This window comes from Amblyomma mixtum, chromosome 8, assembly GCF_055824585.1.
Source record: "Amblyomma mixtum isolate Tamu chromosome 8, ASM5582458v1, whole genome shotgun sequence".
Lineage (NCBI taxonomy): Eukaryota > Metazoa > Arthropoda > Arachnida > Ixodida > Ixodidae > Amblyomma > Amblyomma mixtum.
Genome location: NC_143019.1, coordinates 38,599,056 through 38,887,413, shown reverse-complemented (window position 1 = coordinate 38,887,413; position 288,358 = coordinate 38,599,056). Strand labels below are relative to the sequence as shown.

The 288,358-nt window shown below is 45.6% G+C and overlaps 8 protein-coding genes and 1 non-coding gene across 13 annotated transcripts in view; 5 read left to right on the top strand and 4 right to left on the bottom strand.

Annotated features, from left to right (window-relative positions):
• LOC149332145 (uncharacterized) overlaps positions 1-100,857 on the top strand; it is a 105,646-nt gene extending 4,789 nt beyond the window's left edge. Inside the window, exons 2-9 of one of the 3 annotated variants that reach the window (XM_089557096.1) lie at positions 72,292-72,405; positions 78,727-78,873; positions 79,809-79,937; positions 83,605-83,748; positions 84,731-84,812; positions 88,285-88,394; positions 94,423-94,546; positions 96,138-96,274. In XM_089557096.1, coding sequence (XP_089413222.1) covers positions 72,292-72,405; positions 78,727-78,873; positions 79,809-79,937; positions 83,605-83,748; positions 84,731-84,812; positions 88,285-88,394; positions 94,423-94,546; positions 96,138-96,144 — 857 coding nt within the window. In that variant the 3' untranslated portion in view covers positions 96,145-96,274. Of the gene's footprint in view, positions 1-72,291; positions 72,406-78,726; positions 78,874-79,808; positions 79,938-83,604; positions 83,749-84,730; positions 84,813-88,284; positions 88,407-94,422; positions 94,547-96,137 lie in introns of all 3 variants that reach the window. The other 2 variants (XM_089557095.1, XM_089557094.1) reach the window with 2 other exon arrangements.
• A 6,707-nt stretch (positions 100,858-107,564) lies between these two features.
• Positions 107,565-125,649, bottom strand: LOC149332144 (uncharacterized). Of its 2 annotated transcripts, none has more exons than XM_089557091.1 (8): positions 125,054-125,649; positions 124,747-124,881; positions 123,490-123,630; positions 121,041-121,181; positions 118,533-118,632; positions 116,516-116,637; positions 113,845-114,005; positions 107,565-112,228 (listed from the first exon to the last, which is right to left on the bottom strand). In XM_089557091.1, the coding sequence occupies exons 1-8, from the start codon at positions 125,115-125,117 to the stop codon at positions 112,115-112,117; spliced, it is 978 nt and encodes a 325-aa protein (XP_089413217.1). In that variant the 5' UTR covers positions 125,118-125,649; the 3' UTR covers positions 107,565-112,114. The 2 variants fall into 2 exon arrangements, with proteins under 2 accessions (XP_089413217.1, XP_089413218.1); XM_089557092.1 differs by having other exon boundaries at positions 113,845-114,002.
• A 626-nt stretch (positions 125,650-126,275) lies between these two features.
• Positions 126,276-152,133, bottom strand: LOC149332143 (uncharacterized). 2 transcript variants are annotated; one of them, XM_089557090.1, is made up of 9 exons: positions 151,949-152,133; positions 148,709-148,834; positions 143,344-143,475; positions 141,006-141,146; positions 138,462-138,599; positions 136,798-136,897; positions 134,446-134,564; positions 132,048-132,151; positions 126,276-129,499 (listed from the first exon to the last, which is right to left on the bottom strand). In XM_089557090.1, exons 1-9 carry the CDS (start codon positions 152,016-152,018, stop codon positions 129,365-129,367), a joined length of 1,065 nt encoding a protein of 354 aa, XP_089413216.1. In that variant the 5' UTR covers positions 152,019-152,133; the 3' UTR covers positions 126,276-129,364. The 2 variants fall into 2 exon arrangements, with proteins under 2 accessions (XP_089413216.1, XP_089413215.1); XM_089557089.1 differs by having other exon boundaries at positions 148,709-148,846; positions 151,949-152,132.
• Positions 152,134-152,203: 70 nt separating this feature from the next.
• LOC149332142 (uncharacterized) lies at positions 152,204-153,673 on the top strand. The gene has a single exon (XM_089557088.1). The coding sequence runs from the start codon at positions 152,471-152,473 to the stop codon at positions 153,251-153,253; it is 783 nt and encodes a 260-aa protein (XP_089413214.1). The 5' UTR covers positions 152,204-152,470; the 3' UTR covers positions 153,254-153,673.
• A 10,752-nt stretch (positions 153,674-164,425) lies between these two features.
• LOC149332141 (uncharacterized) lies at positions 164,426-200,273 on the bottom strand. Its single transcript, XM_089555705.1, has 7 exons — positions 199,820-200,273; positions 180,352-180,471; positions 174,827-175,003; positions 173,691-173,769; positions 171,209-171,339; positions 169,823-169,923; positions 164,426-166,858 (listed from the first exon to the last, which is right to left on the bottom strand). The coding sequence occupies exons 1-7, from the start codon at positions 199,941-199,943 to the stop codon at positions 166,790-166,792; spliced, it is 801 nt and encodes a 266-aa protein (XP_089411831.1). The 5' UTR covers positions 199,944-200,273; the 3' UTR covers positions 164,426-166,789.
• Positions 200,274-206,939: 6,666 nt separating this feature from the next.
• On the top strand, positions 206,940-247,610 carry LOC149332139 (uncharacterized). Its single transcript, XM_089557087.1, has 8 exons — positions 206,940-208,379; positions 221,031-221,057; positions 223,629-223,772; positions 230,689-230,826; positions 238,570-238,648; positions 245,406-245,506; positions 246,314-246,384; positions 247,402-247,610. Exons 1-8 carry the CDS (start codon positions 208,301-208,303, stop codon positions 247,462-247,464), a joined length of 702 nt encoding a protein of 233 aa, XP_089413213.1. The 5' UTR covers positions 206,940-208,300; the 3' UTR covers positions 247,465-247,610.
• Positions 218,815-218,888, top strand: TRNAT-AGU (transfer RNA threonine (anticodon AGU)). Its single transcript has one exon. It is a non-coding gene; the product is annotated as a tRNA-Thr (tRNA).
• Positions 247,611-261,883: 14,273 nt separating the features above from the next.
• LOC149332138 (homeobox protein MSX-2-like) lies at positions 261,884-280,820 on the top strand. The gene is made up of 3 exons (XM_089557477.1): positions 261,884-262,328; positions 273,521-273,684; positions 280,461-280,820. The coding sequence occupies exons 1-3, from the start codon at positions 261,884-261,886 to the stop codon at positions 280,818-280,820; spliced, it is 969 nt and encodes a 322-aa protein (XP_089413603.1).
• Positions 280,821-284,530: 3,710 nt separating this feature from the next.
• Positions 284,531-288,358, bottom strand: part of snky (ubiquitin protein ligase sneaky) — a 26,106-nt gene continuing 22,278 nt past the window's right edge. The window contains exons 11-13 of the mRNA XM_089555704.1: positions 286,489-286,602; positions 285,818-286,006; positions 284,531-284,605 (exon numbers count right to left, since the gene is read on the bottom strand). Of these exons, the coding sequence (XP_089411830.1) occupies positions 284,531-284,605; positions 285,818-286,006; positions 286,489-286,602 (378 nt within the window). The remainder of the gene's footprint in view (positions 284,606-285,817; positions 286,007-286,488; positions 286,603-288,358) is intronic.

The following is a 288,358-nucleotide window of genomic DNA, read 5'->3' as shown; positions in this document are numbered from 1 at the left end:
ATGACATAACCATATGGGCCACGCAGGTCAGCACAGGAGACATTGAAGCCAGCCTGCAAACAGCGGCGACGATAGTAGACCGCTACGCCCGCCGCTGCGGTCTTCAATGTTCCCCTCAAAAATCGGAATTTGTGCACCTGCGCCCCTCACAGAAGTGCGCAACTAAAATCTCTCTTTCTCTTGAGAGCGGTCCCATACGCGAAAGTGACGAGATACGGGTACTAGGACTCTACATCCACAAACACAGACGGCCAGACACTACAATGGCCAAACTCCGAAAGGTGGGGGACCAGGTGGGCCGTATGGTCCGCCGGGTTTCCAACAAACGCGGGGGGTTACGAAGTAAGGATGCCTTGCGGCTGGCAAACGCCTTTGTAACCAGTCGAATTCTCTATTCGACTCCTTATCTCCACCTACGGAAACAAGAGGAGGATGCGCTTGAGGTCATCCTTCGCAAAATTATTAAGCGTGCCCTTGACCTCCCCATCACTACTTCAAACAGCCGGCTTATGGCTCTTGGGGTGGTGAATACTTTCCGGGAGCTCCGGGAGGCGCACCTTACAAACCAGTACACGCGCTTGTCGCTAACGGAGTCGGGTCGCCGCCTTCTTGCTCGACTCCATATCCAACACACCCCTCCAATGGAAGACAGGTTTCGCATCCCAGAACTGTGGAGACGTGCCCTCCACGTGCGGCCTCTTCCAGCAAACATGTCACACGAAGACCATAATGGTCGGCGCCTGGCACGAGCGGAAGCGCTAGCCCGATATTATGGCAACAAAACAGGTGTATACTACGTGGACGCCTCCGGTCCTCACCACGGGGGATGGTACACGGCCGCGGTAGTTCACAACAGCAACACAGTTAACGGCCTCACCTTCAGAGCCAGAAGTGCAACACTAGCAGAAGAGGTCGCGATTGCTCTCGCGGCCTCACATTCCGATTCAAAATACATAATCACCGACTCGCGAGGGGCCTGTCGGAACGTCGAACAAGGCTGCACTCCTTTCCTAGCCTATCGAATATACCAAAATTGCATACGGGATACGGACCCCGCACACCGTTACCTCATATGGGCCCCTGCTCATCAGGGTTTGGCAGGAAACGAGGCAGCAGACGCAGCCGCCCGCGCGCTCTCTCACCGGGCTGTTTTCTCCTCCCCACCCGATCAGGAACCCGATTTTAATCCGGTGTATACATTCAAAGAAATTACAGCCTACTATCAAAACAGTCATCGCCTTTACCCAAGCCCATGTAAAGGCCTCAAGAAGGCGGATGAGCGGCTCCTTCTCCGCCTTCTCACCAATACATTACTGTGCCCGGCAGCACTAAAGCATTTTGACCCCTCCTGTAACGGCAGCTGCCCGCACTGTAGTGCGGTGTCTTCTGACACCTATCACATGGTGTGGGCCTGCCCCTCCAACCCGGCTATTCCCCCCATCCCCAACCCAACCCGGGAGGACTGGGAGGCGACCCTGCTCGGCTGCCACGACTTACAGGCCCAACAAGCCTTAGTCGGGCGCGCCCGGGCGGCGGCCACCGCCACTGGGGTCCCATACTAGGGACCTCCACCTAGTGTTTGTAAGGATCGCTCCCTTACGGGCTGATCCAAGCATACCTCCTGTCCTTTCTTAATAAATGTTTTCACCACCACCACCACCACCTTCATGCATTCTTCATGCAGTGAACTTCGTCAGCCCATTTGACGGACTATGCACTCCATCGCTCCATAGGTTACATCAATTCTCGCCATTGCATCCTTAGTACCCATTTTTAAGCGATTTTTAAGCGCCGGCTAAATTCTCTGCTCTTCATTAAAGAGTCTCTCTCTCTCTCTCTCTCTCTCAGAAAGCTTGGTCTATGCGTTTTCTAGGCCGGCGTGTCATAGTGGCTCTTATCCTCTGTGTGCATTTCGTCCTGCTCGTCCGCCGAACTAACTAACCGATCGCAAAAACACCATGAGCACGTCGTCTCTTGAGCCATTCACAAATGACGGAGAAATCAAAACGTAAATACAATCGATGTATTATTGTGTCCATGATGGATAAGTATCTGCTGCGACATTAAACCACTGTTGCGTCTAAAGATCACAGAATGAACATTCGTATCATTTGCGGCATGGACTTGATTTTAGGCTCCACAGCACAAGCTGTGGCCGAGGAGAGACGGCGACAAGATCGAACTGGCGAAAGAGGGGACTAACGAAATGTTCTACAACAAGCAACTCTGGCGATAGACGAAGAACGGCGTTTAAAATGTTAAACATAACGTAACATCTGTGGTAATATCCCTTGCTTGCCATGCAAAGGCTTCCGCTACAGAGACAAGGTCGTTTACGTTCAAGTTATGCTTAGAAGTTTTATGATATGTCCATTCTTCTCTCCCTAACCTTGCGTGTGGCTAGTATAGCATTGGTTTTCATACTGGTCCTTTTATTGGTGCCTAATTACTATTCACTGGGTTGATCTGTTGCCTTCATTTCTGGTGGCTGTACGGCTGTACTATAGGCGTATACATTTACATTTCAAGACTCTTTTTCCCTCCTCCTTATTTTGTTTCGTCTTGGCGTGGTTCAGGTTTGATTGGGGAATAGTGTAATGGGAAAGTGAAGGCACACTAATTATCTCACTCAGAGTACACAGCGGAGTTATGCCATTAGTGAAGGGACACAATTCAAACAGTTGCTACCTCTTCCCCCTTTCTCATAACCTCTCCTCCTCCATCAGCGCTGTCTCTCCCGTACACACACACACACACGCACACACACGCACACGCACACACACACACACAAAGAAAGAAAGAAAGATGCGCGGCAGCGTTCCTTCTTTTGCTAACAAGGGCAAGAAGGATGATGTCACGTGCATCAACGATCCGTGAAGTGGTCACGAAACCCCTAGCAAGAGGATCGTTTCGCAGTCCTCGATGGCAGTGAAATCCTTCCTTTTATATATCCAACACAGGAACCGCCCGACAGCGTTATAACCTTTCAAACGACCTGCCAATTTATCAAACCGTTCACGACTGAAATGATTGCTTTCGATTCGGTTCTCCATCGATCGACGTATTCTTATCTCCAGACGTTCTTGCCTTCCTGCTCTGACGGAGCTCTCTTTCGTACTTAACACAGACCCACGACACGGGCTTACAAAGACGGAATAAAGGAGCACGTCGGGGCGATAAGCCGAGTAAACTCTGAAGAATATCGACTGCGCCTGGGCACACTCATTTGCATGTACCCGGTGCTGTGATTAGGGGAGCAATCAATGTAACTTCCGCTTCCTTATCCCCGAACCCCCTCTTCACCTTTCCGAGCCGCTCTTACGGTCAGGCCAGACGCGGTTAATGAGTTGACCTAATCGATTTTTCTTCGGGTTTCTTTAAATATAACATTTAGAATTTTTCCTTGCTTAGCCGTTCCAGCTTAGCGAATCTCGTTTGATACAAACCCCACTGGAAACTTCCTTCGAAAGCGCCTTCTCTACTGAGAATAAAGTTGCTTTATTTTCTTCCGGCCCGTGCTAATTGTGAATGCGACAAATTACAGCGGTGCGGCCATGTTAGTAGCACGGCTTTTTTTTTTTTTTTCATTTTCCCGCCGAGTATTCTCAACTTCTTTGGTAATAAATTATCTCAAGCGTGGCGCCAGCCGGGAAAGAAGCGCATAATTCTTCTTAGACTAGATAGGGCTTTCAAGAAGTAAGGCTACTGTAAAGACTTATTCTCTTGAGCTTTGAAGCCGCACGCAACGACGACGATGTGACGAAGCACATAGAATAGCGAACTCGTTATTTTGCGACATTTAGTTCGATGAGTCACGTCAAAATTACAGGCACATGGAGGTTTTGTAGCTTCGTGCATTTGGGTCACCTGTGGGGCAGAAACATGGCTGCTAACGAAATGGGTTTAACTTACATTGAGAACAACGCAGCAACCTATGGAAAGAAAAATGATAGGTGTAACCTTAGGGGATAGGAAGAGGACAGAGTGGGTACAGGAACAAACGCGGCTTAATGATATCCTAGTCGAAATTAAGAAGGACAAATGGGCATGGGGAGAGCATATAATGGGAAAGCAAGATAACCGCTGGTCGCTAAGGGCAACGGAGTGGATTCCAAGAGAAGGCAAGCGTAGCAGGGGGCGGCAGAAAGTTAGGTGGGCGGATGAGATTAAGAAGTTTGCGGGGATACGGTGGCCGCAACCGGCACAGGACAGGGTTAATTGGAGAGACATGGGAGAGGCCTTTGCCCTGCAGTGGGTGTAGTCAGGCTGATGGTGATGGTGCATATTTTGCAAGAAGCTTATGAGCTGAGTTTTCCACTTCTCAGCAAAAACTTACCGTGCCCTTTACGAAATGTTTCAAGAGATGTAATGTTTATATTCTAACTACGGAAAAATTTTTCCAGTGAAGTTTGTCGCCCGAATTATAAACAAGCTAACAAGTGCTATTCATTCAGAGTGTACAGTTGCTAAGTTTCGAAGAAAACCAATTTGAACAATGTCCGATAAGGATACGTTGTGAAAAGAAAGGTATAACGCAGACCAAAAGGGAGTTGGCAAAAGATGTAAAGGACGTTTCGGCTTCCGTACGGAAGCCTTGTTTACTTCGTGGGGAGCAACAAGGCTTGTTCACGGAACACGAACCGTGATTTACATCATTTTCCAACTCCCTTTTGGTCGGCGTTATTCCTTTCTTTTCACACATGAATATACTACTCGACCAGAGGAGATTTCGTCAAACCTTAGGTTTCATAAGGATACATTAATAAAGCTCGCCATTCAGAAAAGAAGTTCTCGTTGAGAGACTAGAGCCGAGCCTCCAGAGCCGCCAAAGCACATGCTACTCCTCGAGCAACGAGGATAACAAACTGAATTAAAAGGAGAAATTCATCGCATTTACCAAAAAATAATCGTTGCCCAGGTTCGGGATTCATACGCATAGCAGTGGCTCAGCGACTGGAGAACTCCCGTTGCTTAATGAGAGACCGTGAGTTCGATTATGTACACAGGTCTGCATGTCCTTGGGAGAGTCGAGTGCGTGTGAATCTGCATACAGCTTTGCATTGCGGGCCTACGTGGTTGGATCAATAATGCGCCGGGACTTAACCGCGGAGCCCAACCTCGTCTGGTCTTTCGATTGGTTTTGCTTCGCGGTCAAAGAGGCGATGGTACAAACGTATCAGGTATGTTTGGAACCTCACAACCACGTCCAGTGCAAGAAAATGTGCTCTCTAGCTCTGTACACTTTTCTATAAAATACTTAATTTGGCATATTTAAGACAGTCAGATGGGCGTTCGCTTACTGTTTGTGATTTCTCATATAAAGGAGCATTTACGCAGGTTTCGCGCATTTTCGATGCGAAGGCAAAAACGGCGCGAGGGCGGAGGTAATTAACGGAACAGGGAGGCTAATTAACGAAACAGAGTTACTCATTAGGCTTTGTGAAAACCCACTAGAAGGTACTTTCCTCTGCGTTTAATCGCACAGTTCAAGTCTTTTATTCCTTGTTAAGTTTCTAAACATATTTTCGGATACGTTCGCAGCCCAAAGGAAATACGCTGTGAGACCACTTGGAACACACGGTGCCACAGAAACAGTAGCGCTGGTTCGCTACGAGAAGCGTAGATCCAAACTTTAGTGTTCAGAACCGCTGTAGGTAATTAAGGGAAAAAAATAAACTATGAAAGTACTCGTCCCAGCGTTTCAAGTAAAGTGGTTTGATATACCTTCAGAACATTTTTTGCTAACTGTGCGCACAGATTACGTTCTAACAGTTTAATCGCGTCATAACGAAGTTGCAGAAGCCGAGCGCTTACATCGTTATAGCCGCAGTTTCATTATAGCTCGTGTTGACCGAGCCTCCAAGGGGAATCGTCATGCCTTCGTTATTTACAATATTTCGTTATAGACCATTTCGTTATAATAAGGTTCAACTGTACTTGAAGGCAAAGGGCTATATTGCAAAACGCTTCGTCATCGAGGTATAAAGCAACAAAATGTTATTGGATCAAGTGTTCTGAAAATACAGCGCAAAATCCTGCAAGAGTGAAACATATTTGGTGAATGATGCTCTGAGCAAAGATAAAGCGGAATAGGCAACTCGGCTAGGTTGTTCTAGCAAGTAGATTCACTGGTGAGCCTTGTCTGGTCATCGTCCCTGCTAACCAACAGCGCGAATGCTTCCGCCTTTTCCCCACTAGTAAACACGTGCTTTACGCAGGAATAGCGCGCAATCTCCTGCTGGCGCGAACCCTTCCACCAGTCCAGGCAATGAAAGCTAATCGAGCCACTTTATCTATCCTCCTCCGGCTAACGACGTCCGGGCAACGTCCCGACTATATCCTGATTCGGGGCGCATATGTCCCAAATGCGTCCGGATAATGTCCAGTCCGTGTAGCTTTCGCGAGGCCGTGTGTCTAGCCAATCCTCGCATGTGCCACCGACGTCCGAAAAAAAAAAAAGCAAAGAGCAAAGAAATGGTGAAATGAGGGATTGAGGGTAAACCGAAATGGATGCAGCTGTCTAACGTGTATCAGTCTAGTAGCAGTATATAGTGTGTAGCGTTTCGGACTACTACATACGATCTCAGAGCCGGAAGAGGGCGCGACTGTATAAAGCTGCTACATGGAAAGAACCATTACCGTTATTAAACATAGAGGGGGGAGCCACTGGGTTACTGGAACAAGAAAATAAGTTCAAGCATAAAGAAAACTGAAAATAAAAAAGAAACCATGTAGAGAGATAACGTTCCCTGGAGAGATCAATTGTGCGGCACGCGTTGGTTTGAGCTGGGTCACCGGTCACGTGACATCGATGGAAAGGAAGCGTGCCAGGCGACCATCGATTTCAGACTGCGACCGCGGTCGAATTGAAGCCCTCCCTCGGTCGAGCAAAGGACACTTTCGGTTATGCGGAAAAACGCGGCGGGAAGTTCGGGTGCTGTTTGTTTCTTTTGTAACTTTATTTTTGTTCATTCACGTGCCGACGGGTTGGTTGGAGTTGGGTATAGAGTCAGCATGAACGATTGCATTTTGCTACTTCATTATTAACAGCGTACGAGCGAACGCCCACCCAGTTACTGTAGAGAAGCTCACGGCACAGATTGCAGAGAGGTTGTTGCGGGGTCAGAGCAAGATGCATACAGGCTGTTCGAAATTACGCTTTCTAGATTTTTTAAAAAAACAACACACGACAAACAGAACACAAAAACTGCTTTCGCATGGAGGTTAACCGACCAGGCGGACACAAAGTGAAAGGACAAATGTCGTCGTCGATTTCCTAACTGTAATAGAGTACTGAACTTCTTAGGCTCTGCATCTAGTGTACATGCTTAATTTGAAACTTAAAGGAGGTCGCATTCATAGACTATTCGATTCGGTATGATTCTGCTACCACGCGCATGTTTTGAGATGATCCCAGTGGGCACTGAACCTCCCTTGGACGTCCCACAAATGTCCTAAACGTCCACAAGATGTCAAAGGGAGCTCCAGTACCCATTGGGATATTCGACTCCAAAGTTTAAAGTCAATCTGCATAATTGCGCATGCAAGCCGGTGACGATCAGTGCGACACTCGTAGTTTGGCAAAGCTTTTATTTGGTGTTTCGTGTGCCTACGCCGTTGAACAAGAGGTGACACTGCTGTGGGTTTACCTTAAACGTTCGGCTAGCGAAATAAAAGTAACGCCTTACGATACAGCTTCGTAACAGTAGGTTGGTTGTCGCGCCGATAACTACCAGGTCAAACGCGCAATTAGTGGCATGGTGGTAAAACCTAGGAGGGGGGGGGGGGGGGGGGAGTTGGGGGGGGGGTGAGAATTCGACAAACTGGTGTACTTAAAGCAACCTCCTGTATGCATGTTTCAATATAAATATGCACACTACCTGCATTTGTCTCTCAGTTTGCCTTCGCCTGCTTTCATAACCAGCTGCATGAGAAAACAGGATTCGTGTAGTGTTCGTCGTTTTGTTTGGTTACTGGTTTATTGGGGTTTAACGTCCCAAAGCAACTCAGGCTATGAGGGACGCCGTAGTGAAGGGCTCCGGAAATTTAGACCACCTGGGGTTCTTTAACGTGCACTGACATCGCACTGTACACCGGCCTCTAGAATTTCTCCTTCATCGAAATTCAGCCACCGCGACACAGATTTCATTGTTTAAAAAAAAGATTCCATGACTAATTCTGGATGTCATGTAGTTTAAGAAACAACTAATTTGAAGCAAACCACCCCAAAGGCAATAGTAATTTTCTGTTCTCATAAAAGGCCAAGAAAAACGGATGCGACACAATGCAGCTCCTCACAGATCTTGGTAAAGGCAAATGAAAACATTTGATCCAAATGATAAGTAGACTCACATTGGAAGAAGGACTACCATGGTCTGTTAAAAGATCCTACACAATATTGCCTGAATATGTTAATAAAAAAAGTAAACAAGCAGCTCTATACATTTCCAACCCCACCTCTCGAAGATCTCTCTCTCTCTCCCTCTCTTTCTCTTTGCGACATTGGTCGTTGATTCGTTTGCACCCAGTGCTGAAGAAATTCTCAGACACTGCAGCCGCTTTTTGGGCAGGCCATATACCTGGGATGTTGGCTCACCAGGTGACGGTGAGCAGGTTGATGCCAGATCCAGATTTTTTTTTTTTTTTTGAATATCAGATGTATTTTGCCGGATGCCAGTTGAAGGGGATACTGAATTAAGTTCATCGACTGGCTTTTATAAAGGAAGAATAATGCAACGTATCATTGTAGTGTTTGTTCGTTCACGCTCAAGGCAGATGTCACGTTGTAGTGACGGCAGTCCAGCGGTCAGGAAGACGCCAGAAAGACTTGCAAACGAAGCTCTTTATTTGGGCTGACTTGCGCCCGCAAAAGAACTGAATCACTCGGTGGCGGCTTAAGCAACAAGCGTGCTCGCCAATCGTCGATCTACGAATGCCCGCTGCTCGCGGCATCGTTCAATTTAAAGCCGGCAAGGAAACTTCGAGATAACAGGTCGAGATCATCTAGAGTAATCTAGAAACAAGTAGATGCAGCTGTTCATGGCTGTGAAAAATCGAGATTAGTCCGGTCGCTTCTCGCGTCACAAACAAAAGTGATAACAGCCCTTTCCTGCAGCCTTGAGCGTGAACGAACAAACACTACAATGATACGTGGCAATACTCTTATCCCCCATAACCACGCCGGTCAAGCTGTTTTCGAAGCCACAACGAGTGGTCAAATGTGAGGCCTGTTCTTGGAGCTAGCTGTGCCCCCAAAAAAAAGAATAAAGGATTTAGCTTTACTTTCATCTTGATGTTGAAGTACTGACCGGAACAAGTGAGGAGCTGAACAGTGCGGGACATTCAGTAAGCCTGCCGAGTTAGAAAACAACCAAGTTCCTCGTCCCGTCCCTAATCACGCGACCATAATTGGCACAGTCTCAAGCGCGCCCACTAAATGTCCCACAATACGAATGGCGACTCAAATAAGATATCTACTGGATATCCAGTGGACATCCACCTGCATATGTTGTGCACACGACCACGAATGTGTGCGATGGAGTTTTCTCTTCTGACATATTACCCTTCTCTATTTTACACCTCTCCTTTACATTGTTGCCGACGAATCCACCAGGAAAGAAGGGAGCAGAGTCAATATTCCGGCCACCGCATGCAGCGTCGGTTCAGTAACAAAGCTTGACAGGTTGGACTGGAAGCAGGCAGATATTACATTAGCATTGCAACGTTCCAGGTCGGTATTGCCTGCGGGCGACGCGGACGCTGACTTATTACACGAGTTATTGGTGCCTGTTGTGTGTGTAAAACTCTTCCTTCCTCATCTTCTCAACTCTTTCTCCTATTCTGTAGTTTTTATACTTTGGCGGCTGCGTCGTTTTTTGGAAGACTGCCCTTGCAGTTTTAGAATCGTGCAATCAACAAGTCTTCAGGGATTGGTGGCGAGGGAACGCGAGCAGCTTTGTTATGCTTGAGCTCAACTAGGATGCGTGACTTGCTGCCCATATTTGTGTTGCTTCGTCAGAGAGGCTTCATCACGGCTTAGGAATCGCATCCGCCAAATGAAGCAGTTCTAGTTACGGCTTCAGCTTGCATTGTTTCATAAGTGTCTTCGTCATCGTATTCGTCGTAGCCATTGTTGTGAACACTCACATTCAGGCTTGAGTCCAGTGCCCCATAAATACATCTTACAATGATGGTTAACCATTGCTTCTTTATGTCAGCATCGAACCCATTATCTCACCAAATTTCCTAAGTTCTTTGCTCCATATCCCTGCCCGGACCACGTGTTCCTTCGCTCGGTATCAGCATTAACACTTTTACTACTCGCTGAGCTGTTTACAACGGCGCAGAGCATTTTTTTTTCTAGTTGCTCGATTGATCCTAACTCCATGGCGCCGTTTAACAGAAATTTCCTTCTTGAAATGTTTTGCACCTATTTCGCGATGCAATATATAATTGTGACTCTAGCTTACTGAATCAGCTCGAAATCTGCATTTCAAGAACACTAGCGAAGCACTAACGAGGTGGTACTTACTTTCCTGGCTTGCAGGTCAATATAGTAGAAGCGTAGGAGCGGCAATGGGTCCTCGTTAAATTTAAGAAACTTTATCGGAAGAAACTATTACCTCAAAATTACCTTTAACAGCTCTCGCGTCACTCAGGCGATCAAGTCATTGAGTTGTGGCGAGTTACAGGCAGCACAAGTGGGAAGTGATGTCACGCCAGAAGTGTATTCAATGTCGATCGTTGTCGAAACTTGGTACTTACATTTCGGTTTTCTTTTAATAAATTAAATAGAACAATGTACGAATTAGCTACTGGCTTTCTTCACATTTCCTGCGTTCTTCCTTTTTCTTCTTCATTCATCATTTCTTTTCGACCTCGTCGTAAAGTTTACAGACATAACACGAGCAGCGATCATTACGAAATCAATTCCAAAAATCAACGGGGTATAGCTTCCTTTTGAAAGTGCCAGCTATTTAAAAAAACTTTTCTCTCGCTCTTGAGCGCTACCTAAATAAACTGCAACTGAAAGACTCACGAAGCACAGAACATTGAAGATATTATACAGGCAAACAGTGTTTATACACACTGTTTCAATCTAGAGTCGAAGAAAAAGTACCCGGCCGAGTTGACTCAGTACGAGTACACCATCGTTTGAACACGAAATAACAAAAATGGACCGGAATAACTTTGTGCAAAACTGTATTACAACTTCCACTTCGTATCTGAAATTGAGGACGGGATTGGTTCGGGCTCAAAGGCGTGACTATGAGGCTCTCAGCAAACTCTGTTGCTTTTAATTCGGTCGAGATTGGAACCGGTTTTCCAAGAACTCACAGCCGAGGCTACACAAATGCTAAAAGCTTGAGCCATGGCGCGTTTCGAATGTGTCGCCAGTAAAGTTGAAAAAAAAGTGCATAAAATAAATTTTCAGTTCAAGTTTCTCAAATTGCCGCACCCTCGACGCGAAAGGGAGGAACTCCTCCATATTCAATTAACAGCCGCGGATGAAGTTCTTTTGTTGGGAGGCGCCGCGAAGACATGATTTATGGCGAAGACGTCCGGTTATCGCCTGGTGAACTTTGTTTTTAAATTTCTCCTCTTTCTCGCTACTTTTATTTTTCTGTTCGCACTGACTTGCCTTCTTGGCTGTTCAGAACCTTGTTTAGCTAGCCTGTCTTCGTTTTGAATTGCTGCCCGTTTTCTTGACTAAAGTGTCGGCTCAGAAAAAAGTAACTTCTTTCAATTCACGATGTAGAAACCCAGATCGAATTATCATGCCGGAACTAAAACTGCGCACAACTTTTGTGCGGCAACAGAGAATTCAACGAAACGACCTAAGCAGCTTCTCGTCGCCTCTCGCTTGTTGTTATTGCGGCATTCTGTATATATTTATTTGTTTATTAACGGGTCCATCTTTTTGGCCGTGGAACTTCGAGAAGAGTTGTAGTACCTAATTTTGCGCGCTCGTATCTGTAAAGGCCAAAAGGCGTGTATTTGCAAGCACGGACGCACATGAACTATATGAGCGTCAGAGGCTGTCCTTAGAGTGTGTACTTACCTCATAGGACATTTAATGAATTAATTTACGCAGATGCAATGATAAATACTGTAGAACTGAATGGTTTAATTATTGGTGAAAAGTAGGGTGACCCTAAATGAAGCTCTTGAAGCGATTCGGCGCTAATACTGGCATTCTTAGCAATCTTTAACTCATTACTACTGTCCGCAAGATAGTTCTGGGCACTTCAGTTGAAGCCAGATAATAATAGAAATAAGCATACTAGAAAACAAAACAAATGTACAAAATAATACAATAAATGAAAAGAAAAGCTATGATCCTGCCTACTGCCTATAAGAGTGAGGAAGATACTTCTGGGCACTTCAGTCCGTGCCAGATAATAATGGCAGTGTGCATACAAGGAAACAGATCAAATTTACAAAAGAATGCAATAACAGAAAATGTATTAACATACTACCTACTGCCTATAAGAGTGAGGATAAAGGGGCGTTCTTCTTTTCTAGAAAGCAAAAAAATGTGAAGCTATCAAAACTACGCGCTCGGCATCTTTAGAACAGCCACGTCTTGAGGAACGCCATTTCCGTCGTGTTACACCACAGCTGAAGAAAGAGTGCCCTCATCTTTTCACTTCCGCACTGGCTGTTTTCTTTTTAAAATCTTTCTTCTTTCTCTGCGCTCTTTCTGCTCACTAGTTCGGTCTATTTCTGTAACCGCCATATCCGTATTCGATGCCTTAGCTTATCTCTGTGTTTGCATTCTGCGCCCATTTCCCTTTATGCGTATTTTCTTCTTTCTTCTTTGCTTCTCTCCTTCTTTCTTTCTTTCTTCCATTCTTTCTCTCTTTCTTTCCTTCTTTTTTAACATCAGACTAACATCACCAAGATGGAAATGGTGCAAAGAAAAGCAGTTCGCTTCATATATAATAGCTTTGGACGTACATCAGTAACCGAACTACTAATGAAAGCAAACCTGCCACCATTAACGCAAAGAAACCGTGTATCAGGACTAAAATTCCTCTTTCAACTTATTAACGGTCATTATAAAACCGACCTCACGGGAATAATTAGTTTTTCATCTGGGTATTCTACAAGGCAGAGACACAGTCGCACAATAACCGCCTTTAGCACCCATAATAACTGTTTTAAGTATTCTTTCTTTTCCCGAACAGTAACTGAATGGAATCTACTAACCAATGATCAAATTTCAAAATCGTCACTGTCGGCATTTGTTTTAGGTATTGTTTAGAAACGTGTTGTCTTTAACTGTTTATACGCTCCATGGATCTAATTTGTATTATATGCTTTGTCTGTGCTATTGTTTTCATTATGTATTTATTGTATCCCACCCTGCTAAAATCCCCAGAGGGGATTGCAGTATTGATAAATAAAATAAAATAAATAAATTTTCTCTCTTGCTTTCTCGCTTGATTTTTTTTTTTTTTGATCCTCATCCTTTTGGATTTGTGAGTTAACTGACCTTGTTGACAGCTGCTCTAAATTCGGGGATTTGACAGAACAACCTGATGTCTGTCAGGTTTAGAAAGCGGGTGTGTGCTTTCTAAAAGCTCTCAGTCGCTCGTCCGGCAAAGGAGAGACGAAGAACGCAGACTGCGTATTTTATGGTTTTTGTCAAGAATCTTGTCTTCGGAACTTCTGAACACCCTCTCCTCCGCCGCTGCAGACGTGTACAAACAAGCCCTCGTTGCTGGAGAATACCTTGTGAACAAGCTTAGTTTTTTTGTTTCTGTTAAGCTCGGTATAAAAAAAAAAAATGTGTCTGCGATTGGAGAGCGTTCTGCGTTGTACAAGCGTTTAAGGAGTTTTTAAAGACTGCCGAAACTAGCCAAAGTGAGCTGACTTCAGATCCCAGTCAGTTTAGAAGAATATCGCAGTTGGACATTTTTATTTATTATGGAAGAGGAATTTTGTTAGGGCCGGTTTTCTAACGGCGCCTACATCGCCGCAGATTAGCAGCTGTGATATGCGCGGATTGAATTTAGAAAAGAGAATAGACGTTCGTGCAATACATGACATAGCGGTCATTTTTCAATAAATTCCGGGCAAATATTTATTTCTCGCTCAGTTAGTTATTTTAATATAGATGATTAAAGGTGAGAAACAGTAAACAAGAGGTGATTTGCATTCCGCCTGAAAATGGTAACCATAATTTTCTTGAAAGTGATCAGAACTAATCGAGCCGGTGATCAGCGGAGGGAACAAGAGAAAGGCCAATATGACATAATTGTGAATAAACGACGTTCAATCAGAAATACATTCTTTATTGGTAACAAACTGCGCAGCTATATGACTCTTCGAAAAGCTTACAGTCTCTTGCATGCCGCGGCAGAAGGTGAGTCGGTTATTGCAAATATCCTGTCCAACTGTACTTCTTTTCATGTCTTTCCCGTCGCAACGTTTGATATCTCCGAGAAGAATTTCGTCTTTCATGTTATTCACCTACGTCTTAGAATTTTTATTTTTATAAATTTTAGAAATTCTATGATGTCTAGAATTTCTTTTATTGAGGAGAAAAAAAAGGAAGCGTGGCACAAGTATTACACCTGAAAGCCGAGTTTTTTTTTTTTTTTAACCATTTTGGCTGTTGATTTCTTCGACTTTTTTTATCTCTCCTCACCATCCCACACCCTTGCGGCAAGGAATTTAACTAGCCATCACTACTGAAATTTTCCATATGGCGAGTCCCATAATTCCGTACGTTTCGATAAGAAATTTTTTGAATTCATATGGAGTCATATATTCATATATTTTTTGAATTAGAGCATATGGAGTCGGTATAGACCGACTCCATATGCGGGTACGGAAATTTGCGGACTCCATTCGACGTAATGCACAGCCTTTGTCCAAAGTGTACAGCCCAAGTGACCTGCTTCTGAGCCCTCCAGCGCTGCTCCTCTTGTATACTCAGGGACCCTAATCTCACAAAGGCAGGAGGCATTAAGACCACAGCCCTCCCAAGCTCAGGTGTGTCAAATGTGATTAAGAGCCCCGCCACACGGCTTGGAAACAAATCCCTTGGGCCGTATACTTTTGAAAAAGACTGTACACTGTATAAAAACCGTATAGAAATTATATAGAATTATTATAGATTCCTTACAGAAAAGATATTTATTGCCAAATATGCTACCATATCTTATGGACTTCCATACGTGCCATACGAGCGGCTCATATAGAACATTTCAGTAGGGATCGAACCGCTATGGTGGCTCGGTAGATATCGTGCTCGGCTGCAGACCCGAAATACGCGTGCCCGATCCCGGCTAGAGGCCTGCGTACTGTGTGATGTTAGTGCAGGTTAAAAACTCCGGGTGGTCGAAATTATCTGGAGCCTTCCTGGATGGCGTCCTTCATAATCTGAGCTGTTCTAAGACGCTAAATCCCAGAAACCAACTAGCCATCATTTTCTCACAGGCGCATACTCGCGCTGTTTGTCGCATCACAGAATTTCGTTAGAGGGGAGGAGATTCCGCAACTGCCAAAAGCTCCTTTTCTCGCGCGAAATTCTGTTCCCCTTGCAAACACATTTCCTGTCTATACGCCTGAAAGCATGCGCGGACTTAGCCCCAAACTGAAAGAGAGAAATATGTATATACATTCATCAGGCGGAAACGACGGTCGTCGCCGTAGCTCCAGGGCACGAGCGGCGATAATCTGCTTTATTTTTGCTGCTTCGTGTCCGAAATAAGCGCAGAGAAAGCAAAAAATAAAGAAATACGCAGTTTCCACCAGGGTACTCCCGGCTGACCTCGCGGAGTGGGCCTGCGTAATATAACGTCCGAGGGACCATGATGGGAGCTCGCATATGCAGACCCAGCGATATTGCCCAGGAAATCCTGAACAGTCAACGAAGAAACGATGACGAAGTGGAAATATGCGCGTAAGCGTGCGCCGTTTGAGCCTCTCTAGGAGCCCGTGCAGAGCGTTCGGTATATATGACGTGAAAAATAAAAAACACAGCAGTGAATTTCAATTTAGCGATGTCAGCGATATTTTGTGGACCATCGTCGGGCAGAAACGACGAAAACCATGCGCGTACGGTCAATATAGATAAGTATTTTCGCCCCTGTCGTACCACGTGTCAGTTATTCGAACAACTACCGTGTTTTTTTCTTTATTTCTTGTTGCGTATTTACCCCTCAGCAACTCAATGTAGCAGTTGGGTTTTGAGTGAAAGATTGCTGAAATACGAGCACCGAAGTATTGCGTTCTTGGCAAATGAAATGTCGACCACAGTTTGCTAGCAGAGAACTCACTCTTTGCGTGTATGGATTAATAAATTAAGCATTGCTGGAATGCTGGAATGGCCAATTTTTCTGTCGTTTTTCTCTGCTAAACCTGCACTATACAGTAATGAAAAAAAGTTATATGATGCAATAATCTAATATGGTTTCTCATAACAATCTCCTACAATTATCATTCAAATGCTGAATAAATATTAATCATTTCTCCAAAATCATACATTTGGCATGCAGATCTGATACAATATCACACAAATAGAATTACATGTGTATGAAGAAACTTGTATGAATTTATTGCATCGTACAACTTTTTTCAGCAGTTGTATACGCTTTTGTGCTCTATACAGCCTTCATAGCACATCACCCCATTCCACATATTTTTGTCCTACCTCCAAGTTCTAACTATCAAAGTACTGACGGGATGTTCGCTCTAATCCTAATTAGCACCTGCAGTGGGCAGAGAAGTCTGCCTTCTGTTGTAAACTACAGAAATCACGATTAACACTTTCCGCGTGGATTACATGATGCAACACACTTTAAATTGTAGTTTTTTTGCGTGGCTGACGCTGTTACGCATAAAATGTTTTAAACAGGGAGCGTATAACGCTTTGTCCATATTTCACGCCAAAGAAAACTGCGCGCACTGCATCTTTCTCCGCTGTCCAGTAATTAGGCGCCACTAAACCTGCGTTAAGCTAACTACCCCTGGGTTCTGTCATGCCAGCTGGGGCATGATTTCTGGCCCAGCATGCTACTGTGGCGAATTTACGTTGGAACCAAGTGCAAAAACGAAACTATAAAAACCGCCTTCTCTTCGCTCCCAATTTCCGAGACAATGTTCCACCGCTGTAGCACCCGTATGCTCGCGACAAGTGCTGCGCTACTTTTCCGACGTGTTTACAAAGTTTGTTTCCGAAGCACTGCCTGCGGGCGATGAATTACCGTCTGCGCGCCCACGCTTATTGCGCTCGCCAGCGTACAAATGGCAGCGAGGAAGGTTTCCGCGGGGCAGACATTCTGTGCTTGCAGTCCCTGAATTCCGTACATTGGAGTGCCTATGTTGGCGAAAGTCTGAACAACTCTGTGCGCCGAGAGTTGGGAGCAGTCCATTACATCCAGACATTTCCTTTCTCGTTTTCTTCCTGCGTTGGTGCTTTAAATTCCTGGTCTGTTCAAAATATATGCCGGATGATTCGTCGGATTACTGACATGAGTCTGGGACTGGGTACCCTCGCAGAGGTTGCGGCACAGCTGTCGGTGTCAATTTGTCAATAGTTCACTTTCGAAGTTCACTTTATTTCCAACCTACAAGTTGGGGGTCCCCCAGGCAAAAAGCTGTCACAGACAGCTCTCCTGGGCCCTGGGGGCCTACAGGCAGCATCACGCAGTGGACTTCACAGCACAAGAAAAAAAAAATATGAAGATGAAGCTTGTACCTAGAGCAAATGCAGTGTTTACACTTCCTGATGAGTTATACAATAATATTTAATTATAATATGTTTCATTTCAACACGTTTAAAAAAACAATACAAGCTAGCACATTATGATGTAAACAAAAGTTAATCGATTAAAAACAAATCAGTTTTCCGTCGGTCGAGTAGTGGTGTTAGTTCTATTAGTCAGTGTCATTAGTTTGGAACACAATAATATTCATTTCCTCATCAGAAAATTTGTTGATTCGGGTCTAAATGTGTTAAGCGGGGCAGTAAAATCAATGTGGGCTTTAAGTTTATTTTAACTGTGCCTCTTTTAACGCAACAGCCTTAAAGGCCCCATTCTTCAGAAAATCCAGTGTCGGCATTGTCAGCGTCGACGTTTTCGGCGTCGACGTTTTCGGCGTTGTAACCGAAAACTCACGAGCATGGCTCCGGCAGGTGGTCCCCAGAGAGCAACTTAGGATGCAGGTCACCTAGGTCATGTGACCTTACGGCGTCATCATAGCCTGCCCATCGGATAGTGAGAAAACTTCCCACCGTAGCAGGTGGCAGTTAAATTAATGATTGGTAGCTCGAGAAGAGCAACCTGGGCCGCACTAGGCCCCCGCTGGGAGCACCTGCCATCGCAGGGCAGTGGCGCATCTCTTAACCGCTGCACCACTGCGCCAGAAGGGGTATGAGGACTCCCAGGGATCTATGAATGTAAAGTGGAGAATTACGTATTTTATATATGGGCATTAACCCATTACGCGGTCGCGTCATAAGGTCCGCCTTAAGGCGGAGCTTATGTGTCCGCTCCATTTTTTTTCCTCGTGGGTCGGGTTCAATAGCCGCTATTCGTTTACAGATGCTTTAATCTCCGCTGTATTCTCATGAACTTCGCACCCCTGCCGCTTTCCCACTGATATCATAGTTTTCTTTTAAGCTCAAAATATTTCAGCTAACATTGGATTGCCCTTCGATCCCACTTTTCTCTATCCTGATCTTCGGACACCTATGGCCGATCCTCTTGTCTAGCTTCCTTCACTACATGCTCACTTTACTCGTTATTTGCAATATGGCCTGCTATCCGCTTCCTACTTCTTCCCATCTTTCCTTTTCCTAGGCAAAGCAGGCCCTCCTCTTTACCTAAAGTTCTCGAAATTTCCCCTTTTAACAATGACCGCGCCATAACCCTACCCTTTCCTAACGACAGGCAGCGCCTATTCAAGGGCATTGCTGAGTGAAGCCGCTTAGCTGGCAACATGGCACCGATATTCTTTTGATCGAGGAAAAGGTAGTCAAACTAGACATTTTAAAAGCGAAATATAAGGAAAAGAAATAAAATTGGCAGTGGCCTAGCTCGACTATGCCAGGATATACGTAGCGAAAGAGAGCGCAACGACGAGGAAAGCGGTGTGACGTCATACCAAACGGCGGCGAGGCGCGCGATGTGACGTCATGCCAGATGGCGCGGTGAGCGTGCGGCGTCCGCCAGCTGCGGCGGTTGCTAGGCAACGGCTCAAGGTCGGTCTCTGTGCCTCCTCGGAGCACCGCCACAGTGAAATCGCAAGTTCGTGGCCAATGTAGCTTTCGCTGCAAAAATTTAACAAGAGGGAAAACATAGGCTAGCTGACGTAAGCTGCCACCCGATACAAAAGGTAATGCCATTATCATGCATCAATCCATCCATCCATTCTTCCATCCATCCATGTCATTTGCACGAAAAAAAAAAACAATACGCACTACAGGTGGTATCGCGAACGGCTGCGAACGGCGGTGTTTTGAGAAAACAAGTTAACAATAGACCGGCTGCTACTTTCATCTCACATTTGGCGCGTTTCGAGCGTCCAAACAACGTTCGACGCGCCCGGCAGGGGAGAAATTTTTGGCAGCAGCAGCAGCTCCCTCAAACGGCGTGTTGGGAGAGTACAGCGCTCTCCCCCGCCCGCGGAAAATGGAAACCGATCTGTGCGACACTTTTCCAATAACTCTTCGTCGAAGGGAGCATTTCGCGCCCAGCACTGTGGTGCCGAAACGTGACACCGCTGCACTCTGTTTCGGTCGCGTGGTTTGAAAGGGAAGTTCGAAAGTTGGAAACGATTCTTACGCATAGGCGAACTGGCGACAGTTTGTGGAGGGGGAGGGGAGCGAATTGAGAGGGCGCAGTATCGTGATGAAAGCTCGTGACAATAAATTGTTAGTAGAATAAAGGCGGTAAATCAAATAGGTTATCGTCTGCAAAGACGTTTCACGAGAAATACATAAAGAATACGGAAAAGCCCGTCCGTCTGACTTCAAATATCTGTGCAGTATAAACAACAAAAAACTAACCTGCGCAGGATTTCAAGACTGCTTACCCTCTGTAGTATTTTTCAGGCTAAAATTAAGACAATAATTAAAGCGCTTACTGATTTTTGATTAGTTCTGCAAATTTGTCATCGGTTGCTGTCTCACGTCCCAATGCATTAACCGTTTTCTTTTCGTTTTTCCGTGTTTCTTGCTATGATACTGTTCGTGTTTTTACCTTGTTGTATTTTCTTTATGAACCAGGAAAATCGCTTGCAGCGTGAATAAAACAAATAGAAACTAGCTAATAGTAATTTATTATAACTCTCAGATGTGCAGCTAAATGGAAGCCGCTCATCAGGTGGGATAACCTCTAAACGCCAATATTGCTTTTCTCTACGGTATCTTTCTTTTTATTCAGACAAAAGCCAACATGTAGTTTGATTGTTTAAAGGCAGTTGAAACGCAACAGACTGCCTGACGATAAGACCGTACTCTGTCACATCGCCGTCACAAAGCATGGGCACTGGAAAACAGTGTTGTTTACTTGGTTTTGCTGAAAAAAATCAAGCAGAATTTGACAAAAGTATACTACATTTGACACAGACATACGTTCAGATTGATGGCATCACTAAGCTCATAAGACCAAATGACACTGTGCATGAAAGAGTGTAGCATGGATATTGAAAAAGGGTATGCTAAGCAGAACTGCGGACGCATCACTAGAGAGAAGGATTAGACATCAAGTGATTTATCTTTCTACTGTAATACTGTTTTTTTATTACCAAAATATTTTTATAATTGTGTACCATTTGTAGTCAATCAAGATATAGTGAGAACTCCGTAGAATATTTGTGGAAACAGGCCAATCTTACTGCTGGGCCTAGCGTTTTCAAGTGATATACTTACTCTTTTTGACTAACCGTGATAGCGGCAGTGATATTCTCTAACCGTAATTGCAAATTTAGTGGGCCAAGAGTCAAATCAAGGAACTACCTCACCCCCAGTTCAAGCGAGAAATATCTCATGGGGAGGCACGTATGGACACCATTTGTTTGGAGGGTATAAGCATAAAAATTGCATTTTGGAAATACATTTCATGCAGGTTCAGTGGATTAGCTACACCTTTGTTTATTATTTGTCTCTGAAGAGAGCCAGAATGATAAACCGCTTGGATTTTTAAAAGATTGACATAAAGGAGGTGGCACTGTCCTATAAAGCAAATTCATGCCGCAAGCCTAAGCTTACTTATTGAAGATAATAAAGGCGCAATCAGCAAACAATTTCTTCCTACTAATTTTACCTCGGATGGCGACTAGCGTTCATTCTGAGACGCACGCTGCTTTCGCTCTTAGTGGGTCTTCGAGTTCAAAACAAAACACGTGCTCTTAGCCCCCACATTTAGTGCCGTCATTTATCTCGTTGCACAAACAGACCTGCAGCCTTGAAACAAAGCATTGGGTCAGACACAAGGGTCGGTATATTTTTACGCCATGGCGCGTATTTGCGCAGTTACGAGAAAGACGACGATCGGCATTTACCAACCTCAACGTTTGACCACTTTTTGTGGTCAAATATAAAAAAAAGAACTCAGCTGGAACAGCCTGCATATTCTCGTGTAAAAGACTCGATGAAAAATCAATAGTATTCAATGCATTGTCAACAGACCTGTTCGGTCCCCTTCAGTGTCAGCGGACGTTTGTTTTGAGGAATGGAAATGTAGAAACAAACAAACAAGCAGACAGCAGCTGAATACAAGCGAACGAAAGTAAACAAGCGAAGGAATGGCGCACCCATACAAACCAATGAAACCAACCTTTATAAACCTAAAAGTAAAGGAGCAGCCATGGAGGCTGATATATTCTCCCACGCGTCTAACCAGGCAGAACAAACTGCGCCATACAACACTCCTAAGGCAGCAGTCTCAATAGGGACAGGATTCTTCCAGTGGTTCCTGTGCTGCTCGAAAAACGGATATTGCGCTTTCCAACTCCACCCTACCCGGAGAAGACAGAGGAAAAAAAGAAAGCAGGGAGGGGCGGATGAAGAAAGAGGCCACAGGGAAAGAAAGAAGGAGATAAAAGTAAAGAAAAAAAGGTTACGGAGCACAAAGCGTGCCCAAATGGACCCTGGGCCCCAGCCAGTGAGTACTTTGCGACGGAATAAAACAAAAAAAAAAGGGAGAAAGAAGAGAAATCAGCCTAAATCGATGGCAGTGTAGAGGAGAGGGGTGGAGGGAGTGTCGCCATATCGAAGGCTTTCAGTTCGGGATCAACACAGTGACCGCCTGGCGGGTTGCCCCACGTCGTACCCCCGCCGCTCTCCGTCGCAGCAGTCGTTGAGGGCCTCGCAGGTGCCCGGGCCGGCGTGTACGTCGATACGGCGATAGCCGCCGCCTCTGTCGCTGCTCTCCGCAGGCTCAGAATAGAAGGAACCAATTGTGCGACGGGAGCGAGTACTCGAACGCAGCGCGCAGGGCCGCGTTCCTTAGACTCGGCTGGCGCCGCCGTCTTTAAGCTGTCTGCTAAGGTGCGCGGTCTCACGGAAGACGAAGCGGCCTTGGGGAGCAGGTTCTTTTAGAGGTGACGTCAGCCAATGAGGAAGTAGAGTTTAGTCCTCTCGCGCGAGAAAGGATTCCTAACGATGCACCGAGAGCAAAAGCGTTGGTGCATCGTTAGGCTATCCGCTTTCACGAAGCTTTCTCGCGCAGGAGAACTAAACTCGGCATCCTCATCGGCGTCAGCCAAAGCGCCGGTGCATCTCGAACCTAAAACCTGGGACCCTGTTGATTATCTGACGTTCTTAATAATCAGAAACATCAAGATAGTTTAAAAAGTAGAGCTGCTCTAATAATCCGGTCAGATGTTTAATCCTCCAGGTACACTAGCGGTGGCTGTTTAGGGGACTTTAAGGAGGAGGGGGGTGTGTACAGGACGTATAGGGACGTGAATAGGGGATGCATCATGGCCTCTATGGGTTATGTACAAGGTGTGGCATTGGTGTCTTCTTAACCGAAAACTCCGGGTTTAAATTACACTGGGAAGTAAGTGTTGTGTCAAGGTTGCCGTCGCCAATGTGGAACCTGGAATATAGGAAACAGTTTGCGAAGGACATTTTTTTGAAGTTCAGATTACTCTATCAAAGATGTCAGTGCCAATACTCGAATGCTGTAAGTTCTCCCTTTCTTTTCATTTCCTTCTATAATCGTTCAGCATTTCAGTGTTGTGGAGAATCCGCCGATATTCGTTCCCGAGATAATCTCGCCTCTTAATAAAGCACACTCTAAAATTTCATTCATGGTTTCCGCAGTGATCGATGCCGGTGCACCTTTGTTCTTGTCTTCTGCGGTACAGCAGATGACTGAAGTCGAAGCAGCACAGTTAATGGCCCAATATTGGAAACGGCTGATTTAACTCTGGCCCTTTGCACCCTTATGAAAATGGTCTGTTAACTGTCTATAGACTTCTTATAGACTCTATTGCCTTCCTATAGATATTTCCTTTTGCCTATTTATACTCAATAGACTTTCTATAAACGAAAGTCTACTAAATGTGTATGTCCATAAATCTATTGATTGAATATAGACTGTCTATAGCATTTGTATTTTCTATAGACTAGTCTATAAGACTTGTCTATAAAGAGCCTATAGCCTTTATAGATAAACGACTGTGGACAGTCTAGAGACTGTCTAAAGTAACCGGCCTTTGCCAATGTACTTCCAATATTGGGCTGATTAGCTGCGCCGCTGGGGTGGCGTGCGGCGTACCGTTGCCGTCAAGCCAAGCCAACTCAATGCGGACTCGTTATCATCGATTTCTTCCGCCCTCTCCACCAGCGTATTGCGACTGCGCTCTTCGTACGGCGCGAGACGTTACCTAACCTGTCTGGCATGTATGGGCAGGTGATATCGTATCCTCCATTGCGTCACACTTCTCCCCAAAAAGCTCGCAGCGCTGAATACGCGATGAAGAGCTGCTCGTCGCCGTCTCTAAATCACGGCGCTGACTTCTGACCTTAGCCGCGAGTGAGGCGCAGTGATTGACGTCAAGGGCGTTTCCCGAGATTGCGCGAAACAGGTAGCGTCTGAATTATGACACCGGCTACCACTTGCTCATTTACAGCATTTACTGCGTCGCGCTACCAAAAAGGTATTAAGCGGAGATGTTTCTTTTGCGACGAGTCGCGTGAATCTGGATCGCTCGCGAACAAGCTGTCTTTGAAACACCTAGTGGAGATTAGCCAGGCAGCTAGTTTCTTGGCACTCACCAAGTGAACAAGGGAAGGGAAAATCTCAGAGTGCTTGGCAACGTTTCGAACAAGAGTACTCGTCTTTTTGTTGGCAAGACGTTGGCAAGACGTTGGCAAGACGTTGGCAAGCAAGCACCCTGAGGCTTCCCCCTCCCGTGCTCACTTCGAAACACATAGATATAAGAACAGTCCGGTGTTTTACAGCGGTGCTTGTGCTTGTTTTTACAGCTAGTGCCAATGTCATTGTACAAGTTCAAAAAAAAATGTTAAAACATCACACGTTTGAATCCTTAGATATTTAATAGGTTTTTGACTTTAGAAATTCTGTATCACAATCATCTGGTGTACATTTGTTTGTCTTTTGCTCTTTGTTTCCTTTCTTTTTTTCACCTTGGATTGCTGCGCATTCGCTGGTATATTATACTCTGTTCATGTTGCCATAGGAGGCCCTATTTGCAGTTTCGACGTTTATGACTTCGGCTGTATATATATCCTATAACCATGTACTGTACCGCAAATCTGAAATAAAAATCGTGCTTGTAAAAACAGAAAACTGGGATTTTCGTTGGTCAGAGAAGGCAATCAGAATTACTAGCTGGTTTAGGTCTGCACCGTGTTACGAGGTTTCGTAAATCCCGTTCTCGTTACGATTTGGCGTCCCATTCTCTAGGAGATTAACGCAACGCCTAAATGTAAATTCTTGGTGCCACGAAAAACGCAAAGGCCGCTACACTCGGAGCAGATTATACGGGCAGTGGTGGAGCGACTTTGTCAGCAGCTAATGACTTTCCGCCGCGCTCAAGAGAGCTCAGCCCGGCGGCCTGGCGCTCTGGTCTCTCGCGCGCGAAGCAGCGAGGAGCTCGCCGAATAGGTCCTGCCACCTACGTTTACTAAAACGCACTACTAGCACCGTCCTGTCCCTGCTCTTTGTATAATCCCGGGAACAAACACGCTCATTAGATGCCGCGGGCTGCCGCTTTCGCACGGCGCTTCTACGCCCACCACTACTTTCCTCACGTTCTATCTGTCGCATTCTTTCTCTCCTCTCCCCCGCAACCTCAATGAAAGCCGTATTTATCTCGCACCCCCACGCGCACTAGCCAGGCAAGCGCACGAAACCAGCACCTCTGCAAATCTCATAATACCCGAGCCGCGTAGCATATTTGCAAAAGCTGGCAGGTACAGTCTGTGACGGCAGCACCGCCAACTTCAGCAGCACAACTCATTGCTGCCAGGCACTACTGTACTGTTACACTGTACGCATGCAGATCTGGCTTGATACCCGAGTTTTTCTTTCATCTACGTCTTTCCGGCGGTCGTACTTTTTTACTTTCTTCCTTCTTTAGATTACTGCGGATTACTGTTTTTTTTTCCTAATTCCCGAACAATTTTTAGGCTGTTTATTACGCTTTAATGCCCAGTGTACGCAACCTACGGAGTGGGAAGCCACATGTTCTTTCGTCTGCGATTCGTAGACACGAAACCGGGCAGAGAACTCGCATTCTTTTCGCGCTGCTTGGTTTCTGTGATAAGCTCGGGATCAACATCCCTTGCCACACCAGGGAAAGGACACACAGGACAGATGTGCGTCTCCGTGCACCTGACCTTGCCCGATTTCCTAATGTCGGTTTTTCTGGATTCCTTGTCGCTTGGTGAGAAATACTACCGGACTACAGTAGGATACAACTCAATAACGAAGTGGATTTTCCCCGTCAAACATAGAGTTTCTTACTATTACCTAGAGGGAAAGCTGGCAGCCCGTCTATGGGAGTTTGCATGGAGACCCCTCGAGACCACTTCAGCCACCATGGGCGCCCAAAGCATCATGGGGCGGTGAGCTACTTGTTGCGGAACTGCAACTTTTGGCCAAAAAATAATAGAAAAATAAAGGTGTTTGATAACTACACACGTCCTAACATTCAATATCTTGTCTAATGATTGCAACAAACGAGCAGAAAAGCATTTAAGTGCAAAGTTTGCCCAAAATAAGAGACGACTCGCTCTCCTATTGGCCGAGTATTCAACACAATAAAAACTAATATTTCGCAATTAACAGGCGCACTTTTAAAAGTAAATGTGTTTAAAAAAAAATGTTGTTGCTTAAACACTATAAAAGGGTTTTTAATGGCATTTCAAAAAAGTGAAACCTTTCATTGGCGTCGTGTGCTATTGCGGTTTCTTTACTATGGGTTTTGCACACTGCGTTCGCGCCAAAGTCGTCTGCGCACACACGAACAGCGTTTTCGGAATGAAACATCTTAGTAGTGCCACTCCGTGTTCCCGAAAAATTACGACTGTGCCGCTACAAGTAGCTCACCGCCCCATGATGCTTTGAGCGTCCATGGTGGCTGAAGTGCAGCGCCGCCAGCTTTCCCTCTAGGTAATAGTAAGAAACTCTGTGCCGTTAAAGGACCCCCTTCCAGCCAATGGCGTCGACCGATTCTCGTGAGCCTGCTATAGCGTGACGATGCAAGGAGTGGTAGATGAAAGGGGATAGTCTCCTCCCTCCATGGTACCGAATAGTTCCCTCTTTTCCACTGTCACGCCACTCCGTGCATTATAAGGCTAACAGGTTCATGATAATCAGCCGCCTCGATTGGCTGGAATGGAGTCTTTTGATGGGGAAAAGCCGCTTAGCTCTTGAATTGTATCGGACTATAGTACTTCACGCCTTAGATCAAATTGGACGCCCGGCTTTTTGTCTGCAGTGTGTTTCCGTGCGAACGGCGAAGTGTTCGTAGCAAATAACTAAACTGCCATAAACTTCAAACGGCGGATATGCAGGACAATGGTTGGCGTTCCTCACTTCACGCTTCATTTTAACCCCGCGCAGATCGGGCCTTCGCAAATAGGCCAACCCCCGATGGAAGGGTAGCATTAATATTTGACCAAATAAAACTAAGAGCACCCAGTGCATAGATACGTTTTGGCAGACAACGTTCGGAGACAGTTTTCTCGGACATCAATGTTTATTAATCGATTCGCTTAGAATTGCTTACGACTTTATCGGAATTATAAAATCGCATCCAAGGCGAATAGGCACAACGGGTTAAGAAGCGTGCCTCGAAAAAATGTGGCACAGTTATTTGGGCAGATCTACGGCAACCAAGACCGGAATCGTTGGGCTGACAGGACATTAGAGGACGTATCTGAAAGGGATATCGTTACAAAGGAGATACAAAAAAGGATAAAACAAAAAGTAAATGGCGAGGAGAAAAAAGCAAAATGGGGAGGGATAGTCCCTAAACAGACGCTGAAACCGGGACCCCGTCTTCGCGGAGAGACCGTTATTATCCGCGGTCGAGCCGAAGTTGAGAGCGGAAGGGTGAACGGAGATGATTACGAGCCGAAACTATGCGCGCTTCGAAGTTTCCGAGCGAGATCCCTAATTCACTCTGTTCCGCACTTATGTGCACCGCCTCCAGCTAATTGCCGCTGTGGAGAGAAGAAGACCGTCTTGGGCAGAGTTGCGCCGAAATTATCTCCTTTACTTTAAAACTAGACGCAACGCCAAGACGCTGGCAATAATTGTTTTCTAGGTTGCAGCTTCTAGTAAAAGACAAACACCCCAAAAACCAAACTGATCTCAGAAAGGTCTTGTCTGCTTTTGCGCCATTCTTAATTTAATTTATTACAGTTCTTGCAAACTGAATGCTTCACCGCTTTAAGCATTGTTCAAAGTTCGCTCCTTCACAGATGACGATGCAATGCGAGAATTAGAGTTCACAGCGAGTCTCACATTACGTCGAAACTAGGACGTTCCAGAGACCGTGCTCTGAGTTTAGACGTGACATGGAAACGAGCAATTAATGGACGCGAGCAGCACCCCATCCGCATTGCTGGCACTGTTCTCTCTGCTCATGGTCTCTCTCGCAGACGGTCTAATTTATTTTTAAGTGCCGCGCACAGCACGCATCTGATACCTCACTACTCACCTCTTTTTCATCGCTCCTTACAAGTGACATCTGCGGAATATGCTGCAAGCTGTGCTTTTCTTTTCTTTGTGCCTGATATCGACGCTTACGGCCTGCTGGAACGACGTTGAGTAACTATAGGTATCGAGGAAAAATGGGTCGAGAGATGGGATGAAAGGCTGGGATAGTAACCGAGCGTTTTGGAATGTTCGTTGTTGCATTTTCGGCTGAAAATTAGTTTAAAACTAGGCCGACACTTAAGCTCCGCTTTACGGGTATGACGCGACGGCGTTTATGATTATTTGCTTTTCTTTTTAATTAGTACTTATTTCTAATTGCACTCATTAGCATACATCACTAGGCGTACTAGACAATGCGCTACACCACAAGACACGCGATGTCTCCCTTTAACCGAGTCAAACGAATGTGCCTCAGCGGCCTAGGGATAGCTTGTCTTTTAACTCACGGAATAGCATTTTAAAACTTGAGACGCAAAACAAGGTACAAGTTTATAATACACAAATGGCAAACGCGTGATCTTTTTCAGTCGCAGAAATTTCATTCAGTTGCGCTGTTTTCATGTTGATGTTGTTTTCGTGTTTTCATGTTGAGGCTTCGAGCATGTTGATGCTCGAAGCCTGTTCAGCTTGGTATTAGTGGGTGGACGGCATTTTTTAAGCACTGGTGCAACGCTTAGGCTGTCTAAATTGTCCCGAACAACTTCCTTGATTGAGGTTGCGTAGATGAGCGCGGTCCCTGTAGTCACATTTATAAGAACCGCGCTGTCATTGTCAGGAGAAGACCCATCTTGGAAAACTATAAAATAATTTGCTGAAGGCCATTAACAGCGCAACTCATTCCTTCAGCTGAAACAATTAGGCATGAACATTAGCATACTTGCTTAAGAGTGCAAGAATACTCTCCTGTATTCAATAAAGGCTCTCTCTCTCTCGTACAAGATGTCAGTCTGGTTAGGGCATGCTTTATTAGGACTATTTTTTATTCACGCTTTCTTTCGCTGTCAGAATAATTCTTAAAAGGACTCATTAAATAAACGACTGCTCATTGCAGGCTAATGCAACATCTTTACGTCTAGTGCAAGAAAACTTAGGAAGTGAAAAGCTCGCCTTCACACAGTGAAATCCCTCGACGTTAGCGGCCACCAGCGAGCAAAAGACTGAGAAAAAAAAAGAAAAATATAAATCGTGGCCCGTGACAGACTGAACCAGTAGTTGGCTGTCTCCAGTCGCCGCTGATTAATCGTTCGATTATACAAGTGTCGTCGGAGGCAAGATGTGACGACCACTTATCTGCCGAGGGCGCCGTCTTCCTTCACCGCAGTAGTGTTCATTTGGTTTCTCCCGAAGTTGAGCACCACGAGAAAGCTAATTTCCCCGAAGACATTTCGCGGCCGACGAAAGGCCGCCGAAAGCGCAATGCGGTCGACGTTGCGGAAACGTACATGCGATAAGGCAACTTGAGATAGGAAAAACACCGTAAGGCAAATGCAAAAGTATCAAGCGAGTAGCGAGGTGGGGGCACGGGGGTGGATGGAAGCTAATGAATCGAAACGACCTGCACGCAGCGAGATAAATCATTAAGGAAGAGACGACATTGCGAACTGCCATTTAGGCCGTGTCTCGTGCAACTAAAATTCTGCAGCGTTGCAGGAGCCGAAGCCGGCATCAGCCAATCGAAGCTGACCGAAGTAGAGAAACCGCTTCTCGGTTGGCTACCGCCCTTTTGCTGGCCCGTCGTGATTGGTCAGAAGGATCTGGCCAATCATCAGCCATCCGACCCTCTGAACAGGACTTGTCGTCTGATAAGGCGCAACTTAGCGTCTGTAGCACTGCACTGTACTTTAGTCACAATGACTGCAGTTTTAGTGGGTGTCGTCATCACGTTTTTGGTGGAGTTGGAACTGTCGCGAGCCATTACCGCATATCCTGAATACAAATCCAAAGACCAGAAAGCAGAAAGGAGGGAGAATATTTCAACTCGGAAATGAAGAACTAAACATGTCAAACAAGCGAGTGTCACTTCCCGAGAGCCCGTGGCGTGTCGGAAGGCTATTTATCATCGAGCCCGACATTTGTCTAGGAGGTTTCCCCCTTTTCTCAGAGGGAAAGGACAGAGCCAGGCAGAAAGGGGGGGAGAAAGAGAGGCGGTGACTTCTCAGGCATTCCGGAAGTGACGTTGATCGCAGATGACGTGGTTTCAGTAAAGGTGCAAGACTGCGCCGGAGGCAGACGATGAGAGATCGTTCGTGTCTCGCCCACCGTTACTCGACGTTGTCGTCCTCGGCTAAACCTGCTGACGCGTGGCATGAAACGTTTCTTCCCTCCTATCACGCGCAACGTTTCCGCGTAAAAAAAAAAAGAGCAAATATTCGGACGTGAGCACGACTGGCGGCTTACGTATGATGCGACTGCGCTGTTGTGTGATCTCGCCCGGGGGGCATACGTCCTAAAGCTGTATTTGAAGACGGGGGACCGTGAAAAATGCTCCCAGGAAGACGTGAAAAATTAATGTTCCCGGTTTACGACTTGCAGAGAGCATTTTGTTTTCATGCAAACTATCTTTGCACTCAAGTGTGTGAGGTAGTACGTATTCTCTCTGCGAATAAAATGACGACGCTGTTCCTAGGCCTTCACAGCGAAGATGCGCCACTGCGCCAGTCCGAAGTGAATTCTTTGCGCAGAACACACACGCGAGTTCAAGAGGCGATGAGTAATACTTCCTTAAGTTTACATGAACTGTAGAGACTTCACATGCAATCGCGAACCCACTCTCGGCTTAAGCAATGCTCTTTGTGGGAAAGGCTTGTTTTGTTCTTTGAGAGAACACTGAGAGTTTGAACAAAGAGTTATGTGCGTCTTACGTGCTTCCATTTTGAATTCACTCAATTAATGAGTAAGTTTGTAGAATGGAAGGGCAGAGTGGTGGGCAGGAAAATAAAATTCACAGAATTTTCGCGTCCCAGAGACGTATTTAGGATAGGGGTGGTATGTCGTGCACTGGAGAACTCCGAATTAAAGAGTCCAATTTTACCACACGGTGAAACTTCAGAATACGCACATTTTTTTTTTTTTTTACCTCATCACAATATAGTAATATAGTGACAGCGATTGAATCTTCTATAGATTCTGTCTCGCGGTTATGATTTTACTTGCGTACGCACGCTGAAATTTCGCTTGGTGCTGCGGATACGAAAAAAAAAAGTTACAGATCCCTGCGGCGACCTGCATTGCGAGAATACGAAAGCATTGACGCCTCCTCGGCACTCGTCGCCTCTCTTATCATTTTCTGTTTGTTTGTTAATTAATTTAACTGCTCAATTAGCGTAATTATGCTATGCTATAATTAAAGATTGATTTATTTACTCTGATTATACCTTCTTTTATCTCATTCAGCCATTTTGGTTTTTCAAATTTGGCCCGTGGTTGCTTTTCCATCCATTTACTATATCCCCATCTAGCTTATTCACTGTCCAATGGTTTTTGCTTATAATTAATTAATTAATCTATGCCAATGAAACTTTCTGTTCGATTAATCACTCATAAGTTACATTTCAGTTCATTTTAAACTTCATTTTCACTCCTTTGCCAATTTTTCCACTCTTTTGCCGTCCACGGCTGTTTTCCCCTCCACTCACTATATGGACGTCCGGGCTATTTCGACGTTTTTTCGACACTTTTGACTCTAATTATTAACTAATCATCCTATCGACATAGTTTTTTTTTTTGCGCAGCATCCTCACATAATCCTCTTTCGATTATAACCACTCGTTTGATGCTATCTCTTCTGAGAACGTCACAACTGCTGCGGGCACGTTTTGGTGATACGAACCCGCGGACATAACGTAGAAATAAATCCTTTCGCATTAATAAAGTATTGAAGGCTACTGTGCGATCCAAGAAAGAGCAAGCATCGGAAGTAAAGATAAAATTTACATTGTAATTCAAATTTTAATCAGCCCTCACTAAAGAATTAGCCTACAAAATTAATTCCCCACATGCTGCCAGTGGCGACTCGCAAAATTGACTGCCGGGCCTATTTTTCTCGATGCCACACGTCGATGGCAACGAGGGACATATAGCCAATCAGGGCAGCGCATCTCGTCAAGGTTAAACAAATGACTGTGCATCAGCTCACGTGGATTAAGAAGAGCAAAACCCCGCTGTTTCGAGGTCACACGAGCGCACACCGTTTCTTTTGCTTAAGCGTTAACGAGAACGAAGCGCCTCCCTGCAGGGGGCTAATAAAGTCGCCCTTTACGACGGCACAGCTGGGCTTTTATGTTCAGTTAATAGGTGTTTCCTCTTTTGGGGTGCACTTGGCTTCCGGTCTCGCCATCGATCCTGCCTGCGACGACAGCAGCGACTTTCAGAACAGGGGGGGGGGGGGGGGGGGGGCATATCGATTCAGGGGATAGGGGAATAGCGGAGCACCAGTGTCCAGGTGCCTATGGGGCAGAAACGTAGAAGCTAACAAAGAGGGTTTCGCCTAAGTTAAGGACAACGCAGCGAGCTATGGAAAGAAAAATGATAGGTGCAACGTTAAAGGGACACTGAGGAGAGCACTATTAATATATTTTTTATAGCAAAATCCGATAGTTCGGCATGTCATGGCTTTGTTGCCACTTGGCCGGCAACGAAAAATGCATTTAGTTCTAAGAAATTTGGATTCGAAGTTGAAAAGGTTTTTCCCGCCGCTGTGATTCAAACTTGGGATTCGGCTATGACGACAGAGGACTAAGTGACGTGAAACATGACGTGATGCAGACTCCGTGATTTCTGGCTGCCAGCAGTGCGGCCTAGCAGCAGCCGAAAAGAAAGCTACCGCCGGCCGCACGTTGAAGGCATCTATCGGCTATTGCGGCCGTCGCTACAGTCGCTTAGCTTACGTTTGCACCGGCGTTTTGCGAGCGTTACGATGGGTCTCGTTCTCGAAGTCGTCAACGAAGTTCTCGCAAATAGACACCTTTAGCATACCGTGTACCTTGATACCGCTAGCGGAATACCGGGAGCCCGCCTAACGCCGGCGAGCAGGCGCTGATTGGTCCCGATGCTTCAGGCGAGCGCGTAGCTGCCCGGCACGTGGCGCCATCTGGCGACGTCAAGGAGATTTGCGCATGCATTGGCGGCGCCTCAGTGATTTGTGCTTCTCGTGTCCTAGCGTTGCTAGAACCATTGGTTCCAGCAACACTGTTTTGTTATATGACGTCATGACGCTTGTACTTGCGAGTTTGGCCTGTGGCGGCGATACCTGTATTTTGGTTCTTGCTCTTTTCTACGTTACAAGAGCTTTGTTGTCAGTATGAGTGGCGTTTTTGTAATCAGGAGCTGGTATTCTGTCGATACAAGCCAACTTCAATTTCTCCTCAGTGTCCCTTTAAGAGACCGGAAGCGGGCGGAGTTGGCGAGGGAAAAACCGCGGGTTAAAGACATCCTAGTCGAAATCAAGAGGAAGAGGTGGGCTTGGGCAGAGGCATGTAATGCGAAGGCAAGGTAACCGCTGGTCCTTAAGGGTAACGGAGTGGATTCCAAGAGAAGGCAAGCGTAGCAGGGGGCGGCCGAAAGTTAGGTGGGCGGATGGGATTAAGAAGTTTGCGGGGATACGGTGGCTGCAGCTGGCAAAGGAGAGGGTTAATTGGAGAGACACGGGAGAGGCCTTTGCCCTGCAATGGGCGTAGTCAGGCTGATGATGATGATGAGTGTGTAGGGTAATAACACGCCTCGGGTTGTTGTTGTGCGCATGCGCGCTAACGCCTGGTTATTCCCCTATCCCACTAGCCGAATAGGGTTTCCTTATTCTAAATGTCTCTAATACCTCGTCTTTCTCGCAACTGTGCATGACCTCGGTAGTAGTTGATTATGATCAGTCAACCAGGATCCGTGTCCACTAGGCAATTTACACGTAATTGGTCGATACCTGTGCGCTTGCCAATAATTCTTTGCCACCGATGGGATAAGCAAGATGCTAGCCAATCGCGAATCGCATACATGCAAACGGCAATGCGGAGCCGTCCTTATAGAGCGTATTCAATGCAACGCAATGCTCCAGGCGTGGGGGACAAGGTTAATTCGGGAGCGTACGCAAAACGAGGAGGTACGGAAGTAGGGATAATCCCTAGAGGACACGGTAATCCCTTCTACCCGCTTTCTGGCCTCGGTAAACTGGACACGAAGCTATGTCTCATGAGGCACGGCAAAGTGCTTTGCGCGGTGACCTGATTTCAGGATTACACAAGGCGCCGTAGGCAGGATGGTCCACACTAATGTTGCCTTTGGGCGAAATGTAGTCTGCTGCAGGAGATTTGTCGGGCTTAACTGGGAAGGTAAATCGGCTGGCGGATAAAACGTACTTGCCATTTAAAATGAAAAAAAAAGCTAGGGGCAAACATAAACGTGCACTGAAGAGGAATCTAAACTCGTCTTCTTGCCGCGTGAACTCGATCTACACGTTCTGAGCATTCTTAGAAACTTCGATTTATAGCCCTGTGTGGCTGATTTTCCTAATTAAATTGAATTAACGTCCGGCTCCCGCCTTTTTTTTTAAATTTCCCTCGTACGGTGGGCGGAGTCGACCAACGCGTGGAGTGCCTTGCAGCCAGCTCCGTGGGGGTTTTGCTTTCGCTTTATTTTGTTTTTTAGGTTTCCGTGAATAAACAGTTTCATTCGCAGATAATATAGCACCAAAATAAGCCCGCAGAAATAAAAATACGCGCGGACTATTTGCTACTACGGACTACTGCGTATTACTCCGCCGATGGCAGAGCGGCAAGCCGCCGCGGGACTGGCTGAAAGGCACTCCACGCGTTGGTCGACTCCGCCCACCATACGAGGGAGAATTTAAAAAAAAAGGTGGGAGCCGGACGTTAAATCGATTTAATTAGGAAAATCAGCCACACAGGGCAATAAATCAACGTTTCTAAGAATGCTCGGAACGTACAGGTTGAGTTCCCGAGGCAAAAAGACGAGTTCAGATTCCTTTTCAGTGCACCTTTAAGGTATAATGCGTTAGCGTTAATTACTTAATGACCATATATGCGGATTTCATAAATCTCTAATCCACATTAATAGATCGCTGTGAGTCCTCGTACCACTTCTGCCGCAGTGATGCAGCAGTTAAGCGCTAAGCCTTAACCACTTCCTTAACCCATAGAGTTTCTTACTATTACCTAGAGGGAAAGCTGGCAGCCCGTCTATGGGAGTTTGCATGGCGACCCCTCGAGACCACTTCAGCCACCATGGGCGCTCAAAGCATCATGGGGCGGTGAGCTACTTGTTGCGGAACTGCAACTTTTGGCCAAGAAATAATAAAAAAATAAAGCTGTTTGATAACTACAAACGTCCTAACATTGAAAATCTTGTCTAATGATTGCAACAAACGAGCAGAAAAGCATTTAAGTGCAAAGTTTGCCCAAAATTAGAGACGACTCGCTCTCCTATTGGCCTAGTAATGAACACTATAAAAACTAATATTTCGTACTTAACAGGCGCACTTTTAAAAGTAAATATGTTTTCAAAAACGATGTTGTTGCTTAAATACTATAAGAGGTTTTTTAATGGCATTTCGGAAGAGTAAAACCTTTTATTGGCGTCGTATGTTGTCGCGTTTTCACTACTATGGCTTTTGCACACTGCGTTCGCGCGAAAGTCGTCTGTGCACACACTGACAGCGTTTTTGGAATGAAACATCTTAGTAATGACACTCCGTGTTCCTGAAAAACTACGACTGTTCCGCAACAAGTAGCTCACCGCCCCATGATGCTTTGGGCGTCCATGGTGGCTGAAGTGCAGCGCCGCCAGCTTTCCCTCTAGGTAATAGTAAGAAACTCTATGTCCTTAACCACCTGCCACCACTTCCCTGCGGTGGCAGGTGCTGCCACCGGTGGGGCTTGTGAGGACTAGGTTGTTCTTCCCGAGAAACCTTTCGCAATTAAATCAATATTTTAACTTCCACCTGCCACGGTGGTTAGTTTTCTCATAATCTGGTGGCCAGATTGTGACGATGCCACCACGTCACGTAACCTAGGTGGCCCACCTACCTCCCAGATTTCTCCTCTCGAGAGTTATCGTGAATTTTTCGCACTCCACTAAGGCACCACCTTCTCCCTTCCTTCTTTCACCCCCTGCCCCCTTCCTCTCTTCTCTTGCGGCGCGGTTGAAGTGTCCACCGGAAGGGGAGACGGTAACCCCACGGCATCAATCGCTGTGATCACCTGTGAGTTTTTTTTTTATTTTTTAAATTAAGAACCGCTTTTGAGTAAAGCTCTCAAGAAATGCATAAAAAAAGTTAGAAAGAAATTTCAGAGGAAGCCCGCCCCGAACCAGCTGTTATCGCAGGCAGAACCAATTGAAAATAAAAAGAAAGCGACCAATGCGCAAGAGAAAATTGAAGAAAAACTCCACGGCATCAATCTTAATAATCGCCTGCGAGTATTTGTTTATTGTTCTAAAAATTAAGAGGACAAAAACTGTGTCTGCGTTTGAGCCCGCGTCTTTAACTGTAGCCGTTATTTTAAGAACAGCGGCTAATCTTCATAAATAGAAAAAAGAAAATTGCAACCACACTAAGTCAAAAACCGCGCGGCTAAAAACCTGTGAACAGGTTCTTTGATAACGCGTGTACTAGTATAGAAAGTTTTTTACTTCTTAGCTGCAGTTCTATACGGGCGATATGAATCGAAGTAAGTGTAGTTTTCGAGGTGGGCAAGTAGGGAAACGCGTTAATCAGCCTCCACGATTTTCGTCTGTTATTCGAGAGATACGAGACAAAGCGGAATCATTCAAAGCCCCTCGTAGTTCCATTGGACGTGTACATAATATATCTATCTTACGCTGCATCAAGTAACACCTTCAATGAGGACGACAAAAAAAAAAGATATTTTAGCCCAAAAGCTACGTCAGACAAATCCTTTTACAGAATTTTCCTCAGATCTGCGAGACTAAGCTAACCAAGCGTGAACGTGAGGCCACTACATAAAACAGGAATGATATTTTTTTGCTCGAAATCAAAACAACAACAACGGCAGGCAAGCATTCTATTGTAGTCCAGCGACGCGGAGAATCGCGAGATTTGTCAAGACATATTAAAAATTCATTTCTTCTGAAACATATTACTTTAACGTGCGCCCCACCGTGGTGGCTCAGTGGTTACGGCGCTTGAGTGCTGACCCGAAAGACGTGGGTTCGATCTCGGCCGCGGCGGCTGAATTTCGATGAAGGTGAAATTCCAGAGGCCTATGTATTGTGCGATGTCAGGGCACGTTAAAGAACCCCAGGTGGTCGAAATTCCCGCAGCCCTTCACTATGGCGTTCCTCATAGCCTGAGTCGCTTTGGGACGTTAAACCGCAATAAACCAAACTATTTTAACGTGCTCTCAACTCTTCCTATTTTATTCAAGAAATTGATCTCCGAAAACTTGTCCTTTCGTTGTTGCCTTTTCATCGCCGCATTTTGTGGACGCCCATGCATGCATTCACACTGCCACTAATTGGAAGGAGTCAGCATGGTGTTGGATGCTCGCTAAGAAATTGGACAGGCTAAAAAATAAAGCAACGAAAAAGAAAAGCATTGGTCGTAAAGATATAAGGCGAACAACTTCACGCCTGTCACATAAATATCCTCAACAATCTGGCACACCCGTAAAAAGTCTAAACTACACGAGAAGACTTTAAACACTGGACGACAAACGAGCAGGGAGGTGGGGATACGGAGAGAAAATGGGGAAAGAAGAAAAAGGAAAGGGGGGGGGGGTGTTGACGAGGCCCGAAAAACACCATTCTGACTCCGTGAAGTGACGGCAGCGACGACAGCAGTGGGCCGTGGTTTCGTTGCCTTTCTTTCGCACTGGCGACGAAAATTTTAAAGCGCGAAAAGGAAAATAAAAAAGATCTAAACTGTGACGCTGTTTTCCGGGAGCGAACAAAAGAGCCTTTGAGACGAAGGTCGTTAGGGAGTTGGGTAAAACCGGGAAAAGAGAGGAGAGAGAGGGGAGAGAGAGAAAAACGAGAAGGAGGAAAGAATGTGATTCTAAATCTCGAAGCGGCGTCGAAAGAACACGTACGAACACTCCAGCGCGGCTTGAAGCTCAGAAGTGAATGAGAGAAGAAAGATGAAAAAAAAGGAAAACGTGAAACGACGGAAAGAAGAAGGGAAGAAAGGAAGCTGTAACTTAAGCCAGAGTAAAAGCAGGAAGGGGCGGCGAGGGAGGCCCAAGGAAAGCAAAGCACGGTATTGCATCGCTAAAAGACTCTAAAAGCTCACTAAAGGAAGCCAGGGAAAAATATGAAAGAAGAAGGAAGAGTCCGGAAACGGGAGACAGGAAAACCCTGAATCGACGCTTGGAAAAAAGTACCAAAATGAATGGATGCTCAAGGCCTATACTTGCGGCCACGAACAGAGTTGTAGCAACAAGAAAAGCCATTGGGCAAAAAGAAGAAAAAATATTTAGGGAATAAGAAGGAACAGCTTTGGGGACAATGGGAGAAAGGAGGGGAGCTGCATGCAAATGGAGGCATCACGGAAAAAGCATTTCCCGAAACACGCAAAGAATTCACCCGCTTCGGTAGCAGGCAACCAAGCAGCTCACCATTTACTCGGAGTTTCGATATTATAGTTTCGTGCACTGGCGGCGAACCTATGGAAGCTCTAAGGTGCGGCTTTTTGCACTCCCCACTTGCATTAAAAAATGTGTTTTTTTACTCCTGTAAAAATTTATTACGTGCCAAAAGTGCAACTGAGGTCAGCGTGGCCCAGCATAATGAAGGGCTCCGAATTAACTTCGGCCGCTTTGGGTTTGCTTAACGTCCGCTGAAACCTTGGTACACGGTCTTCTTGGCCTTTCACCTCCATCGAATGATGCGCTGCACAGTTGGAGTCGAACCTGCGTCCTCCTGTTGCGTAGGAGAAGGCCACAATCACTGCGCCACAGCGGTGGTGTTGCGGAAAGCCACTGTTCCGCTCAACGCATTCGCTGTTGGGTGAGCATTCAGTCGTGTCTAGTTATCCCTGTCGAGTAAATAAATACTCGCAGTGTTGTTCCGAGACGAAGAAGTTACTCTAGAGAAGACATGTACGCTTCTCGTTACAACGCTGTGGTTGTATTGTTCCTGAGTATATATAATTTATTGAATATTCATAAAAAGGTGATGGCGGTCTTGTCATTACTTTAATGTCACCTACGTTCCAAACAATCCTAGCGAGCTATGAGCGAAACCGGGTTGTACAACTCGGGATTAATTTACCGCCTAGTGTCCGTAACATGCACGAGAATTTCTGCACAAACGTCAGTTTTGCCGTTTCACCTTCGTCTAAATGCGGCTTGCATAACCGTGGCTGGTGTACCTTCGGATGTCCATCGCATTGATCACTTTAAACAATTCGGAAAGGGGATGTAGTAGGAGGGGAGGTGGGTGTATTTTGAAGGCCTCTGTTATGGGACCTCTGAGGTCGTTGCGCGGCCTGCTCTGGAGATTACCTGATGCTGGTCCGCCAGGTTCGAGGCTTCCAGCTCAGCAAGGCAGTCTCCCAACCCTCTCTGTTAGGTGCGGCGTCTAGGAGTCCGCATGACAGATGCAGGGCATTTGGAGATTGTGTGTTACAAAGTGCCTAATTCTCCACTACTGCGGACACCAAGAGGAGTGAAACGTAATAGACGTACCGCTGAGAGTCAGTAAGAGGGAACAGCTTCGAGAATTTGAAGCCGTCGTAACGTGACGCTCTGTTGGCCCAAATCGGAATTAAAGACGGGTGCACTGGGAGCCATTGTCCTGCACTGGACTCAGCTGGACCGATGATGGCAAAATGTTTTACGGGGTTTAACGTCTTTTCTATTTCTCTTTGTGCTGTTCTGTTTACTTCCTCGCTTTGCTGGTATTGTAGTGTGTCTACAAGTATTAGTACTCGTTTCTAAACTCATACTGAAATCATATGTTGTTTATTTAACAATTCTGTATGCTTGTGCTACTCCATAATTCATTGTTGATTGCATACTTCATGTCAGTTAATATGAGCAATATATATTGATGTAGGTATTGATGTAAACCACGACTGTCTTGTGCAAGGTCTCATGGGCCAAGCCAAGCTGTCGAGACAGCTTTTAGCCGTTCACCCTTTCGAGGGTGGAAGAAATAACGAATTAAATTGAACTGAAAAAAGCGACTCAGCCTATGAGCGCCACCGTAGTTGAGGGCTCCGGTTAAACTCGACCGCCTGGGGTACTTTGCCGTGCACTGACATCGCATAGTGCACGTCTCCATCGAAATACAACTGCTGGGGCCGGGATCAAACCCGCGTCTTTCGGGTCAGCAGCCGAGCACTATAACCACTGAGCCACCGCGACGGGTCGGTGACCGCAATGATGGTGATTTGGATGTTACGACAACGGCGTCGTCAGACACGCAGAAAGTTCATAGCTCAGCTATCGCTGCATATGAAAGCAATCGCCGCATCTCTTGCAGTCGGGAACGTAAGGCTGCACGTGAAAGCGGCTATGCACTGCAGGTTGATGATGTATGGGCATGCATTGTACTCGAACCTCGCGTGGCTTGCAACCATCATCTTTGCCGCGGAGTCGCGGAGAGCTTTTCCCGCTCTCAGACTCGCGTGCTTCGCCCCCGTCGGCTCCTCAGCGCCCTGACACTGGCGTTGATGGGATCAGCCAGGCCTCAGTTGCTGGAGTCTCGGAACCGAGAGGTCGAGTTCCAAAGCCTTGATTCGACGAGCGACACGTGGTTTTTAAGGCGAAAGCCCTTAATGGCTCATACTGTCGTCCGTTAACAAAGCGTGTCACACGCGCTTAACTCGGGAACCAAAAGCGATAGAAGAAAACCAAAGGTGACTTCAAATAGAGGAGGAAAAAGTGAACCTAGAAGCCAAGTTTGATGACAGTAGATTATTTACTTAATTAATTATAGGCAACAATGTCCAAATTGCGTCGAAATATCGCGGCCGTTGATATAACCACGAGAACGATGTGACGTCACATCCACCAGAGGTCGTCACGGCATAGTGAAAATTGGCACAGAACGGTCGGGAAAACGTCGGATTTGTGTCAAATTAGATAGAGAAATGTGTAATTAAGCATAATTAACACTTAATATCCCCGAAAAATGTATAACTTAGGTATCGATATAGCAGCGGGAACGGTGTGACGTCAAATTCACCGGAAGTCGTCGCGGCACAGTGTCCTCGGCTTCGCCTCTCAACACTTTACCTGCCAAAGTGTCCTCGCAATTTGTTTGCAGCGTAAGCTGCTACAGCCGGATTCGCCGCACTCAAAAAAACACAACCGAATAATTTCTGACGTCACAACTGATTGTGTGCAGCACGTTCGGACATGCATGGTCTTATATTAAACCAGAAAATCTGGTAGCAACGACAACAAAAAAGCGACAGAACAAATTTGTCGCGACACCAGTTCACTTCGCAATAGTGGAGGAAACTCTGTCGTTGCCACAGGACGACACAACATTTTGCCTATTTCTGGCACGACTCTCTCGACAACGATCGTTGGCATGCGAGAAAAAAAGTTCCCGTACAAGATGGTTGAGGTGTGCAGGGCATCAGTGTGTATCACTGAGCTTTTACAGCGAAAAACTGTTTTAGGGCTCTCTCCAGCAATGGCTTGGAAATTTAGTCCCGGGAAAGGTGCTTTGTTGTCTCTCCATAAAGAAGCACTTGAACTGTTCACGCATACATACGGGTACCGAATGTGGATGGGATAAAATATCGCGTGCGTGGCTTCGTGCTCTGGCTGTACATTCTCTTCACTGGGTTGTAACGCATCCGCTGCCGACAGAGAACGTTGTTCTTCATTATGCCTTCCTTTTCACTTACCCCAATAATTTAAGTGGAGGAAAAGACTGCCACGTTAGCATCTGCATAAGGCGTGAGACGGCGATGAATCAAGGCATGGTGAAAGAAAAGTAAGAGAGAAAGAGGAAAAGAGAAGTCGGAGTGGAGTAGAGGGGGAAAATGTGCGCAAAATAAAAACTAACCAGAAAGCAGCCATTCATATATGAACGGAACCGTGCTTAAATTAAGCCTTTATTGGGTTAGCTCGCCCGTATGAAACCCCCGTCTTGGAAGCTCTCTACTTTCGCATCGTTAAAACCGAAAGATGGAGACTGCAGCAAAGAAGCAACGAGATTTCCCGGGCAATTACTTTTACATACGAAGATACATCACCTGACGGCTTTCGCGGGTTTTCGCGCAATAATCCTTTAATTACTATAAATTACTGCGAGGAATGCTTCCTCGCTTAATGAGAACTTTTTTCTTTACACTGAAAGATGTGCTTGGGAGTGAAAAAGACATTTTTACCCCAAGGAACCTATTTTTGAGAATTACTTAGTCTTCCCTGAAACATCTGGTATACAGTTCTGAACAGAGAGTTATACATACAAGTGTTTGATGGACGAAAATGATAAGTAGTGAGGGCTTCGGAATAGCGCAGGTTTTCATTCCGGGCCGCAAACGGCAGCGGGCTTACATATCTAAACTTCCTTGAGACAGCCCGCAAAGCGGAGCATATATGCAGTTTCTTCGCTGGCTCAATACCTACAGCTGACCTTCCTATAGTGAGCTATGCCTAAAGCTGTACGCATCGCGAATCCTAGTTTACCGTGCTTCCGTCACGGACCAGAAAGCCTGTGGCGATAGTCCACGAAACCTCTCCTCTACGTGCCGTGTTCGTTGCTTGCTGATTATTATTCAATGCTCGCGGAAGCAGTGCGAGGGAACCTTAAAATTCGTTCTAACAGAACAGAGCAGGTTTCACAGACATGTCACCCTCACCGCGAGGCTTAGACTCGCACTCACCTTCGGTGCCGACGGCCTGGCTCGGTGTATTCCGCGGCAGTCGTCTGTCAGTCGTGAGTGTAACGGCTCCTACGAGTCTCCGCTGGACGGTGAAGACGAGAGAAACCCACTGGTAACGGGCACAGAATCATGTCTAGAAGCACTGCCACTTGTACGGCGAAAAAGTTCCGTGGCTAGCAGCAAGGAATCCCGACACGCCATTCGTTATCTGCTCTCCGCATTGCACGACGCATTGCAAGACCTCGCCACTACGTGTTCATGCGTCACTACACTGAGAGGCACGCTGTCGGCCGCCAGCCATCCATCCATCCATCCATCCATCCATCCATCCATCCAGAGCGCTCAATGTGCTGACGCATGATCACGTAGTGCGCGGGCCGCGGGCGAACGGACCGTCGTGTGAATCGGCCTTTATCAGCGATAGAAACCATCCCCTGGGTGCAGGGGCCGGCAGTGACTGTGCACTTCGTGACAGTGACTCTGCACTTCGCCGCGCCGCTGCTTTCATGGGCAGACGGTGCGTCGATGCTCTTCCTGCGGTCAGACTTTTTTCTTTTTGTTTTCATTGTCTCGTCTGGCCCTTCCAGATGAAGTGATATCAAGACTGCTTTAGACGGGCAAATCTGGCCATACATGCCACACCTTGGGCGACGTTTTTGTGCTGCTCTGATCTGCGGCACTTTAAACAAGCGGAATGAAAGAAATAATTTTCGCATCTCTTCGTTTTAATTCAAGAACATAATGGAATCTAACTTCCTCAGAGTGAACGTAGCGCCTTCAGTGACCAGAGAGAAAGCTCTGCATAATGCATTCGTATGGCGACGCACTGTATTTGCTTGATTTATCTGATTTCTTTCTCAGCGGCTCTACAGACTGCCGTGCTGTTACCTCTTCATGCGTTCCTCTCATTTCCTTGCTTTCCTTCTTCTGCTAACATCTATGTGATGGCTTCATCGTCCTAAACGACGCTGCGTGGCTCTTTGCCTCGACTGTCTGCAGCGGGTTTGCAGTCTCCGAGCTTCAAGCCGGCAAGCAGAAAAAGAACGTCTTACCTCTGAGCTTGCTGGGATATCTGTACCTCAGAAGACATGGAGACGATGGTGGATACATCCAGGTCGCGAACCGATTTCGAAAAAGGATCCTGAGGGCGTCCGGGCCTGAAGTCGCCGAGCGTTCAAGCAATATGTCAATTGCAGTCGTTCAGGCACTTTCATAACACTTATTTATAGGACTGTCGCGGTTGCACAAGACTTCAATTCCTTCAACAGGTAGACTTACAGCCTCTCCTGAACAGATGTTTCCTGGGCAAGTTAAGGAGGTCCGCATCAACGCCATGGGAAATGTCCTCTCTGTTGATCTGTCTCGCTTGGTCGTTCTGACCCGATTCTTCAATGTTCAACTTGTAGTTTGTGTGTTAAATTCTTGAACAGTCGGAGGCTGACGGAGGGTGTCCCGCTTGGTGTGTCCTCCGGCTTGCTTAAGAGTCTCAGCTTGCAGCTTTTACTGGGAGGACCTGAAGACCATTTTTTTATTGTAACTGTAAATAAACGGGCACAGTTGAGGAAAGGGCTTTCCTCCCCGCCCGTCACAACGTGTCGCCCGGGTCAGTAAACAAGCGGGAACATCATCAACGTAGTACAGCAACAACTTTTTATCATCTAACCTAACTACTTATTACGGCGAATTTCTTAGAACAAGAGCTGCTTCCAATAATACTGATAACAGCTTTGTAGTCGTATCACAAACAGCTCCCACCGAAGAGACCGAATGGCGAGAAGTATTGCATAACCAGGGGCGGCGGTACGTGGCACAAACCCGATCACAATGCAAGACGTTCTATCCGCGCAGCGATGGGTCGAATCGAGACAGCCATCCAATCCTCAACTTCCATCTTAATCGTGTTGGTTCGGACATACGTGGCCAAATTTATTATCAAGGCGTTCACCAAGTGTGCCGACTGTTTATTGCTTTTGTCCCCGCTTCTTGACCTTTTATTGTGCTTTTACTTTCTCTTCGGAGCCTAGCTGTGTGGCTGTTCGTGCGCGCTTCCTTTGTTTGATTCACAACGCAGGCATGGTAAAGGTGAAGGCTTGAGGCTGCTCGCCTTTCGAGTTCGCCTCGTGTATCGCCTGACTGAAGAGACCATGTCTTTGCCCTGAACCTTCGCCCTAAGTTACTAGCGCGAATGCACTACGGGCTGCCCAGACAAACGTTAGTCCAGAGTACGGTTCGGGACCCCACCCTCACCCTCCCTCGTTCGAACCTCATACTGCCTTCCATCCCTCACCCTCGTCTTCAAGAATGTTCATGCGCCGATCTTCTCTCGCTCCCACCTCACTGAGTGAAATCCTCATGAGGTGAGGGTAAGGACGCCCTCATGAGGGCTAGCCCTCGTGAAGATGCCCTGGTCTGCGCACAGCACACGGGCATCCTTTTCGTTACGAGGTTCGTTGTGATAGTTTCAGCGCAGAGTGAGAAGGAGAGCGCCGCCGGCGAGAGCTGGGGCTGTTTTGTGCTTAACAAAAAGCAGAGAAAGACGGCACTTCAGAATAATCTCAGTGGTCGGAATATCGACATAAAGCGGCATGAAGAACGGGTAGGCCACTCAGGCGGCTTTTGTGGGACGAAAGGAACAAGAGAGAAGGTTTCCATGCGCGCGTGCGCGCTGTGTGTGTGTGCACGCGTGCGCGCGTGTTTGTGTGTGTGAGGGGGGGGGGGGGTGCACGCGCGCGTGTGTGTCTGTGTTTGTGCGCGCGCGCGCGTGTGTGTGTGCATGCGAGTGTGTATGTGTGTGTGTGTGTGTGTGTGCGCGTTCGTGCGTGCGTGTGGGGGGGAGGGGAGTGCACGCGCGTAGTACATGTGCGCATGCGCGCTAGAGAAACAGAGACGCGGTAAGAAGCGGCACACAGCAAAAAAGTATGGCCATGGGAGATCTACTATTCAGCGCTAAGGCCTGCGCGGCTCTTATCGCTAGCTCGCCGCCGAAGCGAACATAACTCGTTTAGGCCACACTGCGCTAGCTACTTTCTTCCTTTCTTTTTTCCTTTCCTCCTTTCTTTCTTTCCTTCTTTCATTCTTTCTTTCTCTCTTCCTTTCTTTCTTTCTTCCTTTCTTTCTTCCTTTCCTTCTTCCTTTCTTTCCTTCTTTCTTTCTTTCTTCCCTTCTTTCTTTCGTTCTTTCTGTCATCCTTTCTCCCCTTCCTTTCTTTCTTTCTTACTTTCTTTCTTTTGTTCGTTCTTTCTTTCTTTCCTTTCTTCTTCCTTCCCTTTCTTTCTCTTTCCTTTCTTCTTTTCCTTCTTTCTCTTGGCTTCTTCCTTTCTTACTTTCTTTCTGCCTCACATTCTTCCTTTCTTTTCCCCTCGTGTTCTTGCTGTTTTATTTGTCATTTTACTGCGCCTGCTGCGCATTGATCTCCGAATCAACGCTTTCACGCCCTGCGTCCTTCCCCTAAGTAACTTGCATGCAGCGTCGTGGAAGATACAGCCGCTATTGCGGCGTATAGTGAATGGCCAAGAAAAAAAAAACGATGCGATTACTCCAGTAGTAATGCGGTTTCCGAGCGCTAGTTTATCTACTGCGTGATTTTGCAGTTTTAGCATTGCGTTGAACGTTGCTGTCATAGATGATTGTGTGAAAACTGTGCTTCCGTTCTGGTAGGGTCACTACGACCGCCTTGTGGTGCGAGAAGAGTATTGTCACTGGCTTGAGCATTTTTGTCGTGCAGCGCATTTTCGGACAGCGAGCATTCGTGTACCCGCCGCGGTGGCTCAGTGGTTACGGCGCTCGGCTGCTGACCCGAAAGACGCGGGTTTGGTCTCTAGCTTGTGAGTACGTATAGGAAACGCTGCTCCGAAAGCGACAAAAAGGTGCTCAGCAACAGTTAATTTTTAGCATTTTGAGTAGCTTTTTTTTTATAATCGTAGGTTTGAATGGTGTAAATCCCTTGAAATGTGACAATGCATTATTTCATAGACTTTTTTTTTTTTCGTGTCAATGGTCACCGGCACACTCACATACTAGAAAGCAGGATTAAAATCCGCCGAATGAAACGTGACTGTGTTACGAGACTTAATCCAGCTCACCGCTCGACATTCAACAATTCGGATCGTAGTTTGTACCGCAGGAGCGGCGGCAAAGCTTTACTAAGACTTTCGACACCTAACGCGACGATACTGCTTTACTGGGATTGGCTCGCCTCGACGCCAACATCCGGTTCTAGGCGCCAGCGATGACGAAAGAGCTTTGTCTCTCTCACAACATCGATACACTGATACCCTAGCTGTCGTATACTGAAGGGCTTATTCCATAATCGAGCTTTGCGCACTTTCATAGCCCTGAAGGCCACTTTGCGACACAAAGACGCGACTAGAAAAGAAAGAAAACAAAACAAACTAAACTTTCTGACAACAGCGCCACCATGCGTCGTCCTTGTGAAACTAAGAGTCGTATCGCGTTTCCAACCACGTCGCTAGCTGTCGCAACCCGCAGTGATAACGTGGTGAGTGCCCCTACCTAAAGCCTTGCTTCCGCTTCGGACATCTTTGCTTTGTCCGGTATAGTACCAACCCATCGGACGTCGACGACGTAGCGACGAAGGAGCGTGCACTTAGTCGATGGCGTGTCGACGCCGGCTGAAAGTCCCCGAGGCGCGAGAGTGGGGCTCGCATTACGGCGGCTTCCGAGAGAAAGCTCGATATGCTTTTCCGCTGCACACGCACACACACACACACACACTGCCTAAATCTAGCTCGCGGGCACACATATACATTTATAAAGGCAAAACACAGAAACATACCCCCAGAACATGCACAAACATACACGTGCGCACAAAGCAAGTGGACGCACACTAACACACAAACTCAGATAGCGAAATACATAACCGCAGAAACGCGCACACGCGATGTGCACAAACGTGTTAGTGCGCACAAAATGCTCACACGTACACACACAAACGAACAAACTCGGCGCAGTGGACGGCGAGATACGGCAGGCGGCAACGGAAACGGGAGAAGCTGTTTTCCCCAATGCCTCTTTCCCCTCTGCCCCATCCCCAGTGTTTCCCGATCGGAACGTCTCTTCCCTACGGACCCCACCCCCCACCCGTCCGTCCGGGAAAGTGTTGTTCCCCGCCGCTTGTCAAACACGCTTGGCGAGGCAAACGCTTTCAGCACGATTGAGTCTGAGAACGCCCTTCTTAGGCGGATGGCTTGCTTTACCACCGCGAACGGAGGTCCGGTAGCAGCGTGTGTTGTAAGCACCGGCGGGCCAGGCTAGAGAGGGGGAGAGAGCAGCGTTTATGAGCTACGCCCCCCCCCCCCCCCCCCCTCCAGAGAGGAAATGGCTGCTCTTGGGTCGGGAAGAATTAGTTGTTGCACGTCTCGAACGAGAACAGGAGTGGGGGGAGATGTTTCTTTCAAGTACTGACGTGAACTACTCTGCCCAGAAAAAGGGATGCGTAGGGATAAAAAAAGACAATGGCGTACTTTGAGAATAAGAGAAAGTAGAGAGAATCGAGGTTGTTCAACTAGCATTCCATATAAAGACAAAAGAAGTTAGTTTTCTACGTATCAGACAACCCCAGGTGTTCTTTTAGAGCGATAGACATTACACCCAGTTTCAAAAGCTTACAGGCCTCACGGGTCACTGAAAACAGGATTTCCAATACAACGCCCTACTGTATTCCCCATGAAAAGCGACTGCAGATTTCAGTTCTTGATTAGATGAAATGGCTGGAATGAATTAATCTTTTCCGCGCATCGTGTTTCCCGCAAACTTTAGCATCAGGTGTTGATTCGGTTTGGTTTGGTTTGGTTTGGTTTATTGGGGTTTAACATCCCAAAGCAACTCCGGCTATGAGGGACACCGTAGTGAAGGGCTCCGGAAATTTCGACCACCTGAGGTTCTTTAACGTGCACTGACATCGCACAGTATACGGGCCTCTAGAATTTCGCCTCCATCGAAATTCAGCCGCCGCGGCCGGGATCGAACCTGCGTCTTTCGGGTCAGCAGCCGAGCGCCGCAACCACTGAGCCACCGCGGCGGGGTAGGTGTTGATGCATTTCCTAGGAACACATCACGTCGGTGATGACAACACCAAACGTTCAGCTGTTAGCTGGTAACAATGTCCCCTGAATGGGCGCGCGCGGTTATGGCCGTATGAATCAAGGAGCCAGTAATGCTATCGAAAGTGAGCGTCTATGTGATTCAAGATAGCTTGTGAGTGAGTGTTCGCGTTGTAAGGAGAAATGAGGCGTAGTTTTTGCTTTCACTTCTTATAAATCGGCAAGTGCACGTCTAGCAGTTTTCTTTTGCCTTTCTGTTGCCATCAACTTCACATTTCACGGGCTGGATCATTTGCAGTGAAATAGAGTGATCTATAAAAGATATCGTTAAAAGCTGGCGCGGTGGCTCTGGACATCGCGGAACGAATGTTGGTCACTCAGCAGAAAATCTCCTCTATCGTTAGAATCCATAACGACCGGTCAAAACGTGCACTCAGCACATTTGTTCGTCGCTCGACTTGGATTCTTCTCACGAATGATTTTCTCTATATCACAATTTACGACTACCAGTAAGACGAGATCGTGCTTACAAATTGCAATACGGATGAGAGCAGAAGTATCTAAATAGGAGACATTGGTTTATACTGCTGGCTGTTCCTCCTGTCGTTCATTTACAACTCTAATTTTATTTCTTTTTCTCATTCACCCGTGGTGGGTGAATCAGAAAATCATACGATCTTAATGGTCAGAAGGCGATCACGTGATCCCTAAGTGATGACGTCATTGAGCTCTCTGCTACACCAGACGAACCAACAGGAGGCTCGAAAAATGCTAAATATTTCGATGTGCGGTTACCGCTGTAAAAAAAGAGCATGCTTGAATAAGATATGCACAACAGTGTCTTTCTTTCATCGCAAGCTATATACGAAGCAGAAACATCAAAAGGAAAAGTTTCTGCCTTCTGGCTACAGGCCTGGTTTACCTAGGCGAGTCTTATAAGAATGGCCTATAGGCAGTCTATAGGCTTCTTATATGCTCTATTGCCTTTCTATAGATATTTCTTTTTGCCTACTCCTAGTCTACAGACTATCTATAGACAGAAGTCTACTAAAAGTGTATGTCCATAGATCTATAGATTGTCCATAGACTGTCTATAGCATTTGTATTGCTTATAGATTCTTCTCTAAGATTTGTCTATAGAGAGCTTATAGACTTTATATACAAAAGTCTATGGGCAGCCTGAAAAATTTTTTGGAAGGGTGGTGCCTTCAGCGAATATACTCAGCGCTCAGTTTATACCTTATACACCGAATATACCTAATACACAGTATACGCAGCATATGCACAGTGCACCACCCGGTATATATGAAACAGACACATCTGAAGGAACAGTGGCGGCCTTCGGGTTACTGGGCTCAGTTCACGTTGAAGGCGAGCGACCCCTTGTACAAACGCTGAATCTTCAGCGTGTGCAGCTAAAACCACCCCGTATGCGAACATACAAAAGGTTACGAACAACAGTCAATGCCATCGTCGTAATGATCATGGTCTTCACAAATTCGAAGGCAGCAACTGGCTCACAGCACACCGCTCACGGAAGAGGGTCGGCTCAGGGCGTAGTCATCAATTAAAGAGGCACTGCGTCGGGAAGAATCCTCGGCTCGCTAAAAGCGATCCCGTGCCCCGAAGAGAGTGAAAGAAAGAAGGATATACAGAGAGAGAAAGAGAGGAGAAATCGATGAACCCTTCTCTCCACCTTCGGCCTTCGCGTGACGAGGCGAATGCTGAAGCTTTGAAGGGGCCCGTTTTGGGGACGGGGAGGGGAAGGTCAGTGCATCTGGAGGGACGACGGAAAGTGAACGTAGTCGTTTCGATTCGCGTTAGGGCTCTCCGATTCGACGCGAGCCTCGCGTTCTCTCAGGGCCGCAGTGAAGACGCTGAAAGGGGGGTTACGGACTAGACACCGCAACAGCACACGTTGGCACACGGGCGCTGCGTCTTGAATAGAAGTAGCTTGAACACAACGCGCGTCTTTTTTTCTTTCTTTCTTTCTTTCTTTCTTTCTTTCTTTCTTTCTTTCTTTCTTTCTTTCTTCCTTTCTTTCTTTCTTTCTTTCTTTCTTCCTTTCTTTCTTTCTTTCTTTCTTTCTTTCCTTCTTTCCTTCTTTCTTTCTTTCTTTCCTTCCTTCTTTCTTTCTTTCTTTCTTTCCTTCTTTCTTCCTTTCTTTCCTTCTTTCTTTCTTTCTTCCTTTCTTCCTTTCTTTCTTTCTTTCCTTCCTTCTTCCTTTCTTTCTTCCTTTCTTTCCTTCTCTCTTTCTTTATTTCTTCCTTTCTTTCTTTCTTTCTTCCTTTCTTTCTTTTCCTTCTAACTTCCTTGCTTCCTTTCTTTCTTCCTTTCGCTCTTTCTTTTTAAATTTCTTCCTTTCTCCCCTTCTTTCTTTCTTTTTTTATCCAAAAAGCGCTTTCTACAACTTTGCAGCTACAATGTGGTTTTAATAGAGGCGAACAGTGAATTCGCTTCTGCGTCGAACAAAACCCACCGTTGGGGATTTTGTTGGAGAACCGGAGTATATTCGGAATTTGTTATACGTTTTTTTTTTTTTTTCGTGAACTCTGCATGGGCGACACGTATATCCTGAACCTAACGTATCTTTCACTGTGAAAGACAAGAGAACTAAAAAACATGTATATAGATGATAAAATTGAAATTCCTCACTCCCGAGTCTCCGATGTGCGTTAAACTTTTATTGCGTAGCATCTGCTGAGGAATTATGGACTCTCTTGCGTTTCGTGACGTGCTGAGAATGCAAGCAGTCAGAGTAACAAGACCGCCAAGCAGGAAGTAAAAACAGACAAGAAAACGGTGCGAATTGAAGTGTTAATTTTATGCGCGAGTTCTGGCCCCAAATTCATCTTGCCATGTCAGTTCGTGCGTCTTGAATAGACAATTCACTGAATGTGCTCAAAAATAGTGTAAATATATTCCATACCCAACAATTCTGGACAAAAGCTTTTTTGAAATGGAAATAGTTCGTGAACGCTATTTTTTTCATGTATTCCAAGTACGGAGTACCTTAAGGGTAATGGAGTGGATTCCAAGAGAAGGCAAGCGTAGTAAGGGGCTGCAGAAAGTTAGGTGGGCGGATAAGATTAAGAAGTTTGCGGGGATACGGTGGTCGCAGCTGGCAAAGGACAGGGTTAATTGAAGAGGCATGGGAGAGGGCTTTGCCCTGCAGTGGGCGAAGTCAAGCTGATGATGATGATGACTTTGATAGACGAGTGCCACGCCAGGCTACTTTTTAAATCAAAGCCCAATAAGCGGAGCAGTGGTTTAGGATCGGTGTGTGAGGGACAAAGAAAGATGCAAATCTAATGACGGAGTCAAGAGCACTGCTCATTTCATTGGTGACCTCCGCAAAGGTTAAGCGTAAAAAAAAATTAATAGTAGAAAAGGAGGGGAAAGCTACACGACCGGAAAAGAAAAGAAAAAAAAGAAAAATTAATAAAAAGAAAATAAGTAGTTGTTGTTGCTGTTGTCCTCGAGATAACGTCGCGTACCCACTGCGGGGGATTGGCCACGACACAGGAGGTGCCTGACAGGTGTTCAAAATGTGAAACAATAAAATAAATAACTGAAAAAATATTAATGGTAGGTAATAATGATAATAATAATAATTAGGAACTTATTTAAAGGAATTCAGATTTGTAAATTAGAATAAACTAAACAAAAACTGTGAGATCGGTGACTGATAGAGGGAACGGGGCTAAACGTGCCATGTTTAGGATAGCTTTCGTTGCAGAAAAATATTGATCATGAGAAAGTGCTTAGGACGGCAGCCGTTTAGTGTCTGAAAGGAAAGTTTGAATGGCGGAGAGCACATTACAGTCACTGTGCCCAAGGGAGGAAGCACCAAGGTAAGAGAACGAAAAATAAGATATGGAATGAAAGAAGGAGCGAAAGAAGGGGAAGAGCAGATTAGCGAAAGATGAAGGCATAAGAAGCAGGAAGAAAGATAAGCAAACAAAAGAAAAATAAGAAGGCATGGAAAAAAGAAGGGCTGTATATGAAGAAGGCAAAGGATCTAGGAAATAAAGATTACCAGAATGCATAGAAGAAGAAAGAAGTAATGAAAGAAAGAAGGAGCGAATAATAAAAATAGGAACTACAAGAAAGAAAAAAATTGCCTGCTCGGCGAAATTGGAACGGCAAACGCGACTAGTAGTGGGAGGAGACCACCCGAATTCACCCTGTTTCGCTTGGCTGAGCAACTAGGCGTGTCAGCGCGTCCAAAGCGACTCCACGGGTCGGGCAGACAGCGCATACTGTTTGCTCCGCCACATGGAGTCGGACCGAGATTGCATTCGCCTGAGTGAAACATTATCTTTTTCCGCTCAAAACGTGGCCTTCGCTTCGTCTCTCCTATGACAATCATGGTCATCATCATCATCCCATCTTTCTATCTGGTCTTGTTTTCATATCTTGATGGGTCTCGTATATGCACGCGTTACTGCCAGCGAAAACGTGACCGGAACTCCGTGTCGGGTCGATTTGGTATTCCAATCCGCCTTTTTGGAACCGCTTCTAGGTCAGACGTCCGCCCTGTGTGCAGTTGCGCCCGCCCTGTACGGATGAAAAAAATAAGCATAAAAAAATAAGCATGTGCAGTTCTTCATCCTCTTTCCCGAAAGTATGAAGAAAAAAAAGAGGCGAATATAGGTCAGTCGGGTGATTGTGGTACGGGAAACATCAGCGGTGGCGAAGCAAGGCGTCTAATTTAGTTTGTTTCTCTAACTTAATCTGCCGTTATCCAATTCAAGCCAGAACCAGGCCGTAATCACGTAATAAAGATGCACGAGATTGTACGTGCATTTCTTTTCGCTTAATGGAAGAGTCTGACGCAAGCTGTACGCGAAAACACTTTACGAATCGAGCGAGCAATAGGTTTGGTTTGGTTTATGGGGTTTTACGTCCCAAAGCGACTAAGGCTATGAGAGACGCCGTAGTGGAGGGCTCCGGAAATTTCGACCACCTGGGGGTCTTTAACGTGCACTGACATCGCACAGTACACGGGCCTCTAGAATTTCTCCTCCAAAGAAATTCAACCGCCGCGGCCGGGATCGAGCGAGCAATACTTTTAACCAAGTGTGTTTGCACCATGCTGCAAATGGTTAAAAACGCCGCGCAGTATTTCGTTACGTTCGACAATTCACTTTACGCGATGTAAGACAACATAGACTTCACAAAAGCGGAACTTGGCGAAATGGTGGGAGATTGTCGTGTTTGATAACGGCTTTTGATTTAGTTTAATTGCGTTTTGCGTCGAAAAAACTTCCTTGTTGATCGAATTTAGACGCGAAAAGCACGCATTACTACCGCAAGTCTTGATGACAAGGATTGAAAACGCACTGAAGATTGTTCAGCCAAAATCGCGAGCAGTTTTGCTGTACAGCATCCGTAAGCGATGGGACCTAATTTCATTGCAGGCTTTGCCTGAACAATCCTCCTGTTTGTGTAGGGCGTTTCAACAAAGGCTGATGAAAGATCAAGTATTATAGCACAGAAATAAATGTGAGGCTGGCTTCTTGCGGAGAACATTAGAAGGAATACAAAAAAACGTAAAACAAAACAACAAGGAAACAGTAATACGAGCAAGTGTGCGAAATAATTATATTAAATTCGCCGGCCAACTATAACTGATTATTTCTTTAACTTTTTATATAAGTCAGTTTGACGACCCTTTACGAACTGCTTCATGTCCAACGTTTTTGGACAAAAATTTGGAATATTGAAAAATTATAAGGTACATAATTATTGTAAGGTATTTATAAGGTACAATTATAAAGTAAATAAGGAAACATTAAAGGTAATGGTCCATTCTTCCAATGAATAACAAAATCTTTGTTTTAAATTTTTTTCATCGCTCGCATCTATCACTTAAGACGGCCATACACAATGAACGGGAAAAGCTTTTCACGATAACAAAAACATCAATGCCAAAAAATGCAATCTTGTCGACGGTAGGCCCCCGGACGTAATGAATGTTATACTGGGATCTTACAATATCTGAAAAAATTGCGTTCATAAGCTCTTTCCCGTTCAAAAATGAATTATTCCAGAATTCTTCGGTATGAGCACAAGTCAGTTCTTCCATGTTCTTATTTTTTTTACACGTACAGTACGTTCGGTGCGTGTTCATTTTTGGTAACTTAATGATTACAGGTTACTCACTGATATCAGAGCCGCACATTATGACTGGTTATTATTCGATAATAGTTATCAACAGAAGTTTAACTCTAAGTGGTGGTATGCCCTTGCTCTAAGCGGAGTGACTCCAGATGCTTTTCTTCCGTCGATTTCTTTTTTTTCTTTAAAAAAAAAAAGATAGCACGTGCACAGTGCGAGAAGAGGTGGTGACCCCGCCAGCCCTAGAAGGCGAAGCTTAAGCGTCCACCTAATTTTGTTAATTTTTGTCTTTTTTCTTTTTCCTTTTGTATTATTATTGTTATCGTTTATACTTACCCCCTCTTATCTTATGCTCTGCACCTCCTACCATCATTTCTGTGGGACCTTTGGCTTTCGAACTCCACGCGTTTCTCGAACTTCCGCGCCGTTCCTCTCTCTTCTATCCGAGCTTCTTGCAGGTGAATATTTAACGATCTACTACTAGGCCTGTTACGATTCTCCCAGGCCGGCATATTTTTTTTCCTATTTTCTTTTTTGCTCTCTGCTCTGTTGCGTTCAACTCGCTGGTAGGCCGAACTTCGGCGGAAGTGCTTCCTTAGCGGCATGCCCACTCGTTTATCAGCTCTCGCAACGTGCATTAAGTCTACCTGAAATATTCAACAACCTGGCTGGCTTGCAAAGTGATGGCAGTGCGGCGTCGCCGCGTTCGCCGCAAACATTATCGAGTGGTTGCGGTTGCCCCAAGCATAAGCTGTAAGTAACGAATGCGACTGTAAAGCCTGTTGTGCACCATGTTGGGATCGTTCATTGCCATATTGGAGCGTCATGCCCATGTTGTCGTGCGCCATGGTGTGTCGTGGTGCGCTTTATTTCTGAACTGCTTCAATGAGTAAAAAAATGACTGGGGTTCAACGTGGCTTGAACCTAGTTATTAGAGCGAAAGCTATGTCAAGCATGGACTCCACTGTCTCTAATCAAATGTCAAGGTTAAAGGTCAAGGTCAGGTGCCTAATGGTCATAATCATATGATCACATGGTCATACTACCATAGCTTTGGTAATACCACCACGCACTTAAGTTCGGTTTGACCTTGTGAGGCATTGAAGGTCATTGTCGATGTGGTGCCCACTGTCTCAAATCAAATAGAGAGGTCAAAGGTCAAGGTCAGGTATCCAATGTTCACAGTCATATGATCACGTGGTAATAATACCGTAGCTTGGGCCATATCACCACGCAGTCAAGTTCTGTTTGACATTGTGAGGCATTGAAGACCATTGTCTCATCCACATCCAAAATCGGAAGTTGTACCCCGAGGAGTAGCGCTCTCACTCTAAAAAAAAAAAAAACACCATAAACACTTAAGGCTGCTTACGTGTGAAAATGCGAAAGCATACCTGGGCGCGTAGGACACCACCCGAACGCTGTACGACGAGCGGTTGCATTTAAATTTTGATGCGGAAGTCTGGGAAGGCATACAATTGAAGGCCCATATGTCGTCGGTTCGAATCCCAGTAACAAGCTAGCATCAAGCTTGACTAGCACACGTAAGCTATGTGCAGCGAGAAATCGTGCGGCACCACCCTTAACGTTGTAAGACAAACGGTCGCATCACAATTTTGGCACGAATGCTGTCGGGAAAGTTAGCGTTTGGAGAGTATAATAGATGAACGACAATTATATAATTGTCTTAAGTGGTGGTGATCGGCTTGCTGTGTGCGTCATGTGGCCGCTTGATGACGTCACCTTATGTTGCTTGTCATCGCTGGGCTTTTCTGCACCATCTTCGAGTACACACGCCCACACACGCTGCCAGCTTTTCTCGTAATGTGACTAGTAATGCTCTAGAATTAAAAAAAAAAAGGTGATTGCACTTTACATCTGGCTCAGTACCTTGCATTTAGGACAAGTCCTATCATGGGGTAATATGTATGGAACACACTGGCGAAATAAATAGCAAAAATCACAAGCTTATTTTCTTCAGCTGTGGTACAAATATTTCACCACGGTCTGTCCATTTTGTCGCATTTAGTTTTCTTTTTGCACACAGTGCACCAATGGAAAGCACTACAAAAGCAAAGTAGAAGGAAAATAACAATGAAGTGGAAGACCCTTGACGCAATAATGCTTTGCCTGCAATTCCTGCGGAAACCTTCACATTTTCTGTGCCGAGATTATCCAAGCTACTCCATCTTGGGGCTACAAAGAACGCCTTGATGTCCGAAGCAATCCGCCAGAACACCGCAGATACCAAGACTGCTTCATGGCAGTAAGAGATCGCCGAACAGAAAGGAAAAAAAAACAGCCTAGTTAAGTTAGAAGGCACGCACACACATAGCCACGCACAGAAACGTACAAAGAGGTACCCGCTAAAACCGACCTGACCTGTGTCGCGTCACATATCTCCCGCGGTCACCCCACCGAGAATTCCTCCTGCAGCCCAGGCAGTTTCTTCGCCACATATCTTGGCTGCCCCCTGGCGAAGCTTGCCCAGCAGGTTTCTTTTATCGCAGTCGAGCGGAGCAAAAGACGAGGTCTCATCTTCATCGACTTTTCTTTTGCCACCGTCTATTTCGTTAGTATAAAAAAAAAACGTGAGGCAACATCATTATCAAAAAACAAACAAGACAGAAAAGACGGCGACAAAGCTGTGGGCAGGGCGTGTGTCCGCCGCCGGAACCGCCCGGCAGACAAACAAGCGACGACGACACAATAGAGAAGTTTATACGTCGTTGCTTCACTGAAAACGGCCGGTGAAGGTGAAGGGAGGTCTGGAGGTGTTGGAAAAAGGTTCTGTCTCATACCTCGCTTTTTTCTTATCGTGGCCGCTGCCTTCATGGTCTGACTCCTACGGAGCTAACGACCAGACAACGCTTCACCGGGACCGGTAAGGATGCGTGCGTGTGTGCTCAGGCGCAGTAAAAAAAAGTAGGGGGCGGTAATGTCGTCTGGGGTTGCTGCTCCCTGGGGAAAAACAAATACTATTATTCTCACGCAATCCTCCTCTCCATCTTCATCCGCACGCCCCCTTTCACTACGCCCTATACTTTCTTCTCTCCCCCTCTCCTTCCCTCTCCCTTCCACATCGTTCCCTCTCTTTGTACTCTCTCCCCGCTCAGCACCTGGTGCGAGATAAACATTGCCACACCCAAGGCTGTTCTCTCAATAAGCGGCCATACTCTCCACATCCCCGCCCTTATGGGCGCGCTATGCGTCCGGACGCGGTGCAAATTATTTTCGTCCCAAAAGTGCCCCGTGATGTTCTTCTCAAGCCAAGCCTCCAGGACGTGACGTCACCTCGTGCGTCCGAGAAAACAAACGAGAACAAATCGTGACGTCATTGCGGGGCCACCGGAAAACAGACGACAATGGATAAAGAGGGAGCGTCAAAAGCAGAGTAGAATCGCGAAGAAAGAGGGGAAAAGGAGAGAGGGAATAGATGAGGAGCAGTGGAGGTGAAGGGGAGACCGACAATGCGGGGAGGGGGGGGGGGGAGGGTGGACCACACCTCTTCGCTTCTTTCTCTGTGTTTCGTGCCTTTTTGTTCCGAGTAGAGTGTTGTTCTTTCTTTCGCTCGTGAATTAAACATCCGCCCCGTCCATATTATAGCTGCGGGCTCGTGTCGTAACGAGATGTCGGGAAATAAAAGTTCCAACGCGATCCTGCATTCGCCCGGTTCGCGAATTTCGTCGGCCGCTATTGGGGCTTGCATATAATTACGCGCCCGGCCCTGGGGTCTTTTACGGAATGCACGCTATAATCAGTGCTGGCTCGTTTTATGTGTAGAGTCTGAGGGTGGAGGCAAAGTCTGGCGGTGTGTCGCTTCTAACTTCGAAGAGAAATGAGCGCAAGTGTGAAATTGGTACCAGAATACGAAAGGGTTATGTTAGAATGTGCTTAGCCTGAAGGCTTATGTAGTACACTACTCAGAATAATGGTGTGTGCATCCTGCCAGTACTACTCTTAAAGACGAAAGTGCAGGTCAGCGAAGAAGCCTTGAAATTAGGTTGATGACTGTGCAGCGTGTATTATGGAACTAGAGTTAATTGTACTGAAACGTAAATAAACAGCAGCGAATAGGCGGCATGTGCAGTAACTAACAAGATTCAAAGGATAATGTATAGTGTGCGAAGTTTAAGGTGTGCAAACGCTACGAGGACTGGAAAGAGAAGGTAATATGGCATGTGCTGCCCGGAGTAGCATCAGCTGGTGGGCACAGCAGAGCACGCGCCAACGACGCGCGATTTTGGAAACGTGCGCTTCCTGAAATACAAAATTTGTTTAGCCACAGCACCGAAGTTTATCGCGTTTTCGAAATTCTCAAGAGTGACACTGCTATAACTAACGATCACCTACAGGTGTCTAATTGCAAACGTGCGCTCAAGTATATTTACCAGTTAGCTACATCGCTATAGTCGTTTACAACTCAAAAACGGGGGGGTTAAGCACAGATTAATCACATCAACCGCGAAGTCATGAAAGTCGGTCGATACCATTCACTGGAGGGCATCGTTTGAGCGTGCAGTAATCCATACCATAAAAACACTCCGCCACCGGCCTAAGTGACATCTTTGTAGAACAAAGGCCCGTCCCGGTGACCTTGCCTTAGTTCTGTCGTACGCCAGCCTCGGCTAGCCTTTGTAATTTTCTAAATTCTATTTTTTTTTAATTTTATGATCAAATGCGCTGACTAGACTCTCAGCCGCCCCCTGTTATGTTTGCATTGCGTCGAAACCTACATTTTGTGCTAATAAAATTATCTACACACTTCACATTACATGATCCACCCAGGTACATCTCGTTCTCGTAAGTTCAGGTACGATGTCACAATAACTGGCGTTTCTTTTCTACAATCCACGCCATCTCTGTCTGCCTCTCTACGTTACCCCTATCATTTTTCTTTCCACACTGCGACTACGTGTACACTATACACTACGCAAATCCTCGAACAACGAAATGCACCGAAGAAAGCTGTGTTTTTGGATAACACTATGTGATGACACTTCCAGCGCATTCGCCCAAACATATTTCAGTGCAGCTCAAGATTCCAAAGAGCATTGCATTATAGGTTGTGAATTCTGCTGACGAAGGGTGGATTCTTCTGGGGAAGAAAAAGACGCGAAATCCCTAAAAAGGGAAAGTACATCCGTGTCTTTTCACGATGCAGTTCGAATGTCACGTTTCAAAACGGATAAGTCGGACGAAACATAAAAGCCGTAAAAAAGAAGAAATATGCAAATAGGGAGATCCAGTGTGGTTGGGACACATATTGTTCCGAGAACATATCTCGCGGGAGGCCTGGCTTGCCTTGGCTTTTTATACACTTCACGGATTCCAGTGACATCTCCGGATCCCCGAGCAGACGAATGGGGGTGGCATCTCGGATTGTGCGTGTCCAGGCGTTCAAAACCAATTCTTTTATTCAGTTTCTTTTCCTTCTTTTTTTTTTTTTGTAACGGCGTACAACCTTCCCAAGACATCGTTTCGTCCGTCTTTTGCATACAGTTTTCAAAGGGAAGCGAAGAACTGAAGATGTAAAAAAGAAACTTAAAAAGAAAAGGAGCCAACTATAAAGGGCGAATGAATGAAAACATATCCGATTTCAGAGAAGCTTATCATTCACTCGGCGCAGAAACTGCGAAAGCGCACAGCGGACGACACTTGTGCAATTCAAATGCGGCGAAAAGTGTCGTGCCCGGCTGCGCTCGAGCCGAGGCCAAGTCATGCGCGATAATACTTGGCATTAGGGAAAAGCACATTTATGAGAGCTTATAAAAATGGTGTTCGTAAACAAGACGCTTACACTTATGCTTTGCCTTGCTCTATAAAATGATGCAGCGACGTGGAGGCTTGGAGGCGGCGTATCAGAGGCCGAGCATATATGCGGACGTGTTTGTGAATGTGTTAAAACCATCGGCGACAGGCCGACTTTTAAGAGAGATTTAGCATAGTGCAATCTGCGTTCCTTTACCGTGATTCGCTTACGCGTGGATACAGCATGCGCCTGCGTAGTGGCAGGTGTCCGCTTCTCGGGGACATCTGCGTATGCTCAAATAGCTCCCGGGAAAGTGGATCATGATACCGGAACGCGGTTCGCGCTGTACTAAAACTCTTTATAGCTAAACGTGTCATTAGCTAATACCCCAGTCACAGATAAAATTACCACATCACAGATAGCATGATGAAAGCAAGATGTCCGCCGATCCTTAAGGGCAACGGGGTGGATTCCAAGAGAAGTCAAGCGTAGCAGGGGGTGGCAGAAAGTTAGGTGGGCGGATGGGCGTATGAGCACAGCCCCCGCAACAGATAGAAATTTCTCTTTCGGAAGAGTTTCGTTCATTTGGCTGTCAGGCATCTGACGCCTGCTGCATCCTCCTGCACCGTACTGCACTGTAGTGTGCTCTGTACTGCCCCTGTACTGCACTGTACTGCACTGTACTGTACTGTAGTGTACTGTACTGCACTTCACTGTACTGTACTGCACTGTACCGCACTGTACTGCACTGTACCGCACTGTACCGCACTGTACCGCACTGTACTGCACTGTACTGCACTGCACGGTTCTGGCTGCGGTAAAAGTACGTAGGCTTTGGCGGTTTTGCATCTTCCTTTGCACCGCAGTCATTCCGCGGGCCACATCTGCCTGCAAATTCAATGTGGTATCGCAGAAACGATGGCTCGTTCCGCGGGCGTTTTGCCCCGTGCCATTCGGCTGATAGGACGCAAGGGAAGAATGGACGGAAGAGGAGCGCACAGAGCTTTACTGGAAAGGATACATTTCACCCGAATCTGTTATTCATTCTTCATGGAAAAGAAGAAAGGGCGGTCGTGAATCGAAACGCTTCGGCGACGAACGTCTTTCATCGAATAACAATCCCCGTCTTCCTTTTTCTTTTTTCTCCTCAATTTCCGCGAGAAACCAGAACAGGCGGGGAGGAGTGATTTCGAAGTAATATCGCCTAAAATGTTTCCGAACATTCGATCCACGACAGAGTAACTCATATATTTATTTCCCTCTTTTTTGCCTGCTTATCTATACATCGGGCAATTGGCACTCGTTGGTGGCTGAGATTTGAAATGTGAAGTTTTATATTTGCATAAAAAGAAAACACATTGACGGTGAGTGTCAGGGTGGCTCGCAGCGAAACGTGCTTCAACTTCTTATAATTACATGTAGTGCGTTCTCGTTTCTCGAAATCGTCGAACAGGCGATAAGCGCCGTGCTCACGACACGAGGAGATCGCGCTGTTATTATTATCTTCTTTTTCCACCGCACTGAATGCAAAGGCATGGAGAAACCACTGGCGTCGATTGGTTTCGAACAGTAACGGTTTCTCCCAATCTCTCCGCCAGATCTCTCTCACCTCTTGAAAAATTGCACTTGGCACACCATTTAAGTGTTTCCGGATAAGAATTCGCAGAATCGTTCTCACTGTTCCCGCTATTCACCTTCTCTCTGTTGTTATCTTATCATTACTCTCCCAATTACTTTGTACGTTTACATTCTAAAATGTTTATCTTTAAACCCAAAGAGATAAGCAGTGCAATCGTAACGCGGTATTTGTTCCATATTGCGTGGCGAAGATAATACGAAATGAAGCGGCTGAAATTACAGCGCGATACAGCCTCCGGATTTACCTTGTTAACTGCGCCTAAGACTATATATATATACAGGGTGTTTCACCTAAGACTTTCTGCAATTTTTAAAAATAAGCTATTTGAATTAGATGCGCGCTTTTTCTGGCATAGCATTGTCAGTTGTGTAGTACATCATAATGCAGCTAAGACGTACTAACTAGCAGGCTTGTTAACCAATATTTAATAGTTAACTTTTAAACTATTACCGTTGGGTTCCTTAATTATTGAGAGGCATGTAGCCCACCGTAAGTAATGTCCATATCCGTTTTTAGAATTTCGAGAACGCGATTATCCTCGGCGCTGTGGTCCAACAAATTTTGGCTATATCGACGAGTTAGGTTCACTGGAGAGGTTGCTTTGCCTGCAAGCTTCTCAAACCGCATGTATTTTGGCGCGATGTAGGCGAAATTTGTTGGGCCACAGCGCCGAGGATAATCGCGTTCTCGAAATCCTAAAAACGGATATTGACATTACTTACGGTGGGCTACATGCCTCTCAATAATTAAGGAGCCCAACGGTAATAGTTTAAAAGTTAACTATTAAATTTTGGTTAACAAGCCTGCTAGTTAGCACGTCTTAGCTACATTATGATGTACTACGCCACTGACAATGCTATGCCATAAAAAGCGCGCATCTAATTCAAATACCTTATTTTTAAAGATTGCAGAAAGTCTTAGGTGAAACACCCTGTATATATATATATATATATATATATATATATATATATATATATATATTGTGAGAGCATGGAGTACTTGACTGCTTACAAGAGTATATAGCGAAGTATACGCTTCGTTAAAGGAAACATATTATTCGACTGACGTTTCGATCGGAAGACCTATCTTCTTCAGGAGTGATTTTACATTGTTAATGCATCCCCTTTTATAGGGGTGGGTACAGAACAGGTAAGTGGGAAACACAAAGCACATAGCAGAAAAATACACATAAAAAATTATTAGAGGCAGTGCGACCCACACGAAAAAAAAAGGCGAGTGTGAGGAACAGGGAGAAAATACAAGGTCGAGATGCGGCCTCTGCTTTGTTAAGCTTTGTTGCTTAACTTGTTGTTAAAGGGGATGCATTAACAATGTAAAATCACTCCTGAAGAAGATCGAAACGTCAGTCGAATAAATATGTTTCCTTTAACGAAGCGTATACTTCGCTATATATATATATATATATATATATATATATATATATATATATATATATATATATATATATATATATATATATATATATATATATATATATATATATATATAAGTAAAGAGTTGAAGTACACTTCTTAAAGAAACATTTATTTACCGACGGTTTCGGACGGTGGACCGTCCTTCATCAGGGTAAGGTTGTTTACCCTGATGAAGGACGGTCCACCGTCCGAAACCGTCGGTAAATAAATGTTTCTTTAAGAAGTGTACTTCAACTCTTTACTTATGTTGTTAGCAGTCGAGCAAGTTTTTTCATCGTAATATATATATATATATATATATATATATATATATATATATTGCCACGTATCATTGCAGTGTGTGTTCGTTCACGCTCAAGGCAGCAGGAAAGGGTCGTTATCACTTTTGTTCGTGGCGCGAGAAGCGACCAGACTAATCTAGATTGTTCGCAGCCATGAAAGGCTGCATCTAGGTTTTTCCAGATTACCGTAGATGATCTTGACCTGTTATCTGGAAGTTTCCTTACCAGCTTTAAATTGAGCGATGCCGCGAGCGGCGGACATTCGTAGTTCGACGACTGACGAGCACGTTTGTTGCTTACGCCGCCGCCGAGTGCTTCAGTTCTTTTGAAGGCGCAAGTCAGCCCAAATAAAGAGCTTCGTTTCCAAGTCTTGTTGGTGTATTCCTGACCGCTGGACTGCCGTCACTACAACGTGACATCTGGTGGAGGTGCTGGGTAGCCTTCCAGGTTCCGGACACCCCCTACAAGTCGTGACGCCAGCCCTTTGAGTCATCTACCGCAGGACCTGAGTCCAGTCCACCGCGCAAGCCGACGCATGCAAGGGGACGAACCTGAGTTCGGGATTCTGCCGGACCCTACCCGGAAGCGAAAGCCAGCAGCAACGTCTACCATGAGCTTGCCCCAGACGATGACTCCAATCATTCTTCAGCAGCCCCGAGTGCCACCAACCTTCGACGCTTCGCCTGGTGCCGACCCCGAAGAATGGCTGGAGCAGTTCGACCGTGTGGCTGTCTTCAACAACTGGGACGATGCCATGAAATTTAGGTACGTCTTCTTCGCCCTGGAGGGACCAGCAAGAGTCTGGTTCGAGAATGAGGAAACCAGCCTTGCCAACTGGGAAACCTTCAAGGAACAGCTTCTGAAGACCTTCACAAACGTCGTGCGAAAGGAGAGAGCCCAGCAGCTGCTACAGTCTCGCATACAACACCCAAACGAGACCGTTGCAGTGTATACTGAGGAGATGAAGCGTCTCTTCCGGCGTGCCGACATGAACATGAAGGAAGAAGAGAAGGTGAAGTTGCTTATGCGAGGAGTTAAAGAGCAACTCTTTGCCGGGCTCGTCCGCAACCCACCGAAAACCGTCGCGGAATTCGTAGAAGAGGCATCCACAATGGAAAAAACCCTTGACGCCCGAGCCCGCCAATATGATCGCCAGCAGCGCGCCTTCTCAGCAAACTGCCTGGAGACCGTTAACAACGATAACCTGCGAGAGGTTATCCGTCAAGTTGTGCGAGAAGAGCTCCAACGATTGCTGCCAACGGGAACGCAGCCGCAGCTTTCATCGCTCGCTGACGTCGTCCGGGACGAGGTTCAACAAGCCTTGGGTGTGACGCCGACATCCACGCAGCCTCTGCAGCCCCCAGCCATGACTTACGCCGCAGCTGTGCGCCGCCCTGCCCCTCGACGCCAGGACCCAAGCCCCTATCGCCCTCAGCCAGCTGCGTTGGACCGCCGCCCACTCGCCCCAACCCGCCCGTCCTACGAGCGACGCGCGCAGCCGAGGAAATGCGACGAGTGGAGAACTCCCGACCAGCGCCGCCCACTATGCTTCCACTGTGGCGAAGCCGGTCACGTCCTCCGGCACTGCCCATACAGACGACTGGGCATCCGAGGGTTCTCTTACGACGCTCCACGACCCCGACCCGGGCAGCGACCAGCCGAAATCGAGGAGTTTTTTTCGCCGGGAAGAATGCTCACCGCCCAGCCGCCTATCACGTTCCCCGTCGCCTTCGTCTCCGCGCTTTGTATCTCCTAGCCGAGGCTACGCAGTGCGTGGACGCTCCCCCAGCCCCCGAAGGTTAAACTGAATAAAGCAGCCTCTGGAGGTGAGGTTGCTTCCGAGCGCAAGCACAAAGATCCTCCATCGACGAAAACCCAAGTCCATGCCTCAACTACGACGACAACACCGACGACAACACCGACGACAACACCGACGACAACACCGACGACAACACCGACGACAACACCGACGACAACAACGACGACAGCACCGACAACGACGACGACGACAGCACCGAAAACAACGACGACGACAACGCGGCCAGACTTGAAACTTTTACCGCTGCCCAGTGAAGTAACGTCGGAGTACGCCCACCGCAGCCTTACTACTCGACGAAGCCGAGATCGGACACCGAAGACAACGTACAATACGAGAACGCGAACAAGTGACCTTGAAGTTACGGTCGACGGTCACGCGGTTACTGCCTTGGTCGACACTGGAGCTGACTACTCTGTCATGAGTGGGCCACTCGCTGTCCGACTCAGGAAGGTAACAACAACCTGGGATGGCCCGCTGATCCGCACCGCAGGTGGCAACCTGATTACGCCGTCAGGACGCTGCACCGCGAGAGTTACTGTAAATGGGAGAACCTATGCGACAACCTTCCTGATCCTACAGCAATGCTCGAGAGACGTGATTTTGGGAATGGACTTCCTGAACGAACATCGGGCGATCATCGACCTTCGATCTAAGTCGATCAAGCTTTCCACGGAAAAAGCCATACCTGTTGTGACGGGCGCGACTCATCACGTTGCCTTAAACGTCCTCGATGAAGCATTGAGCGTGCCGCCCCGATCAAGTGTTCTCGTCGGCATAGGTACTGGAGACATCGAAAATGCCGAAGGCGTTATCGAGGGGAACACCCAGTTACTCCTGGATCGAGGATTGGGCGTCGCGAGGGGAGTCGCCGAAATCCGAAATGGCCAAGCCCAGGTGTTGCTAACCAACTTCACGGAAGAATACCGGCATCTAAACAAAGGTACGACGATCGCTTTCCTCGACGAGTTGGCAGACATCAGAGACGTATTTGCCCTACCCGACCAACCAGCAGAACCATCTGACCAAGGCCATCAACCCAGGTTCGACATCAACCCGGCATTACCCCGGAGCAGACAAGACCAAATACGCAGTCTTCTTCAAAGGTACACCGATTGCTTCTCATCAGCATCGAATGTGCGACGAACCCGGCTTGCCAAGCACCGCATTGTCACAGACGAACACGCACGACCACTGCGACAGAGCCCCTACCGCGTATCGCCGCTAGAACGCCAAGCTATCCGCAAGCAAGTTGAGGAAATGCTTCGTGACGACGTCATACAGCCATCGAGGAGCCCCTGGGCAGCACCCGTCGTCCTAGTTAAAAAGAAAGACGGCACCCTTCGCTTTTGCGTCGATTACCGCCGCCTGAACAACATTACGAAGAAGGATGTCTACCCCCTCCCCCGCATCGACGATACACTGGACCGGCTGTGCAACGCTAAGTACTTCTCATCGATGGACCTGAAGAGCGGCTACTGGCAAATTGAAGTCGACGAAAGAGATCGCGAGAAGACTGCGTTCATCACGCCAGACGGACTCTTCGAGTTCAAGGTGATGCCATTCGGCCTCTGCTCTGCCCCAGCGACGTTCCAGCGAGTAATGGATACGGTGCTCGCAGGCTTGAAGTGGCAGATTTGTCTAGTCTACTTAGATGACGTTGTTGTCTTCTCCTCAAGCTTTGAAGACCACCTCAGAAGGCTTCGGATAGTGCTGGAAACGATCAAGTCTTCAGGCCTGACACTGAAACCAGAGAAGTGCCACTTCGCCTACGAGGAGCTGCTGTTCCTTGGTCACGTCGTAAGCAAGGATGGAGTTCGCCCAGACCCCCAGAAGACGGCTGCGATCGCAGAGTTTCCACAGCCTAATGACAAGAAGGCTATACGCAGATTCCTTGGATTGTGCGCTTATTACCGACGATTCGTCAAGAACTTTTCGCGCATCGCTGAACCTTTCACTCAACTTACCAAGGCTGACGTGCCTTTTAAATGGGAAAGGCCACAAGAGGAAGCATTCAACGAGCTGAAGCGTCGCTTACAGTCCCCTCCTGTGCTCGGGCACTTTGATGAAAACGCCGAAACCGAAGTTCATACCGATGCAAGCGGGGTGGGCTTAGGAGCGGTCCTCGTTCAGAAAAATGGCAGACAGGAGAAAGTTATCGCGTACGCTAGCCGTTCACTGTCGAGAGCCGAAGCCAACTATTCGACGACAGAGAAAGAATGTCTCGCCATTATTTGGGCCACGTCCAAATTTCGCCCCTACCTATACGGACGACCATTCAAGGTTGTGAGCGATCACCATGCTCTGTGCTGGCTGGCCAATTTGAAAGATCCCTCCGGCCGCCTTGCTCGTTGGAGCCTGCGTCTTCAAGAATTCGACATAACTGTAGTCTACAAATCTGGCCGCAAGCATTCCGATGCAGACTGCCTGTCACGAGCTCCTGTCGACGCAGCATCCGAAGAGGAAGACGACGACGCTTTCTTAGGACCGGTAAGCGCCAGCAGTTTCGCGCAGCAGCAGCACTCCGATCCTGACTTGCAAAGCCTAGTTGATTATCTGAAAGGCAAGACCGCATCGCCTCCCCGAGGGTTCAAGCGGCAACTGTCGTCCTTCGTCCTTCACAATAATGTCCTCCTGAAGAAGAACTTCGCGCCGAACAGGACAGTGCTTCTTCTTGTCGTGCCCAAAAATCTCAGGCAAGAAATTATGCAGGCATGTCATGATGAGCCGACTGCAGGACATCTCGGGATTGCTCGCACGTTGCACCGCATCCAGGAGAAGTACTATTGGCCACGGCTAGCTACCGACGTTTCCCATTACGTGAAAACGTGCCGTGAGTGTCAGCGACGCAAAACGCCTCCGACTAGACCAGCCGGACTCCTGAACCCCATACCACCGCCAACTAAGCCCTTTCAGCAAATAGGCATGGACCTCCTCGGCCCCTTTCCGACCTCTTCATCAGGAAACAAGTGGATCATCGTGGCCACCGACTACATGACCCGCTACGCCGAAGCAAAAGCGTTGCCTAGTGGTACCGCAACAGAAGTCGCAAAATTTTTTGTCGAACAAATTCTCCTGCGACACGGCGCCCCGGAAGTGCTCATCACAGACAGAGGAACGGCGTTCACAGCGGAGCTGACGCAAGCCATTTTAAACTACAGCCAGACAAGCCATCGGAGGACCACTGCCTATCATCCACAAACCAACGGACTCACAGAGCGTCTGAACAAGACCATCGCAGACATGCTCTCCATGTACATCGACGCCGAACACAAGACGTGGGACTCTATTCTGCCCTACGTGATCTTCGCCTATAATACTGCCGCCCAGGAGACAACCAGGTTTACTCCATTCCAGCTGGTATACGGCAGGAAGCCCACGACAATACTCGACGCAATGCTCCCGCACGTTTCCGACGAAGACAACCTCGACGTCGCCGCCTACCTTCATCGCGCCGAGGAAGCCCGAAGACTTGCGCGGCTTCGCATTCAAGACCAGCAGCACACCGACGCCCGACGCTACAATCTGCGCCGACGAGACACGCATTACAAGACAGGTGATCGTGTTTGGATATGGACCCCAGTTCGCCGCCGTGGATTGAGTGAAAAGTTGCTGCGACGCTACTTTGGCCCGTACAAGGTTCTCCGTCGCATCGGTGACCTCGACTACGAAGTCATCCCCGACGGCACGACAGCATCTCAGCGACGCCGCACACGCCCGGAAGTCGTACATGTCGTACGCCTGAAGCCATATTATGAACGCTAAAGGACTGGAAGTTTTCATTGTCCGTGTTTATTTTCATTTTAAAGCATCGAGACGATGCTTCTTTGGGAGGGGGGTAATGCCACGTATCATTGCAGTGTGTGTTCGTTCACGCTCAAGGCAGCAGGAAAGGGTCGTTATCACTTTTGTTCGTGGCGCGAGAAGCGACCAGACTAATCTAGATTGTTCGCAGCCATGAAAGGCTGCATCTAGGTTTTTCCAGATTACCGTAGATGATCTTGACCTGTTATCTGGAAGTTTCCTTACCAGCTTTAAATTGAGCGATGCCGCGAGCGGCGGACATTCGTAGTTCGACGACTGACGAGCACGTTTGTTGCTTACGCCGCCGCCGAGTGCTTCAGTTCTTTTGAGGGCGCAAGTCAGCCCAAATAAAGAGCTTCGTTTCCAAGTCTTGTTGGTGTATTCCTGACCGCTGGACTGCCGTCACTACAACGTGACAATATATATATATATATATATATATATATATATATATATATATATATATGACAGAAGCCAACAGCCACAGAAACCAAGGGGCACAGGGGATTTTTTTTATTTATTTTGTGGTGTTGATCAATTTAGAATATTACTGAATATGTATCGCTGAAAGAAAATTGATTAGAAAAGCAGAAGAAAAAACAACCATATGCCGCCGGTGGGATCCGAACCCACGACCTCCGAATTACGCGTACGGTGCTCTACCTCTGAGCTACGGCGACGGCTGTCAAATCTTCTGCTTTCGGGGGTATTTATGTTTACAAGTAACCTAACCTTGAGAGTGTTCATCAGCGCCACCCACGTTCATAAGCGGCGGACGTAGAACGTCCTGAGTTACCGCAGAGTGTGACGTAGAACGCCATCGAACGGAGAGGGTGGAAGCTGCGTGAGAACCCTCTTATGCCTCCTATGGCATCAAGGCTGCCAGAACCGAGGCCCTCGCTAAGCAATTAAGCAAACAAGGGAAGGGGAATGAGGGGCTCGTTATAGATATGACAGAAGCCAACAGCCACAGAAACCAAGGGGCACAGGGGATTTTTTTTATTTATTTTGTGGTGTTGATCAATTTATAATATTACTGAATATGTATCGCTGAAAGAAAATTGATTAGAAAAGCAGAAGAAAAAACAACCATATGCCGCCGGTGGGATCCGAACCCACGACCTCCGAATTACGCGTCCGGTGCTCTACCTCTGAGCTACGGCGACGGCTGTCAAATCTTCTGCTTTCGGGGGTATTTATGTTTACAAGTAACCTAACCTTGAGAGTGTTCATCAGCGCCACCCACGTTCATAAGCGGCGGACGTAGAACGTCCTGAGTTACCGCAGAGTGTGACGTAGAACGCCATCGAACGGAGAGGGTGGAAGCTGCGTGAGAACCCTCTTATGCCTCCTATGGCATCAAGGCTGCCAGAACCGAGGCCCTCGCTAAGCAATTAAGCAAACAAGGGAAGGGGAATGAGGGGCTCGTTATAGATATGACAGAAGCCAACAGCCACAGAAACCAAGGGGCACAGGGGATTTTTTTTATTTATTTTGTGGTGTTGATCAATTTAGAATATTACTGAATATGTATCGCTGAAAGAAAATTGATTAGAAAAGCAGAAGAAAAAACAACCATATGCCGCCGGTGGGATCCGGTGCCGCCGGTGGGATCGGATCCCACCGGCGGCTATGGTTGTTTTTTCTTCTGCTTTTCTAATCAATTTTCTTTCAGCGATACATATTCAGTAATATTCTAAATTGATCAACACCACAAAATAAATAAAAAAAATCCCCTGTGCCCCTTGGTTTCTGTGGCTGTTGGCTTCTGTCATATCTATAACGAGCCCCTCATTCCCCTTCCCTTATATATATATATATATATATATATATATATATATATATATTAAAACATGGTATTTATTACAGCGAAGCAATGTTACATGTATAGTCACTGCCAAAGGCAACCTGGCTGCTACATGATTTGCTTGTCAGTTGTATATTAAAGCTATTATGCGAACCCTGAAGCTATAAATCTCAGTATGGTAAGGAGAACCCCTGTCCTCACCTTCGAAGAACTTTTTGATCTGTATGGAAGCCGTGGGGACTCTACTATAAGAATGAGAAGCTAATCATGCAGCCTGGTTACTTTTGGGAAAGACTGTACGTGAACTATGCACAAACCATGAAGAAAACAATCGCAAATCAACACAGTGCGCCGCAGCAGCCGAATACGCCTTGCGTTAAACTGCAACATACTCTCGGACTGTGCATTGCACATCCTCCTCTTCATTCTCTGTCTTCGTCGTCATCGTTCATGAAGTTCTGGTTTCGCAGGTTTATAGAATTTAGAGAGAAATTCTCTGCCATTTTTTGCTACAAAAATATTAGTCTGTGTTTATGACCCTTCTGCCGATAAAATAAAGTAAAGTTCACATTTTTCTCTTTTGTTTTTCTGCGCAGACCAAGCGTGCGACAGCGATGTGGACTGTGAGAAGGTGTCGAACACCTTCTGCAAGGGGCACGAGTGTATCTGCTTGCCGAAATTCAGCCGCAATTACCCGCCCTGCAACGAAGGTGAGTTGCTGTCTCCTCGCGATTATGTGATTTTTGTGGCTGTGTTCTTTCCTGCTTTACGTGCAACACAGGCTTCCATACGCGGTGCAACCCACTCGAAGGGAACTAGGACACTATGAGCTATTAGCTTGAATTAACCCCGCCACTGCTAAATTAAATCGAATTTTGTTCGTGCTGCAACGTTACCCCACTGGTCGCATGCAGACTACAGATTATATGAGACTACTGTAGAGGATGATGATGATGATGAGCTGCAATGTTACCCCGCTTGTCGCATGCAGACTGGTTTGGTTTGGTTTGGTTTATGGGGTTTAACGTCCCAAAGCGACTGGGGCTATGAGAGACGCCGTAGTGGAGGGCTCCGGAAATTTCGACCACCTGGGGTTCTTTAACGTGCACTGACATCGCACAGTACACGGGCGCAGACTACACAATATTATATGAGACTACTGTAGAGGATGGTGGTGATGATGATGAGCTGCAACGTTACCCCGCTTGTCGCATGCCGAATATGGATTATATGAGACTACTGTAGAGGATGATGATGATGATGAGCTGCAACGTTACCCCGTTTGTCACATACAGAATATAGATTACGTAAGAATACTCTTGATGATGATGATGATGAATTGGTTTAGCGAAAGGGCAGCTGTGGCCAGAACGCCAACAACGTGAACCACACTGCAGATACTCAACGAATACTGCTGCTTCTCGCAGTCGTTTGACCGGACGGCGGGACGACCTTGAGGTCGTTGTAGGCAGCACTGTACCTTCTGTGCCAACTGTAAACAGGCAGGGAGTATGTTTTTTAGCCGTACTGCGGAGTACTTATGGCAACTCTTAAACTCTAAATCTGTGTACGCTAAGCAGTACCCTCATCCTCATCTTTCTAGACCACTTGATCTTTAAGGAGTGCAACAATGGCTCCATTTACGGCTGAGAAGCAAATCCCGTCGCCTGGTTCGTTTGGCAATGGCGGTACATGTATGGCTTACACGCAACGTTACGGACTATATGCTCGAGAAATTCCTTGAAGGAGCTGATAGATAAGCAGACGGCGCAAACGCTGTTAACCTCTCTTGTCAGCTTATTAACGGGTTATCTAAGGCGAAATTTCGGGATAGTTCGTATGCCGCAGCGAAGAAATCTAGCACTGTATAGTCGGATACAACTTAAGTCTGCAGTGAAGCTCCGCCCACATTCAGCCTCCGCGCACAGAGTCCCTCCACGACAAAGAAGTAGTGCGCTGCTGAAACGTTTCTTGTTACCTAAACAAGAAGCTTAGAACAAGAAAAGTATTATGAGCTCTAGAATTTTGATACGTGGATTGTTTGATATAGTCAAACATTAAAAAGCTGATTTCGTTTACAGTTGCGATTGGCCAGCGGAGTAATACAGGGCGCTGCGGACCGCAGCACAGTGTTAGCAACTGTTTTTTTTTTAAGTTGTATCCTACTATAGAGAGAGGGAGTGAGAGACATGGCCGTGCGCTCGTCCGTATCCCTCACTATGTCCTCTCATCCGTATCTCTCTCTGTGTCCTTTCTCTGCTTATGACGATGATGGTGAATTTTTTTGCCGCAATGGCATCTGTGGTCAAAGCGCGTCAAGGCAGAGGCCATTTTCGTCTATTCAGTATGGGGTCAAAGGCCCATTTCCCAATAATTTGACCCTAAAGAAGCCAAACATAAGGCTTGGGGGAAAGGTTGTACCGTTGTATCATTGATGGATACCTGGTGCCACTGGGGATCGAACCCCATACCTCCCGCATGCGAGGCGAGTATACCCAAACCCCTGTCCTGTCTATCCCACGCTGTATCTCTTCGTTACAGTAAATACGCTGGCGTCAGCGAGAGCCATTCGTGGCTAGAAACGAAGAATGCTCGCACTCCCTTTCGATGCCACGTGTTTCATGTTATCCAGTTTCGTTTATCTTACAACTACCAACACAGCGTTAAATATTCAATGGTAATTAGGTCCCAGACTAACTTTTTGGCTCGCTGCTTTTCGTAAGGCCTTGTTTTTTTTTTTCAAAGTTTTGAACTCATTACGCCACCAAATTCCGACTATGGCCATCTAAATGAGCGTTCTACTTTTATGGTTTGGTTTGGTTTTATGGGGTTTAACGTCCCAAAGCGACTAAGGCTATGAGAGACGCCGTAGTGGAGGGCTCCGGATAATTTCGACCACCTGGGGTTCCTTAACGTGCACCGACATCGCACAGTACACGGGCCTCTAGAATTTCTCCTCCAAAGAAATTCAACCGCCGCGGCCGGGATCGAACCCGCGTCTTTCGGGTCAGCAGCCGAGCACCATAACCACTAAGCCACCGCGGCGGCCGTTCTACTTTTATAATGAAAGAGTATGTCGAGGCGTAAATGACTGCGAATGACTACCTACGTCGTTATATCGACCTGTCTTGGCCAATTAAACAGTCACCACCATCATCATCAGCCTAAATGTGTGCTCTGCAAAGACAAAGGTCTCTTCCAGTGATTTCAAATTAAACCTGCCTTGCGTCAGCTGTGGCTATATATCACCAAACACTTTCAAAAATTTTCATAGACAGGCTTTTTGGAATAAAAATATTGGTCTTGTGGCACAGTATTACCAGTGTTGGCGGACACCAGAAAACAGGTGAATCGTCTTATGTAGTAAGTTGGTTAACCAATTTTGAATAGTTAACTTCTTAACTAGCTGACTTAGGCCCCTAGTTGCAATTTGAGATTTGTAGCCGGTCTTTAGTAATAGCCTTATCAGTTCTTTTTTTAATTAGAAAACGCCATTAGCGTTGGAGCTGTGGCTCGACGAAATTTGGATTTTTCGACTAGTTACGTGCACTGGAGGGGTTGCTTCGCCTGCATGCTTTCGAAAGCCCATGTATTTTTGCACGATGCAGCCAGATTTTGTCGAGTCACAGCGGCGAAAGTAACCGCGTTTTCGAAATTATAAAAACTGATATGGCTATTAGTAACGACCGGCTACAAATCTCTAATTGCAACTAGGCGCCTAACTCTACTAGTTAAGAAGTTAAATATTAAAAATTATTTAACCAGTTCACTAAAGACAATACACCGCTTTTCTGGTGTCCGCCAACACTGGTAACACTGTGCTGCAAAAGCCATATTTTTACCCCAAAAAGCCTATTTATAAACATTTTTTAATGTGTTTGCTGAAACACCCGGTATATATATATATATATACGAGGGGGTACCCAAAAGAAACAGGACTTATTTTTGTTTGAACTTATTTTTTCACATTTTCAGCACAGACCTTCAATATCCTTCAAAGTACTCTCCACTTACAATGATACGTTTGTCGAATCTTTCATTCCATTTTTCAAAACATTGTTTAAATTCATCTTTTGTGGTGCTTGACAGTCCTTCCGTCGTTTTTTTCTTCACCTCAGCAACATCAGCGAAACGCTTTCCATTCACCTGTCTTTTCATTCTACGAAACAAAGAAAGTAGCACGTGGCAAGGTCGGGTGAGTATGAGGGTTGAGGAACAGAGGTCATGCCATTTTGGTCCGAATTTGTCGTACAGACAGGGCTGTGTGAGCAGGGGCATTGCCGTGGTGGAAAAACCAGTCACCCGTCTGCCACAAATCAGGCCGCTTCCACCGAACACTGTTGCCCAATCTTTTCAAAACATACAAGCAGAAAGCCTGGTTAACTGTCTGACCCTGCGGAAAAAATTCTGAATGGACGACTCTTCTCACGTTGAAAAAACAAATCAGCATTGTTTTGAGGTTTGATTTCACCTGGCCAGCTTTCTTGAGGCGAGGTGAATTTGAAGTTTTGCATTGGCATGACTGATGCTTTGATTCAGGATTTAATTCAGGAACACTTGAGTTGTCCCCATAGCATCGTCCTTGAACGTCTTTCTGAATATTTCAAGAGTTTCCGTTCCACTTTTGTCGAGAAAAAATCAGAATTTCACCGGCGCACGCTGTTCATAAAAATCAGCCATTACAAAAACGACGCTCACACAAAACAGTCGTCACTCTAAAACTCTGCCTAAACTAGCCTGACCTCCTTCAGCGACGGCACTCGGCTTACTGACTCTGAAATGTTCGTTCTATACACTCCTAGCGGCAAAACGCGGTAAAACAGAAGCTGTGTCGATTCAAAAAATTATTCCGGTTTCTTTTGGGTACCCCCTCGTATATATATATATATATATATATATATATATATATATATATATATATATATATATATATATATATATATATATATATATATATATATATATATATGTATATATAGCCACAGCTGACGCCCACAGCCCTGCAGCGCAGACAGGCGCTGATGATGATGATGACTCATTTCCTTTTGTTAAACACTGCAAATTGTTCAAAAAGTTTCGCCATGCTTTCCTTGGTTTCAGTAAGCGTTGGCTTCCTTCAAAAATATAAATGTATAGAGGACAGCAAAAAATTAATGATGGGTATATATGGAAGCCCCAGCACACCATCAGTTATGAGCTACACCCATTTACAACATATTCGCTTTCCAGTGCGCAACAATAAATCTCGCTGAGCAAGCAATCTGTCGAAGACAGACACTCCGCTTTGGGGACTCATCCATCTCTGCTCTCGAGTTCCCATGGCGACGGTTGCGCCACCTAGCGATTACTCCGGCGCTTCAGGCGCGTTTCTTCATTTTTGGCAGCACTCTGTAGCGGCGTGCAGGGCCTGTCAGAGCCCCTGTGATGAATGTAGCGTTTCGTTTATTTGAATGGCAAGTTACATCATTCTTTGGCATCATAGAAATTGGTTTACTGCGATATATATATAGACGACGAAGTGTTTTGGGAACGAAGACGACGCTGCGGTGCGCGCTTCTATGCTGTGCGACTGTTCCAAGCCGTCGATCCTTTGCCTAGCAGATTACCTCTGCATTTTTTCAGGAGCCACTGTGTGTCAGTAAACATTTCGCGAAGGATTAATGTCTTGCACGCAAATCAGTTTCAAATCCATGACCACTGAACAAGCATATCCAATTTCCAAGCAAATCACGCCCGTCGCATAACTAGGCATCGTGTATACCGGTGTTTAACAAAACCGGAGAAGGAATGACGAATTTCTGACACTTGAGGCCTCCGTGGTGGCTCAGTGGTTATGGTGTTCGGCTGCTCACCCGAAAGACGCAGGTTCGATCTCTGCCGCGGCGGTCGAATTTCGATGGAGGCGAAATTCTAGAGGACAGTGTACCATGAAATGTCAGTGTCGAACCTTCAGGAGCCCATCACTACGGTGTCTCTCATAGCTCAAATGCCCATAAAACAAACCGATTTCAGACGGAGCATTTTTCAACCGTCCACGGTGAAAAAATTCGTTCATCAGCGTCTCTATTCGCTGTGTACTGTTTAGCTGCTTCCGGAGTACGTTCGTATAGTATTCTCTTATATGACGATTCGCTTAAACTCGTCTGGTTAATGTTTATGTTATATTTTGCCGGCATTTAGCACACGAGGCCGTATTATATCAGGTTAGACTTGTTACCTCCATATTTTGAGTAATACCTGTTTGTCACTTCGTCACATATGCATGACCACTGGCTACATGCTCATAAAGTAGTCCATTTCATAATTCTTAGCTACCTACACGCAACACAAGTTTTGAGAAAAGTATGTGCAGCAGAGATTTACCTTAGGAGCTTGCAAATTATTGGTGTAATCGGAGCAGCGTTCATTTATCAAACCCATTAATTCAAATCGAACAGCTGGAGCTGAGCTAAAGCTTTTCACGAAAACAAAAAAGAAAATAAGCGCTAACCATTGAAGACATTACCGTGTACCTTCCTGTTCGACAGTGAAGGAGCCAGATGAAAGGAGGTGCAGAACGAGAAAGGAAACAAATCTACCAGCTAAACTAGGCTTCGGCTTAGTGAAAACATTCAGCGAGAGCTTTCGTGTCCCTCCATTTTTCGTTTCTCTTCTTCCCTTCTTTTTCCCTTCTTTTTTCTCTTCGCTGCTCTTTTCTTCTATTATTCGTTCGTATTTTTTTCTTCTTCTCTTGGCTTGGCTCCTCTTGCTTCGTCTTTTCTTTCTTCTTTTTTTTTCTTCTCTCTGTTGCCTTGGCTCGCGGTTTTTTGTGACTACAATGGACTTCAGGTGCACGATAGTCAAGGATGGGCCTTCAATAACGGCTCTCGCCGTAAACGAACACACTGTCCCTAGTTCCTTCTTTTCTCTGCATATCCTTTCCGCTGGCCATTCTACTGTAAGCCAAGAACCAACTAGCCCAGCAGTTCTCTTTACTGAACTTGCTGGTTCATTTCGCTCTCGCTGAGTGCCTCTTCTTATGTGTGTCGCAGGCATCGAGCTGGGGGAGAGCTGCTCTCGACACGAGAACTGCGAGGTGAACGACAACAACTCCTACTGTCACCACTCCATCTGCCGCTGTAAGCCGCTCTTCCGGAGGGTGCTGCTGCATGGAGACAACGTCACCAGGTGCCGACGAGGTGAGTGCTTGCGTAACCCAACGTCTGTGATTAGCTTCGGCTTTCATCGTGACGATGAACGGTCGTCAAACCAGAGACCATCAGAAGAAGGGGACAGGTGTGAGATGTGTCTCCGTCCCTACCCTGCACGCCACGGCTGCCCGGTACCACATATCTCCCTGACAGAAGCTCCGTTAAATAGTTTATATACAGTGCAGCATACATTCTCTGTATACAGGAGATGGGCCGTCTATATTTCATACACGATAGACTATCTACAACTATCTATTGACTATATATATGTAGTCTACAGAATGTACCTCTATTGAAATTTTCTTAATCCCTGGAGGATTACCTCTTCTCCTTTCCCATTGAGATTAAGTCCCCCAAAGATCTCTACCTTTCTCCCTTGACGCTGCATGCTTGGCTCACCTCTTACTAGCTGGGGGAACAGCTGGCTTTGGTGACTCTGATCCAGCGTTTCAATAAAGCCCACTTCTTCCCTCAGTAGCCACTTCCTTCAGTTAACAAAAAGAAACGTCTGCAGAAAGTTTGCTTTTATTGTCTTTGATGCAATCAGTACAGAACACCATCATTCAGCCTTTGGCGGTCAGCTCAAAACAACGCGCAGGAACTCGATAGTAACTGGCATCACAGTTACCTTGGAGTAGGATACAATGGAAACGCTTTATACTGCGTAGATCTCCTCAACTGCATATGAGTTGTCAGCTTATAGGCGGGTTCTACATTTGTCCCGTGCCTCAGTGTGAAGGTTAAGTTAACCTCCACTGTGGCTTGTTGGCTTGCACCTCTTATCAAAGCCAATCATTCGCTTTTCTTTCTTTACAAGCACAACACTGTACCGGCAAGCGCTCCAAAACGCTCCAAAGCGCTCCAAACAACGCTCTATGCTCTAAAACTTGTGTTACACCGCATGACTCTTGTCCCGTGTGCAGGCTATGAGCCTCTAGATTCATGCTACAACGTGGAGGACTGCAACGGCTCAAACTACACGTGCTCCGAGGGCCTGTGCAAGTGTCGCGAGGGGTTCTACAAGGACGAAGAGACGGAAGACTGCAGACCCAGTACGTGGCTGTCCATCCTTGCAAGGCTTTCTTTGTTGGCACTGAACGAATTTTCAATTGGGCTGATATTAACGGGGCTTCACTTCATGAAGTGCGCCTTGTGGTTAAATTACGCCTTTCTCCTCGTCTGTAATAGCTGGTTATAGTATTTTAGAGACGGCCAGTAAAGTATCTCTCTGACGTAAGAAAACTTTATAAATGCAAACAAAATTTTCTGCTGGAAGTGTACAAAAGCTAATATAGTTTCAAAAGGCAGTTGAAATCCTGTAGAATCTGAAGTGTTTGGTGACAGTATAATTTGCAATACCTTAGTAAATTTGTAATGAGCCTGTGACAAATAACCGATGAACAGCCAGCTGATTGTAATGAACTGTGCTGGACAATTCGTTTCAAAAGACGAATAGAGTCAGTTTACCATACGGAAATTAACGGAATAGCGCAGGAGGGTGTTCTGAACTCTAAACATAAATGCACCTAAATGGGGGTAAAAAGAGAGTAAAATGCCTTCTGATTCACGCCCTTTTATAAAAGGGAGTGCGTTAGAGGAAGGCTTACTTCCTTTTTAATCCTTTCTGTTTATAGTATGGTTTTTCATTTTTTTTTCTTTTTTTACCGGAAGAACTAAACATCTTTGCTCGAAGACCTCAGAGAAGTGCAGTGTACGGCATACGGGGATTTAGTTGCACTGACCACCACAAGGGGCCGCCCGTGTCACTTCAGTCACGTGATGCTCTCGTGTCAGCGTAGACATCGGCAACGCAGAACCCGAGATTAACAACAAAGTCGCAAATCTTGGGATTCCACGCTGCAGTAAAAATGCAATAACTAAAGCATATCAGCCTGTAATCTGAGATTCGCGAAGAATTCGCAAATATGGAATTCGCTACAAATGCGGAAACTATAATTACTGCACTTGTATTTTCCCGTGTGTTCGATAAGCCGTTTTCCTGGAAATTGTGAAAACGGGAGGAACATACACTCTAAACAGAAAGGAATAAAAAAGGAGTAAATTGTCCTCAAGCCGGCTCCTTTAAGTGCGCTAGAGGACAGCTACTCCCTCTGTACTCCTTTATAGGCGTATTCTTGTTTAGAGTGTTTATGTATGCGCAGATGTGACGGCAACATAGCACAGAATGAACGGTGTCCATCAGAATTCGTATAAAACAAAGCTCTGGTACTGATAAACATCTTTGCTTCTTTTGGGCACCGTTTACAGCGGAGTCTCCTGTCTGGGTTGCACGGCAGTCACTGCCCAAGTGTACACGCGTATCAGATGTTCGCCCAGCTAGCGTTCGATCTGCACGCCACATCGCAAACATATACCATCGCTCCGTAAAAGGAACAAGTACATGCGACCAGTTGTACTGCCCGCGAGCGGTTTTTGCACCATCGATATAGTGATTAACTTCGCTGAAGTCTGGTTGCCAAGCAACGGGCGCACAAACAGCACGTCGGTTCAACTGGTTATGCAAGTTTTAACGTTTATTCGCGGTGCCATACAGAGACGCACATTTAATTTATGAGGTATACAGATCTCAGAGCACCGAATTCGATGAAGTGGCATACAAATGTATAGTTCTGCGTCAATAGTAAACGGTCCACTGCACACAGCCTTGTAATGGGCGGCACATAACGCTCCCGTTGCCTCTAACCTCAATGCAGGTTAAAAGGGACAATTCTCCCTAATATGTGGAAGTTTTTAGTCCCTTCGCCTGACGTATGCGAGCTCGAAGTCATTTCCTGTTACACTCGTTATTAAGCTCTCTACATAGACAGATCCTGGAGCATGGGCTCGGCTACCGCGATCGGATGTAGATTTCCTGGATTGAGAACGTGTGGTTTAAACACTATTACTAGTACAGTCTCGACAGCGCACCAGATATATAAGCGTCATCAAAGAACTTCGTGCTTCTGTAATGCGTTGTCGGGGCTGCATGCTTTCTCAGCTATATCACTGGTCGCGTTGTTGTTCCTGTGAAAGGACGATCCGCCTTGTTTTTCCACATTCTCTTTCCTACCTTCATACCTACCGGTGTCTTCCCTCGAAGCTTAGGACCACATGATAAAGCTGTTTTCCAAGAAAGTTTGCCCGGGTTGAGTGGATACATAACTCGGGATTTCAGGCGCCGTTTATTATTTCTATTCAAAACAATTATTTTTTGGAACATCCGGGCGTCAGAAAAAATATTCAATTCTTTAGTTTTCAAACAGAAGAAATCGTTTGTTAATTGTTCAAAAGTTCTTACAAACTGCGAGAATTGTGTCAAACCGTATATTAAAACACCAATATTTGTAATTCCAGCAATCTACGGATGGTGTTATCATTTTGCGCTTCGAAGATGGCGCAAGAAATGCAGAAAAAGAAAAAGTGATATTAGTGCTGGTGGCACACTCTGTCAGCAAGAAAATTACTGAAGACGTGGAACCAAGTTAATTGTTGCGCGAAATATTTTTCTGCTACGTTCGCTAGCTGGCACAAAAAAGCGCCCTATTTGCAAAGTGAAGGCTGCTACATTCACCTGAAACAAATAAATTTGTACTAGCTACACTCTATGCAGAAAAAAGTAAAAAGGGAGTAAAGTTGAACTCTAGCGCACTCCTTATTTTGTAAAAGAGAGGGCGCTAGAGGACACCTTACTTCCTCCTTACTCCCCTATAGGCATATTCATGTTCTCAGTCTACAGCTCACTCTGAGAAAAGCATGCGAGTTCGCATCGGGCTCATTCCTGCACAGAGTGCCTTAAAGAGTCAATGCACTCTTTTTGCCATGTCGACATCGAAAGAGGAAGAGGCAGCAAAAGGAAGGAAATTGGAAAAGGAATTGGACGTATTTCATTGCATACTCTGCAAAGGGCTGTAATAAGGGAGTAATTACTCATTGACGGCCACCCGAGCGCAGCCATACGGCTACAAAGGAAAGCTATACAGCTTTCTCAGAAACTTCGTAGTTAAAGAAAAATTCGTCCTGGTCCGGAGTTCGAACCCGGGACCACCGCTTCACCGGAGCAGTCGCTCTACCAATTGAGCTAACCGGGACGGCAAGCTTATGGTAGGGCGAGAGCGAGGGCTGCTAGGGATGGAGGCGCGAAACAGCACAGGAAGGAAAGACTGACGAAGAGGCAGCAGGTAAAGCTCACAATCTACAAAGAGCCCCTAGAGTCTGTTGCCTTCAGCGACTGTAACAGCAGTCGAATTCCCTTATACGGCATCAAGTGGTGAAGGCGTATGGTTCTACACTCTAAACGGAAAGGAATACCATTGTGGACTGGAACGACCTTCCCAGAGACATTGCAGCCATCACGTGCTCCGCGACCTTCACTGATAATCTTCATGCTCATTTGTCATCGTGTTAACACTTGCCGCCAACGAATATTGTACCCACCCCTTATGTAATGCCCCTCACCGGGCCTTTAAGGAAAATAAATGAAATGAAATGAAATGAAATGAAAGCTCTCTTCCAGCGCACTTCCTTTTATAAAAGGAGATGGAGGACAGCTTATCCCCTTTTTACTCTCACATAGGCGCATTTGTGTTTAGGGTGTAGAATCTTCGCCTCCGAAAGCGGTCTGGTTTCCAGTTTGCCTGCAATGTGAGTTTGAAGGAATCAACTGCCGAGTTGTGCACAGACTAAACGGAACTTTGTGTGCCCCGTTATTCTTTGCTGCAGGGCGGTACCTGGACGAAGTGTGCTCCCGGGACTCGGACTGCGAGAGCCTGGTCAACAACTCGTACTGCAGCGGCGAGCATTGCGAGTGCAAGAATGGCTACATCCGCGAGGGCACCCTGCCTGACGAGCAGCTCTGCGAAATAGGTAAACGGGCGAATGCCAGCCGACGACGCTCAAAGCTTACGGGGACTGCGGAAGACTATCACAGCTGTCATTCTTTCGAGTGACATTTGCGAGAGTTTTCGAGTCATAATAAGGGAGTAATTAGTTGTTGACATCCACCCGAGCGCAGCCATACGCCTACAAAGGAAATCTATACAGCTTTCTCAGAAACTTCGTAGTTAAAGAAAAATTCTTTCTGGTTCAGAGTTCGAACCCTGGACCATCGCTACACCGGAGCAGTTGCTCTACCAATCGAGCTAACAGGGACGGCAAGCTTATGGTAGGGCGAGAGCGAATTGATCAATAACTGTCAATGAGTAATTACTCCCTTATTACAAATCTACTCCTCCTTTGGGGATTCCCCTAAACATTTGACCAACACAGTTCCCACTTCGAGTCATACCTGCCACTCCTTCGAGTGACATGAACAGCTGTCACAACTATATGACCAGAAGCGGTAGCTTCCACTCGCCAGAACTGTAGTTTTTATGGTTATCACTCGATATTTATTCATTGCAAAAATTGATAGCGGTCGCTGCTAAGTGACCGCTATCACTTGGAGGAGTGACAGATACCGCTCCGCGGCTGGAGAAGAGCAGTCTTTAATGCTGGAAAGCACAGTTCCAATTAAAGTTTAGCATTGTTATCACGAAGTTGAAGAGGCCCGGAGATTATTTTGTTATAGCCGTAGCTTCGTTATAGCCTGCGCTGACCGAGCTTTCAAGTGGAAACGTCATTCCTTCGTTGTATCCATTGTTTAGTTATAAACCGTTTCGTTATAACGAGGTTCGACTGTAGGTAAAAATAACTTCGACTGACACCCACCGCTGTCCCACAAGAAGGTGTCGACGACGTTCAGAGAAGCAGGAGAACTCTCTTTGCTGACGAATTCTGTGTTTTATTTCCTGGAATGAATATCGCGGCCTGTAAAGTCAGTTTTCCTTTTGTTTCTTGGCCTTTGCAGACAGAGGTGGACGTGGAGCCCTGAAGATTTTGTTCGCTCTCATGCTTCCGGTGGTTGTCTGCGCATTTGTCTACCTGTACAGGTCAGTCTTCGTTCGGCAAATTACAACGACTGCTTTTTTTCTTCGCCTCCATGTCCAGCTTACACTCTGAACACGAACACGCCTATATGGGATTAAAAAGTTAGTAAGCTGTCCACAAGCGCACTCTGTTTTATACAAGTGCTAAAAGACACCTCATTCTTTTTTTTACTCATTTGTGTTTAGATTGTACTAGCAGATCGCGATACTGGGGCCTGACATCGCTTGGGGCAATCCCAAAGCCAGAGGCCGTATTATGCAACGATTCATTTCACTTCCGTTTCTTTTGGTAGTGACGTCACCCCTGACGTAAGCAATAGGCTGTGGGGAAGCATACACGGTCGATCTGGAAGCATTACGGGCCAATCCACAAACTCTAAACACCAATACGCTATATCGGAGTTAAAAGGGAGTAAGTTGTCCTCTTGTTGCGCTAGAGGATGACTTGCTCCCTTTTTACACCTTTATGTTTAGAGTGCAGGAACCCCTACGTGACAATTCGTGTTGTCGTGTTTATGTGGCACATTAGCAGTTAAGGCTATCATGCGCCAAGGACGAGGTTAAATTGTCTGTTCCCATTAATGCACTACACTTCATTTATTCTGCAGTTTGTTTACGATGTTTGCTTTCTTTAGAAACCTATAAACACGCGACGAATCAGCAAGTTCATTTTTAACTAAATGCAATGATGGATGAAAAGAAATGTGTTGGTTCTAAAATTGAGTAAATTTTTTCCCCTTAGTCTTTCTAGTTTTATGCATGAGGTGTCGTTTGCTGTGAGCTCGTCTTCACATTTTTATATGAGGGTTTGTTTTGTTTTGCCAATAAAAAACTGTGTGAGGTATGCGTGTCCAGTGCGAAGGCAGCACAAAAATACTTCTATAAAACTTTAGTGATGTCTGCATAGATTTCGCTCTCCCAAGATGTGCTTCACCAAAGGCATTTGACTGTTTACTTCATTCTTCCAAGCCGCCCGCCATTTATCCACCACATTAGTGTGTATTAACTTCATGCAGTCTCTATGGGGTATGTTTACATTCTTAGTTTCACCACTGAAAGTTCCTGCAGCACATTATGCGCCAATTCGTCGCAAACATCACGCAGTTTCTTTCCAGCCTGTGATCGGGTTAGCGCCGATAAAGCTCCCCAGGCGCGTTATGCACGTCTTTCTTCGCCATTCATCGGCGCCACTCTTGCTAAAATTTCTTTAGACAGTCTGTAGACTGTCCATAGACTTTCGTCTCTAAAGTCTATAGACCTTCTATAGACAAATCCTATAGACTAGTGTATAGACAATACGAATCCTATAGACAGTCAGTCGACAATCCGTAGATTTATAGCCATACACTTTTAGTAGACTTTTTCTATAGACACGAGACTATGAATAGACAAAAAGAAATATCAATGCGAAGGCAATAGTCTAAAAGAATTCTATAGACAGTCTTTAGAACATTTTTATAAAGGCAGTCCGCCGCTGCGGCATTGACGTGGAGGCATTTATGCAAGCAAGTGGCATCAAGGGCATGTTCCTGCCACGATCAGTTTGACGTCATCTCCCACGGGCTACGTCACCGAAATCAGTGACAAATGGCAGATGATCAGATGAAATTAAAACGAAATGAATCGCAACGAATTACAGCCCCGGGTGACCTTCACCGCTGGACAGAGGCCTTTCACATTGGTGTCCCCAACAGCCCTGCCTACTAGAGTCAGCCGCGGCCTCGCTACAACGTCAAATTTCTAAATTTGTGTGCACAACCCGACTCTCTATTTGTCCGCTCCCAACTGGCTTTCTTGGAATCTACTCTGTCACCTTGACAGACCACCCGATATCGATTTTGGGCAATACGTACGTACCGCCCAAGTTCATTTTCTTCTCCTGATTCCAGCTATAGGATATCTTTAACTCGAGTTTCTTATCTCTCTCCAATATTTTGTATCCGTCGCTCTCTGGGCTGTCCATAGGTATGATTAAAGCCCTTTGCTTAGCCTCAGTTTAGGCCACGATTGCTGAGAGCGGCAATATATACAGGGTGTTTCACCTAAGACTTTCTGCAATTTTTAAAAATAAGCTATTTGAATTAGATGCGCGCTTTTTCTGGAATAGCATTGTCAGTGGTGTAGTACATCATAATGCAGCTAAGACGTGCTAACTATCAGGCTTGTTAACCAATATTTAATAGTTAACTTTTAAACTATTACCGTTGGGCTCCTTAATTATTGAGAGGCATGTAGCCCACCGTAAGTGATGTCCATATCCGTTTTTAGAATTTCGAGAACGCGATTATCCTCGGCGCTGTGGCCCAACAAATTTTGGCTATTTTGACGAGTTACGTGCACTGGAGAGGTTGCTTTGCCTGCAAGCTTCTCAAACCGCATGTATTTTGGCACGATGTAGGCGAAATTTGTTGGGCCACAGCGCCGAGGATAATCGCGTTCTCGAAATTCTAAAAACGGATATGGACATCACTTACGGTGGGCTACATGCCTCTCAATAATTAAGGAGCCCAACGGTAATAGTTTAAAAGTTAACTATTAAATATTGGTTAACATGCCTGTAAGTTAGCACGTCTTAGCTGCATTATGATGTACTACACCACTGACAATGCTATGCCAGAAAAAGCGCGCATCTAATACAAATAGCTTATTTTTAAAAATTGCAGAAAGTCTTAGGTGAAACACCCTGTATAAGGATGTTAGTTATTGAGACTCTTTTTAACTTGAGCCTGTCTGCACTTAGCCGATTAATCGGCAGTTAATCGCACTCTGTCTCTCTTGAAGGCCGCCATATAGGAATGCACATCTCGCTTATAGACCTTTGTGTTAGTGTGGTGCGGACCAGGTTAACCTAAAGCACCCGAGTTATGGCACGCCGAAAATCCAGTGCTGGTACGGCTAGCGCTGGCTTCAAATGAAATCCAGTCGAAAAAAATCTTCATCGCACAAGTTAGGAAAATGCAAAATATTTGAGCCAATAGATATGCGGCTAGTTGACGGTGCGGTACAAAATTTCGTGCACCAAAAAGCTGTAACAAAAAGAATACAGTGATCGTAGAGCACTCCTAGAACAAAAGGGATGTAGCTGAAACATCAGGACTTGACTCACTGGTACAGAAACAACAAAATTTAAAGGTAATGTTGTCCCTGTTATCTAACGTCTAAAGGACAGATCAGGACATTCCTTGGGTGCTGATAAAGAAACTGCTTACAAGTCACTTAAGTCATGGTAGCGCCTCATTATAAATCAACTCCACATTGGGTCATTCCCCTAAACCAAGGGCCAGTCACGTTAAATTTGCGCCCAAGTTTTGCATGAATGAGTCAAGCGTTCAATTCTTTTGTTGCGCCAAACGTTTGATGACCATGGCAAGTAACTAAACCTGCCACGGTCTCTGTAGACTTGCTTGGTTGAAACTTCGAAACATCCTTGAGTCAGCCTGGGCTCCTACAGCGCTCTCTGAATCCTCGACTGCAGAAACCGCAAGGTTGGCCAGGCGAACAAAAACCAGCCCGGCGAGGAAGACCAGCTGTCGGTGACCTCCCCGGCTCCCCAGGGGACCTTCTCCACAGACACGGGAGTCAAGTGTAAGCCACCAAGTGTGTATACTATGTATACTCATACATCGACTGTACGTGACGTCACGGGCACCGTAATGTAGCACCGGTGATAGCTTCCGCAGTGCAGATAGGAGAAAGTGACAATAAGCGGCTTTCAGATATTGGCAAGTTCACACCAGGCTCCTGGCCTCCAATATGGAGGTCTCTATGACGTCGGTGCAAGCAATCTAAACACAAAGCTGTGAGCCCTGGCCACAGAATAGGGAAAACTTCGTTCGACAACTGGGACCATTGACGGATATAAAGGCTGTAAAAAAAAAAGGGGGGGGGGGGGGGCGCCTCAATCAATCTAGGTCGTTTCCTTTTATTTCAGCAATACTTATCTTTAGAACCACCGCGTCGCACTTTATAGAGCGAAAGCTCTACTTCCCGACTAAAGCTGCAAAAGCTGGTTCATCGCTGAAGCCTGACCTAAATAAGTATTGCCGCGACTGGGCTTCCCACCCGCGGCGGCGCGAACATATCAGCTTCGGTGGCCACTGCACGAGAGCACTATGCTATCGCCGCAGCCGATCACGCCGCCTGTTAAACTGCAACACACTCTCGCGCTGCGCATTGCACATCGTCGTCTTCATCAACTTTCATCTGCGGCGACAACAGATCATTTAAGCTTAACCTCGATCAGAGCTTAACCTGAGTCTGATATCGTCGCCAGACGTACCAACGACCCAGCAGAGCAAAACCATGAGCGAACCAAGCTAAGCACATGCTTTCGCATTCTGCTCGGTTTAAATACGTTAAAACCTTACATTTTTTTTAATGTACAGGAGCCCGTAAATTGCTCCACACTGTGTACTCCGGCATTCTTTGCAAGAGCAGTAGAGGAGTTACGAGCACAAAAGACAAGTTGCGTCAGTACAGTATATGTCTAGGCTTAACTCTGCTGCTGTATTTTTCCTCTTATGATTTTTAACCTTGAGACTATAGGCTTGCTGCACGCTTGCTGAAGATGCGGACTTTCTGCTTCTTCGGAGTGTCGCTGTTCCGATACCGTTTCTCCCTCTGTATAAATGGCTCTTCTCTTACTGCCTCCTTCGAGACTAATTTTATTGCTAAAGAACAGAGTTCCAGAGAAGAGTTACACTCACATTGCAGTCATAACCGTAACTTCCTGTCACGAAAAGACCACAACTTGGTTAGGGCGCAATCAGACAAAACCTGTAGGGTGTAGAAGCACCACGACAGGCGCTCGCTCAATGTCGTGCCTCAATAGCCTTCGTCTTGACCGCTTGGAATGCGCCTGTAGTTTTATTTCTCCTCAAGCCACGCGCTATTTCACCGAGTAATCTACGCCACTACTGGCTTTTCACTATTTATTGCGACAAGCGCCCCCCCTCCCTCCCCCTCAGCACTGTCTGCAAGACATCCCAGTCGTTCTTCACACTGACAGCTGTATACGTACCGCACAGCGCTGCGCAATGCCTGGGGTCGCGGACCATCTACCGCGAGAGCCCCGTTCTGAGCTCGAGCGCCATTGTCCGTTCCGAAAGATTTAACTCTTGCGAAATAATAATCGCGACGTGAGGTCGCTTTTCCGCTCCTCTCAGCCGCTTACGCGTCTACACCTTGCGTGACTGGAGGGGCCAAGTGAAAACACACCACCGCCCATCTTCTCGAGCGCCGCCCTCGTAATGATTTGGCCTACGCGCCCTATAAGTCCACCCTAGCAGGGCCTGGAAAATCCTCGTCGTTGACTTTTGCTGTGCTTTGCCGAAGCTTCGTGGGGGACGTGTAATGCCTGTCTTGCCTTCCACACATTTTTTTAAATCTTTGTTGTTGTTGTTGTTTTTTTCGTAGACAGCTAGTTTTTCGCCTCGTGGCTCTTCAGACTGAAGGCTTTGACGTCAGGCAGAGACATCTATATCTTTACGCTTCGTGCTAAGACCTTGAAGACCTTGATACCCAAGGCCGGCAGTGTAGCGCTTTCACTGCCTCGTCTCCGCTCGTCTGTGTTTGCCTTTTTTTTCGGCCTTTTATACTGGTTTTAATTTTTTGTGAGCGCCCACAGGATGGCGCGTTGAAAAAACAAGTCCGGCTGTTGGCCTAGGACTCGCATTTTTTCTAGTCCGTGTTTTTCTTTAACACAATAACCCTACTTGCGAATGCGATGAACTCTGCTTTTTTAAACCCAGGTGAGATGGACTCTGTCATTACATATTTGGAGTCTGGTAGTGCATTCGTGCACTGAGGCGGACTTTCATCTCAACTATTCCCTCATATCACTTACCCTTGAAAGTCCTCACAAAAAAAAAAGAATGGACTAAGTGTTCTTAGGAGTGGCCGCCGCAACGAGAAAGGCACTCTAGATTAGTTTCTTATGCAAGCAGCCAACAAAGGGGGCGCGTCAGCGAGTACCCTACATATGCGCCAGCAGCAGGCATATACGGGGCCGCAGTGAAAGAGAAGGACTCAAGGACTATAGACGTATACGAGGTCTGTTAGAAAAGTATCCAACTTTATTTATTTTTTCCGAACACCTGATGGATATGAAACAAGCGCGCTTGCATCAGCTGACCTTGAATCTTCCTGCGCATGCACGAATTTTTTCCCGCCTGCCGATATCATTCGCTGTGACGCATCGTTTGAGTGAGGCAGTGCGCAGTGCTCTCGTCGGTTTTTTGTTGCAAGGAAAATGGCGGAGCGAGAGGAGCAGCGCTACTACCTCAAATTTTGCCAGAAACTTGGCGATAGCCAAGTGGAAACCATTCGAAATGTTCAGACGGCTTTTGGTGATGATGCTATGAACAGCACACAGATTAAGCAGTGGTGCAACTGGTTTAAAGACGGCCGCACATCTGTGGAGAGAGAGCCACGCTCCGATCGCCCATCAACATGCCGAAATGCCAGGTCATTGCGAAGTGACCGCTGTGGTGATGCGGGGCCGTCGTGTTACTATCCGAGAAATTGCGGAAGAGGTGAACATCACCAATTTTTCTGCACATTCCATTATCACCGAAAATTTGGATATGGAGAGAGTTGGGGCAAAATTCGTGCCGAAGCTGCTCACGGTGGAGCAACAGCAGCTTCGTTTTGAAGTCTCACAGGACATGCTGGATTCCACAAACAGTGACCCCGACTTCATCAACACCATAATCGCTGGTGACGAGTCTTAGGTGTACAGGTACGACCCGGAAACCAAATCCCAGTCGTCACAATGGCAGCATTCCACGTCACCAAGGCTAAAGAAGGCTCGTCAAGTGCGCAGCAATGTGAAAGTGCTGCTGACTGCTTTTTTTGACTCCCTCTGTGTGGCACACCACGAGTACGCACCCCACAGGGTCAAACAATGACCAAGGAGTACTATAGAGATGTCCTCCGTCGCCTACGTGATGCTGTGCGGCCCAAGAGACCGGAGTTGAGGTCAACAGGAAAGTGGCGCATCCGTCACGAGAATGTTCCTGCACATTCCTCGCACTTGATTCAGACTTTTTTGGCGAAAAACCAGACTCCTGTAGTTCAACAGACTCCTTATTCTCCTGATATGGCCCTTTGCGACTTCTGGCTGTTTCCCAAAATCAAGCCATTGAAAGGAGCGCGATTTCAGACAAGAGAGGACATTATGGCTGCCACGACAGCTGAGCTAAACTGAATTCCGAAAGGGACCTTTTCGGAATACTTCCAACAATGGCAGCACCGCTGGGAGAAGTGTGGGGAGTCCCAAGGAGACTACTTTGAAGGTGATTAGGTTTCCAAGACTACAGCTATGCCAGTTTTTTTCTTCGGCCAAAGGTCGGATACTTTTCGAACGGACCTCGTACAACTTTAAGTCTGCAGTGAAGCTCCGCCCACATTCAGCCTCCGCGTACAAAATTCCTCCACGACGAAACAGCAGTCCGCCGGTTTAACGTTTCCTGTTACGTAAATAAGAAGCTTATCACAAGAGAAAGAATTATGAGCTCTAGAATTTTGATACATGGATTGTTTAATATAGTCAAACATTAAAAAGCTGATTTCGTTTACAGTTGCGTTTGTTCAGCGGAGTAATACAGGACGCCGCGGACCGCGGCCCAGTGTTAGGACCTGCTTTTTTTTTTAAGTTGTATCCCACTATAGGAACCAGCACGTCCTCTACGAAAGGATCGACTGGTGGACCAGCTGGTGTATCGTACTAAAATAATGCTCAAGAAACAGCAGACAGGTCGGATAAAGACAGGGACGGCGTCGTGGCCCTGTTTTTTTCTGTCTTCCTGTGTCTTGTGCTTATCTCAAAAACATCTACAATCGTCTCCTTATGAGCTAACTATCCAATTAGGCACACGCTAATTGTGAGGCGATGTCATAGGACTGAGGGCCGCTCAGTGACTGAGGGCCACTCATTTCGGCAGCCCTCGAGGTACGAAATGCGAGAGAAGTCGTCCAAAGGAACGTTCAATCTCATTAGGTTTTCCGGGAGTATACTGGTCAATTCTCCCTAGCCGTACCATAATCTTACCGTTCCGCTTAGCTAAGTTGGTAGAGCGACTGCTCCGGTGAAGCGGTGGTCCCGGGTTCAAACTCCGAACCACGACGCATTTTTATTCAACTACGAAGTTTCTGAGAAAGCTGTATATCTTTCATTTGTAGCCGTATGGCTGCGCTTGGGTGGATGCTAATGCGTAATTACTGCCTTATTCTAAAAGCTGTTTATTGGGGTTTAACGTCCCGAAGCAACTCAGGCTATGAGGGACGCCGTAGTGAAGAGCTCCGGAAATTTCGACCACCTGGGGTTCTTTAACGTGCACTGGTATCGCACAGCACACGGGCCTCTAGAATTTCGCCTTCATCGAAATTCGGCCGCCGCGGCCGGGATCGAACGGCATCTTTCAGGTCAGCAGCCGAGCGCCGTAACCACTGAGCTCCCGCGGCGGTTATTCTGAAAGCATTTCATGCTTAAAAAAACTCACAACGCAGCTGGCGTGGGTGATTTCTGCGTATGAATCTGGAAGTTTTTATTGTGGACTGAACCACTGAAGCCTCTTTCGCAGCTGGATATTGTCGACATCGGCGCTACGCTTCTGCTTCGGCAGCTTACACAGCTGGATCTTGGAGACGGCGAGCGTTGCGCTTACGCGAGGGCGGAGCATTTACGGTTACATTTACCCGGTATCGTAGTCGTCCTGTGAGTTTAAAATAGCTGCGCTCTGATTGCGCCTCATCCACTATTGTAATCGCCCCTTTTTCATCCCTTTCTTAATTTCTTCCTTCACGGTACTGATGTGGTGTCCACCCGATATATGGCTGCTACCGTGTCTTTCTTTAAAATTAAAGCTCCTACAAAGTTTGGTTTGGTGTATTGGGATTTAACGTCCCAGAGCGACTCAGGATATATGAGGGACCCCGCAGTGAAGGGCTCCGGAAATTTCGACCACCTGGGGTTCTTTAACGTGCACTGACATTGCACAGTAGGGCCTCTAGGATTTTGCCTTCATCGATAGTTCCTACAAAGATGCACATAGATCGTCCGAGTGGCGTTTAGAAGCGCTTTGGGAGCGTCTTACAATCGGACTGGCCACCTCAGCTCTGGGTCACCTGATCGAAGTAGAGAGCTGAGAGTCGTCACGTGGTCAAGGGTGAATGCGCACCCGAGCCAAACAATACAAAGTTAGCACGAGGCACGCGCAGGGGGTGGTCACGTTATCTGCTACACCACCACCAACACTGGTGGCGCTCAAACAGCAAACGGGCCATTAACAGCTGCGCTGTAAAGCGAAAGCAACAGTAGTATACAAAAGGGGATATCGGTAAAAATCCGCAGAAGAAAAAGCGAGCAGATGACGCACTTAAGAAATTCAAAAACAATGTAAACAATGTTTGTTTTTGGATTTTTGTAGTTAGTTCCACGAGGTGGACTTATATTTCAATAAAGGTTTAGTTGCGAGGAAGCGTCTGTGTTGTGCAGTCCCTGCTCTGTTGTAGTGGTGTTTCGCGCTTCTTCAGTGACAAACAATAAAACAAAAAAAGTGTTGAAACCGGTCAAGGTCAATGCTCTGACAACGCGGCTGTTCCCTCTTCGCAGCTCCGTCGGTGAACACACCGCTTTCGCCGATGCCACCAGATATCATCACCGGGAGCCCCATCGAAGTCCGCACCAGCCTGGCCATGGACACCAGGGGCAAGCCGCCGTGCACTTTCAGCATCATGTGAGGACTCTGAGAGCGAATTCACTTTTAAGGAGCTCGTCGACTCGCCCAATTAATTAATGTTCGCCGTGACTACAGTGCTCTAGAATACTATACCGTAACGCTTGGCCGGTGCCGCTGATCTGGTAATATAGCTGCATCCTATGGCTACATCAGAATTCCGCCATTCCGCTGATAAATTTAGCGGGCGCGGTTAAAGCCCGGCGCGGTGGCACCCTTGGGGCACACCTGGCGGGCGCTCCGCGAACTAGCGGTGCGCGCCAAGTTGGAACGACGAGACGTGAACCATCACGGCTAATATATTTCGATTCGTGTATGGAGCATGTGTGGTCGTGCTAGGTCGTGCTTGGCGAGCCCAGCGAGATCATCGTTCTGTCGCCAAACCAGGCTGTGCATTGCCTTAGCTTATTTTTCACACGTTTCATTGTCCTTGCCGTAGCGGAAAGATTTGTCTTGATTACTTGAAGTCGAATAGCATTATCTGGTATATTTTCGTCTTTACCCCAATAACTCTCGGGGCGTACCGTGAAGGTTATTGGTTGTTAGACAAATCAACCACGTAGTTCCAAGAACAATCAATTGATGGGAGGTGGGTTGCGTGAAGAGTAAGGTTGCTTTTAGTGGGGATGTCTTAATTTGATGACGGGCAAAGGGGTGTCATATGCGTGTGTTATTCAGATGAGCTAGGATTCTGCTTGCGCATGAATACCTCTAGTTCCCTTTCGCAGTGCTGCCTGATGCAAGTGTAAAGGCTCCAAGCTTATTATCGTTTACTTTGGTATACTTTATATTACATCCTTTTCATGCAAAGAATAAGCAGACTCCACTGGATTGTTGTTAAGCGGTAACGTAACCATAGCTGCAATCTATGTTCACGCGCCTAAGTAATTTTGATGAATAATCTAGCTCAGCATTATAGACTGTCTACTTTGATGGAGCTGTCTGTTCTAAATTGTGCCAAAGAGGACAGCGCATCATAACAACGGACACTTACCTGAACACGATGTTGGTGCTTCAATCTTCAAAACGTTTGAGGTGGATCGGCCAATGTTCTACATTTTTCGACATGGACAACAGCATATTAAGTGGCTAAAATTCTTCTGTCAGCTTCTTAATGACATCTTTAAGGTTGATTCACCAAATTACGTTTTCTTGTCACGTTAACGAGAATTAATGAACCAGCACGCGTATACGCTAACCAAATATATCCATATCACAGTGGTATTTTCACTCTTGTGGTCATTGAGGCCAAATGCGGCAAGCGCATCAGTGTTTTACTAACACCGATTCATTTTCAATTTTCATTCTGAAACACTATTGATGTGGTTAGAAACCTTCTTTCTTCATTTTATCTGCTTTTAGGTATGTTGTCATCTTTTGCTAAGTCTCATGCATGTAATGTGCACCTGCTTAAGTCTTAACCAGAGACTGGTAGTATTCTCAAATAAATAAATAAACTACATTAGTCTGTGTTAGGTTAGGTTGAAGTGTTATATTTCGAGGGTCACTACTGCTGTCGTTGTGGTTATACGAGCCAAATGTGGCAAGCGCATCAATGTGTTAATGCCCACAATGCAACCACCTCTTGCAGGGTCTGATCGAGCAAGTGGTCTGTCCACAAGATCATTCCAGGGCCTTCACCACGAAACCACGTCAACGGGAAGCATCGAAGCAGGGAATCGTTGATGTTTTTTCCACAGCTCCGGAATGCACAAAAAGGAAGAAAACACGAAAGGGTGCGCAGAGCGGAGCTTTCATCTCCATCTTGTTCGAGACCCGTGTAAAACGATGTACAACGCATTGCTTCCTTAGAACCAAAGTGATGAGTGTACTCTGTATTGTGATACCGCTTTTACGATAGCTCAAATGTACAACCGGCCGGGTTCGAAGGCCCCTTTCTTTCTTTCGTTTTGTGAGCAACGTGCGTCTGCATACTATATGTCAATGCCCGTGCCCGCTCCCTTTGCTGCAAGACTTTATTCGAGGCGGCACCGGTCTTCCCATCTCAGTCGCATATGAATTCTTTCGTTTGTTGGGTAGCGTCCCGGCTGAAGAGGAACAAACATGGTGGACAGCGTCGTCTGCTAACTTCAAGTCGGAGATATTTGAAAAGAGCACAAGCAAGCAGCTGTAAAGCTATGAAAAGTAAATGAAAGAAAGCAAGATTTTTATATAATTTAAGATCTCCATGTCAATGCAGCACAAAGGCATACGACAAATTATGGAACATGGCAACACAACAGACAACATTCAATGCCCATTTCGTGTTTGTTCTCTTGCCTTTTCAACGTATTGCCGGACCAGTTTCATCGTCTTCATGTATGCGCGAACGCTTGTGAATGGTTTCAATAGTGTTTGCTTGTTTCTTGACGTAGCAAGTTATAGCAGCGAAGCAGAATATTGTGTGTACATTGCTTTGCTGCGTTGCTTCACACACTCTAAACAAAAAGGAATATAAAGAGAGCAAGTTGTCCTCTAGCGCACTCGCTTTTATAAAAGGCAGGGCGCCGGAGGAGAGCCTACCCCCTTTTTACTCCCATATTGGCGTATTCGTGTTTAGAGTGCAGGTGTGGCACACCAAGCACGTGCCACCTGCAGTTAGAATGGTAGGGACCCCTGTATATCTGATAGAGTACAACACACACTCTTATAGAGCGCCTATCGCTTCGCGAAGTCTATGTCCTGTGCCTTGGCTCAAGCGCGCCGTACTCTGCAGCCATTAAAGTGGTCTTGTCAGTTCTCTATTGAGACGCATGCGCACTACATGTGAACTAAGCCTAAGCACGGAAGAAGGGAATTAAGAAAGGGATTCACGTATCGTGTTCTGCGTGGCGCGTTCATTGTCTGACGTATGGTGTATTAACACCCTCTGCATGGTAAATTTTACTACGTTGTTCGTAGACGATAATTTTGAGTTTGATAAAACAAAATCAGATATTGTGCCAACCCCACAATATTTGTAGCACGAAAATGTTTTGATGACTTAACTGAGTTAGAACGTGACAGCACAATACTGAAATTCTTCGAGTCGCCTCATTCAGTGATTCTAATTACAATAATGTTTGAATAAAATTTGAAGCGAACGACTTCGCGACAGCAATCTTTTAATTAAGCAGGAGTGCTCTCATGATCGAATATGCAACTACGACTGTTTATTTTTTCCCAGAAGAACGCTACTTCTAATCGTACATTAATCAGAATATATGATTTTGTTCTTTGCTGCAATTGGCTCATTGTACAGATGGCATTCGCATTCAGAAATATCCGCCAGCTTCGATGTGGGCATTTTCATTAGAAGAGAGGATCTATGCATTCTAAGCCAGAACCGATGCATTTCAAGCCAAAGGGATGTTTGGCACAGTCGAAGTCGGCTAGATATACTAGACATTTCTTACTGCTGTTCACAGCAAGCAACTTTTAGAATGTCATCCTGCCATGTCAGGCATTTTCACAAGTTCAGTGTGAGCAAGACTGACTGCTGAGTGCATTTTGATGGAAGAGCTTCAGTGTACGAAAGCAACACCGTTCAACTTTTCAAAAACCCGGGCGACAGAAGACTATGAAAGTAGCATGAGCAAAATTTAAGTTTTATATAAAGGAAGCAGTTCAGTTATACTGAAACTTCCGGATCATGCCGCATCGAAGTGGCATCAGAAGATGAATCACGTGATCAATAAAAATTATCAGTGGACCACGCTGAACAAGCCAACAATGACCATTTACCTCCATGAGCCGGAACTGCCACTTCAGGCTGCTTAAGTACGACGATGTTAGCTTACATGAGCAGTGTGTAGAATTGACTATGCTAAAGCCAGGCTACTAGTTCGATGACAAAAAAAAAGTGTACTATGCGCACATATATTTTTTGTACATAGGTGAAAAACCCTGACCCGGTCAAGTCCTAAAGGTTTTCTGACAAAGTGCCCTACAAGATGCGCTTAACTTACTCTGTAAAGAGATAAAGCGACTTGTTGCTTGCAATTGCATGTGCCGACCTGTGCAACTGTGTAGTGTTATGAAGATATAAACTTTTCATAGTGTTGTAGAGGCCTAGTGTTGCCAGTAGACGTTACTGTAGGTTGTTGAAGACAGATGTATAAAAAAGAAAAGAGAGAGAGTTTTGGGCTCGGCATGTAGCTTGCACGAGATAAGAGGACTTCACGAATATGTCGCCGCCACCAGGGCTGTTCTCCTCTATCTCATTCGTATACCAGCAACGAAAGATCGTATAAGAAATGCGGTCATCCATCGTGACAACAATCCTCTCTATGAGCTTGAGAATAAAAAACATTTTTGCCCGTCCGTCAGCAGTGCGCCACCTTTGAAATTATTTGCATGCACGTGAATATAGTGACGATTTGTTCATCTCAAGTTTCTGTGCACTCAGAACACTACTTTTTAAAACACCAGGTCATTATAGAGATTTTCGGGAATCGTGCGATTAAGGACAATTTCAGACTGCGGCGTTCACTGTGTTCAGTGCGGCCAGTGTTTGCGCACACACGTGTATTCTTTGTTGATTTGCAGCTTCAACGACAACATTTGTTGATTCGCGCCATCGCCATTGATTCATGCGGAGACTGGAATTTGAGGTGTGGCAGCTACGTCGGTGAATATTGCAACTTTAACTTCCCCACCTTGGTTGCCCGTTTAGGAAAGTACACTCGGTACAACATCACTCGAAAGGAGTTCCATTGATCCTAAGGCATTCTGTTGATGAAAAGGTGTTTCAAGACCCCTTCAGTCACAGCTTTATATTCTCGCTCGGGAAGAGAAAAGAATACAAAAGATGAGAAGAAGCCCCTTAAGCCTACAGTTATGCTCAGTCCCTTAATCTGTGCCGGGCAATAGAAAGCTATATCATATCGTGATTCACTACCGGATCCGCTTCCACGCGCCGCCAGTGTGCACGCACTGATTGGTTCCAACATGACAGGCATGCGTGCAGCTTGCTGCCATTTGGCGCCCTCCGGGCGATCTGCGCACACTAACGTAGATAGCGCTATATTAAAACTATAATAATAGACATTTTTAGCATATCAGAGGCGCACTGGCGAAGATGTGAACCAGTTTACCGTGCAGTGATATGGGAGCGGCCAGGCGGGCCCTCTGTGCGTGCGAAGAAGGTGTCCGATAAACCGGTTCATGTCTCGGGGAAGATGAGAATGTGTATCACTAACGGGGGAACCACGCCTAAACACATGAGGACCGGATTGGACATACCGGCGTAGTTGGCGCAGCACGGTTGTCATGTGGCATTTCTTTTCTCCACTTTTGCTACATGTATATTCCCAGGGAAGCCAGGAGAGGGCGACACTGAGGCTGGACACGTGCTAAGTCACCACACGTGACTGAATCTGGCGCTTCTCATTGCTCGCCATACACTGCGGTACAGGACTAGGTGCAGAAAATGCCCAGAACCCGCGATTATTTGAGTACGAGAAAGACCTACCCTCTTGACGGCTTCCACACCACGCATATTCCTATTGTTATGGCCGCATCCTCTGCGTTTTACTGAGCAATCAAGAAAGCATAGGAAAGCCAGGCGTCTAGACTAATCTTGTATTTGATTGCTGTAAAAGCATATTTGTCATTTGACCGGCTGCTTCCCACTAAGCTCATCACTCAACAGCATGGGCATTCACAAAACGAAACCCACCCTGAATAGCTACATACTAGGTTCACCCATGTGCAGATGGAGACTTCTTGATTTTTTTTTTAATGCAATAGCATGAAAATGTCATCGGACAAAAAATGCATCGTCGGTCATAAAATTTGCCCATTGGCTGGAAGAAAGTGACGTCATTAGACCGGATAAATCCCACTGACTGGCGGGAAACTATGCCACCAGACAGCATAATTCTCATTGACTGGAAGGATGCCACTTTTGATAAAGGCATCAACAGCTCCTAATGCTATCGCAATGCCAACAGGTAATTAAGTGTCCCTGCGAATTTTTTTTATATCACCTGAAGCAATTATAAAGAGCTCATACAAATGTATCCTGAAATACTTCTGCTGAAGCACGGAAAAAGAGTATTGATGTAGCTTCAAATTGCATTTGTTGAACATTTGAAGTGATTAACCCGGTCATAAGAACCCGAGACGGATCCCAGAGCGCAGCATTAAATTTTCAAGACTTGTGAAACGGGTGAGAATCGCCATGCAACATTTTAACCATTGTGTTTGAGAATGCTGCGCCATCTATCGCAGTCATCGCTGCGGAAATTATCATTTTGCTATCACGCGCTCCAATTGCTTCTTCAGCTTCCGCCCTGTGTAAAATATAGAACCTTCTTTGATGACGACAATAAACCACTTAAAACACAGTTTCTTCATCCTGTTTGAATTTGCATGAGTGCGCACTCATTGTGTCACGTCACACGGCGAGTGACATTTGCCGGCCTGATGAGCACATAACTCCGCTTCGTTTTATGCAAGCCATACAAGCGGGTGCTAAAATGTTGCTGCGACTGAAGACGCCATTAGCGCAAGACTGAATTCAAGGTAATATTTATGTACCACTTGTGGAACTCGTCAACAGGTGCACAGGCCGACTACACGCAGCGCACAGGGGTGTCAGTCCCTTCCTCAATTCGACCGCACCCGGCGGCCGCGGAGACCAGTGTTTCTTAAAGGGACTATGAAACAAATTAATTGAGATTATGTAAAGATAGGCAATCCATCACTCGTCACTCCAGCGCAAGAATTTTTGAGCTAGCATCAATAACAACGAAGTTATAGGCGATTAAAAATCACCCTCCTCCTCTCCCCTCTCAACTCGTACGCGCGGGGCACCAAAAAAAATAAAGAAAACAGCTCCGGGACTGGGCTCCGCCCATGAAAACGTCATTCGCTGACGTTCGGTTTACAACTTCTGGTTGTCGCACTCCCGAGGAGCAGCGTGCGTCGGCAGCGTTATAGTGTACTAGAATATTCTAGTCCGGTGCCCTAAGTAAATGCGGCACCTTTTTTTAATTAAGTTCTCGTAGATAAAATTGTCTTCCATCGCAGATCATATCGTGTAAACGTTCATACCGATCGCTGTAAGCTGGAAACTCACCTTCCCGGCGGGAAGAAACAGTGTCGGCAGGGACTTCGGCCGAAGCTTCAGGTGCTTGACATTCATGCCTGACTGTCGAACGAGCGCTGGGTTATAGTAGTAAGTGTCAGGTGCTAAGTGTCGACCGCAAACGCGGAGTCTTCGGCGGGCGTGCGACGCTGGCAGTCCGATGCGCTCCATCCAGGCTGCTCGCTCACGCACGTCTCTAGGAATAACATGCCTGAGTTCGACACCTCGCAAGTCACTGGGTTTGCAGCCGACGACACAGCAAGGCGTATTCATCTTGGGCGGTCGAAAAAGGCACTGCGAGTGGCTCCCGAACTCGCGACAGAAAGAGGCGGCAGAGGTAAATAAAACCATATGCGCGAAGGCAATGCCCTCGCTCGCGCTTGCCCGAGGGGGTCGCGCGGCAGCTCGAGCAGACGATTTTCACCGCTACCGGAAGTGTGCCCGTGACGTCGAAGCTGCCGCGTCTCTAGCGAAGCGGCCCGCGAATTTTAAAAAACACGATTTTTAAAAATTCATATTAAATTGCCGGCTCAGTTCTGAAGACTCATACTTGGTGTCAATGCTTCTGAGCATCACTTCTAACATTTACAAGCGGCTTTTAATTCTTTTCACGGACCCTTTAACTGGCTGCACTACACTTCATCCACCATGGACAATGATTTGATGGAGAGGCACAGGAATGCCGGGAAGACGAGGCCTCTTACTTGGCTTGACTATTGTTGGGCATAAAACGTGGATTCAGCTGTAAAAATACGACTCCACCCGAGGCAAACCTTGCAGAAATGTGGTGAAAGTTTACATTCTAGCCTAACACCGAACTTTCACTTGCATGAAATATATACTGAAGTGAAAGTGCAGTACTGAAACAATTTAGTTTGCGCACAGAGGAGACCATCGCGGCGCAACTACCGATTTCGAGGTACAATCCACGTTTTCGGCCCAACACTATCAAAGCCAAACACGAAAACTTGTCTTCCCGGCATCCCCACAGTGGATGAAGTGCTTGCACAGACAGTGACACTAGATTTCACTCTAGGTAATATTTAGAAACTCTGTGGCGGAGACAACCACGAGAAAACTGCACATGCATAGTCATGTGCAGAGCAGACGACAGTCCCCCTTCCAGAAGTGTAGCTATGACGTCATGTAAGTAGCGGATGGCAACGCCGGGCTCCCTGTTGCTCAACATAATACCATGTCACCACCAAAGTCGTGACCAATATTTTTAGCCAGTTTTAATTATGCAGCTCTGCTCAGTAGGTGGCTGAAGTGGTGGTCGCGAGAACTAGTGACGCTGTAGTCAAGCTCTTCTACATAATCTGCTGTCGAAAAAGTTTCATTTGCTGCAGTAACGACAGACTAGACGGACTTTCAAGCTTAGTTTTTGCGGGATGGTGCTCGTAGTGAATGTGAAAACTTGAAATCTGTGCACTTGCTGACTTCAAGCAAGTGCTACACATGGTATCCTGCCTTGTGCCCGGCTGCTGCACAAGTACGTAGCAACAGAAATGACGCCACCGATCATCATTTTAGAGCGAAAGCTTTACTACGATAGTCCAAGCTGAAGATTCACTGCGTGTTGCCGGCAGTTAGTAACAGCGCCCCTAGCAACCGGATCTACACCTAGGAACACGCGGTCGCTGTGCCGAGCTCCGCGCTTCGCTGCGGCCAAGCTCTGCTGGATCGCTAGACTAAGATAGTATGGTTAACACTTTGTTGGTTGGTGTGGTTGGTTTATGGGGTTTAACGTCCCAAAGCGACTAATACCCGTGCCACACGCTCACAAGAAATGGCAGTAAATGCTTAAGGCCTTAAGTTTGCTAATGCCATTATTTTCGGAGTTGGTGCTACACGTCCACTTTTAATGCCATTATCAAAAGTGACGATGACGATAACGCTTGCAAGGTAGTCAAAAGTTTCATCTGAATATAAACATTGCTAATGAGCACAATATATGGGAAATGTTCAAATGTAGTATAAAAACGATTTTTCAGAAAATACGGCTGTTCCTGCTTTACAAGTCGAAAAAGTAGCTATAAACTCGCATGTCAGCACCCAAGGCGAGAGTACCTGTCAATAAAGCTGGTTAAAAAGGCGCTCTTCACATCGAAAATGAGGTATAGATGCCTCATCTGCCTGAAAGTTAAGAATTAACCATTTTCTACTGGTTAGGAAGTTGTTACTAACAAAGCTGCATGCTTTTCTGCGTGTGGAATGGGAACGAGAGTACGCATTGCACGGGCAAATGAGTTGCGGCGAACTCAGTACGTCGCGAATGGCAGTAAGGCTAATGCCATTAAATTTATGCGTGTGGCACCGCACGAATGCCATTAAAACTTAAGGTAGTAAGCACTTAATGGCATTAAGTCTGTCCGTGTGGCACGGGTATTAGGCTATGAAAAACGCCGTAGTGAGGGGCTCCAGAAATTTCAACCACCTGGGGTTCTTTAACGTGCACTGACATTGCACAGTACACGGGCCTGTAGAATTTCTCCCCCAAAGAAATTCAACCGCCGCGGCCGCGGTTAGCACTTTGTATCAAAATTATAAAGTTAGTGTGGTTAACCATGACGACATCACAGTATAGTAATGAGCATAATTAGTAGTAAACATAACAATGTCCACATGTAATACATCACTGGAAAGAGGAAGTTTATCAACACTACTTAGATTAATTACTGTAGGTAGTCAGCTAATATGTATGTTGCTATAGCAACGGATAACTACAAGTGCTAAACACGAGATGTGACCTTCAGCTTGACCTTGAAAAAGAATTGAGCAAAATGAAAGAATAACAATGGGTGAACGGATGATGTCATATATGGTATAAAGCAATGTATGTCACATGACTTAGCATGACGTCAATCGGCGCATTAAAAAGGCACCTACTGGCGACATGGATGGGAAGAAGACGCAGTCGCTTCAGCGAGCTTTGGTGCTGGCAGTTGTCCGGAACGCACTCAGCATTACAGACGCCAAGTCGAGTATAGTTGCCCGATACACCACAGCTTTTGCTCTCTAACCAGGTACAATAGTAGTTAAACTTTTTTTATGCGAAGCATATTGCTAGAGCTACCACTCACGCCGTCGCCGTGGGACCCCTAGCCGTGAAACCACGTGACACCGTGACGTCACACCACGTGACATCGGATGAGAGAGCCGGCCTCCACCTCGCGCCGTCGCCGTGGGACCCCTAGCCGTCACGCCACGTGACAACGTGACGTCACACCACGTGACATCGGATGAGAGAGCCGGCCTCCACCTCGCGCCGTCGCCGTGGGATGCTTCGCATTCCCAAGGCTTAGCCAAGCTGAGCCTCAGCAATTTTTTACACTGCCTCGCAATGATAGCCAACTAAAAGGTGGCCACGATATTGCACAGCAATAACAGCTCTCTCACATCTCTAAGGTCATTTTGAGGAAGAAAATATTATCAAGGCCTACAAGCATGTTTTAAATTCGCAAAAGGTGCATACCGTATTTTCCGGTGTATAAGACGCAGCTTTTTTTCGAAAATCTTGCTGGTGCGTCCTATAAAAGGGTGCGTCTTATATGAGAAATTTTCGTTTTTTTTTCCGAGTTCAGAAATTGTTCAGGTTCATGCTCAAGTTTTTTTTACCGAACAAATTTCACTACCAATGACGCGGTTGTAACACGGTTAATACTTCAATACGGGGACCGCCGTGCGCAACTGTTTTTAGGTGAACTTTATCATGAAACTGCGGGGATAACGATTTCCGGGATCACAGACACGCGACCATTTCGGAAGCCCCAAGCAAAAATTATGTAAAATGCCAAACGATTACGACAATCGCGCTCCTCGCGATTGTCAAGACAAGCCAAGACAAGCCGGCGTCCTTTTTTAGCCACCCTTTGCAACTTTGTTTGCTCCGTGTGCGTAGTGCGAAGAGAATGTTTAAGCCACGTTGCCTCCAGAAATGGGCGATCTTTTTGATAGCCCATCCGAAGATGAACACTTCGAAGGTTTTAAGTAGAAATATGTTCTTACTGACATATGGAAGAGTTCTTTCGTTTCTTTTTTTTTTGTAAGACGTGGGCGGGTATGGCGTGAGTGTTGCCTTTTTCGACCACTTAGCGTTCCTTAAGAATCTCTCACAGGTGCGGTGAATTTCTTGATGGTCGCGCAAGCGTGTTTAATTAACCCTCACTAGCCTAACTGGGTAAATTGGGGTGCGTCTTATACACGGGTGCGTCTTATATACCAACTTTTTCAATGACAGCCTTCATAGATGGCAGGTGCGTCTTATACAAGGGTGCGTCTTATACACCGGAAAATACGGTATTCCTCATGGGAACTGCACACTGCCCGGTGCCGCCCCAGGTCTCTTTCTGTCTTCTGAGACAGAGGATAAAACAAGGTTTCAATGTACACAAGAGCATCGTTTATTGAAAATCAAACTAAAATACACTGTGCACATTGCACATCAACATTCACTCCATATCAACAACAGAATAAAGTATGTGCTGGATCTATAAATGTAACACATTTCAAAGGTATAAAAAATGCTAAGGTGTCACAAAACACATTAAGTATACATATGTGAAATGAAGAAGCTAATTTTCACCAGTGTTTCAATAAATGACCACTGTTACAGGTAAACTGTGTGGCTCCAAGTTGTGTATAAAACTGCGGTCTGTATACAAAATGCTCAGTTGGCATATATATTGAATTGGCGTCAGGCATTGATTATCAGGTTGCTGTTGTACGCACACTACACTGCAAGCGTTGAGATTTAAAACTTGTCAAGTTCAAAGAGTTAGAACTTATCACTTTGATATAACACTACAAGTTACTTCTGGGAGCAATACATTCCACCTCTGCTTCATTATCATGGTAGGTGGTATCCCTTTTGAGTTTATTTTTGCAAGAGAGAAGAGATATACGTGAAAGTGGCTGTAAGTATGTATGGTATATAAGCAAGTTATTTCATTATTTTTTATAGTTGCAGTTGGCTTAAGTACAACAGCATCAGCTAAGCAATGGGCCAAGTTACGACTTGCATATTTATGAGAGTTATCACCTATACCTAAACTTTTTCATTCTGTTAAATGTAAATAGTTGCAAACTAGGTATAGAGATTACAACAAAAGAACTCAGACCTTGAACAAAAGATGGCATATGACACCAAATTATTTACCAGATGATCTCTTGTACAAAATATTAGGGCAAACAACATGAGCCAACTTTACATACGTGTTGGACCTTGCAAGCCGCAGTTATAATAAGGTCAAAATTAGAAAGTCACGCATTTAAGTGATACAACGTTTTATGCAGCAGGTACAAGTGGTGTCAAGCCCTCTTCCAAGCATAATCTCAATGGCGGAATGACGATGCAGAAAAAAAAAAATGCGCTGCCTTTCTGGAATCAGAAGTTTTCATTTTGCTATGAAAATGTGTAGGATGTCTTACTCAGCATGCAATAGATAAAAACAGTATAGTTTACTCTGCGTACTGCCTACAACGCTAAGCATTCGAGCATTTGCAGCAGTATTTTTGTAAGGCAGCAGAGGAGTAAGTGAGCATTGGACGGCAGGGACTGTCATTCCTTTTCATCGTTCTTTCATTTTTCCTAAACGTTGCCTTTCAATTTGAAAGCTTCTCTGCCTCCGTAGCATCTCTACTTAGATGATAAAAATATGAAAAGCACAGAAAACAGCGCATAACGCAGCTTAGCAGTATACCCATTTCTTCCCTTCTTTAAGAACCTCAAGAACTAAATGGAATGAAGAATATATATATACATACAAGAGAAGCCAACAGCCACACAAACCAAGGAAATTTCTTGGTTTCTGGCTTCTGTGGCTGTTGGCTTCTCCTGTATGTATAACGAGCCCCTTATTCCCCTTCCCTTGGTATATATGAGGGTATATATATATATATATATATATACCCTCATATTTTAAGCAATACATAGGGTTGCCACTGATGACTCAAGACAGCCTAATAACCTGTACTTCGCAAAATATTACGGAGAGGAGATTAGGTATCGCATGAAAAAAAAAAGGAAAATTTTTTACTGTTTCATGCCATTTCTCCAGCTATTCTCTTCCTTACATATTTTAAGGGATTGCTCAAGGTACTGACTCCAGCAACAACTTTGGCAGACCAGGTAATTTCAGTTACACACATTAAACAATCTGTACAACTACACCAAGTCCAAAAACTTCACGACACAGACCTTGGGTATAGGATCTCTCACGACATCAACTGTCAAATAACGTTTTATTCTTGTGAATTTTTGAAATTGCAACATCAGAAATGCCAGTTCTATCTTCTTTGGTTGTATGATTAGATCAACGCATCTTGCCATAGGTGGATGGAAAAAGAGCAGTTGTGTGGCCTTGGATCTTGCGTTATACCACTAGCAATAGCCCCATGCAAACAAATTTACTTAATGCACTTCTAAACAAAAAAATTGTGAATAACACATAATCAGAACACACAGACCTGAAAGTCCCCAAGCCACTCTTATGATATCATCCAATAAAGAAGAAAATGACCATGTCCAGGTGTAATCAACTGTTAATCACGTGTCAAGGATAGATGTATAAAAAATTATGTTTAAGTTTAAAGTGGCACAACTTGCAGCTTTTTTTCATGAAGTACGAAACAGAGATTCAGAATATGGGGCCTAAATTTTTTATGTGTCAGATACAAATATGGCAGTCTGGCTGGAACTTTTAGAACACAGGCTGGACATGTCTGAACTACAGAGGATTCTCAGAGCATCACTCCAGAAGGAAGGTGAAGCTGTTGATAATGAAGCCTATGGAATTCACTTACGCTCTCATTCTGACTTCAAAACAGGCAAGAATTAAAAGATTGCAACTTGCCATGAGAGCAATTAATTTATTGTAAATTTTCTGATGCAAAAAAATTTTAATTGTTTTTCTTTCTGATTTTCTACCTGGTGACCAAATTGCACGTACTCACTCGTAAGCTTATCACCACTGAAAACAAAAACACAACATTTAGTCTTGAGACATTTTACTTTTGACACTTTTTGCAACAGATTAGCCAAGGCAAAGTGACAGCTCTGATACCAGTGTCTTTGCATGAATACGAGACATAGCAATGCTGTTACAAAAATGAATTCGTAGTTAGGTGACCAGTTCTTGTATCATGGGCATAGCCATGTTGTTTGACACTCTCGCTTTTAAGTTGAGTGCAAATGTAAAAACTAAAGATCACTTTAGAATCAGGCCACAGTGGCCCACTATACTCCTGTGGGTCCTCAAAGATTCTGGGAACAAAAAGATTCTAAAACTCTCCATTGTCTCACAAATAGCACTTTGCGAAATTCAGTGCTTCGAAATCCAGTGGATCTTTAACAACACACCCTGTATACTGCCTTGCCGGTACCCACAGCAGATTAGCACTAACATTTCAACCAAATTGTGCGCTGACTTCACACGTGACCTTCTAAACCTCTAACGGAAATCACGTCAAATACAAAGGAATTTCACGGCACCTGCCCCCATAGCAACAGCACAGCATTGGAGAGGTTCTACCTGCATTAAGGGGAATGGCATTGGCCACATGAGTTTGCTTGGCAAGTCGTAGAAAATTACACTTACAATGGCAGTGATCTGTTGGAGCGGCGAACACAGGGCTGCAGCTTGAAGCGCGTCTTGTTGCACCTCGTTCCATTTTACGAGAGCTCTCTCTCCCTGTGTTGCGAGCGTGTACAAGCTCGGAGTGGCTTTTCTTTACAAAACTTGTGTACTCCACATTAAATGTGCCGGCTTTTTATACATTCAGCTGTGCAGCAGCGAAAATATCTACCTAAGCTAGATTTAAGAAGGGATCTGCATTGTTCCATGGAACAAGGGTGTTTGCAAGGAGAGAAACTTCACTTTTGCCCACAGTGCAAAAATGTCATATGGCGTCACTAGTGCCATCTGGTGGCTGAAAGGACAAGCATCCCCAATCACTATCAGATCTCTGTAAAGTCGAGGGTAGAATAGAATTTCATCTGACCAAGAGAGTACATTGGGAACAGCATAGATAAACAGCAGTTGCATTACAAGATGACCGAGCAAGATCCCATACTGGCAAAGGAAGCAAAGTCTTCTAACTGCTTGGGTCCTCATTATTCCCAATCATGTTTTTAGTGTTGCCAAAGAGCCCAAAGCCACTTAAACGTGCAAGCACCTTAGGTCGTGCTCAACACTACTTTGTTATTTCTCCCTCCCAAATAGCGACACACATTGCACCAAGCTTCAACTGCACACCACCAGGTGTCACTACTGTTCATCCGTTGATGAACACAATACTTTCTGTGGTTGGTTCGTTAAGTTCACACCAATGACAGTTTCTCCTTTACACTCTTGCTCCAGGGATTTTCCTATCTACAGTAGGCTACACTGAGATTGAATGTATCCTAAAGGATGATATTAGAGGTTTGGGCACAAAAAAATCAGGTTGATAAAATGCACACGAACATGAAGGAACGTCTCCTTCTCAAGAAGCTTATGGTTTTGGAAAGTTTAAATTTAGCTATAAGGAGGTGAAAACCAGATACCAGACTGAACCACTATGCTGTATCAGAGACATTTAATGCAAGAGTGTTAGACCTCTTGGGTAAAATAAATCTCTCACGCAGTATAAGCACAACTAGGCCACATTAATGAGCGTACCATGTCTATTTGATTCTAAGCAACCAATTTTTTTCCCACTAATGAATAGCAAGAAGAGGGGGGCCATGCTTATCTTAGATGAATATTTAAATAAAAATGTCTAAAACAGATTTTCTTTCTTTTTTTCACACATCATCTAGAGAAAAATGGGGACGGGGTGGCTAGAATTGAGAAGACACAGCAGCACTGCTTCTGACATCAAAGCGCAATTTCCTGCAATTATTCCTGCCCACAAAAACAAGAAAAGACAAAACAGGAAACCAGATGCCACTTTAGAAGGTTAAGGGCAACTCCACAGGGCTTTTTAACATTCTGAGTTGACTATCACGCTGTATATTTCTTGGACCTTTGTCTCAGTTGTGATGAATGGTTCTCAAAACTATGAAGAAAACAATACAGCTAAAACCAGCAAACCGAAATCAAAACTCGATTCCGACCAAACTGGTGTGATGTTACATAGGCCAAAAAATGATGTCACGAATATTGTCACAAAACCTCTCATTTGAATGGCTAAACTGGCAACTGTAAGTGATAGCTTCGATTATTAGTTGTCTGAAATTATCCAGAACAAGAAAGAAATTTCTGTCCTCCAGCAAATGCAGAGCAAATATGAACCAGTGTGCAGCTCATAACATCAGACGCCCAAGGTTACGCACAGAAATCATCTCCACTGTAGCCGCGAAACAGGGAAATTTAAAATTAATTTATGCTAAAACAAAATTCCACTCAACTGCAAAATTTGGCACAAAGGATTAGAAGACTCTGGACAGCCTACCATGAAAATCCCAGTAAAATGCTTGGGTGTCAAAAAACAAACAAACAAGGAGTTGCCCTTTAAGGGCAACTAAGATTTGATATAACTCCAAAAATAATTGCCAGCACCGTGCTTCTAGTGCTGCCAGTACCACTGTCAGCTAGAATTTCAGATGGTGGGTACCTGTGTACACAATAATGCTGTTCATGCCTGCTGAAGATTCACTTACATTCTGCATTAATCTGCACAAACCTACACAGGTTAGGTGCCTTCGCTTGTAACATATGAGTTAGCACACTCTTCTAACTAACACAAAAACTGAAGGCACCTAAAGGTACAAAAATGAGTAAAAAAAATGCCAGCAAAGCAGTCACTCTTATGAACAACCATTCAGTATGTTCAGTATCATGAAGAAACGCATGACTTTGAGTGTTTATGAGAGAAATACAACACACACGGCTTCTCCTGGGTAGTAACAACACACCAAAATTACCGGGAGGAGATAGGAGGGGTGGCAATGAACTTAAAGAAACAGAAGTTTACAAATGGCAAAATAATGAGAATACACTACACAAACAGCATGACTAGACATCATGACTATCGCTAACTAGAGTCATTAAAAGGCAGTGTCTAAAAAGAAACTCATGTAAAATGAAGTTGCTGCCAAAATAAAGGTCAAAGAATGGTGGATGTTGATATTCACCGTGCAACAAAAATATCACAAACATCTTGCAACCTGTAATTTGCCCAATGACGTAAAATAAGCATCCAGGAGCTAAATGGTAAGGAATGCCTAAATTCACACAGACAACGATTCGCTCTCAACTTCAAAACATACACGCAACCATAAGGCAAAGCACGTCACAAGCAGTCAGTCACTTCCACCACTTGCAATGCACTAAACACCAAAACACAAAGAAGCGCAGCTCTCCGCCGGCTACACTGTAGCCACCGCAGATGCATGAAACATACCCTGCATCTCAAGTAAAATGCTTACACACAACTTCTGCCGAACACCACGAAGAAGAAGACTGGATAATGAACACAAGAACACACAACGTCGTCAAAGCGTTCACATACGTTCATGACTTCCCCCGTCGCGAGGTTGGTGACTCGTCCGACAGAAGTGGGATCACGTGCTCCGCGACGGCGGAAGGTGCGGCGCGCATGGCCTCGTCATAGGTTGGAGGAGCTTCCTGTTCACCAAGTCCAAGTGATTAATGAACATTTTGTTATTGAACAACACATCTGGAACTGGCATTTCAATTCATCATGAGGCCTGTACGTGCGTGTGTGCGCTCACGCGCAGTGACTGGTGCACTATGGCCAGCCATACAAGCAGTGTCTGAGAGGGCGTGAAGGGAAAGTACAAGATGGTGGAAAGCATAAACATAGTTTGTGTTTGTGTTGTGTTGGGTTTAATGGCGCATAAGCAGCTAAGGCTATCATGCGCCAAGCTCAAGGTATAGGATATTTCTTTTATGCAGATTTGTGCTGTTATGTGAAAAAATGGTGTACAGGGTATAAAGTTTCTTGTACCGAGTAATAAGAGAGAGAAAAAATTTTAGAACTATCTACAAGTAAAAGCTTTTAAGGAGGCCGGATAACCTCATCAGCGGTCCTTGGCTAGGCAAGGAAATTGAGGTTCCCAGCCAATCAAATAAAGACCTCAGACTTCTTCTCGAGGATGAGAACAAGGCTGAAGTGTATTATATAAAAAGCAAAATGGTGGATTAAAATTTACAGTTTCTCAAGAAGACCTGCTTCTTTTAAAAAGCTAAAAACACAAGACTGGTTAACAATGGCATTTTCACCTAAGAGCAACGCAGCGTGTAAAGGAATGCATTCTTTATAAAACTTAATAAAGTGTTTCTTCCTTAGTTTTCCGAGGTATGAACATGAGAGTAAAATATGATTTATTGTGAGCTCGCCTCCACATCTTTCACAGAGTGGTTTGTCTTGTTTCGTTAGTAAGAAATTATGTGTAATGTGTGTGTGACCAATGCGGAGACGACATAAAATTATTTGTAAACATAGTTTCATGAGCACTCGAATCTTGTTTCGTTTTGGCTGCTACCATGCAACACAACAGTGGCAACCTTAAAAGAGGCTTTATTTTGAAAGCCCCTTGAGCTGCTTCAATGAACTTCGCACCCCCTTTTGGTGCTGAGAATTTACTTTCTTTTAACCTCGCGAATTTACTTTCTTTTAACATGCACCTGACCTTCAGGGTGTTCAGCGCTTTACTTTGCCATGACTGGCCAGCGCCGTCGGAGGTGAAAATCTTTCCCAGCTCAACTGGTTTATGAAACAAGTTCGAGTTGGTTCCAGTTGGAACCAACTGGAACCCAGTTGGTTCCAACTGGAACCAACTGGAAATTGTTCCATAAACCATTTGGGCTGGGAAAGATTTTCGCGAGAGATCACAAAATCTTTAGACCGTGCCACAGTACAGCAAACACCTTCCAAAGAGAATGATGCTAAACGCCAGCGATACATGGAATGCGAGTGACGCGGAGATGAAACTTGCACGTTTGTTGATAATGTTTGGATGGATGACAGATGAATGGATGGGTGAACAAGCAGGTGGAACAACAGACTGAAGTAATGACATAACGTTTCGACCTTTACAAAAAAATCTGTCAAAACTTTTTTTTTCTCCATGAAATGAACCCTCCCCCAAACTGATGTTGACTTTTCCCGAAAAAAGGAAAAAAAAAGTGCGTTCATTGCACGAGTAAATACTACATATATAGTTTTTCTAAACTGGACACTATAAAGCGCTCAAAGTGAATGTCAGGAAGTGACTCACCTCATCTGGTGCTGTCTGATAAGGCGGTGGCGGCGACAAGTCACCACCAGGGGGCTGCTGCTGCTGCGGAACGACAACGCGAATCGACGGCGGCCGCGGCTGAGGCACACTGGGCACGGTGCGGGCAGCCGCGGAAGAAGACGACAACTGCGGCTGCGCTGCTGCAACCGAACACATGTGCGCATGCATCAGCAAAAGCGAGAGGCCCTGTCACAAGATTGTTTAATGCACAAGGCACACGAAGTTGACACAAATGAAATATAAAAAAAAATGTTATCGCGCAAATTCAGACAGCTTATACATCCTGAATATTTTAAACTAATGCAGAATAGTGACTCTATACAATATGCAAGTCCCTAAATATATAAACAAAAACGAAGGCCTAGTTGCAGTTGAAAGTTGAAGTACCGTATTTTCCGGTGTATAAGACGCGGCTTTTTTCAAAAATCTTGCTAGTGCGTCCTATACAAGGGTGCGTCTTATACGCTAATTTATCGTGTTTTTTTGCGAGTTCAGAAGTTACTCAGGTTCATGTTCAAGCTTTTTTCATGAAAAAATATCACTACCAATGATGCAGTTGTAAAGCGGTTAATACTTAAATACGGGGACCGCCGTGCACAGCTTTTCTTAGGTGAACTTTATCATGAAACGGCTGGGATGATGACATCCGGGATCACAAACACGCGACCGTTTCGGAGGCCCCAAGAAAAAGTAATGTAAAATGCCAAAAGATGAAGACAATCGCACTTCTCGCCATTGTCAAGACAAGCGATGACAAGCCAGCGTTCTTTTTTAGCCATCCTTTGCAACTTTGCTCCATGCACATAGTACGAAGAGAACATTTCAGCCATGTTGCCGCCAGAAATGGGCGAACATTTTGATAGCGCATACGAAGATGAAGACTTCGTAGGTTTAAAGTAGAAATAAAATGTTGTTATGGACATAATGCAGAGTACTTTCGTTTTTTTCTTTTTTTTTCTAAAACGTGGACGGGTATAGCGTGAGTGTTGCCTTTTTCGATCACTTAGCGTTGCTTAAGAATTTCTCACAGGTACTGTGAATTTCGCGATGGTCGCGCAAGCGTGTTTAATTCTCAGTAGCCTAATCGGTTAAATTGGGGTGCGTCTTATACACGGGTGCGTCTTATATACCAACTTTTTCAATGACAGCCTGCATATATGACGGGTGCGTCTTATACAAGGGTGCGTCTTATACACCGGAAAATATGGTACTCGTTTAGTCTATTTTGCTGCATTGTAATAACCATGTCATACTGCTTTCACACCTGAAAATTATGCTGCGCTCTGTAACTTGTGCACAGCACTTCTGTCTACTGCTGAATATGGTGCAAAGGAACTGAAAAGGCAGGTTTCTCTGCACCTTTTTCAGCAGTTTGTTTTTTCAGCAGCTGTGTTTTGCACGTACCCAAGCAATAAGTCGCCGACTGAAAATTTGGACCCCTGATTTTTCGAACATGCTTGATTATTCGGACTTCTTCGCTGCACCGCGATGGGGCCCATAGAGCCAATGTATAAGAGCACTCGAAATTTCGAACAAACTATGACTGACTGCTCGATTTTTCGAAGCTCGTTCGCACTCGCCACTAAAACCCAAGCCACCATATAATGCGTGCACAGTAGGACCTTGTTAATTCAGACTGCAAGGGTGACCGAAAACTTATTCAAATAAAACGAAATTCAAGCTAAAAGGGAGCCTCTCAAATAGCGTGCTGATATTCTCTGCGGGTCGGCACATTACGCCCGCATGGTTTTGAATTTGTACTTTTCTTGGACGTCTTCCGCCGCACAAACTTGAACAGTAGTTAAAGCTCGTGGAACTCATCTATGCAGAGTTTTTCATCCCGAATACGGGAAGGATAGCAGCAAAGCGCGTGGAAGGTTTATGGCTTCATGGAGACAACAAGTGCAGAAACAAGTGGGAATTCGTTTTCGCGTCTAGACTTTGTCCCAATCCATGCTTTCATCAGTGACATACTGAAGCCAGTACAACAATCATACATCAAGCTCGTGAAAGCAGTTGCCGCCCGTCGTCCGTGTACACGCTTCAGAATGTGCACAAATGTGCACGAAGCTTCAGAATATGCACAAACTGCAATGACCACGTCCTCCAGCATATAGGCAATAACTTAGTGATTTTTCGGACTGTCCGATTTCTAGGATGTTTTTACGGTCCCTATAGAGTCCAAAAAATCGGCCGTCCACTGTTATCAATACATAACAGTGGAATCTCATCAATTCAAACTCATTTACTTCAACGTACTAGTTTATTCGAAACGCTACGTTTGGTCCTATCAGCATCATGTATATTAAAGGTGATCTCCTCACTTTAACTTCACATAATACGAAAAAGTACAGCTGGGGGAATGGTCTGGGGCTCGTCATGCTACTTGCCAAGTCATAAAATTATATCTAGAAATCTGGACAGGAACCATGTGGCACATAATGCACAGGACATATAATAAAGGTTCTAAGGTCCCATCCTGTAGATCCCTATTCTCCGTCACTTGATCTCAGTCATTTTTGGCACTGCAGCTCACAAACGACAAAATTCAGAGTGAACATCTGGATCTTGTCATTCATTCTGCTGCACCTTGCTAACCAAGCAATGAGATCAAAGAGGTGGCCTGTTGTGGAAGGCATGCGTGGCTGACCTTGGGTGGCGATGGTGGTTGGGTGGAAGGTGACTCCGCGCCACAGAGGCACGATGCGCCGCTGCTGCAGCCGATTCACCTCCCGCACGGTGCGATGGGGTGGCGGCAACTTGGCCTTGCGCCTGGCAACAGAAAGCAACAATCACAAATTACAAAAACATTTCATAAGGACACACAAGGGTAATGAAAGCTTTATATGATGGGTCTCGAATGGTTCACAATGGCGGCAGAACGTTTGGCATCCTTGATGATCCCGAAGGTTGCATTTCCCTGAAAATTTACCTAACTTCATTTTTTTTTTAATTTTTACTCTGACAGCATGCCCTAATAGAGCTGAGCTACGTGTGAGCTTATTACAATTTTGCTTCTGTACTGAACTGTACCTCTTGAGAAATGTGTGCATTTTTAAAGGAAATTTTCTCAAGTACAGTGTTGCAATGTTCAATTAGAAGCACTAATTTTGGAGACTATAGTTTTCTCCTTGACCAAAGCATAGTAAAAGCTCAAATACCTGCCCTCATGTCTCAGCGAAGAGAGAGATGACAAAGAGGAATGACACCAGAACTGTGATACTACCTAGAAAGCTTGCTATCATTTATCAGCCAATTTTGACCCTTTAAATCTTGGAGATAGACATATGTCTGCTGATGATGCTCGGGTCCACACAGTAAGGAGAAGAAACAATGGTGAAAAATGGCTAAGAGCTGAGATTTCAAGCTGATGACAAAGTGAGCACTGCCTAAGCTTAACTGATGTCTGGTTGGCTGCAAAAATTTCCACAGCATAGGAGACATACAAAAGCTGATTTACTTTGTGGAGGACCAAGGAATGCAGCCAGGAACCGAGAGGTTCACTGTACATTTGTATGCACAACTTTCACAGTGAACCTTTTCATTACAGGTTGTGCATTAGGACTGCCTCAAAATTCAGCTTTCTTGGTAGCTACCACACTCCAAATGCTTCTGTGGGCTGCTATACATTGGGGTGGTCTAAGGAACGGGTTCTCAAACTTTTCAGCCTAAGGGAACTCCAGCAGTTTTCAGAAGGTGCTGAAGGACACTGATGCCCTGATTATTGCCCCTTCCTGCCTATGGTCATGCAGAAAGGAGCATGCTGACACACAGTCCCTTGGAAAAATGGCCAAATTCAATTAATAATAATTTTCTGTACAGTGAAATGGTTAATTTTTACCTACAATTCTACGATTAGTCCTGAAAAAAGTGAGTAAATGAAAGGCATGGGTTGAGGCATGCAATGAAATAGGTACTCGAGAACCCGAAAAATTCTCTGCACAACCCTTGATTTCCGGGGATACCAAGGGTTCCAAGAACCCAGTCTGAAAACCCTTGTTCTAGGGAGCACTCAGTTTAATATTTGCTCGTTGTCTTGATTTTTCTCAGCCTTTCCTGTAGCAGTATATGTTTGACTCCCCTTTTTGCTAAATGGAGTCGAGGACATCACTGGAAGAGATATGTACTGCCTCCAAGATTCAAGGTTTCCTGGTCAATGACACCACATACTCCTGCTATCAATGTGGTGCAAGAAATTTCTTTTAGCATAATAAAAAATCTTCCCTCTTTTTTTTTTTGTTTTAAGACTAAAAGCAGGTGTTTAAACCTTCACAATATTTCAATCAAGCAAAAATGCAATAGCATTCAGAGAACAAAACTTGTCCACACGTTGAAGGGAGCATCTGGCAGTTGATGTAGAACTGCTTGGTGTCTGACAGCATAATATCTGCCATAAACAAAGTTGCTTTTATAAGGCAATAAATACTCCTTAAAACAGAATAAAGTGTTACCGTTTTCCCAGCATTACTTCTGTTCTCATATAGAAGATAAGTAAAGGCGGCGTTTCACATTAGAAATTTCTTCCTCCGAGGTGCCATAACCTTACCGCATTGCGTCGTATCAAGATGAAATACTAAGTGTGGTCACCAAACAAAGAATCTGCTATGCATTAACAGTAAACCAATTAGAGATACTGCAAAATACGTGGTCAGTAAGGAGAGACTCACTGATATCCGAAGTATGCAACGATGATGACGACCACGAGTAATGGCACGGGCGAAACCTTGAGGAAGGTAACTGCACCACGGTCCTCAAAGAGAAAAGGATCTGAAATGTACAACAAAGATACATCATCATCATCATCATCATCACATCATAAGCCTGACTACACCCACTGCAGAGCAAAGGCCTCTCCCATGTCTCTCCAATTAACCCTGTGCTTTGTCAGTTGCCACCACCGTATCCCCGCAAACTTCTTAATCTCATCCGTCCACCTAACTTTCTGCCGTCCCCTGCTACGTTTGCTTTCTCTTGGAATCCACTCCGCTACCCTTAAGGACCAGCGGTTATCTTGCCTTCGCATTACATGCCCTGCCCAAGCCCATTTCTTCCTCTTGATTTCAACTAAGATGTCATTAACCCGCGTTTGTTCCCTCACCCACTCCGCCCGCTTTCGATCTCTTAACGTTCACTTATCCTTAAGAGGTCCAACAAAGACGCATCATAAAAACACCAATTTTTGTTCGACAAATTGCCAAAGGGTTGAGTAGTGTGTGCCTGGGAAGATGGGTAGCATGTGACTTGGTGCTGTGGGGTGGCTTTTGCACAAGGTTTTCAGTGAAGAACATTACAGTTCAAATCAGGTAAACTGGAGTAATTCTTTGGTTTTGGTTAACTACTTATAGTTGAGGAGAGTAAGACAGCACCGAACTGTCTTGTGTTTCCGGATGACATATGTGTCTGTGTACTTGTTTAATGTTCTGTTTCTGCTACACTCTGTACAAAGGTTGCTACAACACAGATGAGATGACGCATTGTGATTTTAAATAGTTTGGCAGAGGAAAGTTGGTTTTACACAACAATCAAGGCAAAGCAGCAGTATATAATTATTAATAACCAGTAGGAGTAATGACCGTATCATAAGTTCTGTAAATATACAGGGTGTTTCACCTAAGACTTTCTGCAATTTTTAAAAATAAGCTATTTGAATTAGATGCGCGCTTTTTCTGGCATAGCATTGTCAGTGGTGTAGTACATCATAATTCAACTAAGACGTGCTAACTAGCAGGTTTGTTAACCAATATTTAATAGTTAACTTTTAAACTATTACCGTTGGGCTCCCTAATTATTGAGAGGCATGTAGCCCACCGTTAGTAATGTCCATATCCGTTTTTAGAATTTCGAGAACGCGATTATCCTCGGCGCTGTGGCCCAACAAATTTTGGCTATTTCGACGAGTTAGGTTCACTGGAGAGGTTGCTTTGCCCGCAAGCTTCTCAAACCGCATGTATTTTAGCGCGATGTAGGCGAAATTTGTTGGGCCACAGCGCCGAGGATAATCGCGTTCTCGAAATTCTAAAAACGGACATGGACATTAATTATGGTGGGCTGCATGCCTCTCAATAATTAAGGAGCCGAACGGTAATAGTTTAAAAGTTAACTATTAAATATTGGTTAACAAACCTGCTAGTTAGCACGTCTTAGTTGAATTATGATGTACTACACCACTGACAATGCTATGCCAGAAAAAGCGCGCATTTAATTCAAATAGCTTATTTTTAAAAATTGCAAAAAGTCTTAGGTGAAACACCCTGTATATGTGCTTGCGATGGTTTAGCATACTATCTTCTGACGTCACAGCCAACAGAAATCAAAACTCTCGGCAAGAAAGATTGCCGTAATACTAATGCATAATGGGGCATATTATCTTCAGTTGTGTCATTCCCAAGGCCCTGTGTATAATAACCCGGAAAAAAAGATGCAGAACTACAAAAATTACTGGTCTTACTCCTCTGGGAAAAGGAAATTATAGATGCAACAATGCGCAGAAAAAAGTACTATAGCAAGACACCTCACATGGCAAGGAAGAAAGAAAATTACAGCACTTAACCCTCACAATAAGACAAGTGATCAATGCTAGCTGGTTCTTGAAATGATCAACACAATGATGGAGTCATGCGTGACAGCCATTTAACCATCACTGATCGTACACAAAGAACCGCAGTAGCCTATGGATGATTTGGTGGAACCATGACTGCGGGGAAGTGTACATTCGGGAGCAATATAGAGGGAACAAAGTTTGAGCATTCATTTATTGATTATTCCATAACTATATGTGACAAGTATAGTTTTTTTCTGTTTTCTAGCTAGTATTCCTCTTGGCGTATCATATACCAAAGCCATTCCCAAATTTGATAGAGAAATAACCAGGAAATTCACAGTTTTGCCCAAAAAGTTTGTTCCCTTTCATACTGTTCATGAATGTACACTGCACCATAGTTCAAGTTAGTCTCTCCACTCCGAATTCGGCTACGCAAGTATGGCCTTTGCCAGATGGTGGAGACCACGGTAGAGCGGCTGTGCTCTCAGGCTGGCAGCTGTCAGTCTTTTTGTTCCAAGTCTTCCTATGCATTCCTATACTGTAGGGAATGGGGCATACGCCACCAACGACGACTCGAGGCCGAAGCAACAAGGCTAATACAGCTATCGCTGTAACAGTCAGTTCTTGCACTCACCCTGGATGCACTGCCAGCGGGAAAAGAGCAGCTCCGCCTTGTAGCCAGGAAGACGGCAGTCACAGATGCCCCACGGAGTGCAGACGAATCCGTGAGATGAGCATGGACGGTCGGCGTCACACTGCGGCTTAGCTGTGGTGCCTGAAATGGACATACATGTAAAGCCCTGAAGAAAGAGAGCATGTGTAATACTTCTATGGGTGTATGAATTATGAAAATCTTTTTTTTCAAAGTTTTGTTACGCATCCTCTTTTCATTATATAAAGTTATACAACTCATACAACGTGGAGGGAAACTGAGGAACTCTACATCAGGTTTAAGTTGTAAGTAAAATCCGGCGAGTCGGCCTTTTGTAGCACTCTTGACATCTGTTCAGCAGCAAATGCACCTTGACTGCTGAGAACTCTGAACTCTGAGAGTTGAAATACTTTTCCCATCGCTCTGATTAAAACTTGCAGCATTAATGATGGCGTCAAGTGTCATGAGCTCACTTCGTTTAATTTTCTGCCTTTTGTTGTCTCAAATTCTTTGTGTGTTAAAAGTTACGTTAATACATACTGTAAGAGACAGGCCTAGGATGTAGGTGACAAATAGGTATCTCAGGATAATAAAAACATTCTTGGTGCGATAGACAGATGCTTTTGTTTGACAGGAGTTCTAATGTGTTTCAAAATTCAGTACTGTAATCATTCATATTTTGTTCTGCTTAAAAAAATATTCCCACCTAACATCATCACAGTGCACTTGCAAACAGCTGATGGTGGTGACCTGACTTTCATTTTCTGCTCCTTGTTAGCTTACAAAAATTATGTTATCTGTTTAAGGGGGGATGAGGGTCTTGAAAACGTTTTTTTTATTTGTAAACATATCTTTCTGAAACTTAGCACCTGGGTGTATCATTGAATGCTGATTTCGAATATGCATTTAGATTTCAAATATCTCAGCTGCAAGGAAATATATGGCAAAATAAAATATCCCAATTAGGTCATTTCTTACGGGCCTTTTTAGTAATTTATCAGTTAAATAAACATTTTTAAAGAATAAGCATACATTTGCAAAGGCCCAAAGCACATCCTAAAGCTAACAGAATGTCTACAAACTAATTTTGTTGATCATAAATAAACAACAAAGTTGGAAAGAAAAAATGACATGGAGGTAATTAGCCCACACTTTGCCTAACTACTCATATATCATGTTTAAAGGAAAAAAAAGAAAGCTTTAGCATGTGCTTAGGGCCTTTGCAAATGTTTACTTATTCTTAAAAAATCATTCTTTAACTGATAAATTACTCTAAAGGCCCATAAGAAATTGCCTAATTTGAATGTTATTTTGCAATAAATTTTCTTCCAGGTGAGATATTTGAAATCTAAATGCATATTTGAAATCAGCATCCTATGATACACCTGCATGCTAAGTTTCAACAAGTTAGGTCGAAAAATAAAAAACAAGTTTTCAAGACCCTCATCTCCCCTTAAGTAGTCTTCCTGTCAACTCTGTTGACAGAAACTGTTGTTCAAGAAACTTTTCTCGCATTTCGTTGTAAAAATTTGACTTATGACTAAATTCTTCAAGCTACTGACTGGAAATAAGCACTACGCTCCTGTTTTTTAGAGCCTAATGTGCGGAAACTGGGCGAATAACGCGTGACTAACAGATGACCGCTGCTCATATATATACTATCCGTGATGGCAGTGTATACTGAGTACACGTACCTGCGCAAAATAAAAATAAGACAGAGAAAAAAAGTGTGACTTGTCTGAAGATTTATATAGACAAGGACGGTTCACATAGCAATATTACTTACACGATGGCGTCAATTTTACAGTGGAAGATGCATATCAGAGAAGGATAATAAAGGTTTGATAATAGGATCTAGAGAAACGACCATTATTCTGTTGGCAGAAATGCACACATGTGTGAGTGCAGATTTTGGGGGTTGTAGCAAATGATGATGCAGACAGGCAAAGTGACAGAAATGTAACTGGCAGTCATGTTTCACGTTAAAAGGACACTGTGAACAAATTTAAGGTGGCGTATACCAATAGTTTATGTACATTGCAATCGCAATGTCATTACTTTCTCTGCAAATGGAGCTTTTATAAGCTAGAAAAAAAACAAAAAATGAAATACAGGTTTCGTCATCTGTCTGCCTCAATACAGTCTTTTGCGCGCAGATTCGAGAGGCTAGGGTACATCACCATTCACTAGAAAACTAAAGGTGTCTTTTCGTGGCAGATGTCACAAGTTTCAGTCGAGTGGCAAGAAAAGTAATATACTTTGTAATAAATGCGTGTTCTGCTACTGGGCAAACTATGTAACATCGCGAACAAAAATGATTGCCTGCATATATGGACTACACGAATTTCTGGTGAACAATGAAATGTGAAACCAAGCATGTTCCAATGAGGCGATGATAAGCATCATGTAATTAAATGCAATCCGAACGCACCTGGAAAACACTTGGGACCCAACGAAGTCAAGGCTTCATGGTTTCCAGGCTTGCAACGGCAGATCCCAGCTTCACAGCGAGTTAGGCCGTCCGCTTTGGCACACTCAAACGAAGATTGGCAGGAGTCGTTCAGCTGACGTCCTGAAAAGCACAGGGTAGCCGAAAATGAGGACAGACACTGTATGTGCAAAATAATAGCTGTGCACAGGTATGACACCTTTTTTTACTTTATTAGTCAGTAAAAAACAGCACATATACAGTGACCTATGAAAACAAATATTTTAACATGAACGTGTTGTTGTATTATGTGCATTATACTTTTACTGAGTATTTTATTTTGCTTTGTTTCTTGTTTTATTTGTGTACTTTACTAGCTTTATTTCGTACTTCGTTAATACATGCATTATTTGTTTTATACGTGCCTGTGCCGTATTTTTATGCTTATCCCCCCCCCCCCCCCCCCATTTTATATAATACTCTCGCACGAGGGCCCTTAGGGGTATTGTAAATAAATAAAATAAAATAAAACGTGGATATATGACAGGACGAAAATATTAGAATCGCGAAAAAGATCGTGCAGCTGCGGACCTATATATATATATCGATTTAAAGCTCGACCGTTTTATTTACCGATATGGTTTATATAAGCTTGCAACTAACAGCCAGACGCATTTTCGACAAGAAGCTAGTTCTCTGCAAATAAAAATCGCACTGCGAGCATAGACAATTGGAGAGTTTATATGCCTTAATATATTAGAGCAATCGTCATCAGAACCATATGGTATAATCTATAAAGTGTATCGCTTAATTGTGGGCATATGCGTTTGCGATAGGCAGCTACAGTTTTCCAGAACACTAGCGCAGTTTGTTGGACTGGATACGTTAACTCCAAGCAAGCATGACAACCATATCGCCCAAGACTGAACGGATGCGCACTGACGGACAAAACAGACCGCGATTAATCAAGTCCACGCTTATCTATGAATACGGACGCCGTTCAGCTTTCCACAAATAGCTCGGCGTAGAGCTATGAAAGGCCCCCTTGAGCTGCGCACAATGCAAAGGTGTGGGGAGTCGAGTTTAGGAACGGTCGCGCGGCACATCGTTTCATTTAGGTCAGCATGAACTACAAAAGCGGTCGCTTCATGGAGAAGCGGGATTTCACGCCAATGGTCTAGAGGACGCGTGCAACGAATTCAACGAAAAGGAAATAGGAAAAGGAAAGGAAACCGCACAATTCGTGCGTGGCACACTTACCCGGGTTGCACTTGATAACTTTGCTAGCGAAGTCTCTGTGCGTTCCGTTGACGCATACGCACACTCCGTCGGCGCAAATGGCATGTCTGTCGTGTTTCCTGCACTTGTGGGTGTAGTCGCATTCGGGAAAATCACCTGCGAAGTGTTCGGAGCCCATCAAGTAATGTAAACAAGACGGCCCGTGTCTCCGGAGCCAAGAACGCGTCACCCGGAGCCGCTAGGACTAACTGTCAGTGGAGAACCGAAACAAGCCATGCTCGGAGCTCAATTTTTCTCCCCCGAACGAAATGCGCAAAGGAATACGTACCGTAGGTGAACACAATCAACGCTGGAAAACACACGAGTGTTACCTTAACGTATATTTTGTACATTTATTAGGCTTTCTACTACACATAGCTGCTACAACAGATGCGTGCGGAAATCAGCTGTGCGGCCGCCAGGCTTCAGTTTTTAGTTTCGCATTCTCGCAGTAACGCAACCGAACGGATATACGTTAAACTGGTTAGTAGTTTCGAATAAAATGTATTAGCTCTAGCTGGCGCTTGACTTTGAACGGAAGTGCCGGTAACGCACTGGGTACTGCTCCCTTTATATCCCAGCGGTGTACGAGACCACTGCTCCACATGACGCAGCAGCTGCGGGGCAAAGCCCAACCTGGGAAAAACCCTGCACGCAAAATGGAATGTTTGGCTGACCGCACATCATCGCCTACAACTGAACACCTGGGGATGACCTAGCGGCGAAGCGTTATAGAGTGGGCTTTCTTCTTTTTTCTTCCAACTATGGCAGCAAGAATGCAGCAATAACACGTAGCCTTCAAATGAAAATCAGCACAAGCTGCACGCGTCCGTTTTAATCACGGGCGCCAAATATGATCTTACTGCTCCTAGTTGGGTGGCTTAAATAGTCGCAACTGATCCTAGCGTCACGAAAGACGCTATGCCGAAACACTGAAAGTGCTTATCGCAGATTCAATTGAACCCACTGCGGGCATTTTTTGCGCCAAAAATATTGGCAATTTATATATACCAGTAAAAATAAAGGGGGAGTTCTACTAGAGCTACTACGTACAACACCCTTCAAAGCAAGAAGGAATGAAATAGCTCCAGCTGGTTGTCGAACGCAGTTTCGGAACCTACCATATGGTATGTTTTTAGCGATGACCTTAGGTAACCTTCTGGCGATCCTCAAGGCCGGGGGTCCTCATTCCGGACTCAGACAGCTTCACTTGAAGTGCGGACAAATAACTCGCAGTTCGTTTTCTTTTTTATGCGAAGCATACTACTTTAGCTACCACTTCAGCCCTTCACCGTGGTTATGCGCCTCCAAATCACGTGATACATGACGTCACACCACGTGACACGATGACGTCACGACAGTAGAGAAACGGGGGCCCACCTCGCGCCGTCGCTGTGGTTGTGCGCCTCCAAATTACGCGACACGATGATGCTTCGCATTCTCCAGGCTTAACCAAGTTAAAGCCTCAGCCATTTTTTTGAGAATCGCATGCAAAACAGGACACAACATCATTGTGATGGCCGAGAATGAAATTTTAATGAAGACTGTCATGAACATATATTTCCTTGGCTGCCTGCATGGATAAAAACAACAAAAGAAGCACGCTGGACTATGTGAGACAGAGCGATAGATAGAAGACATTTGTGGGAATGTATAACATTCGTGAAGACACAACAGAGCCATATGTGTGCTTTGAGTCATACAGGGCATGACACAGATTCTTCATGGATGTGCACTCTTGAACGATGGCACAGAATCATCTCTCAGCAGAAAAAGCCAGACACACTTTTTTTTTCTTTTTGCTGTTTTTCAAACGTACGTTACACCGACTCACATGCACTAACGGCTATGCGTATTCTACAAGTTCCGCACACAGCAAGAACGATGAATCAGAGCGCGTCCATAAATATTCACAGAAGCGGCCAATAAATGCAAAACCTTGAACAGCTTGCACTTCTGTGTTAATTAACGAAGGCTCAAGAGTCCTGGGGACAAAACACGGGTTTGAATACGGAGACGACTTATTGCTCCTCCTGTGTGATCTAGCATCATATACAGAGAAACTTGCCAGCAGAAAAAAGAAAAATCTCCAGGAGAAATAAACGAAAATAAAACATAACAGCTGACTACAACACAAGTTGCTGTTATGTCAATCTTTATGTAAAGTAGCTTTCAGGCCCCTTTCAACAGGCCTGCAGTTACTATTACCAGGTACCCACTTCAGTACATAGTTCAGGCTTTATCATACAATTATGCCTGTTGAGAGGCAATACAAGGCAAGGTTATGCTTGCAGCTCTAAAAGAGAGGAAAAAACTCTACTCATAAACTCGGTGACCTGACGGAGGTATGCAGAAACACTGTCTCTCTGCAAAGTCTGCAGAATAAGTTTGCACTGGTAGCATTTGTTCAGTCATAGTGATGGAAAGAAATAGCATACACAAAGCTCCGAGACGTTACTACGGCCGATTAAGGTCAGCCACTAACCAACAGAGGAAAAACAAACAACAAGCTTACAACCAGCTGCGAGTGCAGTTAGCTAATAAAGCAGAACAGTAGACACACTAGTTAAAAGAAGTTGGAAAGTAGGACAAATACTCGTAAATGCGCTCAGAGTAAAAAATATCTTATCACAGATACACAAACTCAAAAAAAAAAAAAACAAAGGGGGGGGGGGGGGGGGGGCAAGTACGCTGGCACTGTAGTTTGACCTCAAAAGTCTGTATGGTGCGTCCTACAGAAGAATACAGCAAGGAGACCGAAATAAAACATAGCCAAAGGTTTTGTTGAGAATCCTGGCTTCTACTGTATCGTAATAATAAATGGTGTGGCTTTATTTTTCTCAGCAAATTACCTCTACTCGACTAGGTTCGTAATAAGAGTACACATGTGGCCGCTTGGCACTGAAATTATACGCTTGCCGTTCCACATTTCACTCCATTCCTCGTCAAACGTGCTGGCTTGTCTGATAGCACGCTAACGAGAACTTAAAAGTAGTACTTCCAGCCCATAACAAAAAACGGCCTCGAGTAGTACACATAGACGTGGTGAGGTGGAATTTTGTTTTGTAGTAGTGATCTTGTAATTACATGACAAGAGCATTAAAAATGGCTCACACTGTGCTCGCTGTAACGGCGAGCAAACCAGCTGGTGGTTTTGCTCTTTCGGCAAGGAGAAATGCAAAACGTGCAGTGGACACCCACTTCCCTGTGCCTATGACATCACTTTAGTTACAGCAGAATTTGACTGAAAGCTGCTAGAAGTCACTGGACTCAGTCATCAGTAACATAGGCAAAATCATCCTCTCGGGAATTATGCCTTGCAAGTTCGAGGTGGACTTGGATAACACTTCGGGGAAATACCTCTAGACGAGAGGTCGCGATGCGAGTTGCGATGGGTCAGGAAATGTTACTCTCCTACCGGTAAAGTGCAGTTCTAGCTTTTTCCTGAATGAGGCATATTTTCTATGAATTTAACGCTTGCTCACGTTGCGAAATCGTGCATTGTTCAAGTTTGTTGCTCAGAAACAATCGTTCGATAAGCAGGTAAGAAATCACGGGATCGTTGGCACCGCTAGATGTCCATGGGTCAGTTTTATCAATGATCCTCCAGATACTTAATCAAAAATTAGTTTTAAAGTTAATTATAGTAAGTAAACAATGGTTTGCATTAGAGTGCGAGGAAGCAAATGCTATAAAATTAAAAAAGAAAGCAATACTACATGAACAAATTTTCTCATCCATACTGGCAAGAAACAACATCCCGAACTTTTAGTAGCCTAAGCAGCGAAGTCGCTGGACACAAATAACTTGATCACCAATGTTGATCTAAGAAGAGCAAATAAGGAAATAGACCAACAAAAAGCCACCGCAATGCAAGGTTCTGCGGAGGCGGTGAGAATACCTTAGTGCATTTTACTAGTCTTCAACTTCTTTAACCATTTTGTATATCAAAGGAAAAGTAATCAAACAAGGAAAGGAACCAGGAATACAGCTCCAATCATTTGCTTTCAAAAAATTCTGCATCTGTGTTTGATTCAGAACCACTAAACGAGAAACATCGGCCTCCTAAATACCAACAGACTTCAGTACACTTTCTGCAGACTGTCAATTTAATTTCAATGAAACTAACAAGCCTTAGTAAGGACCGATTACGACCTCGAACAAAACTGTACAGAGCCAGCAATCTGAGCCTGCACTAAGGAAGGCAAAAAATGAAGGAAGGAAAGCCAAGACTGTGGAACAGCTTGTTTTCTTTTAGTTTCCAGGGTGTGCCTCGAATATCGCGAGAAAAACGGCAACATCTTGGCAACACCACAATTTGCGCTCGACCTCCCAGTTTCAACACGACCTCTCTGCCAATTCATTCCTTTCGCCTCTTAGCCTTCATCTTCTTGCTGCTTCCGCTGGTGTCGTTGTCGATTGCTTTTTTTCTCCCCCCACTCTTCGACTCGCATTTTCTTTTATTTTCCCGCGCCTCCGCGACGGAGGAGGCCAACCGGTAGATGGGTGACGATGTGAGTGCTCTTCTTCTCCGCGGTGGAGGGGGTGGAGGTAGGAGGGATGACTTGTCGTTGAGGAGACGAGCGCCCTCTCGTTCGTCTCAGGCACGTCGCGTTGGCTGTGCGCTAGAGCTTCCTCCGCCGGCTGCTGTCGGCTGCGACTGTTGCTGAGTCTGCGGATGAGCACCAGTGGCGGTTGCACCCCTCACTGCCTCTTCGTACGTCGGCGGTGGTTCCTGGAAGGCGACAAAGTTCACACGAGACTCAATTATCTACGAGACCCAATTACCTAAAGAATAGATCCTAAACAGGGTTCTACTGGACCCCTGGGCTCCAAGGCACTTAAGGGGGGACACTGGTCTCGAAAAGAAAATTTTATTTACCACAGTTATGAAATTTTCAGGGCACATGTATTTTTGTGCGCTGATTCTAGATATGTCATTTAATTTCGTGTAAAACAATTCCTTGAGCACTTATGAACTTTTTATGCAAGTATTTTGCGGAGAGTTTTGAAGAAAATTTGCTGTAGGAAACTCGCTGAAATGTATGCCATTAGGTTCTCTTGACACCAAGGAATACAATAAGGGTGAAATTATCATCCTGGCTCTCATAGAACTTGAGTAATAGGGTACTGAAGCTGCCACTTCAGAAACAGGAATACACACTTTCCTTCTCATTTCTGAAGCGACAACTTCAAAACTCTATAACTTAAGTTCTATGATAGGCAGGAAGACAATTTCACCCTTATTGTATTCCTTGGTGTCAAGAGAACCCAATGGCATACATTTCAGCGAGTTTCCCGCAGCAAATTTTCTTCAAAGCTCTCCGTAAAATACTTGCATAAAAAGTGCATAGGTGCTCAAGGAATTGTTTTACATGAAATTAAATGACATATTTAGAATCGGCACACAAAAATACATATTCCCTGAAGATTTCGTAACTGTGACTTCATTAATAAAAATTTTTTAAAGACCAGTGTCCCCCCTTGAAGTCATGCATGCCTCAACAAGCACATTTAGCTTACTGTTTTTATTTAGGAACTAATCATACTGTAACTATTTACAGCACACCATTTCACTCAGCAGACCATTTCACTAACTCCACAGTCAGTGAATATTACTGACTTTAGTCATTTTTCACGACGCATGCGAACACATGCCCTATTTTGTATTCACGTTAGACATTCCTCGAAGTGATAGAACTGTAGCCGCTATTGAAACCAGATGCAGTTCCCTAAGGCTAAGGAAAGACTAAGAATGCCTACCTAATATATCATCGTTTGCCCTTTACAACATGACAATTCTGTCTGTCCCCTTCGAAGAACCGCTGAGAATGGAATAAATTTGGCCTGTACTGACTGATTATTGCATTCTAACAACAAAGAGGTTACATTCACAAAAATGGAGCTTTTACAACATAGAAATGGCCAAAAAGTTAAACAAACGCACTGCCATCGCACACTGTTTTCACAAGCTAACCTATACAGATGTCAATGCCCATTTTTTTTATAGCTGTTGTGGGTCTCTCGAAGCAAGACCACAGCACCACCAATTTCCAGCGACAGAGCACGAAATCTTCTGTGGTGAGGAGTGGTGCAAAGAAATGTCGCGATTTTCAGTCCAGTTTTCTCAGCATTAACCAAGCATCAACAGAGTCATGAAAGGCCAAACAGGCGACTTTTAATAAGAACAAAAATTGAGTGGATGGAGTTGTCCTGAGTGTCCCGCTGTAAACGTGTTGACGGGAGGAGCTGAACAGAACTTTCATGCCAGTACTCGTTACACAGCTAAGAGTTGCCGAAACAACGCTTTTATAAAACCCCACGACTGCTGGCCATCTTTCACAACGAACTGAGGGCCTAAGCAAGAACGTCACTTCAAATAGTCATTAAAGGGACACTGAGGAGAAATTGAAGATGGCTTGCATCGACAGAATACCAGCTCCTGATTACAAAAACGCCACTCATACTGACAACAAAGCTCTTGTAACGTAGAAAAGAGCAAGAACCAAAATACAGGTATCGCCGCCACAGGCCAAACTCGCAAGTACAAGCTTCATGACGTCATAGGACAAAACAGTGTTGCTAGAACCAATAGTTCTAGCAACACTAGGAAACGAGAAGCCACGAATCACTGAGGCGCAGCAAATGCATGCGCAAATCTTCTTGACGCCGCCAGATGGCGCCACGTACCCGACAGCTACGCGCGCTCCGGCAGCGCCGGGACCAATCAGCGCCTGCTCACAGCGGTATGCGGGCTCCCGGTATTCCGCTAACGGTAACAAGGTACACGGTATGCTAAAGGTGTCTATTTGCGAGAACTTTGTTGACGACTTCGAGAACGGGATCCACTGTAATGCTGGCAAAACGCCGGTGCAAACGTAAACGAAGCGACGGCCGCAATAGCCGATAGATGCCTTCAACGTGCGGCCGGCGGTAGCTTTCTTTTCGGCTGCTGCTGGGCCGCACTGCTGGCTTCCAGAAATCACGGAGTCTGCGTTACGTCATGTGCACGTCATGTTTCACGTCACTTAGTCCTGTGTCGTCATAGGAGAATCCCAAGTTTGAATCAGAGCGGCAGGAAAAACTTTTTCAACTTTGAATCCAAATTTCTTAGAAATAAAGGCATCTTTCGCTGCCGGCCAAGTGGCAACAAAGCCATGAAATGCCGAACTATCGGATTTTGCTATAAAAAAAATATTAATAGAGCTCTCCTCAGTGTCCCTTTAACGAGCACATTTCTACGTTCCCCATGTAAAGATGTAATGTCACAGACGGCAACTCACCTCCTCAGTTGGATGGTAAGGTGGTGGCTCGGGTGGCAGACTGCAGGCTGCCGTTGGTGGCAAGAGGTGGTCAAATGAGTCACCCGTCCTCGCGTTCTGTCCACCTGAGGGGAAAAAAAATAAGTACAAATGACTCTCCTCATCGAGAAGCTCACCATCTTGACAGAGCAGGCAAGCACATTGTAGTACAGTAAAAGCTCGTTAATTCGACACTGACGGGACCGCGAAAAATTGTCGAATTATCCGAATGTCGAATTATCGAATGAACAACAAAAAACAATGTTTGCCGCAACAGGACGTATACCTTTATTTGGCAAGGAAATCTGTAATCACTGTCTGCTTTTTCGAGCGAATTTGAGCGACTACGATGCCAGGTGCTCCGCGGCACACGCGCCGTCAGGGATTGGTTCACAGAAGTCCTCCCGCACGGACAAGGCTTCTGCGGCTTCTTTCACCGTGCACTTCGGCATTTGGGACAACTGCTCACAATCGTAAATCGTCGTCGTTGTCAGCGCCTGTCACTTTAATTATTTCATCCTCGGTCAGCTGACAGGACACAAAGGCGAGGCAGGCGCGCAGGCTACCCACCCGAAAGCAGCGCGGGGAGGAGGTGAAGGGAGCGCGGCTCCCCGCTTATCTGTTTTTTCAGCCAGGGTCCGCGGGGACGGCGTTGTTGCTGGGACGCTCGTCTTATCTTTTCTCTTTATCTTTCCTCTGATCTTTTAACTCTCCTCTATCTGCACATGGCAGCTCGGCTGAGCCAGTAGGCAATCCCTTGCAATTTCCTTTCACCCTTCTCTCAGTCGCAACAAAACAGCAACAACAAGTAGCGCAGTAAACACGCTGACAAAGCGCGCATTTACCAAAAAAGGCGCCGTAAATAACCGCGATTGTAGCGACTGCTGCGACACAACAAAGCACAAAAAAAAAGACGCCAGCCGCTTCGGCCGCCGCTAACTCGCTTCCTCGGATGGATGGATGGATGGATGGATGGATGGATGATAATATGACCATACGGATGGCCTATCAGCCGTACAGTAGCGCCGCTCATGGCAGTGTTTTTTTTTCTTTTTGCTCTCGGCAAACCGGCTTGGCGGGCTGCGGAGTGAAGTCGAATTAACCGACGCACGGCAAAATTTGTTCGAATTAACGAGAGTTTCGCCCCATAGACTCCTATGTATAATTGTAGGGACCTCGCGCGCGCGTCAAATTATCCGATTTTCCGAATTAACGGGGGTCGAATTAACGAGCTTTCACTGTACTATAACGCAGCAATGACTTTTGCTCACACACAAACAGCTGCCAGGTCCTTGCGTTTGCTGGTTGCCAAAGGAGCAATGCACATTTTCTACTCTTGCTGGCATCAACTTACGCTGCCACTGACTCTGTCACCTTCGTAATGTAGTACGTGGAATACGACCAGACTGTTAAATGGCAACTGCAGAGGTTTTACAATTCGACGAGCTTAAAGCACACGAAGTCCTTTTGGGTTAGCATTTGAAATGGTGATGTAATCGGTGATTAAAAAATTCAGGGGGCAATTTGACTGTCTAAAGTGCGTAGAGGCGAAAGCGTTTTCCGCACCACTCTGCCTATGTGACACTGTTGACGTCACCACTGGATGACGTCACACATAATTGATGACAAAGTAATGACAAATTACTAATTAATGACTAATTACTGATTACTCACTCAGCACTAATTGACCGCTAATTAATGGAACTTAAGGTTCGCCTTTAGGAGTGGAACGCGACCGCCTGTTGTAGCGCTGCCAGGGAGTCCAGGAACACCACCATCCTTTCCGCGTGATGCCTTGCCCTTTGAACACAACGCTTTTTAAGGAAAGGAAATGACGCTGTAATTCTCAGTCATCTCGGTGGACACCTTAACCTCACTTTGCATCTACTGGCGCCGTGAACAGAAGCCTGATATTTAATTGTCGATTACGCCATCATTTTAAATGCTAGTGCAAAAAATCTTGGCCTGCTTTACCAACAGCCTATACAGATCTGATTCCTTGAATACCATGAAATTCTCAAAAAGTGGTGCAGTTGCCCTTCAAAATACCCGGGTGCTACGTAATCCGGGCTGAAATTTTTTTAGTGAGCCGGTCCTGCTCTAGCTGCCAAAGAAACCCATGCAATACTAATTCGGCTGTTACGTCATGCAGCTGGCATGAAGCTCAGCAGCAGGAACAACATCAGTGATGCTGAACAAAGAAGTATAACTGCATCTCATAATGTCACTCTCACTACAGGCAAACTAACAGTGGTCACGTACACAAAAAGTGTGTTGCAGCAAACCACTAGCCACACCACTTTTTGTCACAGCCCCTTGAAGAGTTGCACATTACCAACAGAACACCATGCCTGGCCAAAGTGACAGAGAGACCACTTACGTTGAGCCACCTCGCGGAGCGAGACACCGCGGCGGAACGGGATGATGTACCGATGGGTGCGACTCCCAAACGGCCGGTCGTGCAGCCCTTGGCCCGAGTCGGGCTTCTGACGTCGCTTCCTGCAAGGCATCGCACACACGACATGAACACAGCTCCAAGGCACAAATTCACTTGGACAAAGGAAAACAAAAGCGATTAGTGAAAGCACAGCAACGATGCCCTACGTTACATTCGTATCAAAAATATCAGCACACTGCTTGAAAACATCTCTGGCTTCACTGGTTTCACAATTTTGCTGTTCAGCGTGAATGTAAACATACCAAAGAAGTCCAACCTACAGCTAAAGCGAAGGAAGGCCGCACCATTACACACACATATGCGGAGAATCTGTGCACACTATTTTAACACAAAAGCATTACAGTCGACGACCGAAAATTCGGACGCCTGATTTTTCGGACATGCTTGATTATTCGGACTTTTTCGCGGCACTGCGACATGGCCCATAGAGCCAATGTGTAAGAGCGCTTGAAATTTCGGACGCACCGCAACTGACCACTCGATTTTTCGGACCAGTACCCAAGCCACCATATAATGTGTACAGTGGAACCTCATTAATTCAGACTGCAGGAGATATCGAAAACTTGATCAAACAAAACGAAATTCAAGCTTAAAGGGAGCCTCTTGCGACGCTGAAATTCTGCGCGAGTCGGCACATTGCGCTCGCGTGTTTTCGAATTCGTACTGTCCTTGAATGTTTTCCGCCGCACGAACTTGAACCGTAGTGTGAGTTCACGGAACTCATCTGTGCAGAGTCTTTAGTCCCGAACACGGAACGCGAATACGATCGCGGAGCGCTTGATCGCGCCACCGGATCTTATCGCGGCCACGATCTGCTCCGGCGCTGCGCCGTTCGCGGAGGCCACGCGCGAGCACCGGAGCTTCCAAGTGCCGTCTATGGATGGCGCCGTGATCATTATCATCAACATTTTTCTCGGTCGCGATTTTCCGCTGTTCACATCGGCATCAGTATCGCCAGCTCCAGCCTTTCGTGGCGTGTTAGCATGCGTGTTAGCGCGTTCGCCGTGATAGTGGCTTTCGCGTGCTGCCGCCGAGCTTCACGGTTTTGGCGCGTTGGCAAGCACCTTAAGCTACACGGCTGGGAGTTAGCTCTCGACAAGGTCGGTAAGCGTGCGGCGGGCGGGAAATTCGACGTGGCCGAGAAGTGCGTCCGATGATGCTGCAACCAAAAGAGAAACACAAGCTGCAAAAAGCGCGCTTTCCGAGGCAAGCCGTGTGAGTTTCCATAACTGGAAGAAGAGCTGCTTCTCTATGTGATGGAATTTCGGAACAACGGATATGCGTTGACAGCGGACATGCTGCGCGGCTTCTTTTGGCATGAGCGTGCACCAGAGCGCAGCACGAGCTCAGGAGTCTAAATACTTCGCGAGTGACGATTCAACATAGAATAAATGTCACTCATTCCCTGGTTGGTGTGTTTTTACTTAAAAAAATTTTTTTTTCGCATATCGCGTGTATGGGCCGCACCTCGAAAATTGGCCCTCGAATCTGGGAAAAAAAAAGTGCGGCCCTTATACGCGTTTATACGGTATTTCGCGCAGCGAAATATGGTCATGAGGAGCTTTAGAATGTGTGCAATACAATTGGCCGCTTTCTCCGGCATAGTGGTAATAAGTTCGTGATTTTTTCGGTGAAATTTGATTTTCCGGACTGCCGATTTTTTGGTCGTTTTCGCGGTCCCTAGAGAGTCCGAAAAATCGGTCGTCGACTGTATTACACCCCTGTTAGAAAAGTTGCCTGGCGCCGCCTTTGGTGAACGTCTGAAGCCTCGCAGCTGGAGTGGCTGGAGCAAGTGACTGCGTGACCTAGGTGGGCAACCTGGGTCACGTGACCCCGTAGCATCATCACAGCCTGCCCACCGGATTATGAGCAAACTGATCAACACGGCAGGTAGCAGTTAAAATAAATGACTGGTCGGGAGTGATTGCCACGTGTGAATTAGTGGCCCCTGCGTGTTCGTCACAATTGGGTCCCATGTCAACAGACATTCCTTCTAGAAGGGACTCTGTGCCATAGTACATAGTACCATCATACATCGTGACAAGCAAGCAGTCTTCGACTGCACAAAGCGAGCGTTTGTTACAAGTGGGGCTGCTGTAAGTTGGCTTGCCTGTAATGTCTCAGGCAACCACATGAGGCTTCTCATTTCACATAAAACTCCGACAACTGCTGGTTATTTTTTTGTAGCACCTCCTGCACTGTGCTTAGCACTGCCAATTTCCATGACTCGTGCACATTAGCATTTCAGACTTGCAGAAAACTGGCAATACGCACATGTATCCGAGGATAATGCAAGCGATGAGTATGGCTGCAGGTGAAATCCTGAACACGGACACCACACCACCGTGAACTGGTCTCTGCATGCCCGAGGAATCTGGAAGACAACACAAGGGTCAGGCAAGCATATGGTGACACAAATCTGCACCAAGCCCAACACCACCAGTGGCAACTAACAAACAACCAATAGCTGCTTAAAGGCCAGTTAGGCTGCATTTTAACAGCAAAGGCAGGTCCCTTTGATCTGTCAACAAAGTCCACCTTGACAAAGTTCGGTGCAAAGCTACCAATCCTGGTTGAACGTAGCAACTGAACTGACAACAACGTGAACAAGAGGGTTGTAGTGAGCTTTGTGCGAAGTTAACGTTTATGCATTCCACCATCAGTGGCTCTAAAGATAGCTTGTGAATGCCTGTGAGCACATGTGTCGATGAGTATAATGTAGGAAAAAACTGTGAAGTGTGCTTAACTGTTGTGCAGGACATGCAAGTGTAAAATATCACGAGGCTACGCACAGGGTTGTGGAGACAAGTAAATGTTTCTATTTAGTGAAAGAAGTGCTGTGCTTCTTTCACTAAATAGAAAATTAAATAGAATAGAAACAAGCACGGGTGGGTGCGGATATAAAAGCATCGCATTCGAAAGTCATTCAGGTCAACCAACACCATCGAAATGTAACTAGATATTTTTCGCAGCAGCCAAAAACCGACCAACCAATACTGTTATCTATGCAGCGATGAGTTTCAGCAAATGCCAGTGCAGGCTGCAAGCCCAGTAAATGTGAGAACTATTCCATCCCTCCTAGCCTTCCTACCTCCTTCCCACTAGGCTGCTGCAACGGCGACAATGGAGCGCGTCGTGTTGGCAGTGTGCTCAGGCCCTCGCAAAGTGATGACGATAACAGCAAAACCAAAACTGAAGAAGCGTGCATCGTCCCTATCAACTGCGAGATGCTCAGCGTGACAGACATGCCGAGGCAGCTCCCAAGAAGTTCACAGTACAAACAAGACTCAAAACAATCCCAATGGGCATACAAATGACGCACGCAGTTGCTGATGGCAGAGAAAGAGCAGAGGTAAAGGACCAAGTTCACCGCAAATAAAATTTTTTTTCCCCTCAGTGATCTGCAAACTGTTCTCAAACTTTAAGCGTGCTAGGAGACGAATTTTGATGCAGCAAGAATTTCAATGTTATGAAGTAAACAGCAGATTCCACTCACTTCACCAAATCAAGGTTTTCACTGTACCTGTACAAGACTTGGACTAAGTGTTCACTTAAAAAAAATTCAGGGGGCACCTGGACGATCTAAAGTGCGTGAGACGAAAGCCTTTCCATGCAACTTTGGCTGCACGGCCGTAGGCACACACAAGGCAGCTATGGGGCAACTTGATTGGCTAGTCATGACTGATTAGTCATGACCAATGACTAACTAGTCGCAACTGGTTAATGACTAACTACACATTACCCAGTCATGACTAGTTAGTCGTGACTGACCAGTCATGACCAACTTGAGTAGTTAGTCCCGACTTGTGACAAGTAATGACTAGTTACGACTTTCACTTCAGATGTAATAGACGGATGGACAGTCATGGCCGCAAGTATAAGCGCTTAAAGGCTTTCGCCTCAAAATTACACGTCGGCAAGCTAGGAAGGCCACCAACCTGCGCATCGCCAGCCCCAGGCTGTGAGTTCCGTGTGGTAGCCTTGCCTGCAGCGGCAGAACCTGCCGTCGCAAACAAGGTGGCGGTCGCGGATGAAGCAGTCATAGTTGGTGTAGCAGAGCAGCAGGGGAGGGTTGCCTGCACAAGGGTCATCAGCACCAGAATCATCCACCCGTCCACATGATCATCTCCACGTGTCTTGCTAAACCCCTTGCTGAACACAATGGGGCTGAAAGCGCCCCAGAAAGTGCACCTACCATCACAACTTCATGGGATGTGGCTTCGGCAAATAAAATCGATTTCCTTGCGTCAAGCACCGCTTGATATTTACTGGTGCACTACTCATTAGCTGAGCGCCCTAACCACTGAGCCACTGCGGTAAGTTGCAGCAGTCACAAGCTCCGAATTAAGCTTTATAGTGATTGATTTTGATTTATTGGGGTTTAACATCCCAAAGCGACTCAGGCTATGAGGGACGCCGCAGTGAAGGGCTCCGGAAATTTCGACCACCTGGGGTTCTTTAACGTGCACTGACATTGCACAGTACACGGGCCTCTAGAATTTTGCCTCCATCGAAATTCAGCCGCCGCAGCCGGAATCGAACCCGCGTCTTTCGGACCAGCAGCCGAGCGCCGTAATAAGCTTTATAGGTGTCTCCTCCACCCTCAGTGCAATGATGGCAACGAAATTAATTTTTTTCGCTAATATTGCGTTTCATGAACTTTTGACTGCAGGTGCATGCTTGGAAGAGAGAGTGAGTGAAAAATAAATTTAAAAAAGAATGCCAAAAACCCCACATTATGTACATTGTGTTTACAGGCTAAGCAGAGTGATACGCCATGTGTAGTCCGCATCAAAGCAGCAGGGTTTGCTTTCTAGAACGCGAAGCCAATGCCATTTTAATGCTCAAAACTTATTAACCACAAAGCATCATCTGCACAGGCTGAGTCACACCGCACCCAAGAAAATCAGAGGGCGGCCCATCGGCGGGCCACGGCGCACAGGAATTAGGGCCCTTGAAATCACTGCTGCAATGAACGTGTCAAGGGGGGGAGCCTGGCCTTGAAAAGAATATTTTATTAACCCAGTCATAGTTATGAAATTTTCAGGGCACATGCATTTCTGTGCGCTGATTCTAAATATGTCAATTAATTTCACGTAAAACAATTTCTTGAACTCTTATGTAATTTTTATGCATGTAATTTGTGAAGAGCTTTGAAAAAAATTTGCTGCGGAAAATTTGCTGAAATGTATGTCATTGGGTTCTCTAGACACTAAGGGACGCAATAAGGGTAAAATTGTCTTCCTGCCTATCATAGAACTTAAGTTATAGAGTTTTGAAGTTGTCGCTTCAGAAATGAGAAGGAAAGTGTGTATTCCTGTTCCTGAAGTGGCAGCTTCAGCACCCTATAACTCAAGTTCTATGATAGGCAGGAAGACAATTTTACCCTTATTGCATTCCTTGGTGTCAAGAGAACCCAATGGCATGCATTTCAGCGAGTTTCCCGCAAGAAATTTTTTTCAAAGCTCTTCACAAAATACATGCATAGAAATTAAATAAGTGCTCAAGGAATTGTTTTAAGTGAAATTAAATGACACATTTAGAATTGGCACACAAAAATACATATTCCCTGAAGATTTCTTAAATTTTTTTTTTCAAGACCAGGCTCCCCCCTTAACCCTTTCACCGCCACTCCCGAGATAACTCGGGCTACCACATATACACACCCCCTGCCTCTCCCGAGTTAACTCATTTTGGCTTTTTAACTCACCCCCTGCCGCTCCCGATAATACTCGTGTAAAAGAAAACTATGGAAACATGTACTGCCATCTATGGAGAGACGCTATAAACTCATAGATTTTGTAGGGTAAATTTTACACAACAGATAGCGCGCATGTTTCCACATCCGAGTCGCTTCGTTTTGGTTTCCGTACAGGAGCCGTGTGAGGCAGTGTGCCACACTCGTCCGCGCTTTGACGGACGAAGAAATTCAAAACTGCTTGTGAATTCGGAGTCCAATGATAATGAGAACGAGGAAGGAGCCCACCTAAGTGCCTTGCCGAGTGATGTCAGCGATGAAGTCCCCGTTCCACCGAAAAATCCGCGTAAGAAGAGGAAATTTGACAGGCAGGATTGGTGCCGGAAGATTTGATTCAGTACAACTAATATCAATAAGATTATCCTGAATAAACATGTCTACATGCCCTGCAGAGATTTTTAGTGCGTTACTAGCAAAATATTTCCACGAAACTAACATGCACAAAAAAACCCGGCAGGGTATGTGCAGCTATGAGTAAACAAACCTGGCAGTGAAAGGGTTAAGGTTGTCTGTGACAGAAAAGTTCGCTACATTAGAAAAAAGATTTTGCCAATAAAGAACACAAAAAAAGTCCATTATATCTGAAAGAATGCTTTAAATAGAGCCAGAGAAAAAAAAAAAGGTCTAGTTAGCAGCAAAAATATGAAGTGCCATCAAACCTAGTACTACAGTCTCGTATGTTACACTGGCTTGTTTGCTGTAACTAGAAGTGCTTCTGGAGTACCTGGTACACAAGTGGAATTGCCGCCTATGGACTCCTGGTAGTAGCCGTCCTTGCAGCGGCATGAGGAACCACGGCACGCCGACGCATTGCTGCCGGCCTCACACTGGCCATCTGATCGGCACGGATCTCCGAGCTTGCGGCCTGCACGCACAAGAAAGGCCCACATCTCCAATGAGTAGAAAAAAAATATCTCAAATGTCTCGATGCAAAAAGAATTATTCAATAGGGGGGGGGGATGTGTTTCTGGAACTCAGAAAAATTGCTAGATGGTGGTGCTCCATGCCTATTCTCTGCTCGTCTCAACTTGGGTAGGCTGGTTTACAATTACGGACGGTGCTAAACTCTACTCCAGAATTACGAATTGGAACAACAGCGCAATGAAAGACGACACAAGAGAAGGACAAAACACCAGCGCTGACTAACAACCAAATGGTTTATATGCATTGCTATTTATATGCCGCCTCACCTGTAGCAATAAACCATTTGGTTGTTAGTCAGCGCTGGTGTTTTGTCCTTCTCTTGTGTTGTCTTTCATTGCGCTGTTTTCCCAATTCGTAAAACATGTACCAAATAGCCCGTATTTGCCCTCTTCTACTCCAGAAAATTGCGTAATTAGTATTGTTATTTTTTATTTCAGGAATGGTATTTAGAAACATGATATCTCAGATTTAACGTCCCAAAGATGCATATGGGCTCTCGAATACGCCGTAGAGGAGGGTGCCAGTTAATTATAATTAGACCCCTCCCTTGGCATGCCATTCTTCCCACCTCATCATTAAAAGTGCGTTATCCACAATATCAGTTTACAATACAACATTCACGTGAGCCCAATTTTCAGGTGAGCACACCAAAGAACAGGTGCCATTTTAGCAAAAAAGTTTGGACCCTTGCAAGTTCTCAGAAATGATTCCTAGCAGCAACACTGATCCTACAAACCAGCCTTGCTGGACACTGGTATGCAGACAGGAAAGAGAGACAAAGAAAGAAAATCGGCTTCTACAAGGCTCTGGCATGGTCTGCAGACTTTGCACCATAACTTAATAAATCTAAGTGCCATGCCATCAAACGACATAGCAGCATACTGAAAGCAGTGACTGCACAGTGCTGCAAGATCTCACTTCTTTCCAATTAATATAGGAATAAAAAAGCTCATTTCGAGGCAGAAGCACAAAGCGAAGGGAAGCCAAAGGCATGCTTTAGTAAGTTCCGGGCTTCTAAAAACCTTTCAACAAAAAAGTTATCTTAACCTATTACATAAGTCTACAGACTTGTTTAATGTGAAATTAAATGACATATTTAGAATCAGCCACAAAATACACATTCCCTGATAATTTCACAGCTATGGCTTCACTAAAAATTTCTTTAAAACACTTAGGTTGACTGGAATATCACCAGGCTTGACATTAATTGCCATGTTACGTTTAGATAAGCAATGCAAAGCTCAACTGAATATTTGGATCTAAATAAGGAGTGTGCTGAGTTCTCTGCATTTAGCCTAAAAAATGTACATGAAAGACACAACAGATTTAAAAGAAAATGTTAGTGAAACACTAGTGTGGCCTCCTTTCTTATGCTGCATTTTTTCCATCTTGATTATAGGCGAAATGAACAACAACCAACCGAAGGAGCTGAACAAGTGAGAAACAATTTTATGGGTGCGAACATAGCAAGTGTGAACAAGCACACTAGCTTTGGAAGTGCTCCACAAGTTTTAGCATTCCGGAAAATAAACGACTTAAATGAACTGAATAGAAGTGGTTTGGTTTGGTTTATGGGGTTTAACGTCCCAAAGTGACTCAGGCTATGAGAGACGCCGTAGTGAAGGGCTCCGGAAATTTCGACCACCTGGGGTTCTTTAACGTGCACTGACATCGCACAGCACACGGGCCTCTAGACTTTCTCCTCCAAAGAAATTCTAGCCGCCGCGGCCGGATTCGAACCCGCTTCTTTCGGGTCAGCAGCCGAGCACCATAGCCACTGAGCCACCGCGGCGGCGAACTGAATAGAAGTGAACTGAATAGAAGTGAACTGAAAAGAAGTGAACTGAATAGAAATGATGAAGTGCTGTTTGTGATGAAACATGCCTACCTACGAGAGAGACCCACGAATAAAATTCGCACAAGTGAAACCTACAACATTCCCAGCCTCACCACTCGCACTTCCGGCTGTTAAAGAGTGAAGCATGCCGGTGAAGGAGCATGGACTACATGCTCCATGGACCTTGGAGGAATGTGTCCGAGCAATTTAACCTCTACGAGGTTAGCCTGTCATGCTTGCTGATGGACAAAAAAAGGCCACGCACGCAGAGAAGGCACGCATGCGAAGGGGCTGTACGCACCAGTCTTGCAGATGCCGCCATGTTCGTAGTAGCCCCGGCGGCAAACGCAGACGTGCCGGCTTCCACAGTGGCTGCGGTTGCGGTTGATGCACGACTCGTCCGACAGGCAGCGCTCCCCTACTGGCACCCCAACTGTGTTTAAACAAAACAACAGCAAAGAAGTCACCATCCCAACTTCGTATTCCAAGAAGAGACCAACAAGGGGAGTAGTCAAACAGGCCGTTCTATCAAGGACAGAGGCAGGAATGAGCCTTTGTTCCCCAGGCTAGCTACCTTCTAGCTTCTAGACGCACAAATTTTGCACAGAGGTAGCATTTGTCTATAGCTGGGTATAATTCAGGAACACTACTGTCGCAACGTAGAAATATATCCCACCTTTGTCTATTCCATCAGATTTACTATGATAACCCCATCCTTAAGAGAAAATTTATAACGCCACCTTGCTACGTTTGAGCTCGGATCGATCATCGTCATAAAGTTGGTATTCTTCCATGCCAAACAAACCACTTTTACAACTCATTCACCCCTGCACATCGGCACAATGGAATCACCTTCCCCGATCGGTTGTCGAAATAAGTGACCATTCTGTGTTTAAATCGGCTTTAACTAACCTGATGGTAACATAGTACATGTAATTCTTGCGCCCTGCCGTTTATTCTTTTCAGCTGATGTGGTAGTTAGAACAGAGCTGGTCTTTTTTTTTTTCCCCTTCACAAATTCTGCTGTTTAAGGGCATGACAGAAGGTGTGCACCAGTGTTTTCCTGCCATTTTCAACAACTTGCTCCTTGTTTTTTTTTTTTTTGCGTGGTATGCTTTACTTTTATTCTTTGCTCATAATTTCGTGTTAACGACTGTTAATTTGTTTGGTTGGTTGGTTTATGGGGTTTAACGTCCCAAAGCGACTCAGGCTATGAGAGACGCCATTTGCTGTAACCTACTCATTTGCGCGAGCCATACTTTTGTTCACATTTTGTGTTACTAGTGACTGCTGTTCTTTTGCCATTTTGTCTATTGTACCCCACTCCCCTCTGTAATGCCCTCGGGCCCTGAGGGTACTGAAATAAATAAATAAATAAAGCAGCGAATGCCTCTCAAAGAAGGTCGTCCAATCAATTATGTTCCCGTGCTGCCATGATGCACAGAGCGCCGCCTTGCACCTGCTGGCAGCTACGGCAGATACAAGGCCACGACAATACACCACAATAGGCCGATTTATTGCTTGGACAACTGCCATCGAGAGGCATCTGTCGCTTCGTTCTTGAGTTGTATCCGACTAGAGTATCATGTTAGTTGTTGTTCCTTGCCAACCCTTATCAGCGAGGAAAATGATGCGTTGCCAACAGCACTGCCGGTCCACAACTGCACAACTTGACAGCTCAACGAGCAGCACACTGTCTATTACCGAGAATGTGGAGGAACACCTATTGCCTCCATTTTAATTTTTTTGGCAGATGTTTCCCCCTCCTTTGTGACACATGGCACTACAGCTACCGACTGCACGAAAAAAATAGATTATACTGATCAGACCAACTCGCAGGAAACAGAAGTGCATTTTGTTAAAAAAAAAGAACAGGCAAGCAGGCATTACAAGATTAGAAAGAACAGTGTGGGTCACAACACACAAGTTTCAGAAGTAACCTACATGTCAAGTCAATAGAAACAAGGCTACAGTTTACTAATACGATAAATATTTACTTCTCTGCATTAGTGACTCTATTAACAGTCAGTGCCATTTCGGTTTGGCTTGGTTTGGTTTGGTTCATGGGGTTTAACTCTTTCCTTACTACGGGAAAAACGACCATTTTTCACATGTCTCAGACAACATTTTTTTTTAGAAAAAGTGTGATAGATAAAATTATATAAAATGCATAACAATAATTCAGATAGAATGCGCTTTATAATGAAATTTATTTGAACACATATTCTGCTTGAAATGCTGTGAAAAAAAATCAGTAAACACAACAAAAAGTAAAAAAGAAGAAAAGTTTTGTGTTTATATGACAATAACTTTCCAAACACTAGTACTAAAAAAATTCTAGAATATACAAAACAATTCAAATTCTTTCTAAAACATGGCATTAAAGTTTGAAAATTATAACTTGAATAGTTTTCGAGCTAGAATTTTTTTCTTCATGCCTCTTGGAAAGGCTCGTTTGAGAGTGCCCTTTATATGATTTTTACAGTCCAAGAAAAAAAAAATTGGAAGTGTAATGTTATGCGCCAAACGAAAGCTTGGTAAGCGTGGTTTAAAAAATACAAATCAAAACTTATTCAATTTACGTCAAAAATTCAAAAAAAAATATAAAACACAACAAGTATAGGTGTGATATTGCGATATATAGTATGCGATAAGTATAGCTGCGATGTAGCTGCAGAATCGAAATCCGACGTTACAACATCTTCGTCCGAGTCACTGCTGCTCGGAGGATCTTGAAAATCAGCTGCAGAGGCTGGAGAATCACGTGCAGCGGGACTCTTCCGAGCGCGCGATGCGCCCGACCTCGACGCGACGCCATCCTCACCGCGTATTATGTCGCAATAAGCCTATGCTCCAAGGGCACTTCAAAAATGCACGACTGACGGGGAAATTACGAACTAGGCCGAAAATGGAACTAACCGTCTGAACAACAAACCAGATGCGCCCGCACAAGCGGACAGGAAAAAGAAAGCGAAACTATCAGGACAACGTTCCGGGATCGGTTTGCGCAGTTAAAGCGTCTGAACCAAAATCCAACAATGCAACATCGTCACCAGAGGCTCTACTACTCGTAGCATAGATAATAATTGCAGTCAATGCAGTAGAATTGCGCGCAGCAAGGTTTTTCCGAGCGCGCGCCGTCTGCGCGCCCGACGCCATGCACGGAGCGTCCGCGCCGTACCCTCCGCTTCAAGGGCGTTTCAAAAATTCGCGCGTCGTGGGAAAATTGCTCTCCACGCAGAAACCGAAACTGTAGTCTCTGGAGAACAACTTAGATGGCGCCACATCACCGTAACGGCTACAATGAGGAGCTTCGGTTCGCACAAACAGACCAGAACGAGGAATCTGAACGCACAGGCGAGCGTTCTGGGCTCTCGTTGCCCAGTTTGGGCTTCGAAACAATACCTGACGATACAGCATCGTCGTCAGGGTCCGTGCTAATCGATACATCAAAAATATGTGGTGCAAACGCAGCGGAATTGAGTGGAACGGGGTTTTTTTGAGCGAGCGCCATTCCCGATGATGACGGCATGTTCGGAGCGCCCGACGCCGCACACCCAACTTCAAGCGCGTCTCAAAAATTGCCGCTTCTTGGCAAAAATATAAACTAAACAGGAAGTTGAAGTTTAATGTGTGAACAACAAACCGAATGACTCAGCAAGACCGTAGCGGCCGCGGTCGCGCTGCCGTAGCGCTTCGAATTTTTCGATCACCGGTGATCGAAGCACAGTGGCGTGGTAACGAAAGAGTTAACGTCCCAAAGCGACTGAGGCTATGAGGGAGAACGTAGTGAAGGGCTCCATTAGTGACTCTATTAACAGTCAGTGCCATTTCAGTTTGGTTTGGTTTGGTTTATGGCGTTTCCCAAAGCGACTCAGGCTATGAGGGAGAACGTAGTGAAGGGCTCCGGAAATTTCGACCCCCCCGGGCTTCTTTTACATGCACTGACATCGTTAAAACAAGATGTGAATACGTAAATACGCTTCTTCAGGTTTCAGTGTCTACCAGTGTTTGGCATGAGCACGTTTTCAGCCTGGTTGACAAGTGCTTGGGCTGCACCTTGTTGTGGGATGCTGGCTGTGCAGCAAGGTCTTGTCACATGTTGACAAAATAGAACCGAACTCGTTTTTCTCACAGCAGAACACTCTAGAGCCGTTCAACAAAACATAACACTAACATCATTACTTACGAAATGACAACATGCATAGAGTAGAGTAGGGGACCAGCTTTTTGTACCTTCAGCAACAAAGGCCTCACTATAATGAATGGTAAACTGTGTTACAAACACAAGGAGCAAATTGAAATATACACTAAAAAACAACAAGCCGAGCTAAGCAGAACCTAAGTGTATTACTGACACAGTTTTCTACAGGCATGTACAGTGAGAATCTGCTCTGAACAGTTGCTGTCAATTCACATTTTGACGATATTGTATGACAGCCTTAAATGTCCACCTCTGGCCTTATAAGATGTGTACGTTACCGCAAAGCACACATGAATAACCGAAAAAAAAAAAAATGCAAGACAGACTCGCCTTCATCTCATGCACTTTCCTTTTCTCTCTTCATTTTTTCGGGTGGCCTTCAAATTCAATCAAATACCAAATGGCCCAGATCCATACTTGTCTAAAATCTAACATCTACCTAACTGTTCACCCTGCGACAAATATTACTGACCATGAGTACTTGCCAAATGCAGTCTTTGCATAAAGCAAAAGCTTCAAGTTCAGTTTCACTCCAAAGACTGCACCGGCCTGAAATCCCTTTCCTGATAATACCTTCCACCATGAGTTCACTGCAGAAATGCGGCATGATTTCCTCCACTGTTACATCCTTACCACCAACATTTTCAAGCTCTGTCAGCCATTTAGCTCGTTTGCACTCGCAGTTCTCAGTCTTTATTGTCGTTTTTGAGCTACACAACCTCTCCTGCATGCATAAATGCACTTGCATGGACAGCACGATGATTTGACATCTCACTTTGAACTATACACAAATAGGAAACAGAATACACAGCCACAATACTGCTCTACACGATCACATAACTATGTTAATGAGCGCTGTTTTGTGTTGTGTCCAGGTTTGTGAACTGTAGACAGTACAACGCTGTCTTTAAGTTTATTAATGTAATATAAAGAAGCTATAAAGTACTGAAAAAAAAAAATTCGGGGGGCACTTTGGCTCTTTAAAGTGCTGCAAGGCGACAGCTTTCCCTGGCGCACTGTTTGGCATTGACTGCGTGACTGTTTGTGCTGTACTAGTGCTTTATTGGACTACACACTTTGACTACACATTATAACTACTCACTTTGACTGCCGACTTTGTCTGCTTCTTTAGCACGACTCTCTCTCTGCTTCGATGAGTTCGGTTGTATGCATGGCTCTGTTTGCAGTAATGAGGTATGTAATGTGGTCACCCACGGATGCCTTACGCCCCATGTCGGAGCAGACGACAACTATTTTAGTAGTTGTCGTCTGCTCCAAAAGGGGGCGTCAGGCATCCATGGGTGACCTCATTACTTCGAATCCGCGCACTCTGATGTCATAACCATTTCGACCAACCGAAAAGCGTGACACCTCTGCTGACAACCTTCTGTCGACAACGATGAGGCATTAAAGGCTTTCGCCTTAAAACAGGCCGTCATCCTCTTGTCGGCCACTAACTCACCGAAGACGCAGCCGAGGCTGGAGTTGACTAGCTCTTCATGGTAGCCGATCTGGCAGGCACAGCTGTGGTTGTGACACGCATAATGGCTCGCCCGACGGCAGTCCGCGTCTGACTCACATGGGCTCCCTGTGGTTCCCGCTTGTTGTTTGCGCAGCACGGGCAGAACAAAGAGAGCAGACACACACGTCAGCAAGGAAACTGTCCAGCACTAAAGGAAGCGACAACTAAAAGCTGCTACTCTGCATTCATTCACTCTTACAAACACGGTTTATTACACAGTCGACGCTCGTTACTTCAAACTCAAAGCAGACCAAACAATATTCACATCATGCGGAGTTTGAAATAATACACCCAACATTGAAGGCACCAAGGTGTCAAGTTTGAATAAACCACTGCACGGTACCATGAATGTACTTTAAGGGTGCTAGATCTAGATCCGCAATGGCTATTTGACGTGTGCCTAAAATCTTTTTTTGCGAGTGTTTCGAGATCATCATTATTACCATCAGCTGAGCCCAATGCAGGTCAAAGGTTTTTTTTAACGACATCCAATTATTCTCGTTTTGCATCAACCATGGTCCCACTGCTCGAGCAAACTTCCTAACCTTGTCTCTCTGCCCTCGTCTCAGTCATACCTAGTTACATTTTCTTTCTCTTGGTACACATTCTTACGCTCTAATGCACTACTGGTTGTCATTTTTGTGCATTCCATCCTTTGCCATGCGAAACTTGTGTCCGCTCGCAAATCCATGCTGCTTTCTGACTCTTAATCTCGTAATGCTGCATCTATCACGTCTCTCTCCATCACTTTCTGTATTGCTGTTGTCTTTTACATTAAGCCTCTATAGAAATTCAGCCACCGCAAACAGGTATCAAAACTACAACACTGTACTTAGCAGCAGGCCATCATAGAGCACAGAAAAAAATAGCCTTAAAAGGCACAAGAAAACCACAAGCAATAATTGTGGGCTAACGATAACTGATCTACCTAGAGCAGGCAGACTTGTGATCTTACAAGCAAAGTAGCAAAATGGAAATATGCCACTGAAAAGCATGAAATATTAAGTTGCGGAGTAGCCACTGGAGCATGCTAGGAGAAAAATGTGCAATAGTGTGGAATCTCTGTACTGCATGAACCAAGAAATATGTTTTCTTGAAGCCTGTTCCCCAAGTGTTGATAAAGAGAATGCCGCAAAACTACATGTGCGTTGCATGCATACACCTTCCCATGCAAGAGGATCATTGTGAAAAAATAGCACTCGCAACAGGATATAAACTGAGACCCTAGTTATTTGCACATATGTGTTGATGGATTATAGTGAACCCTCATGCTGGCCAGAAAAAAAAAAGGCAGGTGCTCGAAGTGTTCATATTTCACTGCGCAAGCTAAACCACGGACGTTTGCATCTATGTCCTGACAATTCAGGCAATAAATTGTCAGCATGTAGTGTACATAGAAAAGGTAGATGAAACAGCACAGAGAACACATGGACAAAGAGGTGACCCAGGCAGCAGCACTAGTGTCGTCCTGGACCATTACTACCTCATCCGTGTCTTTTGTGCGCTGTTTCAGTAACCAAGAACTATCAACAAGCCCGGACATCCATTTTAGCATATGGAAAGCTGTTTGGTTAGGTTTGGCTTATGGGGTTTAACATCCAAAAGCGACTCAGGCTATGAGAGACACCGTAGTGGAGGGCTCCAGAAATTTCGACCACCTGGGGTTCTTTAACGTGCACTGACATTGCACAGTACACAGGCCTCTAGAATTTTGCCTCCATAGAAATTCAACCGCCACGGCCGGGATCGAACCCGCGTCTTTTGGGTCAGCAGCCGAGAACCATAACCACTGAGCCACCACAGCAGCCATATGGACAGCTGTGTTTGTAGTTACAATGTTGCACTTGCATCAAACACATCAAGCTCCTTGGCTGTAATACTAGCACTCACAACTGGCCCCTTGCATCTGAGATAAATCCCAATATATATAAGTGCTGCTTTATTCCAATTTTCAAACAAGGCAAGATTCATGTAAATGGCCTGGACCTCATACACACTGAAACACTGAGCACTGAAACGCTGAACACGTAACACTGAAAGCCGAAACGCCCCAAGGAAAAACTGCGTTCTACATCCATACTTAGTGTATATTAAGCAATTTATGCAATTATCGGCCGGCTTTATTGGTTACTATATCAGCGAGGTCAAATCAAGTTAGTCACTTGAAGCCGAAATTACTAGTATTAACGAATACGCGCAGAAAACGCAGCACCCCACAGTATGGCAGCTCGAAAACGCATGGAGATAGGCTACGCGTGCTTAAAACATCGAGCTTGTCTGAGACAGAAGCAATAAATAACCCTTTCGAGAGCGAACAGCTATAGAAAATGAGGCAGAACGAAGATAGCCAAAACGGCGATACCAACAGTTCTCGCCGACGTCTCACGCCCGTCAGAACGCCGAGTTGATAGTCGAATTCCACACCTTAATTATTACTAATCAACGAAATCACACCGTTATCTAGTACCAAAATATTGATAGCAGAAGACAGTGCGACAGGGTGCGCACTTTGCAACGGGCTTCCAAATGCTCAGCACAGCGCGACTAATCAATTTTTGCTTCGTGTCGTCATCTTGCCAGGCGTTGTTTATTAAGCGCAGCAAGACGCCACAGAACGCCTCGGTCCACAAAAGCGAGCCTGCAAAAGGCCAGCTCGGCGAAAGAACTGAAATTAAACATCTGTTCGCCTTCCACGGCGCTGACTTGGCGACAGACTGCAAACTTCCTCGTCACGGACAATGCCCGACGGGCAACTGCCGCGGTAGAGGTGCGAGATTTCTGTCCGTGCGTGACTCTGCAAAACGCTGGATCTGTCTGGCCAAGCTCAGCTGCAACGGACGCGCTAGCGTGCAAGCTGACGCCAAGTAAACAGTCTTGGCCCAGCGATCGGGAGCCGCGATTAGCCCGAGGGCAACGAATTGCATCCCGTAACGTCACGTCGATTCGCATCTGTAGTCAGTCGCATCTGACCTCGAAAGACAAACAACGGAGGATAGGTTTTCCGGTCAGTTTAGCGGCTTTACGCCGAGGTTTGGCCACCCGACGCGCCGTGGGGGTCGCCCAGCTCTGCGCCCAGCGACAAAGCAAACGCACGAAGACGAAGGCATCGCAACACGGCAATCTTTTACGTGCTGCTGCTATCCCTAGTCGCGCAGCTAGATGCGTTTTTCGGCGGCTTACCTTGCGCCGATGATCCGAGAACATAGAAAATGAGGACGCTGTTGACGACAAAAAAATAAAATCTTGACATTTAAACGTTATAACAAGCGTTCCACTATCATAGTAACTTATGCTAATCGTAGGGAGCCCTGTTAACGCTGGGTCGATTCGAAAATGTTAAAAAGGCAGAGCAGATTCGGCCGCCGTGCGGAGTGCGAAACTGCGGCACAACATGTAACAAAATGATGCATAAATGGTAGGTCGTTTTTAAAGACAGTTAAATTCGTTGCATGTATGCAGTTCGCGTTGCTGTTTTCCTACTCTCAAAAGGACACTTTTATTTTTTTACTTTGAGGGGTGGGATGGCGGATATGGTTTCGCACTCTCGTCAGCGAGAACAACGACCGTGGCGAAACCAAAACTACGCTTCGTAGGCAGCGTGATAGCCATGGATGGTGATAGCTGACCCCGTGGTGATAGCAATATGTGGGCGTAATCGTGCTCATACTCCTCCATGCTCGTACTGCACGGCTGACAGCAAGCATGACTGAACCTACGGACGCAGAGTTTCTTCTATCTACGGAGGACGTAACTGCCTGTTACGATGAGTACTTGTCTACCTTCGAATGGGATGCCGACGAGGTCATGAAGATTGTTGAGTTGTTCAAGTACCAAAAGTTTGACCCCTCCACGACAGCTCGCAAGTGCTACCAGGTGGGCCAAGTAAGGGGCTCTTTTCTGCGAGACGTGAAAACTATGATAATTCTCTCTTTGGTCTACGGCAATAACCTGACTTTAATTGAAAAGAGGTTGTCAGGGCACAATCTGACCACCTTCAATGAACTCAAGAACTCCTACGGGCTGAAAACCAAGTGCCAAACCACGGAGGACGTCACCTTGACTCGAGTAGCCACCGCCTACGCTCACTGGACTTGCTCGCTCCTCAAGGATATGGCCGAGCGCCTGCCTGTACCACACAGCAGAATGCTGGAAGAGAGTGAGGGATATCCAGTTGAAATGATGCATGTAGCTTTCGGTAACCTTCTGGGCCCAGAACTGGACCCCGTAGCCAGGGACCAACTCAAGAGGGCTCATTCCCTCTACTTGTATCACTTCGCTAAGGTAGTGCACCCAGACCTGAAGAAGGCTTCTTCAAAGGTGGTTATTGCAAGCTTCTCAGGAGCACTGGAAGCCGCCATGAACAGTACCTTTCTGGCCAGCAGAAGGGTGGCAGTTCTGGAGAAACTAGGCGTACTGCTTGAGGGCAGGGTTACTCAGGCAGTGTTGACAGCAGCAGCAGCCTTCGACAGAATTTCAGGACAATGAGTCTTTGCAGGTGGATCCTTTTATTAATTCAAGCCACTGACGGTCACTCTGGTTGCTGTTCCATAGTTTTAAATATAATGTTGTGATTGCATGATGAACTCTAGAGAACTTTACCATTTTTGGAAAGTGTTATTTAAAGGGTAAACTGTAAAGTGTATCTTGTGATTATATGATGAGCTTGAGAGGGAGGTTACCTCTAGCTTTCTCTGTTTTAAACAAAGATGGGAACCAAAGACTGGTTATTTAGCAGTGTGTATTTGCATTAACCTTTCCATTGTACTTGATATGTGTAGCATTAACATATGCCTTACAACATGCAATGGCCTCATTGCAGCCCTCCTGTTAAACCTAAATTGCAAGAGAAAAATAAAAATTAGGAGGATGCTTAACCTTCGCCTGAAGCGTAGACACGATAGCATCTTCTCCTCTGTTTCCTTTTCTTTTTGTTCTTAACTCTAATTTGTACTCGTGCACATATACGCCATTTGTTTCAGTGCAGTGAAACACCAGGACACTGCCTTTTCATAACATGCAATCTCTGACACATCATTAACATATTTATATTTGTTAAATTTTTTAATTACTGTAACATCAGTACACATCCCAAACATGTTGCAAAGTCATACACCTCGCAACACATTCATGAGGTGCCCCTCTAACAAATTTGGTTCAACGACCCTTCGTGGCCTATGCGCTGTGTGCCTGCCTGGCACGCAGAAGGCCTGGGGTCAAACCCTAATGCCAGCTAATTTTAATGAATTACTTTTATATTCTTAATTACATCCATTAGAGTAACCTCCTCGCCAATTTCGGCTTCATTTGAACTCTCCCTCAATTCGTTAGGTTTGTTGCAAACTTCTGGGCTTTTTTACAACTGACGCAGGACGACCGACGACGACGCTGGGTTTTCAGCAGGATGAGCACCTTTCGCTATCACGTAAAATTGGTGTTGCCTTACTCACTCGCATAATGAACACACTCCATTCATTTTGTACATACTGTCTTGCTGGTGATAAAGAATTTCAGCAGGCACCATTTTTTTAATGCCAAAACAATTCGTAATACTATGAAGTGCAATCTGTCAAATTTCAATTTGTTATGCCTTAATCTGTGGAATGAAAAGCCAATAAGAATGTTCTGCAAGGTATCCTAGAACCAGTAGAAAAAACGCCTGGCCATGAAAAATATCTCTTGTCTGTCTGTCATATTCTGAGGATTGTGACAGTTTGCTGTGGTTGGTTTATGATCAGTACTCATTTGTGCCAGAAGGAACTTGAGTTCTGCTTTCTTTGGACAGCATTATGGGCCACTATGCGAGTTATATGTGTAGGTTTAAGATGAAGGGTGTTGGCCATGCTCTCGAGCATAGAAACCATGTTGAAGAGCGCGTTTTGTTTTATTTAGTAGACGAGTTGCACCGAATGAAGTTATTATTCCATCAGCCTACTTCTTGCCCCATTTTTACCGCTTCTAACTTTTCGCGATATTTTGCTCCATGTAATCAATTCTCCCCCGAAGCTTTCAGATACTTTTTTTAAAGTGCGTTCAGTGTGATAAATACGTTATCTAGCTTTCTTTGTCTTTCTAAATAGTGACTCAACAATACTAAACAGTGTTGTGTTGGTAGATGTATTAGACAGGTAAGTTCACTACAGTTCGTGAGGTCTCTGATGAGTCTCGAGAAAGCCACAGAGTGAAATTTTATGTATAGATATATATTTATATACATACATAGATGACCCGTACATACAACAACAGCTGGAAGTGGTATGTGGGCCTGTAATATATGTAAACATATTGATAGAAATAGTTTTCGCAAACATTCAGTACACTGAGCTGTGAGCACATTGAGGTACAGTTACCACATAATGCGAAAGGATTTCACAAAGGTTTGACATCTATGGTAGGGTTACAGAAGCACAAAGTAAATAAAAGTACAACTCTATGTAGTTTTGACATCTAAATACATGTAATCTATGAATCAAATACACATATTTAAGCAGGTACAGCAGGCAAATGAGTAATTTTTTCAATTAATATGCTCAGCACAGCAGAGTACCACTTTTCAACTATATATGAAGCATGCTATTTTATACGGTACATTTTACAGTCAACTGATTACACATTTGTTGCACGAAACAGCTGTTACACAAATGTCGTGGTATAACTGCTAGCACCCTGTTTGTGCAGTGTTTGTGTTCCCAAAAGGAAAACTTCACAACAAGTGGACTTGTCAACCTCGTATTGCGACGTAACTGTTTTAAAATGCACTGATATTCTCTCATGAGGTAATGCCATACCCAACCCCCCCACCTTTCTTTGCAATCTTGGAACATAGGGGCAACGGAACTTTGCAGCTCAGTATAGATTATTAATGCCTTGATGAATACGCACTCATTAGTATCAAGGATCATCCTGAGTCTCCAGCTGTTTAGCAGAAATTCTAAAGCATAAAACCGTATTGAACAAAGTACATGATAAAAATGGAAATATGAAGAGTGCACACAAATGGCTTGCAACAAGCGATAGTGTTTATCATGGTATATACTGTTGGTGACACAGGTCTCTTGACCACGTGCTCCATAAACGATGTTGATAGCTCTGTAATTAGCTGCCAGCTGCAGAACGCACTTGTGAAGGTGAAAAAGCAGGACTTTCATTCATCTCCATAACTCTGGTCTCCAGCCGCTGGCTAATAACAGCTATTGGCTTCGTTTAGGGAGCTCGTGGTCCAGAAACTTTCGACAACGACAGTACATGCTAAAGGAACAACATAACATCATCTGTATGATGCACACACTAGCATCAGTTGTAATGGTAGTGGTGATGCTTGTTAAGCATGATCTTGTTATGTGGAGTACCAGTGGAGTTCATTTTAAAACTGTGGTGAAGGCCATTTGCATGATGCACTCGTCCAGGTGTCTCATCCAGTGTAGACTGAGCCTAAAGCATGAACTAAGAAGTTAATTCGAAATTCTAATGTACATAGGTTGAATGGGATATGTCTGCCTCACCAGATAGCCTCACTTCAAAAACAGTGCTCCTAGCTATTGTAGCATGTTTGTAAGAAATCCGTATAGATTAAAGTGAAACAATCTGCATGTTACATTATTCAAATCTTTTGTTGTCAACAATAATGCTACAGCATCTCGTGAGCTCACCAAGCCTTTATGCATAGGTTACGATATGGATCAAATCTCTCCAAGGAGTTGTCCGATTTTCAGCAAAATAAAAAGGTCATGATTCTGATTTTCTTTCGAGTATGTGCGATGGTATGTCATCGAGATCTGAGAAAAACATTCATTTGCATTCTTGTTCATATCACGCACCCTAACTCAGTGACCACTTTTTACAAGACTTCAGTTGCTTGCAATGGAAATATACTGCAAGATGTACGAGCAATGTCTGTCAGCACCATCGAGGATCTGTCATATAGTTTCCACTACCAAGCTACTGCTAATCTTATGTTCGCTGTGCCCAACACATTATTAACCATTCACACATAAACGATGTAAGTGTGCATGTTTTTTTTAGAGTTCGGGTAACAACAAATGGCAGGAGTTTTCAGAGGCTGGGACTGTTGGTTAAGTGGTTCACTCAGACCACCTTAGTGCACAACAAGCATGTCAACAAAGGGCTAAGCACCTATGCTATCTCAACTTTTCTCACACTGCCGTGGAAGCTAAAACAGTGCTCTACCGCTATCAGTGTGGCGTTCGTGACGTCACGTGACTTGCACTGATATCATCGCGGCGGCGATATCAGGGAGCAATAGATATTAGAGAGACAATGAGTACAACTGCACATAGATTTTATTCTCACTAAAAATAATTTCTATGGCTATGTCCTGGTACATAGGTGTCTGTTGGGCAGCAAGAGACTCATTTATCCTTAGGAAATTCGATTTAAAAAATTTTGCAGCAAGTTGAATCGAACTTGTGACATCTACACCCTAAAGGATTTTGTGATCAACATATCTTGAAGTGAATAGTGGCGTGGTCTATAATAGCCTCAGGGATACATGCGAAAAATTGTTGAACGCAGTTTGCGAAATAGGCCGTTGTTGGCAACGCCTCTATTTAATTGCTTATGAAAGCTTCATTTTCGGCGAACTAAAGCAATGTCTTTGCCATTAAAAATACAGGCGTCACCAACACCAGCCAATTTCGCAAGTAACCGTGTAACCTTGGGGTCCGCGCCCAAAAATCGATGTCGCCAATACCAGGCAATTTCGCAAGTAAAATGTATTAATAGACTCCAATTTTTGGGCGCGAACCCCAAGAGCTACGTTACACGGTTATTCGCAATTGAAAATTGGGGCAACCTCTTTTCAGTGAGGATGAGCTTGTCGACTGGTGGGTTCGAGAAATGGCGTCCTTTAACACCCCAGGCATATCACACCTTTATTGAGAGCCCCTAGCAGAACCCCTTTAATTACGGAATAATTGTTATTCCTCATAATAACTGACTGAGACAGAAAAATGTGCATTGCTCTTTACAACTTGAAGATCTCGGCAGGTGAGCATGAAACTGAGCAGCAGTTTAAAAGATTATGAGAACTGTTCTTGCTATGAGATCAGTGACGATCACGTAGAATGTCAAGTAAATTTTGGAAAATAACGAAATACATGAAAAAACTAGTTCATTCCTTGGCAAACAGACAATATAGTTTGTAAGTGTATTGCGCCCAAATATATCCAGCCGTAAGAGGATATCTGAATACACCGAAGATCTATAGTTCTTGATTACAGTTTCGAATCGAATAACGGGAAATATTTCGATATGCATTCGCAAAATATTCGCACACTCCGTCTTCCTTCCCAGTCAACCGATTTCACATCGAAACATGCCGTGCTTTCCTTCGTTCCTAACCTCCCCCTCCTGTTGCAAACCACGTAGTAGCCATTGTCACAACGCTCGCGAAGTCACGTTTCTAGAATTGACATCGCCGCAGCCACCATGCCATGCTTAAGCAGCTCTAGACGAAAGCTGCGCGTTTGTCCAGTCAAACCGCCTTTTTCACTAGATGTGGCGCTCTCTGGAGAGTGGTGAAAATTCGGCGTCTACTGGTTGAAAACAGGCGATAAAAATTGGCGGGGGCTTAGTTGCGAAAGCAGGTGTTTCATACTGCATATGCAGCGCCTCTAGTGGGAAGAGCGCGGCGCGCCGTGCCAAGCGGCCGCCGTTACCCGACGACCGACGAGCCGAGCTGGTAGCCCGTCTCTCGCTCCTGGTATGACGTCACTAGGCATGGTATGACGTCAGGGGTCATTCTAAAGGTCAAACGTGCCAAGTGGCCGCCGCTACGCGAAAGGCCGTTCTTGGGAGTAGTATTGCTTTCGCCATAAAAACAGGCGCTATCCAGTTCAGAGGCGCCAACAGAGCCTGCAAAATAAGAGTACGCTTCGCAGCTGTCGCCATCTGTCGCATGTGCCCATCACTAACATGAACGGCGCATGCGCAGTAAGAGCTGGCGGTCGGTTTTTGATCAGTGGAGCTGGTGGAGGAGAGCTGCGCATGAGCAGAGCGGCTGTGCGAAAAAGGTGGATTCATTTCTTGCTTCACCGTGGAAGCTTTGCAAGGGGATACACCAGTACAGCCCTCGTGACGTCACGAGCTAGCCATCTGCATGGGAGTGCCTATTAAGTCAGTCACCTTGACCAGATATATTCCTTCGCCACAGAGTGCTTTCCAAATGACTTGCATGCACTAATTCGGGGCCGAAGGCTTCTTGAGTTTGGAGGTAACACTGAAGAATTTCGAGACAAAGAGAGAGGCAGGGAGAAAGGTGAAATATAAGTAGGCCTACGACACTCAGTGTTCCCAGAGATGTGCATAGAAACATACGGCACCACCTCTCCTTTCTCGTGCCGCGTTTTTAGTTCAATGGAGGTGACATCGCTGCCGTACATAAGACACGTCATAGCATTTATTTCATAATCGCAGTGCACAGCTTACCACGATGTAAAGAAAACACAGACAACATATGACGAACAACGATTAGCATGCACGCATGCCACGAGAATGCCTGTGTTGATCCTTTTTTTTTTGATACAGCACGAAGCTCCGCCACTGAGATTACGGGTGGTACTAGCCAAAGACATAGACTTAGACATGGAGGAATGACTTAGATCACTTGTTCGGAAGCATTGGCCGCCAAAATAAATGTGATAATATACAACGTACGGCTACGATGGTTTTCGTAACATGGTGGGAATCTTGGACGTAGATTTGCATCAAAACAAGCGTTGTAAAAACGTCCTCAATTTTTGTAAATACCATCACTCACATTTCGTAAAGTTCATATTCAAGACAACAATAGCATCGAATGAAGCGCGAACACGAAAAGGCAGAAATATCAGCAGCAGAAGAGTAAATGCTGGCAGATCACACGAACACATTGAGAGAGCGGTCCGCGTTCGAAGTGAATATCAGTTGCTCTAATACTCGGCGTCATCCAACTAAAATCTCGCTTTGCTCTGCGTAGTGCAGAGTTCGAAGGAAGTAAAAAAAAAAATGGTGGCACAAAGTTAACATCACGTGACCAATAAGCAGCCAATGGCGTTCCTTGGTCATCAGCGGCAGTTTGATTGTGGAATGGGTGACCGTGCTCTTCACCTTGCAACCAAACACAGGGATTCCGACGTAACATCGAGCTTGTGGCATACGTCCAACTCGAAAACGGCTAACGGCAACTGTACAGCGCAGTCGAGTCCAGAGCACGAATCGTGCATACGCTAAGATATAGTACAGCAACAAGATACGACGAGAGCATGACGTGATAGGCGAGGCGACGCAGGCTGCTATACAGGGTGTTTCACCTAAGACTTTCTGCAATTTTTAAAAATAAGCTATTTGAATTAGATGCGCGCTTTTTCTGGCATAGCATTGTCAGTGGTGTAGTACATCATAATGCAGCTAAGACGTGCTAACTAGCAGGCTTGTTAACCAATATTTAATAGTTAACTTTTAAACTATTACCGTTGGGCTCCTCTCCAGCCCACCGTAAGTGATGTCCATATCCGTTTTTAGAATTTCGAGAACGCGATTATCCTCGGCGCTGTGGCCCAACAAATTTTGGCTATTTCGACGAGTTACGTGCACTGGAGAGGTTGCTTTGCCTGCAAGCTTCTCAAACCGCATGTATTTTGGCGCGATGTAGACGAAATTTGTTGGGCCACAGCGCCGAGGATAACCGCGTTCTCGAAATTCTAAAAACGGATATGTACATGACTTACGGTGGGCTGCATGCCTCTCAATAATTAAGGAGCCCAACGGTAATAGTTTAAAAGTTAACTATTAAATATTGGTTAACAAGCCTGCTAGTTAGCACGTCTTAGCTGCATTATGATGTACTACACCACTGACATGCTATGCCAGAAAAAGCGCGCATCTAATTCAAATAGCTTATTTTTAAAAATTGCAGAAAGTCTTAGGTGAAACACCCTGTATATGGAAGAGATAACAACAACAGTTATAACAACAGCAACAAACAGCGATTCTGGAAGAAGACGTGAGATAAGCGACGTCACGTTCGTCGATGCCTTTAGATGGTGAGTAATTAAAAGACTGCTTATAGTCACTAACAAGAGACGAGCCGGGCGGCGCTGAAGTCTATAAGCGTGCAAGGTTCGCTCCACGGTTAATTATTTAAGGACATGGGCGCACTAAGGCAGCGTAATTATGGTACACACGACTACGAGTATCCGCTATAGCCTATAGTAAAGTTGGCACGTAGACACGCACACACAGTTGGACAGATATATGATAACGAGAGTATACTACGATTGCGTCAGCGTCGACACAAACCCACATGTACAGTTAATAAACTGAGGGAGACTGCTCGAACGTTCAGATCAACGGCAAACAGAGGAGTACACATCTGGGCTATGTAACTTAATACGTGCTGTCACAGAATTGGGACGGTCATCGAATACAGCGTAGAAGTTTGATACAAAGACAGATAGAGATGCAGAGAGAGAATTTAAAGAGCACACACGTCGGGTCGAGGATAGAGTTTTGCTGACGACTCACTGGAATGTAAGGTTACCCGTGAACAGGAAGGAACGTTGTTGGAAGAGAGCACTAGTTTACGGCGAAAGTTTTAGACAAAGCTGGGGCGAACATTTTCAGTCTACATTGGCGTCAGTTCCATGTAAAGCAAAGTCAATAAAAAGGCAAGACGGAAATGGACAGCAAAGACACTTTTTATTTTACACTTGAGATCTCTTTCCTCCATTATATATGGGAATTTTATATTTCATTGAACCACCGCTCCTATTGAAACACTACTGTATAACAGGGAACGCAGTTTAGGAAACCCTTTTCAGCGATCTTTCGTCGGGCTTTGGTGGGTTCCGTTCACAAAATGAACAAGATATAGTGGTGTAAGACTGAAAGAAGAGGCAGGAACAAAAGAAAAGTTCCTACCAAGCAAAACAAAAAAAAAAGAGCTTTCGACCGATAGAGCTGGCTTTTGACATCCACGACTGAAATCTTTAACACCATAGACCGAAGGTTGCTTTTATTGATAAGTTTCTTTATTTGCCTTAACAGTGGAAGTAAATCAAAATTCAGCCCTCCCCCCCCCCCCCCCCTTCTTTTGAAAATGCCTAAGAAAAGTAAGACTTGCGAAACCACGTGGCCTAAATTTCCAGAAGGGGCTGCGTCCGGCTCTTCCTTCAATCCCAGACTGCACCACGGCGGCGCTTTAACTCAGAGCTGCTCCTTTTTTGGGAGACCTGCCGAAATTGACCTCGGCACAAAAAACGTAAGGAAAAACTCACACACACACACACACACAAAATGTGTTCTATTAGTGTGTATGGGCTGTGAACACTGTAAACATGGAATTACCCCATAAGGGGTTCAAAGGGAGCAGCAAGTGGTCCTCACGTGCACTCCCTTTCAGGGGCAGGGTATGCTACTCAGGTTCCCGAGTAGATTTCGATCACTAATTATGCGAATGCTTACTGTTTGCAATGGAGGTATATTTCCACCTCAGTGGATTGTAACTCGAAGCAGTTTGAAAAGGAAGGAGACTTAAACGCAGCACTGGAGGTCTTGAGGTTAGCAATTAGAGGAGATTAAAACCACGGTTAAGACCTTTGTAACCGCAAGAACTTCGCATGTTTTAATTAAAGACGGAATCTGTTTCCGTTGCTAACCGCTAGCATTCCGTATCTTCAGTGGTCGAAATCTACCCCAGGTCTTGCATACCCTGTATACCCTACCTCTATTAGGGGCACGGTATGCTATTCCGATTTTTGTTTCCGACGTGAAGCTTCACTGGAACTGACCACACCGCGGTGTCCAACCTGTTCGTACTCGTGCATTTCAGGAGATATCTTCTAGCACTGTAGTAACTAGTCGAAGTTGACAAATACGTCAGTTAACATCGAGGAAAAACAGTTTTCACGCGATGGACGAATGGCAGGAGGTTAATTGCCACCTACGCAAAGGCATATGGAAGCACCCAGGATTTCTGAGTCGGAAAGGAAAAAAAAAGAACGATAAAAGCGACAAATTCAAGGCTTGTATATATGCTGAGACGGTATAAGACTGTTTTGGAAAAGGTACTGGATGTTACACACGCGGGAAACGTATGGAACGGAGTCGAGGTATCATCACAGCATGTTGTGACCACTTTCTTCTTCGTGTTTTTTTTTTATCTTGTCATCGCGTTAAAGAAATGCAGGCAGGAATGTATACGTACGTGTACAGTACAGCATATAACCGCGACACACCTATATGTATAACTCTATATATAATATGTATATATATTTATATATAAGTATACGACATCATGAAAAAGAAAACATGGCAGCAGTTCAGTGCGTTTGTTCTGCAAGTCGGTTGTGTCGCGATCGGATAGTGCAGGAAATCTTTTAAGGTACTGTAGTGTGCTGCGTCACATCCGCCTCGAAATGCTTGCGCGTGGTTCCACAAGGGACGATTCGCTATCCGCAAGAGTGTAAGATGGTGAGAGCGTTGGCACTGGATAATGTGAATTTGGGCTCATTGTAACGCGACCAACCTGCGCATGCTCCGTTCGACACCAAGTTCAAAGCAAGACTGGTTGTTGAAAGGTTAATACCGTTGAAGAAATAGACTGATAAAACAAAAGTGAAGTTGAAAGTACGCTTAATTCCTTTCGTTTTGCAATCGACGACGTGTGTCGAGTCAGGGGCGTGGCCGTGTAGGCGGGAACGCCCACTTTGGAAATTTCTGCCTGAAATTCGACTCGATCTCTTCGTCTGCTTCACGCCATTGCCTTTCCTCATTAGATCAGGGCAGGTAGCCGAATTTTCTGTACCACGTTTCGCCTAGCACGTTGGCCAGACTTGCATCAGTGACGTAGGACTGTGGAAGGTAAGTTCGCCGTTGCTCGACAGTACCTGTAAACGTCGCATTATATGAGACGTCTACGAGATATGTTGATAAGATGCGTGGTAGGCCTAGTTTTACCATCCAGAAGGACGTTGCACTGTGCTTACTTGTTTGACTGAATCACACATCATTTGTCACGAAGAATATGCGTCAGGTGCCAACTTTAAGGGAAAACCTAAGACCTCGAATGCGGTTAGACTTGCAAGCTGAGCGGAGCAAGAGCATTTTGATCGCTGAGTAGTAATACCTTCGCCGTCGAGGGAGGGAGCTACATGCTAGCAACCCAGAGCGACTGGGTAACACAGGTTGAGGTACACGGTTTTTGTTATGCCCAGTTGTAGTTATGCACGGGGCTCCATCTGGCGGTGTAGCTTAAGCGTACAGACTTTGCAGAAAGTTCCCAGGCCACATTCGGAGTGCCCAGAACAGACGCTCGGTCTTGCGTTGAGGCTCGCACGTTGTGCTGTCAGCGCTTCAAAGCTATATATATATATATATATATATATATATAGTAGGGGGTGAAGATCGGATGGATCCGGTAGAACATAAACGTAATGCGGTTGGCACACGGTAGAAAAACAACTTTATTCTAACGTTTCGACCAGGGTCTGGCCTTCGTCAGAGTCTGTCGAAGGCCAGACCCTGGTCGAAACGTTAGAATAAAGAATAAAGTTGTTGTTTTTCTACCGTGTGTCAACCGCATTACGTTTATATATATATATATATATATATATATATATATATATATATATATATATATATATATAAAGTCTGTATAGTTTTCATATGTTTGTTGTATAGATTGTATATTCATATCGTACAGTTTTCGTATGGCGTCATGCGGTATCCGTATGTAGTTCAGCTTTTCCATGTGCACTATCCGTATAAATTTGGCTTGCTGCATATAATTTCCATATGAGCCATACAGAAAACATACGGAATTATGGGAATAGTTATGCGGAAGATTTCAACAGGCTCTTGAGCAGCACCAGTAACCGCAACAGTCGTCTACTGTGGTAATAATAGTCTGAGTACTTTCCGCGAAGCCTGTACCCACATGCTCACCAGAGGAGCCATAGTCGTACTTAAGCACCGAAGGTGGGGATGTTGTCGAGCAATGGCTTTTAACATGCGGCGATGTCAGTGCAAGATTTAAAAGTAGCGCGAAGGGAAAATGGAGGCCGAGGACGTCCGCGTGGAGCTTTGCTGATTTGTCTGAGATACACTGGGAAGAAGTTGAACTGGTGGCGGCTCGAGATGGGAAAGCAACGTTTTGCTCTTTCAGGAACTCCTCGCCTTTGTATAGAAAGTGGAAGAAAGGACGCCAGTCGTCCGTTTTAGTTTTTTTTTTCAGCTTGTAGCCTATGTTTATAGATGGCTTTTGCAGCTCTTTGACGCGCTTAGCGGACCGAGTTGGTGGAAGGCTGGCTAGAGCTCTCGTGCAACATCAACAACAGCGACGGGCTGCTAAACGAGGAAAATAAAATAAAGAATCGTTCCAGAAAAACTGCAATGGTGAGATAGTTCAGGATTCACTAGGGATTGCTTCGCAATGTTTTGTTGGCTTTTTTCTGGCTGCTTTCCTTTTCAGCCAAGTCCACACGCAGTCTTAAGTACAGACAGAGCTCGTAGCGTTCTCGGATGTATTTATAGTTTTGTAACGTGGCTGACGATAATATCAAACAGGCAGTATCTAACCTCGTGGCCATTGATCGTGTCTTGGTGCTCCAGAATGGCGAAGAACCAAATGTTTGATGTAAGTAAATGGTGATTCGCGAATGATTGCGCAGCAGATGTTCATGCCGATCTGACACTACGACTGCGTGCAGTGACTTGGACACTGGTTAACCAGGCAACTAAAGTAACGCCATATAATGAAGACAATGGCTTGTCTGCGTTCCTTCTTTCTCGTATGCAGCAATCCTGATGAAACGTGCAGTCTTTGCCATAAGTAACCAGACTAGCCCTTGCCGCTTCTCATACGATCAGGAAACTTTGTATCGTTCATATGAGGACAGCTACGGCGTAGCTTCACATCACTCCAGTTTATCCTTGCAGCCGACGAGGGCTGGCGACTGCAGCGCCACCGCTCCTCTGCCAGTCCACTTTTTCCGCAGTCATGGCAGCCTGGTTACTTTTCACAAAGACGGTACGTACGCTGTTAATTTCTTTTCGCGGCTTCTGGACTTTCCTCATCGAAACCTCGTGATCGATACGGCAAACGGATTCTCTTAGCAGGACTCCACTTTTATCCGGAAAATCAAGAATCGGAGAAGAAGCATTGCAGTATCTTACAAATGTCATATCGGCGTTCCTTCTACTCATCACACATAGGAGTACATGTTCGCTCTGTTATTCTTTTTTTCCCTCGCACCTCATTATGCGCAGCTTGCAAAGCAACCATACGCCCTGGTTTGTCTGCATACTGTTCTTCAAAAAGAATCTTTTCCGGCCCTCAGTTTATCTGGCGCTGCAAATGCTCGTTATCTTGACCGCAACACGATTTGACTAAACACAGACACTCATGAAGTGTAGCTGTAAGGCTTGGTGCTGTCAAATTCATCAAAAATAACCGGAGCTCTTTGATCATACCAGTTAGAAAGATCTACTTAAGGGGCCTTGTTTCATAGCCTAGCACTCCGGTTCTAAACTCGGAAGTTTGCAGACTGTCACGCTACCTGCTAACGTTTGGTACAACTGCTCAGCGCTGCAAAAAAAAAAAAAAAGGGTGAATACTTGGTTCATAGGTGGCACCACCATCTTCTAACCTCAAGAAGCTGTGCGCAAGCCGTGGCTTGATTTTGATTCGGAGTTTCATAATCCGCGGGATTGAGGAATTCTGGATACACCGACTGCGGTTTACCTAACGAGAAAACCACCTCTATGGAGTAAAAGGTACTTATTTTTTGATCCATCTGCGCATTATTTTGAAACTTTAGTTGCGAGGAAACGTCCACAACGTAAGCGTATAATGGATCAGAGCTGTCTGGATACAAACTGCAACACTCAAAGCAAGCTTTACGTTTTCCAATGAAGGGCACACCAAGCGGACCAAAAATTAGAGGCTCTACAGATTGTTGCGCCATCTGGGAAAGAAAGTGACGAAGTTAAACTCTGCCAAATAAAGAAGAGGCACCGCCACGTTCGCTAAGCCTGAGGTGACACGCTGGCGTTGTTGGAAGAGCTCCCTGCTTCCTCGATGTCTGGCGAAGTTTCCTGTAACCGAAGAACAAGAACAGAGGTAAATTAGCTAGTAATACATGGAGAAATTCGAAGGTTTATATCCCCGCCCCGGGTGTCCGACATTCTCCACCTGCTGTGTGTTTGCTCGGCGCTGAAGCCGACAAGAATTCGGCACCTGGCGGCAGCGGGTCTTTTCCCCCGACAGTAGTGCTTCATACACCGCTTGGATACAAGGACCGCATCATCGTTCACTCCTCGATTTCATTAGATCAGCGAACCTTTAATCATTTCTTTAGGCATCCTCATCTATCATTACATACCGTTTTATGCCCTGAGGCAGGCAATCAACATCGCCTAAAAAGAAGAACAGCAGAAAGGAAGTTAAAGATGCACTGAAGAGGAATGTGAACTCGTCTTTTTGCCACGGGAACTCAATCTACACTTTCCGAGCATTCTTAGAAACTTCGAATTATTGCCCTGTGCGGCCGATTTCCCTAATTTAAATCGGATTAGACGTCCCGGCTCCCGCCTTTTTTTTTAATTCCCCGCAGACGGTGGGAGGAGTCGACCAACGGTGGGAGGAGTCGACCAACGCATGGAGTGCCTTTCAGGCAGCCGCGTGGCGGCTTTGATCTCGCTTATATTGTTTTTTCTTTTAGATTTCCGTGAGTAAATAGATGTAGTCAGAGATTACATAGTTGCAAATTAGTCCCACGGAAATAAAAATACGCGTGGACTCCGCTTTCGCCGATCACTATGTATCACTTCGCCGATGTCAGAGCGGCAAGCCGCCACGGGACTGGTCGAGAGGTTGGTTGACTCCTCCCACCGTATGCGGGTAATTAAAAAAAAAAGAAGGCGGGAGCCGGGACGTTTAATCTGATTTAAATTAGGGAAATCGGCCGCACAGGGCAATAATTCGAAGTTTCTAAGAACACTCGGAACGTGTAGATCGTGTTCCAGCGGTAAAAATACGAGTTCATATTCCTCTTAAGTGCCCCTTTAAGACTTGACGGCTCTACTTTATATCGCTTAGCACATTGAATTGTTCTGTTTCTTTCATCGAACAAGGCGCATGACACTTTTAACGCGAGAGCTTTAACGAGCTCGTGAGGCGAAAAAGCTGGTATCGTCGCCGGCGTCGTCACAGCCGCAAACTGCCGCCGCGTCGTTAGTGCCTGAAAAATCACTTCTTGCGGAGTCCACAAGGAGCGCTGTTAGCGAGTGTGACGTCACCGTTCGTCCTTGAGGAAGCGGACTCGGAAGTTTCCATTACGCACTGGGGCCTCTAGGAGCAGCGTGGATGTGATGCTGTATTGTGGATGGTATAAGGAGCAGGCGCTATGGCGCTTCACTCTAAGGCGGAAGCTTAATCGCCTCCCAAGTTTTTTTTTTTTCAGATTCTCGCTACTGTTGTTGTTGTTAGCGGGTATTTATTAATAAAATAACAATGGAAGGATAAGATGTTGCTAGCCGCGGCATCTGCCATCGAAACCTGAAGCACCTGAGCTGCGACTAGCGGTAATAAAGGGACTGGGAAAGGGGAAGAAAGGGGGGAGCGATAGTAAAAAATAGGGATAGGGCGGCAATATTCACTATGCGCAAATACAGGATGTCGTAAAGTCCACGGTAATTAGTAAGTTAATGCCTAATTAGCATAAATTCGACGCAAGTGATTGTTAGGCGACATATCAGCGAGTGATTGGGCGTGTAGCTATACATGAGTGTAATTGGCGTGACTTGCTCAGTTTTTATTATGCGAAAAAGTTCACAGGATGATTACGAGTTGGTACCGCGAATGTTCAACATTAGCTGCTGCAGTGAAAAACAGGGTTATACTGTATTTGGGCCAGGTGGCGGAGTGCGAGGGAGCCGGAACCTATTTTTCTTCTCGTTGACAAGGTGTGTTGTAGTATCCAAAACTTCTAGAGCTGATCTAGGGACTTCAGTAGTGTCAATCCGGCGGGTGGGCTTTGCTTGCGGTGCGGACGCCACCGACAACGACGCCAGAAAACAGGGATTAAAGCTATTGCTATAAAATAAAAAAACGACAACAAAGAAGGCTATGAATGGCTCAAGCATTTGTAGTTCGGTCAGGAGTGTTATGTCATAGCGCGCATGCGCGTTTACGTGTGCTCGCCTCAGTTACTGCGCATGAGTAGTGTTCACTCACGCGTACAAATACAGACATGCACATTCGGTAGCATCAGAATCCGACGCAGCGCAAAACAGCACAACACGTCGCAACACAAAACCAAATGTGCATACACGAATATACTGCTATAGACGAATATACAAATATAAAATAAAACCGATGCGTAGTCATGACGCGTAGTATGCGTAGTCATGACGCGTAGTCATAGGCATGACTCAGTCATTCTGCAACGTAGCATGATTGAGCACTTTACAAGTAGCATAGTCATACTCATGACGCTGACTCAGCAAATAAGGTGTATAGTTTGTACAAGAATGACTTGCAAGGGTAAGTCATGCCTTGTACTCATAGTCATGACTCAGTCATTCTGCAACGTGGCATGACTCAGTTCTTTAATGCTTTGGCATTCTCACACGTAAGCAGTCTTAAGTGTCTCTGCCGAATTTTAAAAGCAGGAGCCGCCCTCATAATAGCTTATCGAAATAGTCCGTGGCCCCTCCAGGTCACTCGCGGCAAGGATGACTCCCATCTTTATTAATTCGCAGAAAGATGGCAGTATATGCTTATTTATCTTCCGCCTAAGGAGGCAGGAATCATTTTAACTTCTTGTCGCCTTCAATATATTCTCTCCGATTCCCTCTTGGGTCACCACGGGCGGGTTAACCCCTTTTTCCTCTTTCCCCAACTTTATTCCTTTCAGACTTCCCGCCGTTCCTCTTATTTCCCCCGGGCCACAAACCGCCGAGTGTGACGCCACAGAAACAATTACCGGCCTGCGGTTAAACCTTACCTCTTCGGTTGCCGAGGGACGAAAAGAGCGAGGGGATTCCCCTCCGTCTTACCTTGGCTTCGATTGGCTTCATTTCTATGGGACGGGATGCGGTTGGCGCCGCCACGACCTGCTGCGCCGCGTGGGGCTTCGGGCTTTCTACGTAGTGCGGAACTGCGGACAAAAAAAAAGAGGAAAAATATATAAAATGAAAGAAGAAGTCATGCAAGAAAATAGAAACTGGTCTCGGAACTCGCTCTTTGTACCGCCAGTTAAGCCAGCCCGGATCTTCATAAAAAAAAAAAAACTAATTTAAATTCTAATGACTTTATATTGATTTTAGAAGAAAAAAGGTTCCGCACGAAACCCTTGGAGATTTTCGTGAGGAACACCATTCCGCATATATATATGGGAGGTTACATTGGATAGTTCAGGTGAATTTAGGAGGAGTGAGATAGAAACAGAAAGCTCGTTAGTGGAGATAGCGCACACCTGAAGCGGGCCCATTGCTGAAATATAGGAGCGTATATTGGACTGTATAGGAGTATATAGGAGGAATAACATAGAAACAGAATGCTCTCTTAAGGGGAAAGCCCACACCTAAACTAGGCCAACTGCGTGACGCTAGCATAGCTGCAAGATAGGAGGTGTGCATACAGGTATATTCTGCACGCTACAACTGGACAGTATCACCCCCCCCCCCCCCCCCCCCCTCTTTGAGTAGGAATAAAACTTGAAGGCGGTGCAATGGAATCAAAAACGTACGATAACAATAGGGAAGCATAGCACATAGTGAAAGTTGGGGTCATAATGAGGTACAACGACTGCCCTTGCTATTATTAGCAGTTCTAACAGCTACCTACTAATGCGATTAAAATTTTATGAGGAGATAACGCTCCCAAAGAATTGGCGGTCTACCGGGAGTGGAGCGTGACCTGCGGAGACGTTTGAAAGGAGGAGAAAGTACCGTTCCATTTGACAGCTTTATAATCATCCTGTGCAGTTACACATTTACAAAGAAACTGGCAGCATCTTACTCCGGACACCGATCTTGAAACCAGTTTTATGTTAGTAATGTAACCGCTTCATAAAACCTAAACATACTCGCATGTATTTTGTGTAATATGTGTGGAGACGTATTTCCTGCACTCCGTAAACCTCTGGCAACAATGGTCACACTGTGTTGTGCCGGCCACCTTAAAATATTTGAATGCAGACTATTGATACCGCACACTTTGCCGATCTACCGGCACTACCGGTGGCGAAATTTTCAGGAATTTGTAAGCAATCGTTTGAGACAACGACCGGCACAAAAAAAAAAAACTGACAAAGTTCGTGATTGGTTTCCATTTAACTGTTAATACATTGAATGGACTTTCATCCTCACCCCCCTTGTCGCCCGACCCATCGCAAGAAGAGAAAAAAAAAAGGTCTTACGGTGTGTATGTTTTGCACTCACAATATCGTCTCTGTCTGTAGATATTGCTCACTCCAGCCGCGGACACGTTGGCGCTGCCGTCGTCTCGTGCGAGTTCGGGCTGTGCTGCGGCGTTGGAGGGCATTTGGTGTTGCTTGCGGAGAGCAACTTGTCTGTCGCCAGAAGGGAGGGTGTCGTGGGGTATTGGAAGAGAAGACGGGAAGGAATTGACATGAGATGCGGAGTCAGCTGTTTTGGGAGACATGCTCTGTGAGGTGGTTATAGACCTTTCCAAAAAGGGCTCCCTGGGCGCTGCCATATTGTTCCCTGGACTGCAGTGGGCACCTCCCGCTAGCACGGTGGAAGCGGCGAAACGCCTCCTCTCTGCACTGCTAGAAACCGGTTCCGCCGCCGGAAACAATATGGCAGCGCCCAGGTTGGAAAGGTGTATAGGGACATCTGTAAAACGTTTAACGGAGCACTTGACTTATCTGTCATATGACCTTGCTATTTTATGACGTCATTTCATGCTGACGACGGCCACGAGATCCCAAGAGAGGGGAGTGTATGGCCTAAGAGCTGACTTTGTAAAAACATCTGAGAGTTATCGTGACCAGAATCGGGAAAAGTGACCCAATGGGCACTGAAGCTCAATCGGACGTCTGCAGGACGTCTGCAGGACGTCTCAAACGTCCCCAGGACGTCCAAAGGAGATTCAACGCCCACTGGGGAAGGCATGCTATAGCGTTGGTTTTGAACGATGGCCGCTAAGAAGTTAAAATTCTGTTGTATTTTTAGAGGAAACGAAAGAAACTGCACCAATTGATTGTTGCCTCACGTCTGCTCGATGTCTTCGCATTGCTTTTTCATAGGCAGTGAAACATAAAAAATACTATTAGGCGGTCCTCAATGGATCGTTTCAATGCGTCCGCATATCCGAGGTTGAGAAACTAGAGTTCTTTATATCCGAGTATGTAGACTTACGTTCATTATAACCGAGGTCAACGTGCGAAAGTTCATTATATCCGAGGTGGCATTCTTAGGTTCATTATGCTACGCGCCACGCATGACGGTGGTCGCCATTTACGTTTGCAGAGACTCTTCTAATGTTAACGCGTTAATAAAGGTCGAAAGTATTATGCCCTTATAGACATGCGAGAGCTGGTCAACGCAGGAGATGTTTTAACAATTCTCACTACTGCTGCGCCTCACTCACTCACTTGAAAAACAACTACAGCAACCACAAAAACGCCGCCCGTCCATATTTGCGGCCTAGAGTTCAGCGGTCAATATTCTGTATATTAAGTCAGGCAGTTTGTTGAAACAGCAGTCCAGGTCCCACCGTAATTGAAACGCGTGTTTAGAGGATCGTTAAAGGTTTAACTGAACGTTTTTTAAAACTAAGCTAGCCAACCACACGTTTGTTTATTTCTACCACGGCTTCTAGCCGTTGAATGGGTTCCAGTTATAAATGCCACCGCTTCTGAGCCGTGAAGAAGGTTTCGCGCGAATCGAAGGTTTTGACTGCGAGTGGCGTTACGAAAAAGACAACAAGTAAAAGTACAATTTCTTTGCGTGCGTATGTGCGTTCGTGTGTGTATGCGCGCTTGGCCTAAAAAACTGCCTTACTCCACGTAAACTGTCGATTGAAGTTAGAACCATGAAACTGCCGTCGCGACGATGTCATGACTGCCACAAATAAATTTTTCACTTCGCAACGAGTTTAACCGCAACAACACTATTCTCTTTACGACCGTGCTTGAAGCTGAAGGCTCGGCGCTGATGTTTAAGAGCTCGCCATCTTTTCGACTAGGACACATGAGCATGCAGACATGACTACGGATAGCATCACCTCCCAAGAAATAAACAAGGCCGGTGAACTATAATGAGCGCTGATACTCATCTAATGATGAAAACCGAAGCTCAGAGATAAAAAGTGAGAGTAAGCGCTGCCGTGCAACCATACAATCGCATCGAAGACACAAATATGTGTGTGCTAGCAAAAAGAAGCAATGGTTCACGGTTATCTGTGCCTCCTTTACTTTGCGTAGTTCTGGGAGTTTCCAGTGCGCAATCAAAGATTATATAGCGCACTGCTCTTCCTCTTCATTTATTTGTCTTCTTAGGTAGAGTCACGATGTTAGCTTCTCCTCTTAGGGTGATGACAAATACGCCATTTTGTTTCGCAAGCTTGATTTTGCAGCTCCGCAGTGTTATTTTGAGACGACGCATTTTAGGCTGTATGGACGACGAGATCGTTTAATACAGCTACCCTGAACAGCAGACCTACTTCAGGCAGAAAGCTTCATGTGAATGTCAGAGGACTACGCAGTATTTGAGGAACAAAATGGCGTCTCTCACCCGAACAACGGTTGTCCCCTACCCTAACTGGACAGGCATTATGTGCAGTCGCGAGACATGTCAGACACAGCGTAACCTAAACTGCCCAAGTGCGACGCTCGGAAAGGCCTCTAATATGATATGCGCATAGGGATTGCCCGGTCGATGCTTCGAGTACACGTACACACAACAGGCGACGAGGCAGATGACAACCACGGTCACTGGGATCACAGCGAGAATTCCGAATCCGAAGGAAGATGTTCCTGGGAAGAGAAAGACAGGAAGGGAAAATAAAGGGTGCACTGGTACGAGGATATGTGCGCGCATTTTTTTGTTTAGGCTAATAAAGTTGAGTGCCGAGAAGAAGTTTCTAGAAGCATTTCGTTTTACCAGTCTTTCTGCCTGTGTAACAGAAAGTAATTAGACAACACTACCCTGTTAAGTAGGCGTTTTAAGCTCGTTACCTTTTCGCTCTGAATTCTAATTGCCTTTATTTTCATAAATATACATTATATTTAAGGAAAAAAATTGCTACTTGATGGGCCTTAAATCCTGTCTGAGGGCTGCAGCGGCCTATATATGGTCAGGCCTCCATACTGTGCGAACCATATATTGCAACCATACAGGGTGTTTCACCTAAGACTTTACACAACATTTAAAAATAGGCTTTTTGAGTTAAAAGAGTGCTTTTTTCACCATAGCATCGTGAGCGGTGAAGTACCTCAGAGTATGCAAAAACGTGCTAACTAGCAGGCTGGTTTACTAATACTGATTAGTTAACTTTTTAACTATTACTGTTAGCCCCTTTAATAATTGAGAGGCGTGTAGCCCATCGTAACTAATATCTGTGTGAGTTTTTAGTTTCTCGAAAACGCCATTACCTTCGGCGCTGTGACCCGACAAATTTTGGCCATTTCTGCGAGTTACGAGCACTGGAGAGGCTGCTTTGCCTGCAAGCCAAAAATTTTTGTGTCACAGAGTCGAGGTTAACCGCGTTTTTCAAATTCTAAAAACTGATATGGATGTTAATTGCTTTGGGCTACATGCCTCTCGATAATTAATGAGTCTAACGGTAATAGGTAAAAGTTAACTATTCATTATTAGTTAACCAGACTGCTGGTTAGCAGGACTATAGCACAACTTAGCTATATTGAAGCGTACTACGCCGCTGGCAATGCTATGCCGAAAAAAGCGCCCTTCTAACTCAGCCTATTTGTAAAAATCATATAAGCCTTAGGTGGTACACCCTGTATATCGCGTGAAAAAAAAAATACAGCTGGATCGATATATAGGTAGAGCGGATGAAGTTTTCCGCCTCACTGTGGACGCAGCTCCATCCGCCGAAGACGCTTCGCTCCTTGACCAGACCGTCCTTGCAGTGGCACGTCCCATGCCAGCAGTATCCCCGGTAGCACTGGTGGTCCGCGTGGCATTCGCGGTCGGCCAACGCAGGCCAGCCAACCTCGCTGTCCTCCACAGGCTTCTGTGTCACTGGCGCTGAGGGAGACAGGCGCAACGACAGGCGCCGTATTAGACCGCAGTGCGAATCCCTGCCAATCTCAGCATCTCCCGACACCTCATGGCAAACTTTATCTGGCAAAAAGCAGTGGAATCACTCAGTGGATGAAGAAGGAAAACAACTAAAAGAAGAATAAGAACGGGAAGAATTGGAAGAGGATAACAGAGGATAACAGGGTGCAGAAAACCAAAGTAATGTTTTAACAGTCCAGCAAGGGAACAGCAGTTCGCAATTAGTACCGAGGTGCTGGAAGTAGTAAGAGAATGTGTCTACATAGGGCAGGTAGTAACCGCTGATCCGGATCATGAGAGGGAAATAACTAGAAGAATAATAATAGGTTGGAGCGCATATGGTAGGTTCTCTCAGATCATGAATGACAGTTTGCCAATATCCCTCAAGGGGAAAGTCTACAACAGCTGTATCTTACCGGTACTCACCTATGGGGCGGAAACGTGAAGGCTAACAAAGAGGGTTCAACTTAAGGACAACACAGCGAGCTATGGAAAGAAAAATGATAGGTGTAACGTTAAGAGATCGGAATAGGGCGGAGTGAGTGAGGGAACAGACGCTGGTTAGAGACATCCTAGTCGAAATCAAGAGGAAGAAGTGCGCTTGGGCAGGGCATGTAATGCGAAGGCGAGATAACCACTGGTCCTTAAGGGTAACGGAGTGGATTCCAAGAGAAGGCAAGCATAGCAGCGAGTGGCAAAAAGTTAGGTGGGCGGATATGATTGAGAAGTTTGCGGGTATACGGTGGCCGCAACTGGCAAAGGACACGGCTAATTGGAGAGACATGGGAGAGGCCTTTGCCCTGCAGTGGGAGTAGTCAGGCTGATGGTGGTGATGATGATGAACAGTTGTAGTTGAGGTGTTATGGCACACTCTACGGCCACGCTTCTGTCATGTATTTTTTTTTTAAGTCTAGACGCGGTTGCAATGGTTGTATTCAGTGTGTTGGGATTAGATTAGCTGGTCTGCTAATGTTCTTGCTATAGCCGGATACAATTCAAGAACGAAGCGGCAGATGCCTCTTAAAAGAGGCCTTCCAGCCAATGGCGTCGACCGGTTTTCATGACGCCGCGGTTAACCCCTTAACCCCGGTTAACCCCGCGGTTAACCACCTGCGATTTCACACTAGCAGGTCCAAAGTGATCGGTCAAGGAGGAGAGTGGGAGAGTCGGTCGACGCCATTGGCTGGAGAGGTTCGTTTGAAGTGCATTTGCCGCTTCGTTCTTGAGTTGTATCCGACTATAGATTGAGAAAAAAACAAGAGTAAAAATAACATGGACAACTAATTCCATGACGTGTTAGCAGTGCGATGGTATTCGAAGCTGTTGGTGCCTGTACCGGAAGTGACATCACTTCAGGTCTGATGACATCATTTCCTTCCAGCCAATGGGAATACTCCGGTGTGGTGACGTCACTTGCTTCCAGCCAATGGACGAATTTTATGACCGACGACGAAATCTGGCCCCGTGGGGCTTCGAATGCTATCGCACTGAAAATTTCTCGAAAGGCGTAGATTTTATTCTGCGTGTTAGCGGAAGTGAGTAGCAGAAGATAAAAAAAGGTTATCAATGTTCGCATCATGCAAAAAATAAAAGTTATTGTTATTATTAGTTATTATAAGGAGATCCAGACATGGAGAAGAGGAAGAATTGAAAAAAGAAACAAATATTTAAAAAATTTCATTTATGCACGTTTTGATCCTAAGCGCCCTCGTCTAGTTCCGAGGGCCCTAGTTCCGGATGAGAAAGAGAAAAGTAAGCAAACAAATAAAAAACAAAGAAAAGGGTGCTTAATGAGCGTTAACATGGCCATTCAATAGAAAGAGAAAAAGCTGAGAGGTCGTCTTGAGCGATCATGTTCTTGCCAGCGCGAACATATCGATGCAGACTCCTCTGCGGCGTGTTTGCTACTTCGCAATATGGAGAGTTCAAAAAAGTCAGGAACTGATCACTGAAAAATAAAACCAGAAACACTACTTCGTCGTTTAAACCTATATAGTTCACAATCACTTGCACTTTCCGTCTGCGGGAGTAGCGCCTAAATCTCTCGGAAGCTTGAACTAAGTGAAACTACCGAGAATGCGTTCGTTGAAAAGAACGCGCTCAGAGAGCTTGGCGCGAGCTAGCGGAGAAATAGCACCTCCGAACTCGCGCCTCCGAGAGCCACCACAGCGACGAAGGGCATGCGTCGGGGCAGCAGCACACGCTAGGCTTAACTCCGCCTCGGCGCGCACGTTCGCATGGCTAGGCCTCGGAGTTCCAAGAATCTCTCTCTCTCTCTCCCTCTACCCTACTCAAAAAGTCATTTGGAATGGCTCAAGGGGCAGCGAGCGTTCGCGGTGGTCGTCGTTTTGGGCACACCGTGAAAATGGGGGACTTATGGAGATTTCGCGCGCCTTTCGAACGGAAAGGCGAACCTGAGAGGTCCACTGCGGCTCGCTGAGAAGCGAGGCTCGTACGAGTCTTGTCCCGTTTGACCGCACGTGCATGATGGTGCTAAGCTTTTCTTGAGCCCGAACTTCACGCTTCCTCGCTTACTAGAACTTTTCGTTTAGAAGAGAGGGAAAAATAGCTGGATAGCAAAAAAGGAATGAAAGGAATATTCGATAATAACAAAAATAAAAATGGTCGGGGGAGGGGGGTATGACGAGAAAGCGTTAAAGGCTCCCTTCAGCGTTTCTCTTCACAAACAGTCATTGTTGTTTGTTCACATTTGCACATTTATCACAACAGAGTTTCCGCTCCACACTGCAGTTTTTTCATATAATGTTACTCTGATTAGTATCGCACTAATTAGCACGTCTCTAGTTCACTCAACTAATTATCACGTTACTAAGCTTGAAAGCTTCAAATTATGCGAACACCATCACACATTACCTCCCCCCTTGTACCTTAGCCAAGTGACATAGTCGGTAGCGCGCCTGGCTGGCGTCACAAAGGGCGTGGGTTCCTACCCGGCTAAATTAATAAAAATTTTTCTTCATGTAAAATCAGTTTATAAGTTAAGTAGTTTGAGACATGAGCCGACCTGTAATTCACTTTACAAGTCGTCTTTTCAATTATTCTCATTCCAGACAAACGTGCGTGACGTTGGTTTTTCAATAAAACAACGCCGCCGGTATGGCGCCGGGTTTCCTGCTGACCAGGAGCTTTAAAGGTTTCGCGTTAAGAAGAAAACAAAAAGAGGAAAACGTTCATCAAAACTTAAGCTCAAGTATTCTTCGCAAAAAAAAAAAAAATGTTAGGACACCTCATTGTAACGCGAGTTAAACGCAGCATTGGAGACCTTCCCCGATCGGCTCCGTGATCCGCTTCTGAGAGGCGCCACTGCGCATGCGCAGAATGCCCTGAGGGCGCCAGATGGCGCCACGTGCCCGTCGGGACCAATCACCGCCTGCGCACTGGTGCCCCGCGGAAGCGGATCCCGTTATGCTATAACTTTGTATTTACAACTGTCCTTTCAAGACAGTCCTCCTGGCGAGGTTCGAAGCTGCATTTGGACAAAAGGGCTCACGAGTAAAAGTTTGTTACTTATGGGCTTCTCCCTGAATAGTGCACTTGGTAGTAGATTTAACGCGATCACACTTGGGCCTCAACGTTTGCTTTTCAGCCACACCTCCACAGGGAGCCCGATTTATTTGTTGGCAATGCTATAACGAAGTTTGTATTCTCACTGAAGCAGTAAAAATTTGCTGATTCACAGTTTGTGTTTGAAGAATTGTCGAGTATCTATCTGGAAGGCATTGATACCGACCTCGTACACGATGATGGCTTCAGTTGCCGTTCTACGGCGTACCTGTGAGGAAACAGTACATACTTCCTTCCTGTAGGCCTAGTTGACGCTCAGACTAAGATAGCGCAAACGCAGAAACACGTGCCGTTCTTAGCAAGGTTGACGGTTCTGGGTGCAGTTGATTGTTTGAACAACCAATGATGGTACAGTTCAGCAGCTCTTTTGAAGTTGAAGTTGGCTTCTTTGCAGTTATATCCATGTTGAGGTAGAGCACGCTTTCAAGGCAATTGCCGTGCAAAGAAAATGCTGGATAAAATTTCTGATCAACTTTCGCACTCCGTCGTAACTGATCCCCTGCACTGGGTAGATGTGGAAAATTATAGGTTTAGTTGAGAAGTAATAGAAAATATAAATGATCAGATATGACTGATTTATGACAGTCTACAAGGAACAAAACTTAGCGCACATGGTCATACATTAAACAAATACTAAATTATACTAAACTAAAAACCGCTCTACTATCTGCTGACGCAGCAGCGTGCCTATTGAAGCTTCGAGTTGCTTTACCGGGTAATATTACAGCAGATAGCAATATTACAGCAGGCCATCTTTACCTCTGGCATCTTAAGTTTTGCTTTGAGAAACATGCTGGGAAGTGCGATTTGTTGAATACTATGAGAATTTGGTCTTCATATTGGGGATTAAAATAAAGCTATTTACACTTGTACAGTCTGTAGCGAACGAGATGCATTGATAATGGCAAGGCTGTCTTCATTCCATGACGTGGGATGCCACTGAGGCAAAGCTGATAACTCTAGGATACCTTTTGTGTCAGTGTTGCTAGTGTACTTAACGAAGTATTGTTATAGCGGCGTTAAAATAAAGTATAAAGAGGGATTAGCATAAAAACTGGGTCAAACGGGACGCAACATGCAATATGAGATTTTCTCCTATGCTTAGACACAACGTACGTGAGAGGTACACTTGCGATGCGACATAGGAATTCACGTACTGTAGCGCACATCCTAATTACAGCGAACTTTCTTCCAAATAAAAAAAATGCAGATGCAAGAGAACACTATAAGCAGTGCGGAAAACCGGGTGCGGTCATGTGCACGGTACTGTATCCATACCACCAGGAACTGTCTTTATAAAACTCCCTCCATTTTCTCACTTGAAGTTTGCTTCTTTGCAGTACGAAAGTATTGAGGCAAAGCACGCTTTACAAACAAAAGAGTAAAATTGCGTTTGTTGCAACTTTCCCTGCGTTCTCTTCCGATGTTCGTGCATGGCATATATATATTAGTATTTGTACACTCAGTTTATTGTTCTTGGTTCAGTGCTGCGCCCTTTTGTGTGCGTGCGTGCGGTCTGTCCCGTTTTGCGCGCTTGTTCCCACTTTGACTATCTCTACCTGTTTTAGATTCTTCTACAATGGTGATGGTGGTGATGTGAGTGTACAGGTGGGATTAGCTTATAGTGGCCTGTCGGCGATTGCTCTGTCTACGTCACTGATTTCTGATGCTGCCTTCTTTGGGCATTAGTGGCAGGCATAGAGGTGAGAAGCTTTGCGCCGTGTACTCACCTTCCTTGCACAGGTACGGGCTGTGGTGTCCGTAGCGGCAGGCGCAGATTCCTTCCATGCAGTGCACGAGCTCCGGGTTTTGGCACTCGGACTCCCCCGAGCACTGCGCCCCGAGGGGTTCTGCGAACGGACGCCACACATTCTCATGGGGCACGCACTTGGAATAATTGACGCAGACGCACTTAAACCGTCAGTGCCGCTGCGATTGTAGCCGAAATTGAAATTGCTTTATCCTGTTTGTCGATTGAGCAGAAGGACGTACAAAAAGATAGAATGAATAATAAAAATACATGTACAGCGATACTTTTGTCATGATATTGACAGGCGAGATATTGGCGAGCATTTTGAAGAGTTCGCAATTTCACGTTGCTTTTATTCTCGCTTTTCCGGTGACTGACATTTTTTGTTAAGGATCCCGTTGCATGACGCAAACAACGTTCATTTAAACAATAAAAAACTATGTCAGAACCCCCCTCCCCATTAAAGCCGTAAAACGCTGTTTCCCTGGTTTATTGTTCTCGCTTTGTGCAGACGTCCGAGTCGTAAGCTTTATAGCCTTGTAGCCTTTTCTGGCTGGTGCGGTCATCGCGAAAAGTGCTCGCTAGCACGCTTTGGCTCACCTGTCACAAACAGAACCTTTTGTTCTCCATGTCATCCCTCTAACCCTCCCACACACACTCAATTCTTCCCTTTGCGAACGCAAAAAAACTTCTGTGTACACATATGGGATGTCCAATTAAATTTGTTCGGTTCATAGTTTTCTCGAGAAGCTGATCGTGCATTCGTAGCCGTCAACCCTGTGGAAGTCTCATTCTCGTTGACGTTTGATTTTTGGCAAGAAGACTCTTGATGTAGCTAAGTACGGCTGGCTCACTCACTCACTCACTCACTCACTCACTCACTCACTCACTCACTCACTCACTCACTCACTCACTCACTCACTCACTCACTCACTCACTCACTCACTCACTCACTCACTCACTCACTCACTCACTCACTCACTCACTCACTCACTCACTCACTCACTCACTCACTCACTCACTCACTCACTCACTCACTCACTCACTCACTCACTCACTCACTCTCTATCTCTCTCTCTCTCACTCTCACTCACTCACTCACTCACTCACTCACTCTCTCTCTCTCTCTATCTCTCTCTCTCTCTCTCACTCACTGACACTCACTCACTCACTCACTCACTCACTCACTCACTCTCTATCTCTCTCTCTCTCACTCTCATTCACTCACTCTCTATCTCTCTCTCTCTCACTCTCACTCACTCACTCTCTTTATCTCTCTCTCACTCTCACTCTATCTCTCTCTCACTCTCACTCACTCACTCACTCACTCACTCACTCACTCACTCTCTCTCTCTCTCTCTATCTCTCTCTCTCTCTCACTCACTGACACTCACTCACTCACTCACTCACTCACTCACTCACTCACACTAACTCACTCATTCTAGAGAAACGCGAACATCTATCCAGCTGATCTTTTACTTTTTGTTCCTTCTCCCTGTCCTGACGCGACATCAGACGACACCACAGACATGCATGGAAAGGGGAGAGGAGAGGCACGAGAGGCACGAGGCACCTGAAAACGTTAGCTTAGCGCAGAACTGTCGCCTCATCACCAGAGCTATCAACGAAAGATGTAACATATCCCCGAAAACACTTTGCTGCCTATCGACACGAGCACGCGCCTCAAGACCGAGACCCACACCCCAAGCATATCTCTGAGGCTCGCGCTCGCTTGATCGCGTTTCTTTCTTATTGCATTTTCGGAATCGCTTCTTTTATGCATTTCCAATCCGGTGAGCTCGTTCTGTTCTCCCTTGTTTTGCTATTTTGCCACGCCGAACGCGCATATCACGCGAAGCTGCATCGCGGAGAAAAATGCTCGCTAGGCATATATACTGCCTCGATATTTCATTCCTTACGGCGGATGCGTCCCTTTTTTTTTTCTTGACTCCTCATTTCTTTCCCCTGCCTCTTTCAGAGGGAATAGAACGCGCTTCGGAAACGGAAGAAAAACAAGAGGATGTCAGGACGGCGGCATTGTACATCGGAAGTCGGAAGCGGAATCACGCTTGTTCTAGGGGATCATACGGTGTCGTAGCTCACGGGGAGAGAAAGGCTTGGAACTCGATTCCTTTCTTTCCTTTCCTTTTCGGCTTCCGACAGGAAACTCCGGCTGTTTTCGAGACTCGATCTGATCGGGAGCGGCTTGGGCTGTCGCTGCGCGCGTGTTTTCACAACAAACTCTGTTTACGTTTCGTCGGGGGCGCTGTGGGATCACATGGCAGCAGGGATGGTGCCGTCAATAAAAACAGGCGCCGAACGAAGTCGGAGACACGGCAACTAAGTACGACGTGCGTTGGTATGCTGACGAAAGGATTTGTTGTCATCGGGTCGAAGAGACGCACGTGTGCCAGCGAGCACTTTCTCGCTAACTGTACGATTTGTTCGCTCACTAATTCTCTGAGTCGCTTGCCATCTCACTCGCTCATTCATTCGCTGGTTCTCTCATTGGCCCACTCAGTCACTTGCCAATTCATGCACTCATCAAACCGCTGACTAGCTCGCTCACTCGATGACACCACTGCTCGTTCACTTAGCCATTTAATTTCTCACTTGCCCATTCAATTGCTAACTAGCTCTCTCACTGATTTATTCACTCGCTCGCGCAATCATTTTCTCATTTACTCGTTCTCTCGCTATCACTCACTCACTAGTTCACTTTCAATCAATCAATCAATCAATCAATCAATCAATCAATCAATCAATCAATCAATCAATCAATCAATCAATCAATCAGATTTATCGTCGAATTCACATGCTCATCCACAAGTTCAGTTACGTGAGTTGTTCTAGAATTCCAAGTAGATTACACCGTCACTCCCCCGTAAAGTGTATGTCGACTGCATTCATATTTGCACTAATGGCTTTGTTTCATCAAGCAGTTCTACAGCTTCCATTGTAATATCGGCTAGGCAATTGATAATCAGACTCAAAGGTTTGCCCCTTTAAGGACATGGCTTGCAGCTTTCAATGGCGCCGTTGGTTATATAACTGGAAAGCAGCTCTTCACAGAAGGCGTGTGTTCTGTGACGCAACGGCGGCTATTAGGAGACTGAAATCGACTTCGATACTCCTGTGTCGCTGGCGTCTGAAGTCAGGAAGACTGATTAAATGAGCTGTCATAAACGGATACGACGTGGAACTTCAGGGACTGCGGGTCACTGCGGCACCAAAATGAAGCCAAACTTCGTTTCGCAGTCTTAATTACTCCTTTTCTCTTTAGAACAAACTTCCTATCTTTTGGTCATCTTTCACATATTTTATATTTATCTTTTTTAGTGCGAAAGCACTACTGCTTTCCTAACCTGGAAAATGTGTGTGGAGAAGCCTCTGAAGTTAGTCACGTGATGCGGGAAATGGCGGGAAATAAACGAGGCAATGTTTGGCGATGCTATGCTGGTTTGGGGGGGGGGGAGATTAATGAAAATGGCAGTGTTAAAAGCCTTCAGGTTGAAGGCCTTTACGGTAAGGTTTTTAGGTGAACGGCCTTTCGGGTGAGGGCTTTCAAGGTTAATGTCTTCACTGTAAAGGTATTTACGTCAAAGGTCTTTATTGGAAAGACCTTACGGTAAAGGCCCCCGGGGAAAATGACTTTCTGGTAAAGACGTTTAGGTTCAAGACCTTTAGGTGAGAACCCTTTGAGGGGAAGGCCGTAAGTTCAAATGCCTTTAGGTCAAAGGCTTTTATGTTGGAGGCCTTCAGTGTAAAAGTCTTTAGGTCAGAGGATGCTTTCGAATTCACAGCACGTAAGGACCTTAATTGCCGCCCCACCCCCACTTGTTTAAATTCCACCGGTTCTGCTACACCTGCGGGAGTGACTGGGAGGTCATGGGCGCGGCACACCCAGGCACGTCTACTGTATGCTCCGCGAGCTCAGTGAACAATGGTGCAGGTCGCATCTACCTCACTGCCTCTTCTTCCTTTTTCCACACCCACATCCGTGGTCCACAGACTGGTGCGCCGTTGAAACGTCAGCAAAGCTTTTAAGATGTCAACATTGTCACGTTAAACGCTCATTATGCCTCGCTTACCTAGTTTCGATAACCGCTTTCTGTAAAAGAATTACAAACTGTGTGGTGTAAGGTACGCTCGAAGGCGGTAACAAGTTGAGGGAAGAGACAATACCATACCGCCGACCAGCAACTGGTTATTTATTGGCTTCGACAGGCTTTCAGGGCTGTCAACCAGCGTAGGACATAAAAAAAGACATGACTTTAGAATCACACTAAAAAAAAGCAGGGATACAACAGATACAAAAAAAAAAACGATAATGCTCTCTTCTCCATTGTAATTTCCTCCTTTCACTCTCTGTTTTTCTAGCCCCGTTTGTAGTCTTGTTGCATTTGAGGTGATGTTTTTCTGCTGCCGTTTTTCTCTTGTTCTGTGCTGTTTTAACGCCATGAAAGCACGTCTTAAAGGCAGTAAAAAACTAGCTATCATATTGAATCTCGTCCGCTTTGCTTGTGTTCTCGTTTCCTTTGCGCTAATAGAGCCAGATTGAATGCAAACCAAGTTGGTCAACTATAGTTTGGTTTGATTTATGAGGTTTAACGTCCCAAAGCAGCTCAGGCTATGAGGGACGCCGTAGTGAAGGGCTCCGGAGATTTCGACCACCTGGAGTTATTTAGCGTGCACTGACATCGTACAGCACACGGGCCCCTAGAATTTCGCCTGCATCGAAATGCGACCGCCGCGGCCGGAATGGAACCGGCGTCTTTCGGATCAGCAGCCGAGTGCCATAACCACTGAGCCACCGTGCAGCCTCAACTATGCTTTCAACGTTAAGAACTGGCAGCTAGTCTACATTGGTAGAGTTGCCTCTTGTTCTCGTGCTTGGTCTTTGAGCATAGCTTGCATCACGTTGTTAGGGCACTAACTAGTCCAAATAGCTCGACTTCACTTTAACACCATAAAAACCGTCGTTAAGGGAGTTACCTGAGGGCTGGCGACCTACATAGTCATAAAAGTGAAATTTAAATATCTCAATGCTTTACAATTTTTGGCGACTTTATATAAATAACTGACATCTCTTGGATACGTCACTCTTTTTTAACATCATTTTACTCAATCGAGATAACATAGTGTGGTACAGCGGTTATAGTGAATCATATCTGCATCCTTTCTTTTTCTGCATCTGTATGGGTAATTAGAGGTTGAATTCTAGCTAAAGATTCATCTGGATGCCAACAGCGACGCCAAATATTCCTAACTGCACTACTTCCCAACGGCTACACAGCGTTTTGAATGTCATTATGCACTGCATCTTCCAGTGCACTTCTTCACACTTTCACAATAATTCCAACCACACAGTGTCCAAGCCCCTAGCATTCTCCTGCCATGCGCTTTTTACCACAGCTCATCATTTCCGACGCGTCGGATGTCCTGGGACGCGCTCAGACGCGCTAAGACGTCAGCATATTCAGTGCACGTTCCCCGGTCAGCTTCGGAGCCGCTTAGTTTCGGCTCGCTTCGCCAGCGTCACGATGTCGCGGTCTAGGTCACTCGAGTCGACGAGTCCTCATTGACGTCGTGTCCTGATCTGCATGCTGTCTCTCACACGAAAGCGAACAACCTCGGTCGAGAGGCCTGCCCGTTGCACATACGACACAAGATCCCGTGCTCGTTTTTTTTGTTTTTGTTTTTGTTTTTTATCTGTGGTTCCAGCGTTGTCCGTCCCTTTCAGCCGCGCACTTGTCTGTGATTGCCTGTCTACAAGCCCGAGTTCGAAGCTGTGGTGTCAGTACACGTCGTGATGTCGACAGCAGAAGCGACTACGCGAGCTATCACTACTAAGCATCAGGAGTTGATGGCTGTTCCGCCGCACTCGTGCTCATTGGGTTTCGTTTTTCTGAGGGTAAAACACTCACCCACGAAGTAATTCACTCTCAATCCTTCGCCCGCTAAAGAAGCAAGCAAATCCTGTGCACGGCGTGCTCAGCGCGTTCTGGAAGCCTCCCTGACCTCCTCAATCTCACTGCCGGTGCTATCGAATTGCACCACGACAGCTTAACGACGTGGTAGCAGACGCTATGGTAGTAGACGTCAACATAAAACGACGTAGAAAATGGGAAAGGGTGAGTTGAAACATACAATGTCCTATACTTTTTCGATGCACAGAAAACATGTCTATTAGCCACAGGGATCAACTAGTCCGCCTTTCTGCCTTATCGCACAGCATTCGACCATGCCGATCGCACAAAAAGAAAGGTTTAATGCGACACTGTTATAGTTGTCGTCACACCAAAACCCCGCTGAGGTCCGGTATCACAAAATTCTCTGATTGGTTGAGAAAGGCAACGGGATCTTGCGACATCATTGCAACCTGCTATGATAGACCACCCTGATTGGTCGAGGGAGACCACATGACCTTGTGACGTCATCACAACCTGCCCACCAGGTTGTGAGCTGCCTAGTTTCTAGACAGCAACCTAGATAGAGAATCGAAATAAGAATTCATACGAAAACTGACGTATGCCGATGTCGGCACCGTCACAGCTAGAAGATACCTGCTGCTGCAGCTAGCGGTCCGAATATGGTGGATGGTGAACCGATAGTTGCAAAGAAATTGGCGCGCACACACACAGTAGTTGCAACAGAAGTTGCGACAGATTTGTATTGTAATGCTATCGCATTCTACTCTTAAGGTGGCTTTAGGCGTCCCCACAGTTTTCTCTTCTTTATATGGTCGTGCCATTCGACTGTACAGTCTATCAAACAGGTAGAACTTTGTGAAGAGGTAGAGCTAACAATCTGCGGGCCATAATGATACTTCGAAGGACACTTGCACAGAAAGAGGTGCAAAACTAGCTGCCCACTGCTTCAACAAGCGGTGAAGGCTATTTAAACAGAACATTTCATACTTCTGAGCACCCTGGTCTTAAAAACGTTGAAGAAATGCGTTTGCAAGCTTAAATTTATGCCAGTGTCTGCCATATTGGTATCGGTTAGAGTAACTTCATCCGCAGAAATCTTCGTTGCCAGATTAGTACGCCACGCATTTGCTTGGCATGAGAGCGGTAGATTATCAAGAGGCGGTACCATAATGGATGTGACTACAGTTAGTACGCATGCGTGAGAATGAAAGTGTGGGCGCCGTTTTCGCTCATGTGTCGCTACACTCTAAACAGGAAGGGGCAAAAAGGGAGTAAAGTATCCTTTAGCGTACTCCCCGCTTTTTCTCAAGTGTCACTACATCAACTTTATGCTGTGCGCTGAGGAATGTTTTTATTTTTCTACGGTCTTGTCCCCCACACCATGTGAAGCCTCATTGGAATCGTTATTCCCAATTTAACGTCCAGACTCTGAGTGCATTCTGCTTTGAGCTGGAACAGTGCCAAAAAACGAACAGACCACCTGAACTGCGCTTCCTTAAGGAGTCAAATAGTATAACAAATTTGCAGAGGCTTTAAAGGGTTCTTCAGTGTGCTCCTCCAACTCAAGTTGAAGGGTGCCTAGGTTAGTATACTTGTTGAAGCTATCCTTTTGAGACCTCTTGATCACGCATCAGGCATCTGAATGAATTCCATGCTGTTTTCACTATGTAGGAGGTCACGCTCTCATGTGAGGTTATTGAGAAAGCTTGCATATTTTTAGTCGCGACTTTCTCTTTCCAGGGGAAAAAAAATCTCACTGAATGCCATTGTACCGTCGACAAACTTATCACTTGATTTTTGTTCATATCAGTGTCACTGAAGGCCTGGCAACTTTAAGCCATGCAGAAGTGGACCGACTGCCCATTATATACACTCACGTCTTGCTTCTGTTATTTTGCTTCCTGAGCTGTTGTCAAGTGGTGATCTGTATTCGACACTTCGCACGACATTTTTTTTTCTCTTCTTAGCCAACAATATTGAACAGTGAGCGAGACATGCATTTCGGTGTCCTTCTAAATCCTGCTAAACTGTATGCAGTCTCGTTTACAACGAACAAGCCGAAAGAGATATTGCTTTTATTGGGAGACACAGCACTCTGGTGGGCCGACCAAAGAAGAAGATATAGCATGGAGGAGCAGAAGAATAGTGACCTCGTACTCGGATCGGCCGCGTGATGTGGCTTCGGTGGTGACAGAATAAACATGGAGTAGTGCGACTGAACTGTATATGCACTCCCTATATACCCCCCTGGCATCCAGCGGCCCGTAGCACAGCTCATATTACAACATCGACCGCCGCGGAACTGAAGAGACAGAGGCGGAAATAGACTCCAGAGCACAGAACACACTGCTGTGCGCGGGGAGCTCGGGTTTTATATTGGACGAGACAGAAAGGGCAGCGGGCCACTTCCGCGTTTCGTCGTTCGTTGGTCCGTCCGGGTCACCGGCGGGTACGCACGTTGAACCCTGACATTTCGAACGCGCGCGCGCCGACACTCAACCACCTCTCCTTTCTATCTCTCCGTCTCTTCCAGTCACTCTCTCTCCCTCTTTTTTTCGCTCTCTCTAGAAACGCATACGCACGCTCGGACTCACTCACTCCGTCTGATCCTCCTCTCCCGGTTCTCCCCCTCTCTCTCTTTCTCTCAGCGTTTTCCGGCAGCTCTGCTGCGCTCTTGGGTTTTGAACGCGCCTCTCGCCGATGCTGAGTCGCTCTATGTGTTTTTAGTAGTGGTCTATGCTAGAGAGAGCAGGGAAGGTATAGTCTCTTCGGTTCGTATATACCGCGCGGATTGAGAGATATGAGCGAACCACTACGTCACGCGGACGTCATTCTCTACGCACCTCTTTCTCTCTCTCTCCATCTACCTCTCTATCCGTTTTCGCAGACAGACAGCTCGTCGTCGATTCTGCTCCTCTTTTACAACTTTCCCCCTCACCATCATCCTCCTCCCCGTCCTCTCCATCTTCCCTTCGTTGACGCACTCGGTGTGCGTTCGTTATTATTTCTATGGCGTCACCTGAAATGTAGGGCATCCACCGGACGGATAATGTTCCGCGTCATTATTTTTCCGGGCATATGGAGTGAGCGACGCGCTTCGCGATGCAAATCAGAAAAAAATGGATCCAATTTGGTACGGGTAATATTATATGGGCAAGTGTATTGGAAGGGGTTGAATAGAAGGTCTGTATTTTTTTTTTAAAAAAAGGAGTTGGGCCGTATGCCGATTATATTACATAGGAGGACAAGAGCTTCTGTCAGGCATAGACTGTTTTTGTGTTCTGCTTTATTTTCTGCGAACAAAGAGCAATAAAAGAAAGAAAAAGCAAGGACCGAAACGAAAGAAGGAAAGGAGGAAGAAAAGAAAGAAACAAAAAGAAACCAAGGGAGGCGGAGAAAGAAGAAAAAGAAAGAGGGAAAGAAAGGTGGTTCCGAACTTCGCCGGTGCTGGGCTAAGTTGGATTTAAACGCGCTTTCTTCAGCCTTTTCCTCCGAACGAAAATTTAATTTGAGCGCACGTTTTTTGCAAGCGTCACGGAAAAGATGTTTTCGAAATAAAGAAGTAGTTAGCTAAATAAAAATGTATATGCTTTTTCTTTTGGTTAACTTCCCCGAAACAAAGCCCGACAGCCTACGTTTGAAATGCAGACCGCCTTTCATATTGTGATTACGGGAATTAGGAGCTCTATCATGAAAGGTCCTCGAACTTCCGCGTCATACGCTTCAGTGCTCATCATCATCATCATCATCATCATCATCATCATCAGCAGCAGCAGCAGCAGCAGCCTGACTACTCTCACTACAGGGCAAAGGCCTCTCTCTCCCTTGCCCCTCCAATCAACCGTGTCCTTTTTCAGTTGCGGCCACCGTATCCCCGCAAACTTCTTAATCTCATCCGCCCACCTAATTTTCTGGCGCCACCTGCTACGCTTACCTTCTCGTCGAATCCACTCCGTTACTTTTAAGCCGTGCTTAAATCTGATGACGTCCAATCTGTAATCTTAAACGAAGCATCAGCATCGACCAAGTGCATACGCTCACAACAGAGGCGACGAAAGCTTCTGGTACATAGCTGACCGCTGCGCTCTATTTGGCTAGTGTCTTCGCAGCAAACTCCGCTTTGTCAGGTTGCATAGAAACAGAATGTAGAGTGCAGATGACATATCTTACGCATTGGTTTGAGGTACCTTTACGATAACTGTTGGCTCACATGACACTAAGGAGAGCGCAGAGAGCGACAGAAAGGAAAAAAAAAAGGACGAGTAAAAGTAAGGGAGCAGAAAGAGGGTACCTTGGATATAGAAAGAAACCCGAGCGGACAATGTCGTGGCAGAAATTGGGAGGAGGGAAGGAACCCGGCCAGGACATGTCATTCGCACAACAGGTGCCCGGCTGTCACTAGGAACTACAGGCTGGACACCGAGAGAGAAAGGAAACGTCGTCAGCGGTGGCAGGGATCCGGGGGGGGGGGGGGGGGGGTGATGTGGCTAGGAAGTCTTCCGACATACAGCTTCCCTCAGCGGGCGCAAGAAGGGGACACGTGACCTGCTTGACCATAATGATAATGTTGACGACGATGACGGTGGCAGCAAATTAAAGGAGCGGAACAATGGTCTCTTGTTGGTGTCACTCATCGTGATTAAATAAAAAGCGTCTCTCCTTTCACTTTAAAACATGCACTGTAAACACGAATACACCTAGATGTGAGTAAAAAGGGAGTAAGGTCTGTTCTAGCGCACTGACTTTTTTAAAGGGTGTTTGCTAGAAGACAAACTTACTGCTTCTTTATTCCTTTCTGTTTGGAGTGTAGGACGAAAAGCAGCATGCGGCATGGTACAATGCGTTTCGAAAGGCGCAGCAATACGTTGGAATGGGCTGCATGGTGGGGCTGTACGGAAAGTGGTGTTGAATAGAGCATAGGAAACCGATACAGTGCGTTTCGAATGAAGCAGGCCTACGTTGCAATGGGCTGGAGGACGGGCTGTTTGGAACATGGTGTTGAGCAAAGCATTGGGATCGGTACAGTGCGTTTGGAACGGCACAGGAATACCTTGAATGGGCTGAAAGACTGGGCTGTCAAGGACGTTGTGTTGGACAGAGCATAGGAACGAATGCAGCCCGTTTCGATTGGCGCAGGAATGCATTCGGCTGCATTGGGAATACATTGGGCACTGGGTTGCAAGACGGAGCCGTTTGGAAAGTTGCGTTGGACGAAGTATAGAGACGGATACAGTGCGTTTCGAATGGCACAGGAACACGTTGCATTGGACTGCAGTACTGAGCTGTTTGGGACGAGCGGCGTTTGACAAAGCATATGGAAGGATACAGTGCGTTTCGAAAGGAGCAGAAATACATGGCATTGGGCTGAAAGACTGGTCTGTTTGTAACGTTGTGCTAAACAAAGCATTCGTTCCTATGGATACAGTTTAGTTCGAATGGCGGGGAAATACGGTGAATTTGGCTGCAAGACTGAGCTGTTTGGGATATGTGCTGTTGGACAAAGCATATGGAAGTATGCAGTGCGTATCGAACGAAGCAGGAACACATCACATTGGGCTGGAAGACTGGGCAGTTTGGAACGTGGTATTAGACAAATCCTGGGGACGGATACATTGCACTTCGAATGGCGCAGAAATATGGTGCATGTGGATGCTGCAATATGAGGCTGTTTGGAATGTTGTACTGACAATACATAGGCAATAATTAGCGCGGGCATAGGTTTGAGTGGTCTGAAAGACTGGGCTGTTTGGAACGTGGTGTTGGACAAATCATTTGGGCGCAACAGTGCGTTTTGAATGGCGCAGGAATACTTAGCATTGATCTGCAAGGCTGTTTTTGCGGGGATGGGGACGTGGTAGTAGGCGAAGCATAGGGACGGATGTAGTTGGGCTGCAAGGCTGGGCTGTTTGGAACATAGTGTTGGACGAAGCATGGGGATGGCAGCGTACAGAGATACGTATAAGAGAATAGGAAGGTAACTCTTTTGCTACCCACGTGCTGGTATTTGGAAAATTGAGAATGCTCATCTGTTAATCTTATTCCCCCGCAAAGCCATATCTGCGAAGCTGCCTTGTGGGGAAGCGACATGGGGAGGATAATTATTGTGTGCAAAGTTTTGGTGATGACATGCGTGCAGAATATATAAAGAGCAACATAATGCGGTGTCCATGTATTGGGTACGAAATGCATATTACATCGACTTACGCGTGATAAGCGATGCTTAGAATTGATAACCCCTGGCATATTATCATGATGTAACGGATAACGAGGGAAGTCGATTCTGGCGGAGATAAGGACGCTAAATTTGGGATGATAGGGTAGCCGCGGCCGGAGGAATACAGAGTTAAAGAGAAATCAATGGGCGAGTTCTTTGTCTTACAGTATACTTCGCTCGGCTAATGATAACGATGAGGGCCGCGTCAGGCTTAATTGAAGTGACGAGGGATGCTCTGTTTAAGGCGGACTGCTGGATCTTTTGTCTGCCTGCGTTGACGATCGCAACCCTTTAACACATCGGCTTTTTTTCAACGAATTATCTTTATTATCTGTTGCCATATTAATCAAGCTTATTTGATGCTGTCGGTGGAGGTTAGATCGTTATTTGTTGTTGTGATGAAAGATTGTTTCCGCATTTCTTCAGCTCTGATACTTAAAAACAGTTTCTTGTTTAGCACAGTTTTCGAGTACCCATACTTTATCTGGGCGCTACAATGAACTTACAGCTCCGATCGACTAGCCAGCATTTCTCCCCTATTTCATATACACATATTTGATGACGCTAGGCCGTTTCTGCCTATAATCTACAGCCGACTTTTTCTACGCTGTCGACTGCCAGCCTCGGTTTTTTCAAACGAGCCTGCTGCGCTACATGCTTTGATATTATTAGTCCAACACAGTTTTGGATAGTTTTTATGTCGGAAGCTTTCACCAAGAGCGTTTGGACACCCCGTCTCATTGGGCAGAACAATAGGGAAAAAGGCACAGAAGCCGAGGTCGGGGGGGCGGGGGGGAGGATAAGAAAAAAAAGAAGCAATAAGCACAGAGGAATACAATCACGTGCAGAGGTACCTAGTCTGACGCATGTGAGGAAATTGGCTCGTCTGCCTGTGCAGGCTTGTAGAATTAATTAGAGATTTGGCAGCTACTGTTTGCGCTTTCTAATGCCCGTCAAGCCTCGAGTAATATTGCAGGTCCGTGTTTTAAGGCGTTTTTAATAAAGACACAAGTCTGCAGCCAAGTGCCATCGTAAGTCAGAGAGTACTCACTGTGTTACCATGTATCCGCCTACTCAAGAAGTGTGTAGCTGTAGGGGCGTTCTCAGAACAGCTCTAAATCAGTTGGTTTTTCTAAATCAGCTTGCTGCTTTCAACGGCCAAACTCCGCAGTTTCTTGCGCTCAACTATAAGACTGTCTGTAATTTTGATTTTAAACTCTACTGTCCCTCATATATGTTCAAGTAAATATGCGTCGTAAGAGGTTGTTGAATGTTTCTGAGGGCACGAAGGCCCGTAAAACCGAGCACGTTGAAAGGTCACACAAAAAGAGCTGCTAGATCTACGGCTACAAAATGTGTTGTCAGCGCTCTTCTGAACACCGACACTTCACAGACATATTCTGAATAACGCTGACGGACCGAATTTTCGCTCCGATATGAAGACGACATGATGTCGTTTGCGTCCCTTCGCTTGTCGTCGTCTCTTTTGCACATTATATGTGGTGAACCATTGGAACGCTTCTGCTGTTTCTGTATTTACTTTCATTATAGGTGAGTCGGTAACTAGCTGCATACATGAACTAAACTTTTCACTGCAAGCGCGCAACAATTTTTGCTTGCTCATACTAATCAGCAGGAGACGTGAAACGTAGTGCACCGTTTTCATGTTAAAACTGGCACGTTACGGCATGGTACGATAGGGCACTGCATGGTATCGTATGGTACAGTATGGTATGGTATGGTATGGTATGGTATGGTATGGTACGGTATGGTATGGTATGGTATGGTGCGGTACGGTACGGTACAGTACATTACAGTACAATACAGTACGGTATGGCATGGTATGGTATGGTATGGTATGGTATTGTATGGTATGGCATGGCATAGTATGGTATGGTATGGTATGGCATGGTATGGTATGGTATGGTATGGTATGGTACGGTACGGTACGGTATGGTACGGTACGGTACGGTACGGTACGCTATGGTATGTGTAGCTGAACGTCGCGAAGCTGCACATATACTATGAGGGACGCCGTCTAAGAAGGCTCAGTATCATTTTAGACCTCCTGTTGTTCTTTAACGGGCATCCACACAGCGCAGCGCAGGGCGCATTTGCGTTTACCTCCGTCGAAGTGATGTAGAACTTCTTGCTGGGCGAGTTGGTGCATAGCTTTTTTGGGATGGCATTGCGCACACGACCAAACATACACAGGAAAGAGCAGAAGACAGATAGAGCGCTCTATCTGTCGTCTGCTCTTTCCTGTATATATTTGTTCGTGTGCGCAACGCCATCCCAAGAAATCTGTCGAAGTGCGACCATAACGGTCGGGATTCCACCCGAGGACCTTGGATTAGCAGCAGACGCCATTCCTACCTAGCCACCCCAGCTCGCAAAACTGGTCTCGTTTTCATGCTTTCATAACGGGTGTAATGTTCGGCCCATCTTGCCAAAAATCAGCGCAGAGAGATGCTGAGCAACAAGGATGGAGGGAACTGCGTTGGTACAAAAACTGGACGCGCAGAATAAAGCTCGTTCTAGGATATTGCCTTACAAGGGGGTCTGAAACTCAACGGGGGCGGTAATGACGGCGCGTTCTCTCGTCGCCACCGTGATGGTCGTAATCGGGAAAAAAGGCGGCTCGTACTAAATCATCGTCATCGTCATTCAGACAATGTCTACCATACTACAAAGGCATTTCACAATGACAGCTAATTAACCCTGTTCCGCGCAATTTTCGGCCACCCTAATCCCTCAAGCCTACTAATCTCGTCCACCAACATTTTATTTATTTATTCAAGTTACCCCTAAAGGCCCTTCAGAAGAGGGTATTGCATAGGGGGGGGGGGGGGTACAATCATATTAGTAATCGCGATACATTTTAACAAATAAGTGTAGCAAAAAACGTTAATTAAAACATAAGGCATAACACAAAGCAACTTAATCCTTGTCGCCTCATGCCACGTTTGCCCTCTCCTGGAATCCGCTGCGTTACCATAAGATAACCATTGGTTACCAGATTTCTTTATTTAGACTAGGATATTATTAACCCACGTTTGTTCCCTGATCCTCTCTGCTCTCTCTCACTCTAGTAACTCATACTTATCATCTTCCTTTTTAATAGCTCGCTGCGCTGTTCTCAATTTAATTTAACCCTTTTCGTTGACCTACACGTTTCTTCTCCATAGGTGAATACTGGCAGCGTACTACCATCATAAACTTTACTCTTGAGAGATCCTGATAAGCTGCTATTCATGACCCGAGAGTACCTGCCTCAAGCACTCCTCTCCATTCTTATTTTCCGGGCTATTTCTTTCTCTTGGCTCGCACCTGCGGATAACTGCTTGCCCTGGATAGATGTATTCCCTCGCCACTTCCAATACCTCATTACCTACGGCACGAAGAACTGCTTCTCTGTTGTTATTTCGTTCGTTCAGTTCGCTTTGTTTCTAGGTAATTCATCTCCCGTCTTTTGGTACTCCATTTTGCAGCAATCGATAACCGATTAAAGCGGGCAACCGGTTGTGTGTTAGCGTAACAAAGTGAAGAGCAAAGGGAAGGACGCGTAGCCGGCGGCGGCAGATGGTTAGGCGAAATGAGGTTAGGAATTTTATGTGATATAGAGCTTGGAAGAACGCTAACATTATCTTAATTCATAAGAAAGGAGACGTCAAGGACTTTAAGAATTACAGACCAATCAGCTTATTGTCCGTTGCCTACAAGGTATTTACTAAGGTAATCGCTAATAGAGTCAGGACAACTTTGGACTTTAGTCAACGAAATGATCAGGCAGGCTTTCGTGAAGGATACTCGACAATAGACCACATTCACACTATCAATCAGGTGATAGAGAAATGCGCAGAATATAACCAACCCTTAGAAAACCAAAGTAATGTTCGACAGCCTAGCAAGGAAACAGCAGTTCGCAATTCGTAGCGAGGTGCTGGAAGTAGTAAGAGAATATGTCTACTTAGGGCAGGTAGTGGCCGCAGATCCGGATCATGAGAGAGAAATAACTAGAAGAATAAGAATGGGGCGGAACGCATATGGCAGGTTCTCTCAGATCATGAATGGTAGCTTAGCAATATCCCTGAAGAGAAAAGTATACAAGAGCTGTATCCTACCGGTACTCACCTATGGGGCAGAAACGTGGAGGCTAGCAAAGAGGGTTCAGCTTAAGTTAAGAACAACGCAGCGAGCTATGGAAAGGAAAATGATAGGTGTAACGTTAAGAGATCGGAAGAGGGCGGAGTGGGTGAGGGAACAAACGCGGGTTAATGATATCTTAGTTGAAATCAAGAGGAAGAAATGGGCTTGGGCAGGGCATGTAATGCGAAGGCAAGATAACCGCTGGTCCTTAAGGGTAACGGAGTGGATTCCAAGAGAAAGCAAACGTAGCAGTTGGCGGCAGAAAGTTAGGTGGGCGGATGAGATTAAGAAGTTTGCGGGGATACAGTGGCGGCAACTGACAAATGACAGGGTTAATTGGAGAGACATGGGAGAGGCCTTTCCCCTACAGTGGGTGTAGTCAGGCTGATGATGATAGAGACCTTTCCAGGCTCCGCTGGGAAAGGCCGTTGTTAGGCAGCGAAAAAAACCCTAGCTAATAATAATAATGATGATTATGATTACGATGATCACGATTATGAAATGGCCAAAAGGGTGTTGGTTTTAAAGGGGTACTAACGACAACTCGACCCATTTTTTTTTTGTGAGTGAAAAATTCATTCTATGCCTCTTTCTGTCTATGTTCCTGCTTGCCCGGCAACAAAAGATGCGTTTATTTATGAGAAAATTGGATTGGAACACGGAACAAGCCACCCATTGAATTTGAACTCGTGACGTCAAGAACTAAAAGGACTCCGTGATCCCGGTTGGTGAGTGAATGGTGATGTAGCCTAGACTAAGAGATTTGTGTAGAAAGAATTGGCTTGACGTCATCGCAGTTTCCTAGCGAAACCGGCTGGCGGTAGCGACACCTACATTTCACTTTTTTTTTCACCACTTCTAGCTCACAAAGTTTCGTTTTCAGCTTAAGCTGCGTCTTTTTCATTACAGCGCGGTGATCAATCAGTATAAGACGATTTCAATTTGTTCTCAATTGCCCTTTAATAATGCGCTTGCTTCGAAAGCGCAGGCTACTGAAGGAGCACGCTTTCAATCTTGCACAAACATGCGAACTGAAGTGGACAAGGTCCACTTTCTGTTGAGTTGTATGAACTTTTGTTGACCTTCTATTATTTGTTCAAGACGAGCCGGAAGAAACGGGCAAAGGGCAGTGCCGACTATGAGTACCTTTACTTCTTCTTCCAGGTCACGTCTGCTCTTTCAGCTCGGACACAAGTGGAAACGCCACAAGTAGGGCACTCGGAATGTTGAGTTTGCCCAGGCCTGCCTCGCTTTTTATACCTTGCTTTTTTTTCCCTTTAGTCCCTGCTTTTCGCTAACGCAGCATATTGTTTAGTTTTTTGCTACGCAATATCACCTCAGTTGCGTAGATGACGCCGACCTCAACTGTGGCCTATACAGGTAAAAAAAAAAAAAACGCGAAAAAAATGAAAAACGAGTGCAGTTAGACTAGAAAGATATAAACAGATCTTAATAGATACAGACGGTGCGAGGCTTGCAATATCAAGGCATGTTGAGAATGACTGAAGTAGAATAACCAAAGGGCAGCAAAAGTTGGGAGTAGTAAGAGTAAAGGGAATATGACGAAACTGTATTCATATTTCATGGCTTAAACATATTAATCACTTAAATGGCTGCGGGTTTTAGAGTCTTCGAATGCTCCTGCAGTACTGTGGGCAATTTTTAAAAAAAATTTCCACCAATACCTCGGAGCTTTCAAGCGGGCATCAACCGGCATTATACCTCTACCTATACCTGGGACAGCGAAAGGTAATGGGCTTTACTGACCTTTCATACGTCGTCACATTTGAGGCAGCGCAGTCGTAAAATAGGTATAACGACACTTGCGTACAACAGGTGCATACAATGGTTTATATTTCTCTTTGGTATCTGACTGCATGGTCTGAATTGTTTCAAGCTACAACACTACGTTTAACTACGGTCAAGCATTTACCATACCCAAGCTAAAGACACGACAGAAGGTAAAGATCCTGAAGTAATATGCTTGTATTTGGTTTATCTTACAATTATCGAACTGCTCTTTCATTGCTTAAAGCGAATAAAATATGAGGCATGTATGTACTGAGTAACGGAGAAAGATAGAGCCAGTCTATTTGTCTACCAGCCTGTCGTCTCTTTTCCGTACATTACTTACAAAGTTATCGTTGATGTACTTAATGACAAGTACAAAGGCTGCCCGGGCTTTCCAATGCGCTCCCCAGTCTAGCGAAGAAGATCCGTTCATGCTTGGTGGAAGGGCTGGGTTTTTTGTCCTGTATTCTCTGCTCGGCTGAGGTAAAGCTCCTCGCGCTCAGGAACATCTTTGGTTGTGTTTGGTGAACCGTCTAGCTTAAAGTTAACCCTGAAAAGTGGCTGATGCATAAAAAGGCAGCTGCAAACTGAGTAATGAGAAGATGAGCAAAAAAAACGCGCATAGTGTTTCCAAAAGTAGTATTCTCTTCGAATACACAAAGAACACCGACGCTACGTACGGGTGGCCATAGAAATTTTTAGAACACAGAAGCCAAGAAAAAGCTTATTCCTTGGCATCCTGGTCACTTTGGCACCAACTGAGCGGCACGCTTTGTGAGGCCAGCCATCCACATCTCCCCAGGCAGCGAGAAAATTTATTTTTTCATGGTTACAGGGCTTCTAAAACTTACCACAGCACTTAGCTGGGCGTCCGTTTTGTGTTTTCTTTACCCTTACATTTGTTTGCTCTTTGCTTAGTTCCGCTGTAATTTACAAAACTTCTGGAAAAGTGTACAGGACGATAAGTTCGCTTCTAAGCCATGTAACGAGGTTCTCCAGCCCTTTTGGAAGTCCTAACATAAGAGCAGAGAAGGAGAAAGTTCTTGCGAGCTTCGAGAGATATGAAGCCCCGTCGATGCAAAGCAAGACACAATTCTTGAACCATAAGCAAAACCAGGTTGGCTGTATGTTTTGGACAGAACCTGTGTGCGGTTTTAGGTCTACGTTAATCTGTGCCATGTCATCTCTCTAATTCAAAAGTTCTTGCTATGTCGTTCTCATTCCTTCAAGTCAAAGCCAGCACATAGAGGCTCGCGGGTACCTCTGCTTAAAACGTCTTCACCCTGTTTCTTCGAAATATTAATAGTGTTACTTTCCTTTTTAGCAAAATCGTGGATCTAGTAACGGGTGTCGTTACGTACGCAGTTCCTCAGCGCCATGGACCAGCAGAGGCGTCGCGCCGAGTCGCAGCAGCAACAGCAGCAGCAACAGTAGCAGGGCTTTCGGCGGCAATGACAGCAGCGACGACGAGGCCGCATTCCTCATTTAGCAAGCGCGGACGCCCTCATCGGAAGAAGCGCGGCGACCGGCCGATCGACGGCCGACCGACCGACCACTCCTCCGACGGCACTGGCGCGTCCTCCTGCTCCTCCCGGGTCGTGAGGACTCGCGCCACGGGCTCGACCGGATCACTCACGGCGCCGACGAAGAAGAACGCCCCGACGACGACAACGCCAACGACCACGAGAAGCCACCGCCGTCTCCACCGCCGCCGCTGCTGCTGACGCGGCCCTGGGCGCCTGGCACCATTGCGCGGCCTTTCCCGCCTCCCTGCGTCTCTCTGGCCGAGCCAACAGGCTGCTGATGCTAGCTCGTCGCTGCTCCTGTAAGGACACGAAATGTTGGTGGTGGTGCGGAGCGCTGCGTGCATGCACTAGTAGCACTGATGCGTGGAAGCTGAGCGTTTGCGAAAAAACCAACCCGCTGATTGGCTCACATTTAGAAGCTTCCAGAGTGTTGCGCCATCTATGCACAAAAAATTAAACCACATCAAACGTTAAAAACCGTCACCCCTGCAGGCTCTCCGAGCTGTATCTGCCTGTCGATATGCTGCTCACAGACGGCGCTGCAATCGCTAAGCCCCGAAAACTTCCATTGGGATCGCTTGCTTGGATCTTTGCAGCAAGGATTCGTATCTGGTTTGAAGAAACTGCTCCGGCAGCAGTGGTTGTTGGTGCGGTGGACTAGCTCCACCTAGCGGGTAAAGCCGACAAGCAGGTGGGTCATTGGAGCACCGGTGCCCTTTCAGCGGCGGCGACGTTTCGAAGCGTAGAGATAAACGAAAGCGGCTGCGGTACTCTCATTTTTCGAGCCTGGTCGAAGAGCACTCCTTTTTTTTTTCGGAGATGAGAGCAAAAAGTGGGAGTGCCGCGCCATCTGGAGGAGTCTACGCAACGCTCTGCTGTGAGGAGTGTACGTCACGATCGGTTCCTCGCGCGCGCGGTCACTTCGCAATGATTTGCATCATGCTTGGTGTACGAGGCCTCGTGGATGTACGAAGCTTCTGCACTTGATTTATAGAACTGGCGGGGGCCGGCTTTGAATGAGATTGAGTATGAACGAGAGTGAGAATTTTCCCGTAGCGCCCTCCAAAGTGTGCGAACTGAATCCCAAAATTTTATAGCTCATGAGATAATGGGGTGAAACAATTAATAATACTGCGCCTGAAATATTCCCTCACTGGTTACTTTATTTTTGGCTCCAGATCTCCTGAAAACAAGTTAAAAATTGCTTAGATCGCGATTAAAAAGTCCCCCTCCCCTCTCCCCCCTCTGCAGAGCGCCCTACCACTGGTTTATATTAATATATGAATCGCGTGATCACAGATGGCTGGTTTCAGAGCACTCGCCTTCCGGCTCATAAACCCCTGATGACACACACCCACCATTATTACCACTCTAACGAAAAAACAAAACAAAAAAAAAACAGCAGAAGGACGCAGACACACAGAGGGACACATGTTTTTTTTTTTTTGTTAGAACTATGTACCAACTGGCCCAGCTATCTACCCTACTGAATTATTACCACTCCTTTAATACATCATTCTCCTGCACTGTATACTAAGGGCTTGAAAAAAAAGTGAGATCGTATCGAAATCCATAGACGCTGTCGATGGGCGGTCGATGAAGTCCTTAAACTGTGTTTTTAAACTGAAAAGAAATGTTACGGCAGAAATGATAACGTTTGGTTATATTCTCGCGGGGAGTTCCTGCCCTTCATAGACACTGTTTAGGCAAAAAAAGAAGAAAAAAAACGCTCGAAAGGAGTTTCGTACTCAAGAGTACTTATTGAGGGGCAAGGAGGTACTTTTATGGCAGGGGGCTTTCAACAGAAGCAGCTGTCGGCTCTTCGTTAGAGTAGCACGCAACATATGCTGAACAGAGTTTCTTGGAAGTAAACGTGACGGCAGATCTGGACGGTGCAGTTGAGGATTAAGTTAAATGTCTTTAAAACTGTGTGCATTAATATGAAAGAAGGAATGGCAGAAAACTGTAGGCGTTAGTAATATTATATAAAGTTGGCTTCTTCGCAGTAACAGCCTTTATGTAACGAAACGCGCTTTACAGAAATGGCATCCGCTGTGGTCACGGAGTGTGTGGTGCATAGATGATGGAGAAGTGTAAGCAGGTTATGTTTCGCGTCTGTTTTTGTGCGGAGGAGACGATGGAAAGAATTTGACAATAGCAGACGGAGAGTTCGTTTCTGTTACTGGGTGCAGTTATAACTCCTAAATTCGGAAGAATTTCCAGATGTCCATCCGCAATAATACGTCCATGCCACGACAGACGCTGTCAGTGCTGACGCGACAAGGTTTGCATAGGATATGAAGGCAGGACGACGAAAAATAAAAAAGAAGCTTTTCGAGCTGTCTGGTAGACACAATAAAAATGCAGCAGCGGTACGAGAGATAAGTGATTCGGTCGAGGTGTTTGATGAACAAAAAGTATACAAATGTATATCCCGTGAAGATAAAATAAAAAACGAAGGGAAGCACTTGTATGGAGGTGTTCATGGTCGCTATGGGCAAAAAGAATAAGAAAAACAAACATAGCGCACTGGAGAAAATGAAGAGCGGCAGTATGAAGGAAGTTAAAAAGAAACATGCGCAGGTATACGTGGTGATGCTTTTACGGATTAAATTTGCGCTTCGCTAGTTCATTTGTGCTGCTGTGCCGTCGTGACAGCATACTACTTGCACCTACCGTAAGGAACGCACATTTAGAGCAGTTCTTTAACAGTGCTGTTAAAACTCGATTAGAGCGTAGTAATAACGACGCCCCTCGAGAATGCAAGCTGTGTGTGCTATTTTTCAGAAAAAATATCCTTCTTTATTAAACGAGACGAAAGTGCCTACTCATCGTTAGGCTCTCGCTTGCCAGTTAAAAACAAGCCGTTACGAAATACTCAACGAATGCGGAGTACCAAAAACTTATATGAAATCTTTAATCAAGGCTGCTTTCGATTAAGAAAAGTAGGGGCACGAGGCGCAGCTAATTTCGCGATGATGAAGTGGGATAGATGAGATGAACCCGTGAAAGAAAATAGCAGAACAGGCGGAAAAACACGCACGCACACACACACACACACACACACAACACACACACACACACACACACACACACACACACACACACACACACACACACACACACACACACACACACACACACACGCACACACACACACACACACGCACAGCCGCCGCGGTGGCTCAGCGGTTATGGTGCTCGGCTGCTGACCCGAAAGACGCGGGTTCGATCCCGGCCGTGGCGGCTGGAATTTCTTTGGAGGAGAAATTCTAGAGGCCCGTGTACTGTGCGATGTCAGTGCACGTTAAAGAACCCCAGGTGGTCGAAATTTCCGGAGCCCTCCACTACGGCGTCTCTCATAGCCTTAGTCGCTTTGGGACGTTAAACCCCATAAACTAAACTAAACTAAACATACACACACACAAACACACACGCGCGCGCGCACACACGAGTGTTCAAATAAATGACAGGAGGTAGGGAGGATGAAGGCTGTTCACGTGCAAACTGTTATTACGGCATGAAGAAGTAATCCATGCGAGCACCGTCAGGCACACTCACACACAAGCACTAACGCACACACGTGCACGGATGAAAAGCTCGTCACTCGTAGTTAACTCCTAATTGGCAGGTGCGACGTACGTGCTTCGCTCCACTCTGGCTGAGCAAGAAACTGCACACACCGCAGTCTCTAGCGAGTGAGCGAGCGCGAACCGACACTGTCGAAAGCGATTGCGCAACTAATCAAATCTGCAGCGTCGTCGGGCTACTTCGCCGCTGGCCCGTATCATAAATTACTTTCGCAATATGCAGCGCGAGCAGAAAAAAGAGAGAAAGGCTAAATGACGCTAAAGCTATTAATAACCGCCAATCTTTCGACTACGTGACAGCAACGAAAAAAAACAACAACAAGCAGAAGCGTATTTAAACTGTGCTTCGTAACCTGTTACTAGTGCTTGGTGCTAGTGTTTGTCGTTAGTATTCAGTCATGAAGTTTATTCAGCGCGAGAGTGCAGAAGAGTCGGGCGCTTATGATAAGTCGTAAATCATGAAAGCTGAAGCTAGAGACAGAGGACAGACATTGCATACTCGGCGGGATGAATTACAAAAGGTGGATGCCGAAATAATAAATGCGCGGTCTGCTGTTCAGTGAAGAAATCCGTGCACGCGTGTAGCCTTAAGGCAGGAAGTTCGTTTCTAATCGCAGACTTTTTCTGAGGGATAAAAGCTTTGTCGTGCGCAGCTTTAAGTTTTTTTTTCGGACATTACAAGTATAATTGCGTAAATATCTGTCAGATCAGTCGGACCGCCATCCGATTCGAGTTGAGTTCCCGGTCATTGCATTTTCAGCAGCAGTAAGTCAGAAGCAAAAACAAAATAATGAGTGAACAGCAGGCTCTGTAAAGTGCCAAAATTTGTACCAAAAGATTTCCAACGATTGTATGTTACTTTAATACGATTGCACCCTGCAGTCGTTTATCATGTTTATTGTCTTCCTCATATTTATTTCATGGCGTCTGTCATTCTGTATTGATTTCACAGTTGAGCGCTTCACTAGCCTCAGGGACTGCCGGGTCTGCCGATATTTCGTTTTCTCAGAAGTAAAGAACATAAAACAAAATTCAGAGTTCGAAAGAATGGAACAATGAAACACATTTACGAGAAAAAAAAGAAGCGTGCAGATGTATTTCTCCCCTGTAGCACCAAATATCTAGAATTTGGTTCCATAATATTGTAGTATTCTGTGCCCAGGATACGTATTAGTAACTGAAAATTTTGAGTTTTCGTTGTTAGGTTGGACGCGGTGGTAGCAATTCTATTTTAACAAGAGAACAAAAAGTCATCTAGGTTGGGTCCCTACTCGGCCAAGTGTCCACGCGCCGGGCTTCACGGTGAGCTCTGTGCTCTAGTCATGTTTGGTGAGCTGGTAGAGCAACTCACAGAGCCGGCTCCCATCAGGAGAAGGATGGGTTTGTACGAGAAGAACTGCCATGGAATGGGGGCATTCCCACAGGTAGTGTATGAGGGTGGCCTTCGACGCCCCACATGGTGAGCAGTGTAGGGTGGTAGGGTGTAGGGTGGTGAGCAGTGTAGGGTGGTAAATGTAGGGTGGTAGCGACTAATGTGATAGAGTGAGGTGCAGCAGTTGTCTGCAGACCGCACTGTATTTTGAATATGGTATGCAGTGAGGTGGTGAAACGGCTGTTTTTTGTAATGAGTGGTGATTTATTGGTATGTGAGTAGAGCCCGTGAGGTTTCCTGAGTGCGTTCCGGTGTATGTTGCTAAGTTCCCTAGTGTTGTTGTTAGATGAGCAGTATTACCGATGCCGGCTAACAGGTCAAAAAGTAAATATCGACAAGTACCCTTGTACTGCCAATCAATACCAGCTGCAACCACGGACTTTAGTGGCTATAAAATCATTGAAGCATACAAAAAAGTCTTATACTCTTCCCAGTCTGTAGCTGTTGTCCGGACGAAATTAATTTCCATTTGGATGCTGGAAGAGGATTAACGTAAAGCCTGTTCGGTTACTCATCTGACTATAATAAGGAGTAGTACTGATATTGTTAAATTTACTGAGAAAGTTATATTTAAAAGAAACTGTTGACGCTGGGAAGCTTTCGAAAACAAAACTATCATAGACAAGACGCGCACTCCACGTGTTCTTTTTTGCTCAACTTTATTACAGTAAGAAAACGACAGTGACATTCAACCATCTTCAGTCTGATGCTTAACTGGCGACTTCACACGACTTAAAGCGTGAAAACAGTATCTTCTAGTGCGAGAGGCTGAAAGAACATGCGAGAAGAAACTGCGTAGTAAGCTAATCTTTCTTAGTTCGCTGCGGAGATGTAAACAAAGACCCCGGCCAGTAGGAGCGTCGTACGAAACTCCGGAAGCGTCGCTCGACTCATCGGCGGCTGAACTCCACATGGTCTCGTTGACAGGGCGCCGCGCGAAGCGAATGTAGGTGAGGAGGTCAAAGCCTCGAACCCAGGAGCGCGTGCATGCTAGCGGACTCGTCGCTAGGGCTGGAGTCTCGACCGCCAGGAGTTCTCACCCTGTTGCCAACCGGCCTCGAATGCCGTTCCAGTCTGGCAACCCGTGTCGTAGTGAGAGAGAGAGAGAGAGAGCGAAGAAGGAGAAAAAAAAGCGAGATAGAGCGAAAGTGACGCAAGCAGAGAAGGATCGAAAGAGAAGGTCGGGGAAAAAATTGAGGAAAAAGGGAGCGGGAGCGCCACAGCGGATCACCATGGGGAGACAGGGGTAGAGAGACAGGGGCGAGGGCAGAGCGTTGCCATGGTTTCGGCCCGGCTGGGAGAGCTTTTTTTTTTCTCGGTCTTCTTTCCCCTCCGCTTTCTCTCACTCTCAGCTCTCGCGTGCTGCGAACTGAACGCTAAGCTTTCTACGCCCTCCCTCTTCCCTTCGTTCCATTCGAGTTCCTCACTTCTCCCCGTTTGTTCTGCGCCGGACCGCGGCCGCCAGCTCACCCAGCGTGCGAGCGCGCCAATAACCCGGCTTTCGCAACTACCGCCCGCAGCGGCGGCGGGTTTTCGGGAAGGGTTCGGGAGGATGAGGAGGTCGCAGGAGGAGCAGAGAGAGGGCGCGACAGGCTCGTCCGTGCCTCCCGCGCGACCCGGAGCGTGCTGGTGGTTCCCTCTGGCGGGCAGAGCTCGCCTCTCTTTTTTTTTCTCCTACCTCTCTTCCCTTCCCACTTTGAGCTCCCTCCTCTGCATCACCATCCCTCTGCTGCAACTTCCCTCACCCGAGGCCGCACACAGGCTCTCTTCCCTTTCGTTTCTGCACGGCTGCGCGGCGTTTGTTCCTCCCGCCATTTTTTCATCCCTCTTCTCCCTTTTCTCCCGTTTCTCGGCTGTTTCGGCGGCACGGCAGCAGCAGCAGTGCCGCCTCCCCTTCGTCCCTCTCGCGCGACGCCCGTGTATTCGACGCTGCCCGGCGAACCGTATCGCGCAGCGCAGCGCGAGCGTGTGCGTCTAGCCTGCCCGACGACGGACCGCAGTTCAAAGGGGAAGCAGGGAGCCCGGGCGAAGCAGCGCGCGACCCCTGAGCGCCGGCTGTGGTGGCAGCGAGCTGAAGGGCCCAACGCGTGCCCCCACCACAGCGAGGAGGGGACTGCTGTGAACCGGCTAGGCATCCGTCCGTCGAAGCAAGCGCAGCCGGAGCGACTCGGCGTGCTCGTGTGTGCGTGCGTGTTCGTGTGCGCGCAAGCTACCACTGCCGCTGCAGCTTGTACGCAAGACAGCACAGCAGTGCGGAGAAGCCAGCTTGCCGTTTGCAGAGGACGCGGAAACAGCGGCGGAGTTTAGAGGAGTGCTTATTCTTCGACTCGGTTCCGAGGGAAGGTCTGTCAGGAGGCAAAAGGCAGTACGACGACGAGGCACAAGCGCAGACCTGCAGCGCCTTGGTGTCGCTGCCCGCGCCCGCCTCTTCTATACGAACAGCAGCGCCGACTGCTGGCGGGACGACTTCTGGGATGATGAGTCGCCGACGGTCGGGCATTGTGCTTCGATAGGAGCAAGAGGAGAAGACAGTGGAGAAGGAAGATTCCGCTGACCGTGTTATAGTGGAGTAGTTGCCTCGCCGCCTCGTTTCGTTTTTTTTTACCCTGTTTGCTTTTTTCTTTTATATATATTTTTATTTTTCGTTTTGACGAGGGCAAGGGATCCGGAAACCATAGTCGAAGTCGTCGCCGAGTGAGATCCGTGCTTTCCTTCACTCTATACGACTCTCTCTCACTCACTCATTCCATTGACGCCCCACATCGGCGACCTCCTCACCCTCGAGCCTCTCGGCACACTCGATCGAGCACGCCGAAAACCGCTGGCTTGCCTGCCTGCCTGCCAGCCTAGCTGCAGCGCAAGGCTCGGCTAGAGAAAGGTCGTCTTCGAAATATCAGTTTTCTTTCATCCGAACCCGCGCACTTTTCTCCCGTGCCCTGGGGAACGGGAGCTTCCCCAGTCGGCGCAGAGGGGAAGGCAGGGAAAGAAAGGAAGGAGGTGGAGGGAAGAAGAGGGAAAGGAAGTGGGGGAGAAACTGTGTTACACAACGCATCGCCGTTCACCGCCAGCGTCCGCTGAAGATCGGAAGGCGAGCGACGATCAGGAAAGGCGTCGGCGGAAAGGATTTTCTGTTGCCAGGTGGCGAATGGTGCTGAAGAAACAGTGACGCGCTCCGTCTCATCCAACGCAACCAAGCAGTACGGCAAGCGCCAGTCGCGGGGCGCATACATGGACGCTGGCTGCTGGTGACGGAGAGAGCGCTATGACCGCACTCGCCGACGACGGCCGTCTGGAATGCTGACTCCGACTTGTGCGCCGACGTTGCTGCTGTTGCTAATCTCCCTGCTGACGGAGTACGCCCGGGCAGCCTTCAGTGAGTACATCAATGGGAGGAGGCTTATTTTAAAGACTGAGTCCTACTGCTTTTGTAGCCTCCTCTACGTATACCTCTATGTCCACGGGTATGTCTTGTTGTTCGGTTGGGGTGTGCTGAAATGCTAGCGCCGACAGTCTGATGCACAGTGTCGTCAGTCTGTTTGATTGGTTAAATTTTGTTGTAGTTTTACCACGTATTGCCGCCACGTTCCTTTAAAAAAAGGTTGTCGTTATCAGCGCTGGGGATTCGGCTATCTACACAGAGTCAGAAGTATTATGCAGAGGTCAAGTTCTGATTGCGAACTAAGGCTATGTGTTGTAAAGGTTGCCTTAGTTGTGTGGAGTCACGGTCAAGTTAGACGTCTTAGGTAAAGTAAAAGGCTTAAATTATTCAGTTTGCACAGTTTTGATATTCCCAACGGTACCATATACACTGGAGAGGAAGTGCTGATATGCGGGGCATTGTTTTCTCCAAGGAACGCATTTTGATTCTTTTCTTACGAATATATTTTTCGTTCCATATTTGTAGATTAATATCAGTTTTCGCGTAAGCCTGTCTCATTATGATGCTGTGAGAGTAGATCGTTATTTGCGGTTTAGAACGGTTTGCGGATGAAGGAAAGGAAAATAGGGATGACGGGGATCTCGTCTCATGACCTCGATTGCATACGAATGTTTCATTTTATTTCGTCATTAAGCATTTCGCAAAAAAATGCTTAGGAAAAGAAAATGTTACTCCAGTGATCTACTTAAAAACCTGGATCCCCCCCCCCCCCCCCCTTCATCCCCCACCACCATTCTCATCGCTCGCCACTGTGCTGGGCTCCCTCCGTTCGATCCGGCGATGAGAAAAACGGCTTAACCTCGATGATTCTTCATATATTTTAGCACGTGACTTTGTCTCCCTGGATTTTTTGCTATTCAATGTATTTTTTTTATCTGCTGCTGGATCCGGCAGAGGTCGTACGTTCGACACCCGACTGCCGGGTGGTGAGTGGCTGCATCGCGGTGCGGCTGAAATAATAAAATAATAAAAAAGTGACTGTGCGGCTGACGTGTAAGTGTGCGTTAAAAAACTCCCAGTAGGGTCCCAACTGTAGCCGAAGCCCTACACTGCGGCGTCAGCGGGTTTAAAATACAGGAATATTTTTGTCTTTGTGCTTTCTTAGCAGGAAGAAACCAACCGAACGCTTTCAAAAGAAAAAAAGAACAAGAAAAAAACACGCTTCTGCCGCGCCAAAACTGCAGTCACGTAGCTAGCGGTAACGAGTTGTAGTTCAGAGACGATGTAAACAGCGAATGAGCGAGGGGGAATCCAACGAATGCGGTTGACCCGAAGTTAACGGTTCAGAGCGCGAATAAACGAGACGACGTCGCCAGTCAGAGAAGAAATCGAAGGCAGCATAAAAAAAAGAAAAGATAGAAGCAAAACCGGATGCTGGCGGTCCGAGCCGATTTGGATGCAAGTCGCGCGTCGTCGTTCGGTGGGGGATCCGGCCGCGACCGGACGGCCGAACGAGCGAGCGAGAGCGCCCGAGGCAGGAAGTAGGCTTAAGCCGCCCGCACCGCCGTCAATGCTCCATCTCCTTGCAGTGGTGTAGGTAGGTAGGCGCGCGATCGCTCTGGAAGCCACTCTTTTCGCAGACTGGCGAGTCGGGGTCACCAGCAATGTTCATGAGGTCACCTATTTGCTGATGATGTGGTCTTTGTGCTCGCTGGCAATCACTAAGAAAAAAAATATCGATTAAAAATATAAGGCGGAGCTTGTTGCGTTTATTAAAAGACCACCTTTGTAATTTAATTTTGTTACTTTTTCTTTTGTGGACCTTTTCTTCGGTTTATTGGGGTTTAACGTCCCAAAGTGACTAAAGCTATGAGGGACGCCGTAGTGAAGGGCTCCGGGAATTTCGACCACCTGGGGTTCTTTAACGTGCAATGACATCGCACACTACACGGGCCTGTAGAATTTTTCCTCCATCGAAATTCGACGGAGGCAAAATTCTAGAGGCCCGTGTACTGTGCGATGTCAGTGCACGTTGAAGAACCCCAGGTGGTCGAAATTCCCGGAGTTCTTCACTACGGCGTCCCTCATAGCCTGGGTCGCTTTGGGACGTTAAAGCTTTTGTAATTTTTCTTTCCCTCAATTTATTTTTTAACGGAATTCAGCAAAGTTTGCGTAAAATTCTGTGTCAGCAGGCGAGGCGATAGGCCGTTGGAAAGAAACGATAATCGATGATGCCTAATTATGTGAGACTACTGATAATTAGTTTACAGTGTAAATTATCATTTAGTTTGTAATAGAGTGTGGAGTTGACAATGTCGTACAAATATAATTTGTAATGCTCAATATGCGAGGGTCTAGACGGTAAATCTTTTTGCGAGGTACTCGATTTACCAACCCGAAGTCATCAGCAGTTATCGTGAGGTCAGACATTTCCTTTGGGCTTTGTCGTCACCTTCGCTAATAATCACCGCGAGCCAAAATAAAAAAAAAATAAAACCATAACTATGCGGTAGTTTCCCTTTCTTGTCGCAAAGCACTGGTAAATTACTTTTATTAAATTAGTGGAGCAAAGTAGTGAGCCGTTGGTTCTTTTTCTGTTTATATCAAAGCTCATGCAAACTCTTTTTTTTTCCCCTTTAGTATTATGTATTTAAGACTCAATGGAGCACCGTCAGCAAGAAAGTTTGAGCCAAGAGGCGAGGATATATCATAGGCTGTTTGCTCTCATTCTCAGTGCCGTGGGAAACAAAAGGAACATAGTACTCAATACTCCGAGGATATTGATATCTAATGCTTACAATGTACAAACCAATTTACAAATAACAGTACAATACAGTACGAATATATTCAAAAAATAAATATACAAGAGCTCTCACACTTAAGTTCTTGCGTGAATCTCACTTTTACAAGTCGAGGTCACTACCAGTGACCGTGAAATCAGCGATTTGTAGTTGAATTTCTTTGCACAGTCCTCGGTGACGACGTCAAAAGAAAAAAAAAATGGGTATAAAAAGGCAAAGTGTAACTGTTCACTTCTTTTTCGTTCGCGAAGGCTTAGAAGCTTATCTTTTTTCTTTATTTATTTCTCGAGCTGAATACAGGGGCGTTCAAAACAATATACCGGCCACCAGCTCAGGCTAGTATAGGCCATTTTACTATCATCTTTACTTTGGTAAAAGAAATAACGGTTGACGAGACTCCGTTTTATTGGGCCTTTTCAGTTTTACAGCGTGCTGTGGAAGAGCGTTCGCCTCTGTTTTTGATGCTGTATAGGATCGAACTAGGCAGCTAACGATAGCGCTCTCATGCAAAACGCCTCCGCGATCGATTGCTGTAAACACGGGAGCGCCCGAGAGACGCGTGGCGGGTTTGAGCCTAATTATTTCAGCATGGCGGCCGCGTTGTTTAGTATTTTCTACGCGGATCTGCGTAGTATGCAGATCCGAGTGGCAATCGCTCAAAGTTTGTTTATATTGCCACAGCCCGTTTACTTAGTGTTTTCCTGATGTTATCTCGGACGGGGTAGGGCCATCGATGGTAAACAGGGAGACCTTAGAGTGATATCATTGTCGCAGAATAATCTTAAAATACTGCTACATTGACACGACAAAACGAAGGTTTCTGGACCAGAGAAAAGAAAAAGCAAATAGAAAATAATCAGCACGGGATGTTGCTGGGACACGAGTGAATATGATAAGTGGTAGTTATGGCAGAGTTGCGGAGGTTTTGGAGACATACTAACGACGCCTCCTTGAACCGGCTAATAGATGGCTGTCGATTCCATTCTCGAGAGAAAGGAAGGTGAGGTTGGGGAGGGGGGGAGGGGCGGGGGGGTGAGCTTAAACGATTAAGCATGAATGGCGTAGGGAGCAGGGCACGCCATTCTCCTGCTCTTTATGCTGTCAGTGCCTAATCGTTAAAGCGGGTCCCTCAAATGGATTCGCACTGAATGGCCCAGAATCACGCATTTCGATTGCCGTCGGTATTGCTGAGAAGAAAATCTTTCCAACTGTGAAGTGGCCAGTGCTATAAATGACCGGATTACAGAAACAGTATTTTACAAGAAGGCTTGCTGGAAGTCAGCAGGATTTTATAGGCGTATGCTGGTTCGAGGCTGTATGTCTTAAAAATCTGCTTTGAGAACTACTTTTTTAGTACGCCGGCATTACATAGGGCCTACAAAAGTTGTTGTAGGGTTAAAATTGTTGTAAGCGCAATGGCTACTTGATTGAGAAGTGAAAGAATAGAGTAAATGTCGAGTGCTGTTTCAGTTGGGTTAAAACTAACCAAATTTTTAATCGTTCAGGTGCAGAAAACAGGTAACAGCAGTTAAACTTTTGCACAAGCGCGCGGCGAATTTCAGCTCAGTAGTGACAAAGAAATGTTCACACCTCTGTCGCAAATTACTCAACATATTACAGTGTAAAAGGCTGCAGTCGAGTCTTTTCAAAAACTAAGCATATTCAACTCTTTGACTGTGTAGTGTGGCCAGTTAGAAAACCCAGTTACGAATCCAAGCCCACTTTGTTATCCGGCTTGAGTAGATGTTGAGGCTTACAAGCAAAGATTGCAATCTAAAACTTATCCTCTAGAACTTATGCACCTTGATTTAGATCATTTGTTCTCGCTATTACTCATTGGTACAATATCTTTCACTGATATTTGCGTCATGTGTGACCAAGTACCGGTCAACGGTCCTGTACTGCTCGCAAGGTTTTTTTCACAGAACAAGCAAACAAACGAACAAATGAAAAATCAAACAAACAAACGAACAAACAATCAAACAAACAAATTAACTAACAAAAAGTAGCAAAACCACTCAATAAATCAATGAACAAATGAAAAATGAATGAATGAATGAATGAATGAATGAATGAATGAATGAATGAATGAATGAATGAATGAATGAATGAATGAATGAATGAATGAATGAATGAATGAATGAATCAATGCAGACACAGGTGTTCAGTGATGCAGAGCTGGCTCTCTGAAGCAATAACCTAACCTACCAAAATTCATCTAACGTAAGCTATATAGGCGCATACATTAAGTTCGTCCTGCCAGAGTCGTCACGTTGCTACTAGTATTTTTTTCTTTTTGTTTGTTTTTTCCCGTCCAGTCACGGCATCGCCACTCTTGCTATTATAACTTCTCCGTCCAATGACTGCGAGGGTTTCATAAGAGTGAGCGTAGGAATGAAACACAAAGACAGAAACGAGAGACACAGTGTAACGCAAGAAACGATAGAGTCTTGCCCAACCGACAACACGGCCCATAATTTGTGCGTCGAGACGTGCATATTTGCGCAGCCGTCCCTCTACATTGAGACGACTCGCGTTTCGAAACGCCGGGAGACCCGAATCGACATTGACGACCATCGAGACAGGCGCTACATGCAAAAAGAAAAAGACGTCCGAGATAGGAACTGTTACCGCTTAGGCCTGCTGGCAGAGAAAAATGGCGGGCGTAGTTTAGGCATACACGAATGATGTGCCGTGTTTTCTGTTGTACAAGTCGCGCTGTTTTCGTGGAGCGGTAGCTACGTTAAAGGGTTGAAATTAAATTGCAAACGGCGTAGCGTTGTGCAGAAAGGAAAATGATAGTTCTGATGGTTAGAGGCCGGAAGAGAGCACAGTAGGCCGGAGAGCTAATGCTAGTTAAGGATATTCTTGCTGAGGTTAAGAAGACTAAATGGGCATAAGAAGGGCAGATATGCTAAGGAAAGATAACCTATGGTTATCTTTCCACCTGCGGTAACCTGCGGTAACTCAGGGCGTTCTACGTCCGCCGCTTATGAACGTGGGTGGCGCTGGTGAACACTCTCAAGGTTAGGTTACTTGTAAACATAAATGCCCCCGGAAACGGAATATTTGACAGCCGTCGCCGTAGCTCAGAGGTAGAGCACCGGACGCGTAATTCGGAGGTCGTGGGTTCGGATCCCACCGGCGGCAGGTGGTTGTTTTTTCTTCTGCTTTTCTAATCAATTAGCTTTAAGCGATAACATATTCAGCAATATTCTAAATTGATCAACACCACAAAATAAATAAATAATAAAAAAATCCCCTGTGCCCCTTGGTTTCTGTGGCTGTTGGCTTCTTTCATGTTTATAACGAGCCCCTCATTCCCCTTCCCTGTGGTTCCATAGATTAACGGAGTTGGTTACAGGACATGGTAAATGAAGCATAGAGCCACAAAAAGTCAAGGAGAAAGATGAGATTAAGAAGTTAGCGGGTGTAAGATGGTCGCAAGCTGCCACTGGGTACGACTTGCGCGGAGGTCTTTCCTGGATATGTATGACATCATCGATGTTCGTGCTGCGCCGTTGACCGTTCACTCGAGCACGTATACACGGTTGGTAACGATACTCAGGTACGTTCCCTTTCGTTAAGGAGAGACGCGTTACATTGAATTCGGTGCTCCCACCCTGGGGGTAGGGAAGTTTGGAGTGTGGTAGAACTGCACCACTTTCTCTAGAAGAAGGACGTATAATTGTTTCAGATTCTGATAAATTTAGGGCTTATTGAGTCGCTAAAATTGTTGCGCTGTACAATGAGAGGCCCTCTAGGCTACGAGGGTGGGGCAGGTATAGGCCCGTATTAGTAAGTAAAATACAAGATTATATAGTGAAGAAAATGCGCATATAAGAGGTTTCTTGTATTACGTTTTTTCTTTTTTTGCACCGAACATGCGAAGGCTTACATTACAAAGATGTGTCTTCTGCATCATCTGTTCCGAAGAGAGGGGTGCTTGCGAGAAGATTTTAATTAATCTGATTTAATATGCGAGCAGAAATTGCAAGTTGCGCATTGGGTGACGTCACCATGCGTTTAAGCCAATAGAAGCAGCTCAACTCGTTTTAACAACGGCCTCTGCGTCCGGTACGCCCGTTACTAAAGCAACGTTGCAAAACCTTTCGGGTTACAACAAGAAAATACGGTAAGTGCAAGCACGGACGGAAAAGGAAGAGAATACAGCGGCTGGTATCTTTTTATCTGCTTGTTGGTATTCGAGGCCTATCAGCACAGAAGATCAAAGCGGTTTTATTCGAGCCACCGTTTCGAAACGCGAGCATACATCATTGCATGTTCTCTGCGGTCTATAGTGTGGGGCTGAAGTTTTGCAATTGACTTCCGTTCCACTGTTTGACATCATAGTTGGACTACATTAACTTCGCGTTCATCGAAAATGATGAGAAGATAGCGTGATTCAGAGGAAACGTCGTGCGCGGATGGATGAAATTATTGTTTTTCATCAAAATTTACCGCGGTACATTATCCCGAAAGCATGTCGCAAGTGAAGCGAATTATTCAGAATTCCTACGTAAGGAAGAGGGACCGTAGCTTTGTCGCAATAACTTTGATATAAGTGAAGAAAGAATACGAATGGTAGGCAAAAATTTTGTATATTTTTGCCCTCACTGACTGCGCGGGAAAGCAGATATAACGCGTGAATTATGTATGAGAGAGTCCTATATATTCTATATTTGGTTTACGTATTCCAACGCCGCTAATGAACTGACACGTGTACCTTTGCAGAAAGGTCAAAAGCTAGGAGCCAAAAACATCTCCAGGCGGTCACGGAAAGGATGGCATAACATTAAGGCCAAAATTAAGCGAAGCTCTACCATACTTACGATCTCTGGTCTAGAATTTCAGAAATCTATATATTCATAAGAGAGCTTGTTGTCGGCGTGGACAGAACATGCTTATGCAAATAAAACGAAAAAATATATGACCGAAACAGCACAGGTAACCAGCCCAATATTGCAAATGTATGGTTTTACTCCGGTTCTTTGTCATACCGGCCTTTGCCATTACATTTCTAACACTGGGACGATTTTGTGTGCTGCTTGGGGAAGATCAGCGCAGGAGACACGATCGCAGACTGGAAAGACGACAAAATAAGCGCTCGCGGAGCATGAGCGCTTATCTTGACACCCACTATGTCGGGCTGTTTCCTCGGCACTGACGCGTTTTGGAAATGGAGCCTAATGGTGCAAACGGCACTAAGCAATGGAAGAAGGAAAAGGACTTCGATTACGTGGCTAATGTTATAGCCAGAGCTCTAGAACGTGCGATGAGTGAGTGGTTTGTACTTCATATTAAATATGGAAGCAACCTATGTTGACGAAAATCTCCATTACGTGGAATCGAAAATTCAAATACGGTTGGAAGTTGCAGACCGAAGGCGAACCTCAGTCATTAGCTTTCGGAGATGTTCATAAGTATAAACTAAGCATCTATTTCACTCTGGTAGTCGGAAAGTGCAACCGCCAATCCATAATGGTTAGGCCCTGAAGCTACGAAGGGACAGGTAAAACACAGATAATGTAAGCATGAAATTTAAAATACAACAGGGGAAATATAGAGCTAATGGAGTGAAGGGCTAAAAGTTAAAGGATATTGATGAGAATTTCGAACAGAGCTCCATATGAGGCCATGTTATAAGTGACATCAGCCAGCTATTTTCTGACACGGCGGTAGATTGCAACAGCCAAGGAAAACTACACTTCATTCTGGCTTCAGCACACACACACAAAACTATACAACTATTGAAATGTAGTGACCGTCATCAAGTCTGGCATATTTAATGCGTAAATGGAAGTAATGGAAGCGGTGCTCTCAAATGGTTTCTGGACAAGAACAGCGCAGTGACTTACCAATGCTCTCATTTGCTTTCTTCACATTCAGATCCCATCATAAATCTACTAGAGATGAAATAGTGGCTCGAATAAAAGGTATAGTTAATGAGATAAGAAAAATACATGGAAAGCCTTTAAAATGTGCAAGCACAATGCGCATACTGTAACGAAGCTTTTGACTGTCATGTTTGCACTGTCATCGCATTGAAAAAATATAAACCACAGGTGAATGTTTTGTGTTTTGGTCGTGACTCAAAACAAGATCAAGCTGCATCTTTTGACCAACAACATGAAACTCGTGCCGTGCTTTGATGATAGACGTGCAGTACAATCCAATCGAAGCATCAGATATATTCCAAAACGTTTCCTGTTTCGAGAAAGGCATGATCTAATACTTTTGTTTGCTGCTGAATCTAAAAGCAAGGAACGCTGTCTCCGGAGCACATGACAAAGGCTTTCCTCAATAGGGCTTCCTGTGTTCACAGAGGCCTTCTCCGTATCCAAGAAAGCGTTCCACTAAGGCTTTCAGCAAAGACATTTTGTTATTCGCAAGTATCTTGACAGAAAGCTGTCTCCTCCCAGCACAGAAGCATTTTCCAACTGAATCGAATTGTGCGGAAAATCCAGTTGAACGTATTCTGAATTCCCGATAAAATTTTTGTATGGAAACTCATATATTGTGAGCGACATGTGGAGTAGCGATTTTCAGAGTTGAATGTTTCGCACAAATAAGACAATACAGTCTTCTTTGATTCTGAAAGCCCGCTTAAAACAATGTTTTGATAGGTGGCGAAAGCTAAAATAGGAGGCGATATTTAAAACGCCAAGATAACACCTGTCTTTCAACGCGATCTACACACATAGTATATAAGAGGACAAGTTTTTGTGCACGGTTTTCCGGAACGAGACTCAGCAGTGGACTAGCGGCTCTACAATTACATTGCGCGTTTAAAATTTCTTTGTAGCAACTTCAATATCCATTTCCAGCTAGACCCAGGTATTTAATATCATTACAAAAGGGTAAACAAACAATTTACGTAACATGAATGCTCCAGTGAGACCAGAACATTCGTGCACGACACACATACACAGCGAGTGATAAACAGAAGTGCATAAATGGTGAATTTTATGCATTTAGGTTAAGAACATTTCGTGCAAAGCTGAAATAATGAGCGGCCGCTGTTGTAAAATTTTCTTATTGTGTTTATATTCCGCGCTTTCAGTACATTGCGTTGAAGTGTGTCAACAATGAACATAGTGAGCTCCAGCACTGAAATGTAACGAACACAAAAAAAGTGCCCTCAGTTTTGCTTCCCAACGGATGATAATTATGTGGGTTAACAAGTTCTCTCAAAAACTGCAGGATTAGGAGAGTCATTTGGCGAAGAAATTGATGCAGCTACAATGAGTAAATACGAATGTCGCATGAAATACGAAAGAGTTTATATCTAACAAGGCAAATATGCAGGCCAGTTGGCATGAACCGAACATACTGGGATCAGATAACAAACGGGATCACCAGATAAAAGAGTACACGGGACAGTGCTGCCCCGTGTTCCCCTTTCCTGGTGATCTTATCTGTTCGCTGCTCCCAATATGTTCGACTCTTGACGTCATAACAAGAGAGTGTTGGTCAAATGTTTAGGGGATACCCCAAGGTGGAGTGGATTTGTAATAAGGGAGTAATTATTGGCATCCACCCAAGCGCAGTCATACGGCTACAAAGTTCGAAGCCATACGGCTTCCAGTTATTGATCAATTCGCTCTCCCCCTACCTCAAGCTTGCCGTCCCGGTTAGCTCAATTGGTAGAGCGACTGCTCCAGTGAAGCGGTGGTCCCGGGTTCGAACCCCGGACCAGGACGAATTTTTCTTTAACTACGAAGTTTCTGAGAAAGCTGTATAGCTTTTCTTTGTAGCCGTACGGCTGCTCTTGGGTTGATGCCAATGAGTAGTTACTCCCTTATAACAAGAAAGTTTTTGGAGAGTGATGGTTTAGGCATGATTTTCGGGCATGCTGGAAGCATGCTTTGAGGAGAAAAGAGTCTGTAAAATAGTGGTTCTTGCGGTTCTATAAAACATGTCTCGAGTTGGTTGCATTAGACCAAAAATAGAGCTCTTTGGTAACCAGCAGTTGAGGAAAGGACGATGTCTTTCAGAGACTTCGTTAGTTTGAAAGCCTTTAGGGTACAACATAAATTTACCTAAGAGCTTCAACAAACCTGCTGTATTGAATGAAAATTCTGGTAAAGTAAAACAATGCTTTGAACAAGCTTAAGTGCTCCAACGATACACTCTGACCACCCAGAGAGGCAGGGGACACTTTGTTGAAATCTTCGTAAGGGCTCCCGAATACATCTTCGTCCAACCCTTTTCCCGATACCCCCTGCGCGTTGATTTCCAGTATTTAATGTTGTTCCCCCATAAGTGGTGCTTCAAATTTCTCGTCCTCCCCGTTTTCGGCGGAAAATTGCTTTTCTCCTGGGGAAGAAATTCGAGTCCGACGCCGTGTGGGCGGAGTGCTTTTCTCGACCGAAAGTTGTTTTTTTTTTTTTTTTGCCCGCGTAAAGAAACCGGCACCCACAAAGAGATAGAACAACCCCCCCCCCCCCCCCCCCCCCCCCCCCCGGGAAGAGAAAAGCGGGCAATTCAATCGCAGATGCGCGTTCCGTTAATACGATTCGATAGCGAAGCCGGGGATGTGGTGGCGTTTCGAGGCAGAAACCTTTCGGGAGGCGAGTTTGTCTACCTCCTTCGCTATCGACCCGGCTTCTCTTCTTCCTTCCTCCTCCCTCTCAACATCCTTCTCACCCTCTTTCTCCGGAGCACAAAGATTCCGGTCACGCTGGAACAAGCAACATACTGCACTGCGTTCCTGTTTACAGGTACACGAGGTCAGGTGAGGCGTAAACAGGAACAAAAGAGATAGGGGCTATCCTTTCGTCGTGCACTTAGAAACAACGAAAGGCTTAGTGAATGGGGTGTTGAGGGAAGTTAGGGGAAAGGGAGGAAGGCGCAGACGTTGCGGCATGTGCGCGCTATCTTTTGCGCTGTCCTTGTCCCGTTGTTGTGTCCGGGTTTTCTAAACGCCCCCAACCTCGTAAACAGTAAGCACCTTCCGTGCGTAGGTAGGTAGGTCTCGCGGGAGTGTTTCACACTCTTCCGGGATCTGTCGTCGTAGTCGGGGGTTGTGTGTGCAATAGCTTCACTGTGCTAGCCTGCCTGCTTGTGGAGGGCTGGATAGCACGAAAGCATAAGGAAAGGGGGGGGGGGGGGATATTTTGGATGCGGGAGGATTTTCGTCGCATTTTTCACGCTTTAAAGTTAAGGCTCGCTTGAGGTTGAAGCGTTTAAATATGCATCATCTTGGCTGTGCGGGTTCGTTGTTTTCATTTCTTCTTTCTCTTCCTCTCTTTATCTCCCTTAATTTTTCTTTCTCACCCCCTGTCATATATGCTTCGCCGTCTTTCCCTTTGAAAGAGTTTCAGTTGTTGTTCCGGTTCCGGTGGCAGCTAGAGCAAGTCTGTACTTCGCACTTTTCGTCTTTCGTGTCTGCGCACTGTGTCGTGCTTGCAAGCAACATCATTAATAATTCTTTTCAGCCTGGCGTGGTATAACATTACCGAAGCTTTCTGGTTCTCATACCTTTTCGTAGTATTTCCTTATCAGACGAAACAATGCGCGGCACTGTTGAGTGAAAACACGGAACAGATGCCGGAACTCCGACACGGTTCGCGTTTGCAAATGCTTCTAAACAATACTGCGTGCGCCATGATGAAGTAGTTACTTCGTCTTGGAAAAGATTTATAGCGAGAAGTAGGAAACAGCCTTCCGAAGAGACTACACGCCTTTCGTTGTGTTCTGTTTACACTGTCTTGCTCTGGCAGCAAATAAATGAAAAAAAAGCTGCTGCGGACATGTTAAAGGAATTTCCATTCTTGGAGGTGAATCTGATATGTGTGTTTTAATCCCTTTCTATTTTCTTTCTCCTTTTTTTCTCTGGCAGACCATCAAACCTACAACAAAGAACAAGGTAAGTTTGGTACGCGTGTTTAATTTTTACTAGCTTAAACGAGAAATGTGAACTGAAATTTAAAATTATCTGCAGTGAACTGTTGATTCCAAAATGAAGTGTAACTGAGGAGAACAGAACCAATGCGACGAAATAAAAATGGGGCAAAATATATGGGTTGCTGAATAAGTTGCTGCACTGAATATTTTTATTACATTTCATGAGCAGTTGTGAAACTTAACCATAATAACCATAATAGGAGCTATAAGTAGCTCCAATTCGGCAGCTGCCGTTCCTGAAGCCGTGGCGTACCATCAGCAGAAATGACGCCACAGGAAGTCGTAGAGAAGCAGGCGATATTGAACGGCGAACAAAATGTGAAATAATCTGTGGAATAGAAGTTTAAGTTTTCTCTTGTGAATAGAGTAGCGTTTCTTGGCTTAGAAATTAGTCGGCACCGGATCGAAACATTCGAACGGTTTACTTGCGAAACTGAAAAAAAAAAAAAAATGTTCAGGGCCTGTACACAATTATACCAATTGCTTTGCTGATATTGGAAGCGTTTTTTATACGCTGTTTCATCTGTTCAGTCCTTTATTATAGTATGTTTTTAAGGTCGAATTTTTTTGCTTATAGGTCCTTTTTAGTTATTTTACGTAACTGAGCATTAATTGGGCCATAGGCTACCCTGAACTCAGTCATAAATTTAACGTCGCTTCATTCGCAGTGAAGCTTGCTCGCGCAAAGCAGCTTTTTATTCACTAATGTGCTTATTCGCTTGCAGACGCCTTTACTCGCGCGCCTGACTCATTTTTCGTTTAGCCATCTCGGACGTTGGCTATCAAAACGTAATTCAATGAAACATTTGCTTTAGATGCGGTTGTGCTGCTCGCTTGCTCACTCATTTGCCGGTCACTAATTCGCCCACTCAATTGCTCACTCACTGAGAGATTCACTGACTGACACACTCACTGATTGGCTTATGCTCTCACCCAGTCCTTGCTCACACACTCATTCACTTACTCAATGACTCACTCATTAGCTCATTTACTGCCCCCTTTAAACCTCACTCGCGCTTTCACTTACTCATTCATTCACCCCTTTAGTCACTATCTCTCACGCCCTCATTTGTTCACTCAGGTTGACTCATTCATTCGCTCATTTACTGCCTCGTTTATCACTCACTCACCCATTTAGTTACTCTGTCACTAACATCCTCGCTCACTCACTCTCTCCCACTCACTCACTCACTCACTCCCTCGTTTACTCACCACTCACACTCTCTCAATCACTCCTTCCTTTGCTCACTCACTCCCTGACTCACTGACCTACCTTGTCACTCCATGCACACCCTCATTTACTCACTCACCGCTCATTCACTCACTCCCACTCACTTCCTTATTTATTCACTCACTCATTCGCTCATTTATGATTAACACACCTAGTTAGTCACTCTCTCACTAACGACCTCTCTTGCTGACTCTCACTACCCATTCAATCCCTCTTTGCTCACTCATTCACTCCTTCCTTTTATCATCCACTCAATCGCTCCCTCTCACACACAGCCTTGTTTACTCGCTCACTTGCTTAATGTCTCACTGCCTTGTTGCTCACTCACTTACTTGTTTACTCACTCGTCCACTTAGTCGCTGTCTAAATCGCACCCTCGTTTGCTCGCCCTCAATCACTCAGTCACACTCTCGCTCGCACCCTTGCTTGCGAACTCTCTTCCTTGCTCACTACCTCGTTTACTTTATCTCTCTTACTCATTCCTTCGTTTCTCACTTACTCCCGCTGACTCACTTGTTTATTAACTCGCACTTGCCCCTCGTTTACTCACGCACACATTGCATTCTTTCTTTTACCATTTCGTTCGTCATTGACTCCCGTATGTGTCGCTCGCTCGCTTACTCACTCACTCACTCACTCACTCACTCACTCACTCACTCACTCACTCACTCACTCACTCACTCACTCACTCACTCACTCACTCACTCACTCACTCACTCACTCACTCACTCACTCACTCACTCACTCACTCACTCACTCACTCACTCACTCACTCACTCACTCACTCATTCACTCACTCACTCACTCACTCACTCACTCACTCACTCACTCACTCACTCACTCACTCACTCACTCACTCATTCACTCACTCACTCACTCACTCACTCACTCACTCACTCACTCACTCACTCACTCACTCACTCACTCACTCATTCACTCACTCACTCACTCACTCACTCACTCACTCACTCACTCACTCACTCATTCACTCACTCACTCACTCACTCACTCACTCACTCACTCACTCACTCACTCACTCACTCACTCACTCACCCGCTCGCTCACTGTCTCATTCGCTGCTTTGTATGTCACTTACTATCTCGTTTACTCACGCGCTAACTTATCTCTCGTTTGCACACTCACCCACTAACTCACTGTCATTCGCTTTCTCGTTCACTCCCTAGATTACTCACTCCCTCACCCTGTCGTTTGCTCATTCATTCAATCAATCAATTATAGAAGCGCTTTGCTTGAGCTGTAGTTGAGCTGTGTTTGCTTGAGCTGTAGCTCTCTCCCTCGCAGCAGAGCGGCGGCTTGGCGAGACATGCATCACCAAGGCGGCATGCGAGCTGGGCGACGCCCACTCGGACTGCATCCATTGGCAGTGCCAGTGCAAGAAGGGCTTCCGCATAGAGTTCCTGCACGGGGTGCCTGTATGCGTCACCGGTAGGTTCCCCCCTCCTCCTTTTTAGTTTCGTTAATACAATGCACGGTACCCGCGGGTTTGCCGCGCCTAGAGTGCTTTATAAAGCATCAGTAAGTGTACGCAGGACCAGGCAGAGGCACAAGTTGAACTTCAGTGTCACCTGGTACCCACCAGTATTCCAATCGTGATAAGCTCGACTTTCCTGGCGGTAACATGCTCAGAAAATAAATCTTTGATCCCAACTTGGCTAGGCAAAAAACAACGTGTGCTATTCGACAGTATGGTCACAGCTGCCATTGCGCCATTGCAATTCGCCAATCATCATCATCAGAGACAAAGGTCAGCCGCCTAGTTGAGGGTCATCCAACTGCGGGCTGTATGCACACCCAAGATCAGGCTGGCCAGAAGGACAAATGTTTATGGGGGTTTATGGGGGTTTAACGTCACAAAGCGACGCAGGCTATGAGAGACGCCGTAGTGAAGGGCTCCGGAAATTTCGACCACCTGGAATTCTTTAACTTGCACTGACATCGCACAGTACAAGGGCCTCTAGAATTTCGCCTCCATCGAAATTCGACTGCCGCGGCCGGGATCGAACCTGTGTCTTTCGGGTTCGATCCTGAGCCACCGCTGCGGCAGAAAGACAAAGGAGAGGGAGGAAGGGTTGGGAGATAAACAAGTCTTACGTCGGACTGGTTACGCTATAGTAATGGAAGCAATATGAAGGAACTAAAAGATGGAAGGAAAAGCACGCAAGCGCCGTAGGTTAGACAAAAATTGTTATGAGTGGCCTTCGGAGTCTGAGGGACCCATTAACTTCAGGTACCGCAGTAGCACGGTGCTTATGGTTTCATTATCCTCCGGTATCATCCCTAACAAGTTATTTCGCTTTATTTGCCAAAAAATGGGAATGAGCGGGGCATGTAATGGGGAGGACAGATATCCAGAAGTCCATGAGACTGCTGAAGTGGATTACAAGAGAAAGAATCTAGCAGGGGACGGTAGGTAGTCAATTGGGCGGATGAGATTAGGTACTTCGTGGGTATATAAGGTGGCGCAGGAGAAGGATATTTATGGGAGTGATTTTGTCCAGCTGTGAACATGACTAGGATGATGTCGATGTTAACATGCGTTCTCCCCTCCTTACATAGCACCGTTTCGTTGAGAGTTGTGCGCTAGTTCAAAAACCCCTTCCCCTTTAATCAAGGAATGTGCATTAAATAAGGGTGCCCATTAAACGAAGAATATCTATTCAGCGAAGGATGAAAATAAGAATGGTGATATTCTTTATCCCATGACGACGACGACGACAAAACAACAACAACCACAACAACCACAACAACATCAGGAACAGACGAGATGGCGTGTAGAATAAGGTGCCTTAAATGACCAGCAGGAATCCAGTCAAACAACCACCGCCGTCGTCGACTGCACGGGAGTCAAATATCAGCGAACGTTGATAAACAACGGGGCAGCCTGTGACGTGCCTCAAACAAACTGATAAGCTCGCCAGTGTCGTATGATCATTCGAAATAAAGAGAACTATACGCTTCCCTTGTAGCGAAGGGCTGTGAAAAGTAGAGCCATCCGGCGGTTTTTCGCGGTACTTACAGCTTTTCGAGTAACTCTCGCTGTCCGAAGCTACTTATTTAGTGCTAATTAAACATATTTTTAAGAAAAAGTTTCCTAATTTTTGAAATTAAGCGCTAAAGTTGCATGAAGTCTTAGAAACGCTGGAGCGAAAACCGAACGCATTTACTTTATCGTACGGTATGCCAGCTAGGCTCTTGTGTGTGATACGTACAGTGCACGCCACACTGTATATAATTCCGCAAAAAGCATATTAATAAAACTATATAAATTAATTAAATGGACGCTAGTGATACTGCGAAATGATAATAAGCACAACTTAACACCTGCTGCCGAATGTTAATTACCCGCTCAGGGAAGCGCCATCTTTCTCACTCGCCTCTGTTGCTCGCCCCATGTACTAGCTGAGTTAAATACTTACTCTAGTTAGTTTAGTTAAACACAGTGCAGACAAGGGCTGGGACATAGTGGAATTTAGACTTCTGACCAGGCGTACCGTCGCCACTGTCACCGAGTAGTTTTGCTTTCAGAACGAAGGCTGTTACAGGTTTGGTTTAGCCGTAGGACCCTGCATTCTATAATAAACTCTTACACGTATCCAACCAAAAACGTTAATTTCTCACTTTAATTCTACAAGGGTGACTGGAGCCGAGCCGCCTCTGAGCCGTTTTGTTTAAAATTAAAGTTTTTGGTTGGAGATGTGTTACAGTTTCTTATACGTCTTCAAACTCAATCAGACAGGCTAATATGTCAAAATGTTTTGTTTTCAACCCTCATTCTACCGTGGAATCTCGAGCGTCTGCCATAAGAACTTAGTTACTTAATAAATCATGTTTTGAAATTTAGTTCTATGGCCGCCACCTGCGAAACATGGCAGGTCGCGGCCACCTGCCATTGCTGGCAGGTGGCAAAGTGGAGAGTGGAAAAACCCTTTCCACATTGAGGGAGAGTCAAAGGATGAGGGGAAAAAGGAGAACGTGGGGAGTGTGGGATTAACCCAAACGGCTAAAACGAAACCTGTAACAGCTTTTTCTGATTCATGCACTTTGCCAGCTTTGTAAACGTAGTCTGTTGACTGTCTATAGACTTTTTATAGACTATATTGTCTTCCTATAGATATTTCTGTCTATTCACAGTCTGTAGACGGTTTAAAGAAAACTGTATACTTAAAATGTATGGCCATAAATCTGTATATTGTCCATAGACAGTGAATAGGTTTTGTATTGCCTGTACACTAATCTCTAGTATTTGTCTATAGACATTAGAGACAAAAGTTTATGGACAGTCTATAAACCATCTAAAGAAATTTTAATAAAGGCGGTAAGCTTAGCTGCCAAACTTTTTTTTCTATTGAATACAAGACCTCCGTTTAAATCGGCCAGTCTGGAAATCTTCGTTTACCTGTTAGGTAACACCGGCACGCGACGGCATGTGGGCAGTCAGTGATCAATGTACGCAACTGGCTCTTGACCTTCAAACATTTCTCACCGAAAGCAATATTCGTTGCTTTTTTTACTTCTAGCGCAGGCTTCCACTCATTTCTAGCGCAAAAGGGGACCAAGAACCTCGCTATGACTTTTTGTTGCACGCTAGGGGGCCATCTGTTGAGTGTTCGAGGTGTGCCGTTTTTCGTTTCTCTCGAAACAGCCACATCAATATTTTTTAATCTCTTAAAATGCCCTGTCAATTATATTTTGTGCGCCCGCTTGAAACACGAGGACTTTCCGAAGTTTGGCGAACTATCTGCACCCGTAACAATTGCGAAAAACAAAGCAGGAGCATCGACAAGAACACTGACGTCATCGCGTGATGAACCCGAAAATGCTTCGGTCAACAGCACACAGTTTCAGCGCGTATTGACCTAAATGGAGCGGTTTTTACGTCAAATTTTGGCCTCGCAGTGCTCAGATGAAAAAGAAAGAAGGAAAGGAAGTAAGGAAAAAGAAAGAAGAGGACAGAAAGACAAGAACAAGAGAAAAAATTAAAGATAGAAAGAGATATAAATGAAGATTAAAGAGTGAAAAAGAATTAACAAAAGGCGTGACCTCTGCATCGCCGCTAACTCTTACGAAATCAGGCTTCATGTAGTGGCGCAAACTACTGCGCAGCTGACTTTCAAGCCCGCAACAAGCATGCGCAGATTTTCTCCGCTTCACGCTTTCATGACCAGCGCAAAACATAGCATGAATTGCCCTCTGCGGTTTTGCTTAATTCACAGCCAATCTGTGTCTGACGCAACGGCGACGTAGCTGTGTACTGTTTCAAACTGACGTCGGTACTTCGCTCGGTACCAACGCCTGTTGCAACGCCGAGAGTGTTTCGTGCTCGCCGCTTCGTTTTAATCTCGTAGCATTCTTTCTTCTCACAAAGCCCGCTTAAATCGCATTCGCAAGAAGTCAGTGGCATTCTGGGTTTCGTCACATATGAAATACGGCGTACTGTACTTTTTTTTTTAACGTATTCTTTTTTTTTGTATTAAACTTTAAGGGGGAGGAAAGGGAGAACAAGCGCTTGGTTGAGCAATCCTCGCAGAATATGGGTTAACTCTGATTCAACCTAACCGACCTGTTCAACGTCTTAGTGCCGTGGGTTAAGCCGGCACTTTTTGTTTTTGTTTTTACCCACTCCGTGGTCCTCAAGGATTCGGGTTTAAACGGGTCAGAATGATTGGAAAACACAAACAAGACAATATGTTTTGAACGCAATAGTTAGGCTGATGCCAGCCGCATTACCGAGCTCGTGCGTCCAAGCAAGTTACATTCGCTCTCCTTGGCTTGTTTCTATTTTGGGACGACTTGCGAAATTGTGTAGCTTAAAACTTTTAGTACTCATACAGTAGCGCTGGATTTTTTTTTTTTTGAATATCGTAGTTGATGCCTATGTATCTTCAGCGCAGTTTGCCAACCACGGTTTGTACATATGCATCGAAATACAAGAGAAGTATGGAGTTCAACAATAGTTTTATGAACTCGAGTTGGATACACTGCTTTTCAAGGACAAGGAAGGGCCGAGATGCACAATGAAGAAAAGCAGTATTTGCTCGCGAGAGTAGTTAAATGACCACGGTAAAACTTTTACGAGGGCTCCGTTTGCTTCAGGCCAAATGGCGCGTTCAGTAAAGCTGCCATTTCACTCGCGCCCAAGGCTCTTCAGATATCTGGCGTAGTACCACAGTACCAACGTCACAAAACTGCGAGGAAGGTGCTCACATCTCCTCTTTCATTTCTTCTGACAACTCCTGCAATGTTGCGACCACGCACATTAAAATGTCAGACCACGATATGCTCAGAGCTGTTGCACAATATGACATTTTTTAGTAGATTTGAGCGTGCTCATTTGTTTGAGATTTTGTGTGCGTGTGTGTGAACGTACATTTATTACATACCCAGATAAAGCAAAAAGCCGAGTCAAGCTAGCGTCTCTAAAAATATCAAACTCTGCATCCCACTTTCTCGCACGCTGCTTCTATTGTTTTGTTTTTTTTTCCTTCTGTAACGACCTTTGCTTTAAGCCAAGCAAACCAGCAGTCGTGGCATTAGCGCGCCGTTTCATCACCTCACGAATGCATGCGTTTGCGCAGTTCACGAATCTCATCAAGATTCATGATTTTTTTTTCCCGCGCATGCAATTCGCGTTTAGCGAGGGCACTTCTTAATGCTCTGCGTTTTCTTTTTTACTTTTAAGTGTTCAAAACGGTCCATTTGCACCAAATGCTCTCCTACAAGTGTTCTCGAAACTAAAAATTAAAGCTTGTAAATCCTGTTGCTTGTGCTCGTAGGGCTGTGTTTTTAATGGCAGCGTTTATAGTTTTTTTTTGTTGCCGTCTAACAGACAATTCCATATGCACCGAGCACTTTTAGCGATGTTCACTACGGTATTCTTTTTGCTGGGTGTGTATATTATTACATAATAGCTCCATCCCTCTTTATTTGTTTTTGTTTTATCTCTATATGCGTGAAGTAGTATACAGGGTGTTTTACCTAAGACTTCATATTATTTTCAAAAATAAGAATTTTGAGTTAGAGGAGAGCTTTCTTTGGCTTAGCATTTCAGTGGTGTACTATATCAAAATGTATTTAAGACGTGCTAACTAGCAGGTTGGCCAACTAATATTGAATAGTTAGTTAACTTTCTAGCTATTACTGTTGGACTCCTTAGTTATTGAGAGGTGTGTAGTCCACAGTAAGTAATATCCATATCAGTTTTTTGAATCGCGATTACTTTCGGCGCTATGGCCCAACAAATTTTGGCTACATCCCTCCAAAATACATGCGCTTTCGAGAAGCTCGCAGGCAAAGCAACCTCTCCAGTGCACGCAGCTCGTCCACAGCGTTTTAGCGCCGAGGGTAGCTGCGATTTCAAAATTCTAAAAAGTGAAATCAATATTATTTACTGTGAGCTACACGTCCCTCAATAATTATGAAGCCTAATGTTAATAGTTTAGAAGTTAACTATTCAGTATTAGTGGACCAGCCTGCTACGAGTAGTTAGCACGTCTTAGCTGTATTCTGATCCGCTACACCGCTGGCATTGGTGTGCCGAAGAAAGTGCTATTCTAACTCAAAAAGCCTGTTAAAATTCTGTACAGTCTTACTTGAAACACCATGTATATCGTCACGTAGTGGTGACGGCAAGCAGTCCAGGGTTAAGAATGGCAGACTTGCGTCATCCTCGAAAACTGTTTACGGGGCGATCATGTGCCCGGAAGCAGAAACTAAGCTCGGCAGTGGCGATAACAGTATGTGCGCTCGACGAAGATCGGAATCGCTGCCGCTCTCAGCCCTACTCAATTTAGGTGCAGTTTCGAAATTTCGGGACGAGGCTTATGAAACAAAGGCAGTCATCACACAGAACGTAGGAACAGCCACAGATAGTCACGATCTTTCCGGAGTCCTCTCTTCGGTTATCGATCTACTAGCAAAGAAAACGATAAGGCCACGTGCAGCTTCTCAGAAACAAATAACAAAAAAAAGCAAGCAAACAGCACTTCTCGGCAATATCCTCTTTATGTACGCACCTTTTTTCATGCCCGCTTTTCATCTGTCGCATTTCGTGCAATGTGCCATGCTATTGGAATTCCTAACAGAATCCCTGATTATGCGACTTCCTTTTGCGTGACATCCGGTGTACAACAGTTTCACAGGGGAAGAAAGACTGATTCTACGAGCGAATACAAACAATGAAGTCATGGGCACCATCTGTCACGCTTCGCGCTGATGAATGTAACTTTTCTCTGAGTAAGAATGGCATAGGTCGCACATCACCTAGCTGAGAGAAAAAAGAGCTTGGGTGACGTATGCCTGTCTACTTTTTCCTTGTACTAATGACGTCATATCCGCCCCGCAGGTTTCTTCCCGAGTCAGTGCTACTCGCACAACCAGTGCATCGAGATGGACGAGCATGCGCTCTGCGTGAGCAACGTGTGTGACTGCGAGAACGGCTACCAGAGGGAGCTCATCTACTGGAAGTACGTCTGCAGGCCCGGTGAGTGGCACTTTTCTTTTCTGGTTTCCGCTTAATGCTTCTTAAAAAAAGAACACGAACTTTTCATCTAATGTCAGTGCAACTTACGAGGAAGGGGGATTCCCAATTACTAATTTTATTATTCGAAAGATAAAGATATGTGGAATTCAGCGCGTCTGCTGGGCATTTCTATGCCTCTGTTGTCGTCTGCTCTGCGCTGGATTACGATCAAGCTTGAGCCACAACGTCTCCGAGATTTTCTATTCTTGCGATAGGATCAACTTCAAAGGAGAGGAGAAAATATGGACCTCAGAACAAATGCAATTAGCTGTACAGACGAGATCAAGAGACGGAACTGCAAACACGGACAGAACAGTAAATAGGTGCATTTGCAATGAAAACAAATACCTTGGCCTGAGCTATGGTTCTGCTGGCTACTGCTATGACCTTGCAAAAACAGGGAAAGGGGAGACAAAGGGCAGCAGGTGAAATACGCAGTACTCGTAAAGGGTAGTCTGTAACAGCGCGGATGCCTTGAATGGTGGCCGAGCGTCAGGTGGAATTGTGAGGTCTAGAAAATTTGATGAAATAGGTTGGTTGGCGGCTGGAGGAGGACAGGACTCTTCAGAGGTCATCTGAGTGGCTTGTGTGCTGTAGTAGACTTGACTCGATTGCGATGCTGTTGGTGATTCTCATAGTATGCTGATAAATACGTCTTTCAATCACTTTGTGTATTCTGGCTTGCAGGTATATGTAACTATGACATTTTCTTCTCCGTAAACAGCAGGTGTCTGCTTTCTGTGTTCTCGTTTTTTTATCACTACGTCAAATAAGACGGGTATCTAACCACATCCTCAATTTCTCGGATTATTTTCACCGTTTTTTTTCAGTGCTCAGTAGCGCTAGAAATTAAAACGTAGTGCATGTGGAAATAAAGGAGGTACTTGATTTTAATTTAGTCTACTCTTTCCTGCCAAGTAAGGCTCTGGATTTGTGCTGTAGTATTTTGCAAAGGTAATTTAAGTAATATTTCACGTTGAACTATACTATACACTATACCAACGGAAGTGACGTTATATTTACCTGCTCTTCCTCCGATATTCTCCTTGGGAAGGATGGAAGATAGGCTAGCAAAGGAAACACCTACAATCATAAGACATCAAAAGTTGAGCCGATACTGGATGTCACAAGCTTTTAGTCTTGTTTGTCCGCGACAAAAAGTGACACCATTTCTTTCTTCATTAGCAGAAAGCACCACTGACCAGATTCTAGCGCACGTCCTTCAAGAACAAAGCGCTGGTTAGAGTTATCACGCTATCTTTATCTCGCTAATGTAACGTTTATTTCTAGATTAAGAATTTTACGCCCTGCACGAAATAACAGAACTTGACTGCCTTCCAAGTTTAATAACTAACGGAACTTATGTAACCCGAGAATCATCAGCACACTCAGATATATCCAGAACATGTGTACGATTGAATTTTTCTTTCCTGCTGACGTCAACATCTTCTGGGGGTGAAACCAGCAACCATTGATAAATAAGGGAGTAAATTTTTAAGGTCAATTTCTTCTTGAAAAGTGTCATTGCGACACGCCCGTATGGCTGCAGCATTGTTTGGTTTTCTTTTTGTGTTAAGAATAAATAATTTTATGCCAATTATTTTATTTGACGAGGAAGTAAGTGGCTGTCCCATCCTAGATTTATTTACCTCAATGCCATAAAGCTCCCAAGAAAGATAATCAAAGTGCTTTATAACGTTTAACTTGCTCCTGCGTCCTAGAGATAGCTTTGTTGCAAGCACTTTAATTTTGCAAAAAAGCACGCTTTACAGGCGTCAAAAAAAAAAAAAGAACTTTGGTTTGAGCAGATGTAAACAGAAGGAAAACAAGGTGCTCTGGGAAGCAGGAAGAATTTAAAACAGAAATGCACGCTATAAGTGTAAAGAGAACATTCACCTGATATGGTGACAACGCCGGCGACCAGGAACAGGCCGTTGCAACGAATTGATGATTGGGCTGGTTTGCGCCCACAAATAACTGAACAACTTTGCTACGGAGGTAGCAACAAAGCTGGGTGGTAGTCGGAGAACACAATCCCCACCGCTTTCAGCCCTTTTCAAAATAAAGCTAACGAAGAACTTTCGTAATAAGAGGTAGAAATAACGTACTACAATTTCGAATAATGTAGATGCGGGTGCGTGCGACTGCAATCATTCCAGATAAATCTGGTTACAGTCCGCGTCTCAAACTCCGCGTCTCAAACAAAGTGATGAAGCCGCGTACCGGCGGCTTTGAGCATAATAAAAACAACTCTTGTTCTGCCTGCCTTTATTTGGTGTGTGTTGTGTGTTCCGCAATGGAGAAATTCGTATTCATGAGACAACTAGCCCCAAAGGAGACCGTGCCAACATTGCAACTCGTCAATACAACATGGCGACAAAAACACTAGCTACGAAGATGGCGTGGGTAGGAAAACAGCTTATCACTTCGACCTGTTTACGCTGAAAAGGAGACGCGCCTCCCATCAGAAAAAAAAACGAGCCGACGACGCTCTGAAAAAAATATCAATTGAGAGAACGGCGGTGTATCATATATACAGCCGATGACCCGAAAAAAAAAAGATTTTGCAAGCAGATAAATGATTATCGAACTACGGAGCTCCGAAAACGTTGCAACATTCTCTTTACTCAACTGCAATGCTGAGGGACAAAACAGGAAAAAAAAAGGCAAAAAAAAAAGCGAGCGCCAAGAACCATTAGTGATGGACCAGAATTTAGAAAGGCTCACCCCATCGCCCGAAAGCCAGGTCCCGGTCACACGAATCCCAATGCAAGCGCGTAGATTACCCGGGCTCCGCCAATTGATTTTATGACTGAACGCATCTCGTGCCTAATCACTCCCGGACTCCTCCCCGACCTCGCCACGACTTCGGCGATGGTGTGGGAGAGAGGGAGGGCGGGGAGAGGGGAATGAGGTGGCCTTAATTCTTCTACGTATCTCCTCAGAATGGTGCACCCACGATCTGCATCGAACCTCTCCTCTCTATACTCTCTGGCCTGTCAGGAGCTGGAAAGACAGAGAGACCTCGAATGCAGGGGCGAACGGAATTGACAGATAGACAGATAAACAAGCAAGAAAAGCACAAAGCCACCCACTTTCGCCGAGTACACACGATCCCAGGAAGTGCTGGGGTAAAAGCTCGCCCCGTTTATCGACGTAACGTTACGACGATATCCTCTTTGCTTTGCGCGCCTAGAAAGGGGGGAGGGGGGAGGGGGGGAGAGGAAGCCAAAGGCAACGCCTGCCCGTCGATACAAGGAATGATGAGTTGGCTGCCCCTCCTACGACTTTCAGGAATCGTCCCCGCGACGACTTTCACTGCGGGGAGGTGTAGAGGGGAAGGAAAGGGGGGTGTTTGGGAAAAGGAAAGACAATGTACATATGCCGTCGTTGTTTCGTCTTTTTATTTTTTTTTCTCTTTCGCGAGACTCGGGGTTCGATTCTGGCGATGTCCCGGGAAACGGAGATCGAAGCGGAGCGACCGGACCTGTGCTGCTTGCGACACAGAGGCGAAAAGTCATCTCCCCTGAGAGGCCGCGCGTTTCGGTTAATATGGCAGAGCATGTTGCAGTATTGGTGAAATATTCGAGTAGTGGACACCTTTCGCGCAAAACGTTTATTGCGACTATGAGAATAAAAACTGAGTAGAGGGGGTAAATGTGTGGTTTGTGGTTGAGTTCTACAAATGACTGGTACTTCGATACCGGAGAAAATATAAGCTAGACCAATTTCTTCAATTATCAAAACGGAGTGCTCAGTGGGTGGTAATATAGTGAAGAAAAGTAAATTAAACCATTTTATAGGGCTGTTAAAAAGGGCGCTGGGGAAGAAATACAACCGATGATGGAGATTATGTACTATTGAACTAAATTACTTCCCTATGATTGGCACCGCTAGATGCAAAGGAGAATTGGTATCTGCGTTAATGCCTGTGTTCCCGCAAGTCAGAGTTAGTAATATTTTGAAGGTAATCATGTTTTGATAAACCCAGTTTCAGTGACGTGAATTGAGTGCGCTGTTTGCGGTGATATTAGAAGCCTCAAGGGGCAAAAATATGTCTTCATAAAATTCACCTTATGGTTGGATTTAAGTGACGTCACCAGACCGGGAGTAACATCGCTTCAGGGGAAGACATCAACAGGTACTAGTGTTATCGCATCGTCAATACATAAAGTAATTAGATGTTCCTCTGAAAATTTCCCTTTGCGTACCAACTAAATAGATACTGTGGGCTTCGCTGAGGCTGCCGTTGGAAGTTCAAGGCTGCAGAAAACTTAACTCTAGAAACTTCATATATGTTCAGACCTGTGCCTGTTATAGGCATCTATTAGTACAGAAATTGATATGTTATAGTGGGATTGTGAGCGTGTTTGAAAATCTATTAGTGTGTGAGAAACGATGTGAACGTACGTAAATAGTGAGTTCAGTACATAAGTAGTAACATTACCTTGCTGCCTTGTATTCGACGTGGCGCACACCTCCCCTGAAGCAGCAAAATATGTCGTGAAACAAATAAACAAACAAAAATGCGACCATACTATGGTATTTTAGAGTCTCTTTGTGCTGGCTCGTTCGTTTTTGTTTTATCGCCATTATCGGAACGTGCCAGGGGCTGACTTCAGTGCCACCGTGACTGCTACTCTGAACTTCTTTTCTTCGTCCAAAAGTGCCGAAGAAAGAAACCAATAAAAATATAAAGAAGAATATGTACATAAAGAGACACCATGTAAAAAAACCTGGCTGCTTGGTGCAGGGCCTTGGCACACCTCCTCCCCCATACCGCGGGAACCAGGAAACGCGCACAGCGGCTAGGTGACCAGATAAAAGAGAAGCCATAGCACAGGAACAAAGGAGAGGCGGAAGGTTGGGGGGGGGGGGGGGGGCGGAGGGAGGGGGCAGAACGCGGCCATCAAAACAAGCCGGACCGCTCGTCAGGCAACCACGCCCTACCCAGCGGTGGGGTCCGGCCCGCCGAAACACGTCCCTCGAAGCGTGAGCTTTCGCGTCTGTGTATAGCGGCGGCCGGCACAGATAGCTCCCTCGACGTACAGTACCGCCTTTTCGCCGCTGGCCTTCGCCCGTGCCTCCTATTTACTCCTTTTTATTCACTTCTTTCAGTCCTATTTTATTCCTTTTGTTTACTCCTCTTCTACTACTCCCTTCTTTCACTCCTTTCTTTTATTCCTTTCCTTGGTGTTTGATTTTCACGCCAAGCTTCATTCTTCTTTGACTCTTCTCTCGCTCTTATTTTTTTCCTTCAGTATTTCACTCCCTGCTCCACACTTTTTCTGTGCCTTTCGCTCTATTATACTCACTCTATTTTCCCGTTCTGTTTTGCGCCCGTGTTGTTATCGACTCCTTCAAATCTCGAACACACTTCCCTTCTCTCTCTTCCTATCCCTATCGGCGTTCCACGTCTTCCCTCCTTCTCCTTCCCACGAACCATTCTTTCCTTTTTTTCCCTACCGTGCTTCTTTCGTTCCAGAGAACAGGAGAGTTCGTTCTCCTGATTCGTCCCTCGAGATTTCGGGCGAAATCGCGTTTTTGCCGCCGCTGCCGCCACCACCGGTTATCTGCCTTCGAATTTTGTTTTTCCCCCCATTATTTCCTCCTTGTTCCCTTTTTTTTTCTTCGCTCGCTCTTGATGCCTCAAACGCTTCTCCTCTTTCTTCTCCCCCCCCCCCTCCCCCCTCACCGCTCTGCGGCTCCCTGGTCGGCTGCTCGCGCCGCGTTCTCTGAACCCTGCGACGAGCTCCACGGAAGCCTATCGATTTCTCGAAGCGAACGGCGAGCTGGCGTTGCTGGCTCGGCCTACATAGCTCAGTCGCACACGCGGGCGCTTACTTTGAAGCGCCTCCATAGCATTCCCCCCTATCCACATACTTTCACCTCGCTCAATTTCCCCGTACCGTATCTTTCCAGCATTGCGCGCTTCCTCATTTTCTCTCCTGTTCCCTACAAAGCCGGTCTGTTCCCGAATGTAGCTAGAGGGATACATCAGCTCAGGCGGTATTTCTGAAGAAAAAAAACAGGCTGCTGCTGAGTCGCTCGGTGCTGTACAGCTGCATAGCACATTCTAGGCAAATGGCTGTTGTCACTTTCCCTATCTCCCCTTTATACACATATCTTCACCACCCATAAACTCTCTAGCTACTTCGCTTTCCCTATGCCTTCGTGCCCTTTAAGCGCCTTCTTTCCCTATTTACACGACTGAATGGCCCCGTTGTTAATCTCCTTTACTTTCGTTTTCTTCCCTTCGGTGCAAGGCTGTACCGTTGTAGCAGCTCACTCATTCCCTATTATGTTCATCGAAAGCAATTTGGTCACCTTGGTAACGACTTACCTTTTACCCTTGACTTCCAGTCCTTTATCTTTTCCACGTAGCGCAATGGGGACTGTTACGGCCTTTCCCCAGGTGTGTCCGTGTTGTAGTTTCGTCTCAGTGAAAACCCCTCCCCTTTCCAAGGACTGTGCCTCTCTAGTGACCCACTTTCCCTATTCCTAGAAGTCTCTCCGTGTTTCCAGAGGGAGTTAAGACACACGCCCGCTGATGTGGCCAGTACTGAGAAAGAGGTGCGTGACTGTTGGGTCACGTGAGGGCTTAGTTGTGCATCAGACGTTGCTAGGCAGATCGTTGTTGTCGGTCGGTATGTGTGTCGTATATATTCGCCACCAAGGTGCCCATTTGGTCAGTTCTATGCCTAATGTCGAAGGGGCCAGACTGAAATCGCCAGCGCCGAGCAGATGCTCCCCTGTGCCAGCACGGCAAAGACACTAGCCGAATTCCCTCTATGACTTTACCGATTTTTCGTTCGGAGCAATGGGTGAGTTTTTCGTCGTGCACTCAGTTTCCTCGCTAAAGGAAACGCCCGCTTGGCAGCGCATTGCCTATTTCAGTAAGGCTGAGGATTGGGATCTTGTGTGAACCATTGGGATTCATCGTTATTTCTGTAAATTTGCACCGCACAGTTTAATTCCTTCTAAGGACTGGGCGAGCACTGCTTTTACTGCGCCTTCTACTGCCGACAGTCTTTTATGTTGTTCAGCATAATGCGCACAGTTTCAATGCGCACGTTTCTGCTGGTCGCTAATACTTGATCTTTGGATGCTTTATGAAAATTATGCACTTTCATTGGGCATTTCTTTTCTTATATAATTATTACTTCATTGAATAACTACCTCGTATGATGTGTTGATTCTGTTCATTAATCTGACAAATAAGCCTGTTAGTAAGCTGTACTATCTTGCCTAATTTGTCTGGTACATGCACTACTGTATGACGCACTGTATGAAGGAAGGGGTTAAATTCGCTGTTTGAAAGTGCCGGCATTTATTGCGCCCATGCTTTTGGACCCGCTACTGAAAAGGTGACAATGTATTCGCTATTTGTGGTGCAAACGAGTAAGACAATGTATTAGCCAAAACTTCAGAACGGTTATTAAAGACTTCGTTAATAAAGAGTAATTAACTTTTCGTTTTTTTTGTCCGTGCTAATCTAAGGCCACTGCAGTGCTAGACTGAGCGAGACAAAAACATCAATTTTAAGAAAAAAGAAACGGATATTTGTTTTACTGAAGGCCTGAAGTGGAAGTATACGTTTCACAACATGCCATCAATTTCTTGAGATTTGTTTTTGTTGATTCGGGTTTGGTGTTTCACTTGCCCGCTTTTTGGTGCTATTTGTCTTTCCTTTCTTCCTTACAGAAAAATCGGACAAGAGCCTTATCATATTCATCCTGAGCTTCACGCTACTCCTACTTATTGTTGTGCTTCTATACATCGGGTGAGTTTCGAATTCACTTTGAAAACCTCGCGAACTGCATGTGATTTCTGTGCAGAGTCTTCATATTACACGCGTTATGTATTATATCCTTTATATTAGTGTCACGCAACGGTCTGTGTGCTATATTCGGAGCTGTGTCGACATAGACCCAAAGCACCTATTGCAGCCTTTTTCGAACGATAAGCTTACCTAGTCATGCCATCGCACAGTATATTGCAGCAAGCATTAACGACACGTGGCAGCGTTTTAATGTCCGTAATAAAAGCAAAAATAATAATTTATGAGCGGCAGCAGCTTTTTAGAAAATAGCCCCTACAAAGAAAAAAATGGAAGGGTGTACAATATGACAGAGTAAAACGATACCGGCGCCCGAAAAAAAAGTGCAGTAGCATGACTTCGTGCGAGAAGTGTCTCGTTATACACTGTAACCGGAGAGTCTGCAACTACGTTTTTTTTCAATTCCTTTTTCTGTCTTTTTGAAGCAACCCAATTCACCTTGTTCTTGTATTTTCTGCCCGGTCTCCCGCACCTCCTACTAATTATCCCGGGGCCCCCCTCGGACATGCATATTGCAACAGACTAGAGAGATATCGTGCGTGCCCACTGCCACGGTACGTGTATGACGACATTAAAATAACTCTAGTCTGCCGGACACCGAACTTATTATGTAGGGAAGGTAGCCGACGAAAAGGGACCTAGATGGGGACGGCCCTGGCAGCTACGGCGTATCATCTTGCTCGCGGCAGTGGAACAAAGACGGGCAAAAAGGGAAAAAGAAAAGGAATTAGGGAAAAGAAACAAACTCTCTGCAAGAAAGGAGGGAAAAAGGTGGGGTGGGGAGGGGGTAGGGATAATCAATGACGCGCCGGTGACTTTGAAGCAGCTTTCGGCGCGAGCACGCGGCGGTAATTAGCGTAACGGTCTCCTGCCCCGAGAGCGATTACGGGAGAAGTCGCGGGAAATGGGGAAGGAGAGGGAAGAAGAGAGGGAAGTTTTGGTGGATGGCACGGAACCGCCATAATGACCCCGGCGTACACCGTGAGGTGTGGAGAAAAACCTTTTGGGTTCGCGCCGACCCGCAGTCGACGTCAGTTGGCCTGGTCTCCTTTTGAAGGAGGCTAAGTAATGTCTTTTGTCTTCTTCATTTACAGCTAGGGGGCTTATTTAGTGAAACCGCTTTCTTTCGCCCCCGTCGCGAAGAAACTTTTAGTCCTTAAGTACCGTCAGCTCGACAAAACGGCCGTCGGCTGCTGTGCATAGCTCTGCGACCTCATCTGCTTTTGTCGTCTGCTAGATTTGAAGTGTGTCGGGGAAAGTCGTCCGCTACAGCGCTGCAAGTATTCTTATGTGATATGCAGAAACACAAATTGTACGTGCACAGTCATGGGGGGACCTTCTGTTTTTGTCGGCCAGTAGAGGCACTTCAAAAGGCTCATCACTTGAAACTGGTGGCTAAATATTTACGTAACTAGTTTCTAATTTAGTTAAGTGCTTTCTCTTCTCTGTATTTGCTAGCGCCTAGTCATTTAGACCTTTCTCTTTCATCCCCGAAACAAAGGTCTTTGATTATGGCCATCTAAGCAAACCTTCGTCATCTACTGTGCACCATTGTGGCGCACAGGTTCGGTTTACCGTCTGCTAGTCAAAACAGCATGCGAAGTTGTCTGCCTCAGCGGTTGCGATAATTATTATGCGTTTTCTGCACAAACGCTCAAAATTTTTGGTCATACCGGTTGAGAAATTGAGCTTCAAATTGTGATTAGTTCCACTGGCCACTTTGCGGAGGTTTACAGATTGCAGCGCCGTCTGAAAGTGACCAATTAAAGCTGCCGTCATTTGTTGTTATTATCTTCCAAAGACCTTATTTTTTTCCCTTTGTTCTGGCTATAAGCTTTTCTCTCTGAGTGTTATAGATGTGCAATTCTGTTGCTGCATCTGTTTCGCCAATTTTGTTACCGGGCGCTAGTTCGTAATTTGAACACTGTTTACGTTAATGACCACGGGTGTCGCGACAATCTGCTGAGTTCCGAATTTTGGACCAATAAGACCGGCGGATTTCAATACATGAACCATATGAAATTTTCGCAACAGGCAATATCAAAATGGTTGTACAAAAGCGTTCCCAAAAACTTTCTGTAGAACGCAAATGATTATCTCCCAGAAGTCTACTTTTGTGTGACCAACACTCATTGTTTTTTTTTTTTGCTGTATACACTTCTCATTTTCACTAGCTTGCACTCATTTAGAAAGAAATCCCTTGAGCCGTTCGGCGTTCTCAGCTGTCTTTACCACCCGTTACGACTGCTGTTAGTGTTATGCGTTGCCTTGTTTAACCTAATTACCGTCTGCTAGCTTGAAGTGTTGGCTGTCTCGCCGAGGATAATAGAGTGACACAGCGGGCGACTTACCGAAGTATTTGGTTACTTCGACAAAATGCGATTCTTAGAGACAGTTTAAGGCTGTGGCAAAACTCGGCGGCAGTTTTTCCTTGGTACAGAATTTGAAGTTCCTTATCGTCGGTTATTTCCATTTCGCTCTTTGCAGGGGAGTACGTGCAGGGAAGATAAGGGCGAGTTCAATGTTTAGAATGTGTACTCTGCGAACGAGCTTCGTCTAAAGTTCTCGGCACAAGCTTCGCTTGGCATGTATCGACCTTTATTGACACGCGCCTTATCGTGCTTTTCTTATCTGCGAACAAACGCGAGAGCGAACGAATAGAGCGATCATCACCACTGTTGACGAATTTCAAAAACGTTGGCCAGGTACACTTAGAGACAGGGAATAATTTCTGTGTACAAAAGAAAAAGAACACAAACTAGGGAGCTGTCCCGGACGCGTTCTATTGGTGAAAAGGGAGGAAGATTGGCGGGAAAGGAAGGGGGGGGGGGGGGGGGGGGACTTGCTTCAGTGGGATTTTTATGAGCACGGAAGAAAATGCGTCTGAGCATACTCGCAGACTGCTTTGATGTACGTCCTAGCCCAGCACCAGTGTTTAGTAGTTTGTTTTTTGTTCCTTCTCCTACGCACTCATTTCCGGAAAAACTCAATATTGCCCTCGCCGGTGATTGAAGACCCACAGCGGCTTTTTTCGATCCGCTTTGGGTCGTGTGCCGCTGAAGAAAGATCAATAAGCCAAATAGGAACGGAAAGAAACACATCTTCTTTTTGGCCCAGAATGCGAGAGCAGCCTGCGTGAGTTATGGCTGCCTGCGAATGTCGCTGAACAAAGGCCGAACATCGTTATTTTATCTTTATTTTTGTTTGTGTTAGGCGACAAACAGTAAAGTAGGCTGCCCCTTTTGCGAGGAGCAAGTGTTTGCCGTGCGGGAAGCTGGTTTTGTTTTGGGGGAGAAATGTAATCTTTCTTTTGTCAATACTGCCGCAAACTGCGTCGTTTCGGGCTTCGTTTGGCCATCAGTGCGGGTTAGTTAAATGAATCCGAGTGGTTTGATTGACAAGAAGCGTCACCTGGTGACGACTATTACAAACAGAAATACCGCACTGGCGCGCGCGCCGCTTAGTGTCGGGCCCAGCAGTGCGCGGCTTTCGCGAATACTCAGAAGGGGTCGCCGGCATCGTTTCGCGCCCGTTTTTTTTTTCTGGTGGCGCGACTGGGTAGATGCGCCGCATTAAATTCTACGTTAGATTTCGGAGTGGACTTTTATAACCTGAGTGAAGAGTGTTCAGAAAATTCGTTATCGTGACTTCAGCGTGGTTAATAATCTGGCCAAGAATAAGAAGAAACATGTAAACTTAGTGTGTATTGTCTAGTGGCTTTGGCGTTCCTTAGGTAATCTCAAGGTCGCTGGTTGGATCTCGACCACGGTGGCCTTATTTAGACAATAGCAGGTGAAATATCATAACATCTGTGTACTGCGCGAGGTCAGCGCGGTTTAAGTTAATTCGGAGGATTCTACTGTAATGTCCAGCGTGTTACCGTTCTCCTAATGAGCGCGCTAGAACTTATTCACGCCCTCATTTCCTACTCGAAAAAGTTTTATGATGCAATAACCTCCTGTAAGCTTTATCACAAATCATCATACAGATATTGTACAGATGCCGATAAATGTGACACATAGTCAAATATTGTGTAATAGTTTTTGTAATAGTGTACTGTGCGATGTCAGTGCACGTTAAAGAACCCCAGGTGGTCGAAATTTCCGGAGCCCTCCACTACGGCGTCTCTCATAGCCTTAGTCGCTTTGGGACATTAAACCCCATAAACCAAACCAAACCAAGAGTTTTTATGATTACTTGCGGCATTTGACTTGACAAAACCTAAATGAGGTAATTGCATTATACAGCTTTTTTCAGTAGGGGTGCGTGGTATAAACTAGAATAAAACTACGGAACAGGCCGAGTTTAACTATGGAACACGACGTATAACTATGAGACAGCTGCAATTCGCAACGTGAACGCTGAAAAAAAGAGGGGAGCTAATTAATGAGGCGTTACTCTTTAATGTGCACGTTAAACTTGTCATTGCCTTTCCCAGTGCAATTAAGCTTTCGTATATGCTCTTCACGAGTGGTTCCTATTACCTTAGTACTAAGCACTAAGGTAGCTTAGTACTACGTACTGAGGTTACCTAGCACCTTCGTTTAAGATTCACAGATTATCATTTATGAACTGTAAACGTTTATGAACTGTAAACTGTAAACAGCCGCCGCGGTGGCTCAGTGGTTATGGTGCTCGGCTGCTGACCCAAAAGACGCGTGTTCGATCCCGGCTTCGGCGGCTGGAATTTCTTTGGAGGAGAAATTCTAGAGGCCCGTGTACTGTGCGATGTCAGTGCACGTTAAAGAACCCCAGGTGGTCGAAATTCCCGGAGCCCTCCACTACGGCGTCTCTCATAGCCTTAGTCGCTTTGGGACGTTAAACCGCATAAACCAAACCAAACCACGTTTTGACAGAATTGCCTGTCCCGTTCGGAGTAACTTACAGTAAATTGCAAGGCATTTTCTCCATTCGAAACTTTTTAATGTTAAAAAGGTTTCGACGTTTCGGAGCCAGTTCAGCTCCTTCTTCAAGGGTGAGGGGAACAGTTTGGTTGGCAAAAAATAAAAAAAATGCTTTGGTTGGAGAAATTCTCTCAAAGTTTACTAAAAGTACCGTTTCTGCTTCAATGTCACACAGTGGGGCTTCAGAGCGACCCCTGGCACCTCTATGCTCCGGAAGGATGACATCCATTGTTAACCTCCTCCTCGAAAGCTTTTGGGCTCTAGCTATGCGAGATAGGGTCCTTTGTGTGGCCTAGTCGCAAAACCAGATGAAGGTACATTTTCGAAAAAGACTGCGCATAACTGGCCATTGCTTAACATTGCTTAACATGTTCACTGTGTCGCTAGTCACCGGTGGGTCACGTCACTTTTTTTTTTTACTATGCGGCCACGAATGCTGGGTCCCACGATGAAACAGTGGGACAAATTTTATAGCGAAGTCCTCCTCCTTAGACTTCACGATAAGCACTGATCCATGCCTTCATTATGTGACCCACTATTCGAGACGCACAACATGGATAAATGACGTTACCTGCCTGTGACCCACGACATAGTGAACGTGTTAACTGTAATTAGGAATTAGAGAATGCAGCACTAACGGCTATATATCTATTAACTCGGTCGCAGCGCTCACTAAAAAAAAGAAAGAGCTAAATGACTCAACAGATGGAAGTGTGCTTTATGGCGGCAGGTTGCCGGTACGATCTGTAGCTTTTATTGTGCGTTAGTCAAGACATAGTGATGAATAGCAGTTTACCGCTATCCCTCGAGAGGAAAGTATATAACGGCTGCGTCATACCGGTACTCACCTATGGGGCAGGAACGTGTAGACTAGCAAAAAAGGTTGCACATAAATTTAGGACAACGAACTGAGGTATGGAATGGAATGTCATAAGTCAAGGTTGGTTTATGGGGGTTTAACGTCTTTTGTGAAAGCGACTGTGGCTTTGGGGGACACCGTAGTTAAGGGCTCCGGAAATTTCGACCTCCTGGGGTTCTTTAACTTGCTCTGACATCGCTCAGTACACTAAGTCGTTAAGAGACAGGCAGAAAGGAGAGTGGATAAGTCATTAAGAAACGGGAGGGGAGCAGTGCGGATCAGGGAACAAATGCATGTTAATGACATCTAAGTCGAAATCAAGAAGAAGAAATTGGCATGGGCAAAACATGCTATGCGGCGGCATGATAACCGATGGCGTTTAGTGATAAGGCACTGGATTTCAAGACAAAGCAAACGCAGCAGGAGGCGGCAGAAAGCTAGGTGGTCGTATTAGATTTTGAAGTTCACGAGTAGGAGGCTTTCACAGCTGGCACAAGGCCTAGTCAATTGGAAAAATATGGAGAGGCCTTTCTCCTGCATTGAACGTAGTTAGGCTGCTGGTGATGATGATGGTGATTCTGATTACTTAAGAAGTGCAGTGTTCTGGTTGCTCAGGCTGTGGTCTAAAAACGAATGGTACATTACTCCCGCACAGCTAGTTCTCGGACACAACAGAGACAACCAGGGAGCGTCCACTCATCCTAAAAATTCAGCGCAGTTCAGACTTGAGACAAGGTATCCCAATATCTGGTCCCCAGACGCAGGTGACAATTGCGGAATGTCTAGTCGTGGTCAAGTGAAGAAATCGTAGCGCTATTGTCTTCATATTTACATGTGGAGCATTTGTAGCATTCGAAGCGTTCTATACGCCGCCCGTTTGGGAATGTGTGGAGATTCGATCCGTGCATTTATTCGAGTGATGCTGCGGTGTCCGCAGGAAACACTACGTGCAGTCAGAATGTGCCGGCCCACCCAGCCCGCCATGTCCGGCGTCTTCTACCATCACCGGCTTCACAGGCTCCATCCAGGATGCAGACAGTGAGTGATCTGTGGGTCGTTTATCGTGAAGAACGCACTGGTCACCCGTCCTGAAGCAGAGTGAATAATGAGGGGTGCGCGAAAAGTGTTTCTTCAAAACCGGATCAGATAAGAGTAGCGCAGCTAAAACCACACCGAATACAAACCGAACAGGTTTAGACATTGGTTTTGAAAAGGAGGTGTCGTAACGTTGAATTGAATTGAATTGAATTGGCTTTTTATTTGCAGAAAACAGTACAGATGAATCCCTGCGGGTGGCAGGCTAAAGGTTTAGAAGCCTGACGAGGCCTTAGCCCCGTCACATGAGTTACAGCCTGCAGCAGCAGACGCACATTTTCTGAATTTGAGCATGTACGCGGTTGCAATAGGATAACATGTTCACGCTTTTCAATTACAACACAATGAATACGAGAAATAGACAGTACAATGCAGCAATATAACTAAAGTGCAGTTCGAAAGTTTTGAGCAGGAATGATGGTACAGGTGCATCCATGTACACATGAAAGAAACTAAACCATAACTTGCGTACGTTGCGTACAAACTGCAAGAGCGTTCTGGACATTATTCAAGAGAACAGGGCCAGACAGAAGTGCGTTACTTTTCTGGAGATTTTTTTTCACCGGCTAAAACTATACTAAAGAGGCCCGTGTATTTCCTGCACTTAAAAATTCTTTCACTTGAAAGAATTTGTACAAGGTTAGAGCTGTGGACTGTCGTGACAACAGATAGCTACGCATTAATGCCAATTAATGGCGTTGTTTTTCTCACGACTAGAGCGATCGCTTCTTTGTCAAACCTCTATCGCAGGTCCGGAGTGGGATTTGGTGGTGATACCCAGGGCCGTGAGACCACCGTCCCCCGTGCTGCCTTCCAAAGAGGTGAGTGACGATTTGGTCACGCATAAAGGGCTTCACCAAGGAACTTAAGCATTTTGATTCTTAAGTACGTTAAACACGTTTCTCTCTTAGATGACTCGACGATTCTTATCACGTTCCGCATGCGCCGTTGTCACGTAAAAAGCGTGCCTCATATTTTTAGGCTCTCCAGTTGCAAGGAAGTCATGCCACAAAAAAAGGAATAAAAGATTGATTAGGGGACCATAAAATCGTTTAACCTCGCTTCGCGGTGATGTTGTTGATGTATGTAGCCCTTAAGCGTCAGCGCCGGCAGGACAGAGCTACGGCATGGTTAAACGGGGGTTACTGTAGATCAGGTTATCCAGTTAGCTGTTGAATAGGCCCAAAGGTCAGTCTACTCCTTCTCTACACAAGTGCGGTGCTGAACACAAAGAGACTGTTTTTGTTCGTCTCGGCACATGCTGTCCACTGTCCTGGCAATCATATGTTTCTACTATGAATCAGATGTATGTGATATCGTTATGGTTGGTGCTCTCTACGTCCTGGCGATCATTTATATGTTTCTATTATGAGTCTGATGTTGTGATTGTTATTATTGCAGCTCTTTGTTTGTTGTTAATTTCGTAAATTTGGGATTAGTACAGGCTATTATTTATAGTATATCCTCATCATATGTCACTAGGTAATGTCATTCATTACCTATAGTTTATTTTTCTATTTTATATTAGCATTTCTGTCGTGTCCATTGTTATTTGTCTTGTGGATTTTGTGTGCTGCAGCTTTGCTTTTTTAAGCATTATATATCGCCAGTTCAAGTGTTTTATTCAATTATGTGCAAAGGAGTAGCCGGCGCAATAACAAGGGAACCAATATCTCCTTTCATATCTATGTCCATAAAAAATAAACAGTTGCACAGCACGGACCTGGTGCCCTGTAATTTGTCTCTAAACCTCGCTGACGAAGCTGTCACGTGTTATTGTGCCACTCGTCGGCATCGTTCACTCTGATACCATATCCGTCCTTATCTCTCGTGCCCAGGACCTGCCACCCAGCTACGAGGAGGTGATGCGGTACTTGTCCCAGCAGTCGTCGAAGAGATGACGTTCACACCACGAGGCGTGGAGACGTGCCTATCGCTGACCAGCGGCCCAGGCCCGCGCGACGGCCACCCAGCAGCCCGCACTGCTGCGCACTCGCCGCATACTGCGTCCCCTGGTGGCGGCGGCCACTACTAGGCCTAGCCTCCGAAGGCTGGCCGAACTGTCCGGTGGCAGCGTGCGTTCGGCAGACAAGGAAATGGCAGACCTGTCTCCGCCTCCACCGCCTCCGACGCCGCCGCTGCCACCAGCGCCGCAAGAACCCCCTGAACCGGCGCCAGCTATGCCTCGTCCGGCCACGCTGCCGGCGATGCCCGCAGGCGGTCGCTTCCATCGCGTCCTCATACACCAGGAGCCGGCCCCGCCGCCTCCCACCATAACGACGCCGACGGCTACAGTAGCGGCAACCAATCTGGCGAGCTGTGTGCGCCTCGCGACTGGGCCTGCGCACGAAGAACGAGAGATCGAACCCGCGACCTACATCAGCACCGATTCTTACACGAGGAACACGCGGTGCTTGAGGTTCGATCTTAGGTTCTGAGTGCCGACGCTAAATGACGAAAAGAAAAAATATGAACCTACCGTTTGACGGTTTCACATTGTGAACTTCCAGTGTCGTTTCTCACTTTTTTTCTTCTCTGGTCTGGACGTATGGCAGCCTACGTGTGAGAAGACTGCTTCCTGATCTTCAGATTCTGCCCCCCAGAGGGCGCTATGTCCCAAAACGAGGCTTATACAAGGACACTATCTGCGGAACATGCGGTGGAGACGATTTAACATTGTTTTACATTGAGACGCTTAGCACCACACAAAAACACGGTCTTACCCACAGCAGCACTTCCGGTCTTTTTGCGAAACAAAACTGCTCAAGTCAGCGTGGAGCTTCGCATGCCAGAATTTCACACCTGCGATAGCGCAGAGTATTCCGGACTGACATCTGGCGTAAGCGAACGACACGGCCAAGAGCCCAGCTCCGCGCGGTGATTTGCGGGCTTTCTTTGTGCGCTCCTGTTTGTTCGAGGATGATTCTTCTCGAGCGCCATTATGTCCTCCTCTTCCGCACCAGGATCATCATCAGCCATCACTTCCGGTTCCGGAAGTTGTGTTCAAGACAGTATATTTGCACACTATCCACACATATATACATATATGTAAGCATACTATATCCGTTCCGACCTACGCTAACGGCTCAACAGTTTGTCTAGAACTCACTGCCCTCCGCTGGAGTGTCAAGCTGCGAAGAAGCTTCTTGGCCGGCTTGTGCAACGGGAATATGTGCGCGGATGTGTCGAGCCGAGCGTTGGTTGGCCACCAGTTGACTTAATTTGCAATGGACGAAAAGGAAAAACGGTGGATGAGTCGTGCTGGTCGGTCATAGTGTTTTCTTCGAGGACGTCGTTAGGCCTTGCATAGTGTCTTTCGTAGTTGGACACAGAGACAGAGAGAGTGTATAACGGAGCTTGCCTGCGCAAACGTTTGTTATAACGCTCAAGCGCTAGCACTGACGAATGAGTCACCAACTCACGAGGCGGAACCGTTGCTGAAAGCCATAGAGGCTATAGGGAAAGGGTCGTGTGGCGTCCTCGCCAGGACAAGGTGACGTGGACCGCTAAAAGGAGTGGAGATCTGTAGAGGTGAGGTTGTGATGACGTCGTTGAGGCTAGCTTGTACGACTTATGGATGCCCATTAGGGCAACAGGTTTGACTCATGTTCGTAGTCACTGACTTGTAGTGCGATTTTGGTGTAGACTCCAGAACGCGTGTTCAGAGAATAAGCTAGGTGCGAAGCTCCCCATCCGCGACGTCCGTACTGCCGTTGGACTTAGGCAATGTCAGGGCTAGACCTATGCCGCGATAGGTATCGTGTCGGGCTAGTTTCCCAGTTAAAAGAGGTAACGCGTCGTGCGATGGATGACGACACAGTGCTTGTGCTTGAACTACGCAACACAATTGTTGAACTTGTGAGTATTTGCCGTGACTCGTCTGTTTTTTCCCGTTGTCTTTTTATTTCTGCCGCTTTTCTGGGACCGGTCGTGCATTATACGTTGCTGGTTGTGCGTACTTTGTTCACTGGGAAATTCGCTCAATTGTTGCAAGCAGTAAGTGAGGATGGCTATCTTCAAACACTCAGCACCACGTGCGAGGTGTTTCAAGCATCCAATAGCACACTCGGATGCGCTCATTTGAGTTCCTTTCTTGATGGCATCGCGGTCACAGCAATTAGTACCAGCCTTGATAAAAACCGTCTGTTTCTGAAGTCCCGACGCAATAATGACATTAAAATTTATAATGAACGACAAGAACTCGTATAGGTAAGTTCGAAAAAATGAACTATGTGCTCTGTTCTGCAGTCAAGATGCAACTTAAAATAATATGACTTTTGTTTAAAAATTGCTCTTTTGGTCACCATTAGAGCCAGATTACACTCTTATCGAATACGAGTACGTCTAAAACGGCGACAGGATGCATTCTACCAAACCTGTGCTTTCGATCCTTATATTGGTAATAATGCAGACGAGCCTTTTAGTTGCACTTGTTATCAGCGTATATACCTTGGCGCTCCAAATTTTCTTTTCACATTATCGTTTATTTGTTATGACATTTTATACACGTCTGAGTTCCAAAGAAGGTTCCAAACCTATCTAGAACCACGCGACGTGACATCTTTACGAAAGCGTTTCTCGCTGAAAAAAAAAAGAAAAGAACAGAGAAAGAAACAATTTAATGCCGTCTTATTTATCACCCGTTTCAGAGACGCATATCAAAGATATGCTTTCAAACAGAGATGTGCTCAAGTATCAGCGACGCCAGCCATTTGCATCGTACACGCAGTTACGTGGGTCGCTGTCATACACTTGTTATTGCTCCGACTTGGACGTTCATTTCAGTCTTCGTATCGATATACTTGGAAAAGACACCGTGTGTGGTTTGCGTTACTGTTTCCGCCGTGTAAGAAAGGCAAGAAAGCGATTGTGGCGTTGTAACCTCGCAAGGAATGGAGTGTTTCCGTGTGTGTGACTCTACTATAGGGCTTGAATGTAAAAAAAAGAAAGTTCGAACTTAACGCGTTGGGAAGACAAGATGGCGGAGACTTTGTGACGCAAGCGTATACGCTGCCGTCTGCGTCGTGATGACGTCGTAAGTGGGCTGGAGGTGCATGCCGGGAAGTGTGCGTGTATATGTGTGTATGGTGCCGAGTTGGGGGATTAACCATGCGTGCCTGCCAGCAGAGCACGAAGGGTGTGGCGGCGGGGTGCACGTGATTTGGAGTAATTTCTTCTTAGCCGTTAATATAGTGTCTATACTTCAGACATTTCAACACGCAGTTTTTTCCAGACTCTCACCTTGTGGCCGCTGATTGCTGCGATATAAGAGGAAATGAGTTGGGGAAATAAATCACGCGTATAAGATATAAACTCGTCTTCCTTCCATTCTCGCCCCCTTTCATCCAAAAAAGTGATAAATTATCTCTCCAAATGTTGCTATGGCGTGATATTTAAAAGCAGATTAATTCACTGACATGAAAAACGACAGCGTATTATTCTGGGGTACCACTAGCGTCTTCAGTTTTTGTTTGCAAGGGGAGAAGCATCTAAATCAACCTAAGGCACTCGCACGGTGATCTACTAGAACAAAAAACTTCCGCTGGCAGACGGTGTCAGGGTACATTATGGTTCATTCTCGACTAGCTTATGCAAACTGTTTTCCCGACAAAGCCTCGAAGCAGATATGTAATGATTAAAATGAGAACGCCACCCAAGGATCTTACACGGAACGAAATAAGCATTGCATTCAATACCTATACAATCCCCTCCCTCCAGTTTTTGTCAAAAAGTGTTCTATGTACTGTAATCCTACTGTTCACGTGAGCTTCAAAAGTGTGACAGAAATAGCGGCCGAGAAATGCGATACCTATTATAACACAACTTCAGTCTGTGGTCCTAGAACATAAAGAGAATCACCGACCGCCACGGAATCGGTAGCTATGCATAAGCTGAATGCTTGGTGTACCACGGTACCAAAGATTCCTAGTTAAATTTGTTATTGTGACTTCTTGCTCTGTTAAAACAGCGATAACGTTAGGGTAACACATGTGGATTTTTGAGGCGTTTCAAAATTATTCTTCGCTTTTTCTACTAGCTGCCAGATTTGGTCACTGAATACGGTCCAAGATTAGTCTACAAACAAGTTAAAATTATATTTCGTGACTTGCCTTGCTCAAATGCGAGGAACAAGTACAAAAATTTGTTATTGCAACGAACAGAATGAAAAACAAAACAAAACATGAAGACGACTCAGCAGAAAAAAAAACCAGACTGTCACAAGCAGCGATGCATGCCTGGAAACAGTAATGGCGTTTCGTTGGAGGATTTCCAGGAGACAATTATTTTTAAGGCTGCACCCATGTTCTACGCTTATCTTCCCAATGATCGTCTTGTATTTACTCCGTAAGGTTCTTGACCTTCTCACTATCTGGCCTCCAACCAGTTTACTTTATTTGCTTCCTCATTTCTCTGTTCTGATCTTCATTAGGTTTCCATTTGCGTAACTATCAACGATAAACTGATTTGCAAAACAAGCAGTGCCGTCATTTTAACTAACGTAATGATTTTGTGCTTTTTCAACACAGCAGTTTATTTCCCCGAGAAAACTGAAAGCAAGTGAAGAGCGCTCACACATAATGAAAACGCATCAAGAGGAAGTATTCGCCTATTATTGCTTATGACTTGTAAAGCCGCATTCAGGGCATTTCAAAATAATATCAACATCTTTAACAAAATATTAAATGTATGTTGTTTATTTGCTCGTAAAATTTGATGCCTTCTAAATATTATAATCTTGCTCCCAAAATGCGGACAAGTTATAGGCCTCGATTTTCATTTTGTCTTAACGCGTCTTCACTCTCGTAGAGTCTGCAAAACTTTTGTGGAGACTTAACACCTGTAAGCACAATGTGTTTCCTTGTGTATGATCTCGAGCAAAGCTCCTCTTGTATCGCGGCTATCGCGGCACCAAAGTGACGGCGTTGTCGCGTTATCTCTCGTCATATATCGTCAGGGCAAGGTATATATTTACCATGACATTGTGTACAATACGCTCACCTGTAAATATGTATCCCCATGAGAAGACGCGAAGAGGAGAAAAAAATATGTGACGGGGGGCACTGTGACGTTGTGGAACTAATTATCACCATCACCAAGCATGTTCTCACTTTGAGAATGCTTCGTGAAAAAAAAAAAATTGCTTCTGTTGAAATAAACAAAACCAAGAAAAAAAGGTAAAAACAGACCTCTGTTCTGTGCTGGTTAAGCGTCGTTTCTTTTGAAAGAAATCCAAGAGAGTTCTATACTACCAACCGTGGATAAAAGGTTAAAGTTTGTGAAAATTGAAACATTATTTTTACTCTTGTTTTTTCTTTTACCTCCGCCCATATGAACTAGAACTGAGACTTAGCGATGAGTGGGGCCAAACGAGAAAACCTTTTTAAAATGTTTTTCAGACAGTCTATATACTCTCCATATACTTTTGTCTATAACGTCTATAACTCTCTACAGACAAATCCTAGAGAGCAGTCTATAGGCAATACAAATGATGTAGATGGTCTATAGACAATCTATAGATTTATGGCCATGCAATTTTAGTAGACTTTTGTCTATAGACAGTCTATGAACTATGAACAGACAAAAGAGATATTTGTAGAACGGCAATAGAGCCTTTAACAAGGCTATAGACTATATTTATGAGGGAAGGCACAAAATACGACATTTGTGATACCTAGAACCACCCAACTTTAGATGTGTAATCAAATGCTTTAGATATCTAGTTGCCATGACATGTCAAATGTCCAATAGACTTATGCTTAAGGCTGACGAATTTGGTGTAGCTGTTTTGCAAGCAGAGAAAAAATGGCTAAGCGAGCCTTAATCTACCACGAAACGGTCAGAAACGCGTCGATTTCTGCACTTTAGTTTTCTCGGTACATGACAGCCTAAACGACCCAGCGTTCTAGACTGAAATATGTGCTTACTTATTATAACTGTTTATAGGTCTTATTTGATACAAAGTTGAAGAATGTTTCCTGCTCGCGTATTGAGGATCGAATTACTTCAGCTGCAGGCTACACGTGGGACAAAACACATGGTGGCTCTCTGCTGGTCCTAAACTAAAGATAATGAATTTATTGCTTGCTCCAAAGCTTTGACGCTGTTTTCTCACTTTCTGGAATGACCTTAATATAAGAAAAACAAACACGCATTACCGAGTGGCGCACATATGACACGAGGAAACCTCTGTAGAGCACCAATCAGCTCTTGTGCCACCAAGCGTTTTGGTGCGCGTAAAAATACCTACCACAGACTTTTAAAGAAAATGAGGGCATGTGAAGAGCAGGAAGTGCGTATAGTTTCTTTTTAACCTAATATACTCAGTAGACACCATCAGCAATACCATGTTACTGTTACCGGAGTACCGGGTGCCCACCCACAGCCAGTGTGCACGCGCTGATTGGTCCCGGTGCGGTAGGCGGACGCGTAGCTGCCGGGTACCTGGCGCCATCTGGCGCCTTCAAGGAGGTTTGCGCATGCGCACTGAAGGCGCGCGGGCTTCCGGTACTCCGCTACCGGTAACACGGTACACTGTATGCTAAAGGTGTCTAGCCTTTGCTAGACACCTTCTAGAGAGACACTCTCTAGAGCGAGCGCTTTGCAATCACGTTCAAATGCTGGTCTTCATGTACTGTGAGTCGACTGGCACTGCGTATGTCCATTCGACAGGGGTGAAGTTAAAGGGCAACGAAAGTGGAACTAAAACAGAAAACAGCTGCCAATGGAGGCAATAAATTCAAAAGGATCACATAGACAGGCTACTCGAAAACCTGCGTAGTGTGTAGCGGGTCTTGGAACAAAACAGCGCTGAATTTTTTGCACATGCAGTATTTGTCATACGGATAGGCCCACAAGAATTGTCCTTGTGGCTATTGGGCCAGATTCATGTAAATTTGTTACGATACGCAATAAGGTATTATTCCTGCAGGAGCGTCTCCTTCTGCCCCAGCGTTCAGGGCAAATCTGACCTTTTGAAATTTCGAATAACTTTAAATTTTATTGAGTTCCGTTCGAGCTGGGGTCTTCACCTTAAATAAGTGCGATTTCCGTACAGCAGCTAACTGCAGTGGTTGCTTATTACTCGTTGTGCGTAATGGAATGAAGGCGCTGATTTGAAAATCTGTTTCGTGTTTTGCCAGTCTTCCTTTAATGCGAGACGTATCTCACATTTCGTAAGGAAGAGGTACAGTGATATGACATCGGGAACCCGACAAATACGTCATGTAATGTGTTCTTGTTTGATTTCCATTCTCCGTTTTTCATTTAGTGTTCACAGTCAATCTATTGACGGCATATATTCACCACAGGTTGGGAGAACGGATTTTGTAGGCATAGTCATTGATTCATAATACTTTTACAGAGTGATACTCTTATTCGACCTAAGTAATTTGCAGGAAGAACTGTTCACAATACTGCAAAAATAATAATTCCAGGACAGTGTACAGCACTGAACTCGAAGAGCTGCACCACGTTAGTCGAACTTCTGTAGCCAGACAAACATATATGTGACTTATATACATGCATACGTACGCACGTACACATACATACATACATACATACATACATACATACATACATACGTACGTACGTACGTACGTACATACATACATACATACATACATACATACATACATACATACATACATACATACATACATACATACATACATACATACATACATACATACATACATACATACATACATACATACATACATACATACATACATACATACATACATACATAAGACGAATATATGCACTATGTAGCAGATTGATACGTACAGAATTCACTAATGACCAAAACATGAACCCAAAGAGCAAAGAGGAGCGAGAACGTTAGAACTATGCGTACACATATGTGCCCCCATTATACAGCTACGCTAACCTGGGTGAAATTCATCAACCGGGACACCAACTGGGAGCTGTAACAAGGCATCAGTTCGTGTCAGCTGGAATAAACCAGGAATTTTTCCACTAACCAGTGTTACCCGTGAAAACCAAACAAGATTTTGTCACCCGCTAACAAGATAACAAAAAAAACCAGCACTTCCTGGATTATTGCGGAGCGAAGTGACGGCCGTATATTTATACAGGAGATTTCGTTTCCTACGCACTAAGACGGTGGAACCAGGGCCATATCGCACAGTAAGTTACGTACACGTATATATGCCGCCAAACAAGCTCTTGCCCTCACCGTAGCTGTTTATGGTCCACAAATTCACTGTTTAGGCGGCCAAACATGACGTGAACGGATCTTGTTCTATTTTGTATTGTCCTTGTTTGCAATATTCGGTTCAGGCGAGGTCCATCGCTGCGGAAGTTCAACAGCAACGGACACAACCTTCAAACATGAAGATAGTGGCGCCATCTCTTCTCGAACGCATCAACTACTTCGATGTCGTTTTTATATCATGCTTTTTTTGCCGTTGAAGGCGGGAAAGACGGAAAAGGCGCGTCCAGTTTTATTTGGCCTGTACTTTAATGAAGCGAGCGCAGACTTAGGTGGCTGGAGCTGTTTCCGCAGAAACGAGACTTCAAACGCATGGCCAACCTATGTGACGGTCCAGAAAAATGGAGAGCTTGCAGCGCAGAAATAGACATGTAAATTTGTGAGAATTTGTAGCGATGAAAAGCATGAGATATAGAGAAGAGAATGGAATTCACGAGCACATAACCTAGTTCTTGTTTCAGGAAAATGACAAATGTGCGCATGAATCTTATATTGAAGACGACGAGTGAAATAAAAGAGCTGAACTGCCGAGGCACTTAACCCTTCTTTTCCATAACCATGAAGAAAACCACTAATGAGGAATTCCAAATGGTCCAACGAAGCGTATCTTAAAATAGCTCTGAAAGTTGTAATCTTTCGATGAATGCCCACTACGATATAGGTAAGACAACGAAATAATTCGAAGCTCGTCGTCTGCACCAAAAAGGGAGGACAAGGAGCAAGGACAAAGACATTCTTTGTTAACGCTCGTAACTAGTTCTAGATTTTGGACCCACCAATGCATTTGCAAAGCTAGTGCGGGCCGAATTTAACTTTAGAAGCGTTACTATTTATAACTAGCATTATTAGAGAGCTCATTCCCATAGTGAGCGTCACTGACAGCTCAGTATCCAGTTCTATGATTATATTGTCACGTTGTAGTGACGGCAGTCCAGTGCTCAGGAAGACACCAACCAGTCTTGGAAACGAAGCTCTTTATTTGGGCTGACTTGCGCCCGCAAGAACCTTACGCCGCCGGTCGTCGAACTACGAATGCCCGCTGCTCGCGGCATCGCTCAATTTAAAGCCGGCAAGGAAACTTCCAGATAACAGGTCAAGATCATCTACAGTAATCTGGAAAAAACTAGATGCAGCCTTTCATGGCTGCGATCAATCGAGATTAGTATGGTCGCTTCTCGCGTCACGAACAAAAGTGATAACAACCCTTTCCTGCAGCCTTAAGCGTGAACGAAGAAACACTACAATGATACGTGGCAATATATATCATGGATTTGAATTTAACACTGGACATACAGCCTTTGTCAAAAGGTTAGAGCCCAGGGGGTTTGCTTCTGAGCGCTATTGTGGCGCTCATGTAGCACTAATGGAAGTCTTACGCATCGGAGGGAGCAGTACGAAAAATCTTCTTCCGTTCAGGAGATTTGGGACGCTGAATGCGCATTACGAGCAAAGCAGTGTGGCCCAGAAGCAAACCCCCTGGGCTCTAAACTTCTGACAAATGCTGTACATCATCTAACTGCTTGTTTCTCGTGGCCTTTCATTCTCTCGGCGCCATTAACGCGCCAAGTTCATTTCTACCATCAGATCGAGAGCTCTGAAATAAACCCGAATTCTTCGCCGCTGTCAGACGTGGCCTCGAAAACCCGAAACTATGACGTGGCGCTGGGAGGCCACTACAAGCTTCTCCAGTATACAAGTTAACGCGGTCCGTACAGTAGCTCCGTCCTCGCTTGCTGGAGAGGGTGAAGGAAGGGGAGGGGATAGGGTGGTAAATAGAGTGGAGAGGGCAAGAGCCGCGCGCGCCCCCCTGCCTGCCTGCCAAGTCACCGCGTATTAGTCCTCGCTTCATCGGGTTCCAATGGAGTCCTTAAATCGAGCCTCCTGGTTGTCGGCAGATAGAGAGATGAAAGGAGCGGTCGCGGTAGGCCGCAGACCACGAGTAAGAGGGAAAACAAAAGTGGATAGTTGAGACAGACTCGGTGAAGTTCCTGAAGGTACAGCAGTACAGTGGAGGGGTTGGGGGGGGGGGGGGGGGGATAGGCAGAGGTACGGCGCGCTCCCATAGCTCGGACAATAACAAGAGTAGTTGAGCGAGTGCCAGTGCATAAAAAGAAGTGAGGTGAGGCAAAAGATCTTGATTCTATATAGAAATAAAGAGAAGGGGGCCGAGCTCAGGTGAGAGCGGTGGGGTAGACAGCATGAATTATGAATATGAGGCTTATTAGGCAAGGGGGCCTGGGGGATCTGGTGGGGGGGGGGGGGGGAGCTCTACTCCTGTCAACAGGCACGCACTTGGGCGGGGAGCGGGGGGGGGGGGGGTTCACTGAGCGATACAAGATGATCACTGTGCCATAAAAATAAAATGAATGAAGAAACACACAGAAACTACGGAGGGGCTGCTGATAAATCGATACCTTTGTGGGTAGTTAAAACGCGGGGCGTACTGAAACGACAAAATATTGCTGAAAAATATGAAACTCCTTGAAGCGACTGGTGGACAGATCTCTAATTAAACTTCATAGGGGTGCAGGGCACAGAACCGTTCCCACCATTAAACCTTTGGCGCCGGACCCTGATGCAACGGGAAGAGGGTAGGGTAAAAGAACCACGTTTTTTAACTGCCCTGGTATGGACGGTGCTTAGGCATAGTTTGACATATTCCCATCGCGACAGTCCGATTCATGACAGGGAGTCAACAACTTCGAAATTCAATGCTGCCGACACGCTACTTGAAGTTGTGATATTATGAGGAGATCAACTTAGTTAATATGAAATGAAAAATCTCCATTTATTTCCTTGGGGGTAACAAGAGCGCTCTTTGGTTATCATTAAAAAAACAACGAAAGCATTCTTCTCAGGAGAGAAGATTAACAATATACAGATTGGAATGAAGGTCCCAGTTTGAAGCTAGTATAGGACCTGATATTTTTCTGATATTGGATAAAGGTCTAACGGGCGCTGAGGATTTCATCAATCTTCACAAAATCCACAACATAGGGGAAATAAAACTCAGAGGAGTAAGGAAGCACTAAAAAAAATGGATGATACAGTAATCTAGCTTCGGCTTCATGAAGAATGGAGAACTCTACAGCGAACTCCACTAGTTCCGCGAGCAGCCCACTACCGGCAACAGCAAACTACGTCACCAGGGGCATATTCTTTGAGTGTTTGCAAGTATTTCCTATGCTGCGCTTGCCGACCAATCACGTTTCTGACAAATTATCCATGTGCCACCTCACGGCCGCGAGCGCACACGCACACAAATGTTTACAAAGTTGCAATGTCAGCTATCATTCAGATAATCAGTAAAAATTAAATTAGTAATAAGTAATGAGTTGCTTAAGAACAAGTAATTCCAATATAGGTAATAAGTATGATAAGGGTAGTCTGTCACTTTTGTTCTATGCTCTTTTAGTCATCCTACCAATGGTCAACGAATGTGCTGTAAGAAACCAGTTTCAGCCTATACTGGGCACGCATACACGCACAAAAAAAAGATTAAAATAAATGTGCATCATAGCCCCACTACCTTGAATTTTTGATGATTTTGTCATTGACCTGTCAAAGCAAAATGTACGCACTCTTCAAAACGGCCGAGCGCGCAGTCACGGACAATAGGATTACGCAGAATACGCGACCAAAAACCGCCGCTGCCTCTTCAAGCGTTGTGACGCGAAATCGAAACTGACGTCAAAGGATCTCCACCCCACCGGTACCATACATTTAAAGCCCGACACTGAAACCTACGCTGTAGAATTACGCCTACGGTAGTTCGCATTGTTTGACTAACGATAAAGCATGAGAAGTGGGAACAAAGTTTTCAGAAAACGTCGCTAAGGCCGACGTAACAAAGCTCCGGGATGCATACGGTGTACATACATGCTGAAAGAAGCCCGTCAGGGAGTTTAAGAGGGGAAGGGGGGGGGGGAGGAAAGGAAGGGGTCTTTTGGATTAAAATAAAAGCCGGAAAAGTGGAGAGGGTGTATTGTGGAGAGAGAGAAACCTCTCGCGGAGGGAGGACAGGGACCGGATTACGTACAAGGTATACGTCAAAAGCCGACACTGGATAACAGGAAAAGTAAGAAGGAACCCGCGCGCTCTCTTCTTTCTGAGAGCTCAATTTAATCCTCGACGGCCCGGGATTACGGAGTGGATTAGTGGGCTCGGGATGCGCTGACGACGGACGGAGCTTCTCACGCAAGGAGTGCGGCGGCGTGCCCTTTGACGAGCCGACGAAGAGGAGATTCGCGAAGGCAGGTAAGATTATGATATTTTGTATTTGTTCATCACTTTCTTTATTCGCGGAGCTGAAGTCGCAGTGTTAAAGCGATACGTTTGTCCAAGGAATGCGGAATTCGGCTTAACGTCTCCTGGAAACTGGACGGGGACTTCGTCATGAAGTTCTTTGCAAACGACAAACAACTGAGGGTGCATTAAGTCTCCATTTGATATCTTTTTTATTCACAGACCTTCTTAGAATGGTGTTAGGTTGCAATGGAAGTATTGGGCTGTACAAAACCACCTGTGATGAAGCAGGTACGAAGGTATTAATACGATTTTAGACCGCTGGACGTGACTGTTCGAGCTACATACACAACTTTGCATGTTAAGCCTCACAAACGAATGGTTGCACCAATCAAGAATAAAGTTAAGGTCAGCTTGTAATGTATTAACTTCATGGTTATTAGTGATCGTTCGGAGTACGACGCAGTCAACAGCGAGCAGATAAATATTAGGAATAATTAAATGTGTTAAGGTGGAGATCCGGACAAGTTGGTACATACTTAGAAGCGGCTTTACAAAGCGCAACACACAAGAGACAAGACAGCTCTCGTGGTGTCGGTTCTTTCTTGTCTCTTGTGTGTTGCGTGTGTGAAGCCGCTTCTAATCAGGAGCAACGGGCTTGTGTAGGTAGTTCATATACATCAAGAAAAGAAGGAGACCCAAAACTGAGCTTTGAGCTACTTCGAAATGGTCTGAGTTACTAGATGAACTGTGATTGCTACAGCTTAAGAACCGAGTACGGTGACAAAAGAACTGCTATAGCCGCGTTAGAATTTTAGCGTGAAGGTTGAGTTGGCTTAATTTTAAGAGTTGTAGCTTGTGCTATACTTTGAAGAGTTTCTGATAAAAATGTAAGGAAAAGCAAGAAAAAGTGGCGGTGGTCAAGGAATTATTGGAGCTTATGCATAAATGTAAAAAGTAGTGTTTCACAGTACAGTGTTCTGCAGAAGCCGTGTTGTGCGTCTGAGAAAAATAATAAGAAGCATAAGTTAAACGCTTACATATTTAAGCAATATTATTTGATCATATGCCCTAGCGATCTCTGTACCAGCCTTGCTGTCTGGCAGTGTAATCGCAAGTGAGGGAAGACCGCCACCAAAATTTTTGATTTGAATACATGACTTGTGCGGGAATAAATGAAGCGGATTTTCTCGCACTCTGCGATCAGCCCCCAGCACCTGAACCTGAAGTACCTAACTCAAAAGCGGCCGGAGGCTATTGTCAGATTCTTGTTTTTGTTTTTTGTTTTTCTGTGAGAGCATTATGACTTTGAAGGTAAAATGCACTGCGATCGTGGACTTTATACGAAAAACCATAAATACGCAATACAATGCTTGTCATTCATCCGTCTCATTCTTCGCTCAACATCCCATTTCGCACTGTGTTAATCCTTCAGAACTAACTCAGCTAGCCCAACTTGCCATTCTACTGGAGAACTACATGGGACGAATACTGCGAATATCTCGGCAGGTCTTGAAAGATTTTAACCATGTTTAGTTTTAGGACCCTTTGCCGCTTTGAACAGCCCTCGAGAAGCAAGTCAATCGCAAATAAATTGTTGCTATTTGCATTTTTCACTTCTTTCAGATCAGAGAAGAAACCTAAGCTAGCTGGTCAGCCTCTCCGATATCGAGAGCCGAACAACGTTTACAAGCAGGCTGTTTCCTCACATCTTTATTTGACCGTTCAGCATGCATGATACTCCTGAGGGATCGAAGAATATACTCAGAGGTCCATCGCCCGTCGGTATTCCTGAATATCACACTTCGACCTCATATGAACGCCTTTACGTGTAAGAACGAATGTCGGAACGCCACGGAACAACAAAACGCCCCCAACGATCGTCGTCTGTTAGCCATCAGGGTGCGACGCCGGACGCAACTACTGCAACGACATCCGCTGAAGTCGACAGGATTGAATTCGACTTAGAACAAGGCGAAGCCGAAGCGTCGCATCGAGATGAACGCCTCGAACCCCCATCGCCCCGATGCGGCAAGACGGACTTCTCCATCGATGGCCTGCTGTCATCGTGCGGACCTGGAGCCGGTTCGGCCTCGAGTTCGAATCATGTCGCTACTACGTCTGTGGTGGAGCCAGAAGTGACGGTGCCGGATGTGAGTCAGGAGTGTTTGGTGAGGATGCCGCACTCTCCAGGGCACGTAACTTCTGCTTGCGACCGCAGACTTGGGGAGGTGGCGAACTTCGAGTGGCTCCACTGCAGCCGCTACAAGCCACCAAAGCTTCCCAGTGAGTGAATTTTTTGCTCCTTTATTTAATTTTATTTCACTACTCCCAAGACCAGAATGCATTACAGAAAGGCGTAGTTGGAGGGAAAAAGCGAAGAAAGTGAGCAGTTTTTGTTAAAGATCATTATTAAATATCAATGACGGAAGGGCAGCTTGACCAAAGAATACCATGGCTAACATGTTTGAGGTGTACTCCGGCTGGGGACTTCAAAGGCCTACTTTATTAAACACTTAACTGCAAAAAAGCCAATCAACATTCCAGGGAAAAGCTTATAACAGGTGGAAAATCGGTGCGCATCCGGTGGACTAGGAGATAGGACTCCGTATCTGCCACACATGAGGCGAATTCATAAGCCATTAGGCCGGCGCTGCGGTAGTTGTTGTTAATTAGGTACACTAGTTGTTCATGGCAGTCTTAAGATGCTCACGTGAGAGGCTTGCAGATGGTTTAAACCGTGTGTCGTTTGGAAAGAAGCAATAAAAAAAACGACTCGAAAAAATGACGACTTACTTTACGACGATAATCAGTGGATATTGACACATATGGATGCTCTGTGACTAATTCGCTTTCCATTTAATAAACTTTCTCGGAGGTGAACGTTGTTCACTTTGTAGTAATTCGTAACCCAGAACTAATAGTGCACTGCAATACGGGCACAGTAATAAAAATAAATACCGTGTTCTCGTGATCACCCGACACAGCGATGCACAAAGCTCGCTCATCATAACAGTTAAAAGCTGTCCATAGTGTGCATGTCTTCAAATACGATGGTCTGAATGAGCCAAAATACGGTGATTAGCGGTCTTGCGCGACGCCTGTGGGCGGCGAAATAAACTGTGTACAAGCTACGAGCCGCAAGGTCACCTTAAAAAACAAGGCTACTCTGTATTAGTATTGTTAGCTACAATTTAAAGTTCAACGCCCTCCTCACGCTTGTGCCGTATGCCATTTTGCCCTGTTGTGTTTTCTGAGAAGCGCTTGTTTGGAAAAACGTTTAGTCAACTAGCCTCGTGCTAGTTGACTGCTCGGAGTGCGCAGGCACCCATATCAGCTCCACTTGGCGGGGCGGGGGTGCATCGGGCGAGTCCAGTATGCCAAAAGCAGGGACATGAACTCGGCCTCCAGCAAAATTTATAATCGCAGTTTTAGAGTCACTTAAAATATACCGGGCTTCCGTGCGAGTGATAGCAAGTGCAATGGCGGCTTCCTCTGCAGCCTATAACAACTGCCTTCATCGTTTCTTCCCTACGTGCTCTTGCCTCTTCTCGTCAAGCAAAATGTGCAGGGTTGGCCAAAATTCTCAAAGTCAACTTCTCACTCGTGTTCAATTTTTCTCCTTGACAAAAGTTCACCATTTCTTTTCCATTTACCATTCTCCTCAGGGTGTGGGTTACTTTTTAGGTGACATTGTAAGATGTTTTGGCACAAAACTCGCCTTTTGAGAAAACCTTGAGACAAGCCCGAAGGTGAAGTCGGAAGCTGGTGCACTGTACAGCTGCGTATGAGCAGAAGCAGAAGATGGCACGTCGGCTGATGTCATGTCGCACTGTCCATCGCCTGAAATTTAGGATAATATTGTTGACAAAATCTTACTCGCCTCAAACGGCGAAAAGAGTAAGCATCGAAGAAAGGAATCTGCTCTGAATCTTGCCAGCTCATTGTTAAGCGATTCTTAGTTTCACTAACCCACATTTAAAATACAGGTTTCCGCCAAAAGTTATTCGACATCTGGAATCTGTTCTCCATCGGCACCATGGGCTTCGACTGAATGCCGCGTTTATAAACAGCATCAGATACCGCTTAAGTGAAGCGAGTAGCGCATTTTTGACAACCGCGGCTCAGGTCATTCCCATTCTGTTGGAATGACCAGCTTAAGTGGAGGAGCGAGAATGTTACCAGCGTCCACTGGAGCCTCTCACAAAAGTTCCAGTAACAATGAATTGTGCTATAGATCTCTCAGTCTGCCTTGCGCCGCGCCGCCATGCAGTGCAACTTTTACTTGCCTATTTCGAGACCAGTAATTGGGAAACTTTAAAGTGTTCCTGCATTCGCTTTGACGTGCATTGAATTTTTTTTCCAGCGAATATCACCTACAGGGGATTGGAATTCTTAACAAACTTTAAAACTTATCTGAATTCTCATTTTGATGTATATTCCACGCAATGCAGTTGATCCCTTAAATTGATTGTTTTCTATTTTTTACCTTTTTAATCTGAACTCTTCTCTTTGTGCCTCTCTCCCAAAACTTCCTGCCAACGCAGAGTAGCATGTCAAAGCTGTTTCAACGATGTCTAAACTCTGTCTTTCATTAAATACTTTATTTCTCTCCTTATCTCTTTCGCTTATGCGTCGGTAGTTATATCATGACGAAAAAGAAGAAAATGAAGGAGCCGAAAATACGGAAGACGGCGACGAAGAAGCACCCCCGCGTGACGAAGAAGACCTGCCTCGCGCGATAGCTCACGTTCGTCTCTCCGCTCTGCTTCACGATGCCTTCGAGGACCCCGCCTTCAAGAACCCCGCCTTCGTGTTCCCGCTCACCGGAGCTCACGCCGGAAGCCTCAGTAAGCGGATAACGTGCCGGGGGGTCTTTTGGTTGCGGTTATCCAGCCTACGGGAGACAATGAGGAAACAGCGGTTTCTGTAGCCCTTTGCTTAGCCTATCACTGCGGCCACTTTCTGTACCAGTCCATTTTTAAGATCTGAGAGCTCCTTGGAATTTCGATGGGCCGTGTGCACAGTAGGATGTCCAGTACTAAAACGCTTGAAAACAAACCTGATAGCATTTATTCTTCATACCGTTTGGTCTTCGACATATTATCGTCCTCAGTGTGGCCAGGATCCCTCATCGCGAGTCAGACAATGCTGCTTGGCCGATCGACGGCATCCAGTGTAATCGTGCTTCCCAATGTTGAGAAGGCTTGGTCATCTTTGCATTGTATTCCATTTCATGTCCTTTAACTGGCTCATACTTTAATGGCTTCGTTATCAGCTTGCTTGCGCCAGTGGTGGCAAAGCGGCGCATTGAAGCTTTTCAGCTCCTAGTTTTATTAGTTCTTGGGCAAACAGGAAACAAACAGGTGCTGTGGCGAAACTTAAGGATATGCTCAGTTCTGCGAAGGCGGCCAAGCCATATTCTTAGAACCACGAAACTCGGCAGTGGTGAATACGTTGAGGAGTACTCTCCTGTTTTTTTTTGTGTGTGTGTATTGAGGTCTTTAAACATCACTCAGCGAGGGCAGGAAGAAGGGCAGGACAGTAGCTTGGCTTTGTTGTTATTTCGTGCATCCTTTATTCAGCGCTCAATATTCGCTGCAGACTGCAAACGCATTTGCACAGCGCCCAGGTATATTGTAAGTTTTTTGTTTCGCGTTGACCGGGACTGTGCATCTGATGATATAACCACAAAGGCATGCTGACCTCTGGTCTCGACAGGAGAGCTACGGCGAACCTCCGACCGTGATCCGGCCGTCATACGCCTGGAGCGCCACCTACCTCGTGTGCTTCCTCATGGTGGCCGTGTCCGGCTCGTGCGCAGCCTTCTACTTCGGCGTGGACGTCTCCAAGTGGCTGTCACCTACGCGAGCCTGCGTCACGCCCGGATGCATGCGACTGGTCGACCGGCTCTCGGCGTCCATAGACGAGGCCGTCAACCCCTGCGACGACTTCTACCGCTTCGCGTGCGGAGGAGGAAGCCGTCGCCTTGGCGTCGCGAACTCCACGCCGCCCTCGTCGTCTCCTCCGACGGCGGTGGTGACGTCTTTGACGCCCAGCAGCCTGGTTCTCGAGGATCCGCACAAGGACATGCTGTCCCGAGTCCACGCGATCCTGGCCAATTGGGCCCTCGACGACAGGATACAGACTCCCCTGCAGGCGTCCGCATCTCTCTACCAGCAGTGCTTGTCCGTATTCGGCGACCAGAAGAAAGGCATCCGACACTTCTTGCATTTCCTGGAGAAGTGCCGCATCAACTTCGTCAAGGCCGACCCGGACATCGAACCTCTGGACGCTATCTTGAACCTCGACGTGCGCTATAACATCAAGACGCTCTTCGACGTTGCGGCCCTCGCTCGGATGGTTGTGGTACGGCGGAGGGTCGCCCTAGCTACCTGGAACACGCAGCGGCAAGTGCTCATCAAGAAGCACACCTACAGCGACTACCTTGAGAACACGTTCACAGAGCTCGGCTTCCCGACGCGCATGAGGATCACCTTCACGGCTGCGTCTGTCTGGGAGGCCGAAGACGTCGTGCTCCGGCTGTTCGCTAAGATAAAAAAAGACGACAGAACGCTGGTCAGATTCAACTACGTCGAGCCCGGCGTCATGGAGCGTCCAGAGTGGAAGGCACACCTGGGCCGCTTCTGGGACCGCCTAGCAATCAAGGGAGCCTCGATGTCGAAGTTCGTCAAGCGAGTCTTCGAAGACCTGACGCCGTTGGCCATCACGCAACACGTCTTCTGGGAGGTCGTCCGCCAACTGGGACCTCTGGCCGACTACCGGCTGCGGATACCCGAAGAGAAGACCGGTTATAGTAAAGACCGCTGCTTCCGCGTCGTCTACGGCGTCGCCGGGCTGGCCCCTCTAGCTGTCGTCGTTGCGCAAGAGGTCAGCACCGAGGCTGTCTTCTCAGCCACGTCCTTTCTAACCAGGCTGATCCATAACGTTGGCGCGACGAACGTGACGTTAAGCGTGGTGGATCCGAGGCACCTCTTGCAGGACACGTCGGTCTGGTCAAAGCCGCCTGTCCGAACCGACGTCGCGGCGGACGCCAGCGAAGAATTACCGGAAGTTGCCGGGGAAGAAGGTGGCGCTGACGCCTTCTTCAAGTCCTACCTGCGCATCCTGAAGGCGTCCCGACAGCAGGAGCTGGATTCCCTCGACTCCATCGCGCCGATGCTTACTACGCAAGACCTGCTGGCGTCGCGCGTGATCGTCGAGGGCAACTTGGTCAGGGTTCCGACGTCGCTGCTCGTACAGCCCTGGTTCTCGCCGGACGTTCCGCGGAGCTTCAACCTCGCAGGTCTGGGCTTCGCGGTCGTCACGGAACTGATTAGATCCGGTATCAAGTTGCGCCTGCGGCAGTTATTACCGCTGTCTTCGGTTCCGCCCGGGTGTAATCGCACGGTGGGTCCCGACGGGCGTGCCTTGGAAGCGTTGCTGGGAGTCCTGACGCATGAAAACCAGGAACGCAACTGGCTCCCTCTTCCAGGCTCGCTGGACGCCATGAACGAGGAGCAGCTCTTCTTCCTCGCCTACTGCGCGGGCGGCTGCTATCGCAGTGAGAGCGCTGTTGCAGGCGGAGGCGACTGTAACGATGTGCTGCGCGGTACGCCGCACTTTGCCGGCGCCTTTGAGTGCACGCGTGGGGTACGCATGTATCCGAAGGAGCTGTCGCACTGCGCGCCGACGATGGAGTCGGTAACGGGAAAGTGGTGGTTGCTTCACGGTGGCCAGTACTTAGCCCGAATCAAGCGGAAGTTCGCGGAACTGAAATCGCGCATCGTGAAACTGAACCATTAACGATGTTTCGCTTTGCTTTTTTGCACTTTTTTTCACCATTTCTTTGTTCTGATGCTTTTATTTCATTCTTCTTTTCATTACTATTCCTGATCTGAGCACACACAATACTGAGCATGTTGCTAGGAGAGAACAATGTTCTATATCTATTCCATTGTACTATACTTGTTCTCGTCTCTTATTCGTCTTATACCTGTATGGCGGTCTACACAGTTGCACATGCAACGAAACCTGAATCTTGAGGCTGCATTGGCGTCAATGCCCACGTTCAAAAATGAGTGATTACGCCTACCTACGTTTGAACAAGCGTAGTTTTCTTTAATATGCTCCTTTCATGCTTTCGAACTCGCTCGCATGCCTTCTGGTTGCTTCGTTTATCGCCAATGGGATCGCTGGCATGTGCGCAGGCTTAGACGAAAACGCTGAAGCAAGATGGCGATGTGAGCCTGTCCTTCCTGGCAACAGCGTGAGAATTTTAATTGCGCGCATGTCGTCTTCATGAAAGCCGAATGGAGAAAGTGCCCAGTTCAGCACTTGTGTCATGAGTGCGTGTAAAACTTTTGTTCGATTTCCTGATTATGTGTTACGTCTTGCGCGCCTACCGACATCAATGAAAGCGTATAACGACCACTGCTGACGAGATCGCGGGATTGTACCCAGGGCATACCCTATGTTGTGAATACGCCACTGCTGATTCTATCGAAAGAGTGGGCACTTAATCAGCGTGCACAATCTTTCGTTTCATCAAACCCGTGTAAGAGCTGGTGACAGTGTTCAAGTATTGCTTCAAAGGCCACCGAAGTGATTAGAAATGCACCTTCAGCGCTTTACAGAAACGTATAACCTATTTAAACTCTGCTGGAGACTCTTTTTGTCATTAAATCCTCCTTTGTTTCGATAGCCACATAAGTTATGCATGCGTCCAGCGCGATTTGCTGCCTATTCACCAGTCGTTTGAGCGAGAGATTTTAATAGAGTACAGGAAAGGTGTGCCTGGAAGTTAACCTGGAATGCTACCAGGCCAGCTATAAGAAAAGCGGCAACTAAAAGCTTTGTTTAGATGTAGTACTTTCTGTTATACTCTGGCGCTGTTTGCATCGAAATCTTGGTACGCTGCGAAGCCAAGTGAGTCCCATGTTGTTATGGAGCACGATGCAACTACTTTATTCCCGTACTATAGAAAGCGAGAATTGTACAATGCTTCGCCGTATGATGAGCATGTCATAAAGGAATCTTACATTAGCAGAATCGAGATCTTGTGTTTCGCGCATGCGCAACTGTACAGAGTTCATACTTCCGGTCCCTCCGCCCGGCTCGTTTTTAGCTTTTTAAACGGAGGGTTTCACTTCAAAACATCTCAGAATGCAACCTTAAAAGGTAAGCAGATCTCGGGAGGAATGGTAAATGATTTGAGTAAAAGCTTTAGTTTGTTAACGAAAAACAATTGAAAAAAAAAAATGATTCGAAGTGAGTGGCTTAAACCACAGCTCTATGACATTGTCTGAGAACTCTGGTTTAAACGCGTCTCACAATGCTACGTAGTAGGCAGCACTTCCAAGGTGTAAATGATTAATAGTTGGGATGATGTTAACGGTTGGTTAAAAAAAACGGAGAACATAGGTAAAACGCGCATTCCAACCGCTGTCTTACGCGTAAAAAACACGCACTAATCCAAAGCGCATAGGAGCAACGAGAATGTCGGCTTTTAATTCAGCTCTTACATGTTCTCACAAACACTGTCGCATTTTCTCGCATGCCCAAAACAGAAAAGATCTCGCGCTGGCGAATTTATGCTCAGCAAGGAGGCAAGAGTCTAAAGCCACTAACAAAGTTGTGCGCAACCACACCGCATTACACCCACAGATGCTTTATCACTGTCATCAGTATGACTCGCAACGGGTAAGATGTGGCTACGCTAAGTCCTTAGTCAGTTTTTCACCGCTGTCATGTGGCGCAGCAGCAAATAAAGCGCAGAGGGTTTCGCTGATCTCAAACCTACAGGCACAAGAAGCATCAAAGGGAAAATATTATTTACATGCTATTAACCAATGCTCCCACTCCCGTAGTATTCGTGGGAAACGTGCACTATTTTTATGGAATGTGGTGTACAACTTGTCGAAACGACACGTGGGCTATGAGGGTCGTCATAGTGGAGGGCTCCGGATTAAGTTTAGACCACCTGGTGTTCTTTAGCCTGCACTGACGTCGCACAGCACATGCCTGGGTACCAGTGAGATTCTGCAGCGCGTAGGGAAAGTAAGCCATCAGTATGAACATCTTCGCGCACCATTTCACGGGAGGCTTTAGTTTGTTTTCAATTGCAAATGAAAACTTTTGCATTCACTTACATGGTTCTCGCTTCTTGCGGCCGACAGAAGGCGCCAGTTGGTGTTGCCCAGGCTGGCTGGGCATGTATTTCCCCCCTGTTATCGCGTCCAGCTGGTTTGCTTTTTTGCATCATCCATATACCAACTACGTTCTCTGCGCAAGTTTAATCTAGAGTAATCGAAGTACGGTTGTCAGATTTACGTTTAATCACACGCACTGTTGAACAATTTTGGAAAGCTCGCATGTGTCCACATGCGAGTGCGCCATTTATTATGAGAGATGATACTTTAGTTGTCATGCGGCTGTGGCAATGACTGAGGCAATCAAATTTAGCGCGAGAGATTGGAATACTTCCCGTGTTTAATACAAAGAAATAGGGCCATGTCTGACTGGCACGGCCCTCTACAGTTCTTACCCAGCTGTGAAATAAACACAGAAGTCTGGAAGAAAGAGCAGGAGAAAGAGAAGAATAAAGGGTCATGAGGATGACGATTGCGATAAAAGACGGTTGAGCCCGGTTCTGCACAATTAAACCACGCCAGTGAATCTCACTCAAACAGCTAGGGAACAGGGGTTTGGTTGCCATCCGAACGTCAGACGGCAGATGTCAACACTGAGGGATCGGCCAAGAAACGGGAGGCATTTGGTGGCTAATCAGTAGGAGATAATTTTTCCCCAGATCAGAAGGCAGATGGAATTAAATAGATTGTTTTTAGCATAGCCCTGTGGTGAAAAACAAAGAAAAACTAAACAGGCTTCAAGATTGTATTCTGTAAGGAAAGGAACGGCATGAATAAAATGTTCAGCACGCTATCAAGCCGCCGCGTGCAGCGCTTAGTTTGAATCGAGGTTGGTGCTGTGCATGGCCTTCACGTCAGACATGGCAGTAAGTGAATTAATTTAATGAAATTACTTATTACTTTAGTGAAAATTTGGCGGGAAGACCAAATAATGAGTGGAGTGTTCAGTGCTTCTTTTACTTTGCTTTTCTTTGTATGCCTGAAAATAAAAAGTAATTTAAGATTAACCGCATTATTTCAGACATGGTAGTTGCGCGAAACACACACACGCAAACACACAAGACAGGCTCAAAAGAAAACATTCGACAGAAGTCTGTCTGGTTGGGAAATTTAATGTTAGGAGAAGGTAAGTGACGCCAACCAAGTAAAATACAGGAAAAACACGACGTTTCGGGACCGGCTCGGCCCCTTCTTCACGGTGTGACTACGGGCGAGCGCAGCTTGGCTTTTTAAGCCGGCTTTTTAAGCCCCTGTGTGGAGGACCTGCGGGTCAATGGCCGCAGCCCATGGACGTAGGATGAGGGGAGAGTCCCCAGGGAACGATTAACATTCTCTCGTGTTTGCTGTATGTGCCACGACTCGAGTAGAATCGTTCCCTGGGGACTCTCCCCTCATCCTACGTCCATGGGCTGCGGCCATTGACCCGCAGGTCCTCCACACAGGGGCTTAAAAAGCCAAGCTGCGCTCGCCCGTAGTCACACCGTGAAGAAGGGGCCGAGCCGGTCCCGAAACGTCGTGTTTTTCCTGTATTTTACTTGGTTGGCGTCACTTACCTTCTCCTAACACAAGACAGGGTATGGGACGAGCGCAAACTTACAACTGATTTTACTACAATGCAACACTACGCGAGCCGCCGAGCCATTTTGCGGAGCTGAGGCAAGTCCATACTACGCATGCGCGAGGAGCAGTGACGTCACAAGGCGCACAGCTGGCGCACCGCCACCGTCGCTGCGCGGGTGACTCAGAGGTGCCGCCGCCGCGCTCGCCAGTTGCGCATGCACACTAGCGGCGCATAGCTAGCGTGCCGGGGCTGCCGCCGCTGCCGTGCGCTCTCCATCGCCTCTCTCTCTCTCTCCTCGTTGCTTTCGCAACCCACCAGGTTTAACCAGAGCTAAACCCTTGCCAATTTTTTTGAAGGGAAAAGAATTTACTTCGAGCATGCGCACCGAAAAGGTACAGCATGTGACAATCAATAGCACACCGAAGTCAGAACTTACATTGCCTTATCGAGGAAGGCTACCTCACTATTGAACAGTACTACCGAAGAATCATTGATACATGCATCTCCCCTTTTCTTTATGAAACAGGCTTCCATAACTTCACGTGCTATTGAATCGTGACTTTTGCCCAGAATTCTCTTCTCATTCAGCCATGGCCGACAGTCACTGCAGGACAACCAATGCTTAGCCAAATTAGATGCCTCCCCCGTTGTTAGCGATAAACTATGTTCCCATGCACGATCGTTCAAGCAGCGTCCAGTCTAGCCTACGCACGTTTTTCCACAAGTCAGTGGTATTTCGTAGACAACTCCGACGGCGCATCCCGCAAAAGGCCTAGCATGCTTTCGCTGCGCATGCTCGAAGTGCATTCTTTTCGTTCAGTTATGTGCTGTGTCCATTGAATAAAATCAATTGTAAGTTTGTGCTCGTCCCGTACCCTGTCTTGTGAGTGTTTCGCGCTACTACCATGTCTGAAGTATTGATGTACAGTCGCGAGCAAAAAATATTAGCACAGATCATTGGTGATCAGAATTTGTATATCTCACCACGCGGCGCTGCGGTACGCAGACCTGCCTAACGGGCCGTTTCCATGTTTGCAGCGTAGGGGGGGCCGGTATGAAGTAAGCTTTATCATGCGTGCACCGCCCGAGCGTTGAAGTGCCGACCCTACGTGACTGCGCTTGCGGCATTTATTTTGGCTCGGTTATCATGAGCAAAGATGGCCTCTTTTTATTACTGTTTTTTTTTATGTCCGCGATGGTTTGTCAAAAGGAACTCGCGGGAACAATAGATGATAGCGCTGCTTTTAGCCAGTAATTTTGGTGTCCGTGGCAGTCCGCTGAACCCCCCTAATACTGTAGAATGGGAACGGCCCGACACTCTCGTTATCAGCCTCTTCGCCACCCGCAGCGCCACGCGTTTTCATTCCGGCGCTCCGGTGTTCCGTCATGTGTGCTAATCTTTTTTACCCGCGACTGTACTTAAAACAGTGCGCAGGGACAGGACAAAGTCGAGAAACACACAGACTTTGTCCTGTCGCTGCGCACTGTTTTAAGTAGAAAAATGAACCAACTGGCCCCTCTACTTCCCATGATGAAGTATTGAACCAACTAGCCCAACAACCCGTTCTACTTAGTGACTACATTAATTTTTGGACGCAAATTGTAGTCATGTCAGGGCTTTTTACAAGCAGTGAATAGTAATGTAATTTAAATACATTCGCGCGCTGTTTAGGAAAGTAATTAGTAAATCATTTAATTCCTCCTCTAAAGCAATTATGCCGCGTATGTGTCGCATCATCCAACAACCCCGTGGTGCTGGGACGCAGGACGACGTGAGCTTCCCCGCCGGCGCTACCTGGGCCGCAATCCTCGCATCCCGTTCACGGGCGCCCAGGTGTCGGCGCTGGAGGCACAGTTCGCCGCTGCCCGCTACCTGAGCGGGACTCAGGTACACAGCATCGCCAAGGAGCTGGGACTCACCGAGACCAGGGTGAGAGACGCGAATGTGGCGTAACCAAGATTCCAACATGAGAGTCGCTTTTTTCGGCTGGGAAGCGGAAAAAATGGCAAAATTATTGAACGATATTGATTTAATTGTGATGCGAGGGTGGCTTTTTTTTTTCTGTTAGCAGAAAAACTGTGCTCGTCATAAGCGAGTTAGAATGATTTATACTAATACAGACACACACATACGCACCAAGCTTCGATATTTACTGGTGCCATTGGCCTATACCTGCTACCCTCGATTTAGCTTTTTGAGACATGGGTCGAGTAAATTTTGGTATGGTTCGCCTCCTTTCTTCGGAGGGGCTCGGGTCTCTCCAATTGTGTTCATTCGGCGGTGGCGATGATGACGATGGAGCAGACAACTCTACCCGTTTCGATAAAGGAGACGAAGATTAAAATGATGAAAACGACGATCCATCTAATCAGATTTACTAGATTTTAATAATCATTCACTTTCGACCAAACAAACAAATAAAAATAATTACATCAATTGTGACTGTCGTCGCCCCCACAGTCTGCTTAACGTCGTTTTGGTTTTTAGCGTTCCATTCGCAATCGCAGTGTTTTTCAGCCATATCTGGCGTCCGCAACACAACTTGGAGCGAGAGAGCGCGTCCAGTAGGTGGGTGAGAGGGGACGACGGGATAGAGGGGAAGGGAAGGGACGGTTACAGGGGCCAGTGGTGCTGTTGCCGGTGTACGGCGGGGAAGGGGGAGTGCGGGAACAAGGAAGGGAGCCGGTGGGTCTGCTTTGTCACGGTTGTTGGGAGGGAAGAACGTTGGCGCGGGGTCAGTCGCTTTTTCCTTTGTGACCCAGTTTTCAAAAAGAGAAGCCAGTCCCAACCCTCAGCTACAGAGCCACACACACCCACATAGGGCGCGTGCGGCCCGACAAAAAAGAGGGATCAGTCGGCCGCAACCAAAGTGGACCAGACAGGCGTCTTTTTGAGAAAGAAACGATACGGGAAGTTCGTCGAGAGAAGAAAAAAGAAAGGATAGAAAGATGAGCAGAGAAAAGGAGCAAGTGACAGCGTGAGATTAACAGTATAAGGATGGGCGGCCGTGAAACGTTAGTCGAATCGTTGTGTAAAGATTCTGAGGAACGCTCGCTTTATGACGCATGCATCGGAGACGGTGATGCGACCGAGGGCAGATGTCCCGACGCTGTCTTCGTCGTCGTTGTTATGCCATTGAACGCTTCCGTTCCCTCGTCTGTTTTTGTTTTTTTTTGATTTCTCGTTCTTTTTTTTCACTCGTCCGTCTGACAGCAGTTGTCGTCACGGTCAATGGGAAGATGACATGGAGGTCGCGGTGGGCAGCACTGGACGTATCATAACACGTCCTAAGGTCTCAGTGGCGATATTTGATCGGTGTGGATATATTTGGTGTGGCTATATTTTTTTCTTTGGTTGGAAAATTGCTAAGAAGCACAAAAAAAAAATGGTTGGCAGTTCATATGACAGAACGAGGACATTGCTGGATGCTTTCATTCGCAGCATTATTTTACTAGAACGAAACTAATCTGGTGTCGGAATGAGAATTACAGAGCCTTACAGCGAGTCACTTAGGTCTACAAGAAAAAAAAAAGATATCACATTCATGTGCAATGATGTACTCGAGGCGTCGCCGACGAGTTTTTTCTTCTTCATCGCTTGGAGCTCGTCGAAGTGAATGCAAGTGCTGATAATTTTAGCGAAACTGATCTTACTGGCAAAGCTTCTTTTTGTAACACCTTTTATGTGAACCTGAAATGCCCTGATGACTTGCGATCATGCTAGCCCTGCGGCACAGACGCCAGCTAATTAGCACTATTTTTTTCCGGATCGGGCACATAGTTGGAGTGCTTCAGCGGCGAAAGAAATTCATCTAGATATTTCGTCGAAAGGAAAAAAAAAATCTGCCCGTAACCACTGAGCCGCGGTGGCTCAGTGGTTACGGCGCTCGGCTGCTGACCCGAAAGACGCGGGTTCGATTTCGGCTGCGGCGGCTGAATTTCTTGAAGGCGAAATTCTAGAGGCCCGTGTGCTGTGCGATATCAGTGCACGTTAAAGAACCCCAGGTGGTCGAAATTTCCGGAGCCCTTCACTACGGCGTCTCTCATAGTCTCAGTCGCTTTGGGACGTTAAACCCCAATAAACCAAAACCAAACCTTAATTGGATAAAAATTCCTAAGAGTTTTTGATTGCTATATACCATGTCACTGGTGCCCTGGAAGCCAACAGGACACCTCTAAGTGCAAAAGTACTTTACCACCGTCGTCTTAGTTCGCGTAGCTTCACACAGTTTTGAAGGCTCTGCTTAATATCTTCAGATCCGCTGGCTTTTCCGCATTTACTTTGTACCACGGTTCCTCGCAGGTGCTCACGTCCGTCGTACAAGTCATGCCATTCACCAGCAACTTTTGTCGCTGCTTCGGCCTTCCCTCGTTGTGGGGCGTCGCACCCCATGCTCCAAGTCTATTTCCTATCTCCTTTCTTCGCATTCCCTTCATACCATGAAGGATTGAAAAAAAAAATACGAATCGTAGTTCTGTTCTGCTTAATAGACACTCTCAGTATAAAGCATGTCGGATATCGCTATCGCTTACCGCGTACAGTGAGCCTCCACTGAACATGCGCAGATCGCCCCGAGGGCACCAGATGGAGCCACGTTCCCATCAACAGCGCGCAAGCCCGCAGCGTCGCGAACAATCAGCGCGTGCGCAGCAGCGGGCGCTGTACGCGATAAGCGGTAGCGATATATGCTAAAAGTTAAGAACGCGTTCAAGAGACGTTACTCTACTGAAATATTCGGTTCAACTTCCATTTGAAAGCATACGTACGCGCGGAACACGCTCGCATATCTCTAAAACATCATTTCTGTTGGCAGTGAGTGGTGCTTGAATTGAACTGAAAAGCAATAGCGCAGTACGGCCTATCGTTGATTAGTTTTTAAACATGATTCTTCAATGGGCGTCAGCTTGCATACTGTAAATCCTGCGCATTTAAGACCTGGAATGTGCGGAGGTGCGTGGTCCATATTGACAGTTGCGGCTTGAAGATAACGGGACGTACCTCAAAACTACTGAAAGAACGGAAGAGACATGAATGTATGTGGCGAATAGATTCTGAAATGCAGTGTGGTCTTTCATTTTTTTTAGTGCACTCCAAGCGGTCCAAGTCAGCTCCTTTTGATTAAACCTATCCAAACAACCGCTTCAGTCCTGACACTACTGACGGCTCTTTCTAGCATTTTAAACGTTGTCACAGCATCCGTCGCATTGTTAGCCTATTAGAGAAGCTCGCAAGCACATGACTTCGTCATCGGTCGTTTTGATCTCGGCACCCCATTACACCGCGGCCCGGCCCGGCTCTTCGTATAATCGCCTGACCCATCGAATCGATTGGAGTTAAAGGAGCGGAATGAACAAAGAGAGCGCATGCAGGTAAACGGCTCAATGATGACGACACGGATGCGTCCTCAACGCGTCAGATTTAATCTTTCCTGCTTAGTATGCAAGAGAAAAACAGCTCTATCTTCGAGAAGCCGTGGTCCGTGGCTTGCGTTTAGGATGTACTGCTCCAGAAGGTTGGTGACCTGTAAAAACCTTCTTAACCAGGTTCGCATTTACGAATGATGCTTCCCGAGAATAAAGCTTCCCGTGTTAGTAGTCTTTGTTGCAGACTGAAGAAGTAAGAATTTTCTGATATCAGACGTAGAGTACTTCCTGCAAAAAGATTTTTGATTCACTGAAGAAATTCATAGAATCGAGGAATCGAAGACAGTGTTATTACCTTTGTAGCGCAGAAAAGACAATGACATCAGAAAGAAGAAGCACGGGCTTCTCTGAACTGAACGTCAATACTTAATGAAACAATGCCGGAAAGGCAACTCTTCCACAAGCAACTTTTATCATAAGCGCACAGCATTCAATAGCGCAATAGGTTCAATAACGCTGATATTTCGGATATATTTGCCTTTACATTAAAGGTTGCGGAGTCCCATTATGAGCCAAAGGCGGTGTAAATGAAGTCAGTGTCACGTACGGTATTCAAGCTTTAAGTATGCACGAGGAAGGCCCAGCAGATGGTGGTAGTGAAACGAAAGCAGTCAACAAGACGCTTGGAAAGACTGGATGGCTTTCACATCTGGTTGCAGATTTTATTCTACGCACTTTGAAACCTTTTGTCAGAGCCTTCTAGACTGCCGTATAATGCAGTAGTTACCTGAACTTTGTGTTTTCTTCGAAGCAACTTCAATGTCTCCTACTTAGAAAGATAGCTTAGCGGCGTGTCCAACATTCTTGTCTAAAAATTTTTAAATTTGGAAAATTATGTGATACATTTGCGGAAATGCGAAGGTAATGGTACATGCTTCTAATGTGTAACAAAATTTATTTTTTATGTTTTTCTATCACTCGCATGTACTGTCAAGGAGAACCAATGGGGAACGCTTTTGACGATCGCAGAAACGTTAATCGCAAAAATAAAGCAAGGCTGTTGACGGGAGATCTACGATTAATTTTTATAGTGAAGTCTCAGAACATAGAAAAAAAAATTTCGTTCGTAAACTTTTAGCCGTACAAAAATGAATTTTTTTTTTTTCAGAATTGTTGGGTATGTGTCGGTGGCTTGGCCAGCAACTCAAGTACTTTGCTGCTAGTTTTCCCCACTACTTCGAAAACCTTGTCGGAAGTCGTTACAACATTTCATAACACAAGTCATTTATTTAAAAAAAGAAAGCGTGTCATGATTGGGAGGTGCACATGACGGTGGCAAGCTGCCTTCAAAAGCAGTCAAACTCTCTAACGTCTCTTTGTTCTGGAGGACCGCAGTAGCAGCACTGATAAGCGGCACATTTAACCCCAAGACCGACCTCTGGAGAGTTTGAAGAAACGAGAGAGACCGAAATCGTTTCACTCCTTAGACCTATTATAGTGGAGTAGATATCTGTAAAGTGTTTGTTCTTGGTTAAATGTTTTATACAACCATACAGGCCCTCTGGCCATTAGATACCGGGTAAAAAAGAATACTAAGGGGATAATGCTGATAACTAAACAATCTGGTTTGCGCAAGCAGAAGACAGTTGATATAAATAGTTACATTTCGCGAACACTTTCTTCACGTTTCTGTCATTCATCTCTCAGTCTTTAATTTACACATAGGTTTAACCCATAAGTCGGGAAACCTGGAAATCAATCATTTCTTGCAGCACTTGTTTCATCCCTCGAAAACATTTGAATTAGCGCGCCAGTGCACTCACAGACGTCGCAACCCGGGAAGTATAATTCGCGAACCGAGGTCTGCTTATTAAGCCGGCTCTCAATCCCCCCCCCCCCCCCAGCTTTCGCGGCTCGCCAACAATGTGGACCGGATTGAGCGGTCAGCGAGTGCGACAAGCGGAGATATCAGCTCTTAGAGATAACACGAGACGCCGCCGTCTGGCCACACCGCAATCACGCTTCGATACGCAGCCCTAATAATGATTGGAATATTATTTCGACGCACACGGGGACCCTCGGACCATTTCCAGAGGGATAAACTCCAGATCAGGCCTGCCTTTGACAAGGGCACGCGTTTGTGATATCGACGTCCTCATCTTGCCGGCTCAGTCTTGTTAATTTTACTTTGTTCTTCTTTGGTTTCCTGGCATTATTTTGTTTTTGTTTCTTCTTCCTTTATTTAAAAAACTTCGTTGTCTGGGTCTCCTGCACAGAAGTAACGAGAAAGAGCGGCTGGTATGGAATCTGTGCCAGAAAGACTGCACGTACTTCTTGCTGTTCGTGTCGCCAGAATTACGTCTTAAGCGTGACCTTGCAAGCAAGCGTAACAACTCATTATCATAAATCTCGAATGCTCTCAATAACGTAGGAAGCTTGAATGCGAGAGGAAATATGGCGGTGTTGACCCAGTATTCTTTATCCCACCAGTTGCCAAACTCCCCGTAAATCCCCTGCTTAGAAAGCCGGTCTGTTTGTAGTTTTGTGACTCGTAGCGCCACCTGTCGCAGCAAGGTTATCTCACTAAACAGTAATTTAACTAGAAACCACCTTTAGACGATCGCTGTCGTAGCTTGCTGGCAGCGCTGAAGTTTCACTCAAGTTACCAAAACGCCGTTTCATAACGCGGCTTGATTTTGAACGGCAGCTTCGCCACTCGTATAAATGAGGAACTATAGTAACGTCCAGCTGATAGGTAGCTGCTTCTTATGCATTCTTGCTGATAGTATAAAGCCGAGCAAAACAAAGTTCATTACTAGAAGCATATTGTATAGTTATATTGCCCAGAATCGTTTCCAAATAAAAAAGTAGAGAGCAGATCCAAATTCCTGCTGTCGCAGTTATGTCCGCTAACATTCCCTTTTGCATAACTTTTCTTTTTCATTCACAGTTCACTGGTAAGTAATCAAGGCACTCTATCGGCCAGATAATCATATTCTATCGAGATAACTTCTTTGGAGACCTGCACACGCCCCAAAATATGTTTGAAATTTTACCGAACGAAAGTTTTATTTCTCAGTGCTAAGCAGCTACGCCACACTAACTAAATATCTGTAGACTTAACTGGGAGCTATAGCAAAACACCGGTACATTTCGCACTAGCGTGTAAAGAGAACAGGCAGAACATTAATATTTTCCGAAAAAATAGTGAAGAATTCAGTGACGACGAACATCCCACTTGGACCCCTGCATTGAAAGCACTTCTAATGCCGTTTACAACGAAAGCGCTTTGTTTTTACCACCATTTACAACGAATGTGTTTTCTCTCCACTCTACACGCAGGTGAAAATCTGGTTCCAGAACCGCCGAGCAAGGGAAAAGCGTGAGCGACAGCCTCGTGACACCGATCGCGACTCCGCGATGACTGCGGCGTCCTCGGCCCTTAGAGCGACGCTGGCCTCCGAGACCATGTGTCGTTTACCGGCGCTTGGCTTTGGAAACGGTAGCGGCTCGCTACTGTCATTGCAGCAGCACGTGCAAAACCCACCACCCATCTACGCTCCTCGAGGAATCAGCCCGGCATCCGCGCCATCTATCGTGCTGAACGGAAGCAACGTGACGGGCTTCCTTCCGCCCTTCACGTACTGGCCACCGCTTCCACCGCCGCAGTGGAGTAGGAAAGCGGGCGACGAGTTACCATGACATCTCCAATTAGATTGCCTGTAGTGTACCGTGTGTGTCATCATTGTGGAATGCACGTACGGTATTGTTTTGCTAGGAGCTCCGATTAATTCCCGATGACACTTCAGCGTGCGGTGACATACAATGGTAGGTGTTGTATAATGCTGTGTTTGGCGAGGCTTCTTCAGTGCGTCGTCAGAAATCACCAGTGACACATCGTCACGCACTTGAACGCTTGATCAAACTATCGGACTCTCGTTGCACTAACTGCGGTGGCGCCATCCTTCTACGTCGAAGACAATTAGTATTTTGTTCATTGACTGCGTAAGCCGCTTATTTTAGCCTTCTCTCATCAGAATACTTCATCAGGGCTGAATAAGAATTTTTTATTATTATTATTATCTTGGGACCTATGTGAGTGCACGTGCTGGGATATGCTGCAATTCACCTAGGCGTGATTAAACATGCAAGTGTAGCCAGCAAGCATGGTTCTACCTATATCTAAGATTTAATCGTGAATAGGCCAGAGATTTTATGATAATAAACATTGTGATTGTCTTGACTACGAATTTTTTGGGGTATCTTATGAAAGTTTCCGTATGACGAGTTCTACAATCTCATACGTTTCCATAAGAAATTTTATGTAGTCAGCAAGGGGCATATTGAGTCGGTGTGGAATATACGGAAGAACAAATGGAATCTTACGGACTCGATATGAGCTCATGTGCAGTTTATGGAAATTGTATGGAATGCTTATGGACTCGGTACAGACTGTATGCAAGCACGTATGGAAACTTACGGACTCCATATGAGGTCATGTGCAGTTTATGGAAATTGTATAGAATGCTTATGGACTCCGTACAGATATGATATAGATTTCCATATACTTTTTCATACCTTATGGACAGCATACTCCCATAAATCCATACGAGCGGCTCATATGGAACCACAGCACAATGCCACACGGTACTGAATGCATTGGATATGAGGATGCAGGTCACAGTACCGGTGCGGTATAATGCTTCAGTCAAGGTCTCCAGCTCCGAATGGCTCTGTGAACTTCACCTACAAGACACCGCAAGCATATGTCGCGCCTCAATTCACAACTTACGTCAATACCTTGCCTTGTCCACTTGATGTGGATAGAAATCTAGTTTCGAACACTTTCCTCGCTTTTTCTGCGTATTATTCTTCTTGCAGAAATTTGTACACTTTATGCCATTTCAGACTTTGTCATGTACTGTTCGTGAGCATCTATTCTTGCTATGGTCACGGTGGGAGGTCTTTTCAGAAAGCTTTTGCGGTTGGCAACCGCACATAAGTTGACTTGTTCTCATCTATGCCATCTTAATGGCAAGTGCACCACGATACGCAGCACGATCTTCTTCAGCGTGCATGTGATAATAGCAGGTTTCGGAATAAAAGCTGCTGTTTATGAAGGTCGTACCCACCAGTTCCGTCTGGTGAAAAATCTTTTCTAAGAGACAACGTGACATCTGTGAGTGACAATCGCATATCATCCTGAACAATATTTGAAGTGTGACCTCACGAAGAGGCGCCTTTAGGTTTCTGAACATCGAGAGCTGATATTGTGTTTGCAGCTTTTCGTATCTTCATTACAGAGCGACATAGCTCTTTTGTGAAGAACAGAGATCTCTACCAGCACGGTAGACATGCGGAACAGTTTATGTAATAATATATAAGCGGAAAAATTACAGTTAATACATCTTGGAGCAGTTTACAAATTTTCTCAGTGAGATCAGTGACTCAAAGATATAGAAATAAAACATTCACTGTTTGGCATTGCTGTGAAGTGTATGTGCTTGGCAATGTCAATGGCCTTTTAGTATCTATGTTTTAAACTCATAATGGGTTCTTCAAACGTACGCTGAGCATTGCAGCAAACTATGTCGCACTGTTGCAAGTGAACCACCACTTTCATAGTAAGGAGTGATGGTTCATTCTAAACAGCATGTAAAATTCCTCATCCAAATTTTCATTTCACCCAAGTCGCACGACTTCACTTTAACCGCGGATACGTCTACAGCAAGAAGAAGGGCATTTGTTCCTATTAAGAGGAAAAATAAACTTGGGAGACAAGTTAACCCTAAGAGTATGGCGCGGTAGCGCTAGAGGGTCCCTGCTGTCACAAGTCCCCTGGCGCATCCTTTTGCAGACATTAACACGCTTGCTGCTGTTATGTACACCGTTATTACACATCACCATCAATATTAATTGGTGACGCTAATTAGTGACTCTAATATTAACTAAGTATTCCTGTAATGTAATTCCCCTACTGTATGGTGTGAGGTGCTCGTACAAAGTCTCCATTTATCCCATTGAACGTACGTTCCTCAGTGGTGCAGATGTAGCGTGCTTGACTCCCAACCCAAAGGAAAGCGGTTTAATTATGCTCGACAACCTTTTATCTTTTCAGCGAAACTACTTTTCTACGTCACAACTCTCTCGACCAATCAGTATTTTCCACTCTCGCCGGCGCCGGGTTTTCTACCAAACGGGACCTTTAAGGCTATCGAGTTAAACGTGAACCTTGGCCGTGGATTCTAATACACTGTTTATCTTTCTGCAACGCGAACTTGCCGTGTCCACTGATAACACGTCCAGAGTAAGGATCACACTCTGGGTGCGCTTTCCGTTATTGTGAATCGGGTGTGGCACAATTTACTTCGTCTACCGACCTAGTGTCCGCTGCTTTTGAGGTGAAAACCTCGGAATCAGGAAGTTTAAGTGTAGAAAGTTTTTTTTTTAAATATTTTCAGCTACATGAATGAAGTCATGCATAAAGCCCACTACACAACACCACTTAGTGTGTTCGAACATAGTTCCTAGTATTAGTTCCAGAATGACCTCATGGAAGTTGGTTTGACAAGAGAGAATCATCGACACACTGTGTGCTGAATCAGTCTTATGTTCACCAGAGAGGACGAGCAATAAGGTCACAGCCACTAATATAATTTAGTAATCAATACAAAACTACGATGGGAAAAAACTAAACGCAATGGTTGTTCTCTACTGTCAATATAGTGGACTGTTAGATGTGTTTTAGGCACAGCTGAGCATGAATCATACTTTGCAAACAAGGCGACAACCGCCAAGCCCCTCCGTCAAAAAAACAAAAATGCTGCGGCGATCATACGATGTGGTACGTCAAATCTGCGTTATCATCATTGCTCTAATTCGAATTTACACTGACCGCCTCCCCACTGCGCCTTGGAATGTGCATTCGGCGTTGGCTTGTAGGTGTTGGTGGTGGGTGCAGGGTGAGAGACATGGTGCTGGGTGGTGCACCTACCGGAGGGTACCTCAGAGGTGGCACCCTCCGGGCTCGCAGGGTACTCGGAAGATGAAGGCTTTACACAGACATCTGGCCTTTCCCTGCAAGATGACTATGAAGCTAACACAGTAAAAAAAAAAAAAAAAAAACAGAAAACAAGTGAACACTTTCACTCACACATGCTCCTTTTGAAAGTAGTTCAGGGCGAATATTTTAATTTTTTTCTAATCTTTATAAAAAGCATTCTCGAAAGCCCCGGGAATTTTGATGCAGGCTTGTTATTACCATAACCACGAAAAACTCGAAAATAATTAAAGCTCTTCTATGACATCACAGTCTTTTTCTCATTGACTTCCTTCTCCGGTATTTAAACATTGGCTAAAGGTAACCAAAGTATTCTTCGATGCAGGGGAATTTAAGAATTGCTGCGTCCAATTTAGGGCATGAATGGAGGACTTCCATCACTTAGCGGCGATTCTTCATCTTCGGATGGTTCGCACGCATAGCATCTCTGAAAAGAAAACCGGAAAATAAATAAAAGAAGGCAAGTATTTTGACCCATAGACAATGCTTCACTTGAAAAAACCAATCAGCACAACTGGCACGAAAGAACAACGTTTCCCGTGGGCAGTCGTAGCACATTCAGCGCACCAAGCATGTAATAAGCTTAAGCATTAATAGTTTTTTTCTCGGCAAGTTCCATCACAAAACCTACCTCATTTATGTATGCACCTTAAATTCCGCATCATCATTACCATCAACAGCCTGACTACGCTCACTGCAGGGCAAACACCTCTCCCATGTCTCCCCAATTAACCCTGTTCTTCGCCAGTTGCGGCCACCGTATTTCCACAAATTTCTTTATCTCATCCGCCCAAATAACTTTCTGCCACCCCCTGCTGCGCTTGCCTTCTCTTGGAATCCAGTCCGTTACACTTAAGGACCAGCGGTTATATTGCCTTCGCATTACATGCCCTGCCTAAGCCCGTTTCTTTCTCTTGATTAAGACTATAGGATGTAATTAACCCGTGTCTTTTCCCTCACCCACTCTGCCCACTTCCGGACTCTTAACGTTACACCTATCATTTTTATTTCCATTACTCGCTGCTTTGTACTTAACTTACACTGAATACTTTTCGTTAGCGTCCACGTTTCTGCCACATGGCTGAGTACTGGTAAGATACAGCTGTTCTGTACTTTTCTCTTGAGGAGTACGGTTAAACTACCATTCATGATCTGAGAGAGCCTGTCGTATGCGCTCCACACCATTCTTGTCCTTGTAGTTATTTCTCTCTCATAATGCGGGTCAGCGGTCACTATCTGCCTAAGTAGACATATTCCCTTACAACTTCCAGCAGCTCGCTACCAATTGTGAACTGCTGTTCCAATGCGAGACTTATGAACATTACTTTGGTTTTCTGCATTTTAATTTTTTGCCCCACCATTCTGCTCTGCTTGTCTAACTCATTGATCATGCTTTGCAGCGCATTTCCCGAGTCAGTTAGCATCAGTGTATAGAAAGGGAGGTGTGAGCGTGGGCCCGATTTCAGGCCGGAATCCTCTCGCTAAAGAATACGCGTAGCGCTGTGCCTTTATGTCTGTGTGTACGTACGTGTCTGTTGCCCGCGTGCTCTTCGCTTCTTGAGCTGCTTTGTCTAAGTTAGGTTAAAGGCGAAAACGACGGCTTCGGAAGCCTGCAAGGAAGCGAGGAGACTTCCCTCACCCCAATCTCGTTCCAGCAGGCAAAGCAGTAGACGCACTGGCACACTTCTGTGGGGCACACGTAAGATGCACGGTCCTCGGGGTCTCCGCACACGAGGCAGCAGCGCTGGTGAGCCACGCCCACCAGCTGGAGGAACCGGTAGACGCGTGGCGCCACCTTGCGGACAAACTCGAACCAGCCGACGTCCAGCTGACGTAGTCGTGGAGGAGCGAATGAATGAACCGGGCAACGAATAAAAGAAGGAATCGATCTTATACTGCAACTTCGTTTATGAAAGCGTTTTACAAACTCTACAAAAAAATTCACGGGTACACCTAATTCCATTATGTGATGGCAGCTGTTCATGCCTTTACCGGAAGTGACGTCACTTTCGTTCTGGTGACTTTATTTTCCGGTAGCCAATGGAATGCTCTAGTCTGGTGACGTCATTTCATTCCAGTGAACGGGAATCCTTCGTTCTACTGATGTCACTTCCCTCCAGCCAATGGGAATGCTCCGGTCCGGATACGTCAGTTCCTTCCAGAAAATGGGAATGCTCCTGTATAGTGATGTCATTTCTCTCCAACTAATGGGTGAATTTTATGACCGACGACTTATTTTGGCCCCATGGGGCTAAAAAAAACCAGTTGTTCCGAAAAAATAGATGCAAGAAGGAAGCAGGAGATACTCACGTTGAACTCCCGGTCACGCACCAGCTTCCTGATCCTGTGCCGTACATATCGCAGGTAGCTCGACCTCTGCTTCAGCATCTTGTTGTACAGGTGAAGCACTCGTTTCTTCTCGCGCTTAAGTGACGGGAGAGGGGAAGAAACATTGTGAAAGCTATGGTAGAGCAAAGCTACTTCACTGCAAATGGTGCTCGTGCAATGAGCGATTTCAGTGCATAGTGAAGAACACCACGTGGATGAAATTAATTCGGAGCCTTCTAATACAGCGCCTCTTCCTCTCTACCTTCTTTACTCTTGTCTTCCCCCTTCCCCTCACGGCGCGACTGAGGTGTCCATCGATGAGCGAGACAGTTACCGTGCCTTTCCCTCCCTCAAATGCAGTTTATTTGTTTTACTCCACTGCATCAGCTGTGTGTGGGTACCTAAAATCTGGGACACCTTTTTGGGATGCACAGTGATATCATCTCACACACACTGCTATCGAAGCTCTACGCTGTTTCGTGTGTTCGGCTGGCTCTGATTGACTCAAAGAACCTCGAAAGAAGAGCAGGGTGAAGAGTGTTATTTCTTGCGCATACAATTTACTTCATATTTCCCCGTCACTGTGAAGAAGGAAAACTTGAATTCACTTCTGCCAAAAATGGAAGGGTATGCACACGTCAATATATTTACGCCGAATATGCTAGCCTCTCGAGCTCCGCACAGACTGGCGAAAACCGAACCAGCTTAAATGTTTATGCAGTCATACAGACGGAAAAATAATAACAAAAGTTAGGCAGGGTTTAACCGCGGTTATACCCAAAGGTCGAGCGATAACATTTTGGCATGTCCCGGGACAGGTCGCTATCGTGTCGGGCGCGATCAATTATGGTTGGACATCTATTTTTGTCTAAGTTAATCTGTTCCTATGCTGTGCTTCTCAAGGTTAAACCAAGGTCAAATCGGGCACGGAATGGTGAGTACTTTTTGCTTTGATTAGAGCTGCTGCTGTAAAGTACTGACTGCCTTCTTGGTGTCGCCCATAGCTGTTATGGTTGCTTAGTATTTGCAAAGTACTCGGAGGCGGCACGCACACGATCGTTCATTTCTAAGGTGAACACAGGAGCGCGGGATGAACTTAAGTATCAGCTCCGCAGAACGTCACACGAGATTGGTGGACGTATTAGGTATACATTTAGCATATAACCAGCGATGCAGCTTACCGAGTATCTTGTACAGCGATCCACGAATGCGCATGTACATATGATCCCGAGGTGCAGGCGCGAGGTGCAGGATGTGGGCATGTGGGCACACCTGTTTCCTAGGGACCCTTTGCGCATGCCCGTTGGCGCCTCCCCATGCGCGGTATATGGTAGCGCTGGTGGTATATGCTATGCTAGAAGGCTATCAATGCGCACCAACATGAAACGCAGAAATCATGAAAGTCAGCCCTTTTCGCTACAGTTCGCAAGTCTCCACCGTATGACACATACGTGTTCATCTATACTGTTGGCGCAATGTTGAGGGCAATCCTCCAAAGTGGATTACATTTGTAATAGCAGAATAATCAGTCATTAGCTTCCACTCAAGCGCAGCCATACAGCACCAAGGAAAGCTATACAGCTGTAACAGAAACTTCGTAGTTAAAGAAAAAAATCGTCCTGGTCGGGGGTACGAACCTGGAACCATCATCTCTCAGGGGCAGTCTCTGTATCAACTGACCGAACCAGAATGCGTCTATGAAAAAAGTGTGAGCGTGAACAGAAATATGGCATTACTGTTACGTCTCGCCTCTGAGCGTGCGCTGCGCAAAATGTCGTGCCGTGTGCAAAGAGAGCCTTCACGAGCACGAGCAAGTCAGAAATTAGCGCATGTACTGCACTTCTCACTTGCT

Excerpts from the sequence above, each read along its gene's own strand:
- LOC149332144 (XM_089557091.1), bottom strand. The coding sequence starts at position 125,117 with ATGTACAAAATATACGTTAAGGTAACACTCGTGTGTTTTCCAGCGTTG. Across the intron at positions 123,631-124,746 it reads AGTTATCAAGTGCAACCCGG|GACGTCAGCTGAACGACTCC; the intron begins GTAAGTGTGCCA and ends TGTGCTTTTCAG. Across the intron at positions 116,638-118,532 it reads GTTGCATACTTCGGATATCA|GCGCAAGGCCAAGTTGCCGC; the intron begins GTGAGTCTCTCC and ends TTCTGTTGCCAG.
- LOC149332138 (XM_089557477.1), top strand. The coding sequence starts at position 261,884 with ATGTCGGAACGCCACGGAACAACAAAACGCCCCCAACGATCGTCGTCT. Across the intron at positions 262,329-273,520 it reads CAAGCCACCAAAGCTTCCCA|GACGACGTGAGCTTCCCCGC; the intron begins GTGAGTGAATTT and ends GCTGGGACGCAG. Across the intron at positions 273,685-280,460 it reads TGGGACTCACCGAGACCAGG|GTGAAAATCTGGTTCCAGAA; the intron begins GTGAGAGACGCG and ends CTCTACACGCAG.
- LOC149332142 (XM_089557088.1), top strand. The coding sequence starts at position 152,471 with ATGACTGAACCTACGGACGCAGAGTTTCTTCTATCTACGGAGGACGTA.
- LOC149332141 (XM_089555705.1), bottom strand. The coding sequence starts at position 199,943 with ATGAGGAATGCGGCCTCGTCGTCGCTGCTGTCATTGCCGCCGAAAGCC. Across the intron at positions 173,770-174,826 it reads CGGATGGAGCTGCGTCCACA|GAACATCTTCCTTCGGATTC; the intron begins GTGAGGCGGAAA and ends TTCTCTTCCCAG. Across the intron at positions 166,859-169,822 it reads TGAAGCCAATCGAAGCCAAG|GAAACTTCGCCAGACATCGA; the intron begins GTAAGACGGAGG and ends CTTCGGTTACAG.
- LOC149332143 (XM_089557089.1), bottom strand. The coding sequence starts at position 152,018 with ATGTCAAGATTTTATTTTTTTGTCGTCAACAGCGTCCTCATTTTCTAT. Across the intron at positions 141,147-143,343 it reads TGGCGGCATCTGCAAGACTG|GCCGCAAGCTCGGAGATCCG; the intron begins GTGCGTACAGCC and ends TTGTGCGTGCAG. Across the intron at positions 138,600-141,005 it reads CAATTCCACTTGTGTACCAG|GCAACCCTCCCCTGCTGCTC; the intron begins GTACTCCAGAAG and ends ACCCTTGTGCAG.
- LOC149332139 (XM_089557087.1), top strand. The coding sequence starts at position 208,301 with ATGCTGACTCCGACTTGTGCGCCGACGTTGCTGCTGTTGCTAATCTCC. Across the intron at positions 208,380-221,030 it reads GTACGCCCGGGCAGCCTTCA|ACCATCAAACCTACAACAAA; the intron begins GTGAGTACATCA and ends TTTCTCTGGCAG. Across the intron at positions 246,385-247,401 it reads CCGTGCTGCCTTCCAAAGAG|GACCTGCCACCCAGCTACGA; the intron begins GTGAGTGACGAT and ends TCTCGTGCCCAG.